At 47.4% G+C, this 243,793-nt stretch overlaps 1 protein-coding gene across 2 annotated transcripts; it reads right to left on the bottom strand.

The window, feature by feature from the left end:
• Nucleotides 1–8,928: 8,928 nt before the first annotated feature.
• On the bottom strand, nucleotides 8,929–172,274 carry FAM131B (family with sequence similarity 131 member B). 2 transcript variants are annotated; one of them, XM_088479410.1, is made up of 7 exons: nucleotides 172,134–172,274; nucleotides 90,395–90,501; nucleotides 44,185–44,217; nucleotides 40,919–41,012; nucleotides 40,635–40,820; nucleotides 11,970–12,101; nucleotides 8,929–10,629 (listed from the first exon to the last, which is right to left on the bottom strand). In XM_088479410.1, the coding sequence occupies exons 1-7, from the start codon at nucleotides 172,159–172,161 to the stop codon at nucleotides 10,247–10,249; spliced, it is 963 nt and encodes a 320-aa protein (XP_088335536.1). In that variant the 5' UTR covers nucleotides 172,162–172,274; the 3' UTR covers nucleotides 8,929–10,246. The 2 variants fall into 2 exon arrangements, with proteins under 2 accessions (XP_088335536.1, XP_088335537.1); XM_088479411.1 differs by lacking the exons at nucleotides 90,395–90,501; nucleotides 172,134–172,274 and adding an exon at nucleotides 77,102–77,124.
• Nucleotides 172,275–243,793: the final 71,519 nt, after the last annotated feature.

Here is a 243,793-nt window from a genome sequence, read left to right as displayed (position 1 = left end):
TACAGAACTGGTATATATATCACTGACATCATACAGAACTGGTATATATATCACTGATATCATACAGAACTGGTATATATATCACTGATATCATACAGAACTGCTATATATATCACTGATATCATACAGAACTGGTATTATATATCACTGATATCATACAGAACTGGTATATATATCACTGATATCATACAGAACTGGTATATATATCACTGATATCATACAGAACTGGTATATATATCACTGATATCATACAGAACTGGTATATATATCACTGATATCATACAGAACTGGTATATATATCACTGATATCATACAGAACTGGTATATATATCACTGATATCATACAGAACTGGTATATATATCACTGATATCATACAGGACTGGTATTATATATCACTGATATCATACAGAACTGGTATATATCACTGATATCATACAGAACTGGTATATATATCACTGATATCATACAGAACTGGTATATATATCACTGATATCATACAGAACTGGTATATATATTACTGACATCATACAGAACTGATATTATATATCACTGATATCATACAGAACTGGTATATATATCACTGACATCATACAGAACTGGTATATATATCACTGATATCATACAGAACTGGTATTATATATCACTGATATCATACAGAACTGGTATATATCACTGATATCATACAGAACTGGTATATATATCACTGATATCATACAGAACTGGTATTATATATCACTGACATCATACAGAACTGGTATATATATATCACTGATATCATACAGAACTGGTATATATATCACTGATATCATACAGAACTGGTATATATATCACTGATATCATACAGAACTGGTATTATATATCACTGATATCATACAGAACTGGTATATATATCACTGATATCATACAGAACTGGTATATATATCACTGACATCATACAGAACTGGTATATATATTACTGATATCATACAGAACTGGTATATATATATATCACTGATATCATACAGAACTGGTATATATATCACTGATATCATACAGAACTGGTATATATATCACTGATATCATACAGAACTGGTATTATATATCACTGACATCATTCAGAACAGGTATATATATCACTGATATCATACAGAACTGGTATATATATCACTGATATCATACAGAACTGGTATATATATCACTGATATCATACAGAACTGGTATATATATCACTGATATCATACAGAACTGGTATATATATCACTGATATCATACAGAACTGGTATATATATCACTGATATCATACAGAACTGGTATATATATCACTGACATCATACAGAACTGGTATATATATATCACTGATATCATACAGAACTGGTATATATATCACTGATATCATACAGAACTGGTATATATCTCTGATATCATACAGAACTGGTATTATATATCACTGATATCATACAGGACTGGTATATATATATCACTGATATCATACAGAACTGGTATATATATATATCACTGATATCATAGAGGACTGGTATTATATATATTACTGATATCATACAGAACTAGTATATATATCACTGATATCATACAGAACTGGTATATATATATATCACTGATATCATACAGAACTGGTATATATATATATCACTGATATCATACAGAACTGGTATATATATCACTGACATCATACAGAACTGGTATATATATCACTGATATCATACAGAACTGGTATATATATCACTGATATCATACAGAACTGGTATATATATCACTGATATCATACAGAACTGGTATATATATCACTGATATCATACAGAACTGGTATATATATCACTGATATCATACAGAACTGGTATATATATCACTGATATCATACAGAACTGGTATATATATCACTGACATCATACAGAACTGGTATATATATCACTGATATCATACAGAACTGGTATATATATCACTGATATCATACAGAACTGGTATATATATCACTGATATCATACAGAACTGGTATATATATCACTGATATCATACAGAACTGGTATATATATCACTGATATCATACAGAACTGGTATATATATCACTGATATCATACAGAACTGGTATATATATTACTGACATCATACAGAACTGGTATTATATATTACTGATATCATACAGGACTGGTATTATATATATTACTGATATCATACAGAACTAGTATATATATCACTGATATCATACAGAACTGGTATATATATCACTGATATCATACAGAACTGGTATATATATCACTGATATCATACAGAACTGGTATATATATCACTGATATCATACAGAACTGGTATATATATCACTGACATCATACAGAACTGGTATATATATCACTGATATCATACAGAACTGGTATATATATCACTGATATCATACAGAACTGGTATATATATCACTGATATCATACAGAACTGGTATATATATCACTGATATCATACAGAACTGGTATATATATCACTGATATCATACAGAACTGGTATATATATCACTGATATCATACAGAACTGGTATATATATCACTGATATCATACAGAACTGGTATTATATATTACTGATATCATACAGAACTGGTATATATATCACTGACATCATACAGAACTGGTATATATATCACTGACATCATACAGAACTGGTATATATATCACTGATATCATACAGAACTGGTATATATATCACTGATATCATACAGAACTGTTATATATATCACTGATATCATACAGAACTGGTATATATATCACTGATATCATACAGAACTGTTATATATATCACTGATATCATACAGGACTGGTATATGTATCACTGATATCATACAGAACTGTTATATATATCACTGATATCATACAGAACTGGTATATATCACTGATATCATACAGAACTGGTATATATATCACTGACATCATACAGAACTGGTATATATATCACTGACATCATACAGAACTGGTATATATATCACTGATATCATACAGAACTGGTATATATATCACTGATATCATACAGAACTGTTATATATATCACTGATATCATACAGAACTGTTATATATATCACTGATATCATACAGAACTGGTATATATATCACTGATATCATACAGAACTGGTATATATATCACTGATATCATACAGAACTGGTATATATATATCACTGACATCATACAGAACAGGTATATATATCACTGACATCATACCGAACTGGTATATATATCACTGATATCATACAGAACTGATATTATATATCACTGATATCATACAGGACTGGTATATATCACTGATATCATACAGAACTGGTATATATATATCACTGACATCATACAGAACAGGTATATATATCACTGACATCATACCGAACTGGTATATATATCACTGATATCATACAGAACTGGTATTATATATCACTGATATCATACAGAACTGGTATATATATCACTGACATCATACAGAACTGGTATATATATATCACTGATATCATACAGAACTGGTATATATATCACTGATATCATACAGAACTGCTATTATATATCACTGATATCATACAGAACTGGTATATATATCACTGATATCATACAGAACTGGTATATATATCACTGATATCATACAGAACTGGTATATATATCACTGATATCATACAGAACTGGTATATATATCACTGATATCATACAGAACTGGTATATATCACTGATATCATACAGAACTGGTATATATCACTGATATCATACAGAACTGGTATATATATCACTGATATCATACAGAACTGGTATATATCACTGATATCATACAGAACTGGTATATATCACTGATATCATACAGAACTGGTATATATATCACTGATATCATACAGAACTGGTATATATATCACTGATATCATACAGAACTGGTATATAAATCACTGACATCATACAGAACTGTTATATATATATCACTGATATCATACAGAACTGGTATATATATCACTGATATCATACAGAACTGGTATTATATATCACTGATATCATACAGAACTGGTATATATATCACTGATATCATACAGAACTGGTATATATATCACTGACATCATACAGAACTGGTATTATATATCACTGATATCATACAGAACTGGTATATATATCACTGACATCATACAGAACTGGTATATATATCACTGATATCATACAGAACTGGTATATATATCACTGATATCATACAGAACTGGTATATATATCACTGATATCATACAGAACTGGTATATATATTACTGATATCATACAGAACTGGTATTATATATTACTGATATCATACAGAACTGGTATATATATCACTGACATCATACAGAACTGGTATATATATCACTGATATCATACAGAACTGTTATATATATCACTGATATCATACAGAACTGGTATTATATATCACTGATATCATACAGAACTGGTATATATATCACTGATATCATACAGAACTGGTATATATATCACTGATATCATACAGAACTGGTATATATATCACTGATATCATACAGAACTGGTATATATCACTGATATCATACAGAACTGGTATATATCACTGATATCATACAGAACTGGTATATATATCACTGATATCATACAGAACTGGTATATATCACTGATATCATACAGAACTGGTATATATCACTGATATCATACAGAACTGGTATATATATCACTGATATCATACAGAACTGGTATATATATCACTGATATCATACAGAACTGGTATATAAATCACTGACATCATACAGAACTGTTATATATATATCACTGATATCATACAGAACTGGTATATATATCACTGATATCATACAGAACTGGTATTATATATCACTGATATCATACAGAACTGGTATATATATCACTGATATCATACAGAACTGGTATATATATCACTGACATCATACAGAACTGGTATTATATATCACTGATATCATACAGAACTGGTATATATATCACTGACATCATACAGAACTGGTATATATATCACTGATATCATACAGAACTGGTATATATATCACTGATATCATACAGAACTGGTATATATATCACTGATATCATACAGAACTGGTATATATATTACTGATATCATACAGAACTGGTATTATATATTACTGATATCATACAGAACTGGTATATATATCACTGACATCATACAGAACTGGTATATATATCACTGATATCATACAGAACTGTTATATATATCACTGATATCATACAGAACTGGTATTATATATCACTGATATCATACAGAACTGGTATATATATCACTGATATCATATAGAACAGAGACCCAGAGGTGCCATCGCCCGTCACAGGACACAAAAACAAGACAACAAGGCGCCTGAATTTCAGACTATCAGAAACAAACATAAAAGGGGAAATTTCAGATGCAGAACAATTTAAATATTACTTGATTACAGTTTCCTCCCAAATAATGAGTTATGTGTGTGTTTAAGTGCATGAACGGTGTGTCTGAGAGTTGTGCTCTTAGAGGCTAATTCAGCATTGTACGCTAGTCAGGAATCGGCTCACGTGCAGAACGAGTCTTGCGTGATTGACAGGCAGAGGGCATTTAAGAGGGCATTCCTGAAATCAGGGGCATGTCGGCCCCATTTCCCGGGAGTGAAAAGGCCATGGGCTGCATCCACGTGCGCAGTCCACCATCGCGACCGATGGTCATGATGGTTATCCCAGCCTGCGACCTTGGTTGCAGTGCCGGGATCGCAAATGCAGCACGGAGTCTCAGACAGGGGGGGGTCATACAGGGGGGTCATACAGGGGGTGTTATACAGGGGGGTCATACAGGGGGGGTCAGACACATCTTGCTCAGGGTTGCCTACCCTCCCGATTTGGGCGGGAGCCTCCCGATAATCGGGTGCAGCTCCCGCCCCCCCGGAAAGACAGGCAAGCCTCCCGGCGGCCGCTGATCCCCCGACATCCCCCCGCAATTTACACCTAACCCCCGCTTCGAGGGCAGCCAGTGACACGATTCGCGTCATTTTGGCCCCGCCGCCTGCCTCACAATGCCTGTATTATCGGCATTGTGTAGCGGGGGCGGGGCCAAAATGACGCGATCGCGTGACCCCGCCCCCGTGACGCCTACAAATGCCAGGCACCCGTCCGGACGCGCCCTCTTTTTTGGCCACGCACCCCCCCCCCCCCCCGCTGCCCTGCCAATCTGGCTGCTCCCTCCCGGAAGGAGCAGCCAGAAAGTTGGCAGTCGGCAACTATGATCTTGCTGCATTTACATATTTGCAAGGATGGAATTGCAAAGCCGCCTGTGTGAGAATTTGCAGTTCCGTCCTCTGCTGGATCACCCCCTCAAAGTATAGAATGCTGCAATCTGTGACAGCACCATGGTTATACGAGCTGTGTGCAACCATAGTAATATGTGATTAATGCACAAAAACATTGTCGCATGTGTCCAAAATGAGTCTCCCCTACAGGAGATGATTGTGTATGTACAGTATACATATCTGTATGGGTCACACCCCACTCCGACGCTGATTATATACTCTTGCCAGTAAAACAATTATTCAATTATTACAAATTATAGGGGGGAGGAGAGGACCCTATTTGCAGCACCGCGTGTACTTGGCTGCTGACAGGCAATAGGGAGGGAGGGGCAGTGTCGGACCTGGGCCAGTGCTGGACCCCTCCATCAGGCCAGTGAAAATAGTACCCACTCGTCCCCCCTCCCTCCGCGCCCCTGAGTGCACCTTGTAGCTGACTGTAAGCAGGTTTAGACAATAATGATTTTAAGAGTCCTGTAATTGTCCTGGTTTTCCGCATTAAAGGACTCTGGGCCTCATTCAGAGGCTGGGTGGCCACTTGCATCCTGACCGCCCGCCTCTGTTGCGGTCGTTAGGCTGTGGGTTAACACCCACAGCTCTAACGACCGCTCCGGTGATGGTCGCGATGGTCAGAGACCATCGCGACCATCGGGGCTTACGATGAGACCCTAGGGTAGGGTCTCCCTTGTCGTAAGCCCTGGAGAGCTTCTGGCTCTGTGAACGCCTCCGTTTGGGCTGCCACCCCCCCGGCCCGCCTTCCAAACGGGGCGAGCTGTCAATCAACATCGACAGCTCGCCCCCTTTGGATCGAGACCCGCTACGACCAGCACTGTCGATTGTAGCGGGTCTCACACATGCGCACGACGGTGCCGGCGTGCGCATGCTCTGTGGGGGGCCATCGACCCGGTCCGAGCGCATCGGCGCTAACGACCGGGTCTAAATGACCCCCTCTGAGCTTAACATTCTTATTTTGCATTCATGTTGTGCGCAGGAAAGTGAAGGAGAAAAACATATTTCATTTCCTATTCTCCATTTACTTAGTTATTTCTTTACAGACAGCCGGCAGCGATGATCAGTCTCCCCTGGTCCGTTCTGCTCCTCGTACCCTCCCAACATACTGGCTCCTAAACAAACGGCTGATAAGAAAATAAAGTAACTCTACCTGCAGCGTTGAGGGGGGCGGCTGCTGACGCAGGTGGAGGCCGGAGTTTTCACGAGGAGAAGGTCAGGACAGGCAACAACAAATTTGGTCACTCGGATGGACGGTCACCTGCTTTAGCAGCAGACCTGTTCCCCACATACACCGTAAGCCTTTCTGTACAAATGTCTACGTTAACTTACTTTTTTTGTAAGTCTGATACAGATAAAACATACGAGAAAGTTAAAAATAGGGATTATGGTGCTTTTAAAATAAGTGGAAGCCCTATGTAAGTCCCTGATTTACAGCAGGAATCACATTATTAAAACTATATAGTATTAAAACAATTGTCAAATAGTCTCTGGGGTCTATTTACTAAGCTGTGTTAGGAGATAAAGTGAACGGTGATAAGGTACCAGCCAATCAGCTCCTAGCTGCCATCCTAAATGAAAAATGCCAGTTAGGAGCTGATTGGCTGGTACCTTATCACTGTTCACTTTATCTCCTAACACAGTTTAGTAAATAGACCCCTCGGAAACGCCCCCTCACTGTAAGGCTCTTCCAAAGAAAGATAAATTATGAAACGTTGTCTCAAAATTTCTATATAAAAAAATAAAACCTTGGCTGCACACATTGTATCAGAGATGAATAATTTTGATGGCACTGAAGTAACTTTCTTAACTGTACTGCAAAGTTATATTACACACACACGCACGCATGCACGCGCACACACACACGCACGCACACGCATGCACGCACAAGCACGCACCCACACACACACACGTGAAGATTTACATAGAACTGGACCCAAAATGTACAGCCCTTGGTTGAGCACACTGCCGTAGGAAAAAAACAGTAGTCTGGTTTGTACAGAAAGACAATAACTGAATTACTTTATACAGACACCAAAAACTCTAATAGGGACCTGTGACTACAAGTTTGTGCAGTGAGAAGAGAAATAAATCTGCGGGTTACAGAGATACTTATGCACTGCTTGTAAATTCAAGGGTTACGCTTTCAATTGTAAAAAATACTAATGCAAGCAAATAGGTCCCCACAATGTGAGTCTGCTGGTGCAGCATATAAGCGGGGTTATTGGCTGAATGCTCCACAGGAAAGATCATTAGTGCTGCGATGCTCTGCAGGTCTTTGCTACTAGCCGGAATGAACATACAGTATTAGTCAATTAGAAACTTTTTTTTTTTTTTTAAACATACCTTATTTGTAGAGCAATGCTCTGCTGACACAGGCAGGGGGGGGGTTAATGAAGCATTTTGGCAAATAAATTTTGCTAGCAAGCCAGCAGATGAGAATATATATACATATATATATATATATATATATATATATATATGTATATATATATATACACATATATATATATATATATATGTATATATATATACACATATATATATATATATATATATAGATAGAATAAACATGAATGCAGTAAATCCCCTATGTGAATATACTTTTTACCAGAAGGGGTCCATTGAGAAAGGTGTCAAGAGGGTGAAGAGAATGCCCTTTAGACCTTTGTAAGGGAGAGGGGTAATGAAGCAATGCTCTGGGGTCTTTGGCAGGAACGCAGATAACAGTTTCTGGGGTTTTGGCAATGATTTAGGAGGTTTTAGGGAGGTCACTTTAAGGCATGCGAGACCTCCCCAAACAGAGCAGTCTCTCACTTCAACGCCTGTCTCTTGACAGGATGGGAAGACCCCAGGAGAGGGCATGATTGGAGCTTCTTTGCATCTTGAATCTGGTTATAGACGGGATCAGAGGGGCGGAAGGTGGTCCAGAACGCTCCGACAAAGGGAAGACATCAGTGCGGAGGTTCCGGGGGATGCACACACAGTCCGTGCCTCTTTACGTACATCTCAGCCGCTGTTTGCCTCCTTCGTTCTCTCAACTCGTACTCTCACATTTTAGGGGTCATTTATCAAATTATTTTTGTGTAAAGACGGTCTATAAAGTCCCTGCAGGTTAGTTTTTATGGGAATCCAGTGTTTACTAGTGTAATGCAGCTCGTCTGTAGACAGATAATAGCATGATGTACTGAAATTGTATGGATCATTAACGTCTCGCTAGGTTCGTACAGCCATCACGCTATGAGTCACTAATAATAATTCCCAAAACGTTGTAACAGGCAGAACCCACTGGATCCCACCACTGGATCCAATGCAGGACGCCAGCAAGACAAAAGCGTCACGAGAGATAAAGAATCCCTTTGAAAGCTATTGGAGTTTTTCCTTTGTTAAATTTGGTGCTTTCGTTTCGTTGTCCTTCCTTCCTGAAATGAGAATACGGAAACACTGGATTTCCATTGTGCGCCTCTGACCAACACAAGAAAAGTCTGACAGTCTACACCACCGAGCAGGACATTGCACTGGATGAGACCAGCTGTTGGGAGCTGTTGGTCTAAAATTAGTGCTGGATTAAGGGTTTAAAAGAAAAAACAAAAAGTTCCAATTTTGTTTATATATATATTGGTTTGTGGTCTCAGCATTAGGCCGGACTACCTTGCGTGAGGCTCATGTGGCTCTCGTGCTCTCAGCATTTCGCTATAGAAGGGCAAGATGGCGACATCTGTAACATAGGGGACACTATGTACAGCCTGGGGGCTTCCCTCACTGTAACTGCTGTTGTAGAATGCAGAGGGATATACAAGCAACAAAATGTTTTGTTATTAAGACAAATTGCGTGCTCTGTCCAGCTGCCAAGGGTCCTGGGGGAAACTTTGATAAATGGCCCCTTGTATCACATCTTACACCGCACATGGCCAGCCTCTTGCTTTTATCTAAATCCCCCTCGGCGACTCAGTTTTCCAGTTCTCGCTCCTCCTCCTCCTCTCCAGATTGCACCCCAGATGTTGCAACATCTGAGACCTTCCGGCTGTGTGGGGGGCTCTCATACTCCTCACGCGGCGGAGAGAGGGACTGCAGGTCATGGTAGACGGCGTCATCTTCTTCTGAAGGGGATATTTTGGAGTGCAGGATCTGAGGGGCAATTTCGCAGATATTCTCAAGCTGTCTCTCTTCAAACTCAGGTCCTGAATTCGGGGGAACAACCCCTACGGGTGCTGGGGACACAGTCAGCGAGTGCTCACTGCTGGCCCATGCTTCAGAGGAGCCCAGACAGTAGAGTCCTTGTGACACGTATGAATGGGGCCAACAGTCAGAGTGAGTCTGTGCAAGGTTATCTGTCCAAAGAGGAGAACATACAAAAGAAACAGAGGGTATGACAAGAAAAGACAAAAATAACACGTTAAACACAGAATTGGCTGAGGTTTGCATTAACCTACTCTCGCCTTATCATCAGGTATATCAGCTATCAGTGGTGGAACAACCATGGGTGCAAGGGTTGGCCCTATCACTGGTCCATGACACTAAAAAAGACCCTGAAAATGTCTAAGCAGAGACTTCTTCTGAGTGAGGCAGGTGCAGTGGGCACATGAGCCAGACCATGTACACTCAGAAAAAGCCCCCTCTCTGCAGGTTGTTCTGGAGACTAGAGTGGCATCGTCAGAACCGTATGAATATTTTGCTATGGCAATGCCCAGTTCTGACCCTGTCATCTATCTCTGATCTCCACTATATCAAATATCAAATCAAATAGACACAGTGTGGGTTATTTAGTAACATTGCTCAACGGTGCAAGTCTACGCTAAACCATGGTAAGCAACCAGACATTTGATTTAATTTTCTAAATAATGATTGGGGCAAAATCAGAACACAAATCCCCGCCCCAGAACTATACAAGCCATGTCCCTAATTCACACAAACCCCACCTCCACCCACCCAAGCATTCCCACTGTCCAATCACAAACACTTAATGACAAAGTCACGCCCACTTCTACTTAAACTGCGACTCTCCACAAATCAGCTGTAATTGCTGATTGACTGCTATGGTTTTAATGTAGATTTCCACCCGCTAAAATAATTCTCATTGCCTGTAGAATTATTACATATATCACCACCAGGAACCACAAGGACAGTATCATGTTGTAAAGATGTGTCCCTGTAAATGTCCCTAGTTTTCATTATTGGCCAAATGTCCAATCACAATTTCTCCTATTCTGTACACTAGATGCAATTCTTGTTATCATTAACTTCTGGGCATTTGTACTTAAAGTTGATATTTAATGAAGTGGAGTATTTAAAAAGCAACAGATGAAAGAATAGTCTGATCAGTAAAATATATCATTATCATTCAGAATTGTAATACACGAAGATCCATTTATCCAGGATCTAGTATAACTAGAAAATTGTCCCTGAAATGAACTTTAAATGTTGACAACCATGACAATCAAAGCTAATCTGAATAACAATAAGATTATGAGTTGGCAGGACACAAACGTTTTTCATAAAGAGGATGAAAGGGAGCGCCCTCATAGTATGTTAGGATTTAACTTAGGTTAACAACCTTGCATCTTTATAATGCAGTTGGATTCATGTATCACTACGATGCGTAAAAAACAGCTGACCAAAAAAGACAAGATGCCGAGGAAAATGAGAATGATTTCTACATGTAGACCTTTACCCTGGTTCTCTAGCAGCTCCTGGTAGGTTTCACTCTGTCTCTCTTGATTAGAGTTAACACTTTCTTCTTCCCCATCCATTGATGACCAGGCCATTAGCGTTGCCTCAGAGATTGCAAACTGTTGCATTACACCTTCAAAGACAATTATTAAAAGGATAGATGTTAGTTAGTGGCTGGGAGCAGGAGAGGAAGCCAAGTCATCAGCAAATTGACCACTCCCTCGTTTGGTATTTTCTATGGAGGCTCTATCCTTTGCTGTTGTCTCCAGACATTTCCCCTATGGTATTATCTCTAGACTCTTCCTCCTTTGCTGATATCATTAGACATTTCCCCCTATGGTATTATCTCTAGGTACTTCCTCATTTGGTGATATAATTAGACATTCCCTCCTATGGTATTATCTCTAGGTACTTCCTCCTTTGGTGATATCATTAAACATTCCCTCCTATGGTATTATCTCTAGACACTTCCTCCTTTGGTGTTATCTACAGACATTTCCTCCTAAGGTATTATCTCTAGACACTTCATCCTTTGGTGTTATCTACAGACATTTCCCCCTATGGTATTATCTCTAGACACTTCCTCCTTTGGTGTTATTTACAGACATTCCCTCCTATGGTATTATCTCTAGACACTTCCTCCTTTGGTGTTATCTACAGACATTTCCCCCTATGGTATTATCTCTAGACACTTCCTCCTTTGGTGTTATCTACAGACATTTCCCCCTATGGTATTATCTCTAGACACTTCATCCTTTGGTGTTATCTACAGACATTTCCCCCTATGGTATTATCTCTAGACACTTCCTCCTTTGCTGATATCATTAGACATTCCCTCCTATGGTATTATCTCTAGACACTTCCTCCTTTGGTGTTATCTACAGACATTCCCTCCTATGGTATTATCTCTAGACACTTCCTCCTTTGCTGATATCATTAGACATTCCCTCCTATGGTATTATCTCTAGACACTTCCTCCTTTGGTGTTATCTACAGACATTCCCTCCTATGGTATTATCTCTAGACACTTCCTCCTTTGGTGTTATCTACAGACATTTCCCCCTATGGTATTATCTCTAGACACTTCCTCCTTTGGTGATATCTACAGACATTTCCCCCTATGGTATTATCTCTAGACACTTCGTCCTTTGGTGTTATCTACAGACATTTCCCCCTATGGTATTATCTCTAGACACTTCCTCCTTTGCTGATATCATTAGACATTCCCTCCTATGGTATTATCTCTAGACACTTCCTCCTTTGGTGTTATTTACAGACATTCCCTCCTATGGTATTATCTCTAGACACTTCCTCCTTTGGTGTTATCTACAGACATTTCCCCCTATGGTATTATCTCTAGACACTTCCTCCTTTGGTGATATCTACAGACATTTCCCCCTATGGTATTATCTCTAGACACTTCCTACTTTGGTGTTATCTACAGACATTCCCTCCTATGGTATTATCTCTAGGTACTTCCTCATTTGGTGATATCATTAAACATTCCCTCCTATGGTATTATCTCTAGACACTTCCTCCTTTGGTGTTATCTACAGACATTCCCTCCTATGGTATTATCTCTAGACACTTCCTCCTTTGCTGATATTTCCAGACGTCCCTTCCTGTGGTATACAGTAATCTGTAGATACTTCCTCCTTTAGTGTTATCTCCAGATATTCCCTCCTATGGTATTGTCTCTAGACACTAGCTGTTCTCTTTAAACACTCACTCCTTTGGTACCATCTCTAGACACTCCACCCTTGGTGTTAGCTGTAGATACTCAGGGGTCCATTCAGTTTTGTGAGTGTTCATTATCACTATATATTGCATCATATCAATGTGATATAAGGTAGCTCAAAGCAAAAATTCACAAATAAAGTACTTACCTGTCCAGCGAAGTGATCTGAAAAGCAGGACCCTCCGCGATCCTGGGAAGAAGTGCAGCACTAGAAATACAGTGTTCTCAACTAGTAGGATCTGACTGCGCATGCGCCAGTAGTGCCACGAGGGCCGGGCGGAGGGCCCAGCAGCCAAGATCACCAAGACCTCCCTTACAGGCAGATCCCGGATTTTGGGGGTGGTTTTGGATGCAGCTCTCCCCCCTGCCCATCCCATCAGTCTGATCTGCTCCAATGACCCCTCAGCATAGAGGTTCTGGTGCCCACTGTTACCACCCTTCACCTACACGCTTCCATACCTGGGGTACATCTGCTTCTTCCAAGGATGGCATTCTTGACTGTTCCGCGGCTGAGGTACGGGCAGTAGAGCAGACACACCAGAGCAGGGTAGGACATAATCTAGAAACTGTTCTGCATTAATGTCAATGTGCAATATTGGCCTTTTGCATTTATATAGGCACAAGTCAGTGACTGCTACCAATAGCAGTACATAGAGAAGACCGCTGATTTTCCTATCACTGTCTGTAGTCTTCTCCCTGTGCACATTAATCACTACCTGGGGCACCGCTCGCTCTGAATCAGGGCCGGTCTTTTTTTTTTTTTTAGAACGGCCTCCTGGCCGCTCGCATAGTTGTGGGTGACCACCCACAGCTATAGCGAGCGGCCAGGAAGATGGTCGCGACGGTCAAGACCATCGCGCTTGTGACGAGACCCTTGTGGTAGGGTCTCGTGGCGGTAAGCCTCAGAGAGATTTCGGCTCTAACAGAGCCGAAATCTCTCCCACTGACATCACTTGTAATGTCAGTGGGGCAGCCCCCAAACGGAGGTGTTCACATGGGAATGCTTCCGTTTGGGCAGCCACTCCCCTTGCCCACCCACCAAGGGGGCGAGCTGTCACTCAACATCGACAGCTCGCCCCCTTTGTTGCGAGACCCGTCGCTATTTGGGTCTCGCGCATGCGCACGACAGAGCCGGCTCCGTCGCGCAAATGCGCACTGGCCCACCATCGACCGGGTCTGAATCAGGCCAAGAGTCAGTGAAGGGGGCGGAGAGGACAGGGAGGAGGCAGGAAGACAGAGACCTTCACTGCTTTTCTCCTGTTAGGAGGCTCATTATGCCAGTCTGTAGGAGGCTCATTATGCCAGTCTGTAGGAGGCTCATTATGCCAGTCTGTAGTAGGCTCATTATGCCAGTCTGTAGGAGGCTCATTATGCCAGTCTGTAGGAGGCTCATTATGCCAGTCTGTAGGAGGCTCATTATGCCAGTCTGTAGGAGGCTCATTATGCCAGTCTGTAGTAGGCTCATTATGCCAGTCTGAGATGGCACTTTTTTTTTTTTTTTGAGAAGTGAAAAGGAAAACTGAGGTTTCTGTGCTTCTATGAATCGCTACCTCCATCCTACAGAGTGGGGAAACGATCCTGACATGGAACTGGGGCACCGCTGGAGAAATCAGAAACTTCTCCATGTGGCATAATCTTTCCTGAATACAAAGAAGAAATGAAAAGGCCTCTTTTCTGAAGTGCTGTGTGAATACACCCCTCACTCCTTGGATATGATCTCCAAACACTTCCGCTATTATTCCCAGACGCTCCCTACCTTAGGCATACCTCACAACTGTCCAGCATTCAGCAGGATAGTCCCGTTTTTCTGAGACTGTCCCGCTGTCCCACAAGTGGGTCGCAGTGTCCCGCGGTGGGGGGGGGGGAAGTTGTGGAGAGCACATACCGCTGCTCTGCATATACAGCGGGTGAGCAGAAGGTGAACAGATGCCGTGCGCATGTACACGGCATCTGTTCACCAGTGTAGGGAGAGCCTGGGGGGCTACCCAGCATCTCGGAGAATGCTGGGTAGTCCCCTATAATGACACAAACGGGGGTTGTCGCGAGGCTCCGCCCCATTTCCGATAAGTCACGGCCCTTCTAGTGAAGCCCCACCCCCTTTTCGGGCACGAGAGAAGTTGGGAGGTATGCCTTAGGGCCGTATTCAATTAGCGGTGAAAACGGCCATTGTTTCCGCACCGGCGAAAACGGACGCTTTCCGACAAAGGAAAGGAAACAGGCAAAAAGAAAAAACTGGAGAAAAGTTTTCTCCATCCCAGACCAGGAGAAAAAAAAAAAGCAAAATCCCTATTTTTGGCTAAAAATGTGGGGATTTCTTTCAGAACCCTTAGGACACCCCCCTAATGATAAATTACCCCAAACATTTTTCGTAAGGTGCGTACTTTGTCAAAAAACGTCTGTGCAAATTTTGGGTGAAAAAAAACCCGTTGAAAATGGTTTTAGTGTATTGGTTCTGATTTTTCAGGGGGGGTATGGATGCGTCAACTGTTTTAAACATCGCATGTGGTCACAGCAGGCGTTTTTTTAACGGTTCTTTAAGTTGCGTTTTTTACAACACGAAAATATACTTGCACCCTTTTTAACGTACCCCCAATTTACGCGGAAGCGTAATTTCCTGGGAAAAAAATAGCTTTCTAACATATTATTTTTCCCACCCAAAATTTGCGCGGCTGTTTTTTGCCAAAGTACGCAACTAACAAAAAAATATGGGGTAATTTATCACTAGGAGGGGTGTCCAAAGGGTTCCGAAAGAAATCCCTACATTTTTAGCCATAAATAGGGATTTTGCATTGTTTTTTCTCCTGGTCTGGAGAAAACTTTCCTCCCGTTTTTTCTCCATTTTCGCCTGTTTGTTGTTTTCAATGTTTTCTTGGCGACAAACGTCACTGTATATCCAGGCCGTCCCTCCCTTAGTGTATATACAGGCCCTTCCCCTCCCTTACTGTATATATCCAGGCTATCCCTCCCTTAGTGTATATACAGGCTCTTCCCCTCCCTTACTGTATATATCCAGGCTATCCCTCCCTTAGTGTATATACAGGCCCTTCCCATCCCTTACTGTATATATCCAGGCTATCCCTCCCTTAGTGTATATACAGGCCCTTCCTCCCTTACTGTATATATCCAGGCTATCCCTCCCTTAGTGTATATACAGGTCCTCCCTCCCTTACTGTATATATCCAGGCTATCCCTCCCTTAGTGTATATACAGGCCCTTCCCCTCCCTTACTGTATATATCTAGGCTATCCCTCCCTTAGTGTATATACAGGCCCTTCCCCTCCCTTACTGTATATATCCAGGCTATCCCTCCCTTAGTGTATATACAGGCCCTATCCTCCCTTACTGTATATATCCAGGCTATCCCTCCCTTAGTATATATACAGGTCCTCCCTCCCTTACTGTATATATCCAGGCTATCCCTCCCTTAGTGTATATACAGGCCCTTCCCCTCCCTTACTGTATATATCCAGGCTATCCCTCCCTTAGTATATACACTGTATATATCCAGGCTATCCCTCCCTTAGTATATATACAGGTCCTCCCTCCCTTACTGTATATATCCAGGCTATCCCTCCCTTAGTGTATATACAGGCTCTATCCTCCCTTACTGTATATATCCAGGCTATCCCTCCCTTAGTGTATATACAGGCCCTTCCCCTCCCTTACTGTATATATCCAGGCTATCCCTCCCTTAGTGTATATACAGGCCCTTCCTCCCTTACTGTATATATCCAGGCTATCCCTCCCTTAGTGTATATACAGGCCCTTCCCCTCCCTTACTGTATATATCCAGGCTATCCCTCCCTTAGAGTATATACAGGCCCTTCCCCTCCCTTACTGTATATATCCAGGCTATCCCTCCCTTAGTGTATATACAGGCCCTTCCCCTCCCTTACTGTATATATCCAGGCTATCCCTCCCTTAGTGTATATACAGGCCCTTCCCCTCCCTTACTGTATATATCCAGACCCTCCCTCCCTTTGTGTATATGCAGACCCTCGCTCCCTTAATGTATATCCAGGCCCTCTCTCCTTTGGTATTACTTAAAGACCCTTCCCCTCTTACTGTATATACAGACCCTCCCTCCTTTAGTATACAGTATATGCAGACCCTCCCTCCTTTAGTGTATATGCAGACCCTTAGTGTATATGCAGGCCCTCCCTCAATTGATATTGTTCCAAGACCCTCCCTCCCTTAAAGAATATCCAGGCCCTCCTAGGGATGGCCATCGATGGTCCCATCAGTGATTTCCATTGATGGCACACAAACATATACTCTAAGGGAGGGAGGGCCTGCATATACACTAAGGGAGGGAGGGCCTGCATATATTCTAAGGGAGGGAGGGTCTGCTACATCCTTTGCTACATCTCCAAGCCCTCCCTCCATTGGTGCATATCCGGACACTCCCTATTTTTGTATTACCTTCAGACAACAGAGACAAAACTGTTATATGTTTTATACCTGGGTCACCCATGAGAGAGACACTAAACCCTGCTGGCACTGCATTATAGCACAGCTCACAGACTACCAGCCAGGGAAATATCCAGCGAAAGTAGCAAGTCCTTGGCAGTAGCTGATTAGACACAAGACAGATAAGACAGCTTCACTTTCCTGCTGCCAGAGGGAAGTATAATCTGAGCTATACTGAAACCTGTCTTCTCACAGGAAACCTGACTGTGCAGAGCTTAGAGGGATGAAATAGGAAAGCCTGTGATAGCAATACAAGCACGCATGCATCCACACACAAACACGCATGCACGTAAACACACACAAGCATGCACACGCATGCACACACACACAAACACACATGCACGCATACACACGCAAGCATGCGCACGCATGCACGCACACACAAACACGCATGCACGCATACACACACAAGCATGCACACACAAGCATGCACGCACACACACGCACGCACATACAAGCATGCACACACAAGCACACACACACACAAGCACGCACACATACAAGCACACAAGTACGCACGCATGCACGCACACACAAGCATGCACACACACACACAAACACGCATACACACTCAAGCACGCACACACAAGCACGCAGCACAAGTACGCACGCTCAAGCACGCTCACACACAGGCATGCACGCACACAAGGTACACACACACAAGCACGCACACACACACACACAAGGTACACACACACAAGCACGCACACACACACACACACACACAAGCACGCATGCACACACACACACGGTACACACACATACACAAGCATGCACACACAAGTACACACACCATATGTCACACCAGGAAAGGACAGTTAGTGCCATGTAAGATAAACATCTGCAGAATATTAAAGAGAAATAGGAGATCTGACTCCATCACAGATAGCAATGAATTAGGACAGTATATATAATATATATATATATATATATATATATATACATCTGTTCTGTACGTGTCAGAAAGCAACATTTTTGTCATTCTCATTTTGAGTTGTCCTTAGGAAGTGCTATGTGAGGTCGGGCGCTTTCTAAGAATGGGAACGCTGAGCAAGCACTTTGCACAGACCGCAGTGAGTACACATTAATTCCCCGTCCCCCCCAGCTTGGTGTTACATTTCTCAGATTGCGGTAAAAATCTGCAGCACTCAACAACCCCAGTGATACCGTCTTCTGGTATACACAGAGCCCTCTGCCACTAACGGAGATACTGATCAATGCACCTCTCACAGCCCCCCACAGCCACACTACGGGGGAGAAGTATTAACGGAGATACTGATCAATGCACCTCTCATAGCCCCCCACAGCCACACTACGGGGGAGATGTATTAACGGAGATACTGATCAATGCACCTCTCATAGCCCCCCACAGCCACACTACGGGGGAGAAGTATTAACGAAGATACTAGTCAATGCACCTCTCACAGCCCCCCACAGCCACACTACGGGGGAGAAGTATTAACGGAGATACTGATCAATGCACCTCTCATAGCCCCCCACAGCCACACTACGGGGGAGATGTATTAACGGAGATACTGATCAATGCACCTCTCATAGCCCCCCACAGCCACACTACGGGGGAGATGTATTAACGGAGATACTGATCAATGCACCTCTCATAGCCCCCCACAGCCACACTACGGGGGAGAAGTATTAACGGAGATACTGATCAATGCACCTCTCATAGCCCCCCACAGCCACACTACGGGGGAGAAGTATTAACGGAGATACTGATCAATGCACCTCTCATAGCCCCCCACAGCCACACTACGGGGGAGAAGTATTAACGGAGATACTGATCAATGCACCTCTCATAGCCCCCCACAGCCACACTACGGGGGAGAAGTATTAACGGAGATACTGATCAATGCACCTCTCATAGCCCCCCACAGCCACACTACGGGGGAGATGTATTAACGGAGATACTGATCAATGCACCTCTCATAGCCCCCCACAGCCACACTACGGGGGAGAAGTATTAACGGAGATACTGATCAATGCACCTCTCATAGCCCCCCACAGCCACACTACGGGGGAGAAGAATTAACGGAGATACTGATCAATGCACCTCTCATAGCCCCCCACAGCCACACTACGGGGGAGAAGTATTAACGGAGATACTGATCAATGCACCTCTCATAGCCCCCCACAGCCACACTATGGGGGAGAAGTATTAACGGAGATACTGATCAATGCACCTCTCATAGCCCCCCACAGCCACACTACGGGGGAGATGTATTAACGGAGATACTGATCAATGCACCTCTCATAGCCCCCCACAGCCACACTACGGGGGAGAAGTATTAACGGAGATACTGATCAATGCACCTCTCATAGCCCCCCACAGCCACACTACGGGGGAGAAGTATTAACGGAGATACTGATCAATGCACTTCTCATAGCCCCCCACAGCCACACTACGGGGGAGAAGTATTAACGGAGATACTGATCAATGCACCTCTCATAGCCCCCCACAGCCACACTACGGGGGAGAAGTATTAACGGAGATACTGATCAATGCACCTCTCATAGCCCCCCACAGCCACACTACGGGGGAGAAGTATTAACGGAGATACTGATCAATGCACCTCTCATAGCCCCCCACAGCCACACTACGGGGGAGAAGTATTAACGGAGATACTGATCAATGCACCTCTCATAGCCCCCCACAGCCACACTTCAGGGGAGAAGTATTAACGGAGATACTGATCAATGCACCTCTCATAGCCGCCCACAGCCACACTACGGGGGAGAAGTATTAACGGAGATACTGATCAATGCACCTCTCATAGCCCCCCACAGCCACACTACGGGGGAGAAGTATTAACAGAGATACTGATCAATGCACCTCTCATAGCCCCCCACAGCCACACTACGGGGGAGAAGTATTAACGGAGATACTGATCAATGCACCTCTCATAGCCCCCCACAGCCACACTACGGGGGAGATGTATTAACGGAGATACTGATCAATGCACCTCTCATAGCCACCCACAGCCACACTACGGGGGAGAAGTATTAACGGAGATACTGATCAATGCACCTCTCATAGCCCCCCACAGCCACACTACGGGGGAGATGTATTAACGGAGATACTGATCAATGCACCTCTCATAGCCCCCCACAGCCACACTACGGGGGAGAAGTATTAACGAAGATACTAGTCAATGCACCTCTCACAGCCCCCCACAGCCACACTACGGGGGAGAAGTATTAACGGAGATACTGATCAATGCACCTCTCATAGCCCCCCACAGCCACACTACGGGGGAGATGTATTAACGGAGATACTGATCAATGCACCTCTCATAGCCCCCCACAGCCACACTACGGGGGAGATGTATTAACGGAGATACTGATCAATGCACCTCTCATAGCCCCCCACAGCCACACTACGGGGGAGAAGTATTAACGGAGATACTGATCAATGCACCTCTCATAGCCCCACACAGCCACACTACGGGGGAGAAGTATTAACGGAGATACTGATCAATGCACCTCTCATAGCCCCCCACAGCCACACTACGGGGGAGATGTATTAACGGAGATACTGATCAATGCACCTCTCATAGCCCCCCACAGCCACACTACGGGGGAGAAGTATTAACGGAGATACTGATCAATGCACCTCTCATAGCCCCCCACAGCCACACTACGGGGGAGAAGTATTAACGGAGATACTGATCAATGCACTTCTCATAGCCCCCCACAGCCACACTACGGGGGAGAAGTATTAACGGAGATACTGATCAATGCACCTCTCATAGCCCCCCACAGCCACACTACGGGGGAGAAGTATTAACGGAGATACTGATCAATGCACCTCTCATAGCCCCCCACAGCCACACTACGGGGGAGAAGTATTAACGGAGATACTGATCAATGCACCTCTCATAGCCCCCCACAGCCACACTACGGGGGAGAAGTATTAACGGAGATACTGATCAATGCACCTCTCATAGCCCCCCACAGCCACACTTCAGGGGAGAAGTATTAACGGAGATACTGATCAATGCACCTCTCATAGCCCCCCACAGCCACACTACGGGGGAGAAGTATTAACGGAGATACTGATCAATGCACCTCTCATAGCCCCCCACAGCCACAGTACGGGGGAGAAGTATTAACAGAGATACTGATCAATGCACCTCTCATAGCCCCCCACAGCCACACTACGGGGGAGAAGTATTAACGGAGATACTGATCAATGCACCTCTCATAGCCCCCCACAGCCACACTACGGGGGAGAAGTATTAACGGAGATACTGATCAATGCACCTCTCATAGCCCCCCACAGCCACACTACGGGGGAGAAGTATTAACGGAGATACTGATCAATGCACCTCTCACAGCCCCCCACAGCCACACTACGGGGGAGAAGTATTAAAGGAGATACTGATCAATGCACCTCTCACAGCCCCCCACAGCCACACTACGGGGGAGATGTATTAACGGAGATACTGATCAATGCACCTCTCATAGCCCCCCACAGCCACACTACGGGGGAGAAGTATTAACGGAGATACTGATCAATGCACCTCTCATAGCCCCCCACAGCCACACTACGGGGGAGAAGTATTAACGGAGATACTGATCAATGCACCTCTCATAGCCCCCCACAGCCACACTACGGGGGAGATGTATTAACGGAGATACTGATCAATGCACCTCTCATAGCCCCCCACAGCCACACTACGGGGGAGAAGTATTAACGGAGATACTGATCAATGCACCTCTCATAGCCCCCCACAGCCACACTACGGGGGAGAAGAATTAACGGAGATACTGATCAATGCACCTCTCATAGCCCCCCACAGCCACACTACGGGGGAGAAGTATTAACGGAGATACTGATCAATGCACCTCTCATAGCCCCCCACAGCCACACTATGGGGGAGAAGTATTAACGGAGATACTGATCAATGCACCTCTCATAGCCCCCCACAGCCACACTACGGGGGAGATGTATTAACGGAGATACTGATCAATGCACCTCTCATAGCCCCCCACAGCCACACTACAGGGGAGAAGTATTAACGGAGATACTGATCAATGCACCTCTCATAGCCCCCCACAGCCACACTACGGGGGAGAAGTATTAACGGAGATACTGATCAATGCACTTCTCATAGCCCCCCACAGCCACACTACGGGGGAGAAGTATTAACGGAGATACTGATCAATGCACCTCTCATAGCCCCCCACAGCCACACTACGGGGGAGAAGTATTAACGGAGATACTGATCAATGCACCTCTCATAGCCCCCCACAGCCACACTACGGGGGAGAAGTATTAACGGAGATACTGATCAATGCACCTCTCATAGCCCCCCACAGCCACACTACGGGGGAGAAGTATTAACGGAGATACTGATCAATGCACCTCTCATAGCCCCCCACAGCCACACTTCAGGGGAGAAGTATTAACGGAGATACTGATCAATGCACCTCTCATAGCCGCCCACAGCCACACTACGGGGGAGAAGTATTAACGGAGATACTGATCAATGCACCTCTCATAGCCCCCCACAGCCACACTACGGGGGAGAAGTATTAACAGAGATACTGATCAATGCACCTCTCATAGCCCCCCACAGCCACACTACGGGGGAGAAGTATTAACGGAGATACTGATCAATGCACCTCTCATAGCCCCCCACAGCCACACTACGGGGGAGATGTATTAACGGAGATACTGATCAATGCACCTCTCATAGCCACCCACAGCCACACTACGGGGGAGAAGTATTAACGGAGATACTGATCAATGCACCTCTCATAGCCCCCCACAGCCACACTACGGGGGAGATGTATTAACGGAGATACTGATCAATGCACCTCTCATAGCCCCCCACAGCCACACTACGGGGGAGAAGTATTAACGAAGATACTAGTCAATGCACCTCTCACAGACCCCCACAGCCACACTACGGGGGAGAAGTATTAACGGAGATACTGATCAATGCACCTCTCATAGCCCCCCACAGCCACACTACGGGGGAGATGTATTAACGGAGATACTGATCAATGCACCTCTCATAGCCCCCCACAGCCACACTACGGGGGAGATGTATTAACGGAGATACTGATCAATGCACCTCTCATAGCCCCCCACAGCCACACTACGGGGGAGAAGTATTAACGGAGATACTGATCAATGCACCTCTCATAGCCCCACACAGCCACACTACGGGGGAGAAGTATTAACGGAGATACTGATCAATGCACCTCTCATAGCCCCCCACAGCCACACTACGGGGGAGAAGTATTAACGGAGATACTGATCAATGCACCTCTCATAGCCCCCCACAGCCACACTACGGGGGAGATGTATTAACGGAGATACTGATCAATGCACCTCTCATAGCCCCCCACAGCCACACTACGGGGGAGAAGTATTAACGGAGATACTGATCAATGCACCTCTCATAGCCCCCCACAGCCACACTACGGGGGAGAAGTATTAACGGAGATACTGATCAATGCACTTCTCATAGCCCCCCACAGCCACACTACGGGGGAGAAGTATTAACGGAGATACTGATCAATGCACCTCTCATAGCCCCCCACAGCCACACTACGGGGGAGAAGTATTAACGGAGATACTGATCAATGCACCTCTCATAGCCCCCCACAGCCACACTACGGGGGAGAAGTATTAACGGAGATACTGATCAATGCACCTCTCATAGCCCCCCACAGCCACACTACGGGGGAGAAGTATTAACGGAGATACTGATCAATGCACCTCTCATAGCCCCCCACAGCCACACTTCAGGGGAGAAGTATTAACGGAGATACTGATCAATGCACCTCTCATAGCCCCCCACAGCCACACTACGGGGGAGAAGTATTAACGGAGATACTGATCAATGCACCTCTCATAGCCCCCCACAGCCACAGTACGGGGGAGAAGTATTAACAGAGATACTGATCAATGCACCTCTCATAGCCCCCCACAGCCACACTACGGGGGAGAAGTATTAACGGAGATACTGATCAATGCACCTCTCATAGCCCCCCACAGCCACACTACGGGGGAGAAGTATTAACGGAGATACTGATCAATGCACCTCTCATAGCCCCCCACAGCCACACTACGGGGGAGAAGTATTAACGGAGATACTGATCAATGCACCTCTCACAGCCCCCCACAGCCACACTACGGGGGAGAAGTATTAAAGGAGATACTGATCAATGCACCTCTCACAGCCCCCCACAGCCACACTACGGGGGAGATGTATTAACGGAGATACTGATCAATGCACCTCTCATAGCCCCCCACAGCCACACTACGGGGGAGAAGTATTAACGAAGATACTAGTCAATGCACCTCTCACAGCCCCCCACAGCCACACTACGGGGGAGATGTATTAACGGAGATACTGATCAATGCACCTCTCATAGCCCCCCACAGCCACACTACGGGGGAGAAGTATTAACGGAGATACTGATCAATGCACCTCTGATAGCCCCCCACAGCCACACTACGGGGGAGATGTATTAACGGAGATACTGATCAATGCACCTCTCATAGCCCCCCACAGCCACACTACGGGGGAGAAGTATTAACGGAGATACTGATCAATGCACCTCTCATGGCCCCCCACAGCCACACTACGGGGGAGAAGTATTAACGGAGATACTAGTCAATGCACCTCTCATAGCCCCCCACAGCCACACTACGGGGGAGAAGTATTAACGGAGATACTGCTCAATGCACCTCTCATAGCCCCCCACAGCCACACTACGGGGGAGAAGTATTAACGGAGATACTAGTCAATGCACCTCTCACAGCCCCCCGCCGCATCCACACTGCACCCCATAATGGACAGGACACACTACAAACAAGCTTACAGTACGCAGACTAACACCCCATCTACACTCACCCGTACAGTGTACACAGTGCTGACCTCTTATATAGTGCTGACCTGTAGGTGTACTTACTGCATATTTATCAATTATCGGGTTTTAACATTCACCTGAATGTATACAAAAAGCACATGCAGAGATAGGGGCTATGAAAGTATGTGCGAGAAGTGAAGTGACTTCATTAGCGGTCACTTCACTTCTGTCGGGACCCAGTAGCGGTGCTGCGCACGTGCGGTCTAATGACCATGCATGAGCAAAGGCTCGGTAAATCTGACAGCTTTGCAGCCCCATAAAAACCTATGGAAGCTGCGGCTACTGTCGGAAGTGAAGGGACCACGGTAGATTTGGAGATATCGCCTGCCGACCCTTCTTCATACATTGGGTGGACACTTCGGGGCCCATTTATCAAAGTGAATTTGAGGTAAATTCCCTGAAAACACACGTTTTCGGGGGTTTACCTCAAATACTAAGCATCCCCTGGATGTATGAAGGAGGGACCGCAGCGGGTACTGTATGTCCGATACCTGCTGCGATCCATCCTTTGACGCTTGCAGCCACCTCCCCCATAGGTTTCTATGGGGGATGCAACGATGCCAAATGTATCAATATCAGGAATGCGAAGCATTCCCGATATTGGCCCCAGCAGCTAACGCCATCTGAAAATAGCGTTAGCCGCTGTGTCCTATGGGGAGTTACCGCATATTTAGCCAGCGGAGAGATCTCACGGATCCCTCCGCCGGCCTAACCCTAACCCCCCCCAGATGTGCCTAACCCTAACCCCACCTTTCCCTAGCCTAACCCTAACCCCCTGGGGGGTGCCTAACCCTAACCCCCCCTTTTCCTAGCCTAAACCTAACCTCCCGGGTGGGTGCCTAACCCTAACCTAACCCTCCCCCCCCCCCTCCGCGGCTGTCCGCCCTTCGATCGGTAAGCCAGGTGTCAGGCTCCCGGCGTAGGTCTAATGACGTCGGGATTTCGGCGCCTGTCATTAGACACTTGCCGGGATTAGACAGTCGGGAAGCCGGCGGTAAGGAGTTCGTCCGTCCGCTTCCCGTCCAGAATGATTGCTAAATATAAATACCAAGAGGTGGAACTAAAGATATTCTGGACTTAATTATTACATGTATGAAAGACCATTAGGTCATTTACAATTTCTATTGATGTTCAACTAGATAGTTTTTATATGTTGGTGTAACTAAGTATTGTTATAATTAGGGGTGAGCGGGTTCGGATTTCTGAAATCCGAACCCCCCCGAGCCCCCCCGATCCGAGTCCGATCCGAGTCAGGCTCGACTTTTCCCGCCTGACTCGGATCTGACATCGAGGCAAAACGTCATCATCCCGCCTTCCGAGTCTCGCGGGTTTTGGATCCTATATAAGGTACCCGCGTCGGCGCCATTTTCTCACTCGGCTGTGGACAGTGAAGAGGGAGGGTGGGAGTTAGTGCTGTGTAGTGTAGTGTAGTGTAGTGCTGCTGTTGTCCACTACTTCAAAGTCCATAGGGGCTGGCTGTGTTGTGCTGTGCTGCTGTTGTTAATAGGGGCTGTGTCCACTACTTCAAAGTCCATAGGGGCTGGCTGGACTGTGTTGTGCAGTCAGTTCTCCATAGGGGCTGTGTCCACTCCAAAGTCCTGTGCAGTGTCCCAGTCCTAAAGGGGTGCTGTAGTGTTGTCCAGGGGGTGCTCTGTCCATCAGGGGTGCTCCCCCCAAGTGCTAAAAAAATAATATATTTTCTGTGTTTGTGAATTGTGTGCGCAGTAGCCGCACGTGCATCAACAAAGTAGTGCCAAGCGTGCGCCTGTGTCATAAGTAAAGGGCCGGCTGGCTTGACCGTTAAAGGGTGCTGTAACCCCCGAAAGTACACTCCAGTCCAAACCAAAAAAAAATTATTTTCTGTGTTTGTGAATTGTGTGCGCAGTAGCCGCACGTGCATCAACAAAGTAGTGCCAAGCGTGCGCCTGTGTCATAAGTAAAGGGCCGGCTGGCTTGATCGTTAAGGGTGCTGTAACCCCCGAAAGTACACTCCAGTCCAAACCAAAAAAAAAATTATTTTCTGTGTTTGTGAATTGTGTGCGCAGTAGCCGCACGTGCATCAACAAAGTAGTGCCAAACGTGCGCCTGTGTCATAAGTAAAGGGCCGGCTGGCTTGACCGTTAAGGGTGCTGTAACCCCCGAAAGTACACTCCAGTCCAAACCAAAAAAAAAATTATTTTCTGTGTTTGTGAATTGTGTGCGCAGTAGCCGCACGTGCATCAACAAAGTAGTGCCAAACGTGCGCCTGTGTCATAAGTAAAGGGCCGGCTGGCTTGACCGTTAAGGGTGCTGTAACCCCCGAAAGTACACTCCAGTCCAAACCCAAAAAAAAATTATTTTCTGTGTTTGTGAATTGTGTGCGCAGTAGCCGCACGTGCATCAACAAAGTAGTGCCAAGCGTGCGCCTGTGTCATAAGTAAAGGGCCGGCTGGCTTGACCGTTAAGGGTGCTGTAACCCCCGAAAGTACACTCCAGTCCAAACCAAAAAAAAAATTATTTTCTGTGTTTGTGAATTGTGTGCGCAGTAGCCGCACGTGCATCAACAAAGTAGTGCCAAGCGTGCGCCTGTGTCATAAGTAAAGGGCCGGCTGGCTTGACCGTTAAGGGTGCTGTAACCCCCGAAAGTACACTCCAGTCCAAACCTAAAAAAAAATTATTTTCTGTGTTTGTGAATTGTGTGCGCAGTAGCCGCATGTGCATCAACAAAGTAGTGCCAAGCGTGCGCCTGTGTCATAAGTAAAGGGCCAGCTGGCTTGACCGTTAAAGGGTGCTGTAACCCCCGAAAGTACACTCCAGTCCAAACCCAAAAAAAATTATTTTCTGTGTTTGTGAATTGTGTGCGCAGTAGCCGCACGTGCATCAACAAAGTAGTGCCAAGCGTGCGCCTGTGTCATAAGTAAAGGGCCGGCTGGCTTGACCGTTAAGGGTGCTGTAACCCCTGAAAGTACACTCCAGTCCAAACCTAAAAAAAAATTATTTTCTGTGTTTGTGAATTGTGTGCGCAGTAGCCGCACGTGCATCAACAAAGTAGTGCCAAGCGTGCGCCTGTGTCATAAGTAAAGGGCCGGCTGGCTTGACCGTTAAGGGTGCTGTAACCCCCGAAAGTACACTCCAGTCCAAACCAAAAAAAAAATTATTTTCTGTGTTTGTGAATTGTGTGCGCAGTAGCCGCACGTGCATCAACAAAGTAGTGCCAAGCGTGCGCCTGTGTCATAAGTAAAGGGCCGACTGGCTTGACCGTTAAGGGTGCTGTAACCCCCGAAAGTACACTCCAGTCCAAACCTAAAAAAAAATTATTTTCTGTGTTTGTGAATTGTGTGCGCAGTAGCCGCACGTGCATCAACAAAGTAGTGCCAAGCGTGCGCCTGTGTCATAAGTAAAGGGCCGGCTGGCTTGACCGTTAAAGGGTGCTGTAACCTCCGAAAGTACACTCCAGTCCAAACCAAAAAAAAATTATTTTCTGTGTTTGTGAATTGTGTGCGCAGTAGCCGCACGTGCATCAACAAAGTAGTGCCAAGCGTGCGCCTGTGTCATAAGTAAAGGGCCGGCTGGCTTGACCGTTAAGGGTGCTGTAACCCCCGAAAGTACACTCCAGTCCAAACCTAAAAAAAAATTATTTTCTGTGTTTGTGAATTGTGTGCGCAGTAGCCGCACGTGCATCAACAAAGTAGTGCCAAGAGTGCGCCTGTGTCATAAGTAAAGGGCCGGCTGGCTTGACCGTTAAAGGGTGCTGTAACCCCCGAAAGTACACTCCAGTCCAAACCAAAAAAAAATTATTTTCTGTGTTTGTGAATTGTGTGCGCAGTAGCCGCACGTGCATCAACAAAGTAGTGCCAAGCGTGCGCCTGTGTCATAAGTAAAGGGCCGGCTGGCTTGACCGTTAAAGGGTGCTGTAACCCCCGAAAGTACACTCCAGTCCAAACCAAAGAAAAATTATTTTCTGTGTTTGTGAATTGTGTGCGCAGTAGCCGCACGTGCATCAACAAAGTAGTGCCAAGCGTGCGCCTGTGTCATAAGTAAAGGGCCGGCTGGCTTGACCGTTAAAGGGTGCTGTAACCCCCGAAAGTACACTCCAGTCCAAACCAAAAAAAAATTATTTTCTGTGTTTGTGAATTGTGTGCGCAGTAGCCGCACGTGCATCAACAAAGTAGTGCCAAGCGTGCGCCTGTGTCATAAGTAAAGGGCCGGCTGGCTTGACCGTTAAAGGGTGCTGTAACCCCCGAAAGTACACTCCAGTCCAAACCAAAAAAAAAATTATTTTCTGTGTTTGTGAATTGTGTGCGCAGTAGCCGCACGTGCATCAACAAAGTAGTGCCAAGAGTGCGCCTGTGTCATAAGTAAAGGGCCGGCTGGCTTGACCGTTAAAGGGTGCTGTAACCCACAAAGTACACTCCAGTCCAAACCAAAAAAAAAATTATTTTCTGTGTTTAGCCGCACGTATATATCAAATCGATATAACATAAATGGAGGACCAAACTTTCTCCGATAAAAATAAAATAGAGAAAGATCAAGAACCACTTCCTCCTAGTGCTGAAGCTGCTGCCACTAGTCATGACATAGACGATAACATGCCATCAACGTCGTCTGCCAAGGCCGATGCCCAATGTCATAGTAGAGGGCACATACAATCCCAAATGGCAAAGTTCAGGAAAATGACCTTGAAAAAGACATTTAAATCAGCTGAAGAGAAACGTAAACTTGCCAATATGCCATTTACGACACGGAGTGGCAAGGAACGGCTAAGGTCGATCCCTAGTATGTTCATGACTAGTGGTTCAGCTTCACATGACGATGGAAGCACTCCTCCCACTAAAAAAATCAAAAGAGTTAAGCTGGCAAAAGCACAGCGAAGAACTGTGCTTTCTAAGAAGATATCACAAATCCCCAAGGAGAGTCCAAGTGTGGTGGTGGTTGCGATGCCTGACCTTCCCAGCACTGGACGGGAAGAGGTGGCTCTTTCCACCATTTGCACGCCCCCTGCAAGTGCTGAAAGGAGCACCCACAGTCCACTTGCTGATATGCAAATTGAAGATGTCACTGTTGAAGTACAACAGGATGAGGATACTGGTGTAGCTGGCGCTGAGGAGGAAGTTGGCGAGGAGGATTCTGATGGTGATGTGGTTTTTTTAAATCAGGCTCCGGGGGAGACAGTTGTTGTCCGTGGGATGAAAAAGCCCATCACGGTCATGCCTGGGCAGAAGACCAAACATTCCACCTCTTTGGTCTGGCAATATTTCTATCCAAATCCGGACAACAACTGTCTTGCCATATGTACCATATGTAAAGGTGAAATAAGTAGGGGTAGGGACGTCAACCACCTAGGAACATCCTCCCTTATACGGCACCTGCAGCGCGTTCATAAAAAGTTACTGTCAAGTTCAGAAACTTTGGCTCAGACCGTAAGCAGTCCAGGGACACCTAAATCCCGTTGTCCTGTTGTATCCAAGCGCCTGCAAACCACACCGTCAACTCCCTCCTCGTCAATTTCCTCCTTAGTCAGGATCGGAAGTAGTCCTGCAGGCCATATCACTGGCATGACTGACTCTCCTATCCGGGATTCCTCCGGAGGATCCTGCATTGCTACGCCTACTGCTGCCGCTGTTGCTGCTGCTGCTGGGAGTCGTTCATCATCCCAGAGAGGAAGTAGGAACACCACTACTTTTACTAAACAATTGACCCTCCAACAGTCCTTAGCGAGGAGGATGAAGTACGACAGCAGTCATCCTGAAGCAAAACGTATAACTGAGGCCTTGACTGCTATGTTGGTGTTAGACGTGCGTCCGGTATCCGCCATTAGTGCAGTGGGATTTAGACAATTGATGGAGGTAGTGTGTCCCCGGTTCCAAATCCCGTCTAGATTCCACTTCACTAGGCAGGCGATACCGAGACTGTACAGAAACGTCAGAAAAAGTGTCCTCAGTGTCCTGAAAAATGCCGTTGTACACAATGTCCACTTAACCACGGACATGTGGACAAGTGGAACAGGGCAGACTAAGGACTATATGACTGTGACAGCCCACTGGGTAGATGTATCACCTTACGCAGCAACAGCAGCAGCGTCACCAGTAGCAGCATCTCAGAAACGCCAGCTCGTTACAAGGCAGGCTACGCTGTGTATCACCGGTTTCAGTAAGAGGCACACCGCCGACAACCTCTTAGAGAAACTGAGGGAAATCATCGCCCAGTGGCTTACCCCACTTAGACTCTCCTGGGGATTTGTGATATCTGACAACGCCACCAATATTGTGCGGGCATTACATCTGGGCAAATTCCAGCACGTCCCATGTTTTGCTCACACAATAAACTTGGTGGTGCAGAATTTTCTGAAAAGCGACAGGGGCGTGCAGGAGACGCTTTGGGTGGCCCGAAAAATTTCTGGCCACTTTCGCCATTCAGCGACTGCGTGCCGAAGACTGGAGCGCCAGCAAACACTCTTGAACCTGCCCCGCCATCACCTGAAGCAAGAGGTTGTGACGCGGTGGAACTCAACCCTCTATATGCTTCAGAGGATGGAGGAGCAGCAAAAGGCCATACAAGCCTATACATCCACCTATGACATAGGCAAAGGAGGGGGTATGCACCTGACTCAAGCGCAGTGGAGAATGATTTCCGTGTTGTGCAAGGTTCTTCAGCCCTTCGAACTTGCCACACGTGAAGTCAGTTCAGACACTGCCAGCTTGAGTCAGGTCATTCCCCTCATCAGGCTTTTGCAGAAGCAGCTGGAGAAAGTGAAGGAGGAGCTAAGACGGAGCGATTCCGCTCGGCATGTGGGACTTGTGGATGAAGCCCTTCATTCGCTTTGCCAGGATTCCAGGGTGGTCAATCTGTTGAAATCAGACCACTACATTTTGGCCACCGTGCTCGATCCTAGGTTTAAAGCCTATGTGGTGTCTCTCTTTCCGGCCGACACAAGCCTGCAGAGGTGCAAAGACCTGCTGGTGAACACACTGTCAGCTGAAGCGGAACGTGACACGTCAACGGCTCCTTCTTCATTTTCTCCCGCAACTGGGGCTGCCAGGAAAAAACTTAGGTATCCTAAGCAACCCGCTGGCGGTGATGCAGGGCAGGCAGGACCAAGTTTGGACATCTGGTCCGGACTGAAGGACCTGGCAACAATTTCTGACATGTCTACTGTCACTGCATATGATACTGTCACCATTGACAGAATGGTGGAGGATTACATCGGTGACAGCATCCAAGTAGGCATGTCAGACAGTCCATACCTGTACTGGCAGGAAAAAGAGGCAATTTGGAGGCCCCTGTACAAACTGGCTCTATTTTACCTGAGTTGCCCCCCCTCCAGTGTGTACTCCGAAAGAGTGTTTAGTGCAGCCGGGAACCTTGTCAGCGAAAGGCGTAGGAGGTTGCTTCCACAGAATGTGGAGAAGATGATGTTCATCAAAATGAATTATCAGCTCTTCCAGGGAGACCAGCCTCCAGAACGTACAGAGGGACCTGTGGTGGTGGATTCAAGTGGGGACGAGTTAATACTTTGTGAGGATGAGGATGTACACACTGAAGAGGGTGAGGAATCGGTGGATGAGGAGGATGAGGATGACATCTTGCCTCCGTAGAGCCAGTTTGTGCAGGGACACATTAATTGCCAGCTTGTTTTGTGGGGGCCCAAACGAACCAATCATTTCAGCCACAGTTGTGTGGCAGACCCTGGCGCTGAAATGATTGATTTGTTAAAGTGTGCATGTCCTGTTTATACAACATAAGGGTGGGTGGGAGGGCCCAAGGACAATTCCATCTTGCACCTCTTTTTTTCTTTGCATTATGTACAGTTTGGGGCCTAGTTTTTCTAACTGCCATCCTGTCTGCCACTGCAGTGTCACTCCTAGATGGGTCACGTGTTTGTGCCGCCCACTCGTGTCGCTTAGCATAGTCATCCAGCTACCTCGGTGCAACCTTTTGGACATAAAAACACTATTGTGAGGTGTGAGGTGTTCAGAATAGACTGGAAATGAGTGGAAATTAAGGTTATTGAGGTTAATAATAGCATAGGAGCAGAAAAACCTACAAATTCTGTGATTTTAGCTGTTTTTATGCTTTTTTTCAAAAAAATACAGATCCAAAACACAAAACCCAGAACCCAAAACACGGAAGGGTGGTTTTGGCAAAACCAATCCAGATCCAAAACACGAAGAAAGATCCAGATCCAAAACCAAAACACAAAACACGAAAAGTGGCCGGTGCACACCCCTAGTTATAATTAGGGGTGTGCACCGGACACTTTTCGTGTTTTGTGTTTTGGTTTTGGATCTGGATCTTTCTTCGTGTTTTGGATCTGGATTGGTTTTGCCAAAACCACCCTTCCGTGTTTTGGGTTCTGGGTTTTGTGTTTTGGATCTGGATTTTTTCTTAAAAAATAAAAAAAACCCGCTAAAATCACATAAATGGGCCTTTTTTTGTTCCTACGCTATTAATAACCCCAATAACATTAATTTCCACTCATTTCCACTCTATTCTGAACACCTCACAATATTGTTTTTAGGCCAAAAGGTTGTACCGAGGAAGCTGGATGACTATGCTAAGCGACACAAGGGGGCGGCACAAACACGTGGCCCATCTAGGAGTGGCACTGCAGTGGCAGACAGGAAGCCAATCAGCGTTATGGTGCCCATTTGCATGTAGCACGAACCCGGGAGATCCGTGCTACATGCATCTGTGTGATTGGCACAGAGCAATGACAGGTCCGTGAGACCCGTCTGTGCTGCTGTGGTAAAAAAAAAAAAAAAAACCTGTGTAAAAAAAGAAAAAAATGGCGTGCACCCCCCCAAAAAAGAGCAACCAGCCCCGGGCATTAGTAACCCAGTGCTGGGTGTGCTTAAATACAGGGGACAAACGACGTAGGGGTCCCCTGTACTTAAGCACAACCAGCACCGGGCTAGTCAGAACCAGCGCTGGTTGCCAAAATACGGGGGACAAACGACGTAGGGGTCCCCTGTATTCTGCGCAACCAGCTCTGGGCTCTGATCCGGTCCTGGTTCTGGAAATATAGGGGACAAAAAATTAGTAGGGTTCCCCTGTATGTTCCAGAACCAGCACTGGACTTTTTCTAGCGGGGGGCTGATGCCACAGCCAGGGGAGCCCTTTCACCGGGCCCCCCAGCCGCAGCATCAACCCTGACCGCTAGTCAGCCCAGGCCGGGGATCCCTGGAGAGCTGGGGACCCCCCCAATAAAGGGGTCACCCTCTCCAGGGCACCCCAGGCCCAGGCTGATAGCCCGGGGCTATCCCCGCCACCCCTGGTGGCGGTGGGTGGCGGGTTGATTGTGTGGTGTGGTGTAAATAAAGAATATCAAACATTGTCTTTACAAGTAGAACTGCAAGTCCCAGCTAGCCTGCCCCGCATGCTGGTACTTGGAGAACCACAAGTACCAGCATGCAGGGCATTAAGGGCCCACTAGTACCTGTAGTTCACCTGTAAAAAAAATGTTTAAAAAAACACAGGACACACACACCGTGACAGTATAAGTTTATTAAACATACATACACACACACACATGTACACATACTCACCTATGTAACCTGTAGCATCGGTCCACTTGTCCGGTAAAGTATCCCTAGGGGACCTGTGAAAAAAAACATACTCACCATCTCCTATGCGAGGTTCTGTCCTCTTCGTTCCAAAGTAGGCATCCCCGGACTTGGCAAAAAAAAAAAACGAAAACGCGATCCACGAACTTAGTACCGTTCTATAGAACGGTACTTCCCGAATGAGAGCTTAGCGGCGGGGTATCACCATGGAAACCCCGCTGCTAAGCGTTCATTGGCTGAGAGAGGTCATCTCCCGTCTCTCAGCCAATGAACGGCTCCCTCCATTGTAGTCAATGGTGGGAACCGCAGGGTAAACTTTAATAACCTTGCGGCTCCCAGCATTGACTACAATGGAGGGAGCCGTTCATTGGCTGAGAGAGACGGGAGATGGCCTCTCTCAGCCAATGAACGCTTAGCAGCGGGGTTTCCATGGTGATACCCCGCCGCTAAGCTCTCATTCGGGAAGTACCGTTCTATAGAACGGTACTAAGTTCGTGGATCGCGTTTTCGTTTTTTTTTTTGCCAAGTCCGGGGATGCCTACTTTGGAACGAAGAGGACAGAACCTCGCATAGGAGATGGTGAGTATGTTTTTTTTCACAGGTCCCCTATGGATACTTTACCGGACAAGTGGACCGATGCTACAGGGTTACATAGGTGAGTATGTGTACATGTGTGTGTGTGTGTATGTATGTTTAATAAACTTATACTGTCACGGTGTGTGTGTCCTGTGTTTTTTTTAAACATTTTTTTACAGGTGAACTACAGGTACTAGTGGGCCCTTAATGCCCTGCATGCTGGTACTTGTGGTTCTCCAAGTACCAGCATGCGGGGCAGGCTTGCTGGGACTTGCAGTTCTACTTGTAAAGACAATGTTTGATATTCTTTATTTACACCACACCACACAATCAACCCGCCACCCACCGCCACCAGGGGTGGCGGGGATAGCCCCGGGCTATCAGCCTGGGCCTGGGGTGCCCTGGAGAGGGTGACCCCTTTATTGGGGGGGTCCCCAGCTCTCCAGGGATCCCCGGCCTGGGCTGACTAGCGGTCAGGGCTGATGCTGCGGCTGGGGGGCCCGGTGAAAGGGCTCCCCTGGCTGTGGCATCAGCCCCCCGCTAGAAAAAGTCCAGTGCTGGTTCTGGAACATACAGGGGAACCCTACTCATTTTTTTCCCCTGTATTTCCAGAACCAGGACCGGATCAGAGCCCAGAGCTGGTTGCGCAGAATACGGGGGACCCCTACGTCGTTTGTCCCCCGTATTTTGGCAACCAGCTCTGGTTCTGACTAGCCCGGTGCTGGTTGTGTTTAAGTACAGGGGACCCCTATGTCGTTTGTCCCCTGTATTTAAGCACACCCAGCACTGGGTCACTAATGCCCGGGGCTGGTTGCTCTTTTTTTGGGGGGGAGGACGCCATTTTTTTCTCTTTTTACACAGGTTTTTTTTTTTTTATTTACCACAGCAGCACAGACGGGTCTCACGGACCCGTTAGTGCTCTGTGTCAATGACACAGATGCAAGTAGCACGGATCTCCTGGTCCGTGCGTGCATCTGTGTCATTGAAATACACAGCAGCACAGACGGGTCTCACTGACCAATCTGTGCTCTGTGTCACTGTCAATCACACAGATGCATGTAGCACGGATCTCACGAGTCCGTGCTACATGCAAATGAGCACCATAATGCTGATTGGCTGAGAGCCGTGACAGACGGCTCTGTCAGCCAATCAGCACTTTGCCCATTAAAGGCAAAGGCATTTTTTTTTAAATGGCCGCTCGAGGCAAAACCTCGAGATCCGACAGCAGATCTCGAGGTTTTGCCTCGGGAGAGGGATCCGGGGCAGACAGGGAGATCCGAGCTTGGGCTCGGATCGCCCCGGATCCCCGAAGTTCGGGTGGGTTCGGTTCTCAGGGAACCGAACCCGCTCATCCCTAGTTATAATACCCAGTATTGCTATATTTTATTGATAAATATAAGTTATGTATCTGTGAGACAGCGGCCGGGTGATCCTTTTTAAGTGAATGTTATATTAGTAAATAAATGTGCTATTTTTGACAGTGTTTCAGTTAATCTTTTCTTTTTTATGCTCATCTGATCTATGCACATTGTGCGCCATCCAGATCCGCTATATAACAAAACTCGCAGTACTCGCAGGACATTGTATATGAAACGCGGTCTGGGGTCCTGATTCACTACCGATTCAGTGCAACTACGTACGCAGATCGAGTGATTGTTTTCCATCGTGCGCATGCGTATAGGCCCCATTGTGCGTGCGCAGCGATCGCAATGCAATTATGGACGCACAGAGGAACCCATCGCAGAGTGAGTGACAGGATGTCAGCGTTTGGGGGTTATGGTAGAAAAAAACGCAGGCGTGTCTGTCCATCTGAACGCCGTTGTTTGGGCGAGCATAGATTAGCCACTGCGATTGCATACGCAGCATGAGAGCTCTCTGCGTATGAGGAGACTTGCAGTGTCTGCGGTACCGATGTTTGTGCAGAATATCGATACTGGACGGACGTGAGAAGGCAGTAGTGGGCGTCTTTATGCCAGCTGAGCTTTTGCAAGCATTAGCAGATTTTTGCCGCTACGTTCTGTACGGAATCGCAGTTACAATCGCAATTGAGATCTGTACTGAATCAGGTCCTGAGACCGAATGTATCCTGCATTTTTGTATGTGCATGGTCTGGAAGACAGCGCCGACGAATACTCTCTATATCTACCCAACGCTGCATTGGGCCCTCTCTGCGTTCCGTAAAATGACTTTACACGGGGATAGATTATCCCCAGCGCACATCTGTAGGTGTCTCCGCAATACAGGAGAATATTTGGGCTTGCAGAGAGGCAGAAACATCTACAGGCGACGTGGGCAGGGGTGTAAGAGAGGCCTCATTATCCTCTTATAAAAAAATCATTTACTGCCACAACTTATTTAGTGAAATATCGCTGGTGCATTGTGCGGTACACAGCTCTCCTGGCGATACTGGTCTGGAGAGGAAAGGGTTAAATTACTCCTTCGCCTCGTCAGTGTCTTCAGATAGGCGCGTGCTAGAGCAGATTTCAGCTCCACTTATATTTCTTAAAAAACCCATGAACTAAAAACAAACAGATCTCACTGAGGCCCCCATGTATTAATGATCGCTCCTGCAATGCATTCTGGGCATGTCGTTACCGCCCATGATCGCATTGCAATATGCGATCATAGCGCCCGGATGTATAATCCAGCACGTGCTGGCACACAGGCTCGGAAAGGATCCCGTCCCTGCAATGTGCCCGGGGCTGCTGCACATGCCCACTGACTGCACAAGCTCGGCCACCATTGCCGGCTAATTATCTTCATGCTTTTAGATGGCGGAAGCTGTGGGGGCCACAGGGGTTGCATTCCGGGTGTTGATAAATAGAAAGCTATGGGGGATGTGGCTGCCTGCGGGAATAGAGGTGGTATCTCCCTGATGCATCCGGGGGAAAACTTAATATTTGTCGTTAACCCCCGGGTGTTTTTGTTGATTGTACCTCAAATATACAATGATAAATGGTCCCCCCAAAGTGAAGAATGAGACCGCCTTTGAGCAAGGCTGGGGCAAACTTCTAGTCCAGTCGGCACATGTGGAATCGATTCCAGGCAGCTCCTGGCCGACAACAGCAGAGTTCCCGGCAGCGGAAGCCCGACAGCGCTGGAAATCCCGATCGTGGATAGGTAAGTACTATCTAACCTAACTTAACCCCCTAACCCTAGCCCTCCTTAGGGGTACCTAACCCTAACCTCCCCCCCAAGTGCCTAACCCTAACCCCCCCCTTCCCCCCCGGGGTGGTGCCTAACCCTAAGTCCCCCCCATGTGTGCCTAACCTTAACCCTCCCTCCCCCTAGCCTAACCCTAACCCTCCCGGGGGGGTGCCTATCCTGAAGTCCCCTCCGGGTGCCCTACACCTAACCCTCCCCCCCGCGGCTGTCCCCTCGCGGCGCCCGGCATCCCTTCGATCGGGATGCCTGGCACCTGTCTCCCGGTGTCGGGAAAATGTCAGGCGTCTACATCTAGAAGCCCGGCATTTCATCCCTCACCGGGATATGACAGTCGGGAAGCCGGCTGCCGGTGTTGTGTACCGCACATGTGCCCTGGGTTCTCTAAGAGCTCGCCCTGTCGGGCCTCCCGTTACTTAAAAAGCAAACTAATATAAGTGCTGCATACCCAATGTACCAGCTGCTTCAGTGGGGAAAGGGGCCCTGAGTACACTCAATACTGACAAAATATAGTTTGAAATGCACAGAAACGCCATTGCCAAAGTTACTTTTAACAATGATGTACTCCGGGAGATAGCAGTGGGGCGAGGTCTACAGAGCGATGGGCGAGGTAAATCGGTAGATGGGCAGCAGCATGAGGTATAGATTGGAGATGGAGAGAGGCAGGAGAGAGGGGGGCCAGATAGGAGAAGGTTGCAGTAGACCAGATGGGAAATGACATTTGCATGGATGAGAGTTTTGGGGGCATCCATGGTGAGAAAGACAGGAGCAGTTACAGAGGAAGAAACATAAAACTTTGTTTATGAAACGTAGATCATATATCGGTATTATAGTATTTTGTCCCAAAATTAATTATGTTATCAGGCTCCTGAATACTGGGAATTATCTTTGATCTCTGTTTAACCACATTTTCCAAGAAAGAAAACACAAATGTGTTCCCCTGTTTTTTCTTTTAAGGGACATAAAACTGTTGGTGAAATAGAAGAAACTAGACATGAGGAGACCTCATGTAAGACCCATGTTGTGTTATACAGGGTTGACAATCCGCCATCAGTATCAAAAATAATTCGAAAGACCATTTAAAGTCAAGGCTTAGAGTTGATGAGTACCTATCCTAACAGGATAAAACCGCTTGTCGGTCCAACCCTGCACCAATAAGTGGCTGTCGAACTCCTTGGTGACTTTTGGTGTCCTCTGATATTACCCAAATAATAATGTTACAGACCTCAGTATCACAACTTTCTTTTGTAACTAAGGCGAATGCAGTACATACCAGCCAAGAACCTGGCCTCCTTCTCTCCATCACTAAGGTCGGAGTAAGCGTCGCTGTCCATCCGAGTGCTCTCATTCGCCGGAGGCGGAGGTTGTCCCCAGCTTTGCCATTCTATCATGTGAGCTACACGCCCTGAACCAAGAGCTGTTGGCTTGGTCACGTGGTCCTTCATCGTCCTAGAGACACCTGCGACGAGAGAGAATGGGGTTATTTCGTTGGCCTCCTGGAACAGGCAGGAGGTTGGCACAGCCTGTGCCAGGATTGTGACTTGAAACATCCAGTACCTTTGACAGAGGATTTGGCGAGAGCACCAATTCCATAGGCATTGGAATGTCTCTTCAATCGAGGAAGGATCGAGGTTGTGTCTTCCATCGATAGCTGACAGACAGATCCAAAGAGAGAGGAAATAATCGCTCAGGTAAAGGGAGGGAGAGAGAGAGATAGAGAGAGAGAGGACAGAGAAACAGAACCAAGAGACAGACAGACAAGAATCAGCTTCTGCAGAGATCAGAGGATGAGTAATCCTGTTATTACAGCGATGGAAAATCATAAGAGGAAAGACTGGAAATAGAGTTATACGGGTGGAGGGTGCAGACAGGAGAGATAGACGGTCAGACAGTAAGCAGACTGAGCGAGGCGTAGACCGGGCAGGTGACACATACAGCAGGTGACTCCAACTAGGATTGAGACGTAGTTCAAGAGAAATATTACCTTGTCTTGGAAAAAAAAAAACAGACACCCCAGGACCTCAGTACAGTTCCAAAAACATACTGGGAAATTAATTTATTGTCTTCTGACAAAAAAAAAATGACACTAGTGAGTGTGGTAGGGAAATTAGACTGTAAGCTCCTGTGGTGAACGGGCTGATGCGAGTGTAGCGTAATAGAAATAAGCTGGGGGGGACGCGGCACAGGTATCTAAGCATGGACGGGACGGTCTTTGGCATTCTGCAGGATACCATTTCTGTAAATTAAAATTATTATAAAATATGAATAAAGCTGAAATGATGACGGACAATCCGCTGTGTGATGTGGTTGCGATGCGGTTGGGGAAGGACAAATTCGCTGGTGAAACGTGTAGCTTGCGGCCGAGATTTCTGTTCTTAAAAGTGCGCTCATCTCTGTTTGTCTGGTAACACTGAGCATCGGGGATTTGTGTGATTCACAGCTAAGACTCAGTAACAACGCTATTATTAAACTGCATTAAAGACATTATTATTATTATTATTTTTTCAGATCAGGACATTTGGGGGAAGAGCTCATTTTTAAGCCCTTGTACAGAGCAAAAGCTAAGTGTCTCTAAGGCCCTGAGCCCAGCCTGCCTGCTTGTATGTCCACCGCACTCATCGCGCCTATAGTGCTCTGTGAATGCGTAATCACATGGGCAGCTGTGCGCGTGGTGATGCGGATGTGCGCGTGGTGATGCGGACAAGTGCCCAGTGCTTACAGGTGCCAGTAAGGTGGTGGTGGTGGGGTACGCGGGATTCAATTAGCTGCATAAAAGCTGCGGTTTTTGCTAAATGTTTCTGCACAAAAAGGCGTTTAGTGCGATCCTATTGTCGAAGTTTTCGCACGTGCGAATTCTCCATAGAACAAAACCGGTTTCACTATGTCAGAGCAGGTGAAAACTTGTGCAAAATCCCTATTTGTGGTTAGAAATGTTGGGACTTTGGGTCTGATTCAGACCCGGTCGCAAGCGTTGAGCGCTCGCAACCCGGGTCGATGGTGGCCCACAGCGCATGTGCACGACGGAGCCGGCTCCGTCGTGGGCATGCACGAGAGACGGCTAGCGATGGGCAATCCATCCAACATCGACAAGTCGCCCCCTTTGGTGGGCGGCCCGGGGGGGTGGCTGCCCAAACGGAGTTGTTCCCGAGGGAACGCTTGCCGTTTGGGGGCGGCCTCACTGACATCACGAGTGATGTCAGTGGAGAGCTTCCGGCTCTATTAGAGCTGAAAGTTCTCTGGGGTTTGCGATGAACGAGACCCTACCACAAGGGTCTCGTCGCAAACAAGATGGTCGCGATGGTTTTGACCATCGCGACCATCATCATGGCCGGTGGGTTTTAAATAGCTTAATTTGGCCAATAATGACATGTCATTATTGGGGTGAAAAAAAAAATGTGTTGGAAAGTGTAAGTAGCGGATCAGGTATTTTGGGGGGCTGTATTAATGGGACCAGTGTTTTAAACATTGCAGGTGGCTGCACCAGGTGTATTTTTACCATATTTTAAAAGTGCACTTTTTTAAATAAAAAATATACTTGCACCCATTTTACTGTACCCCCAATTTATCTGCAGCATTTATTTTGGCAAACCCCCCCCCCCCCCTTGCTTTCTTTCATTTTCCCACTGTTACAGAAAAATGCATAAACAGTAACAGCCATTTCACACAATTTAAGAACCCCAAATATTTTTATTAGGGCCACTAATACACTTCTATATTGATTTCCTATATCAGTTTCAGGTGTACTTTTTGCAGGTTACCCGACGAAGCTTTCTTGCGAATGCTGCTTTGTGTGTTTTGCAAAAAGAGCGAAAAACAGTAGTACGCATAGTCATAAGACGCAAAAATATCGCACCAAAACACCCGAAATGTGCGAAAAATTTCAACGTTAAATTTTCATTTTATTGCATCTAATTGAATTCCTCCCATAGGGTTGTATTCAATTAGCGGCGAAAACTGCAATATTTTCACCAAATACAGGTGAAAACGCAATTGGCAAAAATAAACTGGAGATAAGTTTTCTCCATCCCAGACCAGGCGAAAAAAAAAGTGCAAAATCCCTATATATTTTGTAAAAAAATGTGGGGATTTTTTTCAGAACCCTATGGACACCCCCCAATAATAATGACCCCAAATAAATTTTGGCGAAAAACGAAAAAAAATAAAAAACTTTGAAAATGATAGTAAATAACTTTTTTTCCAGGAAATTACTGTTCCACGTAAATTGGGGGTACATTAAAATAGGTGCAAGTATATTTTCGTGTCGTACCAACACAATTTTAAAAACTGTAAAAAAATCGCCTGCTGCCACCGCCTGCGATGTTTAAAATACTTCACACATCCATACCGTCCCCTGAAAAAGCAGACCCGATATAGTAAAACAATTTTCAATGTTTATTTTTTTTACCCAAAATTTGCGCGGTCTTTTTTTTGCCAAAGTGCGCAACTTTAATTTTTTTTTTGGGGGGGGGGGTCATTTATCATTAGAGGGGGTGTCCAAAGGGTTCTGAAAGAAATCCCCACATTTTTTGTCAAAAATAGGGATTTCGCATTTTTTTCCCCCTGATCTGGAGAAAACTTTTCTCCAGTTTTTATTCGCCAATTGCGTTTTCGCCTGTTTTTTGGGGAAATATGGCAAAAAAAAAAGTTTGTGTTTGCTGCTAAATGAATACGGCCCAGTATCAAAAATCAAACAGAAAGGTATAAAACATACAAAATCAAAAAACTGAGGGAGAGAAAGAGAGAGAGAGAGAGAGAGAGAGAGAGAGAGACAGAGACAGAGACAGAGACAGAGACAGGCAGGGATTGCAGAATGCTGCACTCACATTAATTCCGTCCCAGGAAAAGTCTGTGCGGGTCTGAGAGAGAGGGAGAACAGTCACTAGACAGAGACAGACACAGAAAACAAGGAGAGGTCCTGCTCTTCACATTAATACAGAGAGAGTATAGACTACGACTAGCAACAAATGTACAATGAGTGACAGACAGATCATTGTGTTATACAATATACAAGTAACAAATGTATGCACGCCTGTAATAATACATATATAATATGAGAGGTGGTTATTGGGGGAATAGCAAATCCAGACTAAACTATTTCTTTCTCTATAACCATTTCAGCTACATAAAAAGAAAATTCCAGCCAGGACGCTTACTGCACTCTGTAACATATAAGGAATAGGTAAGAGACAGCTACACACCTGCTGCACTCTGTAACATATAAGGAATAGGTAAGAGACAGCTACACACCTGCTGCACTCTGTAACATATAAGTAATAGGTAAGAGACAGCTACACACCTGCTGCACTCTGTAACATATAAGTAATAGGTAAGAGACAGCTACACACCTGCTGCACTCTGTAACATATAAGTAATAGGTAAGAGACAGCTACACACCTGCTGCACTCTGTAACATATAAGGAATAGGTAAGAGACAGCTACACACCTGCTGCACTCTGTAACATATAAGGAATAGGTAAGAGACAGCTACACACCTGCTGCACTCTGTAACATATAAGGAAAAGGTAAGAGACAGCTACACACCTGCTGCACTCTGTAACATATAAGGAATAGGTAAGAGACAGCTACACACCTGCTGCACTCTGTAACATATAAGTAATAGGTAAGAGACAGCTACACACCTGCTGCACTCTGTAACTTATAAGAAATAGGTAAGAGACAGCTACACACCTGCTGCACTCTGTAACATATAAGTAATAGGTAAGAGACAGCTACACACCTGCTGCACTCTGTAACATATAAGGAATAGGTAAGAGACAGCTACACACCTGCTGCACTCTGTAACATATAAGAAATAGGTAAGAGACAGCTACACACCTGCTGCACTCTGTAACATATAAGTAATAGGTAAGAGACAGCTACACACCTGCTGCACTCTGTAACTTATAAGGAATAGGTAAGAGACAGCTACACACCTGCTGCACTCTGTAACATAGAAGTAATAGGTAAGAGACAGCTACACACCTGCTGCACTCTGTAACTTATAAGGAATAGGTAAGAGACAGCTACACACCTGCTGCACTCTGTAACATATAAGGAATAGGTAAGAGACAGCTACACACCTGCTGCACTCTGTAACATATAAGGAATAGGTAAGAGACAGCTACACACCTGCTGCACTCTGTAACATATAAGTAATAGGTAAGAGACAGCTACACACCTGCTGCACTCTGTAACATATAAGTAATAGGTAAGAGACAGCTACACACCTGCTGCACTCTGTAACTTATAAGGAATAGGTAAGAGACAGCTACACACCTGCTGCACTCTGTAACATATAAGTAATAGGTAAGAGACAGCTACACACCTGCTGCACTCTGTAACTTATAAGGAATAGGTAAGAGACAGCTACACACCTGCTGCACTCTGTAACATATAAGGAATAGGTAAGAGACAGCTACACACCTGCTGCACTCTGTAACATATAAGTAATAGGTAAGAGACAGCTACACACCTGCTGCACTCTGTAATATAAAAGTAATAGGTAAGAGACAGCTACACACCTGCTGCACTCTGTAACTTATAAGTAATAGGTAAGAGACAGCTACACACCTGCTGCACTCTGTAACATATCAGTAATAGGTAAGAGACAGCTACACACCTGCTGCACTCTGTAATATATAAGTAATAGGTAAGAGACAGCTACACACCTGCTGCACTCTGTAACTTATAAGTAATAGGTAAGAGACAGCTACACACCTGCTGCACTCTGTAACATATAAGGAATAGGTAAGAGACAGCTACACACCTGCTGCACTCTGTAACTTATAAGGAATAGGTAAGAGACAGCTACACACCTGCTGCACTCTGTAATATATAAGTAATAGGTAAGAGACAGCTACACACCTGCTGCACTCTGTAACATATAAGTAATAGGTAAGAGACAGCTACACACCTGCTGCACTCTGTAACATATAAGTAATAGGTAAGAGACAGCTACACACCTGCTGCACTCTGTAACATATAAGTAATAGGTAAGAGACAGCTACACACCTGCTGCACTCTGTAATATATAAGGAATAGGTAAGAGACAGCTACACACCTGCTGCACTCTGTAACATATAAGTAATAGGTAAGAGACAGCTACACACCTGCTGCACTCTGTAACATATAAGAAATAGGTAAGAGACAGCTACACACCTGCTGCACTCTGTAACATATAAGTAATAGGTAAGAGACAGCTACACACCTGCTGCACTCTGTAATATATAAGTAATAGGTAAGAGACAGCTACACACCTGCTGCACTCTGTAATATATAAGTAATAGGTAAGAGACAGCTACACACCTGCTGCACTCTGTAACATATAAGTAATAGGTAAGAGACAGCTACACACCTGCTGCACTCTGTAATATATAAGTAATAGGTAAGAGACAGCTACACACCTGCTGCACTCTGTAATATATAAGTAATAGGTAAGAGACAGCTACACACCTGCTGCACTCTGTAATATATAAGGAATAGGTAAGAGACAGCTACACACCTGCTGCACTCTGTAACATATAAGAAATAGGTAAGAGACAGCTACACACCTGCTGCACTCTGTAACTTATAAGGAATAGGTAAGAGACAGCTACACACCTGCTGCACTCTGTAATATATAAGGAATAGGTAAGAGACAGCTACACACCTGCTGCACTCTGTAATATATAAGGAATAGGTAAGAGACAGCTACACACCTGCTGCACTCTGTAATATATAAGGAATAGGTAAGAGACAGCTACACACCTGCTGCACTCTGTAACGTATAAGGAATAGGTAAGAGACAGCTACACACCTGCTGCACTCTGTAACGTATAAGGAATAGGTAAGAGACAGTTACACACCTGCTGCACTCTGTAACATATAAGTAATAGGTAAGAGACAGCTACACACCTGCTGCACTCTGTAATATATAAGTAATAGGTAAGAGACAGCTACACACCTGCTGCACTCTGTAACATATAAGGAATAGGTAAGAGACAGCTACACACCTGCTGCACTCTGTAACATATAAGTAATAGGTAAGAGACAGCTACACACCTGCTACACTCTGTAACATATAAGGAATAGGTAAGAGACAGCTACACACCTGCTGCACTCTGTAACATATAAGGAATAGGTAAGAGACAGCTACACACCTGCTGCACTCTGTAATATATAAGTAATAGGTAAGAGACAGCTACACACCTGCTGCACTCTGTAACATATAAGGAATAGGTAAGAGACAGCTACACACCTGCTGCACTCTGTAACATATCAGTAATAGGTAAGAGACAGCTACACACCTGCTGCACTCTGTAACATATAAGTAATAGGTAAGAGACAGCTACACACCTGCTGCACTCTGTAACTTATAAGGAATAGGTAAGAGACAGCTACACACCTGCTGCACTCTGTAATATATAAGGAATAGGTAAGAGACAGCTACACACCTGCTGCACTCTGTAACATATAAGAAATAGGTAAGAGACAGCTACACACCTGCTGCACTCTGTAACATATCAGTAATAGGTAAGAGACAGCTACAAACCTGCTGCACTCTGTAACATATAAGAAATAGGTAAGAGACAGCTACACACCTGCTGCACTCTGTAACTTATAAGGAATAGGTAAGAGACAGCTACACACCTGCTGCACTCTGTAATATATAAGGAATAGGTAAGAGACAGCTACACACCTGCTGCACTCTGTAACATATAAGGAATAGGTAAGAGACAGCTACACACCTGCTGCACTCTGTAACGTATAAGGAATAGGTAAGAGACAGCTACACACCTGCTGCACTCTGTAACATATAAGTAATAGGTAAGAGACAGCTACACACCTGCTGCACTCTGTAACATATAAGTAATAGGTAAGAGACAGCTACACACCTGCTGCACTCTGTAACATATAAGTAATAGGTAAGAGACAGCTACACACCTGCTGCACTCTGTAACTTATAAGGAATAGGTAAGAGACAGCTACACACCTGCTGCACTCTGTAACATATAAGTAATAGGTAAGAGACAGCTACACACCTGCTGCACTCTGTAACTTATAAGGAATAGGTAAGAGACAGCTACACACCTGCTGCACTCTGTAACATATAAGGAATAGGTAAGAGACAGCTACACACCTGCTGCACTCTGTAACATATAAGTAATAGGTAAGAGACAGCTACACACCTGCTGCACTCTGTAATATAAAAGTAATAGGTAAGAGACAGCTACACACCTGCTGCACTCTGTAACTTATAAGTAATAGGTAAGAGACAGCTACACACCTGCTGCACTCTGTAACATATCAGTAATAGGTAAGAGACAGCTACACACCTGCTGCACTCTGTAATATATAAGTAATAGGTAAGAGACAGCTACACACCTGCTGCACTCTGTAACTTATAAGTAATAGGTAAGAGACAGCTACACACCTGCTGCACTCTGTAACATATAAGGAATAGGTAAGAGACAGCTACACACCTGCTGCACTCTGTAACTTATAAGGAATAGGTAAGAGACAGCTACACACCTGCTGCACTCTGTAATATATAAGTAATAGGTAAGAGACAGCTACACACCTGCTGCACTCTGTAACATATAAGTAATAGGTAAGAGACAGCTACACACCTGCTGCACTCTGTAACATATAAGTAATAGGTAAGAGACAGCTACACACCTGCTGCACTCTGTAACATATAAGTAATAGGTAAGAGACAGCTACACACCTGCTGCACTCTGTAATATATAAGGAATAGGTAAGAGACAGCTACACACCTGCTGCACTCTGTAACATATAAGTAATAGGTAAGAGACAGCTACACACCTGCTGCACTCTGTAACATATAAGAAATAGGTAAGAGACAGCTACACACCTGCTGCACTCTGTAACATATAAGTAATAGGTAAGAGACAGCTACACACCTGCTGCACTCTGTAATATATAAGTAATAGGTAAGAGACAGCTACACACCTGCTGCACTCTGTAATATATAAGTAATAGGTAAGAGACAGCTACACACCTGCTGCACTCTGTAACATATAAGTAATAGGTAAGAGACAGCTACACACCTGCTGCACTCTGTAATATATAAGTAATAGGTAAGAGACAGCTACACACCTGCTGCACTCTGTAATATATAAGTAATAGGTAAGAGACAGCTACACACCTGCTGCACTCTGTAATATATAAGGAATAGGTAAGAGACAGCTACACACCTGCTGCACTCTGTAACATATAAGAAATAGGTAAGAGACAGCTACACACCTGCTGCACTCTGTAACTTATAAGGAATAGGTAAGAGACAGCTACACACCTGCTGCACTCTGTAATATATAAGGAATAGGTAAGAGACAGCTACACACCTGCTGCACTCTGTAATATATAAGGAATAGGTAAGAGACAGCTACACACCTGCTGCACTCTGTAATATATAAGGAATAGGTAAGAGACAGCTACACACCTGCTGCACTCTGTAACGTATAAGGAATAGGTAAGAGACAGCTACACACCTGCTGCACTCTGTAACGTATAAGGAATAGGTAAGAGACAGTTACACACCTGCTGCACTCTGTAACATATAAGTAATAGGTAAGAGACAGCTACACACCTGCTGCACTCTGTAATATATAAGTAATAGGTAAGAGACAGCTACACACCTGCTGCACTCTGTAACATATAAGGAATAGGTAAGAGACAGCTACACACCTGCTGCACTCTGTAACATATAAGTAATAGGTAAGAGACAGCTACACACCTGCTACACTCTGTAACATATAAGGAATAGGTAAGAGACAGCTACACACCTGCTGCACTCTGTAACATATAAGGAATAGGTAAGAGACAGCTACACACCTGCTGCACTCTGTAATATATAAGTAATAGGTAAGAGACAGCTACACACCTGCTGCACTCTGTAACATATAAGGAATAGGTAAGAGACAGCTACACACCTGCTGCACTCTGTAACATATCAGTAATAGGTAAGAGACAGCTACACACCTGCTGCACTCTGTAACATATAAGTAATAGGTAAGAGACAGCTACACACCTGCTGCACTCTGTAACTTATAAGGAATAGGTAAGAGACAGCTACACACCTGCTGCACTCTGTAATATATAAGGAATAGGTAAGAGACAGCTACACACCTGCTGCACTCTGTAACATATAAGAAATAGGTAAGAGACAGCTACACACCTGCTGCACTCTGTAACATATCAGTAATAGGTAAGAGACAGCTACACACCTGCTGCACTCTGTAACATATAAGAAATAGGTAAGAGACAGCTACACACCTGCTGCACTCTGTAACTTATAAGGAATAGGTAAGAGACAGCTACACACCTGCTGCACTCTGTAATATATAAGGAATAGGTAAGAGACAGCTACACACCTGCTGCACTCTGTAACATATAAGGAATAGGTAAGAGACAGCTACACACCTGCTGCACTCTGTAACGTATAAGGAATAGGTAAGAGACAGCTACACACCTGCTGCACTCTGTAACATATAAGTAATAGGTAAGAGACAGCTACACACCTGCTGCACTCTGTAACATATAAGTAATAGGTAAGAGACAGCTACACACCTGCTGCACTCTGTAACATATAAGGAATAGGTAAGAGACAGCTACACACCTGCTGCACTCTGTAACATATCAGTAATAGGTAAGAGACAGCTACACACCTGCTGCACTCTGTAACGTATCAGTAATAGGTAAGAGACAGCTACACACCTGCTGCACTCTGTAACATATCAGTAATAGGTAAGAGACAGCTACACACCTGCTGCACTCTGTAATATATAAGTAATAGGTAAGAGACAGCTACACACCTGCTGCACTCTGTAACATATAAGGAATAGGTAAGAGACAGCTACACACCTGCTGCACTCTGTAACATATAAGGAATAGGTAAGAGACAGCTACACACCTGCTGCACTCTGTAATATATAAGTAATAGGTAAGAGACAGCTACACACCTGCTGCACTCTGTAACATATAAGGAATAGGTAAGAGACAGCTACACACCTGCTGCACTCTGTAACATATCAGTAATAGGTAAGAGACAGCTACACACCTGCTGCACTCTGTAACATATAAGTAATAGGTAAGAGACAGCTACACACCTGCTGCACTCTGTAATATATAAGTAATAGGTAAGAGACAGCTACACACCTGCTGCACTCTGTAACATATAAGTAATAGGTAAGAGACAGCTACACACCTGCTGCACTCTGTAACATATAAGTAATAGGTAAGAGACAGCTACACACCTGCTGCACTCTGTAATATATAAGTAATAGGTAAGAGACAGCTACACACCTGCTGCACTCTGTAATATATAAGTAATAGGTAAGAGACAGCTACACACCTGCTGCACTCTGTAACATATAAGTAATAGGTAAGAGACAGCTACACACCTGCTGCACTCTGTAACATATAAGTAATAGGTAAGAGACAGCTACACACCTGCTGCACTCTGTAATATATAAGTAATAGGTAAGAGACAGCTACACACCTGCTGCACTCTGTAACATATAAGGAATAGGTAAGAGACAGCTACACACCTGCTGCACTCTGTAACATATAAGGAATAGGTAAGAGACAGCTACACACCTGCTGCACTCTGTAACATATAAGGAATAGGTAAGAGACAGCTACACACCTGCTGCACTCTGTAACTTATAAGGAATAGGTAAGAGACAGCTACACACCTGCTGCACTCTGTAACATATAAGTAATAGGTAAGAGACAGCTACACACCTGCTGCACTCTGTAACATATAAGTAATAGGTAAGAGACAGCTACACACCTGCTGCACTCTGTAACCTATAAGTAATAGGTAAGAGACAGCTACACACCTGCTGCACTCTGTAATATATAAGGAATAGGTAAGAGACAGCTACACACCTGCTGCACTCTGTAACATATAAGGAATAGGTAAGAGACAGCTACACACCTGCTGCACTCTGTAACATATAAGGAATAGGTAAGAGACAGCTACACACCTGCTGCACTCTGTAATATATAAGTAATAGGTAAGAGACAGCTACACACCTGCTGCACTCTGTAACATATCAGTAATAGGTAAGAGACAGCTACACACCTGCTGCACTCTGTAACTTATAAGGAATAGGTAAGAGACAGCTACACACCTGCTGCACTCTGTAATATATAAGTAATAGGTAAGAGACAGCTACACACCTGCTGCACTCTGTAACATATCAGTAATAGGTAAGAGACAGCTACACACCTGCTGCACTCTGTAATATATAAGTAATAGGTAAGAGACAGCTACACACCTGCTGCACTCTGTAATATATAAGTAATAGGTAAGAGACAGCTACACACCTGCTGTACTCTGTAACATATAAGTAATAGGTAAGAGACAGCTACACACCTGCTGCACTCTGTAATATATAAGGAATAGGTAAGAGACAGCTACACACCTGCTGCACTCTGTAATATATAAGTAATAGGTAAGAGACAGCTACACACCTGCTGCACTCTGTAACATATAAGTAATAGGTAAGAGACAGCTACACACCTGCTGCACTCTGTAACTTATAAGGAATAGGTAAGAGACAGCTACACACCTGCTGCACTCTGTAACATATAAGTAATAGGTAAGAGACAGCTACACACCTGCTGCACTCTGTAACTTATAAGGAATAGGTAAGAGACAGCTACACACCTGCTGCACTCTGTAACTTATAAGGAATAGGTAAGAGACAGCTACACACCTGCTGCACTCTGTAATATATAAGTAATAGGTAAGAGACAGCTACACACCTGCTGCACTCTGTAACATATAAGGAATAGGTAAGAGACAGCTACACACCTGCTGCACTCTGTAACATATAAGGAATAGGTAAGAGACAGCTACACACCTGCTGCACTCTGTAACATATAAGGAATAGGTAAGAGACAGCTACACACCTGCTGCACTCTGTAACTTATAAGGAATAGGTAAGAGACAGCTACACACCTGCTGCACTCTGTAACATATAAGTAATAGGTAAGAGACAGCTACACACCTGCTGCACTCTGTAACATATAAGTAATAGGTAAGAGACAGCTACACACCTGCTGCACTCTGTAACTTATAAGGAATAGGTAAGAGACAGCTACACACCTGCTGCACTCTGTAATATATAAGGAATAGGTAAGAGACAGCTACACACCTGCTGCACTCTGTAACATATAAGGAATAGGTAAGAGACAGCTACACACCTGCTGCACTCTGTACTATATAAGGAATAGGTAAGAGACAGCTACACACCTGCTGCACTCTGTAATATATAAGTAATAGGTAAGAGACAGCTACACACCTGCTGCACTCTGTAACATATCAGTAATAGGTAAGAGACAGCTACACACCTGCTGCCCTCTGTAACTTATAAGGAATAGGTAAGAGACAGCTACACACCTGCTGCACTCTGTAATATATAAGTAATAGGTAAGAGACAGCTACACACCTGCTGCACTCTGTAACATATCAGTAATAGGTAAGAGACAGCTACACACCTGCTGCACTCTGTAATATATAAGTAATAGGTAAGAGACAGCTACACACCTGCTGCACTCTGTAATATATAAGTAATAGGTAAGAGACAGCTACACACCTGCTGTACTCTGTAACATATAAGTAATAGGTAAGAGACAGCTACACACCTGCTGCACTCTGTAATATATAAGGAATAGGTAAGAGACAGCTACACACCTGCTGCACTCTGTAATATATAAGTAATAGGTAAGAGACAGCTACACACCTGCTGCACTCTGTAACATATAAGTAATAGGTAAGAGACAGCTACACACCTGCTGCACTCTGTAACATATAAGTAATAGGTAAGAGACAGCTACACACCTGCTGCACTCTGTAACATATAAGTAATAGGTAAGAGACAGCTACACACCTGCTGCACTCTGTAACATATAAGTAATAGGTAAGAGACAGCTACACACCTGCTGCACTCTGTAATATATAAGTAATAGGTAAGAGACAGCTACACACCTGCTGCACTCTGTAATATATAAGTAATAGGTAAGAGACAGCTACACACCTGCTGCACTCTGTAACATATAAGTAATAGGTAAGAGACAGCTACACACCTGCTGCACTCTGTAATATATAAGTAATAGGTAAGAGACAGCTACACACCTGCTGCACTCTGTAACATATAAGTAATAGGTAAGAGACAGCTACACACCTGCTGCACTCTGTAACATATAAGTAATAGGTAAGAGACAGCTACACACCTGCTGCACTCTGTAATATATAAGTAATAGGTAAGAGACAGCTACACACCTGCTGCACTCTGTAATATATCAGTAATAGGTAAGAGACAGCTACACACCTGCTGCACTCTGTAATATATAAGTAATAGGTAAGAGACAGCTACACACCTGCTGCACTCTGTAACATATAAGTAATAGGTAAGAGACAGCTACACACCTGCTGCACTCTGTAACTTATAAGGAATACGTAAGAGACAGCTACACACCTGCTGTACTCTGTAACATATAAGTAATAGGTAAGAGACAGCTACACCTGCTGCACTCTGTAATATATAAGTAATAGGTAAGAGACAGCTACACACCTGCTGCACTCTGTAACATATAAGTAATAGGTAAGAGACAGCTACACACCTGCTGCACTCTGTAACATATCAGTAATAGGTAAGAGACAGCTACACACCTGCTGCACTCTGTAACATATAAGTAATAGGTAAGAGACAGCTACACACCTGCTGCACTCTGTAATATATAAGGAATAGGTAAGAGACAGCTACACACCTGCTGCACTCTGTAACATATAAGGAATAGGTAAGAGACAGCTACACACCTGCTGCACTCTGTAACATATCAGTAATAGGTAAGAGACAGCTACACACCTGCTGCACTCTGTAACATATCAGTAATAGGTAAGAGACAGCTACACACCTGCTGCACTCTGTAATATATAAGTAATAGGTAAGAGACAGCTACACACCTGCTGCACTCTGTAACATATAAGGAATAGGTAAGAGACAGCTACACACCTGCTGCACTCTGTAACATATAAGGAATAGGTAAGAGACAGCTACACACCTGCTGCACTCTGTAATATATAAGTAATAGGTAAGAGACAGCTACACACCTGCTGCACTCTGTAACATATAAGGAATAGGTAAGAGACAGCTACACACCTGCTGCACTCTGTAATATATCAGTAATAGGTAAGAGACAGCTACACACCTGCTGCACTCTGTAACATATAAGTAATAGGTAAGAGACAGCTACACACCTGCTGCACTCTGTAACATATAAGTAATAGGTAAGAGACAGCTACACACCTGCTGCACTCTGTAATATATAAGTAATAGGTAAGAGACAGCTACACACCTGCTGCACTCTGTAATATATAAGTAATAGGTAAGAGACAGCTACACACCTGCTGCACTCTGTAACATATAAGTAATAGGTAAGAGACAGCTACACACCTGCTGCACTCTGTAATATATAAGTAATAGGTAAGAGACAGCTACACACCTGCTGCACTCTGTAACATATAAGTAATAGGTAAGAGACAGCTACACACCTGCTGCACTCTGTAACTTATAAGGAATAGGTAAGAGACAGCTACACACCTGCTGCACTCTGTAACATATAAGTAATAGGTAAGAGACAGCTACACACCTGCTGCACTCTGTAACTTATAAGGAATAGGTAAGAGACAGCTACACACCTGCTGCACTCTGTAACTTATAAGGAATAGGTAAGAGACAGCTACACACCTGCTGCACTCTGTAATATATAAGTAATAGGTAAGAGACAGCTACACACCTGCTGCACTCTGTAACATATAAGGAATAGGTAAGAGACAGCTACACACCTGCTGCACTCTGTAACATATAAGGAATAGGTAAGAGACAGCTACACACCTGCTGCACTCTGTAACATATAAGGAATAGGTAAGAGACAGCTACACACCTGCTGCACTCTGTAACTTATAAGGAATAGGTAAGAGACAGCTACACACCTGCTGCACTCTGTAACATATAAGTAATAGGTAAGAGACAGCTACACACCTGCTGCACTCTGTAACATATAAGTAATAGGTAAGAGACAGCTACACACCTGCTGCACTCTGTAACTTATAAGGAATAGGTAAGAGACAGCTACACACCTGCTGCACTCTGTAATATATAAGGAATAGGTAAGAGACAGCTACACACCTGCTGCACTCTGTAACATATAAGGAATAGGTAAGAGACAGCTACACACCTGCTGCACTCTGTACTATATAAGGAATAGGTAAGAGACAGCTACACACCTGCTGCACTCTGTAATATATAAGTAATAGGTAAGAGACAGCTACACACCTGCTGCACTCTGTAACATATCAGTAATAGGTAAGAGACAGCTACACACCTGCTGCCCTCTGTAACTTATAAGGAATAGGTAAGAGACAGCTACACACCTGCTGCACTCTGTAATATATAAGTAATAGGTAAGAGACAGCTACACACCTGCTGCACTCTGTAACATATCAGTAATAGGTAAGAGACAGCTACACACCTGCTGCACTCTGTAATATATAAGTAATAGGTAAGAGACAGCTACACACCTGCTGCACTCTGTAATATATAAGTAATAGGTAAGAGACAGCTACACACCTGCTGTACTCTGTAACATATAAGTAATAGGTAAGAGACAGCTACACACCTGCTGCACTCTGTAATATATAAGGAATAGGTAAGAGACAGCTACACACCTGCTGCACTCTGTAATATATAAGTAATAGGTAAGAGACAGCTACACACCTGCTGCACTCTGTAACATATAAGTAATAGGTAAGAGACAGCTACACACCTGCTGCACTCTGTAACATATAAGTAATAGGTAAGAGACAGCTACACACCTGCTGCACTCTGTAACATATAAGTAATAGGTAAGAGACAGCTACACACCTGCTGCACTCTGTAACATATAAGTAATAGGTAAGAGACAGCTACACACCTGCTGCACTCTGTAATATATAAGTAATAGGTAAGAGACAGCTACACACCTGCTGCACTCTGTAATATATAAGTAATAGGTAAGAGACAGCTACACACCTGCTGCACTCTGTAACATATAAGTAATAGGTAAGAGACAGCTACACACCTGCTGCACTCTGTAATATATAAGTAATAGGTAAGAGACAGCTACACACCTGCTGCACTCTGTAACATATAAGTAATAGGTAAGAGACAGCTACACACCTGCTGCACTCTGTAACATATAAGTAATAGGTAAGAGACAGCTACACACCTGCTGCACTCTGTAATATATAAGTAATAGGTAAGAGACAGCTACACACCTGCTGCACTCTGTAATATATCAGTAATAGGTAAGAGACAGCTACACACCTGCTGCACTCTGTAATATATAAGTAATAGGTAAGAGACAGCTACACACCTGCTGCACTCTGTAACATATAAGTAATAGGTAAGAGACAGCTACACACCTGCTGCACTCTGTAACTTATAAGGAATACGTAAGAGACAGCTACACACCTGCTGTACTCTGTAACATATAAGTAATAGGTAAGAGACAGCTACACCTGCTGCACTCTGTAATATATAAGTAATAGGTAAGAGACAGCTACACACCTGCTGCACTCTGTAACATATAAGTAATAGGTAAGAGACAGCTACACACCTGCTGCACTCTGTAACATATCAGTAATAGGTAAGAGACAGCTACACACCTGCTGCACTCTGTAACATATAAGTAATAGGTAAGAGACAGCTACACACCTGCTGCACTCTGTAATATATAAGGAATAGGTAAGAGACAGCTACACACCTGCTGCACTCTGTAACATATAAGGAATAGGTAAGAGACAGCTACACACCTGCTGCACTCTGTAACATATCAGTAATAGGTAAGAGACAGCTACACACCTGCTGCACTCTGTAACATATCAGTAATAGGTAAGAGACAGCTACACACCTGCTGCACTCTGTAATATATAAGTAATAGGTAAGAGACAGCTACACACCTGCTGCACTCTGTAACATATAAGGAATAGGTAAGAGACAGCTACACACCTGCTGCACTCTGTAACATATAAGGAATAGGTAAGAGACAGCTACACACCTGCTGCACTCTGTAATATATAAGTAATAGGTAAGAGACAGCTACACACCTGCTGCACTCTGTAACATATAAGGAATAGGTAAGAGACAGCTACACACCTGCTGCACTCTGTAATATATCAGTAATAGGTAAGAGACAGCTACACACCTGCTGCACTCTGTAACATATAAGTAATAGGTAAGAGACAGCTACACACCTGCTGCACTCTGTAACATATAAGTAATAGGTAAGAGACAGCTACACACCTGCTGCACTCTGTAATATATAAGTAATAGGTAAGAGACAGCTACACACCTGCTGCACTCTGTAATATATAAGTAATAGGTAAGAGACAGCTACACACCTGCTGCACTCTGTAACATATAAGTAATAGGTAAGAGACAGCTACACACCTGCTGCACTCTGTAACATATAAGTAATAGGTAAGAGACAGCTACACACCTGCTGCACTCTGTAATATATAAGTAATAGGTAAGAGACAGCTACACACCTGCTGCACTCTGTAACATATAAGGAATAGGTAAGAGACAGCTACACACCTGCTGCACTCTGTAACATATAAGGAATAGGTAAGAGACAGCTACACACCTGCTGCACTCTGTAACATATAAGGAATAGGTAAGAGACAGCTACACACCTGCTGCACTCTGTAACTTATAAGGAATAGGTAAGAGACAGCTACACACCTGCTGCACTCTGTAACATATAAGTAATAGGTAAGAGACAGCTACACACCTGCTGCACTCTGTAACATATAAGTAATAGGTAAGAGACAGCTACACACCTGCTGCACTCTGTAACTTATAAGGAATAGGTAAGAGACAGCTACACACCTGCTGCACTCTGTAACATATAAGTAATAGGTAAGAGACAGCTACACACCTGCTGCACTCTGTAACTTATAAGGAATAGGTAAGAGACAGCTACACACCTGCTGCACTCTGTAATATATAAGGAATAGGTAAGAGACAGCTACACACCTGCTGCACTCTGTAACATATCAGTAATAGGTAAGAGACAGCTACACACCTGCTGCACTCTGTAACATATAACAAATAGGTAAGAGACAGCTACACACCTGCTGCACTCTGTAACTTATAAGGAATAGGTAAGAGACAGCTACACACCTGCTGCACTCTGTAATATATAAGGAATAGGTAAGAGACAGCTACACACCTGCTGCACTCTGTAACATATAAGGAATAGGTAAGAGACAGCTACACACCTGCTGCACTCTGTAACGTATAAGGAATAGGTAAGAGACAGCTACACACCTGCTGCACTCTGTAACATATAAGGAATAGGTAAGAGACAGCTACACACCTGCTGCACTCTGTAATATATAAGTAATAGGTAAGAGACAGCTACACACCTGCTGCACTCTGTAACATATAAGGAATAGGTAAGAGACAGCTACACACCTGCTGCACTCTGTAACATATCAGTAATAGGTAAGAGACAGCTACACACCTGCTGCACTCTGTAACATATAAGTAATAGGTAAGAGACAGCTACACACCTGCTGCACTCTGTAATATATAAGTAATAGGTAAGAGACAGCTACACACCTGCTGCACTCTGTAACATATAAGTAATAGGTAAGAGACAGCTACACACCTGCTGCACTCTGTAACATATAAGTAATAGGTAAGAGACAGCTACACACCTGCTGCACTCTGTAATATATAAGTAATAGGTAAGAGACAGCTACACACCTGCTGCACTCTGTAATATATAAGTAATAGGTAAGAGACAGCTACACACCTGCTGCACTCTGTAACATATAAGTAATAGGTAAGAGACAGCTACACACCTGCTGCACTCTGTAACATATAAGTAATAGGTAAGAGACAGCTACACACCTGCTGCACTCTGTAATATATAAGTAATAGGTAAGAGACAGCTACACACCTGCTGCACTCTGTAACATATAAGGAATAGGTAAGAGACAGCTACACACCTGCTGCACTCTGTAACATATAAGGAATAGGTAAGAGACAGCTACACACCTGCTGCACTCTGTAACATATAAGGAATAGGTAAGAGACAGCTACACACCTGCTGCACTCTGTAACTTATAAGGAATAGGTAAGAGACAGCTAAACACCTGCTGCACTCTGTAATATATAAGGAATAGGTAAGAGACAGCTACACACCTGCTGCACTCTGTAACATATCAGTAATAGGTAAGAGACAGCTACACACCTGCTGCACTCTGTAACATATCAGTAATAGGTAAGAGACAGCTACACACCTGCTGCACTCTGTAACATATAAGTAATAGGTAAGAGACAGCTACACACCTGCTGCACTCTGTAACATATAAGTAATAGGTAAGAGACAGCTACACACCTGCTGCACTCTGTAACATATAAGTAATAGGTAAGAGACAGCTACACACCTGCTGCACTCTGTAATATATAAGTAATAGGTAAGAGACAGCTACACACCTGCTGCACTCTGTAACATATCAGTAATAGGTAAGAGACAGCTACACACCTGCTGCACTCTGTAATATATAAGGAATAGGTAAGAGACAGCTACACACCTGCTGCACTCTCTAACATATAAGGAATAGGTAAGAGACAGCTACACACCTGCTGCACTCTGTAACATATAAGGAATAGGTAAGAGACAGCTACACACCTACTGCACTCTGTAACTTATAAGTAATAGGTAAGAGACAGCTACACACCTGCTGCACTCTGTAACATATAAGTAATAGGTAAGAGACAGCTACACACCTGCTGCACTCTGTAACATATAAGTAATAGGTAAGAGACAGCTACACACCTGCTGCACTCTGTAACATATAAGTAATAGGTAAGAGACAGCTACACACCTGCTGCACTCTGTAACTTATAAGTAATAGGTAAGAGACAGCTACACACCTGCTGCACTCTGTAATATATAAGGAATAGGTAAGAGACAGCTACACACCTGCTGCACTCTGTAACATATCAGTAATAGGTAAGAGACAGCTACACCTGCTGCACTCTGTAACATATAAGTAATAGGTAAGAGACAGCTACACACCTGCTGCACTCTGTAACATATAAGTAATAGGTAAGAGACAGCTACACACCTGCTGCACTCTGTAATATATAAGTAATAGGTAAGAGACAGCTACACACCTGCTGCACTCTGTAATATATAAGTAATAGGTAAGAGACAGCTACACACCTGCTGCACTCTGTAACATATAAGTAATAGGTAAGAGACAGCTACACACCTGCTGCACTCTATAATATATAAGGAATAGGTAAGAGACAGCTACACACCTGCTGCACTCTGTAACTTATAAGTAATAGGTAAGAGACAGCTACACACCTGCTGCACTCTGTAACATATAAGTAATAGGTAAGAGACAGCTACACACCTGCTGCACTCTGTAACATATAAGTAATAGGTAAGAGACAGCTACACACCTGCTGCACTCTGTAACATATAAGTAATAGGTAAGAGACAGCTACACACCTGCTGCACTCTGTAACATATAAGGAATAGGTAAGAGACAGCTACACACCTGCTGCACTCTGTAACATATCAGTAATAGGTAAGAGACAGCTACACACCTGCTGCACTCTGTAACGTATCAGTAATAGGTAAGAGACAGCTACACACCTGCTGCACTCTGTAACATATCAGTAATAGGTAAGAGACAGCTACACACCTGCTGCACTCTGTAATATATAAGTAATAGGTAAGAGACAGCTACACACCTGCTGCACTCTGTAACATATAAGGAATAGGTAAGAGACAGCTACACACCTGCTGCACTCTGTAACATATAAGGAATAGGTAAGAGACAGCTACACACCTGCTGCACTCTGTAATATATAAGTAATAGGTAAGAGACAGCTACACACCTGCTGCACTCTGTAACATATAAGGAATAGGTAAGAGACAGCTACACACCTGCTGCACTCTGTAACATATCAGTAATAGGTAAGAGACAGCTACACACCTGCTGCACTCTGTAACATATAAGTAATAGGTAAGAGACAGCTACACACCTGCTGCACTCTGTAATATATAAGTAATAGGTAAGAGACAGCTACACACCTGCTGCACTCTGTAACATATAAGTAATAGGTAAGAGACAGCTACACACCTGCTGCACTCTGTAACATATAAGTAATAGGTAAGAGACAGCTACACACCTGCTGCACTCTGTAATATATAAGTAATAGGTAAGAGACAGCTACACACCTGCTGCACTCTGTAATATATAAGTAATAGGTAAGAGACAGCTACACACCTGCTGCACTCTGTAACATATAAGTAATAGGTAAGAGACAGCTACACACCTGCTGCACTCTGTAACATATAAGTAATAGGTAAGAGACAGCTACACACCTGCTGCACTCTGTAATATATAAGTAATAGGTAAGAGACAGCTACACACCTGCTGCACTCTGTAACATATAAGGAATAGGTAAGAGACAGCTACACACCTGCTGCACTCTGTAACATATAAGGAATAGGTAAGAGACAGCTACACACCTGCTGCACTCTGTAACATATAAGGAATAGGTAAGAGACAGCTACACACCTGCTGCACTCTGTAACTTATAAGGAATAGGTAAGAGACAGCTACACACCTGCTGCACTCTGTAACATATAAGTAATAGGTAAGAGACAGCTACACACCTGCTGCACTCTGTAACATATAAGTAATAGGTAAGAGACAGCTACACACCTGCTGCACTCTGTAACCTATAAGTAATAGGTAAGAGACAGCTACACACCTGCTGCACTCTGTAATATATAAGGAATAGGTAAGAGACAGCTACACACCTGCTGCACTCTGTAACATATAAGGAATAGGTAAGAGACAGCTACACACCTGCTGCACTCTGTAACATATAAGGAATAGGTAAGAGACAGCTACACACCTGCTGCACTCTGTAATATATAAGTAATAGGTAAGAGACAGCTACACACCTGCTGCACTCTGTAACATATCAGTAATAGGTAAGAGACAGCTACACACCTGCTGCACTCTGTAACTTATAAGGAATAGGTAAGAGACAGCTACACACCTGCTGCACTCTGTAATATATAAGTAATAGGTAAGAGACAGCTACACACCTGCTGCACTCTGTAACATATCAGTAATAGGTAAGAGACAGCTACACACCTGCTGCACTCTGTAATATATAAGTAATAGGTAAGAGACAGCTACACACCTGCTGCACTCTGTAATATATAAGTAATAGGTAAGAGACAGCTACACACCTGCTGTACTCTGTAACATATAAGTAATAGGTAAGAGACAGCTACACACCTGCTGCACTCTGTAATATATAAGGAATAGGTAAGAGACAGCTACACACCTGCTGCACTCTGTAATATATAAGTAATAGGTAAGAGACAGCTACACACCTGCTGCACTCTGTAACATATAAGTAATAGGTAAGAGACAGCTACACACCTGCTGCACTCTGTAACTTATAAGGAATAGGTAAGAGACAGCTACACACCTGCTGCACTCTGTAACATATAAGTAATAGGTAAGAGACAGCTACACACCTGCTGCACTCTGTAACTTATAAGGAATAGGTAAGAGACAGCTACACACCTGCTGCACTCTGTAACTTATAAGGAATAGGTAAGAGACAGCTACACACCTGCTGCACTCTGTAATATATAAGTAATAGGTAAGAGACAGCTACACACCTGCTGCACTCTGTAACATATAAGGAATAGGTAAGAGACAGCTACACACCTGCTGCACTCTGTAACATATAAGGAATAGGTAAGAGACAGCTACACACCTGCTGCACTCTGTAACATATAAGGAATAGGTAAGAGACAGCTACACACCTGCTGCACTCTGTAACTTATAAGGAATAGGTAAGAGACAGCTACACACCTGCTGCACTCTGTAACATATAAGTAATAGGTAAGAGACAGCTACACACCTGCTGCACTCTGTAACATATAAGTAATAGGTAAGAGACAGCTACACACCTGCTGCACTCTGTAACTTATAAGGAATAGGTAAGAGACAGCTACACACCTGCTGCACTCTGTAATATATAAGTAATAGGTAAGAGACAGCTACACACCTGCTGCACTCTGTAACATATAAGGAATAGGTAAGAGACAGCTACACACCTGCTGCACTCTGTACTATATAAGGAATAGGTAAGAGACAGCTACACACCTGCTGCACTCTGTAATATATAAGTAATAGGTAAGAGACAGCTACACACCTGCTGCACTCTGTAACATATCAGTAATAGGTAAGAGACAGCTACACACCTGCTGCCCTCTGTAACTTATAAGGAATAGGTAAGAGACAGCTACACACCTGCTGCACTCTGTAATATATAAGTAATAGGTAAGAGACAGCTACACACCTGCTGCACTCTGTAACATATCAGTAATAGGTAAGAGACAGCTACACACCTGCTGCACTCTGTAATATATAAGTAATAGGTAAGAGACAGCTACACACCTGCTGCACTCTGTAATATATAAGTAATAGGTAAGAGACAGCTACACACCTGCTGCACTCTGTAATATATAAGTAATAGGTAAGAGACAGCTACACACCTGCTGCACTCTGTAACATATAAGTAATAGGTAAGAGACAGCTACACACCTGCTGCACTCTGTAATATATAAGGAATAGGTAAGAGACAGCTACACACCTGCTGCACTCTGTAATATATAAGTAATAGGTAAGAGACAGCTACACACCTGCTGCACTCTGTAACATATAAGTAATAGGTAAGAGACAGCTACACACCTGCTGCACTCTGTAACATATAAGTAATAGGTAAGAGACAGCTACACACCTGCTGCACTCTGTAACATATAAGTAATAGGTAAGAGACAGCTACACACCTGCTGCACTCTGTAACATATAAGTAATAGGTAAGAGACAGCTACACACCTGCTGCACTCTGTAATATATAAGTTAGGTAAGAGACAGCTACACACCTGCTGCACTCTGTAACATATCAGTAATAGGTAAGAGACAGCTACACACCTGCTGCACTCTGTAACATATAAGTAATAGGTAAGAGACAGCTACACACCTGCTGCACTCTGTAATATATAAGTAATAGGTAAGAGACAGCTACACACCTGTCCTATCAGAATACAACAATGAGTGACCGGCATTCTGCTAATTAGTTACAGTAATCCTCAGTGATAGTGATGCTTTTACCTCGTTTGTTCATCATCTCGGTTTCAATTTAGGGAAATGAATTAAAAGGAAACGTTTGTATCTGAAGTGCAGGGATCATTTCTTCTATCACCTAATGATAATGGATTTATTCAGGGACCCTTACTATGGGGTAAGGGATTGTACAGTATACTGACCCTTGTGGGCCCCTGAGCTTATGCTGTAACCACCTTCCATCCTATGGCTACTGATGTCTCTATATATTCTATATGGTCTCTGAAATGACGCTACTTGGGCGCCTCTGTTATCCCCTATAAGATGCCTCTTCCCCAAAGTGAACAAGCCTCCTTTCTCTAACCCCTCGCTATAATTCCTTTCCCTGTCTATGGAGGTCGCCCCTCTGATCCCTATATGGTTATCCTATGTCTGTCTTACAGCGGAATGCCACAGCTATATCCTATATACAACATGTGGTCTAACCAATATCGGTCATGCCTGGCGCTGGGCAATGTGCCACCGGTATTCCTGGCTCCTTTTCCGACTCTGTTTTCCCCAGCTGTATTTTATTTGATGTGTAAGCGGCAGAGTAATCACCACAGACCTTCCATTTATCTGCGTTACATTCCATCTGTCATCTCATCACTTTGCTATGAACATAATATATGTTTCTACAGCGAGTTACCATTATGCTCTGTAATCCAGGACAGCCAGTGTCCTCAGTACATATGGACGCCTTACAATCTCCGCCATATACAGGGTCATTAATACAAAGAAGATAGAACAGGCCTCGGACATACTCGCTGACTTGCACTCTATGTAGCAAAGGATGCTATCACTATGACGCGTTTCACCATTAATCATGTCATTGAGCTCCCCAGAGAAATGGCTGGGAGGTGGTCAACTCTTGATGGAGTCCAGTAGTGCACCCCGAAATTCAGAAATCTCCCAGACATTCCTGAGATGTAAATATTGTATGTCCCAATAATAATCTCAGTAGGGTCACCACAAATAGTGATCCCCCAGGTTGAATATGTTCCACTTATAATTCCCTTCTATTTTTAAAACAGTTATCTCCCTGTTACATAAACTGCCCCCAAGATCTAGCACTCATCTTATATACCTGTTACATAAACTGCCCCCAAGATCTAGCACTCATCTTATATACCTGTTACATAAACTGCCCCCAAGATCTAGCACTCATCTTATATACCTAACTCCTATATGGAGCAGTATCAAACACATTATATCATACAAATAAATCACATTATGCACTAACAAGATCTAAAGCCGTATTCAATTTGAGCGAAACCGCGATACTTTTCCTGCCTCATGTACTTTTCACCTTCATCACATGTTTTGCAGGCGGAAAAGTATCGCGTGCTTGCCCGCGTATCACCGTATTCAATTTGAAAGTAAGTGAAAACGGGACCCGGCGATATTTAAACAAGCGGAAAATCCTGTCAGATTTGGAGAAATCAGCCTGATACCCCCCAAAAGATGCTCTGACATGGGGGTTCCCTATGGTACCCCCCGATTTGGCTTACTGAAGGTATTTGGTCTTTTTAAACAGGCTCAATAGCTGCTAAATAGCGTTTTTCTATACGTGGTGCAGAATAGTATTCTGGGGGGGGGGGGTTGCAGAAAATAACTTATCCCAGCAAATTCGGGGTACTTGAAAATGGGGGGGGCAGCATATTTTAAAGTTGCTAAAGTTAGGTTTAAAAAATCGTGAAAAATACACCTTCCGCAAGCACCTGCAATTAAAAAAACACCTGGGGCGTACTTAGGGACCCACCTGGAGTCTTTAACTTTGTCCCCCAACATTTTCGCCTCAAATTGAATACGGGCCTTAGTTTGAAACTCACCTCCTCATGAATAATATGACTTGTTAGCTAATGTGAAACATGTCATACATGTTGGGCATGACCGCTAAGCCATGCTGACACCACTGATCATGCTATCCCTATTACGCTGTATTCTTTTCTAATATACTCCAGAACTGCATCTCTTAAGGGCTGATTCAATTCCGCACGATGGCCGCAATGTGCCATTACCAAACAGCGCATTGCAGCCGTCAACATCGCAAGTTTTGTCTCACGCCCCATAGAAGTGCGCAGAAAATCTTGCAATGTTTTGCTTACCGTTACAAGTAAATGTGTACGCAGCCGAACATCGCGAGAAGTCAGGCCCACGTGTCTATAATATCCCGTTTCCAGACGCGTCCCCCGTTAAAGGCTGGTATCACATCTGCCTTCCGCTTATCTGACCTGGTTATGAGAGAATCCTTACATAGAAGAAATAAAGGTCTCTCAATCACCCAGCTGAGGGCCCGATTCAGCGTTGTACGCAATACCAATCTTATTGCGGCTGAGCGATGTTTTGCAACTGCGCATGCGCAAAACGCTGAGGAAAGTCTTACTGCGCACGCACAAGTTGAAGTTTGAGACGGCATTTGCAAAGTATATAGCAACATCCTGGGAAGACCACTGCGAGCCACGGGCGTCCTGGGTGGAGTCAGGGCGGTGGCTGAAAGTGAACGCAAAAAGAGGCGGGTCTGTGGGCGTGTCCTGGGAGCTCAAAGGGTGTGTCTGCAATCGTGGCTGCTCGCCCGATCGCACAAGCACAGACTCAGAGGCCATATATTACAGAGAAAGATGTACCTGAAACTGCGCAGCCTAGGATTTACTCGAGGAGTCGTTGTGCGTTCGATGTTGCGGGTCTGCTCACAATGCAGATTAGGAAAGTGGGTGTAGCAGCGTTTGCGCAGACCATTGCACGCTAGTTCAGGCGGGGAGTCTATTTGCCGGCATCTGCATAATTTTGCACATAGGCTGCGTGAGAAATCGCAGCTGTGAATGTAAATGCCGCGGCTGTAACAGGGCTCAACAACAACCTATGCCAGCCCCGCCCCCTTTGCACATGATGTCATGAGCAAAAGGGGGCGGACCAGCCAGCACCCGGAGGTACACACAGCTGCAGCGATACTGGCTGCCGTTACACCCTGCAATGGGAGGCGCTGTAAGAGAGGAGGGCGCATGTGCAGGTCTCCGGGAACATGACACCCGCGCTGTGTTTCGGGGACATCTCTACTGCACATGCGCGAATCACCAGTGAAATGGCCGCGGTGGGGCGGCGGAGAGGTAAGTATATGAAATTTGGTGCAGGGTGTGCGGTGTGTGGGCCCCCCTGGACCAGTGTGCTCCGCACACCTTGCACCCATTATAAATACGTCCCTGCATGCAAGCCAAAAGCAAGGGACGTAGGGCAGCGACGGAATGTTGTTAGAATCATCCGTAAAGACTACACAGCCCACGTGCTGGCGCATTTCTCACCTCTGTGACATCAAACCAAAAACAAACTTAAAAGATCAACTTTCTCTTTATCTTCCGCAATAATTTGTCACCGTCTGTGGCAGAACAATCTACAGTGATACCAGCTGCTAACTCCCAATGTAGTGTACAGTACATATGTGTCCATCAAAGCTTTAGTGTACAGTACATATGTGTCCATCAAAGCTTTAGTGTACAGTACATATGTGTCCATCAATCCTTTAGTGTACAGTACATATGTGTCCATCAAAGCTTTAGTGTACAGTACATATGTGTCCATCAATCCTTTAGTGTACAGTACATATGTGTCCATCAAAGCTTTAGTGTACAGTACATATGTGTCCATCAATCCTTTAGTGTACAGTACATATGTGTCCATCAAAGCTTTAGTGTACAGTACATGTGTCCATCTTTAGTGTACAGTACATGTGTCCATCAAAGCTTTAGTGTACAGTACATGTGTCCATCAAAGCTTTAGTGTACAGTACATATGTGTCCATCTTTAGTGTACAGTACATAGGTCAATCAAAGCTTTAGTGTACAGTACATATGTGTCCATCAATCCTTTAGTGTACAGTACATATGTGTCCATCAATCCTTTAGTGTACAGTACATATGTGTCCATCAAAGCTTTAGTGTACAGTACATATGTGTCCATCTTTAGTGTACAGTACATGTGTCCATCAAAGCTGTAGTGTACAGTACATGTGTCCATCAAAGCTTTAGTGTACAGTACATATGTGTCCATCAATCCTTTAGTGTACAGTACATATGTGTCCATCAATCCATTAGTGTACAGTACATATGTGTCCATCAAAGCTTTAGTGTACAGTACATATGTGTCCATCTTTAGTGTACAGTACATGTGTCCATCAAAGCTGTAGTGTACAGTACATGTGTCCATCAAAGCTTTAGTGTACAGTACATATGTGTCCATCTTTAGTGTACAGTACATAGGTCCATCAAAGCTTTAGTGTACAGTACATATGTCCATCAAAGCTTTAGTGTACAGTACATATGTGTCCATCAATCCTTTAGTGTACAGTACATATGTGTCCATCAAAGCTTTAGTGTACAGTACATATGTGTCCATCAATCCTTTAGTGTACAGTACATATGTGTCCATCAAAGCTTTAGTGTACAGTACATATGTGTCCATCAATCCTTTAGTGTACAGTACATATGTGTCCATCAAAGCTTTAGTGTACAGTACATATGTGTCCATCAAAGCTTTCAGCTTTTTCTTTAGACTGGATCCTTTTTAGAGAAAGACAATTTTTTTCCAAGAGGAATTAAATTTTCATTTGTCGCCAATAGAACTCAGAGACTTATTTATGTTTTACTGCATTGCCAACAAAACGCCCAACTCAAATATATAGACGGGATTAGATATATTAAACAGCTATTAAGTCATCCAGCATTAGAAGACATTTGGCAAATGCTTCTATTAACAAACGACCTTGGAACAGAACATCAGGCATCGAACGTAACTAATGGGTTATTTGAGGACCTGCAGAATGCAGACGCACAGTGTATACATTTTTGCAAGGGCCAAATTGACAATGGAACAGATGGGACAAACATCCCCAGGCCTCCAAATAAAAATAGGCCCATCGTTATGACAGCATGACGATGACCAGCCACCAGCTGGCCACACAGTCGGCCATAAATCACATGTATTAAAATTGAATAAACAAAATTAATCTGCATTCACCGTCCCGAGACGGAGCTGAGCTTCCAGGGTCCTGGCATTGGACGGCAGAGGGAAACGACCAGCTTGTCCTTTGCTGGGTTATAGGTCAGGTTCCTCTCAGCAATTCCGCCAGGTTGCTGCGCCCGACCTGCTTGAACGCGCCCTCACTGCCTGCTCTGCAGATACAGACAGCGCTGATTTATGGGCTGATGTCAGAGCTGGGATACACAGCCAATTAATGTTTTTATAGTGCTGCTAACTGGGCTGCCGGCAGGATCTGGGCCTCCTGCTCTGTGTACAGGGAAAACAGAGAGGGGCTCAATGCCATCTCCTCGGGGGGCTCTGCTCCTGCCGGGAAGTCTATCTGTCAACAATTTATGTAGACTTAATTATGCCTTAAGTTCCCCTTGGTGCACAACATACAGCAATCCCATAATCCAATGTCCCTCGTCCCTTTTCTGAATAAAAAAAAGAAAACCCTCAGCGTCCTAACATTAAGTAGACAATGACAAATGTGTAACGGGCCAAATAAACATAAATACAACACACAGCGACCAATCATCCCTGTCTGTAATGTACTGACCCCACCTGTATGCAGATCTACACTGACACATGAATCCTGATGCGAATCTCTTTAGAACTTTCCGCACCCTGACATGTAATATTCTATCTGCGTAATATTGGAACCTGCAGGACCCAACTACTGTGTAAGTATCCGCGGCCTGGAATCCGCATTTTGTGCCAGTCTAGGCTGTTAAAGCTGTATAACCCCCCACACACAACCCCTCCGATGCCACAAATCCCTGAGACCTCCAGCCATATCATTGTATCCAAAGGTACTTAATATAGGGGGCTCATGACCCAATATAGGCCCACAACATAGCTAAGGGCCCTGAGCTCTAGTTTTTCTTAGTGATGGACACAATTATAACTTTATTTTTTACTGAACATAATAAAATTTACTGTTGGTTTAGCTTAAGAAATAAAATTTGTTAATGTTGCTATGGTGCATTTGCTAAGTGTCAAAGCAGTCATTTCCTGTGCCCAGTTTAGACCTGAGCTGGACAGGGTTGCATATGACAGGGGCAGTGCCATGATGTGAGGAGGGGAATGGAGGCAGCAGGAAGTCACAGACTGAGAGTTATATAGTGGGAGGAGCAGGGTCCCCAGCAGCACAGAGTGTATCAGGAGATGAATGATGTGTTAGTGAGGACAGGGTTGCATATGACAGGGGCAGTGCCATGATGTGAGGAGGGGAATGGAGGCAGCAGGAAGCCACAGACTGAGAGTTATATAGTGGTAGGAGCAGGGTCCCCAGCAGCACAGAGTATATCAGGAGATGAGTGATGTGTCAGTGAGGACAGGGCTGCATGTGACAGGGGCAGTGACATGATGTGAGGAGGGGAATGGAGGCAGCAGGAGGCCACAGGCTGAGAGTTATATAGTGGGAGGAGCAGGGTTCCCAGCAGCACAGAGTGTATCAGGAGATGAGTGATGTGTTAGTGAGGACAGGGCAGCATGTGACAGGGGCAGTGACATGATGTGAGGAGGGGAATGGAGGCAGCAGGAGGCCACAGGCTGAGAGTTATATAGTGGGAGGAGCAGTGTTCCCAGCAGCACAGAGTGTATCAGGAGATGAATGATGTGTTATTGAGGACAGTGCTGCATGTGACAGGGGCAGTGACATGATGTGAGGAGGGGAATGGAGGCAGCAGGAAGCCACAGACTGAGAGTTATATAGTGGGAGGAGCAGGGTCCCCAGCAGCACAGAGTATATCAGGAGATGAGTGATGTGTCAGTGAGGACAGGGCTGCATGTGACAGGGGCAGTGACATGATGTGAGGAGGGGAATGGAGGCAGCAGGAAGTCACAGACTGAGAGTTATATAGTGGTAGGAGCAGGGTCCCCAGCAGCACAGAGTATATCAGGAGATGAGTGATGTGTTAGTGAGGACAGGGCTGCATGTGACAGGGGCAGTGACATGATGTGAGGAGGGGAATGGAGGCAGCAGGAAGCCACAGACTGAGAGTTATATAGTGAGAGGAACAGGGTCCCCAGCAGCACAGAGTATATCAGGAGATGAGTGATGTGTCAGTGAGGACAGGGCTGCATGTGACAGGGGCAGTGACATGATGTGAGGAGGGGAATGGAGGCAGCAGGAAGCCACAGACTGAGAGTTATATAGTGAGAGGAACAGGGTCCCCAGCAGCACAGAGTATATCAGGAGATAAGTGATGTGTCAGTGAGGACAGGGCTGCATGTGACAGGGGCAGTGACATGATGTGAGGAGGGGAATGGAGGCAGCAGGAGGCCACAGACTGAGAGTTATATAGTGGGAAGAGCAGGATCCCCAGCAGCACAGAGTATATCAGGAGATGAGTGATGTGACAGTGAGGACAGGGCTGCATGTGACAGGGGAAGTGAAATGATGTGAGGAGGGGAATGGAGGCAGCAGGAAACCACAAACTGAGAGTTATATAGTGGGAGGAGCAGGTCCCCAGCAGCACAGAGTATATCAGGAGATAAGTGATGTGTCAGTGAGGACAGGGCTGCATGTGACAGGGGCAGTGACATGATGTGAGGAGGGGAATGGAGGCAGCAGGAGTCCACAGACTGAGAGTTATATAGTGGGAAGAGCAGGATCCCCAGCAGCACAGAGTATATCAGGAGATGAGTGATGTGACAGTGAGGACAGGGCTGCATGTGACAGGGGAAGTGAAATGATGTGAGGAGGGGAATGGAGGCAGCAGGAAACCACAAACTGAGAGTTATATAGTGGGAGGAGCAGGTCCCCAGCAGCACAGAGTATATCAGGAGATGAGTGATGTGTTAGTGAGGATAGGGCTGCATGTGACAGGGGCAGTGACATGATGTGAGGAGGGGAATGGGGGCAGCAGGAGGCCACAGGCTGAGAGTTATATAGTGGGAGGAGCAGGGTCCCCCAGCAGCACAGAGTATATCAGGAGATGAGTGATGTGTCAGTGAGGACAGGGCTGCATGTGACAGGGGCAGTGACATGATGTGAGGAGGGGAATGGGGGCAGCAGGAGGCCACAGGCTGAGAGTTATATAGTGGGAGAAGCAGGGTTCCCAGCAGCACAGAGTGTATCAGGAGATGAGTGATGTGTTAGTGAGGACAGGGCAGCATGTGACAGGGGCAGTGACATGATGTGAGGAGGGGAATGGAGGCAGCAGGAGGCCACAGGCTGAGAGTTATATAGTGGGAGGAGCAGTGTTCCCAGCAGCACAGAGTGTATCAGGAGATGAATGATGTGTTATTGAGGACAGTGCTGCATGTGACAGGGGCAGTGACATGATGTGAGGAGGGGAATGGAGGCAGCAGGAAGCCACAGACTGAGAGTTATATAGTGGGAGGAGCAGGGTCCCCAGCAGCACAGAGTATATCAGGAGATAAGTGATGTGTCAGTGAGGACAGGGCAGCATGTGACAGGGACAGTGACATGATGTGAGGGGGGGAATGGAGGAGCAGGGTCCCCAGCAGCACAGGGTATATCAGGAGATGAGTGATGTGTTAGTGAGGACAGGGCTGCATATGACAGGGGAAGTGACATGATGTGAGGAGGGAAATAGAGGCAGCAGGAAGCCACATACTGAGCGTTATATAGCAAGAGGAGCAGTGTTCCCAGCAGCACAGAGTGTATCAGGAGATGAATGATGTGTTAGTGAGGACAGTGCTGCATGTGACAGAGTTATATAGTGGAAGGACAGGGTCCCCAGCAGCACAGAGTATATCAGGAAATAAGTGATGTGTTAGTGAGGACAGGGCTGCATGTGACAGGGACAGTGACATGATGTGAGGAGGGGAATGGAGGCAGCAGGAGGCCACAGGCTGAGAGTTATATAGTGGGAGGAGCAGTGTTCCCAGCAGCACAGAGTGTATCAGGAGATGAATGATGTGTCAGTGAGGACAGAGCTGCATGTGACAGGGGAAGTGAAATGATGTGAGGAGGGGAATGGAGGTAGCAGGAAGCCACAGACTTAGAGTTATATAGTGGAAGGAGCAGGTTCCCCAGCAGCACAGAGTATATCAGGAGACAAGTGATGTATTAGTGAGGACAGGGCTGCATGTGACAGGGGCAGTGACATGATGTGAGGAGGGGAATGGGGACAGCAGGAGGCCACAGGCTGAGAGTTATATAGTGGGAGGAGCAGGGTCCCCCAGCAGCACAGAGTATATCAGGAGATGAGTGATGTGTCAGTGAGGACAGGGCTGCATGTGACAGGGGCAGTGACATGATGTGAGGAGGGGAATGGGGGCAGCAGGAGGCCACAGGCTGAGAGTTATATAGTGGGAGGAGCAGGGTTCCCAGCAGCACAGAGTGTATCAGGAGATGAGTGATGTGTTAGTGAGGACAGGGCAGCATGTGACAGGGGCAGTGACATGATGTGAGGAGGGGAATGGAGGCAGCAGGAAGCCACAGACTGAGGGTTATATAGTGGGAGGAGCAGGGTCCCCAGCAGCACAGAGTATATCAGGAGATGAGTGATGTGTTAGTGAGGACAGGGCTGCATGTGACAGGGGCAGTGACATGATGTGAGGAGGGGAATGGAGGCAGCAGGAGGCCACAGGCTGAGAGTTATATAGTGGGAGGAGCAGTGTTCCCAGCAGCACAGAGTGTATCAGGAGATGAATGATGTGTTAGTGAGGACAGTGCTGCATGTGACAGGGGCAGTGACATGATGTGAGGAGGGGAATGGAGGCAGCAGGAAGCCACAGACAGAGTTATATAGTGGGAGGAGCAGGGTCCCCAGCAGCACAGAGTATATCAGGAGATAAGTGATGTGTCAGTGAGGACAGGGCAGCATGTGACAGGGACAGTGACATGATGTGAGGGGGGGAATGGAGGAGCAGGGGCCCAGCAGCACAGGGTATATCAGGAGATGAGTGATGTGTTAGTGAGGACAGGGCTGCATATGACAAGGGCAGTGACATGATGTGAGGAGGGAAATAGAGGCAGCAGGAAGCCACATACTGAGCGTTATATAGCAAGAGGAGCAGTGTTCCCAGCAGCACAGAGTGTATCAGGAGATGAATGATGTGTTAGTGAGGACAGTGCTGCATGTGACAGAGTTATATAGTGGAAGGACAGGGTCCCCAGCAGCACAGAGTATATCAGGAAATAAGTGATGTGTTAGTGAGGACAGGGCTGCATGTGACTGGGACAGTGACATGATGTGAGGAGGGGAATGGAGGCAGCAGGAGGACACAGGCTGAGAGTTATATAGTGGGAGGAGCAGTGTTCCCAGCAGCACAGAGTGTATAAGGAGATGAATGATGTGTCAGTGAGGACAGAGCTGCATGTGACAGGGGAAGTGAAATGATGTGAGGAGGGGAATGGAGGTAGCAGGAAGCCACATACTTAGAGTTATATAATGGAAGGAGCAGGGTCCCCAGCAGCACAGAGTATATCAGGAGACAAGTGATGTATTAGTGAGGACAGGGCTGCATGTGACAGGGGCAGTGAAATGATGTGAGGAGGGGAATGGAGGCAGCAGGAAGCCACAGACTGAGAGTTATATAGAGGGAGGAGCAGGGTCCCCAGCAGCACAGAGTATATCAGGAGATGAGTGATGTGACAGTGAGGACAGGGCTGCATGTGACAGGGGCAGTGACATGATGTGAGGAGGGGAATGGAGGCAGCAGGAAACCACAAACTGAGAGTTATATAGTGGGAGGAGCAGGGTCCCCAGCAGCACAGAGTATATCAGGAGATAAGTGATGTGTTAGTGAGGATAGGGCTGCATGTGACAGGGGCAGTGACATGATGTGAGACGGGGAATGGGGGCAGCAGGAAGCCACAGACTGAGAGTTATATAGTGGGAGGAGCAGGGTCCCCAGCAGCAGAGAGTATATCAGGAGATGAGTGACGTGTCAGTAAGGACAGGGTTGCATATAATGATATGTCAGAATTTTGACATTTTAGATGTTGGTAGGCCACATTGTGATGTACAATAGCTTATTATTATCTTTGTAGGTGTACAGTATGTTATGTTATTTTAAGAAATGTAACTCGTAAAATAACATAACAACTACTAATTCTCGTCCTGCTCTCTTCTCTAATAACCCCCTCCCCCATTAGTATGTTAAAGACATTTGTTAAATAAACCGGCAGCAATAACATTTACTGACGGAATAAATATTTTGAAAATATCAGTTCGGTATAAGTGGGTTTAGAACAACGCTGGTGGGTGGCGCAACCCGATAATTACATTGTCACACTCACATAAACATGATCACAGTGATAAACAAGGCAGCGACTCTCCGCTCACAATGCAGAGCGATTATATATAGCTGCTATACACCCACAGGCCCCAGTGTATATTTATCCCCAGTGTGTGTGTGTGTGTGTGTGTGTGTGTACTGCTGCATCAACGCTCAGCACACAATGCACCACACTTACAGCACCCTGCAATACACCACAACACCCCTCTCAGGATGATACGCACTGTGGGTGTCCCTCCTCCTCTAATGTCTGTTATCTTCTGTTCTACAAGACCAGTGTCACGTTCCCTCGCCCTCCTGCAGAAGATGAGTCTTACATGATGTAACGGGCTGAGATACGCTGCTAATTATAAGGCTCCATTGTGCTGCTGTCTGGACTTCAATCCCAATGTAGTGAGATGAAGCATTTGTAGTCACTGAGAGCTCCGAGATGTTTCTGCAGTCACTGGAGACACTTAAAGGGGACGTGTTTTCCCCGCAGCAGCCTGGGGGGGGGGGGGAGGCTTTTTTAACAGCCAGGCTATAGCAAAACATGCGGAAGAAGCCAGATTATGCGCATATTATTATCACCCTTTTATATCCAGACCTCAACGGCGCTGAGAATTTGGGTTGGAACCCCCCCCCGATATTTAGTAAATGTACCCTGAATTGGCTCTTAGGGCAGGATGTACTAAGCATCGCATCCACAATGCGGAACACCCCGCCTCTAAGTGGGTACATACCGCAGCTGATTACCGCGGTATGTACCTAGAAATGTGAATAAAATTGCAAATGTCAGCTTTCCCGATAAGAGCTGTCTTTGGCAATACCCTCGGATAGAGGGACCCCCGGGTTTAACACCCAGAAGTCCCTCTGGGATCCTTCTGCACATGTGCAGAAGGACACCAGCGCCGCAAGGGGAGATGGGAGGGATCAGATCCCTCTCAGGGGGCGTGCCGATAAGAAACCCATAGGCTTCTATTGGGTAAACACTACCTGAAGGTGACGTTATTCACCGGGGCAAAGCACCGGATTGCATCGCATTCTGGTACTTAGTACATATGGGAAAAACGGTAAAATCCTTGAAAACTGCATTTTCGGGGGTTTTACCACATTTTTCGCTTTAGTACATCCCACCCTTAATCAGAGTGGCTACTGCTCCCTGATGACAGCAAATTTGTACGAATGGAGTTTATGCATCAAAAAGGCAGCATTTGCAAAGGAGCAAAAATGGAGCAGGCGAAGTAGGGTTATTCCCCATTTACAGTAGTACAGGCCAGGCCACTCCTGCCCCCCTTCTACAAACACCTGCAACAACTACTATGGTTTATGGGACAAGATATTGAAATGAAGAATGCGGGGGGGGAGGGGGGGCACATTTTAAGCCTAAAAGAACAACCACCGTGGACAGAGAAGTCTCTTTAGAAGCATTGGGGGAGGGGCCCCAAGTTCTGGCCACGCCCCTATCAAGAGAGCGTAGGAAAGACGATAGCTAGACAGCAGAATGTTCTGTGCATCCTTATCATTTCTGCTTAATAAGTTACAGTTCCTCTAATATGTATAGAGATTAAAGAAAAGAAAGAAACTTCTAAATTACTATTCCCCCCCCCCTCCCCCTCCCCCTCCTCTGCTGAACACTGTTCTTACTACATCACAACAGAGTCGGCTGAATCTTACATTTGCATACAATCGCCCCTTGCGCAGGGGAAGAAATGTCAGCAGGAAATAAGGAGACAGATTACAAAATACAAATCTAGGAAGCAGCGTAGTGAGTATGAGGTGGTACTGTGCAGCTGACCATAGCATGTACAGAACAGGAATGGCATACGCCATAGTGAGTATGAGGTGGTACTGTGCAGCTGACCATAGCACGTACAGAGCAGGAATGGCATACGCCATAGTGAGTATGAGGTGGTACTGTGCAGCTGACCATAGCATGTACAGAACAGGAATGGCATACGCCATAGTGAGTATGAGGTGGTACTGTGCAGCTGACCATAGCACGTACAGAGCAGGAATGGCATACACCATAGTGAGTATGAGGTGGAACTGTGCAGCTGACCAAAGCACGTACAGAGCAGGAATGGCATACGCCATAGTGAGTATGAGGTGGTACTGTGCAGCTGACCATAGCACATACAGAACAGGAATGGCATACGCCATAGTGAGAATGAGGTGGTACTGTGCAGCTGACCATAGCACATACAGAACAGGAATGGCATACGCCATAGTGAGTATGAGGTAGTAGTGTGCAGCTGACCATAGCATGTACAGAACAGGAATGGCATACGCCATAGTGAGTATGAGGTGGTACTGTGCAGCTGACCATAGCATGTACAGATCAGGAATGGCATACGCCATAGTGAGTATAAGGTGGTATTGTGCAGCTGACCATAGCATGTACAGAGCAGGAATGGCATACGCCATAGTGAGTATGAGGTGGTACTGTGCAGCTGACCATAGCACATACAGAGCAGGAATGGCATACGCCATAATGAGTATGAGGTGGTACTGTGCAGCTGACCATAGCATGTACAGAACAGGAATGGCATACGCCATAGTGAGTATGAGGTGGTACTGTGCAGCTGACCATAGCATGTACAGAACAGGAATGGCATACGCCATAGTGAGTATGAGGTGGTACTGTGCAGCTGACCATAGCACGTACAGAACAGGAATGGAATACGCCATAGTGAGTATGAGGTGGTACTGTGCAGCTGACCATAGCATGTACAGAGCAGGAATGGCATACGCCATAGTGAGTATGAGGTGGTACTGTGCATCTGACCATAACACGTACAGAAGAGGAATGGCATACGCCATAGTGAGTATGAGGTGGTACTGTGCAGCTGACCATAGCATGTACAGATCAGGAATGGCATACGCCATAGTGAGTATGAGGTGGTACTGTGCAGCTGACCATAGCACGTACAGAGCAGGAATGGCATACGCCATGGTGAGTATGAGGTGGTACTGTGCAGCTGACCATAGCAGGTACAGAGCAGGAATGGCATACGCCGTAGTGAGTATGAGGTGGTACTGTGCAGCTGACCATAGCATGTACAGAGCAGGAATGGCATACGCCATAGTGAGTATGAGGTGGTACTGTGCAGCTGGCCATAGCATGTACAGAACAGGAATGGCATACGCCGTAGTGAGTATGAGGTGGTACTGTGCAGCTGACCATAGCATGTACAGAGCAGGAATGGCATACGCCATAGTGAGTATGAGGTGGTACTGTGCAGCTGACCACAGCACGTACAGAGCAGGAATGGCATACGCCATAGTGAGTATGAGGTAGTACTGTGCATCTGACCATAACACGTACAGAAGAGGAATGGCATACGCCATAGTGAGTATGAGGTGGTACTGTGCAGCTGACCATAGCACGTACAGATCAGGAATGGCATATGCCGTAGTGAGTATGAGGTGGTACTGTGCATCTGACCATAGCATGTACAGAGCAGTAATGGCATACACCATAATGAGTATGAGGTGGTACTGTGCAGCTGACCATAGCATGTACAGAGCAGGAATGGCATACGCCATAGTGAGTATGAGGTGGTACTGTGCAGCTGACCATAGCACGTACAGAGCAGGAATGGCATACGCCATAGTGAGTATGAGGTGGTACTGTGCAGCTGACCATAGCATGTACAGAGCAGGAATGGCATACGCCATAGTGAGTATGAGGTGGTACTGTGCAGCTGACCACAGCATGTACAGAGCAGGAATGGCATACGCCATAGTGAGTATGAGGTAGTACTGTGCATCTGACCATAACACGTACAGAAGAGGAATGGCATACGCCATAGTGAGTATGAGGTGGTACTGTGCAGCTGACCATAGCACGTACAGATCAGGAATGGCATATGCCGTAGTGAGTATGAGGTGGTACTGTGCAGCTGACCATAGCACGTACAGATCAGGAATGGCATACGCCATAGTGAGTATGAGGTGGTACTGTGCAGCTGACCATAACACGTACAGAAGAGGAATGGCATACGCCATATTGAGTATGAGGTGGTACTGTGCAGCTGACCATAGCACGTACAGAACAGGAATGGCATACGCCATAGTAAGTATGAGGTGGTACTGTGCAGCTGACCATAACACGTACAGAGCAGGGATGGCATACGCCATAGTGAGTATGAGGCGGTACTGTGCAGCTGACCATAGCATGTACAGAGCAGGAATGGCATACGCCATACTGAGTATGAGGTGGTTCTGTGCAGCTGACCACAGCACGTATAGAGCAGGAATGGCATATGCCATAGTAAGTATGAGGTGGTACAGTGCAGCTGACCATAGCACGTACAGAGCAGGAATGGCATACACCATAGTGAGTATGAGGTAGTACTGTGCAGCTGACCACAGCATGTACAGAGCAGGAATGGCATATACGCCATAGTGAGTATGAGGTAGTACTGTGCAGCTGACCACAGCATGTACAGAGCAGGAATGGCATACGCCATAATGAGTATGAGGTAGTACTGTGCAGCTGAGCATAGCATGTACAGAGCAGGAATGGCATACGCCATAGTGAGTATGAGGTGGTACAGTGCAGCTGACCATAGCACGTACAGAGCAGGAATATCATACGCCATAGTGAGTATGAGGTGGTACTGTGCAGCTGACCATAGCACGTACAGAGCAGGAATGGCATACGCCATAGTGAGTATGAGGTGGTACTGTGCAGCTGACCATAGCACGTACAGAGCAGGAATGGCATACGCCATAGTGAGTATGAGGTGGTACTGTGCAGCTGACCATAGCACGTACAGAGCAGGAATGGCCTACGCCATAGTGAGTATGAGGTGGTACTGTTGCAGGCACAGAATAAGAATCGGAGCCGTAGCAAAGGCTCTTAGCACCCTGCGCTGGCCACTCCCCCTATGCACATGACGTTGCACATAAAAGGGGTGGAGCCGCTGACAACCGAAACTACAGTACTGCAGTGCCTGAAGCATCTTCAAGACGCTTCGGGTAGCTGTAATTATGGCCTGTAGCATTCAATGGACACTACAGGCAGCACTGCGGCACCTACACTGGCTGCAGGATACCATTCAAGGCACCCTGCAGCCAGAAGCAGGGGCTGTGGGGTGATGGCAGAGCCCGGTAAGGCTGTATGAGGTGGTGCTGTGCAGGTGCAGCGTATAACACCTCCTGAGGAAGAGCAGATACTGGGAATTACGCTGTATGGGAAGTGATGCAGGTCAGCCTACCCTCATACGTACAGCACAGAAACAGCTGCAGTAATGGATACTAAACTACCACAGCAAATAAATATTGTGTGGTAACGGCTACTCCAAATAGCAGCAGAATTTTCCAGTGCTGGGAACGACCTGGCAGCGTTAGTGCGCGTGCGTGGCCTGACTTCACTAATGCCTATTGCTGGAGGGGCCGCTGGGGGTGGGGGGGATCCAACTTAGATTCCTCTTTGTCACCCGGACCCGCTTTCCAGGAAAGGGGCTTCTGGAACCATCGCTATCCTGACGACTTTCAGTTTTCGTGGTTCGCTGAAGCCACATATGCAGCCATAATTCACTAATAATAAATGGGCCATCACTTAAAACATGCGGAAACTAGCGTCCCCTCAGTGATCATGAACGGGCCCCAAGCAGGAGCCCGATACAACTCGCCATAGTGCTGACAATATATTTACCTTATCGCTGTTCCTGCGGTTTGGAATAAGCGTCAGTGATACTATTACCGACCATTTCAAAAGCGTTTGGTCCTTAATAACTGAGCAGAGGGCCTGATTCAGACCCGCACGCGAGCGCTGAGCACTCGCAAGCGGGTCGATGTTGGCCCAGTGCGCATGCACACGACGGAGCCGGCTCCGTTGTGCGCATGCGCGAGACCCGGATAGGGACGGGCAAACCGTCGCTCCGGGTCTCGTACCAAAGGGGGCGTGCTGTCGATGTTGAGTGACAGCACGCCCTCTTGGGTGGGCGTGCCGGGGGCGTGGCTGCCCAGACGGAGGCGTTCCCATGGGAACGCCTACCGTCTGGGGCCAGCACCACTGACATCACTAGTGATGTCAGTGGGGGTGCTTTCGGCTCTGTTTGAGCCGAAAGCACTCTAGGGCTTGCGCCAACGAGACCCCACCACAAGGGTCTCGTCGCAAGCCCGATGGTCGCGATGGTCTTAACCATCGCGACCATCTTCCTGGCCGCTCGCTATAGCTGTGGGTGGTCATCCACAGCTATACGAGCGGCCAGGAGGCCACTCTAAAAATCAAGAAGGACGGCCCTGATTCAGAGCGAACGCACTGTCAGAGCGTCCGGCTCTGAATCAGGGCCAGAATTCCTAGTAGCACCGATCCGCAGACACCGTACCAGCACTGATCTCCCTGTCCCTGCACTTATATTGTAGTCCTGAATATTTCCTAGTACATTTGCTTTCATACCAATAACTGGAGGCTTCTAGTCTCTCTATGCAAAGCGGTCCCTAAAATGTCAGTCACAATCCATAGTCACAACACACCCAGCGATAATCAACCTACAGACATGACGTCACAATGATGATGGCAGCGACGCTTGTAACGCAGCGCCTCTCGTTATATAGGCTTCTAGCATTGCATGGGGAAGCTTGTGCTGGAGAAACATTGGCGATAGCCAGGGCGGAGCTCTATCCCCAGATATCACTCTCACATTCACCGGAGATAGAGCTTTTCTCAGGTGGATAAATAGAGCCCTTTAAGATGAGGCTCGAACGATTTACCCTGCTCTCATCTGCTGCAGAGTGCAAGCTCTTGTGATCAGAGAATGTTATAACAAGAACTGATAAATGTTACATAGAATTCCAAGGTCAACTTAGACAAACAAAGACTGAAAGATGGACTTAAAAATAGCTGACTTGGAGCTGATCCCCTTAAACAAAGCGCCTGGCTCCTGTCACGCTCGTTCACGCCAACATTTATAAGGAGCACTTATCATGTGGCTATAAATGAGGAATGGGGACTAGGCTCTTATCCAGCGGGTGATAAATAGGAAGTTCTGAGAGTGGGGCCATGTGGCTCCGGAGAAGATTATACCATTATATACTACTACATTTTGAATACTGTAGAAATGATTATCTGTGAAATAGACAATGAAGGGTAAACACCATCATTAGGACTTGCGCACACCCGCGCTGATAAATGGACAAAACCTTGTACTGTATTCTCAATATCACAGAGAATTAGAAGCGTGTTCATTAACGTATCTCGAAGCTTCCATCCAGCAGAATAGGGTCACGTGCCTGCTTTCTGTTATATGACATGTGTGTCGTTACAGCCCCGCCCCTCATGCTCAATGGCGCAAATCACAAACCCGCCAACTTCACTTGAAAGAGAGGTGGGATATGGAAGAGCGTCCAGAGAGTGTTAAATTACATCCTGAAAGTCAGGGGTCTCCCAGACATTCCAGCAGAGTATTCTGATGTAGTCCGTTTCACCCGGGTAGACCTTAGATATTTACTGTTTCTATCTCACTACTCCAGTAACACATTAATCTTTCACCTCTATAGTAATGCATCACTGCTATAGAAAGACATTACCCTCCCTCACCTGTGTACTAACACAATCCACTCCCTCACCTCTATAGTAATGCATCACTGCTATAGAAAGACATTACTCTCCCTCACCTGTGTACTAACACATTCCACTCCCTCACCTCTATAGTAATGTATCACTGCTATAGAAAGACATTACCCTCCCTCCTGTGTACTATACACATTCCACTCCCTCACCTCTATAGTAATGTATCACTGCTATAGAAAGACATTACCCTCCCTCACCTGTGTACTAACACATTCCACTCCCTCACCTCTATAGTAATGTATCACTGCTATAGAAAGACATTACCCTCCCTCCTGTGTACTAACACATTCCACTCCCTCACCTCTATAGTAATGTATCACTGCTATAGAAAGACATTACCCTCCCTCACCTGTGTACTAACACATTCCACTCCCTCACCTCTATAGTAATGCATCACTGCTATAGAAAGACATTACCCTCCCTCACCTGTCTAATAACACATTCCACTCCCTCACCTCTATAGTAATACATCACTGCTATAGAAAGACATTACCCTCCCTCACCTGTTTAATAACACATTCCACTCCCTCACCTCTATAGTAATGCATCACTGCTATAGAAAGGCATTACCCTCCCTCATCTGTGTACTAACACATTCCACTCCCTCACCTCTATAGTAATGCATCACTGCTATAGAAATACATTACCCTCCCTCACCTGTGTACTAACACATTCCACTCCCTCACCTCTATAGTAATGTATCACTGCTATAGAAAGACATTACCCTCCCTCCTGTGTACTAACACATTCCACTCCCTCACCTCTATAGTAATGTATCACTGCTATAGAAAGACATTACCCTCCCTCCTGTGTACTAACACATTCCACTCCCTCACCTCTATAGTAATGCATCACTGCTATAGAAAGGCATTACCCTCCCTCATCTGTGCACTAACACATTCCACTCCCTCACCTCTATAGTAATGCATCACTGCTATAGAAATACATTACCCTCCCTCACCTGTGTACTAACACATTCCACTCCCTCACCTCTATAGTAATGTATCACTGCTATAGAAAGACATTACCCTCCCTCCTGTGTACTATACACATTCCACTCCCTCACCTCTATAGTAATGCATCACTGCTATAGAAAGACATTACCCTCCCTCACCAGTGTACTAACACATTCCACTCCCTCACCCCTGTAGTAATGTATCACTGCTAAAGTAAGACGTTACCCTCCCTCACCAGTGTACTAACACATTCCACTCCCTCACCTCTATAGTAATGTATCACTGCTATAGAAAGACATTACCCTCCCTCACCTGTGTACTAACACATTCCACTCCCTCACCTCTATAGTAATGCATCACTGCTATAGAAAGACATTACCCTCCCTCACCTGTCTAATAACACATTCCACTCCCTCACCTCTATAGTAATACATCACTGCTATAGAAAGACATTACCCTCCCTCACCTGTTTAATAACACATTCCACTCCCTCACCTCTATAGTAATGCATCACTGCTATAGAAAGACATTACCGTCAATCACCTGTTTAATAACACATTCCACTCCCACACCTCTATAGTAATGCATCACTGCTATAGAAATACTATACCCTCCCTCACCTGTTTAATAACACATTCCACTCCCTCACCTCTATAGTAACACATTATCCTTACATACCCTCGCTCGCCCGTGTTGTAACACATTCAACATCCCTCTCCCTCACCTGTGCAGAAATACAATCCCTCCCTCAAACTAGTAGTAACACATCATGCTCACTCATCCCTGTCGTAATTTATTCCCACCCCTCACCTCTGGAGTAACACACTACCCTTACTCACCCCTGTAGTAACTTATTCCCCTCCCTCACCTCTGGCGTAACACATTGCCCACACTTACCCCTATAGTAACACATTCTCTTCCCTCACCCTGTAGTAACACATTTGACATTCCCCTCCCATACCTGTGTAGTAACACATTATTCTCCCTCATCTGTGTAGTAACACATTACTCTCATCTGTGTAGTAACACATTTTCCTCCCTCACCTCTGTAGTAATACATTCCTTCGCTCACACCTGTACCAACACGTTACCCTCCCTCACCTGTGGCCTAAGAGCTATTGAGGGCCATGAAAACACATTTACCCCTTTTGCAGTGCTGTCTGCCTCACAAGCCACATCAGGACCACACGCCAGAGGTGGCGCTGCAGCGCAGTCCAATATTCAAATAGTGGAGCCACACCAACTGCCGGTGATGTTTGGCAGCAGTTGGGGTGGCAGTTAGGTTGGCTCCCATATTTGAATATTGAACTGTGCTACAGCCGCAATGAGTCAGTCAGGCAGGACACTGCACAGGGGGAGGAAACATTTTAGCCCTTTTCGCCCCCTAGGAGTCAAATGTAGAATAATCCCTGCTTAGTGGGCACCTACGTCATGGAAGGAATATACTCCCCGATTTTCATGTTTCTAGGTCCAGGGGATTGGGCTGGGCGTTGATGAGTCAGTAAGAACATTTGATGCCATGCCCCTCACACGAGGATACGCCACTGTTTTGCCAGAGCGGTTAGCTGCCCGGGAGGAGTCTGCACAGGATGTCCCACAGGTAAGTGACGCCGCAAAATATATATATATAAATGTCGAAGGGCCTGATTCAGCAAGCAACGCAAGTGAGAGAACGCACGATGTTTGCAATCTGCGCATGCATCGCATTGCACGTGCGCAAACAGGTTGCTGAGAACGTTAAGGGCTCACTCAGAGGGTCTCATTCAGACCCGCTCGCGAGCGCAGGATGCTCGCAAGCGGGTCGATGGTACCCAAATGCGCATGCACACGACGGAGGGAGCTCCGTCGTGCGCATGCACGAGACCCGGATAGCGACAGCCAAGCTGTCGCTCCGGGTCTCGCACCAAAGGGGGCGTGCTGTTGATGGTGAGTGACAGCACGCCCCCTTTGGTGGGCATGCCGGGGGCGTGGCTGCCGGACGGAGGTGTTCCCATGGGAACGCCTACCGTCTGGGTCCGGCCCCACTGACATCACAAGGGTCTTGTCGCAAGCCTGATGGTCGCGATGGCCTTGACCATCGCGACCATCATCATGGACGCTCGCATAAGCTGTGATTGGTAACCCACAGTCATGCGAGCGTCCAAGAGGCCGCTCCAAGTTTAGGTAGGAGGGCCCTGATTCAAAGCGAGTGCTCTGGTCAGAGCGTCCGGCTCTGAATCAGGCCCAGAGTACGCAGGGACCGCCGATGTTGATTGACAGGGTATGTTGTCGGGCCGAACGCAGGCGTGCCTGTGCGTTCGCACACCATTACAGGGGCATGCATAAGTTAATCTCAGCGGTGCCGCACGCAGCCGGGCGCCTCTCTGCGTGCAGGAATCTCTCAAATCCTGCGGCAGGGTCAGGTCTACCCTTAGCTTACACGCAGATTTGATGGCGCTCGATGCTCCCGGTGTTTTTACGCTGTCAATCACGGCATAGGTGGGCGGCTTTATGTTTTCCTGGGTGCCTCCATGCGTATGGATTGATTAGCATATTCACGCAGCGGCAGGGTGCGTGCATCTGCTAGCGTGCGTTCCTTGCTGAATCAGGCCCTAAGTCTGCACTCAAAGCTTTACTCAAAAGAATGTCACGGCGGTTCTCCTCATTATCCCAAAGGTATCCAGAAATATAGAAAAAAGGACACTCACCAGGTAGTAGAGAAATAAAATCACATCTTTAGTTGTAACTCACTAAAATGTCGTAGTCAAGTCAACGTTTCGGTCCTCACAGGAACTGTCATCAGGACAGTAACACAAGGTGCAAACAGGGCAATGTGTCACCACAGACTGCACACCCAGTGTCTGAGGCTCCCTATATCGCCAGAGCAGACTCACAAGCCCCTCCCACCAAGTATCTCCGTGAAACAATAAATATGGCATAATGCAGACATGAGAAGTATATATAGCCTAATGGTGCGTACACACTAGACGATATGCTCCCTGAGCGATATCGTCTAGTGTGTCCCCGGCAGGGTGTGCTCAGTGTCGTTCATGACATTGAGCCCACCCGCTGAACGATATCATTAACGATATCGTTCAGCGCCCGGCTCTCTCCCCCATTCCCCAACATGCAGCAACTGGACAATATCATCAGGTTGGCCTGCATGTTTGCCAGACGAACGATAAAGACGAACGATCTGCGGGAACGCGCATCGTTGGTCGTTATCGTTCATCGTTTAGGTGAAAAAATGGACGATAAAGTGAACGACTGAACGATATCGTTATCATTGAGTCGTCCACTTTAATCGCCTAGTGTGTACACACCTTAACACCCAGGGCCAGCTCTAGGGGTGTTCGACCAGTGCGGTCGAACAGGGGCGCAACCCATAGAGGGTGCACCCCTCAACATCCCGATTTCACCGAAGTGGCCCGCGGGTGGTGAAATCGGGAGGTTGGGGACCCCCACCGCCACAGCTGTGTGGCACTGCTGGACCCCGAAGTCTGAATGGATGCTGCGCGCATGCGCAAGGCATCCATTCAGTGATGGGAGAGGGGTTGAGGGAAGCCCAGTTAGTGAGGCTCCCCCCAGCCTAACGTTATTTGGAGGCATACCATGCAGGCACACCTCCAAATAACGTCACATAGGGGGCGTGGCCTATGGTAATTAGCTCACGCCTCCATTTATGGTCGCGCGCGGGTTCGTCATGCGCGATGTCGGGGCGCACTGTAAAGAGCCTGCACAGGGTGCTCTGGAACCGGCCCTGTTAACACGTCAGAGCTAGGCCGGGCTAAGATAGCGAAAAGGCATATATATCTTAGCCCTGCCTAGCTCTGATGTGTTAGGCTATACTTTATATACTTCTCTTCTGTCCTGATGACAGTTCCAATGAGGACCGAAACGTCGACTACTATGACATTTTAGTGAGTTACAAATAAAGATGTGATTTTATGTCTCTACTACCTGGTGAGTGTCCTTTTTTCTATATATATATTTAATAGAGCAGGAAGATCACTACTGACATCACGTGTGATGTCAGTAGGGCCACCCACAAGCGGCAGGCGTTCGTTCGGGAACGCTTCCATTTGTGCAGCCACCCACCGACCCGCCTACAAAACGGGGCGAGCTGTTGATCAACATTTACCCAGTTTCGAGCGCTGTGTGCTCACATGCGGGTCTGAATCAGGCCCCAAGTCTTTTTGCAGACTGAATATGACTGTGTTCCCCTCGGCAAAGCCAAAAACTCTCCTAAAAATGATAGAAACATACTCTAAGCTCAGGGGAGTAGTGTCCATTCACCTTCTGGGTTATTGCCACATGAATTCATTTCCGTGACTGGGAAGTAGTACACAATATATTTGCACTGTAGTATATTACGTTATAGTTATGATCTAAGAAATAGCTTTAAATTAAAACAAAAAAAAACCTTTTGTGCACTTTTTCTGGTCTGTCTGTGAAATTCCTACCTCACACTCTTTACCCAGACAACACTGGGGCAAAACAAGCCACGCCCCCTGCACCTCATTCAACGTGTTCATTGTTACATTTGATGTCATTACCCCTTTGAAGAGTAATAACTGACATGCTCTCCTTTGCTATTTGAGCTTTTTGACCCAGATGCACAGCTGTTGAGATGTCCCTGCTATTATTCAGGAAAGGATAAAATAGTCCATTGCAGCTTATTACTTAACACAAGGAAAATTCAACGCAAAAAATAATCTGCTGACAGGCGAAATGCGGAGGATCCCGGCCAGCGGGCCAGGTGTACGGTATCTACAGTAGAAAGTAAATTAGTGTCTGATTTCTCCATGACTCACTGACATAGATTCTGTAAGATAAAGCATTGGCCGGGGTGCAAAGCAAAACACGAGGAATTATTTGCAAGAATAATGGGATGTACAGAGAGAGAGGAAGGGGGGGGGGAGTATAGAGAACAATAGCAAGGCATTAACTCCTTCAGTTCCAGAGGACTGCAGCAGGCCAGGGCCAGAGATGGGGAGGTGCTATAGAATGAGTGGTACCTCATTAGACGGTCTGTGAGTGCTGCTTCCATGGACCGAGCTGTTCTCCATAGTCCCTTGGTCGGCATCTTTGAAACCTTTCCAATCCAGTGCGGCTCCATCGCTGCCTGTGGGAGAGACACAAGTTTTCATATGGGAGGTGAGAGGAGTTGTAAAGTTATGACATTGGTGCTGAGTAACATTACTGTGTCGCCTGTCAGGAACACTCGGCCTATGTAATGGCACTGTACAGTCAGGAACACTCGGAATATGTAACGGCACTGTACAGTCAGGAACACTCGGCCTATGTAATGGCACTGTACAGTCAGGAACACTCGGAATATGTAACGGCACTGTACAGTCAGGAACACTCGGCCTATGTAACGGCACTGTACAGTCAGGAACACTCGGCCTATGTAACGGCACTGTACAGTCAGGAACACTCGGCCTATGTAACGGCACTGTACAGTCAGGAACACTCGGCCTTTGTAACGGCACTGTACAGTCAGGAACACTCGGAATATGTAATGGCACTGTACAGTCAGGAACACTAAGGGGCTGGTGCAACACAATGCCCCTTTGCATAGCTCCCATAACATGCCCATGAGACTCCCATAACATGCCCATGAGACTCCCATAACACGCCCATGAGACTCCCATAACATGCCCATGAGACTCCCATAACACGCCCATGAGACTCCCATAACATGCCCATGAGACACTCCCATAACATGCCCATGAGACTCCCATAACATGCCCCTGAGACTCCCATAACATGACCATGAGACTCCCATAACACGCCCATGAGACTCCCATAACACGCCCATGATACTCCCATAACACGCCCACGACACTCCCATAACACGCCCATGAGACTCCCATAACACGCCCATGAGACTCCCATAACATGCCCATGAGACTCCCATAACATGCCCATGAGACTCCCATAACACTCCCATGAGACTCCCATAACATGCCCATGAGACTCCAATAACATACCCATGAGACTACCATAACACGCCCACGAGACTCCCATAACACGCCCACGACACTCCCATAACACGCCCACGACACTCCCATAACACGCCCATGAGACTATCATAACACGCCCATGAGACTCCCATAACATGCCCATGAAACTCCCATAACACGCCCACGACACTCCCATAACACGCCCACGACACTCCCATAACACGCTCATGAGACTCCCATAACACGCCCATGAGACTCCTATAACACGCCCATGAGACTACCATAACACGCCCATGAGACTCCCATAACACGCCCATGAGACTCCCATAACACGCCCACGAGACTCCCATAACACGCCCACGACACCCATAACACGCTCATGAGACTCCCATAACACGCCCATGAGACTCCCATAACACGCCCATGAGACTCCCATAACACGCCCACGAGACTCCCATAACACGCCCACGACACCCATAACACGCTCATGAGACTCCCATAACACGCCCATGAGACTCCCATAACACGCCCATGAGACTCCCATAACACGCCCACGACACTCCCATAACACGCCCACGACACCCATAACACGCTCATGAGACTCCCATAACACGCCCATGAGACTCCTATAACACGCCCATGAGACTACCATAACACGCCCATGAGACTCCTATAACACGCCCATGAGACTACCATAACATGCCCATGAGACTCCCATAACATGCCCATGAGACTCCCATAACATGCCCATGAGACTCCTATAACACGCCCATGAGACTCCCATAGCACGCCCATGAGACTCCTATAACACACCCATGAGACTCCCATAACACACCCATGAGACTCCCATAACACGCCTATGAGACTGCCATAACATGCCCATGAGACTCCCATAACATGCCCATGAGACTCCCATAACACGCCCATGAGACTCCCATAACACGACCATGAGACTCCCATAAAACGCCCATGAGACTCCCATAACACGCCCATGAGACTCCCATAACACGCCCATGAGACTCCCATAACACGCCCATGAGACTCCTATAACACGCCCATGAGACTCCCATAACACGCCCATGAGACTCCCATAACATGCCCATGAGACTCCCATAACATGCCCATAAGACTCCCATAAAATGACCATGAGACTCCCATAACACGCCCATGAGACTCCCATAACATCTTATCCAGGCCACAGGCAGATAACTCAGTCCAGACACTGAGCCCCACAGCCCAAGTGGTCTCCTACCTGATCTGTAGACACCCCGGGCACCACCAGAGACAACAGCGGGGCGCCGCATTGTCCACACAGCCAGACTTATTTATTATACAGGCCCCACTCATCCCCACAATATACCCAAGAAGGAACATCAGCAGAGCCAATCTCCTCATTATTTTATGTTTGATATACTTATGAGAACAATTCCATTAAATCCCACCCTATATTATATCCAGACACCTCTGACAATCATTCATTTCATTATATAGGGATTGTGCGCCGATATTTTGTTTTTGTCCCATAACATGCTCATTAGACTCCGATAACGCCTCCCAGTCACTACCCCACACATTGCCCTAACAGTTCTTCATGCATGGACCTGAATCGGTTTTGGGTATGTTGTGGCGTTCCATTGGGACACACGCGTATTGTGGATTTTTAGGGTTTTTCACGCATGTGCAATTGCTAAAAATCGCTCAACTTCATGATCATTAGCAGTAAAGCTGCATACACACACAACGGTGTTAGTAACCATCGATTTTAGTGAACGATTTTTGTTCAGATTTTCCCTTGAAAAAGTGAATGAAAATCGTTCACTAAAAACCATTGGTTACTAAAATAAAGAACGATTTTCAAAAACCATGAACGATGAACGATTTTTTTAATCATGCATACAGTGAATGGTAATCGCTCATTGTTTATCGTTCATTCTGCACAATATGAACGATTTCCTGAACGAAAATCGTTTGTTGAACAGTCAGACGGGACGATGAACTACAAACGTGAACGCGCACGAACAATTATCGTTCATCGTTCAGCTTAAAAAGATGAATGATTTTACAAACGATTTAACTATAACGTTGTTAAAAAAATCGTTATGTGTGTACGCACCTTAAGTGCGTCTCTGATCAGCCCACAGTATATTACATCTGGTCAATATGAGTTGGCGGAGAGCACCCAACCTCAAAGATTTTTTGGTTAGGAGTCATCTTACTAACCATCACATTCATACCCCCACTACTGCGGGGAGCCATCCATGTGGTAACTGCAAAACTTGTTCACATGTAACAAACATTGAAGCAATTACAGATAGATTTGGTCAAACAACCAAAATCAATGAGTTCTTCAACTGTAAAACCATTAATGTTATCTACTGTATTACATGCCCCTGCGAAAAGAAATATGTAGGCATGACTTCGAGGATGGTTAAAAATTAAAATCAGGATCCTCGAACATCTGGGCAACATACGTAATGCAGGAACAGACATTTCAAAAATGAAACAACTCACTTCTGTAGCCAGACATTTCTATCACAAACACTCTGGATGCTTACAGGATCTTAAGTTCTTCTGTCTGGAACGAATCAAACTTGGATTGAGAGGGGGAGATTTAAATAAAACCTTACAAAAGAAAGAAAGTGAATGGATTTTTCGCTTAATGACATAGATGCCAGGAGGACTAAATGAGAATATCAATTATGGTGTCTTTCTTACAGGGTAATTACCCCACTTTTTACTTATTTAATACTCCAGTTCACTGTGGTTTTTTTATCTTTTATACTTCGGTACCCAACCACTGTCCCTTATTTTATATTCTTGCCATTATTTTTGCCATTATTTTCTTATCACTCACTTGCATTCACTTCGCACACTCACTTACCATTTAGGTGCACTTACCCCTAATATTGTTAAATAATCTACACTTCATTAAGCTCCCCATCTCCCTATTCTATAGGGATTCATATTCATTTGTCCTTCACCCTTGATTCCCCTCTTTTCACTAACATAACAATATCTCTCTTTGTGTCACTTATTCATCAAACCTTTGTGTTACCACTTAATCCCTCACTCGATTTATTTTTTACATTTTTCTATTCTCCTTATTTGTTTAATAAGTTTTTCAATTATTAACCTTATATTATTTTTCATATTTTTTCCTATTTATTTTTCTTTCTTTTTGCCCACCTTCTCTCACATGGTCTTAACCATTTCACGCTCTTTTATCTGCTATGTGTTACTTTATTCTCACTCATTTGATATTTCATTTCTATTTCTATTTTTCTTATATTTAATTTTATTTTTACGTGCATTGTCATTTATTTTAAAAAATTTTCATATTTATACTTCATGCATACTTATTTATATAATATTTCCCCCCCCCGTATTATATACTTTACTCTTATTACCATTCTTTTGCATATCATTATCTCTATTTATTTTATTGTAATTTTTACATTTATTTACTTAAGTCCCTAATTTCCGTTTCCAGACCAACTGCCTGATGATTCGTATATGATAATTAATATGTCTAACTTATCTGCTGTAATGCGCAATTTTTGCTATGCACAATAGGAGTACTTATTTAATGTTTGCTTTCTCTCCCCACCTAATATCTTCAAGCCACTGTGAGCGAAATAAAGATTGTTTAACTCTACATAGCAGTCCCTTTACACAGTGAGAACGATGACTCACTGTTTGTTTACATATGCTAATCACATCTGAACACACGCTCGAGCACCAATGTGGAATTTGATTGGTTATCCAATAACCTGGAATCATTGGCTCTCACTAAAGTCACTCTGAAATTAAGCTTGCTGATTGGACTTCCACCCCTTATCTAGTAGTAAGCAGAAGTATCTCCCGGTGATCAGGTGACCAAGCCTTCCCGGCGAAACGCGCGTCCTCTCTTCATTGCTCACAGTAGCAGGACCTCACACGCACCTCACTGCAGTCCTATTGAACAGGCTCTTCCTACAGGTACTTCCCTATCTCTCTACTAGCGCTCTCTCATCTGAGTCTCTAGCGCTTGACTCCCCCTGCAATGCCCTTTGGTATCAGGGGAGAGACGCAGCTACCTTCTCAGACAGCAGAAACGCTGTTTTGTTTCATCTGGCATACACGTTGTAGTCGCTCTCTCATCCCCCATCTGATCTAGATGGCGGAAAGCAGAAGCGACTGCACGTCCATTTATTCCAGACCTTACTTTTTCCATTTACCACTTTGGTAAAATATCTTGTCATAAAGTACAACACTCTCACTAATTGAACTTATATGTTAATGCTTTTTACATCACATATGAACAAATGCATAATCATGTTAGTACATATCTAAACCAGTGATCTCACTACTGGGAAGTTATATGCTCTTACAAACTTTATTTCCCCTTTAGGTGACAGAGATTCTTCACTGGTGTGTTGATTTAATAGGTGCAATAACACTATATAATTTAGATTTCCATCGTACTCTTAAATTTTGTGTTAACTAGCACCTCCAGTATTTTTAGTGATGATTATTATTACAAGTGATTTATGTCACAGGTGGAACTGAGACGCTGATCCAAGACCGGTCTTGGAAGGTTGATTTATGTACCTTGTTCTGACATCTCATGATCCAGGAATTTGTCTAATGAATAACTGCATATGCATGATTTAACTCTTAATTCTTATTTTGCCAGTTGTATTCAATCAGACTGCATACAAATGATTATATGCATACTTATTTAGGTTCCCCTATCAAGATGTTTTAGAATCATTCTCATTTGTATTCAAACTTTGTTTGAGGTGTATCCTCCTAGTTCCTCTATGAATTCTCACTTGAGGACTGGGGTTTTGAGGTCTGCTGTATATTTTCGCCTCTTGTTTTATTAGACAATACTTTTTCTACTTAGACAATACTTATTTAAGTGTTTATATTATTTATGAATGGTCGCATCACATATTAGTCCTATGATAGGATGATTGAATCTCGATCTGCGACTTTCCTTTGACTTTATATATAAGGCTGATTCATGTGTCAGGAGCGGGGATCAGGTAAGTTGATTGTTTTTTTTGTTCTTTGTGTGTGTGTTTGTGTGTGTAAGCCTGGCACTACAGGGGGGCACTGAAATAGGGGGTGGCAGCTACTGGGGGCACTTTATGGGGGGTACCCATTACTGGGGGGCACTATAGAGGAGTGGCCACTACTGGGGGTAATTTACGGGGGTGGCCATTACTGGGAGCACTGTATAGGGGTGGCCACAACTGGGGACAATTTAGGGGGTGGGTGGCCACTACTGGGGGCACTGTATAGGGGTGGCCTATACTGGGGACAATTTAGGGGGGTGGCCACTACTGGGGGCACTATATAGGGGGGACTACTACTGGGGGGTACTGTATGGTGGGACTACTACTGGGGGCACTGTATAGGGGGGCTACTACTGGAGGCAATGCAGCATAGGGGGGATCACTATTGGGGGCACTGCATGGGGGGGGGGTGCCAGTCCATTACATTGCCAAGGGCGCTTGGATCACTAGATACACCCCTGGTCTCATATCTAATATCTATCTATATCATATCTATCCCATATCTACAGTATCTCATATCTATTTATCTTTCTGTCTTATATCTATCGATCTAATATCTATCTCTCTATCTATCCCATATCTATCGCTCTATCTAATATCTATCTCTCTATCTAACCCATATCTATCTTTCTGCCTCATATCTATCTATCTATCTATCTATCTATCCCATATCTACAGTATCTCATATCTATCTATTTATCTTTCTGTCTCATCTCTATCTATCTATCTATCTATCTATCTATCTATCTATCTATCTATCTATCCCATATCTATTTATCTTTCTGTCTCATCTCTCTCTCTCTATCTATCTATCTCATATCTATTTATCTTTCTGTCTCATATCTATCTATCTATCTTTCTGCCTCATATCTATCTAAAATCTATCTATCTCATATCTATCTATAAGGTAACACGGAGGGGGCGTGGCCTGCACTGGGAGCGGTAACACAAGTTATGGCTCTGTATCTATTTCATATCTATCTATCTATGGGGACGATTCAATTCAACGCAAATTGAATAGCGGTGGGAGTGAGCTCCCAGAGCTATTCAATTCAGTGCGTTGTGTGGTCGGAGAATGATGGTTATCGCACCTTAACAAGGGTGTTAAGGCACGTTAACCCTTCATTCTCTCACCAAAGTGCCGGGCGCACGGCTGTTAGCGTCGTGCTAAACATAAAAACACTTTGGTTGGATTTCTCTTCGCATCCCCAGGGGGGTGTGCGAGAACAAATCCTTAGCACGCCCAAACAGCGGGGTGAATTGAATAGCTGCGGCAGCTCCCTCCCGCGGCTATTCAACATCGCGTTGAATTGAATCGCCCCCTATCTATCTGTCTCTCTATTTCATATCTAAGATTAATAACACAGCAGAAAACTGTGCAAACTGACTTCCGTGGCGCAGCGAGCAGCATTAGGAATATGCGCAGACTCAATCCACTTTTGTTTCCTCATTCCACACTGTGGGGCTGATTCAGAGATGGACCCAATGCTGATTACGCATTTGTGCGATTATCGGTCAGCTGCGCAGGCGCCAAGTAACATTACCGGGGCCACCATCAGCCTACCCTCCAACATGACCGTTCCATTAGGTACAAAACACTCTGCTCCTGGACTTCCCACCTGATATATGATTGCCGTCACCTGTGCTAAACTAGGTAACAGAAGAGACAGGTGTTTCAGCACAGGTGGCTGCAATCATACATTAAGAAGGAAGTCCAGGAGCAGAGCATTCTGTACCTAATGGAACGGGTCATGTCGGAGGGTCTGCATCAGGGGGTTACTGGCGAGTCTAGAGTCCCGGGCACTTACTGAGAGAGGGGCCCATGCAGGGATTGATCATGACGTCATCAGCCAGTGTCCAACGTCATTCCCTACAATTCAAGTGGGCATAGAGGTGGAAAATAACCATGTGGCGAGCGTAGCGAGCCACGACGCCCGAAGCGTGGCGAGCGAAGCGAGCCCGCGAGGGGTCAACTTTCTTTTTTTGGTGCACTGTGTGGGCAGGAAACTACACTTCCGCCCTCAGTGCACGTCACTTCCACATACAATAACTGAAGTGGAACTAGTCTTTACCATTTAATGAATCAGGTCCTCCTGCTCCCTCCCTGGCAGCTCTGACTGTCTGTGTGACTGTGCATCTAACAAAGAGTGATCTGACAGTGTGAGGCTGCACCAGGGTTGCTGCTATTTCCAAGTTGGAGAAAGGACCTCTGTGACGTATCCACCACGTGACCGCTGCAGGAGGCTGGACCGCTCCTGCGTTACCATCCACGAGGGCATAGAGGGGGAATAAATAATTGTGGTGAGCGCAGCGAGCCACCGTGCCCGAAGCGTGGCGAGCGCAGGGAGCCCACGAGGGGACACTTTTGGTCCCCCGTTACCATCCCCGCCCCTCCCCCTTTCAGGCCGGGTCACGTGGGTGTGACGTCACATGTCCATCTGCGCTCTATACTCTAGTCCTAACCGTGCACCAGGGGCTAACAGAAAATGGCTGCCCCCCGTGGTAGGCTACAGAAAGATGGCTGCCATCGACCAATGGGGAGCCAGGTTTCCTTTCCCAGGAACTGAAGAGGCTGGAGAAAGCAAATGGGGTGGGGCTTATCGGGAGAAAGAAAAAGATAAGTGGGTGAGGGGAACTATATTGTGTGACAGGCAGGTGTGTGTACAGTGTGTATGTATGTATGTGTACTGTATGTGTGTGTACAGTATATATGTATGCATATCTTCCAAGATTTCATAATGGGAAGGAGGGACAGGGCGCGCGCCCGAACAAGGGGCGTGGCTTCCGAGAAAGGGGCGGAGACAACTGAAAACAGGGCGGAGCCTCGCGGCTTCCCCCCGTTTTCGTCACTATAGGGGGTGTGCCCAGCTCTCTTAGAGATGATGGGCAGCCCCCCAAGCTCTCCCTACGCTAGTGAACAGATGCCGTGCGATGCGCACGGCATCTGTTCACCTTCTGCATACCCGCTGCTCTGCTAGGCAGAGCAGCGGGTGTGCTCTCCCAAACTTACCCGCCACCGCGGGACATTGCGGCCCGCAGGCGGGACAGCAGGACAGTCCCAGAAAAACGGGACTGTCCCACTGGAAGCGGGACAGTTGGGAGGTATGATGTATGAATGTGTACAGTATGTATGTAAGTGTGTGTACTGTATGTATGTGTACAGTGTGTATGTGTGTGTGTGTACAGTATGTATGTATGTATGTGTACAGTGTGAATGCATGTGTGTACAGTGTGTATGTATGTGTGTGTACAGTATGTATGTGTACAGTATGTATGTGTGTACAGTATGTATGTATACAGTATGTAAGTGTGTGTACAGTATGTAAGTGTGTGTACAGTATGTATGTGTGTACAGTATGTATGTAAATGTGTGTACAGTATGTATGTGTGTACAGTATGTATGTAAATGTGTGTACAGTATGTAAGTGTGTGTACAGTATGTATGTAAGTGAGTGTACTGTATGTATGTGTACAGTGTGTATGTGTGTGTGTGTGTACAGTATGTATGTATGTATGTGTACAGTGTGAATGCATGTGTGTACAGTGTGTATGTATGTGTGTGTACAGTATGTATGTGTACAGTATGTATGTGTGTACAGTATGTATGTATACAGTATGTATGTAAGTGTGTACAGTATGTAAGTGTGTGTACAGTATGTATGTAAATGTGTGTACAGTATGTATGTGTGTACAGTATGTATGTAAATGTGTGTACAGTATGTAAGTGTGTGTACAGTATGTATGTAAGTGTGTGTACAGTATGTAAGTGTGTGTACAGTATGTATGTGTGTGTACTGTATATATGTGTACAGTATGTGTGTGTACTGTATATATGTGTACAGTATGTGTGTGTACTGTATGTATATATGTGTACAGTATGTATGTGTACAGTATGTATGTAAGTGTGTGTACTGTATGTATGTGTACAGTATGTAAGTGTGTACTGTATGTATGTATGTGTACAGTATGTAAGTGTGTGTACTGTATGTATGTGTACAGTATGTAAGTGTGTGTACTATATGTGTACAGTATGTAAGTGTGTGTACTGTATGTACGTGTACAGTATGTATGTACAGTATGTATGTAAGTGTGTGTACTGTATGTATGTATGTGTACAGTATGTAAGTGTGTGTACTGTATGTATGTGAACAGTATGTAAGTGTGTGTACTGTATGTATGTATGTGTACAGTATGTATGTAAGTGTGTGTACTGTATGCATGTATGTGTACTGTATGTGTGTGTACAGTATGTATGTAAGTGTGTGTACAGTATGTATGTGTGTACAGTATGTATGTGTGTGTACAGTATGTATGTAAGTGTGTGTACAGTATGTATGTGTACAGTATGTATGTGTGTACAGTATGTATGTGTACAGTATGTATGTAAGTGTGTGTACAGTATGTATGTGTACAGTATGTAAGTGTGTGTACAGTTTGTAAGTGTGTGTACAGTATGTATGTATGTGTGTGTACAGTATGTGTGTGTACAGTATGTATGTGTGTACAGTATATAAGTGTGTGTACAGTATGAATGTATGTATGTGTACAGTATGTAAATGTGTGTACAGTTTGTATGTAAGTGTGTGTACAGTATGTATGTAAGTGAGTGTACTGTATGTATGTGTACAGTGTGTATGTGTGTGTGTGTACAGTATGTATGTATGTATGTGTACAGTGTGAATGCATGTGTGTACAGTGTGTATGTATGTGTGTGTACAGTATGTATGTGTGTACAGTATGTATGTATACAGTATGTATGTAAGTGTGTACAGTATGAAAGTGTGTGTACAGTATGTATGTGTGTACAGTATGTATGTAAATGTGTGTACAGTATGTATGTGTGTACAGTATGTATGTAAATGTGTGTACAGTATGTAAGTGTGTGTACAGTATGTATGTAAGTGAGTGTACTGTATGTATGTGTACAGTGTGTATGTGTGTGTGTGTGTACAGTATGTATGTATGTGTACAGTGTGAATGCATGTGTGTACAGTGTGTATGTATGTGTGTGTACAGTATGTATGTGTGTACAGTATGTATGTATACAGTATGTATGTAAGTGTGTACAGTATGTAAGTGTGTGTACAGTATGTATGTGTGTACAGTATGTATGTAAATGTGTGTACAGTATGTATGTGTGTACAGTATGTATGTAAATGTGTGTACAGTATGTAAGTGTGTGTACAGTATGTATGTAAGTGTGTGTACAGTATGTAAGTGTGTGTACAGTATGTATGTGTGTGTACTGTATATATGTGTACAGTATGTGTGTGTACTGTATATATGTGTACAGTATGTGTGTGTACTGTATGTATATATGTGTACAGTATGTATGTGTACAGTATGTATGTAAGTGTGTGTACTGTATGTATGTGTACAGTATGTAAGTGTGTACTGTATGTATGTATGTATGTATGTGTACAGTATGTAAGTGTGTGTACTGTATGTATGTGTACAGTATGTAAGTGTGTGTACTATATGTGTACAGTATGTAAGTGTGTGTACTGTATGTACGTGTACAGTATGTATGTACAGTATGTATGTAAGTGTGTGTACTGTATGTATGTATGTGTACAGTATGTAAGTGTGTGTACTGTATGTATGTGAACAGTATGTAAGTGTGTGTACTGTATGTATGTATGTATGTATGTGTACAGTATGTATGTAAGTGTGTGTACTGTATGTATGTATACAGTATGTGCAAGTCTGTGTACTGTAAGTGTGTGTACTGTATGCATGTATGTGTACTGTATGTGTGTGTACAGTATGTATGTAAGTGTGTGTACAGTATGTATGTGTGTACAGTATGTATGTGTACAGTATGTATGTGTGTGTACAGTATGTATGTAAGTGTGTGTACAGTATGTATGTGTACAGTATGTATGTAAGTGTGTGTACAGTATGTATGTGTACAGTATGTAAGTGTGTGTACAGTTTGTAAGTGTGTGTACAGTATGTATGTAAGTGTGTGTACAGTATGTGTGTGTACAGTATGTATGTGTGTACAGTATATAAGTGTGTGTACAGTATGAATGTATGTATGTGTACAGTATGTAAATGTGTGTACAGTTTGTATGTAAGTGTGTGTACAGTATGTGTGTGTACAGTATGTAAGTGCATGAATGTAAGTGTGTATACGGTATGTAAGTGTGGGTACAGTATGTATGTATACAGTATGTAAGTGTGCGTACAGTATGTATGTGTGTGTACAGTATGTATGTATACAGTATGTAAGTGTGCGTACAGTATGTATGTGTGTGTACAGTATGTATGTGTGTACAGTATGTATGTGTACAGTATGTATGTGTACAGTATGTATGTGTGCAGTATGTATGTGTACAGTATTTAAGTGTGTGTACAGTATGTATGTTTGTGTACAGTATGTAAGTGTGTGTACAGTATGTATGTGTGTATACAGTATGTATGTGTACAGTATGTATGTAAGTGTGTACAGTATGTATGTAAGTGTGTGTACTGTATGTATGTATGTATGTATGTGTACAGTATGTAAGTGTGTGTACTGTATGTATGTGTACAGTATGTATGTAAGTGTGTGTACTGTATGTATGTATACAGTATGGGCAAGTCTGTGTACTGTCTGCATGTATGTGTACTGTATGTGTGTGTACAGTATGTATGTAAGTGTGTGTACAGTATGTATGTGTGTACAGTATGTATGTGTACAGTATGTATGTGTGTACAGTATGTATGTGTGTATACAGTATGTATGTGTACAGTATGTATGTAATTGTGTGTACAGTATGTATGTGTACAGTATGTAAGTGTGTGTACAGTTTGTATGTGTGTGTACAGTATGTATGTAAGTGTGTGTACAGTATGTATGTATGTGTACAGTATGTATGTAAATGTGTGTACAGTTTGTATGTAAGTGTGTGTACAGTATGTGTGTGTACAGTATGTAAGTGTACAGAATGTAAATGTGTGTACGGTATGTAAGTGTGGGTACAGTATGTATGTATACAGTATGTAAGTGTGCGTACAGTATATATGTGTGTACAGTATGTATGTATACAGTATGTATGTGTGTACAGTATGTATGTGTACAGTATGTATGTGTGTACAGTATGTATGTGTACAGTATTTAAGTGTGTGTACAGTATGTATGTGTGTATACAGTATGTATGTGTACAGTATGTATGTAAGTGTGTACAGTATGTATGTATGTACAGTATGTATGTAAGTGTGTGTACTGTATGTATGTATGTGTACAGTATGTAAGTGTGTGTACTGTATGTATGTGAACAGTATGTAAGTGTGTGTACTGTATGTATGTATGTGTACAGTATGTAAGTGTGTGTACTGTATGTATGGATACAGTATGTGCAAGTCTGTGTACTGTATGTAAGTGTGTGTACTGTATGCATGTATGTGTACTGTATGTGTGTGTACAGTATGTATGTGTGTACAGTATGTATGTGTACAGTATATAAGTGTGTATACAGTATGTATGTGTACAGTATGTATGTAAGTGTGTGTACAGTATGTATGAGTGCAGTATGTAAGTGTGTGTACAGTTTGTAAGTGTGTGTACAGTATGTATGTGTGTACAGTATATAAGTGTGTGTACAGTATGTAAGTGTGTGTACAGTATGTATGTAAATGTGTGTACAGTTTGTATGTAAGTGTGTGTACAGTATGTGTGTGTACAGTATGTAAGTGTACAGAATGTAAGTGTGTGTATAGTATATATGTATACGGTATGTAAGTGTGCGTACAGTATGTATGTGTGTACAGTATGTATGTGTGTGTACAGTATGTATGTATACAGTATGTATGTGTGTACAGTATGTATGTGTAAAGTATGTATGTGTGTGTACAGTATGTATGTGTACAGTATTTAAGTGTGTGTACAGTATGTATGTTTGTGTACAGTATGTAAGTGTGTGTACAGTATGTATGTGTACAGTATGTATGTAAGTGTGTGTACAGTATGTATGTGTACAGTATGTAAGTGTGTGCACAGTATGTATGTGTACAGTATGTATGTACATATGTGTACAGTATGTGTGAATACAGTATGTATGTATGTCAGTGTGTGTACAGTATGTATATGTACAGTATGTAAGTGTGGGTAAAGTATTTATGTGTACAGTATGTTTGTAAGTGTGTGTGCAGTATGTATGTAAGTGTGTACAGTATGTATGTGTACAGTATGTATGCAAGTGTGTGTACAGTATGTGTACAGTATATATGTATGTGTACAGTTCGTACGTACGTACGTACGTACGTACGTACGTACGTACGTGTACAGTATGTGTGCAGTATGTATGTACGTACGTACATAAGTATGTATGTGTACAGTATGTATGTGTACAGTATGTACGTACGTACGTACGTACGTACGTACGTACGTGTACAGTACGTATGTGTGTGTACAGTATGTATGTAAGTGTGTGTACAGTATGTATGTGTGTGGACAGTATGTATGCGTGTGTACAGTATGTATGTGTACAGTATAGAAGTGTGTGTACAGTATGTATGTGTGCAGTATGTATGTGTGTGTACAGTATGTATGCGTGTGTACAGTATGTATGTGTACAGTATAGAAGTGTGTGTACAGTATGTATGTGTGCAGTATGTAAGTGTGTGTACAGTATATAAGTGTGTGTACAGTATGTATGTGTACAGTATGTAAGTGTGTGTACAGTATATAAGTGTGTGTACAATATGTATGTGTATTGTATGTATGTGTACAGTATGTAAGTGTGTGCACTGTATCTGTACAGTATGTAAGTGTGTGTACTGTATGTATGTATGTGTATAGTATGTATGTGTGTGTACTGTATGTATGTGTACAGTATGTAAGTGTGTGTACTGTATGTATGTATGTATGTGAACAGTATGTGTGTGTACTGTATGTATGTGTACAGTATTTATGTATGTGTACAGTATGTATGTAAGTGTATGTACTGTATGTATGTATACAGTATGTGTGTGTACTGTATGTATGTATGTATGTATGTGTACAGTATGTAAGTGTGTGTACTGTATGTATGTAAGTGTGTGTACTGTATGTATGTGTGTGTACAGTATGTATGTAAGTGTGTGTACAGTATGTATGTGTACAGTATGTATGTGTGTATGCAGTATGTATGTGTACAGTATAGAAGTGTGTGTGCAGTATGTATGTGTACAGTATATAAGTGTGTCTACAGTATGTATGTGTACAGTATATAAGTGTGTCTACAGTATATATGTGTACAGTATGTATGTACATATGTGTGTGTACAGTATGAATGTATGTCAGTGTGTGTACAGTATGTATGTGTGAACAGTATGTATGAGTACAGTATGTAAGTGTGTGTAAAGTATGTATGTGTACTGTATGTTTGTAAGTGTGTGTACAGTATGTATATGTACAGTATGTATGTAACTGTGAGTACAGTATGTGTACAGTAACATATGTATGTATGTGTACAGTACGTACGTACGTACGTACGTACGTACGTACGTGTACTGTATGTATGTGTACAGTATGTATGTACGTACATACGTATGTATGTGTACAGTATGTATGTATGTGTGCAGTACGTACGTACGTACGTACGTACGTGTAAAGTATGTATGTGTGTACAGTATGTACGTATACAGTATGTATGTGTGTACAGTATGTATGCATGTGTGTACAGTATGTATGTGTGTACAGTATTTACGTATACAGTATGTATCTGTGTACAGTATGTATGTGTGTTTACAGTATGTATGTGTGTACAGTATGTATGTGTGTACAGTATGTACGTATACAGTATGTATTTGTGTACAGTATGTATGTATGTATGTGTACAGTATGTATGTGTGTACAGTATGTATGTGTGTGTACAGTATTTACGTATACAGTATGTATGTGTGTACAGTATGTATGTGTACAGTATGTATGTGTGTACAGTATGTATGTATGTGTACAGTATGTATGTATGTATTTGTGTGTGTGTGTACACAGTATGTGTGTGTGTGTGCATACTTCCCAAATTCTGAAGCTGGAAAGGAGGGACACCTGCGCGTGTTGAAAAATTGGGGACGTGGCCTATCAACAAGGGATGTGTCCGCGAACCACTTCCCATTTTCGTTATGCTAGGGGCTTGCTGGACAGGCCCCCAGTCTCTAACAGAGCCGGCACAGTGTATGTGGATGCATGCACGCATCGTTCAGTCACCACTGCTGAGATCTGCAGAGCAGCGGTGAGACAGTGATCTCCCCAACTTCCCTCCTCCCAAAGGACACTGCGGCCTGCGGCTGGGACTGCGGGACAGTGCCTCTAAAGCGAGACTGTCCCGCTGGAATCAGGACCGTTGGGAGGTATGTGTGTGTGAGAGAGCGGAATGTGTGGGGGTCACTTACACACAGGGGAATGTGGGGAGATTGCTGAACTAGATAGGGGAATATGGAGGGGATTGCTGAGAGAGGGGAATGAGAAGGGGATCACTGAGAGAAAGGGGAATGTGGAGGGGATTGCTAAGAGACGGGAATGTAGAGGGGATCACTGAGAGAAAGGGGAATGTGGTGGGGATCACTGAGAGAGAGAGGGGGATGTGGAGTGGATTGCTAAGAGTCAAGGGAATGTAGAGGGGATCACTGAGAGAGAGGGGAATGTGGAGGGGATCACAGAGAGAGGGGAATGTGGAGGGAATCGCTGAGACAGAGAAGGGTTATGTGGGGGGATCGCTGAGAGAGAAGGGAATGTGGAGGGGATTCCTGAGAGAGAGAGAGGGGAATGTTGAGGGGATCGGAGAGAGAGAGAGAGGGGAATGTGTAGGGGATCACTGAGAGAAAGGGGAATGTAGAGGGGATCACTGAGAGAGAGAGAGAGAGAGAGAGAGAGGGGGATGTGGAGTGGATTGCTAAGAGTCAGGGGAATGTAGAGGGGATCACTGAGAGAGAGGGGAATGTGGAGGGGATCACTGAGAGAGAGGGGAATGTGGAGGGGATCGCTGAGACAGAGAAGGGTATGTGGGGGGATCGCTGAGAGAGAAGGGAATGTGGAGGGGATTCCTGAGAGAGAGAGAGGGGAATGTTGAGGGGATCGGTGAGAGAGAGGGGAATGTGGAGGGGATCACTGAGAGAGAGAGGGGAAAGTGGAGGGGATTGCTGAGAGAGAGAGGGGAATGTGGAGGGGATTGCTGAGAGAGAGAGGGGAATATGGAGGGGATCGCTGAGAGAGATGGCAATATGGAGGATATTGCTCAGTAAGAGGGGAATGTGCAGTGGATCGCTAAGAGAGAGGGGAATGTGGAAGGGATCGCTGAGAAAGATGGCAATATGGAGGGGATTGCTGAGTGAGAGGGGAAATGTGGAGGGGAACGCTGAGAGAGAGAGAGGGGAATGTGGAGAGGATTGCTGAGAGAGAGGGAAATGTGGAGGGGATCGCTGAGAGAGATGGCAATATGGAGGGGATTGCTCAGTGAGACGGGAATGTGCAGTGGATCACTAAGAGAGAGAGGGGAATGTGGAAGGGATCGCTGAGAGAGATGGCAATATGGAGGGGATTGCTGAGTGAGAGGGGAAATGTGGAGGGGAATGCTGAGAGAGAGAGGAATGTGGAGGGGATCGCTGAGAGAGAGAGAGGGGAATGTGGAGGGGGTCGCTGAGAGAGAGGGGAATGTGTAGGGGATCACTGAGAGAGAGAGGGGAATGTGGAGGGGAATGCTGAGAGAGAGGGGAATGTGGAAGGGATCGCTGAGAGAGATGGCAATATGGAGGGATTTGCTGAGTGAGAGGGGAAATGTGGAGGGGAACGCTGAGAGAGGGGAATGTGGAGGGGATCACTGAGAGAGAGGGGAATGTGGAGGGGATCACTGAGAGAGAGAGGGGAATGTGGAGGGGATCGCTGAGAGAGAGAGGGGAATGTGGAGGGGATCACTGAGAGAGAGAGGGGAATGTGGAGGGGAATGCTGAGAGAGAGGGGAATGTGGAGGGGATTGCTGAGTGAGAGGGGAAATGTGGAGGGGAAAACTGAGAGAGAGAGAGTGGAATGTGCAGGAGATCGCTGAGAGAGACAAGTGAATGGAGAGGAACGCTGAGAGAGAGGGAAATGTGGAGGGGATCACTGAGAGAGAGGGGAATGTGAAGGGGATCACTGAGAGAAAAAGGAGTGGAATGCAGAGGGGATTGCTGTGAGAGATGAAAATGTGGAGGGGATCGCTGAGAGAGAGAGGGGAATATGGAGGGGATTGCAGAGAAATGGAAATGTGGAGGGGATTGCTGAGAGAGAGGGTATGTGGGGGGAATTTCTGAGAGAGGGGAATGTGGAGGGGTTTGCTGAGAGAGAGGGGAATGCTGAGAGAGAGAGAGGGGAATGTGGAGGGGATCGCTGAAAGAGGGGAATGCTGAGAGAGAGAGAGGGGAATGTGGAGGGGATCGCTGAAAGAGGGAAATGTGGAGGGGATCACTGAGAGAGAGAGGGGAATGTGGAGGGGAACACAGAGAGAGAGGGGAATGTGGGGTGGAATGCTGAGAGAGAGAAGGGAATGTGGAGGGGATCACTGAGTGAGAGGGGAATGTGGAGGGGATCACTGAGTGAGAAGGGAATGTGCAGGGGATCGCTATTGTGGAGGGGAATTTTCAGAGAGAGAGAGAGAGAGAGAGAGGGGAATATGGAAGGAATCGCTGAGAGAGAGGGGAATATGGAGGGGATCGCTGACAGAGAGAGAGGGGAATGTGAACAGGATTGCTGAGAGAGAGAGAGGGGAATGTGAATGGGATTGCTGAGAGAGAGAGGGGAATGTGAACAGGATTGCTCAGAGAGAGAGAGTGTATGTGGGGGGGATTTCTGAGAGAGAGGGAAATGTGGAGGGGATTGCTGAGAGAGGGGAACGCTGAGAGAGGGGAATGTGGGGGGGAATGCTGAGAGAGAGAAGGGAATGTGGAGGAGATCGCTGAGAGAGAGAGGGGAATGTGGGGGGCATCGCTTAGAGAGAGAAGGGAATGTGGAGGGGATCACTGAGTGAGAGGGGAATGTGGGGTGCATCGCTGAGAGAGAAAGGAATGTGCAGGGGATCTCTAAGGAGGGGAATTTTAAGAGAGAGAGGGGAATATGGAGGGGATCGCTGAGAGAGAAGGGAATGTGGAGGGGATCGCTGACAGAGAGAGGGGAATGTGGAGGGGATTGCTGAGAGAGAGAGAGAGAGAGAGAGAGAGAGAGGGGAATGTGAACAGGATTGCTGAGAGAGAGGGAGAGAGAGAGAGAGAGAGAGAGAGAGAGAGGGGAATGCAGAGGGGATTGCTGAGAGAGAGAGAGAGAGAGAGAGAGAGAGAGGGGGGAATGTGAACAGGATTGCTGAGAGAGAGAGAGAGAGAGAGAGAGAGAGAGAGAGGGGAATGTGGAGGGGAATGCTGAGAGAGAGAGAGGAATGTGAACGGGATCGCTGAGAGAGAAGGGAATGTGGAGGGGATCGCTGAGAGAGAGAGGGGAATGTGAACAGGATTGTTGAGAGAGAGAAAGAGAGAGAGAGGGGAATGTGAACAGGATTGCTGAGAGAGAGAGAGAGAGAGGGGAATGTGGAGGGGATTGCTGAAATAGATAAGGGAATATGGAGGGGATTGCTGAGAGAGGGGAATGAGAAGGGGATCAATGAGAGAGAGGGGAATGTGGAGGGGATTGCTGAAAGAGGGGAATGTGAAGAGGATCAGTGAGAGAGAGGGGAATGTGGAGGGGATTGCTGAGAGAGGGGAATGTGGAGTGGATTGCTAAGAGATGGGAATGTAGAGGGGATCACTGAGAGAGAGGGGAATGTGGTGGGGATCACTGAGAAAGAGAGGGGGATGTGGAGTGGATTGCTAAGAGTCAGGGGAATGTACAGGGGATCACTGAGAGAGAGGGGAATGTGGAGGGGATCACTGAGAGAGAGAGGGGGATGTGGAGGGGATCACTGAGAGAGAGAAGGGAATGTGAAGGGGATCACTGAGAGAGAGAGGGGAATGTGGAGGGGATCACTGAGAGAAGGGAATGTGGAGGGGATCACAGAGAGAGAGGGGAATGTGGAGGGGATCGCTGAGACAGAGAATGGTATGTGGGGGGGATTGCTGAGAGAGAAGGGAATGTGGAGGGGATCGCTGAGAGAGAGAGGGGAATGTGAACGGGATTGTTAAAAGAGAGAAAGAGAGAGAGAGGGGAATGTGGAGGGGATTGCTGAGAGAGAGAGGGGGGAATGTGAACAGGACTGCTGAGAGAGAGAGAGAGAGAGAGAGGGGAATGTGGAGGGGATTGCTGAGAGAGAGAGGGGAATGTGGAGGGGAATGCTGAGAGAGAGAGAGAGAGAGAGAGAGGGGAATGTGAACGGGATTGTTGAAAGAGAGAAAGAGAGAGAGAGGGCTTGTGGAGGGGATTGCTGAGAGAGAGAGAGGGGAATGTGAACAGGACTGCTGAGAGAGAGAGAGAGGGGAATGTGGAGGGGATTGCTGAGAGAGAAAGGGGAATGTGGAGGGGAATGTTGAGAGAGAGAGGGGAATGTGAACAGAATCACAGAGAGAGGGGAATGTGGACTGGATCGCTGAGAGAGGGTGGAATGTGGAGGGGAATGCTGAGAGAAAGAGGGGAATATGAATGGGATTGCTGAGAGAGAGAGAGAGAGAGAGAGAGAAAGAGAGAGGGGAATGTGAACAGGATTGCTGAGAGAGAGAGAGGAGAATGTGAACGGGATTGCTGAGAGAGAAAGAGGGTATGTAGGGGGGATTTCTGAGAGAGAGGGAGATGTGGAGGGGATTGCTGAGAGAGGGGAACGCTGAGTGAGAGAGGGGAATGTGGAGGGGAACTTTGAGAGAGAGGGGAATGTGGAAGGGATCACTGAGAGAGGGGAACTTTGAGAGAGAGGGGAATGTGGGGGGGAATGCTGAGAGAGAGAAGGGAATGTGGAGGAGATCGCTGAGAGAGAGAGGGGAATGTGGGGGGCATCGCTTAGAGAGAAGGGAATGTGGAGGGGATCACTGAGTGAGAGGGGAATGTGGGGTGCATCGCTGAGAGAGAAGGGAATGTGCAGGGGATCGCTAATGTGGAGGGGAATTTTAAGAGAGAGAGGGGAATATGGAGGGGATCGCTGAGAGAGAAGGGAATGTGGAGGGGATCGCTGAGAGAGAGAGGGGAATGTGAACGGGATTGTTGAGAGAGAGAAAGAGAGAGAGAGGGGGATGTGGAGGGGATTGCTGAGAGAGAGAGAGAGAGAGAGAGAGATGGGAATGTGAACAGGATTGCTGAGAGAGAGAGAGAGAGAGAGGGGAATGTGAACAGGATCGCTGAGGGAGAGAGAGAGGGGAATGTGGACGGGATCGCTGAGAGAGAGGGGAATGTGGAGGGGATCGCTGAGAGAGAGGGGAATGTGGAGGGGATCGCTGAGAGAGAGAGGGGAATGTGGAGGGGAATGCTGAGAGAGGGAAATGTGAACGGGATCGCTGAGAGACGGGGGAATATGGAGGGGAATGCTGAGAGAGAGAGAGGGGAATGTGAACGGGATTGCTGAGAGAGAGACAGAGAGGGATGTGGAGGGGGTTGCTGTGATAGAGAGAGAGAGAGAGGGTAATGCTGAGAGAGAGAGAGAGAGAGAGAGAGAGAAGGGAATGTGAACGGGATTGCTGAGAGAAAGAGGGGAATGTTGACGGAATGCTAAGAGAAAGAGGGGAATGTGGAGGGGATCACTGAGAGAGAGAGGGGAATGTATGGGGGTGTAACTGAGATGGGGGAATGTGGGGGATTGCTGAAAGAGGGGAATGTCGGGGGATCACAGAGAGAAATGTGTGGGGGGATAGCAGCCTCCTGGTACAAATAAAAGTAATTTTTTCTTATTGCTACAAGGCGCACAGGACGTCATGACATCACATGCCCCGCAGTACCGACAGAGAAGCCAGCATAAGTGAAGAGAAGCAGCCAGAAGACATAGGAGAAAGTAAGTGTCTGTGGGCTGTAAGGACTGAATGCGGGGGCTGCTTGGATAGACAGAAGGGGAACTGTGTAGGGAGACAGAAGGGGCGCTGGCTGGGGAGACAGAAGGGGCGCTGGCTGGATAGACAGAAGGGGTGCTGGCTGGGGAGACAGAAGGGCTGCTGGCTGGATAGACAGAAGGGGTGCTGGCTGGATAGACAGAAGGGGCGCTGGCTGGGGAGACAGAAGGGACGCTGGCTGGATAGACAGAAGGGGTGCTGGCTGGGGAGACAGAAGGGGTGCTGGCTGGGGAGACAGAAGGGGCGCTGGCTGGATTGACAGAAGGGGCGCTGGCTGGGGAGACAGAAGGGTCGCTGGCTGGGGAGACAGAAGGGGTGCTGGCTGGATAGACAGAAGGGGTGCTGGCTGGGGAGACAGAAGGGTGCTGGCTGGGGAGACAGAAGGGGTGCTGGCTGGGGAGACAGAAGGGATGCTGGCTGGGGAGACAGAAGGTGTGCTGGCTGGATAGACAGAAGGGGTGCTGGCTGGGGAGACAGAAGGGGAGCTGGCTGGGGAGACTGAAGGAGTGCTGGCTGGGGAGACAGAAGGGGTGCTGGCTGGATAGACAGAAGGGGTGCTGGCTGGGGAGACAGACGGGGTGCTGGCTGGGGAGACAGAAGAGGTGCTGGCTGGGGAGACAGAAGGGGTGCTGGCTGGGGAGACAGAATGGGGATGCTGGCTGGGGAGACAGAAGGGGTGCTGACTGGAGAGACAGAAGGGGTGCTGGCTGGGGAGACAGAAGGGGTGCTGTCTGGGGAGACAGAAAGGGTGCTGGCTGGATAGACAGAAGGGGTGCTGGCTGGGGAGACAGAAGGGGTGCTTGCTGGATAGACAGAAGGGGTGCTGGCTGGGGAGATAGAAGGGCTGCTTGCTGGATAGACAGAAGGGGTGCTGTCTATGGAGACAGAAGGGGTGCTGGCTGGATAGACAGAGGGGGTGCTGGCTGGGGAGACAGAAGGGGTGCTGTCTAGGGAGACAGAAGGGGTGCTGGCTGGATAGACAGAGAGGGTGCTGGCTGGGGAGACAGAAGGGGTGCTGTCTAGGGAGACAGAAGGGGTGCTGGCTGGGGAGACAGAAGGGGTGCTGGCTGGGGAGACAGAAGGGGTGCTGGCTGGGGAGACAGAAGGCTGTATGGTGAACAAGCCCGTTGTGGTGAAACATGTGTCCAGGCAGTCACTCCCCACTGCAGGAGGGAGCAGCACGGTAGCAGGGTGTCAGGCACAATCCTTAGGTCATTTTAACTTAGGTACTCTTCTTTGGGTGGGTCGTGACCTGGTCCGGCGGTGCATTCAGATTTCTGCAATGCTTTCAGCAACAAACATAGCCTAACACCACGTACTGATCAGTGTTCCCTCACCTCACCCTTTATTTTCCTTCAGAGTTATTCCTGATCCCTCTCTCATCCAGGTGTCCGCTCATAGAAGACCCTGGACAGCAGAGGGGACCAGGTACTTGTACTCCGTAGTTACTATTTAAATATCTATGGGGTTATGTGACACAGCATATTATCTGCCTATAGAATTTTATAATATTTAAGTATGTCATCCGGGATTGCTATCCTGATATAAATCAGTATCAGGTCATCTGGGATATTTACGCCTACAGGGTGGTCTTTGCTCTCCCCTTTTCTCAGAGTACTCTGCTAGCATTTCATGTATATATTTATATAGTTTTGGTTACATTGAGGTGGTATCCAACCCGGCTATAGGATTAAATAATTTGTTGCAAGCCGGGGATCATTTGCATATGTGTTTGTGTTTGGCCACACATGGTATATGAATTTGGGATGATACTCAGCAGACACGCTATTATCACACTCAATGTATAGATTTATCTCAAATGACCGAGTAGTTATTACATACAGTTCTAATTTATGAGTTATTTCCAATTATTATTTACAATTTTTATATCTCATACGAACTGTACCTGAGCCTACTATTATAATATATTATGTACCCATCAGGAGCTATATGAGCCTATGAATTCAAACAAGCATAGTCACCACATACTTTATGCTAATTCTTATAATAGATCTATTTTTATAAGTTTATGAGATTAATTGCTAAGGGAGCTCGATTAGATATACTATAAATGAGCACAACAAATCCCTATTCTTTTACTGGAAATATATTAAAAGCTAATTTTTAATTATACTAACAAATCATTTATGTACAAAAGAGTCCCCACTATACTGATGATTGGTTTTTCCAATTATTGTTACTTTTTGAGTGCTGGCTGGATAGACAGAAGGGTGCTGGCTGGATAGACAGAAGGGGTGCTGGCTGGGGAGACAGAAGGGGTGCTGGCTGGATAGACAGAAGGGGTGCTGGCTGGGGAGACAGAAGGGGTGCAGGCTGGGGACACAGAAGGGGTGCTGGCTGGGGAGACAGAAGGGGTGCTGGCTTGGGAGACAGAAGGGGTGCTGGCTGGATAGACAGAAGGGGTGTTGGCAGGATAGACAGAAGGGGTGCTGGCTGGATAGACAGAAGGGGTGCTGGCTGGGTAGACAGAAGGGGTGCTGGCTGGGGAGACAGAAGGGGTGCTGGCTGGGGAGACAGAAGGGGTGCTGGCTGGGGAGACAGAAGGGGTGCTGGCTGGATAGACAGAAGGGGTGCTTGCTGGATAGACAGAAGGGGTGCAGGCTCGGGAGACAGAAGGGGTGCTGGCTGGGGAGACAGAAGGGGTGCTGGCTGGATAGACAGAAGGGGTGCTGGCTGGGGAGACAGAAGGGGTGCTGGCTGGGGAGACAGAAGGGGTGCTGGCTGGATAGACAGAAGGGGTGCTTGCTGGATAGACAGAAGGGGTGCTGGCTCGGGAGACAGAAGGGGTGCTGGCTGGGGAGACAGAAGGGGAGCTGGCTGGATAGACAGAAGGGGTGCTAGCTGGGGAGACAGAAGGGGTGCTGGCTGGGGAGACAGAAGGGGTGCTGCCTGGGGAGACAGAAGGGGTGCTGGCTGGATAGACAGAAGGGGTGCTGGCTGGATAGACAGAAGGGGTGCTGGCTGGATAGACAGAAGGGGTGCTGGCTGGGGAGACAGAAGGGGTGCTGGCTGGGGAGACAGAAGGGGTGCTGGCTGGGGAGACAGAAGGGGTGCTGGCTGGGGAGACAGAAGGGGTGCTGGCTGGATAGACAGAAGGGGTGATGGCTGGGGAGACAGAAGGGGTGCTGGCTGGGGAGACAGAAGGGGTGCTGGCTGGGGAGACACTGTGGGGTTTGAGTTGCAGAAACATGGGAAGGGGGGGCCTTCCTTTTTTGTCAGTCCCGGGCCCCACAATTTCTGATAGAAGCCCTGGCCATTACCTATGTTGACTGCAGTGAGGAGTTATGCGCAAAGTGACTGACAGGCAGAGAACGTTTGCGGATGGCAACAGGGAGATGTTGACTCAAACGCAGGTGTGTCACGACTTTTATTGGATAATGTCTCTGCCTGTGAATGCGATCCCGTACGCAGTCAAAATGGCCACAGTGACCATAAGGGTAGTAAAAAATTCCATATTTGACTGATCTGTGACTGAGCTGCGTCTTTGTACACAGTCAATTGTAGATTTCCAAAGTCGCCGGTGGATGGATACAAATCCCAGCGACTACGGCATTTGCACATTTTTACACAGCTATGGCGGCATTAGCGTCCCAGCTATGGCGGCACATTCCCAGCTATGGCGGCATTAGCGTCCATCTCTGACTCATAGAGCTGGGAGGGCGGCAGCCTGCATGTGGGCGTTACACTGAGTAACACGATCCCTCTGACACCCAGCCAGACACTACACAGGAGGCGCATTCCTGCATGTGGGCGTTACACTGAGTAACATGCGCCCTCTGACACCCAGACAGACACTACACAGGAGGCGCATTCCTGCATGTGAGCGTTACACTGAGTAACATGAGCACTCTGACACCCAGCCAGACACTACACAGGGGGCGCATTCCTGCATGTGTGCGTTACACCGAGTAACATGAGCCCTCTGACACCCAGCCAGACACTACACAGGAGGCGCATTCCTTCATGTGGGCCGTTACACTGAGTAACATGAGCCCTCTGACACCCAGCCAGACACTACACAGGAGGCGCATTCCTGCATGTGGGCGTTACACTGAGTAACATGAGCCCTCTGACACCCAGCCAGACACTACACAGGAGGCGAATCCCTGCATGTGGGCTTTACACTGAGTAACATGAGCCCTCTGACACCCAGCCAGACACTACACAGGAGGCGCATTCCTGCATGTGGGCGTTACACTGAGTAACATGAGCCCTCTGACACCCAGCCAGACACTACACAGGAGGCGCATTCCTGCATGTGGGCGTTACACTGAGTAACATGCGCCCTCTGACACCCAGCCAGACACTACACAGGAGGCGCATTCCTGCATGTGAGCGTTACACTGAGTAACATGAGCACTCTGACACCCAGCCAGACACTACACAGGGGGCGCATTCCTGCATGTGTGCGTTACACCGAGTAACATGAGCCCTCTGACACCCAGCCAGACACTACACAGGAGGCGCATTCCTGCATGTGGGCCGTTACACTGAGTAACATGAGCCCTCTGACACCCAGCCAGACACTACACAGGAGGCGCATTCCTGCATGTGGGCGTTACACTGAGTAACATGAGCCCTCTGACACCCAGCCAGACACTACACAGGAGGCGAATCCCTGCATGTGGGCTTTACACTGAGTAACATGAGCCCTCTGACACCCAGCCAGACACTACACAGGAGGCGCATTCCTGCATGTGGGCGTTACACTGAGTAACATGAGCCCTCTGACACCCAGCCAGACACTACACAGGAGGCGCATTCCTGCATGTGGGCGTTACACTGAGTAACATGAGCCCTCTGACACCCAGCCAGACACTACACGGGAGGCGCATTCCTGCATTTGGACGTTACACTGAGTAACATGAGCCCTCTGACACCAAGCCAGACACTACACAGGAGACGCATTCCTGCATGTGGGCGTTACACTGAGTAACATGAGCCCTCTGACACCCAGCCATACACTACACAGAAGGCGCATTCCTGCATGTGGGCGTTACACTGGGTAACATGAGCCCTCTGACACCCAGCCAGACACTACACAGGAGGCGCATTCCTGCATGTGGGCGTTACACTGAGTAACATGAGCCCTCTGACACCAAGCCAGACACTACACAGGAGGCGCATTCCTGCATGTGGGTGTTACACTGAGTAACATGAGCCCTCTGACACCAAGCCAGACACTACACAGGAGACGCATTCCTGCATGTGGGCGTTACACTGAGTAACATGAGCCCTCTGACACCCAGCCAGACACTACACAGAAGGCGCATTCCTGCATGTGGGCGTTACACTGGGTAACATGAGCCCTCTGACACCCAGCCAGACACTACACAGAGATGCATTCCTGCATGTTGGCTTTACACTGAGTAACATGAGCCCTCAGACACCCAGCCAGACACTACACAGGAGGAGCATTCCTGCATGTTGGCGTTACACTGAGTAACATGAGCCCTCTGACACCCAGCCAGACACTACACAGGAGGCGCATTCCTGCATGTGGGCGTTACACTGAGTAACACAAGCCCTCTGACACCCAACCAGACACTACACAGGAGGCGCATTCCTGCATGTGGGCGTTACACTGAGTAACACGAGCCCTCTGACACCCAGCCAGACACTACAGAGGAGGCACATTCCTGCATGTGGGCGTTACACTGAGTAACATGAGCCCTCTGACACCCAGCCAGACACTACACAGGGGGCGCATTCCTGCATGTGGGCGTTACACTGAGTAACATGAGCCCTCTGATTCCCAGCCAGACACTACACAGGAGGCGCATTCCTGCATGTGTGCGTTACACTGAGTAACATGCGCCCTCTGACACCCAGCCAGACACTATACAGCTGGCGCATTCCTGCATGTGGGCGCTACACTGAGTAACACGCGCCCTCTGACACCCAGCCAGACACTACACAGGAGGCGCATTCCTGCTTGTGCGGCGTAACACTGAGTAACACGAGCCCTCTGACACCCAGCCAGACACTACACAGGAGGCGCATTCCTGCATGTTGGCGTTACACTGAGTAACATGAGCCCTCTGACACCCAGCCAGACACTACACAGGAGACGCATTCCTGCATGTGGGCGTTACACTGAGTAACATGAGCCCTCTGACACCCAGCCAGACACTACACAGAAGGCGCATTCCTGCATGTGGGCGTTACACTGGGTAACATGAGCCCTCTGACACCCAGCCAGACACTACACAGGAGGCGCATTCCTGTATGTTGGCTTTACACTGAGTAACATGAGCCCTCAGACACCCAGCCAGACACTACACAGGAGGAGCATTCCTGCATGTTGGCGTTACACTGAGTAACATGAGCCCTCAGACACCCAGCCAGACACTACACAGGAGGAGCATTCCTGCATGTTGGCGTTACACTGAGTAACATGAGCCCTCTGACACCCAGCCAGACACTACACAGGAGGCGCATTCCTGCATGTGGGCGTTACACTGAGTAACACAAGCCCTCTGACACCCAACCAGACACTACACAGGAGGCGCATTCCTGCATGTGGGCGTTACACTGAGTAACACGAGCCCTCTGACACCCAGCCAGACACTACAGAGGAGGCACATTCCTGCATGTGGGCGTTACACTGAGTAACATGAGCCCTCTGACACCCAGCCAGACACTACACAGGGGGCGCATTCCTGCATGTGGGCGTTACACTGAGTAACATGAGCCCTCTGATTCCCAGCCAGACACTACACAGGAGGCGCATTCCTGCATGTGGGCGTTACAGTGAGTAACATGCGCCCTCTGACACCCAGCCAGACACTATACAGCTGGCGCATTCCTGCATGTGGGCGCTACACTGAGTAACACGCGCCCTCTGACACCCAGCCAGACACTACACAGGAGGCGCATTCCTGCTTGTGCGGCGTAACACTGAGTAACACGAGCCCTCTGACACCCAGCCAGACACTACACAGGAGGCGCATTCCTGCATGTTGGCGTTACACTGAGTAACATGAGCCCTCTGACACCCAGCCAGACACTACACAGGAGACGCATTCCTGCATGTGCGGCGTTACACTGAGTAACATGAGCCCTCTGACACCCAGCCAGACACTACACAGGAGGCGCATTCCTGTATGTGGGCGTTACACTGAGTAACATGCGCCCTCTGACACCCAGCCAGACACTACACAGGAGGCGCATTCCTGTATGTGGGCGTTACACTGAGTAACATGCACCCTCTGACACCCAGCCAGACACTACACAGGAGGCGCATTCCTGCATGTGGGCGTTACACTGAGTAACATGCGCCCTCTGACACCCAGCCAGACACTACACAGGAGGCGCATTCCTGCATGTGGGCGTTACACTGAGTAACACGAGCCCTCTGACACCCAGCCAGACACTACACAGGAGGCGCATTCCTGCATGTGGGCGTTACACTGAGCAACACGAGCCCTCTGACACCCAGCCAGACACTACACAGGAGGCGCATTCCTGCATGTGGGCGTTGCACTGACTAACATGTGCCCTCTGACACGCAGCCAGACACTACATAGGAGGCGCATTCCTGCATGTGGGCGTTACACTGAGCAACACGAGCCCTCTGACACCCAGCCAGACACTACACAGGAGGCGCATTCCTGTATGTGGGCGTTACACTGAGTAACATGCGCCCTCTGACACCCAGCCAGACACTACACAGGAGGCGCATTCCTGCATGTGGGCGTTACACTGAGTAACATGAGCCCTCTGACACCCAGCCAGACACTATACAGGAGGCGCATTCCTGCATGTGGGCGTTACACTGAGTAACACGAGCCCTCTGACACCCAGCCAGACACTACACAGGAGGAGCATTCCTGTATTTGGGCGTTACACTGAGTAACATGCGCCCTCTGACACCCAGCCAGACACTACACAGGAGGCGCATTCCTGCATGTGGGTGTTACAATGAGTAACACGAGCCCTCTGACACCCAGCCAGACACTACACAGGAGGCGCATTCCTGCATGTGGGGCGTTACACTGAGTAACATGAGCCCTCTGACACCCAGCCAGACACTACACAGGAGGCGCATTCCTGCATGTGGGCGTTACACTGAGTAACATGAGCCCTCTGACACCCAGCGAGACACTACACAGGAGGCGCATTCCTGCATGTGGGCGTTACACTGAGTAACATGAGCCCTCTGACACCCAGCCAGACACTACACAGGAGGCACTTTCCTGCATGTGGGCGTTACACTGAGTAACATGAGCCCTCTGACACCCAGCCAGACACTACACAGGGGGCGCATTCCTGCATGTGGGCGTTACACTGAGTAACATGCGCCCTCTGACACCCAGCCAGACACTACACAGGAGGTGCATTCCTGTATGTGGGCGTTACACTGAGTAACACGAGCCCTCTGACACCCAGCCAGACACTACACAGGAGGCGCATTCCTGCATGTGGGCGTTACACTGAGCAACACGAGCCCTCTGACACCCAGCCAGACACTACACAGGAGGCGCATTCCTGCATGTGAGCGTTACACTGACTAACATGTGCCCTCTGACACGCAGCCAGACACTACACAGGAGGCGCATTCCTGCATGTGGGCGTTACACTGAGCAACACGAGCCCTCTGACACCCAGTCAGACACTACACAGGAGGTGCATTCCTGTATGTGGGTGTTACAGTGAGTAACATGAGCCCTCTGACACCCAGCCAGACACTACACAGGAGGCGCATTCCTGTATGTGGGCGTTACACTGAGTAACACGAGCCCTCTGACACCCAGCCAGACACTACACAGGAGGCGCATTCCTGCATGTGGGTGTTACACTGAGTAACATGCGCCCTCTGACACCCAGCCAGACACTACACAGGAGGCGCATTCCTGCATGTGGGCGTTACACTGAGTAACACGAGCCCTCTGACACCCAGCCAGACACTACACAGGAGGCGCATTCCTGCATGTGGGCGTTACACTGAGTAACATGAGCCCTCTGACACCCAGCCAGACACTACACAGGAGGCGCATTCCTGCATGTGGGTGTTACACTGAGTAACACGCGCCCTCTGACACCCAGCCAGACACTACACAGGAGGCGCATTCCTGCATGTGAGCGTTACACTGAGTAACATGAGCCCTCTGACACCCAGCCAGACACTACACAGGAGGTGCATTCCTGCATGTGAGCGTTACACTGAGTAACATGTGCCCTCTGACACCCAGCCAGACACTACACAGGAGGCGCATTCCTGCATGTGAGCGTTACACTGAGTAACATGAGCCCTCTGACACCCAGCCAGACACTACACAGGAGGCGCATTCCTGCATGTGGGCGTTACACTGATTAACACGAGCCCTCTGACACCCAGCCAGACACTACACAGGAGGCGCATTCCTTCATGTGGGCGTTACACTGACTAACATGTGCCCTCTGACACCCAGCCAGACACTACACAGGAGGCACTTTCCTGCATGTGGGCGTTACACTGAGTAACATGAGCCCTCTGACACCCAGCCAGACACTACACAGGGGGCGCATTCCTGCATGTGGGCGTTACACTGAGTAACATGCGCCCTCTGACACCCAGCCAGACACTACACAGGAGGCGCATTCCTGCATGTGGGCGTTACACTGAGCAACACGAGCCCTCTGACACCCAGCCAGACAATAGACAGGAGGCGCATTCCTGCATGTGGGCGTTACACTGACTAACATGTGCCCTCTGACACGCAGCCAGACACTACACAGGAGGCGCATTCCTGCATGTGGGCGTTACACTGAGCAACACGAGCCCTCTGACACCCAGTCAGACACTACACAGGAGGTGCATTCCTGTATGTGGGTGTTACAGTGAGTAACATGAGCCCTCAGACACCCAGCCAGACACTACACAGGAGGCACATTCCTGCATGTGTGCGTTACACTGAGTAACATGAGCCCTCTGACACCCAGCCAGACACTACACAGGAGGCGCATTCCTGTATGTGGGCGTTACACTGAGTAACACGCGCCCTCTGACACCCAGCCAGACACTACACAGGAGGCGCATTCCTGCATGTGGGCGTTACACTGAGTAACATGAGCCCTCTGACACCCAGCCAGACACTACACAGGAGGCGCATTCCTGTATGTGGGCGTTACACTGAGTAACATGATCCCTCTGACACCCAGCCAGACACTACACAGGAGGCGCATTCCTGCATGTGTGCGTTACACTGAGTAACATGAGCCCTCTGACACCCAGCCAGACACTACACAGGAGGCGCATTCCTGCATGTGGGCGTTACACTGAGTAACATGAGCCCTCTGACACCAAGCCAGACACTACACAGGAGGCGCATTCCTGCATGTGGGTGTTACACTGAGTAACATGAGCCCTCTGACACCAAGCCAGACACTACACAGGAGACGCATTCCTGCATGTGGGCGTTACACTGAGTAACATGAGCCCTCTGACACCCAGCCAGACACTACACAGAAGGCGCATTCCTGCATGTGGGCGTTACACTGGGTAACATGAGCCCTCTGACACCCAGCCAGACACTACACAGAGATGCATTCCTGCATGTTGGCTTTACACTGAGTAACATGAGCCCTCAGACACCCAGCCAGACACTACACAGGAGGAGCATTCCTGCATGTTGGCGTTACACTGAGTAACATGAGCCCTCTGACACCCAGCCAGACACTACACAGGAGGCGCATTCCTGCATGTGGGCGTTACACTGAGTAACACAAGCCCTCTGACACCCAACCAGACACTACACAGGAGGCGCATTCCTGCATGTGGGCGTTACACTGAGTAACACGAGCCCTCTGACACCCAGCCAGACACTACAGAGGAGGCACATTCCTGCATGTGGGCGTTACACTGAGTAACATGAGCCCTCTGACACCCAGCCAGACACTACACAGGGGGCGCATTCCTGCATGTGGGCGTTACACTGAGTAACACGCGCCCTCTGACACCCAGCCAGACACTACACAGGAGGCGCATTCCTGCATGTGGGCGTTACACTGAGTAACATGAGCCCTCTGACACCCAGCCAGACACTTCACAGGAGACGCATTCCTGCATGTGCGGCGTTACAGTGAGTAACATGAGCCCACTGACACCCAGCCAGACACTACACAGGAGGCGCATTCCTGTATGTGGGCGTTACACTGAGTAACATGCGCCCTCTGACACCCAGCCAGACACTACACAGGAGGCGCATTCCTGTATGTGGGCGTTACACTGAGTAACATGCGCCCTCTGACACCCAGCCAGACACTACACAGGAGGCGCATTCCTGCATGTGGGCGTTACACTGAGTAACATGCGCCCTCTGACACCCAGCCAGACACTACACAGGAGGCGCATTCCTGCATGTGGGCGTTACACTGAGTAACACGAGCCCTCTGACACCCAGCCAGACACTACACAGGAGGCGCATTCCTGCATGTGGGCGTTACACTGAGCAACACGAGCCCTCTGACACCCAGCCAGACACTACACAGGAGGCGCATTCCTGCATGTGGGCGTTACACTGACTAACATGTGCCCTCTGACACGCAGCCAGACACTACATAGGAGGCGCATTCCTGCATGTGGGCGTTACACTGAGCAACACGAGCCCTCTGACACCCAGCCAGACACTACACAGGAGGCGCATTCCTGTATGTGGGCGTTACACTGAGTAACACGCGCCCTCTGACACCCAGCCAGACACTACACAGGAGGCGCATTCCTGCATGTGGGCGTTACACTGAGTAACATGAGCCCTCTGACACCCAGCCAGACACTACACAGGAGGCGCATTCCTGCATGTGGGCGTTACACTGAGTAACACGAGCACTCTGACACCCAGCCAGACACTACACAGGAGGAGCATTCCTGTATTTGGGCGTTACACTGAGTAACATGCGCCCTCTGACACCCAGCCAGACACTACACAGGAGGCGCATTCCTGCATGTGGGTGTTACAATGAGTAACACGAGCCCTCTGACACCCAGCCAGACACTACACAGGAGGCGCATTCCTGCATATGGGGCGTTACACTGAGTAACATGAGCCCTCTGACACCCAGCCAGACACTACACAGGAGGCGCATTCCTGCATGTGGGCGTTACACTGAGTAACATGAGCCCTCTGACACCCAGCGAGACACTACACAGGAGGCGCATTCCTGCATGTGGGCGTTACACTGAGTAACATGAGCCCTCTGACACCCAGCCAGACACTACACAGGAGGCACTTTCCTGCATGTGGGCGTTACACTGAGTAACATGAGCCCTCTGACACCCAGCCAGACACTACACAGGGGGCGCATTCCTGCATGTGGGCGTTACACTGAGTAACATGCGCCCTCTGACACCCAGCCAGACACTACACAGGAGGTGCATTCCTGTATGTGGGCGTTACACTGAGTAAAACGAGCCCTCTGACACCCAGCCAGACACTACACAGGAGGCGCATTCCTGCATGTGGGCGTTACACTGAGCAACACGAGCCCTCTGACACCCAGCCAGACACTACACAGGAGGCGCATTCCTGCATGTGGGCGTTACACTGACTAACATGTGCCCTCTGACACGCAGCCAGACACTACACAGGAGGCGCATTCCTGCATGTGGGCGTTACACTGAGCAACACGAGCCCTCTGACACCCAGTCAGACACTACACAGGAGGTGCATTCCTGTATGTGGGTGTTACAGTGAGTAACATGAGCCCTCAGACACCCAGCCAGACACTACACAGGAGGCGCATTCCTGCATGTGTGCGTTACACTGAGTAACATGAGCCCTCTGACACCCAGCCAGACACTACACAGGAGGCGCATTCCTGCATGTGAGCGTTACACTGAGTAACATGTGCCCTCTGACACCCAGCCAGACACTACACAGGAGGCGCATTCCTGCATGTGAGCGTTACACTGAGTAACATGAGCCCTCTGACACCCAGCCAGACACTACACAGGAGGCGCATTCCTGCATGTGGGCGTTACACTGATTAACACGAGCCCTCTGACACCCAGCCAGACACTACACAGGAGGCGCATTCCTTCATGTGGGCGTTACACTGACTAACATGTGCCCTCTGACACCCAGCCAGACACTACACAGAAGGCGCATTCCTGCATGTGGACGTTACACTGAGTAACATGAGCCCTCTGACACCCAGCCAGACACTACACAGGAGGCACTTTCCTGCATGTGGGCGTTACACTGAGTAACATGAGCCCTCTGACACCCAGCCAGACACTACACAGGGGGCGCATTCCTGCATGTGGGCGTTACACTGAGTAACATGCGCCCTCTGACACCCAGCCAGACACTACACAGGAGGCGCATTCCTGCATGTGGGCGTTACACTGAGCAACACGAGCCCTCTGACACCCAGCCAGACAATAGACAGGAGGCGCATTCCTGCATGTGGGCGTTACACTGACTAACATGTGCCCTCTGACACGCAGCCAGACACTACACAGGAGGCGCATTCCTGCATGTGGGCGTTACACTGAGCAACACGAGCCCTCTGACACCCAGTCAGACACTACACAGGAGGTGCATTCCTGTATGTGGGTGTTACAGTGAGTAACATGAGCCCTCAGACACCCAGCCAGACACTACACAGGAGGCACATTCCTGCATGTGTGCGTTACACTGAGTAACATGAGCCCTCTGACACCCAGCCAGACACTACACAGGAGGCGCATTCCTGTATGTGGGCGTTACACTGAGTAACACGCGCCCTCTGACACCCAGCCAGACACTACACAGGAGGCGCATTCCTGCATGTGGGCGTTACACTGAGTAACATGAGCCCTCTGACACCCAGCCAGACACTACACAGGAGGCGCATTCCTGTATGTGGGCGTTACACTGAGTAACATGATCCCTCTGACACCCAGCCAGACACTACACAGGAGGCGCATTCCTGCATGTGTGCGTTACACTGAGTAACATGAGCCCTCTGACACCCAGCCAGACACTACACAGGAGGCGCATTCCTGCATGTGGGCGTTACACTGAGTAACATGAGCCCTCTGACACCAAGCCAGACACTACACAGGAGGCGCATTCCTGCATGTGGGTGTTACACTGAGTAACATGAGCCCTCTGACACCAAGCCAGACACTACACAGGAGACGCATTCCTGCATGTGGGCGTTACACTGAGTAACATGAGCCCTCTGACACCCAGCCAGACACTACACAGAAGGCGCATTCCTGCATGTGGGCGTTACACTGGGTAACATGAGCCCTCTGACACCCAGCCAGACACTACACAGAGATGCATTCCTGCATGTTGGCTTTACACTGAGTAACATGAGCCCTCAGACACCCAGCCAGACACTACACAGGAGGAGCATTCCTGCATGTTGGCGTTACACTGAGTAACATGAGCCCTCTGACACCCAGCCAGACACTACACAGGAGGCGCATTCCTGCATGTGGGCGTTACACTGAGTAACACAAGCCCTCTGACACCCAACCAGACACTACACAGGAGGCGCATTCCTGCATGTGGGCGTTACACTGAGTAACACGAGCCCTCTGACACCCAGCCAGACACTACAGAGGAGGCACATTCCTGCATGTGGGCGTTACACTGAGTAACATGAGCCCTCTGACACCCAGCCAGACACTACACAGGGGGCGCATTCCTGCATGTGGGCGTTACACTGAGTAACACGCGCCCTCTGACACCCAGCCAGACACTACACAGGAGGCGCATTCCTGCATGTGGGCGTTACACTGAGTAACATGAGCCCTCTGACACCCAGCCAGACACTTCACAGGAGACGCATTCCTGCATGTGCGGCGTTACAGTGAGTAACATGAGCCCACTGACACCCAGCCAGACACTACACAGGAGGCGCATTCCTGTATGTGGGCGTTACACTGAGTAACATGCGCCCTCTGACACCCAGCCAGACACTACACAGGAGGCGCATTCCTGTATGTGGGCGTTACACTGAGTAACATGCGCCCTCTGACACCCAGCCAGACACTACACAGGAGGCGCATTCCTGCATGTGGGCGTTACACTGAGTAACATGCGCCCTCTGACACCCAGCCAGACACTACACAGGAGGCGCATTCCTGCATGTGGGCGTTACACTGAGTAACACGAGCCCTCTGACACCCAGCCAGACACTACACAGGAGGCGCATTCCTGCATGTGGGCGTTACACTGAGCAACACGAGCCCTCTGACACCCAGCCAGACACTACACAGGAGGCGCATTCCTGCATGTGGGCGTTACACTGACTAACATGTGCCCTCTGACACGCAGCCAGACACTACATAGGAGGCGCATTCCTGCATGTGGGCGTTACACTGAGCAACACGAGCCCTCTGACACCCAGCCAGACACTACACAGGAGGCGCATTCCTGTATGTGGGCGTTACACTGAGTAACACGCGCCCTCTGACACCCAGCCAGACACTACACAGGAGGCGCATTCCTGCATGTGGGCGTTACACTGAGTAACATGAGCCCTCTGACACCCAGCCAGACACTACACAGGAGGCGCATTCCTGCATGTGGGCGTTACACTGAGTAACACGAGCACTCTGACACCCAGCCAGACACTACACAGGAGGAGCATTCCTGTATTTGGGCGTTACACTGAGTAACATGCGCCCTCTGACACCCAGCCAGACACTACACAGGAGGCGCATTCCTGCATGTGGGTGTTACAATGAGTAACACGAGCCCTCTGACACCCAGCCAGACACTACACAGGAGGCGCATTCCTGCATATGGGGCGTTACACTGAGTAACATGAGCCCTCTGACACCCAGCCAGACACTACACAGGAGGCGCATTCCTGCATGTGGGCGTTACACTGAGTAACATGAGCCCTCTGACACCCAGCGAGACACTACACAGGAGGCGCATTCCTGCATGTGGGCGTTACACTGAGTAACATGAGCCCTCTGACACCCAGCCAGACACTACACAGGAGGCACTTTCCTGCATGTGGGCGTTACACTGAGTAACATGAGCCCTCTGACACCCAGCCAGACACTACACAGGGGGCGCATTCCTGCATGTGGGCGTTACACTGAGTAACATGCGCCCTCTGACACCCAGCCAGACACTACACAGGAGGTGCATTCCTGTATGTGGGCGTTACACTGAGTAAAACGAGCCCTCTGACACCCAGCCAGACACTACACAGGAGGCGCATTCCTGCATGTGGGCGTTACACTGAGCAACACGAGCCCTCTGACACCCAGCCAGACACTACACAGGAGGCGCATTCCTGCATGTGGACGTTACACTGACTAACATGTGCCCTCTGACACGCAGCCAGACACTACACAGGAGGCGCATTCCTGCATGTGGGCGTTACACTGAGCAACACGAGCCCTCTGACACCCAGTCAGACACTACACAGGAGGTGCATTCCTGTATGTGGGTGTTACAGTGAGTAACATGAGCCCTCAGACACCCAGCCAGACACTACACAGGAGGCGCATTCCTGCATGTGTGCGTTACACTGAGTAACATGAGCCCTCTGACACCCAGCCAGACACTACACAGGAGGCGCATTCCTGTATGTGGGCGTTACACTGAGTAACATGAGCCCTCTGACACCCAGTCAGACACTACACACGAGGTGCATTCCTGTATGTGGGTGTTACAGTGAGTAACATGAGCCCTCTGACACCCAGCCAGACACTACACAGGAGGCGCATTCCTGCATGTGGGCGTTACACTGAGTAACATGAGCCCTCTGACACCCAGCCAGACACTACACAGGAGGCGCATTCCTGTATGTGGGCGTTACACTGAGTAACACGAGCCCTCTGACACCCAGCCAGACACTACACAGGAGGCGCATTCCTGCATGTGGGTGTTACACTGAGTAACATGCGCCCTCTGACACCCAGCCAGACACTACACAGGAGGCGCATTCCTGCATGTGGGCGTTACACTGAGTAACACGAGCCCTCTGACACCCAGCCAGACACTACACAGGAGGCGCATTCCTGCATGTGGGCGTTACACTGAGCAACACGAGCCCTCTGACACCCAGCCAGACACTACACAGGAGGCGCATTCCTGCATGTGGGCGTTACACTGACTAACATGTGCCCTCTGACACGCAGCCAGACACTACATAGGAGGCGCATTCCTGCATGTGGGCGTTACACTGAGCAACACGAGCCCTCTGACACCCAGCCAGACACTACACAGGAGGCGCATTCCTGTATGTGGGCGTTACACTGAGTAACACGCGCCCTCTGACACCCAGCCAGACACTACACAGGAGGCGCATTCCTGCATGTGGGCGTTACACTGAGTAACATGAGCCCTCTGACACCCAGCCAGACACTACACAGGAGGCGCATTCCTGCATGTGGGCGTTACACTGAGTAACACGAGCACTCTGACACCCAGCCAGACACTACACAGGAGGAGCATTCCTGTATTTGGGCGTTACACTGAGTAACATGCGCCCTCTGACACCCAGCCAGACACTACACAGGAGGCGCATTCCTGCATGTGGGTGTTACAATGAGTAACACGAGCCCTCTGACACCCAGCCAGACACTACACAGGAGGCGCATTCCTGCATATGGGGCGTTACACTGAGTAACATGAGCCCTCTGACACCCAGCCAGACACTACACAGGAGGCGCATTCCTGCATGTGGGCGTTACACTGAGTAACATGAGCCCTCTGACACCCAGCGAGACACTACACAGGAGGCGCATTCCTGCATGTGGGCGTTACACTGAGTAACATGAGCCCTCTGACACCCAGCCAGACACTACACAGGAGGCACTTTCCTGCATGTGGGCGTTACACTGAGTAACATGAGCCCTCTGACACCCAGCCAGACACTACACAGGGGGCGCATTCCTGCATGTGGGCGTTACACTGAGTAACATGCGCCCTCTGACACCCAGCCAGACACTACACAGGAGGTGCATTCCTGTATGTGGGCGTTACACTGAGTAAAACGAGCCCTCTGACACCCAGCCAGACACTACACAGGAGGCGCATTCCTGCATGTGGGCGTTACACTGAGCAACACGAGCCCTCTGACACCCAGCCAGACACTACACAGGAGGCGCATTCCTGCATGTGGGCGTTACACTGACTAACATGTGCCCTCTGACACGCAGCCAGACACTACACAGGAGGCGCATTCCTGCATGTGGGCGTTACACTGAGCAACACGAGCCCTCTGACACCCAGTCAGACACTACACAGGAGGTGCATTCCTGTATGTGGGTGTTACAGTGAGTAACATGAGCCCTCAGACACCCAGCCAGACACTACACAGGAGGCGCATTCCTGCATGTGTGCGTTACACTGAGTAACATGAGCCCTCTGACACCCAGCCAGACACTACACAGGAGGCGCATTCCTGTATGTGGGCGTTACACTGAGTAACATGAGCCCTCTGACACCCAGTCAGACACTACACACGAGGTGCATTCCTGTATGTGGGTGTTACAGTGAGTAACATGAGCCCTCTGACACCCAGCCAGACACTACACAGGAGGCGCATTCCTGCATGTGGGCGTTACACTGAGTAACATGAGCCCTCTGACACCCAGCCAGACACTACACAGGAGGCGCATTCCTGTATGTGGGCGTTACACTGAGTAACACGAGCCCTCTGACACCCAGCCAGACACTACACAGGAGGCGCATTCCTGCATGTGGGTGTTACACTGAGTAACATGCGCCCTCTGACACCCAGCCAGACACTACACAGGAGGCGCATTCCTGCATGTGGGCGTTACACTGAGTAACACGAGCCCTCTGACACCCAGCCAGACACTACACAGGAGGCGCATTCCTGCATGTGGGCGTTACACTGAGTAACATGAGCCCTCTGACACCCAGCCAGACACTACACAGGAGGCGCATTCCTGCATGTGGGTGTTACACTGAGTAACACGCGCCCTCTGACACCCAGCCAGACACTACACAGGAGGCGCATTCCTGCATGTGAGCGTTACACTGAGTAACATGAGCCCTCTGACACCCAGCCAGACACTACACAGGAGGCGCATTCCTGCATGTGAGCGTTACACTGAGTAACATGTGCCCTCTGACACCCAGCCAGACACTACACAGGAGGCGCATTCCTGCATGTGAGCGTTACACTGAGTAACATGTGCCCTCTGACACCCAGCCAGACACTACACAGAAGGCGCATTCCTGCATGTGGGCGTTACACTGAGTAACATGAGCCCTCTGACACCCAGCCAGACACTACACAGGAGGCACTTTCCTGCATGTGGGCGTTACACTGAGTAACATGAGCCCTCTGACACCCAGCCAGACACTACACAGGGGGCGCATTCCTGCATGTGGGCGTTACACTGAGTAACATGCGCCCTCTGACACCCAGCCAGACACTACACAGGAGGTGCATTCCTGTATGTGGGCGTTACACTGAGTAACACGAGCCCTCTGACACCCAGCCAGACACTACACAGGAGGCGCATTCCTGCATGTGGGCGTTACACTGAGCAACACGAGCCCTCTGACACCCAGCCAGACACTACACAGGAGGCGCATTCCTGCATGTGGGCGTTACACTGACTAACATGTGCCCTCTGACACGCAGCCAGACACTACACAGGAGGCGCATTCCTGCATGTGGGCGTTACACTGAGCAACACGAGCCCTCTGACACCCAGTCAGACACTACACAGGAGGTGCATTCCTGTATGTGGGTGTTACAGTGAGTAACATGAGCCCTCAGACACCCAGCCAGACACTACACAGGAGGCACATTCCTGCATGTGTGCGTTACACTGAGTAACATGAGCCCTCTGACACCCAGCCAGACACTACACAGGAGGCGCATTCCTGTATGTGGGCGTTACACTGAGTAACACGCGCCCTCTGACACCCAGCCAGACACTACACAGGAGGCGCATTCCTGCATGTGGGCGTTACACTGAGTAACATGAGCCCTCTGACACCCAGCCAGACACTACACAGGAGGCGCATTCCTGTATGTGGGCGTTACACTGAGTAACATGATCCCTCTGACACCCAGCCAGACACTACACAGGAGGCGCATTCCTGCATGTGTGCGTTACACTGAGTAACATGAGCCCTCTGACACCCAGCCAGACACTACACAGGAGGCGCATTCCTGCATGTGGGCGTTACACTGAGTAACATGAGCCCTCTGACACCAAGCCAGACACTACACAGGAGGCGCATTCCTGCATGTGGGTGTTACACTGAGTAACATGAGCCCTCTGACACCAAGCCAGACACTACACAGGAGACGCATTCCTGCATGTGGGCGTTACACTGAGTAACATGAGCCCTCTGACACCCAGCCAGACACTACACAGAAGGCGCATTCCTGCATGTGGGCGTTACACTGGGTAACATGAGCCCTCTGACACCCAGCCAGACACTACACAGAGATGCATTCCTGCATGTTGGCTTTACACTGAGTAACATGAGCCCTCAGACACCCAGCCAGACACTACACAGGAGGAGCATTCCTGCATGTTGGCGTTACACTGAGTAACATGAGCCCTCTGACACCCAGCCAGACACTACACAGGAGGCGCATTCCTGCATGTGGGCGTTACACTGAGTAACATGCGCCCTCTGACACCCAGCCAGACACTACACAGGAGGCGCATTCCTGCATGTGGGCGTTACACTGAGTAACACGAGCCCTCTGACACCCAGCCAGACACTACAGAGGAGGCACATTCCTGCATGTGGGCGTTACACTGAGTAACATGAGCCCTCTGACACCCAGCCAGACACTACACAGGGGGCGCATTCCTGCATGTGGGCGTTACACTGAGTAACACGCGCCCTCTGACACCCAGCCAGACACTACACAGGAGGCGCATTCCTGCATGTGGGCGTTACACTGAGTAACATGAGCCCTCTGACACCCAGCCAGACACTTCACAGGAGACGCATTCCTGCATGTGCGGCGTTACAGTGAGTAACATGAGCCCACTGACACCCAGCCAGACACTAAACAGGAGGCGCATTCCTGTATGTGGGCGTTACACTGAGTAACATGCGCCCTCTGACACCCAGCCAGACACTACACAGGAGGCGCATTCCTGTATGTGGGCGTTACACTGAGTAACATGCGCCCTCTGACACCCAGCCAGACACTACACAGGAGGCGCATTCCTGCATGTGGGCGTTACACTGAGTAACATGCGCCCTCTGACACCCAGCCAGACACTACACAGGAGGCGCATTCCTGCATGTGGGCGTTACACTGAGTAACACGAGCCCTCTGACACCCAGCCAGACACTACACAGGAGGCGCATTCCTGCATGTGGGCGTTACACTGAGCAACACGAGCCCTCTGACACCCAGCCAGACACTACACAGGAGGCGCATTCCTGCATGTGGGCGTTACACTGACTAACATGTGCCCTCTGACACGCAGCCAGACACTACATAGGAGGCGCATTCCTGCATGTGGGCGTTACACTGAGCAACACGAGCCCTCTGACACCCAGCCAGACACTACACAGGAGGCGCATTCCTGTATGTGGGCGTTACACTGAGTAACACGCGCCCTCTGACACCCAGCCAGACACTACACAGGAGGCGCATTCCTGCATGTGGGCGTTACACTGAGTAACACGAGCACTCTGACACCCAGCCAGACACTACACAGGAGGAGCATTCCTGTATTTGGGCGTTACACTGAGTAACATGCGCCCTCTGACACCCAGCCAGACACTACACAGGAGGCGCATTCCTGCATGTGGGTGTTACAATGAGTAACACGAGCCCTCTGACACCCAGCCAGACACTACACAGGAGGCGCATTCCTGCATATGGGGCGTTACACTGAGTAACATGAGCCCTCTGACACCCAGCCAGACACTACACAGGAGGCGCATTCCTGCATGTGGGCGTTACACTGAGTAACATGAGCCCTCTGACACCCAGCGAGACACTACACAGGAGGCGCATTCCTGCATGTGGGCGTTACACTGAGTAACATGAGCCCTCTGACACCCAGCCAGACACTACACAGGAGGCACTTTCCTGCATGTGGGCGTTACACTGAGTAACATGAGCCCTCTGACACCCAGCCAGACACTACACAGGGGGCGCATTCCTGCATGTGGGCGTTACACTGAGTAACATGCGCCCTCTGACACCCAGCCAGACACTACACAGGAGGTGCATTCCTGTATGTGGGCGTTACACTGAGTAAAACGAGCCCTCTGACACCCAGCCAGACACTACACAGGAGGCGCATTCCTGCATGTGGGCGTTACACTGAGCAACACGAGCCCTCTGACACCCAGCCAGACACTACACAGGAGGCGCATTCCTGCATGTGGGCGTTACACTGACTAACATGTGCCCTCTGACACGCAGCCAGACACTACACAGGAGGCGCATTCCTGCATGTGGGCGTTACACTGAGCAACACGAGCCCTCTGACACCCAGTCAGACACTACACAGGAGGTGCATTCCTGTATGTGGGTGTTACAGTGAGTAACATGAGCCCTCAGACACCCAGCCAGACACTACACAGGAGGCGCATTCCTGCATGTGTGCGTTACACTGAGTAACATGAGCCCTCTGACACCCAGCCAGACACTACACAGGAGGCGCATTCCTGTATGTGGGCGTTACACTGAGTAACATGAGCCCTCTGACACCCAGTCAGACACTACACACGAGGTGCATTCCTGTATGTGGGTGTTACAGTGAGTAACATGAGCCCTCTGACACCCAGCCAGACACTACACAGGAGGCGCATTCCTGCATGTGGGCGTTACACTGAGTAACATGAGCCCTCTGACACCCAGCCAGACACTACACAGGAGGCGCATTCCTGTATGTGGGCGTTACACTGAGTAACACGAGCCCTCTGACACCCAGCCAGACACTACACAGGAGGCGCATTCCTGCATGTGGGTGTTACACTGAGTAACATGCGCCCTCTGACACCCAGCCAGACACTACACAGGAGGCGCATTCCTGCATGTGGGCGTTACACTGAGTAACACGAGCCCTCTGACACCCAGCCAGACACTACACAGGAGGCGCATTCCTGCATGTGGGCGTTACACTGAGCAACACGAGCCCTCTGACACCCAGCCAGACACTACACAGGAGGCGCATTCCTGCATGTGGGCGTTACACTGACTAACATGTGCCCTCTGACACGCAGCCAGACACTACATAGGAGGCGCATTCCTGCATGTGGGCGTTACACTGAGCAACACGAGCCCTCTGACACCCAGCCAGACACTACACAGGAGGCGCATTCCTGTATGTGGGCGTTACACTGAGTAACACGCGCCCTCTGACACCCAGCCAGACACTACACAGGAGGCGCATTCCTGCATGTGGGCGTTACACTGAGTAACATGAGCCCTCTGACACCCAGCCAGACACTACACAGGAGGCGCATTCCTGCATGTGGGCGTTACACTGAGTAACACGAGCACTCTGACACCCAGCCAGACACTACACAGGAGGAGCATTCCTGTATTTGGGCGTTACACTGAGTAACATGCGCCCTCTGACACCCAGCCAGACACTACACAGGAGGCGCATTCCTGCATGTGGGTGTTACAATGAGTAACACGAGCCCTCTGACACCCAGCCAGACACTACACAGGAGGCGCATTCCTGCATATGGGGCGTTACACTGAGTAACATGAGCCCTCTGACACCCAGCCAGACACTACACAGGAGGCGCATTCCTGCATGTGGGCGTTACACTGAGTAACATGAGCCCTCTGACACCCAGCGAGACACTACACAGGAGGCGCATTCCTGCATGTGGGCGTTACACTGAGTAACATGAGCCCTCTGACACCCAGCCAGACACTACACAGGAGGCACTTTCCTGCATGTGGGCGTTACACTGAGTAACATGAGCCCTCTGACACCCAGCCAGACACTACACAGGGGGCGCATTCCTGCATGTGGGCGTTACACTGAGTAACATGCGCCCTCTGACACCCAGCCAGACACTACACAGGAGGTGCATTCCTGTATGTGGGCGTTACACTGAGTAAAACGAGCCCTCTGACACCCAGCCAGACACTACACAGGAGGCGCATTCCTGCATGTGGGCGTTACACTGAGCAACACGAGCCCTCTGACACCCAGCCAGACACTACACAGGAGGCGCATTCCTGCATGTGGGCGTTACACTGACTAACATGTGCCCTCTGACACGCAGCCAGACACTACACAGGAGGCGCATTCCTGCATGTGGGCGTTACACTGAGCAACACGAGCCCTCTGACACCCAGTCAGACACTACACAGGAGGTGCATTCCTGTATGTGGGTGTTACAGTGAGTAACATGAGCCCTCAGACACCCAGCCAGACACTACACAGGAGGCGCATTCCTGCATGTGTGCGTTACACTGAGTAACATGAGCCCTCTGACACCCAGCCAGACACTACACAGGAGGCGCATTCCTGTATGTGGGCGTTACACTGAGTAACATGAGCCCTCTGACACCCAGTCAGACACTACACACGAGGTGCATTCCTGTATGTGGGTGTTACAGTGAGTAACATGAGCCCTCTGACACCCAGCCAGACACTACACAGGAGGCGCATTCCTGCATGTGGGCGTTACACTGAGTAACATGAGCCCTCTGACACCCAGCCAGACACTACACAGGAGGCGCATTCCTGTATGTGGGCGTTACACTGAGTAACACGAGCCCTCTGACACCCAGCCAGACACTACACAGGAGGCGCATTCCTGCATGTGGGTGTTACACTGAGTAACATGCGCCCTCTGACACCCAGCCAGACACTACACAGGAGGCGCATTCCTGCATGTGGGCGTTACACTGAGTAACACGAGCCCTTTGACACCCAGCCAGACACTACACAGGAGGCGCATTCCTGCATGTGGGCGTTACACTGAGTAACATGAGCCCTCTGACACCCAGCCAGACACTACACAGGAGGCGCATTCCTGCATGTGGGTGTTACACTGAGTAACACGCGCCCTCTGACACCCAGCCAGACACTACACAGGAGGCGCATTCCTGCATGTGAGCGTTACACTGAGTAACATGAGCCCTCTGACACCCAGCCAGACACTACACAGGAGGCGCATTCCTGCATGTGAGCGTTACACTGAGTAACATGTGCCCTCTGACACCCAGCCAGACACTACACAGGAGGCGCATTCCTGCATGTGAGCGTTACACTGAGTAACATGTGCCCTCTGACACCCAGCCAGACACTACACAGAAGGCGCATTCCTGCATGTGGGCGTTACACTGAGTAACATGAGCCCTCTGACACCCAGCCAGACACTACACAGGAGGCACTTTCCTGCATGTGGGCGTTACACTGAGTAACATGAGCCCTCTGACACCCAGCCAGACACTACACAGGGGGCGCATTCCTGCATGTGGGCGTTACACTGAGTAACATGCGCCCTCTGACACCCAGCCAGACACTACACAGGAGGTGCATTCCTGTATGTGGGCGTTACACTGAGTAACACGAGCCCTCTGACACCCAGCCAGACACTACACAGGAGGCGCATTCCTGCATGTGGGCGTTACACTGAGCAACACGAGCCCTCTGACACCCAGCCAGACACTACACAGGAGGCGCATTCCTGCATGTGGGCGTTACACTGACTAACATGTGCCCTCTGACACGCAGCCAGACACTACACAGGAGGCGCATTCCTGCATGTGGGCGTTACACTGAGCAACACGAGCCCTCTGACACCCAGTCAGACACTACACAGGAGGTGCATTCCTGTATGTGGGTGTTACAGTGAGTAACATGAGCCCTCAGACACCCAGCCAGACACTACACAGGAGGCGCATTCCTGCATGTGTGCATTACACTGAGTAACATGAGCCCTCTGACACCCAGCCAGACACTACACAGGAGGCGCATTCCTGTATGTGGGCGTTACACTGAGTAACACGCGCCCTCTGACACCCAGCCAGACACTACACAGGAGGCGCATTCCTGCATGTGGGCGTTACACTGAGTAACATGAGCCCTCTGACACCCAGCCAGACACTACACAGGAGGCGCATTCCTGTATGTGGGCGTTACACTGAGTAACATGATCCCTCTGACACCCAGCCAGACACTACACAGGAGGCGCATTCCTGCATGTGTGCGTTACACTGAGTAACATGAGCCCTCTGACACCCAGCCAGACACTACACAGGAGGCGCATTCCTGTATGTGGGCGTTACACTGAGTAACACGCGCCCTCTGACACCCAGCCAGACACTACACAGGAGGCGCATTCCTGCATGTGAGTGTTACACTGAGTAACATGAGCCCTCTGACACCCAGCCAGACACTACACAGGAGGCGCATTCCTGCATGTGGGCGTTACACTGAGTAACATGAGCCCTCTGACACCCAGCCAGACACTACACAGGAGGCGCATTCCTGCATGTGGGCGTTACACTGAGTAACATGAGCCCTCTGACACCCAGCCAGACACTACACAGGAGGCGCATTCCTGCATGTGGGCGTTACACTGAGTAACATGATCCCTCTGACACCCAGCCAGACACTACACAGGAGGCGCATTCCTGCATGTGGGCGTTACACTGAGTAACACGAGCCCTCTGACACGCAGCCAGACACTACACAGGAGGCGCATTCCTGCATGTGGGTGTTACACTGAGTAACATGCGCCCTCTGACACCCAGTCAGACACTACACAGGAGGCGCATTCCTGCATGTGGGCGTTACACTGAGTAACATGAGCCCTCTGACACCCAGCCAGACACTACACAGCAGGCGCATTCCTGCATGTTGGCGTTACACTGAGTAACATGAGCCCTCTGACACCCAGCCAGACACTACACAGGAGGCGCATTCCTGCATGTGGGCGTTACACTGAGTAACACGCGCCCTCTGACACCCAGCCAGACACTACACAGGAGGTGCATTCCTGCATGTGAGCGTTACACTGAGTAACATGAGCCCTCTGACACCCAGCCAGACACTACACAGGAGGCGCATTCCTGCATGTGAGCGTTACACTGAGTAACATGTGCCCTCTGACACCCAGCCAGACACTACACAGGAGGCGCATTCCTGCATGTGAGCGTTACACTGAGTAACATGAGCCCTCTGACACCCAGCCAGACACTACACAGGAGGCGCATTCCTGCATGTGGGCGTTACACTGACTAACATGTGCCCTCTGACACGCAGCCAGACACTACACAGGAGGCGCATTCCTGCATGTGAGCGTTACACTGAGTAACATGAGCCCTCTGACACCCAGCCAGACACTACACAGGAGGCGCATTCCTGCATGTGAGCGTTACACTGAGTAACATGTGCCCTCTGACACCCAGCCAGACACTACACAGGAGGCGCATTCCTGCATGTGAGCGTTACACTGAGTAACATGAGCCCTCTGACACCCAGCCAGACACAACACAGGAGGCGCATTCCTGCATGTGGGCGTTACACTGATTAACACGAGCCCTCTGACACCCAGCCAGACACTACACAGGAGGCGCATTCCTGTATGTGGGCGTTACACTGAGTAACACGCGCCCTCTGACACCCAGCCAGACACTACACAGGAGGCGCATTCCTGCATGTGGGCGTTACACTGAGTAACATGAGCCCTCTGACACCCAGCCAGACACTACACAGGAGGCGCATTCCTGTATGTGGGCGTTACACTGAGTAACACGAGCCCTCTGACACCCAGCCAGACACTACACAGGAGGCGCATTCCTGCATGTGGGTGTTACACTGAGTAACATGCGCCCTCTGACACCCAGCCAGACACTACACAGGAGGCGCATTCCTGCATGTGGGCGTTACACTGAGTAACATGAGCCCTCTGACACCCAGCCAGACACTACACAGGAGGCGCATTCCTGCATGTGGGCGTTACACTGAGTAACATGCGCCCTCTGACACCCAGCCAGACACTACACAGGAGGTGCATTCCTGTATGTGGGCGTTACACTGAGTAACACGAGCCCTCTGACACCCAACCAGACACTACACAGGAGGCGCATTCCTGCATGTGGGCGTTACACTGAGCAACACGAGCCCTCTGACACCCAGCCAGACACTACACAGGAGGCGCATTCCTGCATGTGGGCGTTACACTGACTAACATGTGCCCTCTGACACGCAGCCAGACACTACACAGGAGGCGCATTTCTGCATGTGGGCGTTACACTGAGCAACACGAGCCCTCTGACACCCAGTCAGACACTACACAGGAGGTGCATTCCTGTATGTGGGTGTTACAGTGAGTAACATGAGCCCTCAGACACCCAGCCAGACACTACACAGGAGGTGCATTCCTGCATGTGTGCGTTACACTGAGTAACATGAGCCCTCTGACACCCAGCCAGACACTACACAGGAGGCGCATTCCTGTATGTGGGCGTTACACTGAGTAACACGCGCCCTCTGACACCCAGCCAGACACTACACAGGAGGCGCATTCCTGCATGTGAGCGTTACACTGAGTAACATGAGCCCTCTGACACCCAGCCAGACACTACACAGGAGGCGCATTCCTGTATGTGGGCGTTACACTGAGTAACACGAGCCCTCTGACACCCAGCCAGACACTACACAGGAGGCGCATTCCTGCATGTGGGTGTTACACTGAGTAACATGCGCCCTCTGACACCCAGCCAGACACTACACAGGAGGCGCATTCCTGCATGTGGGCGTTACACTGAGTAACACGAGCCCTCTGACACCCAGCCAGACACTACACAGGAGGCGCATTCCTGCATGTGGGCGTTACACTGAGTAACATGAGCCCTCTGACACCCAGCCAGACACTACACAGGAGGCGCATTCCTGCATGTGGGTGTTACACTGAGTAACACGCGCCCTCTGACACCCAGCCAGACACTACACAGGAGGCGCATTCCTGCATGTGAGCGTTACACTGAGTAACATGAGCCCTCTGACACCCAGCCAGACACTACACAGGAGGCGCATTCCTGCATGTGAGCGTTACACTGAGTAACATGTGCCCTCTGACACCCAGCCAGACACTACACAGGAGGCGCATTCCTGCATGTGAGCGTTACACTGAGTAACATGAGCCCTCTGACACCCAGCCAGACACTACACAGGAGGCGCATTCCTGCATGTGGGCGTTACACTGATTAACACGAGCCCTCTGACACCCAGACAGACACTACACAGGAGGCGCATTCCTGCATGTGGGCGTTACACTGAGTAACATGTGCCCTCTGACACCCAGCCAGACACTACACAGAAGGCGCATTCCTGCATGTGGGCGTTACACTGAGTAACATGAGCCCTCTGACACCCAGCCAGACACTACACAGGAGGCACTTTCCTGCATGTGGGCGTTACACTGAGTAACATGAGCCCTCTGACACCCAGCCAGACACTACACAGGGGGCGCATTCCTGCATGTGGGCGTTACACTGAGTAACATGCGCCCTCTGACACCCAGCCAGACACTACACAGGAGGTGCATTCCTGTATGTGGGCGTTACACTGAGTAACACGAGCCCTCTGACACCCAGCCAGACACTACACAGGAGGCGCATTTCTGCATGTGGGCGTTACACTGACTAACATGTGCCCTCTGACACGCAGCCAGACACTCCACAGGAGGCGCATTCCTGCATGTGGGCGTTACACTGAGCAACACGAGCCCTCTGACACCCAGTCAGACACTACACAGGAGGTGCATTCCTGTATGTGGGTGTTACAGTGAGTAACATGAGCCCTCAGACACCCAGCCAGACACTACACAGGAGGCGCATTCCTGCATGTGTGCGTTACACTGAGTAACATGAGCCCTCTGACACCCAGCCAGACACTACACAGGAGGCGCATTCCTGTATGTGGGCGTTACACTGAGTAACACGCGCCCTCTGACACCCAGTCAGACACTACACAGGAGGTGCATTCCTGCATGTGGGCGTTACACTGAGTAACATGAGCCCTCTGACACCCAGCCAGACACTACACAGGAGGCGCATTCCTGTATGTGGGCGTTACACTGAGTAACATGATCCCTCTGACACCCAGCCAGACACTACACAGGAGGCGCATTCCTGCATGTGGGCGTTACACTGAGTAACACGAGCCCTCTGACACGCAGCCAGACACTACACAGGAGGCGCATTCCTGCATGTGGGTGTTACACTGAGTAACATGCGCCCTCTGACACCCAGCCAGACACTACACAGGAGGCGCATTCCTGCATGTGGGCGTTACACTGAGTAACATGAGCCCTCTGACACCCAGCCAGACACTACACAGGAGGCGCATTCCTGCATGTGAGCGTTACACTGAGTAACATGAGCCCTCTGACACCCAGCCAGACACTACACAGGAGGCGCATTCCTGCATGTGGGCGTTACACTGATTAACACGAGCCCTCTGACACCCAGCCAGACACTACACAGGAGGCGCATTCCTGCATGTGGGCGTTACACTGACTAACATGTGCCCTCTGACCCGCAGCCAGACACTACACAGGAGGCGCATTCCTGCATGTGAGCGTTACACTGAGTAACATGAGCCCTCTGACACCCAGCCAGACACTACACAGGAGGCGCATTCCTGCATGTGAGCGTTACACTGAGTAACATGTGCCCTCTGACACCCAGCCAGACACTACACAGGAGGCGCATTCCTGCATGTGAGCGTTACACTGAGTAACATGAGCCCTCTGACACCCAGCCAGACACTACACAGGAGGCGCATTCCTGCATGTGGGCGTTACACTGATTAACACGAGCCCTCTGACACCCAGCCAGACACTACACAGGAGGTGCATTCTTGCATGTGGGCGTCACACTGAGTAACATGAGCCCTCTGACACCCAGCCAGACACTACACAGGAGGCGCATTCCTGTATGTGGGCGTTACACTGAGTAACACGCGCTCTCTGACACCCAGCCAGACACTACACAGGAGGCGCATTCCTGCATGTGTGCGTTACACTGAGTAACATGAGCCCTCTGACACCCAGCCAGACACTACACAGGAGGCGCATTCCTGTATGTGGGCGTTACACTGAGTAACACGCGCCCTCTGACACCCAGCCAGACACTACACAGGAGGCGCATTCCTGCATGTGGGCGTTACACTGAGTAACATGAGCCCTCTGACACCCAGCCAGACACTACACAGGAGGCGCATTCCTGTATGTGGGCGTTACACTGAGTAACATGATCCCTCTGACACCCAGCCAGACACTACACAGGAGGCGCATTCCTGCATGTGGGCGTTACACTGAGTAACACGAGCCCTCTGACACCCAGCCAGACACTACACAGGAGGCGCATTCCTGCATGTGGGCGTTACACTGACTAACATGTGCCCTCTGACCCGCAGCCAGACACTACACAGGAGGCGCATTCCTGTATGTGGGCGTTACACTGAGTAACATGAGCCCTCTGACACCCAGCCAGACACTACACAGGAGGCGCATTCCTGCATGTGAGCGTTACACTGAGTAACATGAGCCCTCTGACACCCAGCCAGACACTACACAGGAGGCGCATTCCTGCATGTGGGCGTTACACTGATTAACACGAGCCCTCTGACACCCAGCCAGACACTACACAGGAGGCGCATTCTTGCATGTGGGCGTCACACTGAGTAACATGAGCCCTCTGACACCCAGCCAGACACTACACAGGAGGCGCATTCCTGTATGTGGGCGTTACACTGAGTAACACGCGCCCTCTGACACCCAGCCAGACACTACACAGGAGGCGCATTCCTGCATGTGGGCGTTACACTGAGTAACATGAGCCCTCTGACACCCAGCCAGACACTACACAGGAGGCGCATTCCTGTATGTGGGCGTTACACTGAGTAACACGAGCCCTCTGACACCCAGCCAGACACTACACAGGAGGCGCATTCCTGCATGTGGGTGTTACACTGAGTAACATGCGCCCTCTGACACCCAGCCAGACACTACACAGGAGGCGCATTCCTGCATGTGGGCGTTACACTGAGTAACATGAGCCCTCTGACACCCAGCCAGACACTACACAGGAGGCGCATTCCTGCATGTGGGCGTTACACTGAGTAACATGAGCCCTCTGACTCCCAGCCAGACACTACACAGGAGGCGCATTCCTGCATGTGGGCGTTACACTGAGTAACACGCGCCCTCTGACACCCAGCCAGACACTACACAGGAGGCGCATTCCTGCATGTGAGCGTTACACTGAGTAACATGTGCCCTCTGACACCCAGCCAGACACTACACAGGAGGCTCATGCCTGCATGTGAGCGTTACACTGACTAACATGTGCCCTCTGACACGCAGCCAGACACTACACAGGAGGCGCATTCCTGCATGTGAGCGTTACACTGAGTAACATGAGCCCTCTGACACCCAGCCAGACACTACACAGGAGGCGCATTCCTGCATGTGAGCGTTACACTGAGTAACATGAGCCCTCTGACACCCAGCCAGACACTACACAGGAGGCGCATTCCTGCATGTTGGACATGAGCTGGATGGCAATTTGCTGTCACCATACTTGTGCAGTTTAGTGTTTTCTGGAAGAACAAAGTAATGTGCTTTGTACAGAGACGCTTCAAACAGATGCAGATAACACGCAGAGCATCTCATAACATGCAGAGCATCACATAACATGCAGAGCATCACATAACACGCAGAGCATCATTACCACACGGATGGCAGGAGATATATATTTAGGCTTCTTATCTGAGTCCCTGCAGAGGAGACCATTAGTAAATGGACATGTCAGAGTGATTGTCATGTAGCATGAGAGAGGAACGCTAATGAGCATGAATGGCGATAGGAATATACACAACTCCTGGCGTTTAACCATTGCTAGTTATCATCCATAAAACGACAGACAATAATAAACCGTAGTGAGGCGATTCCTGTGCGATGACCAGAAATGACCCCAGAGAGGTAACAAGAACAACAATAATCTGTCACCAATAATCTGCTTCTTAGAGAGAGCAAAATAAAATGTGATTTACCCTTAAATACTGATAATCACAGCCCATCATCACCCCGAGTCTCATCTCATACACATAGGACGGGACATTGCGCCTGATTCTACGCTGTTAGCGTCTCTGCCCAGTCATTGGACAACACATCATTTTCAAGTGCTACGTCAGAAGACACAGCAACAGCATTGGCCGTCTGAGTGAGCCGAACATGGCGTATCCACTTGCCGATGAGGTAACAACAATACGATTACAACATTGTACAACATTGTGATCATACAGTCGTCCCTCATCCCCTGTAGTGCCTACACTGACTGATATATCATTCAATGCAGACACCCTCCCTCATCCCTTGTAGTGCCTAACCAGACTGATATATAGTTCAATGCAGGCACCCTCCCTCATCCCCTGTAGTGCCTACACTGACTGATATATCGTTCAATGCAGGCACCCTCCCTCATCCCCTGTAGTGCCTACACTGACTGATATATCGTTCAATGCAGGCACCCTCCCTCATCCCCTGTAGTGCCTAACCTGACTGATATATCGTTCAGTGCAGGCACCATCCCTCATCCCCTGTAGTGCCTAACCTGACTGATATATCGTTCAGTGCAGGCACCATCCCTCATCCCCTGTAGTGCCTAACCTGACTGATATATCGTTCAGTGCAGGCACCATCCCTCATCCCCAAACATGGCCAATCTGTCGTTATCTGCATGTTCAGGCCATGATCGATGTCGGAAACATTATAGCAGTGGCGTAACTACTGCCCCCGCAGCCCCCGCGGTGGCTTGGAGGCGCTGGGTAGCTAGGGGGCGACGGGGGCAGTAGTTACGTCACTCAGTGGCGGAACTCCCATGACTACGGAGGGTGCAGGGGGTGCGGTTGCACCCCCTGCACCCTCTATCGGCCGGGCGCCCGCTGAGTGTGTTACCAGCGGGCGCCCGGCTCCTATTCAAACCCCTGGCGGCAGCCGGTCGACGGAGCTCCCTCCGTCTTCCGGGTCCCGCAGGGCACTATGGGAGTGACGTCATGACGTCACTCACATAGTGCCGAGGAGCGGACGCCGGGGTATGGACGGCAGCGGCACTGGAGCGGGGATAATGGTGTTTTTTTTTTTCTCTTTTGTGTGTGTTTGTGTGCGCTTGGGGGGGGGAGAGAAACTACTGGGGGCAATTACAGGGGGCTCACTACTGGGGGCTCACTACTGGGGGCAACTACAGGGGGCTCACTACTGGGGGCAACTACAGGGGGCTCTCTACAGGGGGCTCTCTACAGGGGGCTCACTACAGGGGGTTCACTACAGGGGGCAACTACAGGGGGCTCACTACAGGGGGCAACTACAGGGGGCTCACTACTGGGGCAACTTCAGGGGGCTCACTACTGGGGCTCACTACTGGGTGCAACTACAGGGGGCTCACTACTGAGGGCAACTACAGGGGCAACTACTGGGCACAACTACAGGGGGCACTGCTAAAATGGGCACAACTACAGGTGGCACTACTAGAAGGGGCACAACTACAGGGGGCACTATTTGAAGGGGCAAAACTACAAGGGGCACTTCATATGGGCACAACTACAGGGGGCACTACTTTAATGGGCACAATTACAGGGGGCCCTGCATAATGGGCACTACTACAGGTGGCATTGCATAAGGGGCACTATTACAGGGGGCATTGCATAAGGGACACTAGTATAGGGGGCATTGCATTTTGGGGTACAACTACAGGGGGCACTGTATAAGGGGCACTAACTTGATACACACAGTTTACAGGTTATAAACTATGGGCCTGATTCAGAGCCGGACGCTATTTGCGGACGCTCGTTCAGAAAAAGGGGCTGGATATTTAAACTGAGCGCTCGCTATTTGCGGTCTGTTGACTCCTCTATGTCTGAACGAGCGTCCGAAACATGCGCTCGCTATTTTGTAAAGACGCCCCTTGGCCGCTCGCATCATACGTCATCTCCGCTATTTATTAGATTAATCGAGTACATCGAAAGGCGTATGAATTGCTCGCTATTCTTGTGGTAGCATTTTCCTACCGCAATCATGCGAGCAGTTCAGGCTAAAAGACAACCAAGTGACGTGGTCGATGACGCTGCTTTACTAATTATGCACACCCTTAAAACGCCCGTTTTGACCGTTTGGCACGCCTGCGTTCGGATCTCCACTCCCAGTTTTCAAGCACCTTCCCCTGTTACCACCCACAAACGCCTCATCCTGTCACTCAAATTACCAGGCATTCGCTATTTTGCGAGCACATGATTTCCGACCGCACTGACTTGTTGGCGCATGTGCATTACAACCCATACGCATGCGCAGATGTGCGAACATCGCTCGGAGCGAACGAGCGGCCGCTTACGAGCGGCTCTGAATCAGGCCCTATGTTCCCAATAATCTGGTTCTACACGGACATAAAAACTGTGAAACCTGTCTTGAGCTGAGGTGACAGACTGGCAGGAGCAGAGTGGAGGGTTGGTGAAGTAGATCTGTCATTACTGTGTGCATAATGTGCTATTAGGGGCATTACTGTGTGGCATAATGTGTAAGAGGCATTACTGTGTGGCATAATGTGTTGTATGTGGCATGACTGTGTGGCATAATGTGTTGTATGTGGCATGACTGTGTGGCATAATGTGTTGTATGTGGCATTACAGTGTGGCATAATGTGAAATAGGGGCATTACAGCATGGCATAAATTTGTTATAAGGTCTTTACTGTATGTAATTTTGTGTTATACGTGGCATTATTGTGTGGCATGTGTAAGGGGCATTGCTGTGTGGCATAATGTGTTGTAAGGGGCATTCCGGTGTGGCACACTGTGTTATAAGTGGCATTACTTAGTGTGTCATAATGTATAGGGCATGCTGCTGTATCATGTAACCACACACCTTAAACGTCGTCTTTGGGTGTGTTTGATCTTTGGGCGGGGGGGGGGGGCCTGAAACTTTTTTGGCAAGGGGGAGCAACATTTATAGTTACGCCACTGCATTATAGTCTCTGTTTTATGCACCTATACACACACAGGACATATAACATAGGGATCCTATACACACACAGGACATGTAACATATGGATCCTATACACACACAGGACATATAACAGAGGGATCCTATACACACACAGGACATATAACATAGGGTTCCTATACACACACAGGGCATGTAACCTGTGTGTGTATAGGATCCATATGTTACATGCCCTGTGTGTGTATAGGATCCCTATGTTATATGTCCTGTGTGTGTATAGGATCCCTATGTTATATGTCCTGTGTGTATAGGTTCCCTATGTTACATGTCCTGTGTGTGTATAGGATCCATATGACATGTAACATAGTGAACCTATACACACAGGGCATGTAACATATGGATCCTATACACACATAGGACATGTAACATATGGATCCTATACACACACAGGACATGTAACATAGGGACCCTATACACACACAGGACATGTAACATAGGGACCGTATACACACACAGGACATAGAACATAGGGATCCTATACACACACAGGACATGTATCATAGGGATCCTATATACACGCAGGACATGTAACATAGGGACCCTATACACAGACAGGACATGTAACATAGGGACCCTATACACACACAGGACATATAACATAGGGATCCTATACACACAGGACATGTAACATATGGATCCTATACACACACAGGACATATAACATAGGGATCCTATACACACACAGGACATGTAACATATAGATCCTATATACACGCAGGACATGTAACATAGGGACCCTATACACAGACAGGACATGTAACATAGGGACCCTATACACACACAGGACATATAACATAGGGATCCTATACACACACAGGACATGTAACATATGGATCCTATACACACACAGGACATATAACATAGGGATCCTATACACACACAGGACATGTAACATAGGGATCCTATACACACACAGGACATGTAACATAGGGACCCTATACACACACAGGACATGTAACATACTAATCCTATACACACACAGGACATGTAACATATGGATCCTATACACACACAGGACATGTAACATAGGGATCCTATACACACACAGGGCATGTAACAGAGGGACCCTATACACACACAGGACATGTAACATATGGATCCTATACACACAGGACATGTAACATAGGGAACCTATACACACAGGGCATGTAACATATGGATCCTATACACACATAGGACATGTAACATATGGATCCTATACACACACAGGACATGTAACATAGGGACCCTATACACACACAGGACATGTAACATACTAATCCTATACACACACAGGACATGTAACATATGGATCCTATACACACACAGGACATGTAACATAGGGATCCTATACACACAGGGCATGTAACAGAGGGACCCTATACACACACAGGACATGTAACATATGGATCCTATACACACACAGGACATGTAACATATGGAACCTATACACACAGGACATATAACATAGGGATCCTATACACACACAGGACATATAACATAGGGATCCTATACACACACAGGACATGTAACATAGGGACCCTATACACACACAGGACATGTAACTTACTAATCCTATACACACACAGGACATGTAACATATGGATCCTATACACACACAGGACATGTAACATAGGGATCATATACTAACACATGGCATGTAAAATATGGATCCTATACACACACAGGACATGTAACATAGGGAACCTATACACACAGGGCATGTAACATAGGGATCCTATATACACACAGGACATGTAACATAGGGACCCTATACACACACAGGACATATAACATAGGGATCCTATACACACACAGGACATATAACATAGGGATCCTATACACACACAGGACATATAACATAGGGATCCTATACACACACAGGACATGTAACATAGGGACCCTATACACACAGGACATGTAACATAGGGATCGTATACACACACAGGGCATGTAACATAGGGATCCTATATACACACAGGACATGTAACATAGGGATCCTATACACACACACAGGGCATGTAACATAGGGACCCTATACACACACAGGACATGTAACATAGGGACCCTATACACACACAGGACATGTAACATATGGATCCTATACACACACAGGACATGTAACATAGGGACCCTATACACACACAGGACATGTAACATAGGGATCCTATACACACAAAGGGTATGTAACATAGGGATCCTATACACACACAGGACATGTAACATAGGGAACTCTACACACAGGGCATGTAACATAGGGACCCTATACACACACAGGACATGTAACATATGGATCCTATACACACAGGACATGTAACATAGGGATCCTATACACACACAGGGCATGTAACATATGGATCCTATGCACACACAGGGCATGTAACATAGGGATCCTATACACACAGAATATGTAACATAGGGATCCTATACACACAGGACATGTAACATAGGGATCCTATACACACACAGGACATGTAACATAGGGATCCTATACACACACAGGACATGTAACATAGGGATCCTATACACACACAGGACATGTAAAATAGGGATCCTATACACACACAGGGCATGTAACATAGGGATCCTATACACACACAGGGCATGTAACATAGGGATCCTATACACACACAGGGCATGTAACATAGGGATCCTATACACACACAGGACATGTAACATAGGGATCCTATACACACACAGGACATGTAACATAGGGATCCTATACACACACAGGACATGTAACATAGGGATCCTATACACACACAGGACATGTAACATAGGGATCCTATGCACACACAGGGCATGTAACATAGGGACCCTATGCACACACAGGACATGTAACATAGGGATCCTATATACACACAGGACATGTAACATAGGGATCCTATACACACACAGAACATGTAACATAGGGATCCTATACACACACAGGACATGCATCATAGTGACCCTATACACACACAGGACATGTAACATATGGATCCTATACACACACAGGACATGTAACATAGGGATCCTATACACACACAGAACATGTAACATAGGGACCCTATACACACACACAGGACATGTAACATAGGGATCCTATACACACAGAGGACATGTAACATAGGGACCCTATACACACACAGGACATGTAACATAGGGATCCTATACACGCAGGACATGTAACATAGGGATCCTATACACACAGGACATGTAACATAGGGATCCTATACACACACAGGACATGTAACATAGGGATCCTATGCACACACAGGACATGTAACATAGGGATCCTATACACACACAGGACATGTAACATAGGGATCCTATACACACACAGGACATGTAACATAGGGATCCTATACACACACAGGACATGTAACGTATGGATCCTATACACACACAGGACAGGACATTATGGGCCTGATACAGAGGTATATTGTAGAACTAAACGCGTAGATTTGCCGGTCTCTGTGCTCAGACGGCCGCGATCCATGCATGGCGTCATCATTATCTCTGTGAATTCGCATGGACCCTGTCTCTGGAGCAAAAGATAACAGGCGTAAGGACGCGCACGCCCAGCCCGCACTTCCGTCACTCACTGACCTTAGCTTATGTGCGAACGCGCTGTTATCACCCAGTTACGTCCCTTCAGCTGCCAGCGGCGATGCCAATATTTGTGTCATGTGAGGTCACAGACGCTGGAGGTGTCGGCCCTGGACGCCTAGATGCAATCCTAATGCAATGTACACCGCTGCGTACGAGTAACAGATAATAAATGTTTTCTCCATATTTGCCTGAGGGCAGAACAAGCCCCAAAGTTCCTGTTATTTAATGATCTACCAAAACTTGTTGCATTGTAAACTAGCAGCTGGTTGGTTCTCTCACACGTATGTAACGTCTGTGCCCGGTCTGTCTCTTATATTTTCCTCTAGGTATATTTACAGAAACTGTGACAGGAGGGAACAACTTCATAATTTTACCCTATATCAGCCTCTCCCAAACTTTTTTTATTTCTGTACTTGTACTGAGACACACAAACGCGACGATTCTCCATAGAATGTATACAGTAGTATATGAAACAATCTGGGGACCCCCAAACACCCCACAAGCTGTAAACCTCTGCTCTATTCTGCCTTAAGTGCCTCGACAAGAAGCAGGGTGTGCTACTACAACTCAGCCACTGGGTGTCACTCTTGTGCCAGTGTATACAATAAACCAGCACAACTTCTAAACACTGGTTTATTGGAGCTATTTTGCCAGTAAAGATAAATTATGATACATTTCTCATTTACATCCCTGCTGACAGCAAATAGGAATCATTGACTCACACTACTCACTAGTCATACACAAATCAGCCACTGAGTGTCTCTGTATCTCACAAGGGAGGGGGAATCCCACTGTGACCCCTAGAAGCCATTATCAGTGTACATGATGCTAAAATACAGCAGTTATCGCTCGATAGCTGCAGAGCATTGTCCCAGAACGTCCTGCAGCCCCATGGGAACAGGCAGCAGAGCTGGCACTAGGTAGCGTACTCTGAGTCACGGTGCGCAGCATTGCTAAGACACATTAGAAGTCTGCACACATACACAGGCATGATTAATGTCTGCACATATATTGCATCACTGCCCTCTGCTGCATAACACACCTACACACACACACAGGTACACACAGCCATACACCAGCTAACACTCAGTAACACCTACACACCTACACAGGTACACACAGCACACAGCCATACTCCAGCTAACACTCAGTAACACCTACACACATACACAGGTACACACAGCACACAGCCATACACCAGCTAACACTCAGTAACACCTACACACATACACAGGTACACACAGCACACAGCCATACACCAGCTAACACTCAGTAACACCTACACACATACACCGGTACACACAGCACACAGCTATACACCAGCTAACACTCAGTAACACCTACACACATACACAGGTACACACAGCACACAGCCATACACCAGCTAACACTCAGTAACACCTACACACATACACAGGTACACATAGCACACAGCCATACTCCAGCTAACACTCAGTAACACCTACACACATACACAGGTACACACAGCCATACACCAGCTAACACTCAGTAACACCTACACACATACACAGGTACACACAGCCATACACCAGCTAACACTCAGTAACACCTACACACATACACAGGTACACACAGCCATACACCAGCTAACACTCAGTAACACCTACACACATACACAGGTACACACAGCTATACACCAGCTAACACTCAGTAACACCTACACACATACACAGGTACACACAGCCATACACCAGCTAACACTCAGTAACACCTACACACCTACACAGGTACACACAGCACACAGCCATACTCCAGCTAACACTCAGTAACACCTACACACACACACAGGTACACACAGCCATACACCAGCTAACACTCAGTAACACCTACACACACACACAGGTACACACAGCCATACACCAGCTAACACTCAGTAACACCTACACACCTACACAGGTACACACAGCACACAGCTATACACCAGCTAACACTCAGTAACACCTACACACATACACAGGTACACACAGCCATACTCCAGCTAACACTCAGTAACACCTACACACATACACAGGTACACACAGCACACAGCCATACTCCAGCTAACACTCAGTAACACCTACACACATACACAGGTACACACAGCACACAGCCATACACCAGCTAACACTCAGTAACACCTACACACATACACCGGTACACACAGCACACAGCTATACACCAGCTAACACTCAGTAACACCTACACACATACACAGGTACACACAGCCATACTCCAGCTAACACTCAGTAACACCTACACACATACACAGGTACACACAGCACACAGCCATACACCAGCTAACACTCAGTAACACCTACACACATACATAGGTACACACAGCACACAGCCATACACCAGCTAACACTCAGTAACACCTACACACATACACAGGTACACACAGCACACAGCCATACACCAGCTAATACTCAGTAACACCTACACACATACACAGGTACACACAGCCATACACCAGCTAATACTCAGTAACACCTACACACATACACAGGTACACACAGCCAAACACCAGCTAACACTCAGTAACACCTACACAGGTACACACAGCACACAGCCATACACCAGCTAACACTCAGTAACACCTACACACATACACAGGTACACACAGCCATACACCAGCTAACACTCAGTAACACCTACACACATACACAGGTACACACAGCCATACACCAGCTAACACTCAGTAACACCTACACACATACACAGGTACACACAGCCATACACCAGCTAACACTCAGTAACACCTACACACATACACAGGTACACACAGCTATACACCAGCTAACACTCAGTAACACCTACACACATACACAGGTACACACAGCCATACACCAGCTAACACTCAGTAACACCTACACACATACACAGGTACACACAGCACACAGCCATACACCAGCTAATACTCAGTAACACCTACACACATACACAGGTACACACAGCCATACACCAGCTAATACTCAGTAACACCTACACACATACACAGGTACACACAGCCATACACCAGCTAACACTCAGTAACACCTACACACATACACAGGTACACACAGCCAAACACCAGCTAACACTCAGTAACACCTACACAGGTACACACAGCACACAGCCATACTCCAGCTAACACTCAGTAACACCTACACACATACACAGGTACACACAGCCATACACCAGCTAACACTCAGTAACACCTACACACATACACAGGTACACACAGCCATACACCAGCTAACACTCAGTAACACCTACACACATACACAGGTACACACAGCCATACACCAGCTAACACTCAGTAACACCTACACACATACACAGGTACACACAGCTATACACCAGCTAACACTCAGTAACACCTACACACATACACAGGTACACACAGCCATACACCAGCTAACACTCAGTAACACCTACACACATACACAGGTACACACAGCACACAGCCATACTCCAGCTAACACTCAGTAACACCTACACACATACACAGGTACACACAGCCATACACCAGCTAACACTCAGTAACACCTACACACATACACAGGTACACACAGCACACAGCCATACACCAGCTAACACTCAGTAACACCTACACACATACACAGGTACACACAGCCATACACCAGCTAACACTCAGTAACACCTACACACATACACAGGTACACACAGCACACAGCCATACCCCAGCTAACACTCAGTAACACCTACACACATACACAGGTACACACAGCACACAGCCATACCCCAGCTAACACTCAGTAACACCTACACACCTACACAGGTACACACAGCACACAGCTATACACCAGCTAACACTCAGTAACACCTACACACATACACAGGTACACGCAGCCATACTCCAGCTAACACTCAGTAACACCTACACACATACACAGGTACACACAGCACACAGCCATACACCAGCTAACACTCAGTAACACCTACACACATACACAGGTACACACAGCACACAGCCATACACCAGCTAACACTCAGTAACACCTACACACATACACAGGTACACACAGCACACAGCCATACACCAGCTAATACTCAGTAACACCAACACACATACACAGGTACACACAGCCATACACCAGCTAACACTCAGTAACACCTACACACATACACAGGTACACACAGCCAAACACCAGCTAACACTCAGTAACACCTACACAGGTACACACAGCACACAGCCATACACCAGCTAACACTCAGTAACACCTACACACATACACAGGTACACACAGCCATACACCAGCTAACACTCAGTAACACCTACACACATACACAGGTACACACAGCCATACACCAGCTAACACTCAGTAACACCTACACACATACACAGGTACACACAGCCATACACCAGCTAACACTCAGTAACACCTACACACATACACAGGTACACACAGCTATACACCAGCTAACACTCAGTAACACCTACACACATACACAGGTACACACAGCCATACACCAGCTAACACTCAGTAACACCTACACACATACACAGGTACACACAGCACACAGCCATACACCAGCTAACAGTCAGTAACACCTACACACATACACAGGTACACATAGCACACAGCCATACTCCAGCTAACACTCAGTAACACCTACACACATACACAGGTACACACAGCCATACACCAGCTAACACTCAGTAACACCTACACACATACACAGGTACATACAGCACACAGCCATACCCCAGCTAACACTCAGTAACACCTACACACCTTCACAGGTACACACAGCACACAGCTATACACCAGCTAACACTCAGTAACACCTACACACATACACAGGTAAACACAGCCATACTCCAGCTAACACTCAGTAACACCTACACACATACACAGGTACACACAGCACACAGCCATACACCAGCTAACACTCAGTAACACCTACACACATACACAGGTACACACAGCACACAGCCATACACCAGCTAACACTCAGTAACACCTACACACATACACAGGTACACACAGCACACAGCCATACACCAGCTAACACTCAGTAACACCTACACACATACACAGGTACACACAGCACACAGCCATACACCAGCTAATACTCAGTAACACCTACACACATACACAGGTACACACAGCCATACACCAGCTAACACTCAGTAACACCTACACACATACACAGGTACACACAGCCAAACACCAGCTAACACTCAGTAACACCTACACAGGTACACACAGGTACACACAGCCATACACCAGCTAACACTCAGTAACACCTACACACACACACAGGTACACACAGCTATACACCAGCTAACACTCAGTAACACCTACACACATACACAGGTACACACAGCACACAGCCATACCCCAGCTAACACTCAGTAACACCTACACACATACACAGGTACACACAGCACACAGCCATACACCAGCTAACACTCAGTAACACCTACACACATACACAGGTACACACAGCACACAGCCATACCCCAGCTAACACTCAGTAACACCTACACACCTACACAGGTACACACAGCACACAGCTATACACCAGCTAACACTCAGTAACACCTACACACATACACAGGTACACACAGCCATACTCCAGCTAACACTCAGTAACACCTACACACATACACAGGTACACACAGCACACAGCCATACACCAGCTAACACTCAGTAACACCTACACACATACACAGGTACACACAGCACACAGCCATACACCAGCTAACACTCAGTAACACCTACACACATACACAGGTACACACAGCACACAGCCATACACCAGCTAACACTCAGTAACACCTACACACATACACAGGTACACACAGCACACAGCCATACCCCAGCTAACACTCAGTAACACCTACACACCTACACAGGTACACACAGCACACAGCTATACACCAGCTAACACTCAGTAACACCTACACACATACACAGGTAAACACAGCCATACTCCAGCTAACACTCAGTAACACCTACACACATACACAGGTACACACAGCACACAGCCATACACCAGCTAACACTCAGTAACACCTACACACATACACAGGTACACACAGCACACAGCCATACACCAGCTAACACTCAGTAACACCTACACACATACACAGGTACACACAGCACACAGCCATACACCAGCTATTACTCAGTAACACCTACACACATACACAGGTACACACAGCCATACACCAGCTAACACTCAGTAACACCTACACACATACACAGGTACACACAGCCAAACACCAGCTAACACTCAGTAACACCTACACAGGTACACACAGCACACAGCCATACACCAGCTAACACTCAGTAACACCTACACACATACACAGGTACACACAGCCATACACCAGCTAACACTCAGTAACACCTACACACATACACAGGTACACACAGCCATACACCAGCTAACACTCAGTAACACCTACACACATACACAGGTACACACAGCCATACACCAGCTAACACTCAGTAACACCTACACACATACACAGGTACACACAGCTATACACCAGCTAACACTCAGTAACACCTACACACATACACAGGTACACACAGCCATACACCAGCTAACACTCAGTAACACCTACACACATACACAGGTACACACAGCACACAGCCATACACCAGCTAACACTCAGTAACACCTACACACATACACAGGTACACACAGCACACAGCCATACTCCAGCTAACACTCAGTAACACCTACACACATACACAGGTAAACACAGCCATACACCAGCTAACACTCAGTAACACCTACACACATACACAGGTACACACAGCACACAGCCATACCCCAGCTAACACTCAGTAACACCTACACACCTACACAGGTACACACAGCACACAGCTATACACCAGCTAACACTCAGTAACACCTACACACATACACAGGTACACACAGCACACAGCCATACACCAGCTAACACTCAGTAACACCTACACACATACACAGGTACACACAGCACACAGCCATACCCCAGCTAACACTCAGTAACACCTACACACCTACACAGGTACACACAGCACACAGCTATACACCAGCTAACACTCAGTAACACCTACACACATACACAGGTACACACAGCCATACTCCAGCTAACACTCAGTAACACCTACACACATACACAGGTACACACAGCCATACTCCAGCTAACACTCAGTAACACCTACACACATACACAGGTACACACAGCACACAGCCATACACCAGCTAACACTCAGTAACACCTACACACATACACAGGTACACACAGCACACAGCCATACACCAGCTAACACTCAATAACACCTACACACATACACAGGTACACACAGCACACAGCCATACACCAGCTAATACTCAGTAACACCTACACACATACACAGGTACACACAGCCATACACCAGCTAACACTCAGTAACACCTACACACATACACAGGTACACACAGCCAAACACCAGCTAACACTCAGTAACACCTACACAGGTACACACAGCACACAGCCATACACCAGCTAACACTCAGTAACACCTACACACATACACAGGTACACACAGCCATACACCAGCTAACACTCAGTAACACCTACACACATACACAGGTACACACAGCCATACACCAGCTAACACTCAGTAACACCTACACACATACACAGGTACACACAGCCATACACCAGCTAACACTCAGTAACACCTACACACATACACAGGTACACACAGCTATACACCAGCTAACACTCATTAACACCTACACACATACACAGGTACACACAGCCATACACCAGCTAACACTCAGTAACACCTACACACATACACAGGTACACACAGCACACAGCCATACACCAGCTAACACTCAGTAACACCTACACACATACACAGGTACACACAGCACACAGCCATACTCCAGCTAACACTCAGTAACACCTACACACATACACAGGTACACACAGCCATACACCAGCTAACACTCAGTAACACCTACACACATACACAGGTACACACAGCACACAGCCATACCCCAGCTAACACTCAGTAACACCTACACACCTACACAGGTACACACAGCACACAGCTATACACCAGCTAACACTCAGTAACACCTACACACATACACAGGTACACACAGCCATACTCCAGCTAACACTCAGTAACACCTACACACATACACAGGTACACACAGCACACAGCCATACACCAGCTAACACTCAGTAACACCTACACACATACACAGGTACACACAGCACACAGCCATACACCAGCTAACACTCAGTAACACCTACACACATACACAGGTACACACAGCACACAGCCATACACCAGCTAACACTCAGTAACACCTACACACATACACAGGTACACACAGCACACAGCCATACACCAGCTAATACTCAGTAACACCTACACACATACACAGGTACACACAGCCATACACCAGCTAACACTCAGTAACACCTACACACATACACAGGTACACACAGCCAAACACCAGCTAACACTCAGTAACACCTACACAGGTACACACAGCACACAGCCATACACCAGCTAACACTCAGTAACACATACACACATACACAGGTACACACAGCCATACACCAGCTAACACTCAGTAACACCTACACACATACACAGGTACACACAGCCATACACCAGCTAACACTCAGTAACACCTACACACATACACAGGTACACACAGCACACAGCCATACACCAGCTAACACTCAGTAACACCTACACACATACACAGGTACACACAGCACACAGCCATACACCAGCTAACACTCAGTAACACCTACACACATACACAGGTACACACAGCCAAACACCAGCTAACACTCAGTAACACCTACACACATACACAGGTACACACAGCTATACACCAGCTAACACTCTGTAACACCTACACACATACACAGGTACACACAGCACACAGCCATACACCAGCTAACACTCAGTAACACCTACACACTTACAGAGGTACACACAGCACACAGCCATACACCAGCTAACACTCAGTAACACCTACACACATACACAGGTACACACAGCACACAGCCATACTCCAGCTAACACTCAGTAACACCTACACACATACACAGGTACACACAACACACAGCCATACTCCAGCTAACACTCAGTAACACCTACACACATACACAGGTACACACAGCCATACTCCAGCTAACACTCAGTAACACCTACACACATACACAGGTACACACAGCACACAGCCATACACCAGCTAACACTCAGTAACACCTACACACATACACAGGTACACACAGCACACAGCCATACTCCAGCTAACACTCAGTAACACCTACACACATACACAGGTACACACAGCCAAACACCAGCTAACACTCAGTAACACCTACACACATACACAGGTACACACAGCCATACACCAGCTAACACTCAGTAAGACCTACACACATACACAGGTACACACAGCACACAGCCATACACCAGCTAACACTCAGTAACACCTACACACATACACAGGTACACACAGCCATACACAAGCTAACACTCAGTAACACCTACACACATACACAGGTACACACAGCCATACACCTGCTAACACTCAGTAACACCTACACACATACACAGGTACACACAGCACACAGCCATACACCAGCTAACACTCAGTAACACCTACACACATACACAGGTACACACAGCCATACACCAGCTAACACTCAGAAACACCTACACACATACACAGGTACACACAGCACACAGCCATACTCCAGCTAACACTCAGTAACACCTACACACATACACAGGTACACACAGCACACAGCCATACACCAGCTAACACTCAGTAACACCTACACACATACACAGGTACACACAGCCATACTCCAGCTAACACTCAGTAACACCTACACACATACACAGGTACACACAGCACACAGCTATACACCAGCTAATACTCAGTAACACCCACACACATACACAGGTACACACAGCTATACACCAGCTAACACTCAGTAACACCTACACACATACACAGGTACACACAGCCATACACCAGCTAACACTCAGTAACACCTACACACATACACAGGTACACACAGCACACAGCCATACACCAGCTAACACTCAGTAACACCTACACACATACACAGGTACACACAGCACACAGCCATACACCAGCTAACACTCAGTAACACCTACACACATACACAGGTACACACAGCTATACACCAGCTAACACTCAGTAACACCTACACACATACACAGGTACACACAGCCATACACCAGCTAACACTCAGTAACACCTACACACATACACAGGTACACACAGCACACAGCTATACACCAGCTAACGCTCAGTAACACCCACACACATACACAGGTACACACAGCCATACTCCAGCTAACACTCAGTAACACCTACACACATACACAGGTACACACAGCACACAGCCATACACCAGCTAACACTCAGTAACACCTACACACATACACAGGTACACACAGCACACAGCCATACACCAGCTAACACTCAGTAACACCTACACACATACACAGGTACACACAGCACACAGCCATACACCAGCTAACACTCAGTAACACCCACACACATACACAGGTACACACAGCCATACTCCAGCTAACACTCAGTAACACCTACACACATACACAGGTACACACAGCCATACTCCAGCTAACACTCAGTAACACCTACACACATACACAGGTACACACAACACACAGCTATACACCAGCTAATACTCAGTAACACCCACACACATACACTGGTACACACAGCCATACTCCAGCTAACACTCAGTAACACATAAACACATACACAGGTACACACAGCACACAGCCATACTCCAGCTAACACTCAGTAACACCCACACACATACACAGGTACACACAGCCATACTCCAGCTAACACTCAGTAACACATACACACATACACAGGTACACACAGCACACAGCCATACACCAGCTAACACTCAGTAACACCTACACACATACACAGGTACACACAGCTATACACCAGCTAACACTCAGTAACACCTACACAGGTACACACAGGTACACACAGCACACAGCCATACACCAGCTAACACTCAGTAACACCTACACACATACACAGGTACACACAGCACACAGCCATACACCAGCTAACACTCAGTAACACCTACACACATACACAGGTACACACAGCACACAGCCATACACCAGCTAATACTCAGTAACACCTACACACATACACAGGTACACACAGCCACACACCAGCTAACACTCAGTAACACCTACACACATACACAGGTACACACAGCCAAACACCAGCTAACACTCAGTAACACCTACACAGGTACACACAGCACACAGCCATACACCAGCTAACACTCAGTAACACCTACACACATACACAGGTACACACAGCCATACACCAGCTAACACTCAGTAACACCTACACACATACACAGGTACACACAGCCATACACCAGCTAACACTCAGTAACACCTACACACATACACAGGTACACACAGCCATACACCAGCTAACACTCAGTAACACCTACACACATACACAGGTACACACAGCTATACACCAGCTAACACTCAGTAACACCTACACACATACACAGGTACACACAGCCATACACCAGCTAACACTCAGTAACACCTACACACATACACAGGTACACACAGCACACAGCCATACACCAGCTAACACTCAGTAACACCTACACACATACACAGGTACACACAGCACACAGCCATACACCAGCTAACACTCAGTAACACCTACACACATACACAGGTACACACAGCACACAGCCATACCCCAGCTAACACTCAGTAACACCTACACACCTACACAGGTACACACAGCACACAGCTATACACCAGCTAACACTCAGTAACACCTACACACATACACAGGTACACACAGCCATACTCCAGCTAACACTCAGTAACACCTACACACATACACAGGTACACACAGCACACAGCCATACACCAGCTAACACTCAGTAACACCTACACACATACACAGGTACACACAGCACACAGCCATACACCAGCTAACACTCAGTAACACCTACACACATACACAGGTACACACAGCACACAGTCATACACCAGCTAATACTCAGTAACACCAACACACATACACAGGTACACACAGCCATACACCAGCTAACACTCAGTAACACCTACACACATACACAGGTACACACAGCCAAACACCAGCTAACACTCAGTAACACCTACACAGGTACACACAGCACACAGCCATACACCAGCTAACACTCAGTAACACCTACACACATACACAGGTACACACAACCATACACCAGCTAACACTCAGTAACACCTACACACATACACAGGTACACACAGCCATACACCAGCTAACACTCAGTAACACCTACACACATACACAGGTACACACAGCCATACACCAGCTAACACTCAGTAACACCTACACACATACACAGGTACACACAGCTATACACCAGCTAACACTCAGTAACACCTACACACATACACAGGTACACACAGCCATACACCAGCTAACACTCAGTATCACCTACACACATACACAGGTACACACAGCACACAGCCATACACCAGCTAACACTCAGTAACACCTACACACATACACAGGTACACATAGCACACAGCCATACTCCAGCTAACACTCAGTAACACCTACACACATACACAGGTACACACAGCCATACACCAGCTAAGACTCAGTAACACCTACACACATACACAGGTACATACAGCACACAGCCATACCCCAGCTAACACTCAGTAACACCTACACACCTTCACAGGTACACACAGCACACAGCTATACACCAGCTAACACTCAGTAACACCTACACACATACACAGGTAAACACAGCCATACTCCAGCTAACACTCAGTAACACCTACACACATACACAGGTACACACAGCACACAGCCATACACCAGCTAACACTCAGTAACACCTACACACCTACACAGGTACACACAGCACACAGCTATACACCAGCTAATACTCAGTAACACCTACACACATACACAGGTACACACAGCACACAGCCATACACCAGCTAACACTCAGTAACACCTACACACATACACAGGTACACACAGCACACAGCCATACACCAGCTAACACTCAGTAACACCTACACACATACACAGGTACACACAGCACACAGCCATACACCAGATAATACTCAGTAACACCTACACACATACACAGGTACACACAGCCATACACCAGCTAACACTCAGTAACACATACACAGGTACACACAGCACACAGCCATACTGCAGCTAACACTCAGTAACACCTACACACATACACAGGTACACACAGCCATACACCAGCTAACACTCAGTAACACCTACACACATACACAGGTACACACAGCACACAGCCATACACCAGCTAACACTCAGTTACACCCACACACATACACAGGTACACACAGCTATACACCAGCTAACACTCAGTAACACCTACACACATACACAGGTACACACAGCACACAGCCATACACCAGCTAACACTCAGTAACACCTACACACATACACAGGTACACACAGCCATACCCCAGCTAACACTCAGTAACACCTACACACATACACAGGTACACACAGCACACAGCCATACACCAGCTAACACTCAGTAACACCCACACACATACATAGGTACACACAGCACACACAGCTATACACCAGCTAACACTCAGTAACACCTACACACATACACAGGTACACACAGCACACAGCCATACACCAGCTAACACTCAGTCACACATACACAGGTACACACAGCCATACACCAGCTAACACTCAGTCACACATACACAGGTACACACAGCCATACACCAGCTAACACTCAGTAACATCTACACAGGTACACACAGCCATACACCAGCTAACACTCAGTAACACCTACACACATACACAGGTACACACAGCACACAGCCATACACCAGCTAACACTCAGTAACACCTACACACATACACAGGTACACACAGCTATACCCCAGCTAACACTCAGTAACACCTACACACATACACAGGTACACACAGCACACAGCCATACACCAGCTAACACTCAGTAACACCCACACACATACACAGGTACACACAGCACACACAGCTATACACCAGCTAACACTCAGTAACACCTACACACATACACAGGTACACACAGCACACAGCCATACCCCAGCTAACACTCAGTAACACCCACACACATACACAGGTACACACAGCACACAGCCATACACCAGCTAACACTCAGTAACACCTACACAGGTACACACAGCACACAGCCATACACCAGCTAACACTCAGTAACACCTACACACATACACAGGTACACACAGCTATACCCCAGCTAACACTCAGTAACACCTACGCACATACACAGGTACACACAGCACACAGCCATACACCAGCTAACACTCAGTAACACCCACACACATACACAGGTACACACAGCACACACAGGTATACACCAGCTAACACTCAGTAACACCTACACACATACACAGGTACACACAGCACACAGCCATACACCAGCTAACACTCAGTAACACCCACACACATACACAGGTACACACAGCACACACAGCTATACACCAGCTAACACTCAGTAACACCTACACACATACACAGGTACACACAGCACACAGCCATACACCAGCTAACACTCAGTAACACCTACACACATACACAGGTACACACAGCCATACACCAGCTAACACTCAGTAACACCTACACACATACACAGGTACACACAGCCATACACCAGCTAACACTCAGTAACACCTACACACATACACAGGTACACACAGCTATACACCAGCTAACACTCAGTAACATCTACACAGGTACACACAGCCATACACCAGCTAACACTCAGTAACACCTACACACATACACAGGTACACACAGCACACAGCCATACACCAGCTAACACTCAGTAACACCCACACACATACACAGGTACACACAGCACACACAGGTATACACCAGCTAACACTCAGTAACACCTACACACATACACAGGTACACACAGCACACAGCCATACACCAGCTAACACTCAGTAACACCTACACACATACACAGGTACACACAGCACACAGCCATACACCAGCTAACACTCAGTAACACCTACACACATACACAGGTACACACAGCACACAGCCATACACCAGCTAACACTCAGTAACACCTACACACATACACAGGTACACACAGCCATACACCAGCTAACACTCAGTAACACCTACACACATACACAGGTACACACAGCTATACACCAGCTAACACTCAGTAACATCTACACAGGTACACACAGCCATACACCAGCTAACACTCAGTAACACCTTCACACATACACAGGTACACACAGCACACAGCCATACACCAGCTAACACTCAGTAACACCCACACACATACACAGGTACACACAGCACACAGCTATACACCAGCTAACACTCAGTAACACCTGACACTGGTTCACTGCAGGTGACCGGACATACAGCAGGTAACACTGCAGATAAAGCAATTATTGTGTCATAGCTGCATTGTTTCCACTCGGTCAGTAGTAACTGTGGACCCCAGTAATGTAGTGTGCACGTATAGGGGCTGATTGAGCAGCGTATGCAATTCCAGCTACATTCGCAGATCGCACGATTATGCATGCACATAGGAATCCATCGCAGAGTGAGTGACGGGCTGTGAGCGTGTGGGGTATACTGTACCATGACCTGAGTGTTACTGTGTAGCAGTGTGTATACTGTACCATGACCTGAGTGTTACTATCTAGCAGTGTGTATACTGTACCATGACCTGAGTGTTACTGTGTAGCAGTGTGTATACTGTACCATGACCTGAGTGTTAGTATGTAGCAGTGTGTATACTGTACCATGAGCTGAGTGTTACTATGTAGCAGTGTGTATACTGTACCATGACCTGAGTGTTACTATGTAGCAGTGTGTATACTGTACCATGGCCTGAGTGTTGCTATGTAGCAGTGTGTATACTGTACCATGACCTGAGTGTTACTATGTAGCAGTGTGTATACTGTACCATGGCCTGAGTGTTACTATGTAGCAGTGTGTATACTGTACCATGCCCTGAGTGTTACTGTGTAGCAGTGTGTATACTGTACCATGACCTGAGTATTACTATGTAGCAGTGTGTATACTGTACCATGACCTGAGTGTTATTATGTAGCAGTGTGTATACTGTACCATGACCTGAGTGTTACTATGTAGCAGTGTGTATACTGTACCATGACCTGAGTGTTACTATGTAGCAGTGTGTATACTATACCATGACCTGAGTGTTACTATGTAGCAGTGTGTATACTGTACCATGACCTGAGTGTAGCTGTGTAGCAGTGTGTATACTGTACCATGGCCTGAGTGTTGCTATGTAGCAGTGTGTATACTGTACCATGACCTGAGTGTTACTATGTAGCAGTGTGTATACTGTACCATGACCTGAGTGTTACTATGTAGCAGTGTGTATACTGTACCATGGCCTGAGTATTACTATGTAGCAGTGTGTATACTGTACCATGACCTGAGTGTTATTATGTAGCAGTGTGTATACTGTACCATGACCTGAGTGTTACTATGTAGCAGTGTGTATACTGTACCATGACCTGAGTGTTACTATGTAGCAGTGTGTATACTATACCATGACCTGAGTGTTACTATGTAGCAGTGTGTATACTGTACCATGACCTGAGTGTTGCTATGTAGCAGTGTGTATACTGTACCATGACCTGAGTGTTACTATGTAGCAGTGTGTATACTGTACCATGGCCTGAGTATTACTATGTAGCAGTGTGTATACTGTACCATGACCTGAGTGTTATTATGTAGCAGTGTGTATACTGTACCATGACCTGAGTGTTACTATGTAGCAGTGTGTATACTGTACCATGACCTGAGTGTTACTATGTAGCAGTGTGTATACTGTACCATGGCCTGAGTGTTACTATGTAGCAGTGTGTATACTGTACCATGACCTGAGTGTTATTATGTAGCAGTGTGTATACTGTACCATGACCTGAGTGTTACTATGTAGCAGTGTGTATACTGTACCATGACCTGAGTGTTACTATGTAGCAGTGTGTATACTATACCATGACCTGAGTGTTACTATGTAGCAGTGTGTATACTGTACCATGACCTGAGTGTAGCTGTGTAGCAGTGTGTATACTGTACCATGGCCTGAGTGTTACTATCTAGCACTGTGTATACTGTACCATGGCCTGAGTGTTGCTGTGTAGCAGTGTGTATACTGTACCATGGCCTTTGTGTTACTGTGTAGCAGTTTATATACTGTACCATGACCTGAGTGTTACTATGTAACAATGTGTAGAGTCGAAAGCACTCCAGGGCTTGCAGCAACGAGACCCTACCACAAGCGTCTCATCGCAAGCCCGATGGTCGCGATGGTCTTGACCATCGCGACCATCTTCCTGGCCGCTCGCTATAGCTGTGGGTGGTCACCAGGAGGCCGCTCTAAAAATTAGGAAGGACGGCCCTGATTCAGATCGAGCTCTCTGTCAGAGCGTCCGGCTCTGAATCAGGGCCACTGTACCAGTACGAGCATGCAGTCTTTATACTGTACCATGACCTGAGTGTTACTATGTAGCAGTGATTATACTGTACAATGACCTGAGTGTTACTATGTAGCAGTGATTATATTGTACCATGACCTGAGTGTTATTATGAAGCAGTGTGTATTGCACTGTGAACTGAGGGCCTGATTCAGAACCGCTTGCTAGATGCGATCGCTCGCATCCAGCGTATGCAAATTTTTGAAAGTGACGGCATGGGAACGATCGCTCGCCAAGGCATAAGCACACCCACTTTGGCTGTGCGAGCGATCGCTCTCTGTGTATGCAGACACCCAATAGCGTATGTAGAGACTCCCACTAGCGTACGTCATCTCCAGGAAGTGTATTAAAACATTGGTACATCGAGCACCATCGGTAACGATCGCAGCGCTTGTGGTTGCCTTACCCTGCCGCAAGCACTGCGAGGACTTCAGTGTAAAAAACAGGCATGTGACGTGTAATATGACGCTGCCTGTTAATTATGCATGCTTTAAAACGGCGTTGGAACACCGAGGCACGCCTGCGTTCGTACCTCCACACCCCCGTTATTAGTGGACTGCCCCTGTTACCACCCACAAAGCCTCTCCTGTCACTCATTTCACTGGGCTGTCTTTGCTGGGCGAGCGAGCGAGCAGGCTGTGATCTAGCGAATCGGTCTGAATCAGGCCCTCAGTGTTACTATGTAGCAGTGTGTATACTGTACCATGGCCTGAGTGTTACTATGTAGCAGTGTGTATACAGGGCCTGATTCAGAGCCGCTCGTAAGCGGCCGCTCGTTCGTTCCTACCGATGTTCGCACAACTGCGCATGCGTATGGATTTTAATACGCTTGCGCGAACCAGTCAGTGCGGCCGAAAATCGTGTGCTCCCTAAATAGCGAATGCCTGCTATTTTGAGTGACAGAATGAGGCGTATGTGGGTGGTAACGGGAAGGTGCTTGAAAACGGGGAGTGGAGGTCCGAACGCAGGCGTGCTTAAAGGTCAAAACGGGCGTTTTAAGGGTGTGCATAGTTAACAAAGCAGCGTCATTTACCACGTCACTTGGTTGTTTTCTAGTCAGAACTGCTCGCATGATTGTTGTAGGAAAAACCAACCACAAGAATAGCGAGCAGTTCAGACGCCTTTCGATGTACTCGATTAATCTAATAAATAGCGGACATGACGTATGATGTGAGCGGCCAGGGGGCGTTTTTTTCAAAATTACGTTCGCATGTTTTGTTCGCTCATTCAGACATAGAGACATGAACAGACCGCAAAGAGCGAACGGTTCATTTAAATAGCAGCCCCTTTTTCTGAACGAGCGAGCGCAAATAGCGTCCGGCTCTGAATCAGGCCCATTGTGCCATGACCTGAGTGTTACTATGTAGCAGTGTGTATACTGTACCATGGCCTGAGTGTTACTATGTAGCAGTGTGTATACTGTACCATGACCTGAGTGTAGCTGTGTAGCAGTGTGTATACTGTACCATGGCCTGAGTGTTACTATGTAGCAGTGTGTATACTGTACCATGACCTGAGTGTTGCTATGTAGCAGTGTGTATACTGTACCATGACCTGAGTGTAGCTGTGTAGCAGTGTGTATACTGTACCATGACCTGAGTGTTAGTATGTAGCAGTGTGTATACTGTACCATGACCTGAGTGTTGCTATGTAGCAGTGTGTATACTGTGCCATGGCCTGAGTGTTACTGTGTAGCAGTGTGTATACTGTACCATGACCTGAGTGTTACTATGTAGCAGTGTGTATACTGTACCATGCCCTGAGTGTTACTGTGTAGCAGTGTGTATACTGTACCATGACCTGAGTGTTGCTATGTAGCAGTGTGTATACTGTACCATGGCCTGAGTGTTACTGTGTAGTAGTGTGTATACTGTACCATGACCTGAGTGTTGCTATGTAGCAGTGTGTATACTGTACCATGACCTGAGTGTTACTGTGTAGCAGTGTGTATACTGTACCATGACCTGAGTGTTACTGTGTAGCAGTGTGTATACTGTACCATGACCTGAGTGTTGCTATGTAGCAGTGTGTATACTGTACCATGGCCTGAGTGTTACTGTGTAGCAGTGTGTATACTGTACCATGGCCTGAGTGTTGCTATGTAGCAGTGTGTATACTGTACCATGGCCTGAGTGTTACTGTGTAGTAGTGTGTATACTGTACCATGACCTGAGTGTTGCTATGTAGCAGTGTGTATACTGTACCATGACCTGAGTGTAGCTATGTAGCAGTGTGTATACTGTACCATGGCCTGAGTGTTAGTATGTAGCAGTGTGTATACTGTACCATGGCCTGTGTGTTACTGTGTAGCAGTGTGTATACTGTACCATGAGCTGAGTGTTGCAGTGTAGCAGTGTGTATACTGTACCATGAGCTGAGTGTTGCAGTGTAGCAGTGTGTATACTGTGCCATGAGCTGAGTGTTGCAGTGTAGCAGTGTGTATACTGTACCATGGCCTGAGTGTTACTATGTAGCAGTGTGTATACTGTACCATGACCTGAGTGTTACTATGTAGCAGTGTGTATACTGTACCATGAGCTGAGTGTTGCAGTGTAGCAGTGTGTAGATTGTGTTGCAGTCCTGTGTCAGTACCAGCATGCAGCTTGTGGTCTTACCTGCGTTGTGAGATCCAATGCAGCCCATGTTGGAGTGAGTGGGATAAACGCCGGGATATTGGGAGCCACAGACAGGGACTGCCAGGGGGATAGATGGAGGGGGACTCAGAGAGGGGAATGGGGGGAGAGGAAGGACCAGAGAACGGTAGAAGGGGGGAGAGGAAAGGAGAAAGGATAGAGTAGGGGGAGAGAAGGAAAAAAGAGGGAAGAGGAGAGAGGGGGGGATGTATGGAAAAGGTTCCCCGTCACTGGGGTCTCGGAGCTTGGAGCCGGAGGATCATATTGGCATGTCTCCGGACGTGACGAGCAGACACTGCCCTCTCTCCTGTCTCGCTAGCTCTCTCTCTCCCTCTCTCTCTCTCTCAGGGATGCTCAGGGACCAGCAGCCCAGGGCGGGGGAGGAGGGATGAGACTCACAAACAGAAGGAGTGAGGATTGGATGAGGGGGAGGAAACAGCTGGGAGATGGGAGCTGTCACATCTACAGGGGTTGCAGTCTCTCCGGCATGCTGTCTGTCTCCTGTAGGTCTCCCTGACTCTGGGGTGGTCCCAGTGTCTCCCTCTGTCTGTATCTGCTGCAGCCTGTCACCTGGATGTCTGTCTCTCGTAGTATCTCTCCTTGTCTCTGTTTGGGGATCTCTAGTACAACCTGCGCTTCTCTCCCACACACTGTCTCTCTCTCTCTCTATAGCTGCTTATGCTTTCTGGGCAGGATCCATCCAGCATCAATCACTGCACACAGCCATAAAGAGAGAAAGAGAGAGAGGACAGAGAGAGAGAGCGAGAGAGAGAGAGAGAGAGGACAGAGAGAGAGAGGGAGGACAGAGAGAGAGAGGGAGGACAGAGAGAGAGAGGGAGGACATAAAAGAAACAGTGAGAAGGGTGAGAGAGAGAGAGAGAGAGAGAGAGAGAGGGAGGACAGAGAGAGAGAGAGAGAGGACAGAGAGAGAGAGGGTTTACAGAGAGAGAGAGAGAGAGGGAGGACAGAGAGAGAGAGAGGGAGACAGAGAGAGAGAGGACAGAGAGAGAGAGAGAGGACAGAGAGAGAGGGAGGACATAAAAGAGACAGTGAGAAGGGTGAGAGAGAGAGAGGACAGAGAGAGAGACAGAGAGAAAGAGAGAGAGAGAGAGGGGACAGAGAGAGAGGGAGGACATAAAAGACAGTGAGAAGGGTGAGAGAGAGAGAGAGAGAGAGAGGACAGAGAGAGAGAGACAGAGAGAGAGAGAGAGAGAGGACAGAGAGAGAGAGGGAGGACATAAAAGAGACAGTGAGAAGGGTGAGAGAGAGAGAGAGAGAGAGGACAGAGAAAGAGAGAGAGAGAGGGGACAGAGAGAGAGAGGACAGAAAGAGAGAGGGAGGACATAAAAGAGACAGTGAGAAGGGTGAGAGAGAGAGAGATAGAGAGAGACAGAGAGAGAGGACAGAGAGAGAGAGAGGACAGAGAGAGAGAGAGGACAGAGAGAGAGAGAGGACAGAGAGAGAGCGAGAGAGAGAGGACAGAGAGAGAGAGGGAAGTCATAAAAGAGACAGTGAGAAGGGTGAGAGAGAGACAGAGAGAGAGAGAGGACAGAGAGAGAGAGGGAGGACATAAAAGAGACAGTGAGAAGGGTGAGAGAGAGAGTGAGAGAGAGAGAGGGAGGACATAAAAGAGACAGTGAGAAGGGTGAGAGAGAGAGGACAGAGAGAGAGAGAGGGGGAGGACAGAGAGAGAGAGGACAGAGAGAGAGAGGACACAGAGAGAGAGGACAGAGAGAGAAGGGTGAGAGAGAGAGAGAGAGAGAGAGAGGACAGAGAGAGAGACAGAGAGAGAGACAGAGAGAGAGGACAGAGAGAGAGAGAGAGAGAGAGGACAGAGAGAGAGAGTAAAGAGAGAGAGAGAGGGAGGACATAAAAGAGACAATGAGAAGGGTGAGAGAGAGAGAGAGAGGACAGAGAGAGAGAGAGGACAGAGAGAGAGAGAGGACAGAGAGAGAGAGAGAGAGAGAGAGGACAGAGAGAGAGGACAGAGAGAGAGAGAGGACAGAGAAAGAGAGAGAGAGAGGGGACAGAGAGAGAGAGGACAGAAAGAGAGAGGGAGGACATAAAAGAGACAGTGAGAAGGGTGAGAGAGAGAGAGAGACAGAGAGAGAGGACAGAGAGAGAGAGGACAGAGAGAGAGAGGGAGGACATAAAAGAGACAGTGAGAAGGGTGAGAGAGAGTGAGAGAGAGAGGGAGGACATAAAAGAGACAGTGAGAAGGGTGAGAGAGAGAGAGAGAGAGAGAGAGAGGGGGAGGACAGAGAGAGAGAGGACAGAGAGAGAGAGGACAGAGAGAGAGAGGGAGGACATAAAAGAGACTGAGAAGGGTGAGAGAGAGAGAGAGGACAGAGAGAGAGAGACAGACAGAGAGAGAGGACAGAGAGAGAGAGAGGACAGAGAGAGAGGACAGAGAGAGAGAGGGAGGACATAAAAGAGACAGTGAGAAGGGTGAGAGAGAGAGAGAGGACAGAGAGAGAGAGAGGACAGAGAGAGAGAGAGGACACAGAGAGAGAGACAGAGAGAGAGGACAGAGAGAGAGAGAGAGAGAGGACAGAGAGAGAGAGGGAGGACATAAAAGAGACAGTGAGAAGGGTGAGAGAGAGAGAGAGAGAGAGACAGAGAGAGAGGACAGAGAGAGAGAGGGAGGACATAAAAGAGACAGTGAGAAGGGTGAGAGAGAGAGGGAGGACATAAAAGAGACAGTGAGAAGGGTGAGAGAGAGAGAGAGAGAGAGAGGGGGGGAGGACAGAGAGAGAGGACAGAGAGAGAGAGAGGACAGAGAGAGAGCGGGAGGACATAAAAAAGACTGAGAAGGGTGAGAGAGAGAGAGAGAGAGGACAGAGAGAGAGAGAGAGGACAGAGAGAGAGGACAGAGAGAGAGGACAGAGAGAGAGGGAGGACATAAAAGAGACAGTGAGAAGGGTGAGAGAGAGAGAGGACAGAGAGAGAGAGAGGACAGAGAGAGAGAGAGGACACAGAGAGAGAGAGGACAGAGAGAGAGAGACAGAGAGAGAGGACAGAGAGAGAGAGCGAGAGAGAGAGGACAGAGAGAGAGAGGGAGGACATAAAAGAGACAGTGAGAAGGGTGAGAGAGAGAGAGAGAGAGAGAGGGGGGGAGGACAGAGAGAGAGAGGACAGAGAGAGAGAGGGAGGACATAAAAGAGACTGAGAAGGGTGAGAGAGAGAGAGGACAGGGAGAGAGGACAGAGAGAGACAGAGAGAGAGAGAGAGAGAGAGGACAGAGAGAGAGAGGGAGGACATAAAAGAGACAGTGAGAAGGGTGAGAGAGAGAGAGAGGACAGAGAGAGAGAGGACACTGAGAGAGAGAGGACAGAGAGAGAGACAGAGAGAGAGGACAGAGAGAGAGAGAGGACAGAGAGAGAGAGGGAGGACATAAAAGAGACAGTGAGAAGGGTGAGAGAGAGAGAGAGGACAGAGAGAGAGGATAGAGAGAGAGGGGGAGGACATAAAAGAGACAGTGAGAAGACAGAGAGAGTGAGAGAGAGGACAGAGAGAGAGAGAGAGAGAGAGAGAGAGACAGAGAGGACAGAGAGAGAGAGGACAGAGAGAGAAAGAGAGAGAGAGAGAGGACATACAAGAGACAGTGGGAAGGGTGAGAGATAGAGAGGACATAAAAGAGACAGGGGAAAGGGTGAGAGAGAGAGAGAACATAAAAGAGGCAGGGGGAAGGGTGGGTGAGAGAGAGAGAGAGAGAGAGAGAGAGAGAGCATAAAAGACACAGTGGGAAGGGTGAGAGAGAGAACATAAAAGAGGGGGAAGGGTGAGAGAGAGAGGACATAAAAGAGACAGAGTGGGAAGGGTGAGTGAGAGAGAGAGAGAGAGAGAGAGAGAGAGAACATAAGAGATTGGGAAGAATCAGAGAGAGAGGACATAAAAGAGACAGGGGGAAGAGTGAGAGAGAGCATAAAAGAGATGGGGTAGGGTGAGAGAGAGAGAGAACATAAAAGAGACAGGGGGAAGGGTGAGTGAGAGAGAGAGAGTGAGAGAGAGAGAGAACATAAGAGACGGGGAAGGATCAGAGGGAGAGAGAGAGCATAAAAGAGACAGGGGCAAGGGTGAGAGAGAGAGAGGACATCAAAGAGACGAGGAAGGGTGAGAGAGAGCATAAAAGAGACAGGGGGAAGGGTGAGAGAGAGAGCATGAAAGAGACAGGGGGTAGGGTGAGAGAGAGAGAGAGAGAACATAAAAGAGACGGGGGAAGGGTGAGTGAGAGAGAGTGAGTGAGAGAGAGAACATAAGAGATGGGGAAGGATCAGAGAGAGATAGAGAACATAAAAGAGACAGTGGGAAGGGTGAGAGAGAGGACATAAAAGAGACAGGGGGAAGGGTGAGAGAGAGGGAGAGAGAGAGGACATAAAAGAGACAGGGGGAAGGGTGAGAGAGAGAATGAGAGAGACAGAACATAAGAGACGGGGAAGGATCAGAGAGAGAGAGCATTAACGATGGGGAAGGATCAGAGAGAGAGAGAGCATAAAAGAGACGGGGGGAAGGGTGATAGAGAGGGAGAGAGAAAGAGAGAACATAAAAGAGACTTGGGGTAGGGTGAGAGGGAGAAAGAGAGAACATAAAAGAGACAGGGGGAAGGGCGAGAGAGAGGGAGAGAAAGAACATAAGAGACGGGGAAGGATCAGAGAGAGAGAGAGAGATAGAGAGAGAGCATAAAAGAGACAGGGGGAAGGGTGAGAGAGAGGGAGAGAGAGAGAACATAAAAGAGACAGGGGGAAGTGTGAGAGAAAGAGAGAGAGAGAGAGAACATAAGAGACAGGGAAGGATCAGAGAGAGAGTGAGAGAGCATAAAAGAGACAGGGGAAGGATCAGAGAGAGAGAGCATAAAAGAGACAGGGGAAGGATCAGAGAGAGATACTGTATCTATATATATATAGAGAGAGTGTCTAAGCTGGATAATTGGCTGAGACAAGATCAGTTTAAAATTGGATTGCAGCGACGCCATCTTGCAACTGGCCGCAAGACGCCATCTTGGAAATGAGATCACAAGACGCCATTTTGCGAATGGCCGCCTAAGCGCCATTTTAGATAAACTCACACTTTAGTACATGTGGTGATATTATATTAATACGCACAATTGCGCTGTTAACTAGTCGCATATTAGCGAATGCATCCTGTATGAAAATGCTGAATATTAGCTTCATGCACACGCATCTGCCCCAAGTTAACTAGCGTCTTTACATCAAACCCAACATACTCACACATTACATATTCACATACAAGGTTCCATAAGCTTTAAGGTATAAGATTCAAGTATGCACATTTATTATAATTGCTAGGAAATAAAGATTATTTCGTAGCTAAGGTTTTATACGTGATAAGTAAGCCATGTTTGGTATTGTACTGATGCGTACTCTCTCAACAGTATTCCGGTAATATCGATGGAGAGATCGCAACGTGCATTCTCAACTTATGGACCGCAGAGACTTCAAGCAACAAAATGTACATTATATGAACAACTGTTAGGATTTGCATGAGGCGGGAAACCAGAGACCACCAGTTGTTAGAGGCTGGACTGTGTCTATTTGAACCAACCTGTTAAATGCCTTGTAACATATGCCCTCACCTTTAGGACCAATGGTATTAGCAACAAACTTCTCTATTGTGTTGTTTATTCCTGGGGGGTATAAATATGTGTGCTCTGACCCTGGGTTCCTAGTCTTCGTGCTGAATGCTGATTGACGGGGGTTTCTTGCTGATGCCTACATCTGGACCAGAGAGCGCTGCGTATGTATTATTGTACTTGGGTCTGTATAATTTCTTTGCGCTAAGATATGAGGATCATAGCATGTAACTGCTGTACTTTTACTTGAATAATACTTTGTGCTTTGGAACCACAGGTTCTAGGTCTGGAGTCTTTATTTACTGTATGACTGCGTACGCAAAATAGCGTCATCCTTAGAGGTTTATAGGAAGGATATTAGAAGGTATAGGCAGGGATATTTATATGGTTCAAAGGCAGTATTGTTAGTTGGGGGCTCGTAGTGAAGTCACTTACCCACTCACACGGCACTTACGGTTATCGATTTCTCACCATAGAGTGGAGTGGCCACATGCAGGGTTTACCTGCAACCGCTCGGTGCTGAGAGATCGCTGCCCGTTTTCGTGTGAGCAAGGGACGCTGACTAGAATCCAGGGACAAGAGAGGAAAAAGTTTGTTTTCCTTTGTTGATAGAACCTAACATTTAAAGGGGTGCCGCAGTATTGAACACGTGGCTGAGTTGCAGTTTTGCGCACAGTAAAGACGCACTTTTGTGTACGCAGCTAAAGGTTGTCATACGCTTGTGTGGTAGTCGCATTATTGTGTATGCGACTGGTCGCACAATAGTGTATACGTACTTCCGGTTGTGCTGCCACGTGTTTAAACAAAGCTGTTGAGGTTTACATTCTTTTCAATTGTTGTCAATATCTGGGTTTACCAGGGCCGGATTAACAATGGGGCAGGTGGAGCTACAGCTCCAGGCCCTCCATTGAAAATAGGCCCACAAGATCTTCTGTAGTCTAGACAGAGATGAAAGGAAAAAAAAAATTCCTGTCACCACCAGCGGCATTGTGAGGTCCAAAGCACTGGCTGTACTGCCCATTCCTCTAGCAGTCAAAAGCCCTGCCCATTCATTCATGCTCGCCGAAGCTCCGCCCACCCACTGTACCTTAAGACCCACCCACCCGCTGCAGCCTAAGCCCCGCCCACATGTCATCTGTAGCCCCTCAATTCCTCCAGAGTACCTTGGCAACTGAGTTGGCGGGCACCTGGGCACTGAATTTTCGCGCAAAAAGGAGCCACAAAGTATGAGCTTTAGAGAAGTAGAGTGATAGATGATACCTGGCTGAGGAACATATATCTATATATGTACACACACAAATCCGCTGTCCTGCTCCCTTTGTATTTGCTGTTCCACCCCCCTCTCTACTGCTCTGTCTAGCTCCAGTATACAGAGCCAGTTCTAGACCATGTGGAGCCCAGTGATTTTCCTTTGGGATGCCCCCCTCACCCTCATACACATGCATACACACACTGCCCCCATACCCTCACAGACCCACACACTGCCCCCATATTCTTACATACATGCTGCCCCCATAGCCTCACACATAGGCTGTCCCCATAGCCTCACACACACCTCTTCCTGCAGCTGCACCAGCCTCCAGCTCAGAGTCCTTGCACTTCTGGGATAAGATATGATGCTATTGCCTAAATTCACAACATGGAAATTAACACTTTCTACTTCAGGGTCCATAGGGTATCCACAGGATACCTTGGGGTATAGGTGTGACATCAGTCAAAGAGTTAAGCTTTCAGCCTCCCAGGATGCACTAGGTCCCCCTCCTATACCCCGCCCCCGGGCCAAGGCACCTCAGTTTAGTTTGGTGCCCGGCCGGCGTCGGGTGCACCTGTCGGAGTGGGGGCTAGAAGAGCCCCTGAAGCTTTCTTCAGTGCAGCTGTGGCTGCACATCTGGATGGACAGTCAGTCCTGACGTCCATGCTGTCTTCCCTACACCCCCGCCGGTACCAGAACGCCGGTACCGATCCGGGGATGCTGGTGAGCATCTGGGGTCACAGCTAGCGGTGACCCCAGATGTTCCGGACCATGGCCGGATCCAAGGGGGACAAAGGTAAGCAGCGGGGTCCCGCGGTGGGTCCCCGCTGGTCACATGGTCCTAAGTCCCCAGGCAGGGGGCTCCCTGGAGACTGACTGCAGCGTGGAGCCAGGTACTGAACCTGCGCTTTCCACTACCCCCTGGGACAGCGGACCGCAGCAGAGCGGTAGCGCTGCGGCGTCCCAGGGGTTAAATGCATGCCAGGGGAGCGCGCCTTCCCTGTCTCACAGCCGGCGCCTCCCCCGCTGCACACAGCCCTCTCTGCACTGTGCTGACTGGTCCTGTGTCAGCGCTCCTCCCCCAGGCCAGCTTTTCTCTGCTCCTCGGCGGCCATCTTCTCTGCAACGCATGGTGAACGCTGCTGGAAGCCTGGAAGGAAGCATCGTGGTCTGGGTCCCCCCGCATACCTCTCCTCCGCTGTGGCTCAGGTCTGTGTATGCAGCGCTGTGTCCTACCAGGCCCTGTGTCTGTGTAGTTGAGTGATCAGCGCTGTTAGTGCAGGAATTGTTATTTCTCTGCATTGTATGTGACTGTGCTAGCGCTGCTGCCTGTAACTTTATCTTCTCAAAACTGTCAGCTTTATTACTGTCCCTGTTCTTTCTGCTAAAGCCCTTGCAGTGCGGTGCTGCAGGGTGGTCTCTCGCCTATTTAATACTTAATTGGTGAGAGAGGTCACATATGTGGTGCCATCATGTCTGAAAGTGATTTTCCCCTCCGGCTACAGTGTACCACGTGCAAAGTACCGTTAGCGGAGGGGGAGGGTAGCGCGGAGGGCCTTTGCCGGCAGTGTTTGTCCATGGCGCGGCCTATTACGGTTACAGCACCGGTACAGGAGCCGCCCTGGGCTTGTTTTGCTCAGGCGTTAACAGCTTTAGTGGGCCAGTTAGCTCCGCAGCCCGCGTTTACTCCGATGGGTTTGTCCCAGCAGTCTGTGGTGTCGTCACCCATGCATGGGTTCCCACGACAATTGGTGGTACCCCACAGTCTCCCTATTTCCCCGCTCCCGGGTTCTCAGGAGCCAGCGTGGGTTAACTCCCTGACGAGTTCTGTACAGCACTTGTCGGATGTGTTGCAAGGGGAGTCTGTGATGCGGCCTTATAAAAGGCCGGTGGCGTCTCTGTCCGCTCCTTATGAGGATGACGAAGGGACGTCTGATGATGGGGAGATTCTGGATCCTTACGATCAGGAACCTCTCCATACTAAGGACGCTGATGCTAAGTCCAAAGTATATATTCCTGGACTTATTCGGGCGGTCCGCACAGCCTTGGTGATTGAGGACGAAGTTCCCCCAGCGGCTAAATCTAAGTATGCCTTTTTCAAAGATGTGAAGGGCGATGCAACAGTCTTTCCTCTTTCGGGTCAGTTGGTGGACCATTTAGAGGAGGCGTGGAAACAACCTGGCAAAAGATACCAGCCGCAGAGACGCCTGGCGGTGGCTTATCCGTTCGCAGATAATTATTTTGCTAAGTGGGAATCCCCTCCACAGGTGGATTCTCACGTGACCCGTCTTGTCCGTAGTGCCACTTTGCCGATGCCATCCATGTTCTCCCTTAAGGATGCTACGGACCGCAAGGTAGAAATCTGCCTGAAGTCCGCTTATTCCCTTGCAGGGGGGGCAGCACGGCCGGCTATGGCCATTTGCTGGGTTGCCAGAGCGATGGAGCGCTGGGCGGATTCATTAGAGGCTTCTTTTGAATCCGACTGTCCGGCCGAACAGGCGGAGTTGATTGGCAATCTCCGTGATTCGGCCACCTACATCAACGAGGTGGCTCTAGACATTAGTACTCTGGTGTCTAGAATTTCTTCAGCAGTGGTAGCTGCTCGTCGTACCTTGTGGCTGCGATCCTGGAAGGCGGACGCAGATTCCAAGAAAGGTCTGGAAGCGTTGCCGTTTACCGGAGAAGTTCTCTTCGGTCCGGATCTGGATAAGATTGTGGCCACGCTGGCGGCAGCCAAATCTGCTTGTCTCCCGTCGGCCGCTGCTCCTTCTGGTTCTGGACCATCGTCCTTTCGGTCATCTAGGGCCCAGGGCAGGCCCAAACCACAGTCGTTTCCTCGACAGGCTGGCCCTAAGAAATCGGTCAAGCCCCGGAAACAGGCATGGAGTACCAGACGTCCGGCCCCCAAGCCAGATGACAAGCCTGCGGCCTGACGGTCTGGGCCTCCCTTTGGGGGATCCCAGGGTGGGAGGCCGCCTGCTGCAGTTCTCCCGGTGTTGGTCGTTCACTACGACAGACACTTGGGTTCTGGAGGTGGTCTCCCACGGGTACGCCCTCTCCTTCCGGCACAGACCCCCGGCTCGATCCTTCACCACGGGTCTACCATCAGACCGGAACAAGGCTACGGAGCTGCGGAAGGTATTGCACACTATGCTCCAGGCTGGAGTTATAGTGCCTGTTCCATTCTCCCAGAGGGGCCAGGGTTACTATTCAAATCTATTTTTGGTACAGAAACCCAATGGGTCATATCGTCAGATTCTCAACCTCAAAGCACTCAACAAGTCTTTGCGGGTCCCGAAGTTTCGGATGGAGACCCTACGGTCCATCATTCTGGCGCTGGAACCTGGGGACTACATGGTGTCATTGGACATACAGGACGCTTACCTGCATGTCCCTATTCTTTTGCGCCATCAAGAGTTCCTTCGGTTTGCAATCCGCAGCGACCACTTCCAGTTTCGGGCGTTACCTTTTGGCCTGGCACCACGTGTTTTCACCAAGGTGATGGCGGTCATGGCGGCTTCTCTGCGGCTGCAAGGAGTCCGCATGTTGCCGTACTTGGACGACCTGTTATTGGTGGCAGGATCTCCAGAGCTCCTGTTACACCACTTGGACCTGACCATTGCACTGCTGCAACGGCACGGCTGGCTAATCAACTGGCAGAAGTCCACTCTAATCCCATCTCGGAGGATTCTGCATCTTGGAGCCTTATTGGACTCGGGACAGCAAAGGATCTTCGTGATGGAGGACAAGATCTCTGCTTTACAGTCAAGGGTGCGCAGTTGTCAGCACAGCCGCCGGGTGTCCTTACACTCGGCGATGAGGTTACTGGGCTCCATGGTGTCGGTGTTCGACATGGTGGAATACGCCCAGTTTCACTCCAGACCTCTGCAGCACCTGATCCTGTCCAAGTGGAACGGGCTGCCTCAGTCTCTGAAGTCCCAGACGATTGTGCTCACCCCGGAGGTTCGCCTGTCCCTTGCGTGGTGGTTAAAGACGACCCACCTCAACAAGAAACATCCGTTCTGGGTTCCAAATTGGGTCCTGTTGACAACGGACGCCAGTCTTCGGGGCTGGGGAGCAGTTTCGGGTCCACACTTGTTCCAGGGCAGGTGGACGCCGACAGAAGCGGAGCTTCCAATAAATATCTTGGAACTCCGTGCGGTCTTCAATGCTCTCCTGCAGGCACAGCAGTTTCTCCAGGGTCACCCGGTGCAGGTCCAGTCGGAAAACGCTACCACCGTGGCCTACATAAACAGGCAAGGAGGAACTCGCAGTCAGGCGGCTCTCGTAGAGGTCTCTCGGATCCTGGTTTGGGCGGAGCGCAATCTTCCGGCCATATCAGCGGTCTTCATCCCGGCAGTGCTAAATTGGGAGGCGGACTTTCTAAGTCGCCAGGACGTTCATCCAGGGGAATGGTCCCTGCACCCGGACGTTTTTCAACTACTGGTGGACAGGTGGGGTCTTCCAGAAATCGACCTAATGGCGTCCCGGCACAACAACAAGTTGCCGGTGTACGGGTCTCGCACAAGAGACGAAGGGGCATCTCTGGTGGATGCTCTGTCCGTCCGGTGGACGTTCCGGTTCGCATACCTGTTCCCTCCGGTCTCCCTTCCACGGGTAATCCGGAAATTCAAACAGGAAGGAGGGACGCTCCTGTTGATAGCTCCCGCGTGGCCCAGACGGCACTGGTTCTCAGACCTTCAGGGTCTGTCCGTGGACAGTCCTCTGCGGTTGCCGCTACGACCGGACCTTCTGTCTCAGGGTCCTTGCCTTCACCCGGACCTGACTCGGCTGTCTTTGACGGCGTGGCTGTTGAGACGGCCATGCTGAGGTCCCGGGGGTTTTCCAGCTCTGTGGTGCGTACCATGTTACGAGCTCGAAAACCGTCTTCCGCGAGGATATACCATCGCGTGTGGCATACGTTCTTCCAGTGGTGTCGACCGAGAGGTTATGCACCGCGGGAGTTTCGTCTGTCTCGGATTCTCACCTTCCTGCAAGCGGGACTAGATCATGGGCTTCGCCTTGCTTCTTTGAAGGTACAGGTTTCGGCCCTATCTGTCTGGTTTCACCGTAGGTTGCTACAATCCCGGATGTGCGCACCTTTATGCAAGGTGTTCTCCGTATTCAGCCGCCCTTTGTTCCACCTGTGGCGCCTTGGGATTTGGCTGTGGTCCTGAGGGCTCTCCAAGGACCGCCGTTCGAACCACTGGGCTCAGTGGATATTAAATGGCTAACAGCTAAGACTGTTTTCCTTCTGGCCATTGCTTCGGCCAGACATGTTTCTGAGTTAGGGGCTCTTTCTTGTAGACCCCCTTTCTTGGTTTTTCATGGGAACAGGGCAGTGCTCCGCACTCGGCCCGAGTTTCTTCCCAAAGTTGTTTCCCAGTTTCATGTTAACGAGGAAATAGTTGTTCCGGCCTTTAACTCACCGGGTCTTTCCGTGGGTGAGGCCTCTTTGGATGTTGTGCGGGCCTTAAGGACTTATGTTGACCGCACTTCTTCGTTTAGGAAGTCGGACGCTTTGTTTGTCCTCTATGGCTTCCGTAAAAAGGGTTGGAGTGCTTCAAAGCAAACTTTGGCAGCCTGGATCCGTATGGCTATTTCTGAAGCTTATCTTCATGAAGGCCTACCGGTCCCTCCTTCTCTGAAGGCTCATTCCACTAGGTCTGTGGGTCCTTCGTGGGCAGCTCGACGTGGTGCCTCGGCAGTTCAGATCTGCAAGGCTGCTACGTGGTCTTCTGTCCATACCTTCGTGAGGTATTACAGGTTTGACACCTTCGCCTCTCAGGATGCTTCCTTCGGGCGGCGGATTCTCCTTTCTGCACAGGAGCGTCCCCACCCTTAAAGGATACTGCTTTGGGACATCCCCAAGGTATCCTGTGGATACCCTATGGACCCTGAAGTAGAAAATATGAGATATGGTAAGAACTTACCCTTGTTATCTCTATTTCTACGAAGTCCATAGGGTTCCACAGGACTCTCGCCCTGTCGCACCTGTGCTGTAGATGGGCTTTGCTCTGTTCACCGGTTTTCCGTCTCCCTCTGGTGAGAATGTGATTCTTGTATGTGTCCAGATCTTTGTTCTCTCTCTTCCTTCTCCTCCTCCGGCCTATGGCTTGGTAACTAACTGAGGTGCCTTGGCCCGGGGGCGGGGTATAGGAGGGGGACCTAGTGCATCCTGGGAGGCTGAAAGCTTAACTCTTTGGTGCCCTGCGACTGACGTCACACCTATACCCCAAGGTATCCTGTGGAACCCTATGGACTTCGTAGAAATAGAGATAACAAGGGTAAGTTCTTACCATATCTCATATTTTTACAGTTCAGGAAGAATCTCTTGCCAGGACACGGGTTCTGAGGGCTTAACGCAGATGCACATCCGTCAGCCTAAGCATGCATTATTGGGTACAGACTGAGAAGGATGTAAAAAATCTGTGTTACAACTTAGAATAGCACATAGGCTACGCTGGGCTTCACTTTCAAGAACTTGGTAAATCAGACAGCGTAGCATCCACCATAGAAACTTATGGGAGCTGCATTGTGGTCGGAAATAGGGGAACCGCTGCAGATATCGGAGATACCTCCTTCTAAAATCATGAGGATGCTTAATATTTGCATATATCCCCCGAAAACTTGTGTTTCTCGCTACAGCGCTGGTCACACACCCTGCAGTGGCACACTATAGGCCCTTCATAATTTCAGCTCCAGGCCTATGTGAACATTAATCTGGCACTGGGGTTAACGTGTATTTTTCTGCGCAGGAAAAAAGTGTGTAACAGTGAGTATTTGTTGGTAGGGGTAACTTGTTCCCTAAAGTTAGAGGTACCATATGACCTTTCAGGGCTAAATGCTAGCCGCTCGGTAAGCGGCTTACCGTTCTATACACAGCTGGTGTACATTTTGTCTTTGTTGTAGAGAGGTGCGTGGAAGTAGCCGACTTAAACTTCCATAGGTGTGGAAATTGCCTTCTTAAATCTTATCCGGGTGTGTGGAGTAGCCTTCTTCAAATCTTCACAGGTGTGTGGGCGCTGCCATTTAAATCGTCCACAGGTAAGTGAAAGTATCTTGACTGTCTTTCACCAGTTTAAATCTTTATTGAAAAACGTAGGAGTTGTCTCAGAATGGGAGCCATGTGAACAATAGAGATGTTAGACAATGATGTGCTGCTAATGGAAGCGCCATTTGGATCGGCCCATCGTATTATGCATGCTAAGTACGGTACTTATGCAGTAAGGTATTGTGATGTATGGTTTAAAATGACGATGAAGAGTGTTAGACCGTTTCCCAGAATTGGTAGTTTTCATAAAGATGTATTAGATAATGTCCGGGATCACATCAGTCTGATGCGCTCCCGAGAGAAAAAGGGCAAATATTATGAATGTTTAAAGTTGTGGCAGCATAAAGGGGATGCGTGGCTTAAAAATGCGCAAGCAATGCAAACTAGCATTGCGAGCGCATTTCCAGAGAATACATCCGCGACGCTGAATTGCAATGCGGGCGAGCCACAAAATGGCGTGCACGTGCAGCAAGGTAGCATTGCGGAAGGTATTGCCAGCAGTTCACGCGCACCACCCCCACCTTATGTGGATGGAGGTGCAAGTACAATTATCAAAAATACCCATAAAAATGTAACAAGCAATTTGTACCCTCTCTTAAGCAACTATAAAGAAAATGTTCATGATGTGGATGATGAGCCTATTGTAATGTCTGCCATTTCCCATGCTGTACAAATGGTAGATGCTATGCCACGACAATCACGAGTGGTGCCGCCATCTCCATCGGTAACAGCAAGGGAAGTGCTAACACCTTCTGCACCCGTAGAGGAAGTTGTTAATACCATACGTAGCAGCAACAGATTAAACCCCCAGCCAGGTAACAAGGTCAAAGGTAGCAGCGCTACCGGTCTGCATCCCATTCGGACAATAACTGTTCCGAATGGAAATGCAGATGCGAACGGTGTAGTGCCCACGAGGGAAGTGGTAATGCATTGTCCTTGGACAAGAGCAGAACTAAATTCTATCATAAATGATTTCCCCGATCCCAAAAAGGAACTAGCCAAATGTCAGAGATTTTTGAGGAATTTGGGTAGTTCTCATGAGCCAACTAATAAAGATTGGCGTGTGGTGTTAAGGGCCTGTCTACAACGCAATACCGACGTGACAAAATTTATCACGGATTGTGTATTGGATGGTGACGTTCCCTTAACGGACCAAGTAAACCAAGGTAACATTTCCCACATTGTAACTCAATTGGGTATATATTTTCCGGTAGTAGTTAACGAACAAAATTTTCACCATAAAGCAAAAGGAGAGTGAATCTGCAGGAGTATTGCGACCGGGCTCTGCAGGCTATCACCCAATACACTGGGATAGAAGATATTAAAGATAGCACTCACCACAGGGGAATGATAGGCACGGTACTCATGGACGGTCTTAAGGAAAACTTAAAGACTCAGGTTCAGACCTCACAACCTGGCTGGAGGGGAGTCACAATAGATACACTCATAGAATCTGCCATAGAACTTGATAAGAACATCTCAAAGAAGAGAAAGACCCAGAGCGAAAAACTAATGGCTGTCAGTATTCAAGCTCTGGAAGGAATGATGGTAACATCACTGCCAACAGACACACCTGCACCCACACACACACCTGCACCTGAACAGTTATATGCCCTCACTAATCCCACGCAACAGCAAACACAGCTCTATTCTACTAACCCTACACAACCACAGGTCCCACACTACTCACAAACTTCATATCCCCCACAATACCCTTATCCTCCATATCCTTACCCATATCCACCACCTTTTCCCCCTGCTCAAACCTCACAACAACCCGTGTCTTCATCCGATCCACGAATATGTTTTAATTGTAACCAGCCAGGACATTTAAGTAGAACCTGCAGAGTAAAAAGGGTAGGACCCCCAAACCAGAGAGTACCTGGATATCCCCATAAGGGATATGCACAGAGACCAGCAAATATCCAGCAAGCATCAGCTCCAATCGTGGCCGTTAATGCTCTATTGGAGAATGGTAGCCAACGCTAGGGGTCAGGTCATACCTATAGTCTACAGATAGTCAGGTTAACGGGAAGTACTAGTGAAGAACCGGTCATGATGGTTGATGTAGCTGGTACTGAATATCCTTTTCTTGTAGACAGGGGCGACCATGTCAGTGATAAAATCTCACGTTAATTTACAGGTGACCAACGAGACAGTACCAACAATGGGTGTAACAGGTAAAGTACAACATTATTCTTTAACAAAGTCCACAGAGGTTACTATTGGGCCATTGCATACCAGGCATTCTTTCCTTCTGGCTGCTGCGGCTCCTACTAACCTGCTGGGTAGAGATTTGTTATGTAAGATGGGATGTGTCATATATTGCATCCCTGATGGTGTATTTCTAGATATCCCAGAGAGAGTTGCGCACGAGGTGCGGGATATGTTGGGCACTCCCCAAAGGATAATGTATCACTCTACCAGTTTAAATGAAAATCCATCTCATGTACATCAAATGTTGTCCCAAATTCCAGATTCCCTTTGGACTAAGGATGGACAGGACACTGGATTAATGGCAAACGTAAGCCCCGTAATGGTAAATTTAAAAGGCGGTAGGCAGCTCCAAAAATTCCCCAGTACCAACTAAAACAGGAGGTAGAATTATGGGTTTTTCCAATAATTGAGCGATTATTGCAACAGGGAATTTTAGTTCGTACAGCTAGTGTAGCCAACAGTCCCATCTTTCCGGTGAAAAAGAGTGGTGGGAGGGGTTATAGGCTGGTACAGGACCTTAGAGGTGTTAATAAGGTAGTAGAGAGCCAATTCCCCGTAGTGCCAAATCCAGCTGTCATACTTATGAAGATCCCTCAAAATGCAACCCATTTCACTGTCATTGACCTCTGTTCTGCTTTCTTCTCTGTGCCTCTCCACCCTGACTGTCAGTATCTATTCGCATTTACATACAGAGGTGTGCAATATACATGGACACGGTTGCCTCAAGGTTTCATAGACTTCCCCAGTATCTTTTCCCAGGCATTGCATGACTGTTTACAATCTTTTCAACCTGCAAATGGATCTGTTCTAAATCAATATGTGGACGATTTATTGCTGTGTTCTGATTTATTTATGTCATGTTTGAATGATACTAAACTTTTGTTGCTTCATCTCTCGCATACAGGACACAAGGTGGCTAAGGACAAACTACAGCCGTGCCAATCCAGAGTAAAATATTTGGGACACTGCCTAACCCAGGGGTTAAGACATCTCACAAATGATAGAATCCAGGCTATACAGAACATGACACTGCCACAGAATCAACAGCAAATTCGTACCTTCTTGGGAATGTGTGGATACTGTAGAATGGGGATCCCAGGTTTTTCTATTTTGGCCCTGCCATTACAGGACTTAATCTCTTCCTCAAAGCCCGATGGTGTCATACACACAGAGGAATCAGAGCAGGCTTTCCTTAATCTTAAGGATAGTCTGACCAAAGCACCTGTATTGGGAATACCTGATTATGAAAAACCTTTTGATTTGTATTGTACGGAAGCTGATGGTTGTGCTGCAGGTGTCCTTACACAAAAACATGTTGATGCCAGTAGGCCCGTAGCATACTACAGTGCCCAATTGGACACTGTGGCGAGATCACTCCCCACCTGTTTGAGAAGTGTAGCAGCTACCGCTTTATTGGTGAGTAAAAGTGAGGACGTAGTATTGGGTCATGATATGATTGTATACACTCCCCATGCTGTATCTGCTCTGCTGAACTCTGCTCAAACCAGACACGTCTCTTTGGCTAGGTTTACCAAATGGGAACTAGCTCTAATCGCATCTGCAAACATCACTGTTAAACGTTGCAGCACACTGAATCCAGCAACGTATTTACCATATGTACAACATAATGTACAAAGGGTGGAAGGAGACGAGTTGCTGGCGGAGGGTGAGTTCAGCGGACATAATGATACACACGATTGTATGGAATATCTGAATCAGACCTTTACTGCAAGACCTGACATACACGACACACCTTTAGAGACTGTTTATGTGACTTTTTACACGGATGGGAGTTGTCATAGACAAACAGACACAGGTGAATTATGTACAGGTTATGCTGTTGTAAATGACACAGACATCATAGAAGCAAAACCTCTTGGTCCTTCTCACTCAGCCCAGGTGGCAGAGTTAGTAGCACTATCTAGAGCATGTGAACTGGCAGCAGGCAAATCTGCTAACATTTACACTGACTCGAGGTACGCGTTCGGGGTGGTGCACGATTTCGGGGCTCTATGGCGTCTGAGAAATTTTATGACAGCAGCAGGCACACCAGTTGCACATTCCCGACACATAAAACATCTTTTAGAAGCAATCCAACTGCCCAAAGCGGTGGCAGTAATCAAGTGTAAAGCCCATACATGTGAGGATGACCCGGTGTCACTGGGCAACAACAGAGCCGATGAAGCTGCAAAATGGGCAGCAGGTTTAAAAAAAATTTCTCCCACTGAAAAAATTATGTCTTTCCAAACAATTGATATGCTGAAATTAATTGAGATGCAAAATTTGTGTTCAATTCAGGAAAAGTCCATTTAGAAGTCCAAGGGATATGGGCAAGAGTCCTCCGGGCTCTGGAGGGACGGACAAGGTAAGCCAGTAGCCCCCAAGGCATATTACCTGAGCCTGGCTGAGGCAGCACACGGTCTGACTCATCTGGGAAGGCAAGGTATGTGCAAGTTGGTGAGAGCATACTGGTGCGCACCAGGTTTTTCTTCACAAGCAGAAAAGATAGCAATGTCCTGTCTGTCCTGCTTGAGGAAGAACATAGGGAAAGCGATCCCTACTGAACCGTCCCACATTCCACCGACTGATGGACCTTTCCAGGTGATACAAATTGATTTCATCCAATTACCACCCTGCAGGAATCTTAAGTATGTATTAGTGTGCACTGATGTATTTTCTAATTGGGTTGAGGCCTACCCAGCAGCCACTAATACTGCTGCGTTTACTGCCAAGAAAATAGTTCAGGAATTTGTATGCAGATACGGTATCTCTAAAATCATCGAGAGTGACAGGGGTACTCATTTCACAGGTGATGTTTTTCAAAATATGTGTAAGCTGATGGGTATTAATAGCCGACTCCACACCCCCTACCGACTGCAAGCCAGTGCCAAGGTAGAGAGGATAAACGGGACTATTAAAAATAAGTTAAGTAAAATCATGGCAGAGGCTGGACTAGGTTTGCCAGAAGCATTACCGTTGGTCCTGCATAGTATAAGGACCACTGCCAGACCCCCTCTAAATCTGTCTCCCTTTGAAATACTGTTCGGTAGACAACCTCATTTGATTATAAGTCCACAGGAAGACTTGAAAGGTAACAACGAGGTAACTGTAAAGTATCTTATATCAATGAGTAAGCAGGTAAAACAACAGCAGCAGAAACTGAAATTGTTGTCTAATGATATGCCTGAAACGAACTGTCATGATGTTGAACCAGGAGAATATGTTATGATCAGAAATTTCTTGCGTTCAGGTTGTTTGACTGATCGGTGGGAAGGTCCGTACCAATGCTGCTGACAAGTACTACATCTTTGAAGGTGGCCAAGAGAGATACCTGGGTCCATTCCACTCACTGTAAAAAGGTCAACCAACCGGTGGAGAAACGAGTCAGAGACAAGGCTGATAGCGTGAACCTGTCGCTCGTGAGCTTGTTCCAGGAGGATTGAAAATGTCGTAGTGAGATACCTGAACTAAAAGAAATCTGCAGGTCTTGTTGTGGCAATGGACGGGCCTGCTGTGTTCATTTTCATATTCTCTTTTAGAGTGTTCACCATCCTGGTCGGTTCGGGAATGTCCAGTTTCTGTGAAGGGGGACCGGATTGTGGAGAGGGGAGTTGATGGCAGTGCTGATGGAGTGGAGTTAGAAGGAGTGCAATGCCAATCAGGGGAGTGTCTGACCAATCTTACTACTGTTATTGTTAAGAGAGCTGTTATTCCGGATACTCGGGGACGGTGTGGAGGTTTATCGTCTGAAGATTCCTGTATTTGTGAGCTTTGTGGGTCCCTAGTTGATGAGAATTGTATCCAACGGTGCCAGCCTAAATATAACCCGTACTGGGGTGGGTATCCTTTAGAGGATTATCATAGCATGGTAGGCAAAGTGTTAAATCAAACTGATTGCTGGGTGTGTTCACATGTGCTACAGGGACAGCATAATGTAGGGTTGGTGCCAGTGTACTGATACGTACAATAAAGAGCATGTCAATGTTTCGGGTCCCACATGATCTTTTGTCGAGACCCAGAAACCACAATTTCTCAAGTGATAGCCAACGGAGAATTGTGGTTTCTGGGTCTCGACAAAGGATCGCATGGGACCCGAAACGTCGACATGCTGTTTATTGTCATGATGTGAGTAAATAAACTACCAATGTTACCTTTTGTATGAAGAAGACTGGTGAGTGCTCTCTTCTTCACTTTGTATATACATATATAGAGAGAGAGGTTGGTATAGAGAGAGAGAGAGATAACTTGAAAAAGACAGTGGGAAGGATCAGAGAAAGAGAGCGAGATGTGTGTGCAGGGGCACCGAGAGGGGAGGGAGCAGGTACTAATTACCTGGGCCTGGGCTTACTAGAGGGGCCCTGCGGGGGCCCCAGGTCAAGCTCCGCCCCCTCCCTCTTAGCTCACAGCAGCCCACCACACGCTGCCGTGTGCTGGGCTGCAGTGGGAGACTGCTCGTGGCTCCTGAGCAGCAGCCGCAGCAGTCTCCTATGTCTGTGGGGGGGGAGCGATCACACTGATTGTGCGCCCCCCCGGCTTTGCGTTGGGCTGGGAGGCTCACAACGCCCCCCTCCCCGGCCCATGAAAAAAAAAAAAGTAGCCTAAGGGGGCGTGGCCGCGACTTCCGTGATTAAATCCGGCCCGGCGCAGCTCTTGCCGCCCCTGGCTGTGTGTGTGTGTAGAGAGAGGGATGGGTGTAGCTGTATATGCATCTATAGAGGCAGAGGGGCACATTTATCATTAATCGCATTTACAATGCGATCTGGAGACAATATTATGATCGCATGGCAGAGTGCGATTACATGGACGGGATGTATTATAGAGCACCCAAAGGAACAGGGCTTCCAAAAAGGGCTTGTCTATCGATGTGCCCAGAGTGCTGCCAGGGCTACTGCGCATGTGCGGTCTCGCTGACAGCGCCAATTTCCAGGGGAACCCTCTGCCGGCTGAATATGTGATGTGTAGCCCATAGGCTACAATGGGCTACCAGCATCTTCAGATGGCGTTAGCTGTGGGGACCAATCTCTTCGCACTCCAGAAATTGGTAAATAAGGCAGCATCACATAGAAACTTATGGGGGATGCGGCTGCCAGCGGGAAAGGAGAGATCACAGCAGTTAAAGGAGATATCTGCTATGAATACCTAATGATCTATACACCCTAAATGTCGCTATTTAGTGTTGTAAGTCGCACAAGAAATACTGTAATTGCTTTCCAGACTTTGATTGTGGTTCCAAAGCACAAAAAGATATTATTCACCAAAAAGCAGATAGTTACACGCTGTGATGTAAATACAATTAGCGCAATCAAATTATACAATCACAAGGTACAGTCGATACATACGCATGCGCTCTGGATCCAGATTTCCCGGCATCAGCTATGAAACCTCCGTCAACAGAAAAGAAAGATGACTACCTATCTGGTCCAGAGTGCTTGCTTATGTACTCTTACAGAGATAGGCAATACAATAGAACGAGTTGGCATGATCCCATTGGTTCTTCCTCTTGCTTCTTCTGTAACGATGCAGTCCATAGGCCAGTTTGTACAGTATGGGTTCAGCCCTCCAACGGCTTTTTGTGTGTGTTTTCCCGCCGAAGAACAAGTCTAAACTGGCTACTAAACATTGCATTAAAGAGTACATTTCAATGCCTAACTCTCTATGATTCATAATTTGCAGCCACATGTTGCGATCTCCCTGCCGATGGAACCAGAGATCTGCAAATAGACAGTGGTTTAGAATAGCACCAAACACGGTCTGCTTATCATGTACTAAACCTTAGATCTTGAATACAGTCACTTCATAACATAATTAATAATGAATAAAACCTTGAATATTAACTTAGGGAACCTCTCTGTGTAAGTGTGCAATGCGTAAGTGTAGGGATTTTAAGAAAAGACGCTAGTTAGCGTTGTGCGTCTACGTGTTTGTGGAGTGCACCGTGGTCCTTGTTTTGCAGGGTTGTTCCTATTATGGGTATTAATAAATGGGTTTATAGTATTAGTAAGGACTTTTAATAGTGTTCTATTGCGTAGGAGACACACGACGCTAAATAATAACATCTCGTAAGGAATGATATTGTGTGAGATTCGCTAAAAATGGCATTGGGCGGCCATTTGCATAATGGCGTCTTGTTGCCATTCGCAAAATGGCGTCGTGCAGATTTTGATTTTAACAGATTCTGTCTCAGCCAATCATCCGGCTTCGACAGTCCACCCTTTGATAGCAAACAATACGCTGTCACACTCTGATTTTAAAATTAATTTAGTCTTACACTATGACGTATTATTTAATGTTATATTATGGGATGGCACAAGGTGGTTCTTAAACCATCAATAATTTGTCTCTAGGAGGGACATAAAACTACCCTTATACATAGACCGCCGATCTTGGAAGATCATGGGAAAGGTGTTTGGATGCACCTAACCTATAAAGGAAGTCTTGAAGGGGATAAGGACTTACATTAATTAAGATTTTTAAGATAACATATAATAATACATTTCATGCATGTCTAAAAGTATACATCATCTGATAGTACATTCTAGTTCAGGGTTGTAATGCAGTCCTTCATTTACCTCAGTATTCATATTGTTACTACTGACCACCATCATAATTTCATTCCTTCGATTTACCTTATCTTTACATTTTCCACATTTCAACACAGTAGGAACACACCTGACACATAAGCCAATTACTATGATGACAACCAGTATGAGGATCAGGAGTTTACCTATACTAGCAACCATTTCCTGGATCCACTCTCCTAGACCGGAGAACCATTTCACTGGGTTCAACCAAGAAATCCATTCTTCAACCTTTTCCTCTACTTCAGCCACTGAAACATTTTGGTTTTCCCAAATTCCCATTTTAACTTCAGAATTTTATCCATCTTCCGGTCTATTACCTCCTTGGGGTCACTAGTATCGTTTGTGATGTATGTGCAACACTTTACACCAAATTGGGTGGCTAAGGTCACACAGTACCCTCCAGTGACAGCTGTTAGATAATTTAACACTAGTCTATGTTGCACCAGTTCTTTCTTGTAGGCCTGTAACTCCCTACCTGTATACCTAAACGTGTCATCATACATCTCGGTGATATTATCTATTAATTTTGCAAGATCTTGAATATATCATAAATTTAGAGTACCCCGTGCGATCCTGGTGGGATCTAATGCTACTAAAACTTGAAAGCCAGTTGTCTCACTAATTAACTGTGTGGCTTTATGTACCTCACCAGGTATCATATTTATTTTGTCTCTGTGTACATATTGTGTGTGAAGATATGGTGATGGTGTGCTTTTATGAATACCAAGCATTTCACCATGTGTAAGGGTCATAACCTCTGGGAGTACTCTTCCCAGATAACACAAACCTTCGGAACTCGGAGAGAGCCACTTATACGCTTTTCTTCCACAAATAAAATATATATCATCGGGGAGAACTTAAGGAATAGAATGCAACATAATCATCCAACACATTTCCCTAACAAATAATCCTATCTCAGGTTCTCCTATCTGGCTAACACACGTTTCTGGTTGTATAATATTGGCACAGTACCCTTCTGGTACTCTTCCAACCATTTCTTTGATGTCACTTAGTGTATAACAATACCGGAAGTATTTCCCACTTAACCTAATTGTGTGTAACAGTTCAAAATTTATAGGCTCATAATCAGCTCTTAAGGAGAAGGTCATTGTCTGGTTATTCCCAGTCACCTCCCAACTTCTTGGTTTATTGAAGTCGGTAATGTTTAAACATAAAAGTGATTTATCTACTTGGTACTGGTGGAGTTTAAAATGGGGTGGATTGGTATTAAGAAATTTTCCATCTAGTGCATGTCCTCTTTGTGATTCTATAATTTCACAGACATTTAATGGGAATGGCACTAATCCTACAGTATGCTGTCCTTGGGGTACGTGAGAACACACCCAACAGTCAGTTTGGTTTAAAACTTTGCCCACCATGGTATGATAATCCTCTAAAAGATACCCACCCCAATACTAGTTATACTTGCACTGGCACCGTTGGATGCATCTCTCATCGACTAGGGACACACAAAACTCACAAATACAATAATCCTCAGACGATAGACCTTCACACTGTCTCTGAGTTTCCAAAATAGCAGATCTCTTAACAATTACTGTAATGGGTTTGTGACTGTATTGCTCCTTCTCCCAACTCCACTCCATCGATATCACCATCAGCTCCCCTCTCCGTCCTCTGTTCTCCGTCACAGAAACCAGAGATCCCGAAACAACCCAGGATGATGAGAACTCTGAGAGAAAACTCAAAGATAACCACAGTAGGCCACTCCATTGCTGAAAACAATGATCTACAATTTCCTTTAGCTCAGGTCTCTCACTGCAACCTTTACCCCTCCCGGAACAGACTCGCAATTGACAGGTATATGTTATCTGCCTCGATTCTGCCTTGTCTCTGCACCGGTTGGTTGACCTTCTTACAGTGAGTGGAATGGACCCAGGTATCTCTCTCTGCCACTTTCAAGGAAGTTGTACTTGTCAGCAACACCTGATATGGACCTTCCCACCGATCTGTCAAACAACCTGAACGCAAGAAATTTCTGATCATAACAAATTTTCCAGGTTCAACATCATGACAGTTTGTTTCAGGCATATCATGTGACAACAATTTCAGTTTCTGCTGTTGCTGCTTTAACTGTTTACTCATTGTTATACGATACCTTACAGTAACCTCGTTGTTACTTTTCAAATCTTCCTGCGGACTTATAATCAAATGAGGTTGTCTACCAAACAGTATTTCAAAGGGGGACAGATTGAGAGGGGGTCTAGGAGTTGTCCTCATACTACGAAGGACAAGTGGTAGTGCTTCTGGTCACCCCAGTTCAGTTTCTGCCATGATCTTACTTAATTTATTTTTAATAGTACCGTTCTTCCTTTCCACCTTGGCACTGGCTTGCAGTCGGTAGGGGGTGTGAAGTCTCCTATTATTACCCATCAACTTACACATGTTTTGGAAGACATCACCTGTGAAATGAGTACCCCTATCACTTTCAATAATTCTCGGGATACCGTATCTGCATACAAACTCCTGAACAATTTTCTTAGCAGTAAATGCAGCAGTATTAGTGGCAGCTGGGTATGCCTCAACCCAATTAGAGAACACATCAGTGCACACTAACACATACTTGAGATTCCTGCAGGGTGGTAATTGGATGAAATCAATTTGTATTACCTAAAAAGGTTTGTCGCTCAGAGGAATGTGAAATGGCTCGGTAGGGATTGTTTTCCCAATGTTTTTCTTCAAGCAGGTCCAACAGGACATTGCTCTCTTTTCCGGAAGAAAAACCCGGTGCCCACCAGTATGCTCTCACCAACTTGCACATACCTTGCTTTCCCAGGTGAGTCAGACCATGCGCTGCCTCAGCCAGGCTTGGGTAGTACGCCTTGGGAGCCACTAGCTTACCTTGTCCATCTCTCCAGAGTCCCGAGGACTCTTGCCCAGATCCCTTGGACCTCCAGACTGCCTTTTCCTGAATGGAACACAAATTTTGCATCTCAATTAATTTCTGCATATCAATCATTTGGAAAAACATCATCAATGATTAATTGGCATGTTTACTCTCAACCCTGATGCCCATTTGGCACCTTCGTCTGCCCTGTTATTGCCCAGTGGCACCGGATCATTCTTGTATGTATGGGCTTTACACTTAATGATGGCCACTGCCTTAGGCAGTTGGATCGCTGTCAGTAGTTCTTTTATATGTTTTGAGTGTGCGACTGGTGTTCCTGTTGCTGTCATCAAATTTCTTAGATGCCATAGAGCACCAAAATCATGTACTACCCCGAAGACGTACCTAGAGTCAGAGTAGATATTAGCAGATTTGCCTATTGCTAATCACATGCTCTCCTTAGTGCCACCAACTCTGCCACTTGGGCCGAGTGGGGTGGACCAAGGGGTTTGGCTTCTATAACGTCCTCGTCATTTACCACAGCATAACCTGTACATAACTCTCCAGTGTCAGTCTGTCTATAACAACTCCCATCTGTGTAAAATGTCACATCTACATTTTCTAAAGGTGTATCCTGTATGTCAGGTCTTGCAGTAAAGATCTGATTCAAAAGTCCTGTAATGGTAAAGCCAAAATTGAAAAACCTGGGATCCACATTCTGCAGTATCCACACATTCCCAAGAAGATACGGATTTGTTTTTGGTTCTGCGGCAGTGTCATGGTCTGTATGGCCTGGATTCTGTCAGTGGTCAGATGTCGTAACCCCTGGGTTAGGCAGTGTCCCAAATATTTAACCCTGGACTGGCATGGCTGTAATTTGTCCTTAGCAACCTTGTGTCCTGTCTGTGATAGATGAAGCAACAGTAGTTTAGTATCATTTAAACATGGCAAATGAATCAGAACACAACAATAAATCATCTACATATTGTATTAGTACAGATCCATTGGCAGGTTGAAAATATTGTAAACAGTCGTGTAAGGCCTGGGAGAAGATACTGGGGCTGTCTATGAAGTCCTGGGGCAGTCGTGTCCATGTGTATTGTACCCCCTGTATGTAAATGCAAATAGGTACTGACAGTCAGGATGAAGAGGGACAGAGAAGAAGGCAGAACAGAAGTCAATGACAGTAAAATGGGTTGCATTTGGTGGGATCTGCATGAGAATGACAGCTGGATTCGGCAATACGGGGAATTGGCTGTCTACCACCTTATTAACCCCTCTAAGGTCCTGTACCAGCCTATAACCCCTCCCACCACTCTTCTTCACAGGAAAGATGGGATTGTTGGCTACACTCGCTGTACGAACTAAAATTCTCTGTTGTAATAACCGCTCAATTATTGGATAAACCCCTATCTCTGCCTCCTGTTTTAACGGGTACTGGGGAATTTTTTGGAGCTTGCCTACCGCTTTTTAGATTTACCATTATGGGAGCTACATTTGCCATCAATCCAGTGTCCTGTCCATCCTTGGTCCAAAGTGAACCTGGTATCTGAGATAACATCTGCTCTACCGGAGATGGATTCTTATCTGAAACAGTAGAGTGAAACATTAACCTTTGGGGAGTGTCCAATATATCCCTCACCTCGTGCGCAACTCTCTCTGGGATATCTAAAAATATACCATCAGGGGTACAATAAATGACACATCCCATTTTACATAACATCCCTTCCCAGTTAGTAGGAGCCGCTGCTGCCAGGAGAAAGGAATGCCTGATATGCAATGGCCCGATAGTGACCTCTGCAGATTTGCTTAAAGAAAATGTTGCCCTTTACCCGTTACACCCATTGCTGGTACTGTTTTGCTGGTCACCTGTAAATTAGATGGAGATTTTATCACTGATCTGGTTGTCCCTGTGTCTACAAGAAAATAAAGTTTAGTACCAGCTACATCAACTGTCATTACAGGTTCTTCCCTAGTACTCCCAGTTAACTTGACTGGCTGTAGACTACAGGTGTGACCTGACCCCTAGAGCTGACTATCTTCCAGCAAAGCATTCACCTACGTGAGCAGGTGATGGCTGGAATTGTCCTGTCTGTTGTGGGTGCCCCCTCTGTGGGTATCTCGGAGTTCCCTGGTTTGGAGTTTCCCATTTCCTAGCCTTACAGAACTTACTTATATGTCCCTCCTTGTTACATCTATAACACCTTCATGGTTGACATGTTGTGAAAGATTGTTGTTGTGTGGATTGGGGAATGAGTAAAGACTGTGGTTGTGTATAGGGATAAGGGTTTGGAGGTTGTATGGGATTAGTGTATTGTGGCTAAATGTGATAAGAGTGCTGCGGTGTTATTTGCATTCCTTCCAGAGCTTGGATACTAACAGCCATTAGTTTCTCGCTCTGCATTTCTCTCTTCCTAAAGATGTTTTTATCATGTTCAATTGTAGATTCCCTGAGTGTGTCTACCGTAACTCCTCTCCAACCAGGAAGTGAGGTCTGAACCCTGGCCTTTAGAGTGTCTTTAAGACCATCCATAAGCACTGTGATTGTCATTTCCCTGTGATGGGTGTTGTCCTTTATATCCTCTATGCCTGTGTATTGGGTAATAGTCTGCAGCGCTCTGGTAAAATAATCTGCTGCAGACTCACTCTCTTTGTGGGTTATATTGTCCTGATTACCTTCATCAGTTATGGGACTATCTCCATCCAATACACAGGCCGTGATAAACTTTTTCACGTTGGTATTGTGTGGAAGACATGCCGTAATACCACTTGCCAATCTTTATTGGTTGGCTCATGAGCATTACCTAAATATTTTACAAATCTCTGGCACTTTGCTAGTTCTTTCCTAGGGTCGGGGAAATCTGTCATTATGGAACGTAGTTCTGCTCATGTCCATGGACAATGCATCGCTACATCCCTTGTGGCCACTACACCATGTGCATCCGGATTCCCATTGGGAACAGTTATTGTCTGGATAGGATGGATGCCTGCCACAATGCTACCTTTGGCCTGATTACCTAGTTGAGGGTTAAGCCTACTGCTACTACGTATGGTATTAGTATTCTCCGCTACTGTTAAAGTGGGTGTTAATACTTCCTGCACTGGTGGGGCTACCTCCATCTCTGGTACTAGCGGGGCAGCTACCTGTGCATTATGTGGTGGTATATTTAACATTTGTGTAACATGAGAGAGTGGACATCACAACAGGTTCATCATCTGCATCATAAACATGTTCCTTATAGATACTTAGAAGGGGGTACAAGTTACTTGTTACATTTTTATGAGTTTTTAGATCGACTACCTTCACCCCCATTCGCATAGGGCGGTGGTGGTGCGCGTGTGCAACTGACATTATATTCCGCAACGCTACCTAGCTGTGCGTGCGTGCTACTTTGCGGCGCACACGCAATGCTATTTACGTGCGCGCTCCCTTGCGTCATGCGCGAGACGCTAGTTTGCATCGTGTGCACACTGCTAAGCCACATATCCCCCTCATGCTGCCACAACTTCAAGCAATCACTAAACTTTACCCTTTTCTTCAGAGACTTCACTAAACATATATTGTCTCTGAAATTGTTCAGAACCTCCGAATCAAAGCTGCCAATCTTAGGAAAAGGTGTTCTACATTTCTTGGTCATTTTGACCCATATGTCACAGTACGCTGTAGCGTACGCACCATACTTTTTAAACATAACATACCTGGCCGATCCAAGCGGCCCTTCCACCACCAGCACATCATCGACAATTACTAGAGATTGCCTTGCACCCATCTGAGTAAACGCTTAACAATTTTGAGAGAATTTCGATTGGTGAATGATTTTCAGTAAGCTACGTTCACGCACTCCCTCCCGTTATACACAGCAGCCTCGCCTGACATTATATTCGGCTTGTATAACGAGGAGCAGAATAATCACCTATTGAAAATTATTCTACTTGCAACGATATTAACTTTTAACACTAACCTTTATCTACGAATGAAAACAAACTTTTTCCTTCCTTGTCCCTGGATTCTAATCAGCGCTCCTTGAACTCACACAATAACGGATAGCGGTCTCTCAGCATCAAGTGGTAGCAGTTTTTCGAAGGCACAATTTTGTTCTTTCCTACGTTTGGCGCCTCCACCCTTTGATGAGAGACCGAAACCGTGTGTTACCGTGTAAATTGGCAGCGTCATCTCACTCTACGAGCCCCCAACTATGAATACCTAATGATCTATACACCCTAAATGTCATTATTTAGTGTTGTAAGTCGCACAAGAAATAATTGCTTTCCAGACTTTGATTGTGGTTCCAAAGCACAAAAAGATATTATTCACCAAAAAGCATATAGTTACACGCTGTGATCTAGATAAAATTAGCGCAAACAAATTATACAATCACAAGGTACAGTCGATACATACGCTTGCGCTCTGGATCCAGATTTCCTGGCATCAACTATGAAACCTCCGTCAACAGAAAAGAAAGATGACTACCTATCAGATCCAGAGTGCTTGCTTATGTACCCTTACAGAGATAGGCAATACATTAGAACGAGTTGGCATGATCCCATTGGTTCTTTCTCTTGCTTCTTCTGTAACGATGCAGTCCATAGGCCAGTTTGTACAGTATGGGTTCAGCCCTCCAACGGCTTTTTGTGTGTGTTTTCCCGCCGAAGAACAAGTCTAAACTGGCTACTAAACATTGCATTAAAGAGTACATTTCAATGCCTAACTCTATGATTCATAATTTGCAGCCACATGTTGCGATCTCCCTGCCGATGGAACCAGAGATCTGCAAATAGACAGTGGTTTAGAATAGCACCAAACACGGTCTGCTTATCATGTACTAAACCTTAGATCTTGAATACAGTCACTTCATAACATAATTAATAATGAATAAAACCTTGAATATTAACTTAGGGAACCTCTCTGTGTAAGTGTGCAATGCGTAAGTGTAGGGATTTTAAGAAAAGACGCTAGTTAGCGTTGTGCGTCTACGTGTTTGTGGAGTGCACCGTGGTCCTTGTTTTGCAGGGTTGTTCCTATTATGGGTATTAATAAATGGGTTTATAGTATTAGTAAGGACTTTTAATAGTGTTCTATTGCGTAGGAGACACACGACGCTAAATAATAACATCTCGTAAGGAATGATATTGTGTGAGATTCGCTAAAAATGGCATTGGGCGGCCATTTGCATAATGGCGTCTTGTTGCCATTCGCAAAATGGCGTCGTGCAGATTTTGATTTTAACAGATTCTGTCTCAGCCAATCATCCGGCTTCGACAGTCCACCCTTTGATAGCAAACAATACGCTGTCACACTCTGATTTTAAAATTAATTTAGTCTTACACTATGACGTATTATTTAATGTTATATTATGGGATGGCACAAGGTGGTTCTTAAACCATCAATAATTTGTCTCTAGGAGGGACATAAAACTACCCTTATACATAGACCGCCGATCTTGGAAGATCATGGGAAAGGTGTTTGGATGCACCTAACCTATAAAGGAAGTCTTGAAGGGGATAAGGACTTACATTAATTAAGATTTTTAAGATAACATATAATAATACATTTCATGCATGTCTAAAAGTATACATCATCTGATAGTACATTCTAGTTCAGGGTTGTAATGCAGTCCTTCATTTACCTCAGTATTCATATTGTTACTACTGACCACCATCATAATTTCATTCCTTCGATTTACCTTATCTTTACATTTTCCACATTTCAACACAGTAGGAACACACCTGACACATAAGCCAATTACTATGATGACAACCAGTATGAGGATCAGGAGTTTACCTATACTAGCAACCATTTCCTGGATCCACTCTCCTAGACCGGAGAACCATTTCACTGGGTTCAACCAAGAAATCCATTCTTCAACCTTTTCCTCTACTTCAGCCACTGAAACATTTTGGTTTTCCCAAATTCCCATTTTAACTTCAGAATTTTATCCATCTTCCGGTCTATTACCTCCTTGGGGTCACTAGTATCGTTTGTGATGTATGTGCAACACTTTACACCAAATTGGGTGGCTAAGGTCACACAGTACCCTCCAGTGACAGCTGTTAGATAATTTAACACTAGTCTATGTTGCACCAGTTCTTTCTTGTAGGCCTGTAACTCCCTACCTGTATACCTAAACGTGTCATCATACATCTCGGTGATATTATCTATTAATTTTGCAAGATCTTGAATATATCATAAATTTAGAGTACCCCGTGCGATCCTGGTGGGATCTAATGCTACTAAAACTTGAAAGCCAGTTGTCTCACTAATTAACTGTGTGGCTTTATGTACCTCACCAGGTATCATATTTATTTTGTCTCTGTGTACATATTGTGTGTGAAGATATGGTGATGGTGTGCTTTTATGAATACCAAGCATTTCACCATGTGTAAGGGTCATAACCTCTGGGAGTACTCTTCCCAGATAACACAAACCTTCGGAACTCGGAGAGAGCCACTTATACGCTTTTCTTCCACAAATAAAATATATATCATCGGGGAGAACTTAAGGAATAGAATGCAACATAATCATCCAACACATTTCCCTAACAAATAATCCTATCTCAGGTTCTCCTATCTGGCTAACACACGTTTCTGGTTGTATAATATTGGCACAGTACCCTTCTGGTACTCTTCCAACCATTTCTTTGATGTCACTTAGTGTATAACAATACCGGAAGTATTTCCCACTTAACCTAATTGTGTGTAACAGTTCAAAATTTATAGGCTCATAATCAGCTCTTAAGGAGAAGGTCATTGTCTGGTTATTCCCAGTCACCTCCCAACTTCTTGGTTTATTGAAGTCGGTAATGTTTAAACATAAAAGTGATTTATCTACTTGGTACTGGTGGAGTTTAAAATGGGGTGGATTGGTATTAAGAAATTTTCCATCTAGTGCATGTCCTCTTTGTGATTCTATAATTTCACAGACATTTAATGGGAATGGCACTAATCCTACAGTATGCTGTCCTTGGGGTACGTGAGAACACACCCAACAGTCAGTTTGGTTTAAAACTTTGCCCACCATGGTATGATAATCCTCTAAAAGATACCCACCCCAATACTAGTTATACTTGCACTGGCACCGTTGGATGCATCTCTCATCGACTAGGGACACACAAAACTCACAAATACAATAATCCTCAGACGATAGACCTTCACACTGTCTCTGAGTTTCCAAAATAGCAGATCTCTTAACAATTACTGTAATGGGTTTGTGACTGTATTGCTCCTTCTCCCAACTCCACTCCATCGATATCACCATCAGCTCCCCTCTCCGTCCTCTGTTCTCCGTCACAGAAACCAGAGATCCCGAAACAACCCAGGATGATGAGAACTCTGAGAGAAAACTCAAAGATAACCACAGTAGGCCACTCCATTGCTGAAAACAATGATCTACAATTTCCTTTAGCTCAGGTCTCTCACTGCAACCTTTACCCCTCCCGGAACAGACTCGCAATTGACAGGTATATGTTATCTGCCTCGATTCTGCCTTGTCTCTGCACCGGTTGGTTGACCTTCTTACAGTGAGTGGAATGGACCCAGGTATCTCTCTCTGCCACTTTCAAGGAAGTTGTACTTGTCAGCAACACCTGATATGGACCTTCCCACCGATCTGTCAAACAACCTGAACGCAAGAAATTTCTGATCATAACAAATTTTCCAGGTTCAACATCATGACAGTTTGTTTCAGGCATATCATGTGACAACAATTTCAGTTTCTGCTGTTGCTGCTTTAACTGTTTACTCATTGTTATACGATACCTTACAGTAACCTCGTTGTTACTTTTCAAATCTTCCTGCGGACTTATAATCAAATGAGGTTGTCTACCAAACAGTATTTCAAAGGGGGACAGATTGAGAGGGGGTCTAGGAGTTGTCCTCATACTACGAAGGACAAGTGGTAGTGCTTCTGGTCACCCCAGTTCAGTTTCTGCCATGATCTTACTTAATTTATTTTTAATAGTACCGTTCTTCCTTTCCACCTTGGCACTGGCTTGCAGTCGGTAGGGGGTGTGAAGTCTCCTATTATTACCCATCAACTTACACATGTTTTGGAAGACATCACCTGTGAAATGAGTACCCCTATCACTTTCAATAATTCTCGGGATACCGTATCTGCATACAAACTCCTGAACAATTTTCTTAGCAGTAAATGCAGCAGTATTAGTGGCAGCTGGGTATGCCTCAACCCAATTAGAGAACACATCAGTGCACACTAACACATACTTGAGATTCCTGCAGGGTGGTAATTGGATGAAATCAATTTGTATTACCTAAAAAGGTTTGTCGCTCAGAGGAATGTGAAATGGCTCGGTAGGGATTGTTTTCCCAATGTTTTTCTTCAAGCAGGTCCAACAGGACATTGCTCTCTTTTCCGGAAGAAAAACCCGGTGCCCACCAGTATGCTCTCACCAACTTGCACATACCTTGCTTTCCCAGGTGAGTCAGACCATGCGCTGCCTCAGCCAGGCTTGGGTAGTACGCCTTGGGAGCCACTAGCTTACCTTGTCCATCTCTCCAGAGTCCCGAGGACTCTTGCCCAGATCCCTTGGACCTCCAGACTGCCTTTTCCTGAATGGAACACAAATTTTGCATCTCAATTAATTTCTGCATATCAATCATTTGGAAAAACATCATCAATGATTAATTGGCATGTTTACTCTCAACCCTGATGCCCATTTGGCACCTTCGTCTGCCCTGTTATTGCCCAGTGGCACCGGATCATTCTTGTATGTATGGGCTTTACACTTAATGATGGCCACTGCCTTAGGCAGTTGGATCGCTGTCAGTAGTTCTTTTATATGTTTTGAGTGTGCGACTGGTGTTCCTGTTGCTGTCATCAAATTTCTTAGATGCCATAGAGCACCAAAATCATGTACTACCCCGAAGACGTACCTAGAGTCAGAGTAGATATTAGCAGATTTGCCTATTGCTAATCACATGCTCTCCTTAGTGCCACCAACTCTGCCACTTGGGCCGAGTGGGGTGGACCAAGGGGTTTGGCTTCTATAACGTCCTCGTCATTTACCACAGCATAACCTGTACATAACTCTCCAGTGTCAGTCTGTCTATAACAACTCCCATCTGTGTAAAATGTCACATCTACATTTTCTAAAGGTGTATCCTGTATGTCAGGTCTTGCAGTAAAGATCTGATTCAAAAGTCCTGTAATGGTAAAGCCAAAATTGAAAAACCTGGGATCCACATTCTGCAGTATCCACACATTCCCAAGAAGATACGGATTTGTTTTTGGTTCTGCGGCAGTGTCATGGTCTGTATGGCCTGGATTCTGTCAGTGGTCAGATGTCGTAACCCCTGGGTTAGGCAGTGTCCCAAATATTTAACCCTGGACTGGCATGGCTGTAATTTGTCCTTAGCAACCTTGTGTCCTGTCTGTGATAGATGAAGCAACAGTAGTTTAGTATCATTTAAACATGGCAAATGAATCAGAACACAACAATAAATCATCTACATATTGTATTAGTACAGATCCATTGGCAGGTTGAAAATATTGTAAACAGTCGTGTAAGGCCTGGGAGAAGATACTGGGGCTGTCTATGAAGTCCTGGGGCAGTCGTGTCCATGTGTATTGTACCCCCTGTATGTAAATGCAAATAGGTACTGACAGTCAGGATGAAGAGGGACAGAGAAGAAGGCAGAACAGAAGTCAATGACAGTAAAATGGGTTGCATTTGGTGGGATCTGCATGAGAATGACAGCTGGATTCGGCAATACGGGGAATTGGCTGTCTACCACCTTATTAACCCCTCTAAGGTCCTGTACCAGCCTATAACCCCTCCCACCACTCTTCTTCACAGGAAAGATGGGATTGTTGGCTACACTCGCTGTACGAACTAAAATTCTCTGTTGTAATAACCGCTCAATTATTGGATAAACCCCTATCTCTGCCTCCTGTTTTAACGGGTACTGGGGAATTTTTTGGAGCTTGCCTACCGCTTTTTAGATTTACCATTATGGGAGCTACATTTGCCATCAATCCAGTGTCCTGTCCATCCTTGGTCCAAAGTGAACCTGGTATCTGAGATAACATCTGCTCTACCGGAGATGGATTCTTATCTGAAACAGTAGAGTGAAACATTAACCTTTGGGGAGTGTCCAATATATCCCTCACCTCGTGCGCAACTCTCTCTGGGATATCTAAAAATATACCATCAGGGGTACAATAAATGACACATCCCATTTTACATAACATCCCTTCCCAGTTAGTAGGAGCCGCTGCTGCCAGGAGAAAGGAATGCCTGATATGCAATGGCCCGATAGTGACCTCTGCAGATTTGCTTAAAGAAAATGTTGCCCTTTACCCGTTACACCCATTGCTGGTACTGTTTTGCTGGTCACCTGTAAATTAGATGGAGATTTTATCACTGATCTGGTTGTCCCTGTGTCTACAAGAAAATAAAGTTTAGTACCAGCTACATCAACTGTCATTACAGGTTCTTCCCTAGTACTCCCAGTTAACTTGACTGGCTGTAGACTACAGGTGTGACCTGACCCCTAGAGCTGACTATCTTCCAGCAAAGCATTCACCTACGTGAGCAGGTGATGGCTGGAATTGTCCTGTCTGTTGTGGGTGCCCCCTCTGTGGGTATCTCGGAGTTCCCTGGTTTGGAGTTTCCCATTTCCTAGCCTTACAGAACTTACTTATATGTCCCTCCTTGTTACATCTATAACACCTTCATGGTTGACATGTTGTGAAAGATTGTTGTTGTGTGGATTGGGGAATGAGTAAAGACTGTGGTTGTGTATAGGGATAAGGGTTTGGAGGTTGTATGGGATTAGTGTATTGTGGCTAAATGTGATAAGAGTGCTGCGGTGTTATTTGCATTCCTTCCAGAGCTTGGATACTAACAGCCATTAGTTTCTCGCTCTGCATTTCTCTCTTCCTAAAGATGTTTTTATCATGTTCAATTGTAGATTCCCTGAGTGTGTCTACCGTAACTCCTCTCCAACCAGGAAGTGAGGTCTGAACCCTGGCCTTTAGAGTGTCTTTAAGACCATCCATAAGCACTGTGATTGTCATTTCCCTGTGATGGGTGTTGTCCTTTATATCCTCTATGCCTGTGTATTGGGTAATAGTCTGCAGCGCTCTGGTAAAATAATCTGCTGCAGACTCACTCTCTTTGTGGGTTATATTGTCCTGATTACCTTCATCAGTTATGGGACTATCTCCATCCAATACACAGGCCGTGATAAACTTTTTCACGTTGGTATTGTGTGGAAGACATGCCGTAATACCACTTGCCAATCTTTATTGGTTGGCTCATGAGCATTACCTAAATATTTTACAAATCTCTGGCACTTTGCTAGTTCTTTCCTAGGGTCGGGGAAATCTGTCATTATGGAACGTAGTTCTGCTCATGTCCATGGACAATGCATCGCTACATCCCTTGTGGCCACTACACCATGTGCATCCGGATTCCCATTGGGAACAGTTATTGTCTGGATAGGATGGATGCCTGCCACAATGCTACCTTTGGCCTGATTACCTAGTTGAGGGTTAAGCCTACTGCTACTACGTATGGTATTAGTATTCTCCGCTACTGTTAAAGTGGGTGTTAATACTTCCTGCACTGGTGGGGCTACCTCCATCTCTGGTACTAGCGGGGCAGCTACCTGTGCATTATGTGGTGGTATATTTAACATTTGTGTAACATGAGAGAGTGGACATCACAACAGGTTCATCATCTGCATCATAAACATGTTCCTTATAGATACTTAGAAGGGGGTACAAGTTACTTGTTACATTTTTATGAGTTTTTAGATCGACTACCTTCACCCCCATTCGCATAGGGCGGTGGTGGTGCGCGTGTGCAACTGACATTATATTCCGCAACGCTACCTAGCTGTGCGTGCGTGCTACTTTGCGGCGCACACGCAATGCTATTTACGTGCGCGCTCCCTTGCGTCATGCGCGAGACGCTAGTTTGCATCGTGTGCACACTGCTAAGCCACATATCCCCCTCATGCTGCCACAACTTCAAGCAATCACTAAACTTTACCCTTTTCTTCAGAGACTTCACTAAACATATATTGTCTCTGAAATTGTTCAGAACCTCCGAATCAAAGCTGCCAATCTTAGGAAAAGGTGTTCTACATTTCTTGGTCATTTTGACCCATATGTCACAGTACGCTGTAGCGTACGCACCATACTTTTTAAACATAACATACCTGGCCGATCCAAGCGGCCCTTCCACCACCAGCACATCATCGACAATTACTAGAGATTGCCTTGCACCCATCTGAGTAAACGCTTAACAATTTTGAGAGAATTTCGATTGGTGAATGATTTTCAGTAAGCTACGTTCACGCACTCCCTCCCGTTATACACAGCAGCCTCGCCTGACATTATATTCGGCTTGTATAACGAGGAGCAGAATAATCACCTATTGAAAATTATTCTACTTGCAACGATATTAACTTTTAACACTAACCTTTATCTACGAATGAAAACAAACTTTTTCCTTCCTTGTCCCTGGATTCTAATCAGCGCTCCTTGAACTCACACAATAACGGATAGCGGTCTCTCAGCATCAAGTGGTAGCAGTTTTTCGAAGGCACAATTTTGTTCTTTCCTACGTTTGGCGCCTCCACCCTTTGATGAGAGACCGAAACCGTGTGTTACCGTGTAAATTGGCAGCGTCATCTCACTCTACGAGCCCCCAACTATGAATACCTAATGATCTATACACCCTAAATGTCATTATTTAGTGTTGTAAGTCGCACAAGAAATAATTGCTTTCCAGACTTTGATTGTGGTTCCAAAGCACAAAAAGATATTATTCACCAAAAAGCATATAGTTACACGCTGTGATCTAGATAAAATTAGCGCAAACAAATTATACAATCACAAGGTACAGTCGATACATACGCTTGCGCTCTGGATCCAGATTTCCCGGCATCAACTATGAAACCTCCGTCAACAGAAAAGAAAGATGACTACCTATCAGATCCAGAGTGCTTGCTTATGTACCCTTACAGAGATAGGCAATACATTAGAACGAGTTGGCATGATCCCATTGGTTCTTTCTCTTGCTTCTTCTGTAACGATGCAGTCCATAGGCCAGTTTGTACAGTATGGGTTCAGCCCTCCAACAGCTCTTTGTGTGTGTTTTCCCGCCGAAGAACAAGTCTAAACTGGCTATTAAACATTACATTACAGAGTACATTTCAATGCCTAACTCTCTATGATTCGTAATTTGCAGCCACATGTTGCGATCTCCCTGCCGATGGAACCGGAGATCTGCAAATAGACAGTGGTTTAGAATAGCACCAAACACAGGGCCTGATTCAGAGCCGGACGCTATTTGCGCTCGCTCATTCAGAAAAAGGGGCCGGCTATTTAAATTGAGCGCTCGCTCTTTGCGGTCTGTTGACGCCTCTATGTCTGAACGAGCGAACGAAACATGCGCTCGCTATTTTTTTAAAAACGCCCCCTGGCCGCTCGCATCCTACGTCATATCCGCTATTTATTAGATTAATCGAGTACATCGAAAGGCGTATGAACTGCTTTCAGTGCTTGTGGCAGCATTTTCCTACCACAATCATGCGAGCAGTTCAGACTAAAAGACAACCAAGTGACGTGGTCGATGACGCTGCTTTGTTAATTATGCACTCCCTTAAAACACCCGTTTTGACCGTTTGGCACGCCTGCGTTCGGATTTCCACTCCCCGTTTTCAAGCACCTTCCCCTGTTACCACCCACAAACGCCTCATTCTGTCACTCAAATTAGCAGGCATTCGCTATTTTGCGAGCACACAATTTCCGACCGCAATGACTGGTTCGCGCATGCGTATTACAACCCATACGCATGCGCAGTTGTGCGAACATCGCTCGGAGCCAACGAGCGTCCGCTCACGAGCGGCTCTGAATCAGGCCCACAGTCTGCTTATAGTGTACTAAACCTTAGATCTTGAATACAGTCACTTCATAACATAATTAATAATGAATAAAACCTTGAATATTAACCTTTATGCTAGGGAACCTTTCTGTGTAAGTGTGCAATGCGTAAGTGTAGGGATATTAAGAAAATATGCTAATTAGCGTTGTGCGTCTACGTGTTTGTGGAGTGCACCGTGGTACGTGTTTTGCAGGGTTGTTCCTATTATGGGTATTAATAAATGGGTGTATAGTTTTAGTAAGGACTTTTAATAGTGTTCTGTTGCGTAGGAGACGCACAACGCTAAATAATAACATTGCCGTATGTACTGATATTGTGTGAGATTCTCTAAAAATGGCATTCAGCGGCCATTCACATAATGGCGTCGTGCACATTTTGATTTTAACAGATTCTGTCTCAGCCAATCATGCGGCTTCGACACTGATGCTGTACCTCTGTAATACATCCGATATCTGCTGCCGTTGCCGTACCTCTGTGCTAGATCCGATATCTGCTGCCGTACCTCTGTGCTAGATCCGATATCTGCCGCTGTACCTCTGTCATACATCCGCTATCTGCCGCCGTACCTCTGTGCTAGATCCGATATCTGCCGCTGTACCTCTGTCATACATCCGCTATCTGCCGCCGTACCTCTGTGCTAGATCCGATATCTGCTGCCGTACCTCTGTGATAGATCTGATATCTGCCGCTGTACCTCTGTGTCACATCCGATATCTGCTGCTGCACCTCTGTGATACATCCGCTATCTGCTGCCGCACCTCTGTGATACATCCGCTATCTGCTGCTGTACCTCTGTGATACATCCGATATCTGCCGCTGTACCTCTGTGATACATCCGCTATCTGCCGCTGCACCTCTGTGATACATCCGATATCTGCTGCCGCACCTCTGTGATACATCCGATATCTGCTGCCGCACCTCTGTGATACATCCGATATCTGCTGCCGCACCTCTGTGATACATCCGATATCTGCTGCCGTACCTCTGTGATACATCCGATATCTGCCGCTGTACCTCTGTGATACATCCGCTATCTGCCGCTGTACCTCTGTGATACATCCGCTATCTGCCGCTGTACCTCTGTGATACATCCGCTATCTGCTGCCGTACCTCTGTGATACATCCGATATCTGCTGCCGCACCTCTGTGATACATCCGATATCTGCTGCCGTACCTCTGTGATATATCCGATATCTGGTGCCGTATCTCTGTGATACATCCGATATCTGCTGCCGTACCTCTGTGTCACATCCGATATCTGCTGCCGTACCTCTGTGATATATCCGATATCTGGTGCTGTATCTCTGTGATACATCCGATATCTGCTGCCGTACCTCTGTGTCACATCCGATATCTGCTGCCGTACCTCTGTGATATATCCGATATCTGCTGCTGTACCTCTGTGATACATGCGATATCTGCTGCCGTACCTCTGTGCTAGATCCTATATCTGCCGCTGTACCTCTGTGCTAGATCCGCTATCTGCTGCCGTACCTCTGTGCTAGATCCGATATCTGCCGCTGTACCTCTGTGATACATCCTGGATGCTACGGAGAGCAGCGCCAGGATGTAGGTGAGTATAGGATCCATGCACACAAATTTCTACTTGGGACAAGTGGACAGACCGGCTGGTACAGGTAGGTATATGTGATTGAGGTATGTGTATTAAACTTGTACTATCTAAGGTGTGTGTTATGTCTTTATTTATTTATTTTACAGTGGAGGTACCACAAGTGTCAAAGGGCAGGCATGCTGGCACCTGTAGTTCTACTGTAAAATACAATAGATTTCTTTAATTTTACACATTATTACCCCTGTACCCACAGCACAGGGATCTGGGGAAGAGCCCCGTGCTTCAGACCACCCCTGAGATCCCCGGCTTGGCCTGACCGGCTTGGGGTGAGAATGCTTATGCCCTGGAGACCAGGTAATAGGGTCTCCTGGCTGTGGCATTACACCCCGGTCGGTTTGGTACGGTGTTGGTTTTAAATATAGGGGGACCCCTACACAAATTTTTCTCCCTATATTAAAACCAGAACTGGCCCTGCAGCCTGGTGCTGGTACCTAAATTACAGTGGAACCCTACTAGTTTTGTTCCCCGTAATTTTAGGTACCAGGACAGGCTGACAAGTCTTGGGCTGGTTATGCTTTAGGGGGGGACCCTGCATAGTGGTTTGTTTTTTTTTTTTTTAAGTAACCCTACTTTAACTATTTACAGGCAGAAACGTACTCAAATCACACTGATTTGTGTATGTTTCTGGCAAACTCGCAGCTCTGGAGGTGAGTGTTTAAAACTTCAATTTGGCAGAGAGTTTGCGCTCATCTCACCCGAGATTATCATCTCGATTCTTGGTAAATTTGTGAGCTGTGGGCCTGATTCAGACCCGCTCGCAAGCGGGTCGATGGTGCCCTAGTGCGCATGAGCACGATGGAGGGAGCTCCGTCGTGCGCATGAGCGAGACCCGAATAACGACGGCCAAGCCGTCACTATGGGTCTCGCACCAAAGGGGGCGTGCTGTCGATGTTGAGTGACAGCACGCCCCCTTTGGTGGGCGTGCCGGGGGCGTTGCTGCCCAGACGGAGGCGTTCCCATGGGAACGCCTACCGTCTGGGGCCGGCCCCACTGACATCACTAGTGATGTCAGTGGGAGTGATTTGGCTCTGATAGAGCCAAAAGCACTCCTGGGCTTGCGGCAGCGAGACCCTACCGCAGGGTCTCGTCGCAAGCCCGATGGTCGCAATGGTCTTGACCATCGCGACCATCATTTTGGCTTCTCGCTATAGCTGTGGTTGGTCACCCACAGCTATGCGAGCGGCCAGGAGGCCACTCCAAAAAGGAGGAGAGACGGTCCTGATTCAGAGCGAGCGCTCTGTCAGAGCGTCCGGCTCTGAATCAGGGCCTGTATCTTTTAGGTGAAAAGTACTTCAGAGTTTGCCCGATGCTGATAAGATTCGAGTTTGCTATCTCACCCGAGTTTTACAAGTGAGAAGAAAGAAATCTCTCTCTAGCTCACGCGACTTTACCTATAGTAAATTTGCGAGTTGAAAATCTTGCCTAAACTCTCCTGAGATTGTCATCTCGACCAATATCGATTCTTTGTAAATTTGCCCTTTAGTAAATTTACACCTAGATGTCAAACCTCAGAGAGACTGATACCTTTTAAATGTAATAAAAAATTGTAGTATACTGAATTAACAAACATAGGTGATATTAATAGGCATTTATTTGATAAAGAGGATAAAAATGACACAAAATCTAGACAATATTAGACATATGAATAGAGAGGATCTATTAAGAACAAAACAAATATCTAAAAAACAGAATAAATTCCAGTGGGCATTTGTCTCCAGTCTTAGGCCCTGATTCAGAGCCGGACGCTCTGACAGAGCGCTCGCTCTGAATCAGGGCGGGCTATTTTTTTTTTAGAGCGGCCTCCTGACTACCCACAGCTGTAGCAAGTGGCCAGGAAGATGGTCGGGCTTGCGACGTCAGTGGGGCCGGCCCCAAATGGAGGCGTTCACATGGGAACTTAACATTGACAGCACGCCCCCTTTGGTACGAGACCCGGAGCGACGGCTTGCCCATCGCTATCCGGGTCTCGCGCATGCGCACGACGGAGTCGGCTCTGTCGTGTGCATGCGCTCTGGGCCACCATCGACCTGGTTGCAAGCGCTCAGCGCTTGCGGCCATGTCTGATCAGTGATAGGGAAACTTATCCCCACCAAACCTATATGTGTGTATAGGAAAGCAGCGAATTTAAAAACTAAATTGACCAGAAGAGCACATTTTGATACTAGAACTAAAACACCAGAGGTCAAATCGACAGGCTTTTATAGGTGTGGGCTGTGCCTTGGGTGTAGAAAAGTAAAAAAAAAGTTTTAACACTAAAAAAAATAGATAAATGAAATATTAACGGAAAAAAAATTAGAGATTTTATTACATGCAACACACCAAATGTTGGCTCTAATCCCGACAGCGGAGGCCCGGCAGGGGTGAAGATCCCGAAGCTTCAAAGGTAAGTATTAACCAACCTATATTTACCCCCTAACCCTCCCCGCCAAGTGCCTAACCCTAACCCCTTCTTCCCCGCAGCCTAACCCTAAGTCTCCCGGGGGGTGCCTAACTCTAACTCCCCCTTCCCCTAGGCTAACCCTAACCTCCTGGGGGTGCCTAATCCTAAATCCCTCTCGGGAGCCCCTAACCTAACCCTATCCCCCCTGCGGCTGTCCACGCCCGGCTTACCTTCGATCGATAAGCCGGTGTCGGGCTCCCAGCGTAGGTCTAATGACAGGCGTCGGGATTTCGACGCCTGTCATTTGTACCTTGCCGGGATTAGACAGTCCGGAAGCCGGCGGTCGGGATTTCAATTATTTTATGTTGGAGATGTTTTGGGTCATATGCTGAGGAGTCTTCCATGGAGGATTTATAAAGATACCCTGATGAGAATATCTCAGTTTTAATACACGTGAGTTGGGGTTTGCCCATTTTTGTTATTCTACTTTAGAGGTGGTTGAAAAAGACGTGGCCTCATAGGGCGGAATTCAATTCTCTCCAGTCCCTATAGCACCAGATGGAGCTATTCTATTCTTGCTCCTGTCGGGCGCGATCAGCTGCCAAGCGCTACACTTCAGCTCGCAGCCCCTGGGGGATGAGAGCTGAAATGTGCGAAAAGTGACATGTTTGGGCGCTCAAACATCACTTTCCGCGATCGCGCCCAGCACTTTGGTCGGGTTTAGCTGCTTTACGCGGCTAAACCTGACCTCTATGGGCGCGATCAGCGTGAAATTCTGGCACAATTGAATAGCGGCCCGCGATCTCCTGTCACTTTAGACGGGAGATGCGGGTCGCAAAATCAATTGAATTCCGCCCATAGAATTCTATACTCCAGGGCTATAAAGAAACCTTTATAAGTGGATTATTCCCCCAATTTATTATGAGTGGGGTATGCCATCTTAATTACTTTGGGCTACTATTAATATTCACAAATTTGAATCTTTTAAGAATGTTTTTTGTTTTATTTCCTCTCTTTGTATGATTCTATCTGGGAGAAAATTGTTGAGAACTCATCTGAAAATTATTGAAGGAATAAGTATCATTCATTGTTGTTCCGTTATTTCCAGCGCCATTTCACATTTATTTATTTATAAACTCTTTTTATTAAGCGAATCACAATATAAAGATACAGACAAATTTCAAAAGCATTAACAGCTTAAAATATACTTATGGGGTGGACTCTAGTTAAAAAAGGAATCCCACAAACATAATAAAGGAAGAAAAAATGTAAATGTTGAATGGAGACGGAATGTTTTGGTGCGTCAATGTTTTATTGAAAGACTTCGAGGTATTACGCAATATAGCGGTCATGTATTCCATCCTGTATACATACCAGACACGTGAGATTATAGCCTGCATAGGGGAAAGGGTGGAACTTTCCAATCAGCTGCTATCTGGTAGGTCATAGCAGATACGATATGTCGTAAGAACTTATTCTGATGCCGGGATAGGGTGGGTAGGGGCAAGGGAAGAAGAAAATGCCGAGGATCAAAAGGCATAGCTGCCTCAAATAAGCACGAAAGGAGATCGACAATATCCTGCCATATTTTAGTCATTTTTCGGACAGGACCACCAGGTATGTAAAAAGGTACCCTCGCCCCAACATCCTCTCCAGCACCTATCCGAGACATCGGAAAACATTACTTTAAGTCGGGAAGATACATAGAGGGAGATGTACTAAGCTCCGAAAAGTGATAAAGTGGATAGTGATAAACTGCCACTCAGCTCCCAACTGTCATCTTACAGACTGTTTGAAAAATGACAGTTAGCAGCTGATTGGCTGGTGGTTTATCACTCTCCACTTTATCACTTTTCAGAGCTTAGTACATCTGGCCCATAATACCATCTAAATAGCAATTCATAAATATTTTCCTTAATTTTAATGCAAACAGAGCTGGAGGCGGCATTATCCCAAATTTCCCTCCAATCCTCAGCATCTATGGAATGTCCCAAATCTCGCTCCCACGCTAATTCATGAGAGTCCCGACTAGGACCTGCTTCCTCACTTAACAGAGAGTAAATAGTAGAAATGAGACCCCTGGTAGAGGGTCGGTTCCAGCATAAAGACTCAAAAGAAGTTAAGGATCTGCTAGTCAGAGTCGGGCTAATTTTGGAATGGAAATGCCTAATTTGTAAAAAACAAAAAAAATCCTTAGACGGAATTGCTACTTTCTCTCGAATTTCGGAGAATTGGGAAAAATTAGAATCTATGGTGATATCGCTAAAGTAATAAATATCACCCGATGACCAGGCAATAAAGGAAGATTTACATAAACCTGGAGGAAAAGCGGGGTTATGAAATAGTGATATCAAAGGAGACGGGCTTGGAGCAAGCTTAAAACATCTATTGATTAAGGGCCTGATTCAGAGCTGAACGCTCTGACCAGAGCGCTCTCTCTGAATCAGGGCCCTCCTACCTGTTTTAGGAGCGTCCTCATGGACGCTCGCATAGCTGTGGGTTGCCACCCACAGCTTATGCGAGCGTCCATGATGATGGTCGCTATGGTCAAGACCATCGCGACCATCGGGCTTGCGACGGAGACCCTGCGGTAGGGTCTCGCTGCCGCAAGCCCTGGAGTGATTTTGGCTCTATCAGAGCCAAAATCATTCCCACTGACATCGCTAGTGCGAGACCCGGAGCGATGGAGAGCCCGTCGCTCTCCGGGTCTCGCGCATGCGCACGACGGAGCTCCCTCCATCGTGCGCATGCGCAGTGGGGCAACATCGACCCGTTTGCGAGCGTCCTTTGCTCGCGAACGGGTCTGACTGACCCCCTAAGTCCCAAACCGCTAAAGAACGGGAAATTACAGGGTGGGAAGAAACTATCCGGGGGCGTTGAATCCTAGAGAGCCATAATAAGGAAGATACAGTAGCCAGTCCCAGCTCCTCAGCTTCTACCCAGACCCTCCTCGCATTGAGAAAGCTGTGCAGCGTAATAGTATTTTTTAAAATCAGGAATACCTAGATCTCCCCCCTAGAGGGACGCTGAAGTAACTTTAGTCTAATCCGCGGGCGTTTTCGGTTCCATATGAAATACAAGAGCCGGGGAAGAATGCTCATTTCAACATATTGTATTTTACCTTTCCATGAGATAAAATAATTGGACCACTCATTCAAATCGGACTTAACACAATCTAAAAGGCGAGGGAAGTTTGCCTGAAACAGCTGATGATAGTGGTGGGTTAAGAAAACACTGAGATATTCAATTTTCTTTTTGTGCCAGGTACAAGGGAGCAGGGATCCTAATGAACGTTTTAAAGTGACAGAAATATAGAAGTCAAGAACTTTGGTATTGGTAACATTAATTTTATGACCCGAGTGTTGAGAATATACATTTATTTCCTCTAGAAGTGAATTTAGAGATTGAGCTGGGTCAGTGAGAGGATTAATACATCGTCAGCATATAATGCTATTTTATATTCAGAGGGGCCTGTGGTTATACCACAGATAGACCTATTACAACGGATCCTTGCCGCCAGAGGCTCCATAACAAGTGCAAATATTAGGGGAGAGAGGGGACAACTCTGCCTGGTACCGTTAGTGATCACAAAACTAGTGGAGTAAATATTATTGACAGAGACCCGCGCAGTGCGGGAACGGTAATGCGCCATGACACCATCCCAAAAATTGCCAGAGAAGCCCATTCTATCAAGGACTGCAGAAACAAAAGGCCAGGAGATACGGTTGAAGGCCTTCTCCGGATCTAGTGCTAAGATTAGAGATGGACGTTTCTGTTTACGAATAGAGTATCAAATCAATGGCCCGTCTAGTATTATCTGATGCCTGACGACGTCCCGGTATAAACCCGATCTGATCAGGATGTATCAGATAAGAAAGCAAAGGAGCTCACCGAGCAGCTAATATTTAAGCATAAATTTTCAGACCGACGTTTAATAAGGAAATTGGTCTATAATGAAGGCATTGAGTAGGATCTCTGTCAGGTTTGGGGATCACCACGATATCAGGAGCAAAAGAAGCGCACTCCAAAATACAGTTAAATAAAGAAGTAAGATGAGGAGCAAGTTCCGTAGTAAATAACATAATATTGCACTGTAAACCCATCGGGGCCCGGGACGGCAGAGGAACGCATTTATTATATGGCATCTATTGTCTCTTCAACTGTGATACGTCATTGAGTGTAATGAGTTGAGAGTCCGGTAGACTAGGCAAAGAGGTAGAGGACAAGTATGAGCGCACCTCCTCGGCTGCTACAGAGGGAAGGGAGGAATCCGATAAATTATAAAGGGAACTATAAAAAATCCGAAATTCCTCAGCCATAACTTCAGGATCATAGGTAAGAGAACCAGATGAAGGAGAATATAACTTGTCTATCGCGCTTAACGCTTGCCTGCGACGCAACTTATTGGCTAATAAAGAATCAATTTCATCAGCTTTATCGTAAAAGCGTTGATGGAGTTTCTGCAAGACAAAAGGGCCTTAAGCTGGCCTCGTAAGGTCTCAATTTGGAACAGCACAGAGGCGCTTAGGGGACATTTTATGTTGGGTCAGTAATGTAGAGAGTTGTGACTTGAAAAGACGAATCTCCTGCGCAGATGTTTTCCTAACTGCTGAGGTTTTAGCAATGAAAAACCCCGTATGGTAGCCTTATGGGCTTCCCAAAGGATACTAGAAGAAATATCAGGAGAAGCATTCTCTCTCCTCAAAATACCGGGTCACCACCAGTTTCATTTCTTGCAAAGCTAGAAGATGTTGTACGAGGTGAGCATTATATATATAACGCTCCTTTCACATGGACAGACCACCCGCGTGGTCTGTCCATGTGAAAGGGGTAATACCTGCCTCTAGAACCAAAGAAGCAATAGAGGAGGAGATATGGATCATGTGGATCCTAGAGTAATGTTGGTGAGGGGCCGAAAAGTGAGTGTAATCCTAAAACGCCAGGAATCGCAAAATCCATAATGCTTAAGGGAGGCAAGTAGATAACAGGAAGCCCTGGGAAGGAGGCGTGGGCAGGTGGATTACTTCTATCTAATAGGGGATCAGTAATGGTATTAAAGTCCCCACCCATAATAATGACATCTAACATTTCTAAATGTTTTTTATTTGTTCATATAGGTTTGAGGGTGTGGTGTTACTCTTCATTGTTTAGAATAGTGAGTAGGCAGCAGGTTTTAAGCGCACTGACGGAATACCCTTATTCTGTATTTTATTTGATAAATATTTACACCTGTACTAAATCTAAATCCCCTCAAGTTTATCCATCTTTGTTGCATTTGTTAGCATAGTATAGCGGAGTGTGCCTGGTCATGTGACCTATTGGCATAGTATAGCGGAGTGTGCCTGGTCATGTGACCTATTAGCATAGTATAGCAGAGTGTGCCTGGTCATGTGACCTATTAGCATAGTATAGCGGAGTGCACCTGCTCATGTGACCTATTGGCATAGTATAGCGGAGTGTTCCTGGTCATGTGACCTATTGGCAGAGTATAGCGGAGTGTGCCTGGTCATGTGACCTATTGGCAGAGTATAGGGGAGTGCACCTGGGCATGTGACCTATTGACAGAGTATAGGGGAGTGTGCCTGGTCATGTGACCTATGGGCAGAGTATAGGGGAGTGCACCTGGTCATGTGACCTATTAGCAGAGTATAGTGGAGTGCACCTGGGCATGTGACCTATTAGCAGAGTATAGGGGAGTGTACCTGGTACCTGGGCATGTGACCTATTAGCAGAGTATAGGGGAGTGCACCTGGGCATGTGACCTATTAGCAGAGTATAGGGGAGTGTGCCTGGTCATGTGACCTATTAGCAGAGTATAGGGGAGTGTACCTGGCCATGTGACCTATTAGCAGAGTATAGGGGAGTGTACCTGGGCATGTGACCTATTAGCAGAGTATAGGGGAGTGCACCTGGGCATGTGACCTATTAGCAGAGTATAGGGGAGTGCACCTGGGCATGTGACCTATAAGCAGAGTATAGGGGAGTGCACCTGGGCATGTGACCTATTAGCAGAGTATAGGGGAGTGTACCTGGGCATGAGACCTATTAGCAGAGTATAGGGGAGTGCACCTGGGCATGTGACCTATTAGCAGAGTATAGGGGAGTGCACCTGGGCATGTGACCTATTAGCAGAGTATAGGGGAGTGCACCTGGGCTTGTGACCTATTAGCAGAGTATAGGGGAGTGCACCTGGGTATGTGACCTATGGGCAGAGTATAGGGGAGTGCACCAGGTCATGTGAGCTATTAGCAGAGTATAGGGGAGTGTGCCTGGTCAGGTGACCTATTAGCAGAGTATAGGGGAGTGTACCTGGTACCTGGGCATGTGACCTATTAGCAGAGTATAGGGGAGTGCACCTGGGCATGTGACCTATTAGCAGAGTATAGGGGAGTGTGCCTGGGCATGTGACCTATTAGCAGAGTATAGGGGAGTGTACCTGGGCATGTGACCTATTAGCAGAGTATAGGGGAGTGTACCTGGGCATGTGACCTATTAGCAGAGTATAGGGGAGTGTACCTGGGCATGTGACCTATTAGCAGAGTATAGGGGAGTGTACCTGGGCATGTGACCTATTAGCAGAGTATAGGGGAGTGCACCTGGGCATGTGACCTATTAGCAGAGTATAGGGGAGTGCACCTGGGCATGTGACCTATTAGCAGAGTATAGGGGAGTGCACCTGGGCATGTGACCTATTAGCAGAGTATAGGGGAGTGCACCTGGGCATGTGACCTATTAGCAGAGTATAGGGGAGTGTACCTGGGCATGAGACCTATTAGCAGAGTAAAGGGGAGTGCACCTGGGCATGTGACCTATTAGCAGAGTATAGGGGCGTGCGCCTGGTCATGTGGCCTATTAGCAGAGTATAGGGGAGTGCGCCTGGGCATGTGACCTATTAGCAGAGTATAGGGGAGTGTGCCTGGGCATGAGACCTATTAGCAGAGTATAGGGGAGTGTGCCTGGTCATGTGACCTATGGGCAGAGTATAGGGGAGTGCACCAGGTCATGTGAGCTATTAGCAGGGTATAGGGGAGTGTGCCTGGTCATGTGACCTATTAGCAGAGTATAGGGGAGTGTACCTGGTACCTGGGCATGTGACCTATTAGCAGAGTATAGGGGAGTGCACCTGGGCATGTGACCTATTAGCAGAGTATAGGGGAGTGTGCCTGGTCATGTGACCTATTAGCAGAGTATAGGGGAGTGTACCTGGGCATGTGACCTATTAGCAGAGTATAGGGGAGTGTACCTGGGCATGTGACCTATTAGCAGAGTATAGGGGAGTGCACCTGGGCATGTGACCTATTAGCAGAGTATAGGGGAGTGCACCTGGGCATGTGACCTATTAGCAGAGTATAGGGGAGTGCGCTTGGTCATGTGACCTATTAGCAGAGTATAGGGGAGTGTGCCTGGTCATGTGACCTATGGGCAGAGTATAGGGGAGTGCACCAGGTCATGTGAGCTATTAGCAGAGTATAGGGGAGTGTGCCTGGTCATGTGACCTATTAGCAGAGTATAGGGGAGTGTACCTGGTACCTGGGCATGTGACCTATTAGCAGAGTATAGGGGAGTGCACCTGGGCATGTGACCTATTAGCAGAGTATAGGGGAGTGCACCTGGGCATGTGACCTATTAGCAGAGTATAGGGGAGTGCGCTTGGTCATGTGACCTATTAGCAGAGTATAGGGGAGTGCGCCTGGTCATGTGACCTATGGGCAGAGTATAGGGGAGTGCACCAGGTCATGTGAGCTATTAGCAGAGTATAGGGGAGTGTGCCTGGTCATGTGACCTATTAGCAGAGTATAGGGGAGTGTACCTGGTCATGTGACCTATTAGCAGAGTATAGGGGAGTGCGCCAGGGCATGTGACCTATTAGCAGAGTATAGGGGAGTGCACCTGGGCATGTGACCTATTAGCAGAGTATAGGGGAGTGCACCTGGGCATGTGACCTATTAGCAGAGTATAGGGGAGTGCGCCTGGGCATGTGACCTATTAGCAGAGTATAGGGGAGTGCGCCTGGTCATGTGACCTATTAGCAGAGTATAGGGGAGTGTGCCTGGTCATGTGACCTATGGGCAGAGTATAGGGGAGTGCACCAGGTCATGTGAGCTATTGGCAGAGTAAAGGGGAGTGTGCCTGGTCATGTGACCTATTAGCAGAGTATAGGGGAGTGCGCCTGGGCATGTGACCTATTAGCAGAGTATAGGGGAGTGTGCCTGGTCATGTGACCTATTAGCAGAGTATAGGGGAGTGTGCCTGGGCATGTGATCTATTAGCAGAGTATAGGGGAGTGCACCTGGGCATGTGACCTATTAGCAGAGTATAGGGGAGTGCACCTGGGCATGTGACCTATTAGCAGAGTATAGGGGAGTGCACCTGGGCTTGTGACCTATTAGCAGAGTATAGGGGAGTGCACCTGGGCATGTGACCTATTAGCAGAGTATAGGGGAGTGTACCTGGGCATGAGACCTATTAGCAGAGTATAGGGGAGTGCACCTGGGCATGTGACCTATTAGCAGAGTATAGGGGAGTGCGCCTGGTCATGTGACCTATTAGCAGAGTATAGGGGAGTGCGCCTGGGCATGTGACCTATTAGCAGAGTATAGGGGAGTGTGCCTGGTCATGTGACCTATGGGCAGAGTATAGGGGAGTGCACCAGGTCATGTGAGCTATTAGCAGAGTATAGGGGAGTGTGCCTGGTCAGGTGACCTATTAGCAGAGTATAGGGGAGTGTACCTGGTACCTGGGCATGTGACCTATTAGCAGAGTATAGGGGAGTGCACCTGGGCATGTGACCTATTAGCAGAGTATAGGGGAGTGTGCCTGGGCATGTGACCTATTAGCAGAGTATAGGGGAGTGTACCTGGGCATGTGACCTATTAGCAGAGTATAGGGGAGTGTACCTGGGCATGTGACCTATTAGCAGAGTATAGGGGAGTGTACCTGGGCATGTGACCTATTAGCAGAGTATAGGGGAGTGCACCTGGGCATGTGACCTATTAGCAGAGTATAGGGGAGTGCACCTGGGCATGTGACCTATTAGCAGAGTATAGGGGAGTGCACCTGGGCATGTGACCTATTAGCAGAGTATAGGGGAGTGCACCTGGGCATGTGACCTATTAGCAGAGTATAGGGGAGTGTACCTGGGCATGAGACCTATTAGCAGAGTATAGGGGAGTGCACCTGGGCATGTGACCTATTAGCAGAGCATAGGGGCGTGCGCCTGGTCATGTGGCCTATTAGCAGAGTATAGGGGAGTGCGCCTGGGCATGTGACCTATTAGCAGAGTATAGGGGAGTGTGCCTGGGTATGAGACCTATTAGCAGAGTATAGGGGAGTGTGCTTGGTCATGTGACCTATGGGCAGAGTATAGGGGAGTGCACCAGGTCATGTGAGCTATTAGCAGGGTATAGGGGAGTGTGCCTGGTCATGTGACCTATTAGCAGAGTATAGGGGAGTGTACCTGGTACCTGGGCATGTGACCTATTAGCAGAGTATAGGGGAGTGCACCTGGGCATGTGACCTATTAGCAGAGTATAGGGGAGTGTGCCTGGTCATGTGACCTATTAGCAGAGTATAGGGGAGTGTACCTGGGCATGTGACCTATTAGCAGAGTATAGGGGAGTGTACCTGGGCATGTGACCTATTAGCAGAGTATAGGGGAGTGCACCTGGGCATGTGACCTATTAGCAGAGTATAGGGGAGTGCACCTGGGCATGTGACCTATTAGCAGAGTATAGGGGAGTGCGCTTGGTCATGTGACCTATTAGCAGAGTATAGGGGAGTGTGCCTGGTCATGTGACCTATGGGCAGAGTATAGGGGAGTGCACCAGGTCATGTGAGCTATTAGCAGAGTATAGGGGAGTGTGCCTGGTCATGTGACCTATTAGCAGAGTATAGGGGAGTGTACCTGGTACCTGGGCATGTGACCTATTAGCAGAGTATAGGGGAGTGCACCTGGGCATGTGACCTATTAGCAGAGTATAGGGGAGTGCACCTGGGCATGTGACCTATTAGCAGAGTATAGGGGAGTGCGCTTGGTCATGTGACCTATTAGCAGAGTATAGGGGAGTGCGCCTGGTCATGTGACCTATGGGCAGAGTATAGGGGAGTGCACCAGGTCATGTGAGCTATTAGCAGAGTATAGGGGAGTGTGCCTGGTCATGTGACCTATTAGCAGAGTATAGGGGAGTGTACCTGGTCATGTGACCTATTAGCAGAGTATAGGGGAGTGCGCCAGGGCATGTGACCTATTAGCAGAGTATAGGGGAGTGCGCCTGGGCATGTGACCTATTAGCAGAGTATAGGGGAGTGCACCTGGGCATGTGACCTATTAGCAGAGTATAGGGGAGTGCGCCTGGGCATGTGACCTATTAGCAGAGTATAGGGGAGTGCGCCTGGTCATGTGACCTATTAGCAGAGTATAGGGGAGTGCGCCTGGTCATGTGACCTATGGGCAGAGTATAGGGGAGTGCGCCAGGTCATGTGAGCTATTGGCAGAGTAAAGGGGAGTGTGCCTGGTCATGTGACCTATTAGCAGAGTATAGGGGAGTGCGCCTGGGCATGTGACCTATTAGCAGAGTATAGGGGAGTGTGCCTGGTCATGTGACCTATTAGCAGAGTATAGTGGAGTGTGCCTGGGCATGTGACCTATAAGCAGAGTATAGGGGAGTGCACCTGGGCATGTGACCTATTAGCAGAGTATAGGGGAGTGCACCTGGGCTTGTGACCTATTAGCAGAGTATAGGGGAGTGCACCTGGGTATGTGACCTATGGGCAGAGTATAGGGGAGTGCACCAGGTCATGTGAGCTATTAGCAGAGTATAGGGGAGTGTGCCTGGTCAGGTGACCTATTAGCAGAGTATAGGGGAGTGTACCTGGTACCTGGGCATGTGACCTATTAGCAGAGTATAGGGGAGTGCACCTGGGCATGTGACCTATTAGCAGAGTATAGGGGAGTGTGCCTGGGCATGTGACCTATTAGCAGAGTATAGGGGAGTGTACCTGGGCATGTGACCTATTAGCAGAGTATAGGGGAGTGTACCTGGGCATGTGACCTATTAGCAGAGTATAGGGGAGTGTACCTGGGCATGTGACCTATTAGCAGAGTATAGGGGAGTGTACCTGGGCATGTGACCTATTAGCAGAGTATAGGGGAGTGCACCTGGGCATGTGACCTATTAGCAGAGTATAGGGGAGTGCACCTGGGCATGTGACCTATTAGCAGAGTATAGGGGAGTGCACCTGGGCATGTGACCTATTAGCAGAGTATAGGGGAGTGCACCTGGGCATGTGACCTATTAGCAGAGTATAGGGGAGTGTACCTGGGCATGAGACCTATTAGCAGAGTAAAGGGGAGTGCACCTGGGCATGTGACCTATTAGCAGAGTATAGGGGCGTGCGCCTGGTCATGTGGCCTATTAGCAGAGTATAGGGGAGTGCGCCTGGGCATGTGACCTATTAGCAGAGTATAGGGGAGTGTGCCTGGGCATGAGACCTATTAGCAGAGTATAGGGGAGTGTGCCTGGTCATGTGACCTATGGGCAGAGTATAGGGGAGTGCACCAGGTCATGTGAGCTATTAGCAGGGTATAGGGGAGTGTGCCTGGTCATGTGACCTATTAGCAGAGTATAGGGGAGTGTACCTGGTACCTGGGCATGTGACCTATTAGCAGAGTATAGGGGAGTGCACCTGGGCATGTGACCTATTAGCAGAGTATAGGGGAGTGTGCCTGGTCATGTGACCTATTAGCAGAGTATAGGGGAGTGTACCTGGGCATGTGACCTATTAGCAGAGTATAGGGGAGTGTACCTGGGCATGTGACCTATTAGCAGAGTATAGGGGAGTGCACCTGGGCATGTGACCTATTAGCAGAGTATAGGGGAGTGCACCTGGGCATGTGACCTATTAGCAGAGTATAGGGGAGTGCGCTTGGTCATGTGACCTATTAGCAGAGTATAGGGGAGTGTGCCTGGTCATGTGACCTATGGGCAGAGTATAGGGGAGTGCACCAGGTCATGTGAGCTATTAGCAGAGTATAGGGGAGTGTGCCTGGTCATGTGACCTATTAGCAGAGTATAGGGGAGTGTACCTGGTACCTGGGCATGTGACCTATTAGCAGAGTATAGGGGAGTGCACCTGGGCATGTGACCTATTAGCAGAGTATAGGGGAGTGCACCTGGGCATGTGACCTATTAGCAGAGTATAGGGGAGTGCGCTTGGTCATGTGACCTATTAGCAGAGTATAGGGGAGTGCGCCTGGTCATGTGACCTATGGGCAGAGTATAGGGGAGTGCACCAGGTCATGTGAGCTATTAGCAGAGTATAGGGGAGTGTGCCTGGTCATGTGACCTATTAGCAGAGTATAGGGGAGTGTACCTGGTCATGTGACCTATTAGCAGAGTATAGGGGAGTGCGCCAGGGCATGTGACCTATTAGCAGAGTATAGGGGAGTGCACCTGGGCATGTGACCTATTAGCAGAGTATAGGGGAGTGCACCTGGGCATGTGACCTATTAGCAGAGTATAGGGGAGTGCGCCTGGGCATGTGACCTATTAGCAGAGTATAGGGGAGTGCGCCTGGTCATGTGACCTATTAGCAGAGTATAGGGGAGTGTGCCTGGTCATGTGACCTATGGGCAGAGTATAGGGGAGTGCACCAGGTCATGTGAGCTATTGGCAGAGTAAAGGGGAGTGTGCCTGGTCATGTGACCTATTAGCAGAGTATAGGGGAGTGCGCCTGGGCATGTGACCTATTAGCAGAGTATAGGGGAGTGTGCCTGGTCATGTGACCTATTAGCAGAGTATAGGGGAGTGTGCCTGGGCATGTGATCTATTAGCAGAGTATAGGGGAGTGCACCTGGGCATGTGACCTATTAGCAGAGTATAGGGGAGTGCACCTGGGCATGTGACCTATTAGCAGAGTATAGGGGAGTGCACCTGGGCTTGTGACCTATTAGCAGAGTATAGGGGAGTGCACCTGGGCATGTGACCTATTAGCAGAGTATAGGGGAGTGTACCTGGGCATGAGACCTATTAGCAGAGTATAGGGGAGTGCACCTGGGCATGTGACCTATTAGCAGAGTATAGGGGAGTGCGCCTGGTCATGTGACCTATTAGCAGAGTATAGGGGAGTGCGCCTGGGCATGTGACCTATTAGCAGAGTATAGGGGAGTGTGCCTGGTCATGTGACCTATGGGCAGAGTATAGGGGAGTGCACCAGGTCATGTGAGCTATTAGCAGAGTATAGGGGAGTGTGCCTGGTCAGGTGACCTATTAGCAGAGTATAGGGGAGTGTACCTGGTACCTGGGCATGTGACCTATTAGCAGAGTATAGGGGAGTGCACCTGGGCATGTGACCTATTAGCAGAGTATAGGGGAGTGTGCCTGGGCATGTGACCTATTAGCAGAGTATAGGGGAGTGTACCTGGGCATGTGACCTATTAGCAGAGTATAGGGGAGTGTACCTGGGCATGTGACCTATTAGCAGAGTATAGGGGAGTGTACCTGGGCATGTGACCTATTAGCAGAGTATAGGGGAGTGCACCTGGGCATGTGACCTATTAGCAGAGTATAGGGGAGTGCACCTGGGCATGTGACCTATTAGCAGAGTATAGGGGAGTGCACCTGGGCATGTGACCTATTAGCAGAGTATAGGGGAGTGCACCTGGGCATGTGACCTATTAGCAGAGTATAGGGGAGTGTACCTGGGCATGAGACCTATTAGCAGAGTATAGGGGAGTGCACCTGGGCATGTGACCTATTAGCAGAGCATAGGGGCGTGCGCCTGGTCATGTGGCCTATTAGCAGAGTATAGGGGAGTGCGCCTGGGCATGTGACCTATTAGCAGAGTATAGGGGAGTGTGCCTGGGTATGAGACCTATTAGCAGAGTATAGGGGAGTGTGCTTGGTCATGTGACCTATGGGCAGAGTATAGGGGAGTGCACCAGGTCATGTGAGCTATTAGCAGGGTATAGGGGAGTGTGCCTGGTCATGTGACCTATTAGCAGAGTATAGGGGAGTGTACCTGGTACCTGGGCATGTGACCTATTAGCAGAGTATAGGGGAGTGCACCTGGGCATGTGACCTATTAGCAGAGTATAGGGGAGTGTGCCTGGTCATGTGACCTATTAGCAGAGTATAGGGGAGTGTACCTGGGCATGTGACCTATTAGCAGAGTATAGGGGAGTGTACCTGGGCATGTGACCTATTAGCAGAGTATAGGGGAGTGCACCTGGGCATGTGACCTATTAGCAGAGTATAGGGGAGTGCACCTGGGCATGTGACCTATTAGCAGAGTATAGGGGAGTGCGCTTGGTCATGTGACCTATTAGCAGAGTATAGGGGAGTGTGCCTGGTCATGTGACCTATGGGCAGAGTATAGGGGAGTGCACCAGGTCATGTGAGCTATTAGCAGAGTATAGGGGAGTGTGCCTGGTCATGTGACCTATTAGCAGAGTATAGGGGAGTGTACCTGGTACCTGGGCATGTGACCTATTAGCAGAGTATAGGGGAGTGCACCTGGGCATGTGACCTATTAGCAGAGTATAGGGGAGTGCACCTGGGCATGTGACCTATTAGCAGAGTATAGGGGAGTGCGCTTGGTCATGTGACCTATTAGCAGAGTATAGGGGAGTGCGCCTGGTCATGTGACCTATGGGCAGAGTATAGGGGAGTGCACCAGGTCATGTGAGCTATTAGCAGAGTATAGGGGAGTGTGCCTGGTCATGTGACCTATTAGCAGAGTATAGGGGAGTGTACCTGGTCATGTGACCTATTAGCAGAGTATAGGGGAGTGCGCCAGGGCATGTGACCTATTAGCAGAGTATAGGGGAGTGCGCCTGGGCATGTGACCTATTAGCAGAGTATAGGGGAGTGCACCTGGGCATGTGACCTATTAGCAGAGTATAGGGGAGTGCGCCTGGGCATGTGACCTATTAGCAGAGTATAGGGGAGTGCGCCTGGTCATGTGACCTATTAGCAGAGTATAGGGGAGTGCGCCTGGTCATGTGACCTATGGGCAGAGTATAGGGGAGTGCGCCAGGTCATGTGAGCTATTGGCAGAGTAAAGGGGAGTGTGCCTGGTCATGTGACCTATTAGCAGAGTATAGGGGAGTGCGCCTGGGCATGTGACCTATTAGCAGAGTATAGGGGAGTGTGCCTGGTCATGTGACCTATTAGCAGAGTATAGTGGAGTGTGCCTGGGCATGTGATCTATTAGCAGAGTATAGGGGAGTGCACCTGGGCATGTGACCTATTAGCAGAGTATAGGGGAGTGCACCTGGGCATGTGACCTATTAGCAGAGTATAGGGGAGTGCACCTGGGCTTGTGACCTATTAGCAGAGTATAGGGGAGTGCACCTGGGCATGTGACCTATTAGCAGAGTATAGGGGAGTGTACCTGGGCATGAGACCTATTAGCAGAGTATAGGGGAGTGCACCTGGGCATGTGACCTATTAGCAGAGTATAGGGGAGTGCGCCTGGTCATGTGACCTATTAGCAGAGTATAGGGGAGTGCGCCTGGGCATGTGACCTATTAGCAGAGTATAGGGGAGTGTGCCTGGTCATGTGACCTATGGGCAGAGTATAGGGGAGTGCACCAGGTCATGTGAGCTATTAGCAGAGTATAGGGGAGTGTGCCTGGTCAGGTGACCTATTAGCAGAGTATAGGGGAGTGTACCTGGTACCTGGGCATGTGACCTATTAGCAGAGTATAGGGGAGTGCACCTGGGCATGTGACCTATTAGCAGAGTATAGGGCAGTGTGCCTGGGCATGTGACCTATTAGCAGAGTATAGGGGAGTGTACCTGGGCATGTGACCTATTAGCAGAGTATAGGGGAGTGTACCTGGGCATGTGACCTATTAGCAGAGTATAGGGGAGTGTACCTGGGCATGTGACCTATTAGCAGAGTATAGGGGAGTGCACCTGGGCATGTGACCTATTAGCAGAGTATAGGGGAGTGCACCTGGGCATGTGACCTATTAGCAGAGTATAGGGGAGTGCACCTGGGCATGTGACCTATTAGCAGAGTATAGGGGAGTGCACCTGGGCATGTGACCTATTAGCAGAGTATAGGGGAGTGTACCTGGGCATGAGACCTATTAGCAGAGTATAGGGGAGTGCACCTGGGCATGTGACCTATTAGCAGAGTATAGGGGAGTGCACCTGGGCATGAGACCTATTAGCAGAGTATAGGGGAGTGCACCTGGGCATGTGACCTATTAGCAGAGTATAGGGGAGTGCGCCTGGTCATGTGACCTATTAGCAGAGTATAGGGGAGTGCGCCTGGTCATGTGACCTATTAGCAGAGTATAGGGGAGTGTGCCTGGTCATGTGACCTATGGGCAGAGTATAGGGGAGTGCACCAGGTCATGTGAGCTATTAGCAGAGTATAGGGGAGTGTGCCTGGTCATGTGACCTATTAGCAGAGTATAGGGGAGTGTACCTGGTCATGTGACCTATTAGCAGAGTATAGGGGAGTGCGCCTGGGCATGTGACCTATTAGCAGAGTATAGGGGAGTGCACCTGGGCATGTGACCTATTAGCAGAGTATAGGGGAGTGCACCTGGGCATGTGACCTATTAGCAGACTATAGGGGAGTGTGCCTGGGCATGTGACCTATTAGCAGAGTATAGGGGAGTGTACCTGGGCATGTGACCTATTAGCAGAGTATAGGGGAGTGTACCTGGGCATGTGACCTATTAGCAGAGTATAGGGGAGTGTACCTGGGCATGTGACCTATTAGCAGAGTATAGGGGAGTGCACCTGGGCATGTGACCTATTAGCAGAGTATAGGGGAGTGCACCTGGGCATGTGACCTATTAGCAGAGTATAGGGGAGTGCACCTGGGCATGTGACCTATTAGCAGAGTATAGGGGAGTGCACCTGGGCATGTGACCTATTAGCAGAGTATAGGGGAGTGTACCTGGGCATGAGACCTATTAGCAGAGTATAGGGGAGTGCACCTGGGCATGTGACCTATTAGCAGAGTATAGGGGCGTGCGCCTGGTCATGTGGCCTATTAGCAGAGTATAGGGGAGTGCGCCTGGGCATGTGACCTATTAGCAGAGTATAGGGGAGTGTGCCTGGGCATGAGACCTATTAGCAGAGTATAGGGGAGTGTGCCTGGTCATGTGACCTATGGGCAGAGTATAGGGGAGTGCACCAGGTCATGTGAGCTATTAGCAGGGTATAGGGGAGTGTGCCTGGTCATGTGACCTATTAGCAGAGTATAGGGGAGTGTACCTGGTACCTGGGCATGTGACCTATTAGCAGAGTATAGGGGAGTGCACCTGGGCATGTGACCTATTAGCAGAGTATAGGGGAGTGTGCCTGGTCATGTGACCTATTAGCAGAGTATAGGGGAGTGTACCTGGGCATGTGACCTATTAGCAGAGTATAGGGGAGTGTACCTGGGCATGTGACCTATTAGCAGAGTATAGGGGAGTGCACCTGGGCATGTGACCTATTAGCAGAGTATAGGGGAGTGCACCTGGGCATGTGACCTATTAGCAGAGTATAGGGGAGTGCGCTTGGTCATGTGACCTATTAGCAGAGTATAGGGGAGTGTGCCTGGTCATGTGACCTATGGGCAGAGTATAGGGGAGTGCACCAGGTCATGTGAGCTATTAGCAGAGTATAGGGGAGTGTGCCTGGTCATGTGACCTATTAGCAGAGTATAGGGGAGTGTATCTGGTACCTGGGCATGTGACCTATTAGCAGAGTATAGGGGAGTGCACCTGGGCATGTGACCTATTAGCAGAGTATAGGGGAGTGCACCTGGGCATGTGACCTATTAGCAGAGTATAGGGGAGTGCACCTGGGCATGTGACCTATTAGCAGAGTATAGGGGAGTGCGCTTGGTCATGTGACCTATTAGCAGAGTATAGGGGAGTGTGCCTGGTCATGTGACCTATGGGCAGAGTATAGGGGAGTGCACCAGGTCATGTGAGCTATTAGCAGAGTATAGGGGAGTGTGCCTGGTCATGTGACCTATTAGCAGAGTATAGGGGAGTGTACCTGGTCATGTGACCTATTAGCAGAGTATAGGGGAGTGCGCCTGGGCATGTGACCTATTAGCAGAGTATAGGGGAGTGCACCTGGGCATGTGACCTATTAGCAGAGTATAGGGGAGTGCACCTGGGCATGTGACCTATTAGCAGACTATAGGGGAGTGTGCCTGGGCATGTGACCTATTAGCAGAGTATAGGGGAGTGTACCTGGGCATGTGACCTATTAGCAGAGTATAGGGGAGTGTACCTGGGCATGTGACCTATTAGCAGAGTATAGGGGAGTGTACCTGGGCATGTGACCTATTAGCAGAGTATAGGGGAGTGCACCTGGGCATGTGACCTATTAGCAGAGTATAGGGGAGTGCACCTGGGCATGTGACCTATTAGCAGAGTATAGGGGAGTGCACCTGGGCATGTGACCTATTAGCAGAGTATAGGGGAGTGCACCTGGGCATGTGACCTATTAGCAGAGTATAGGGGAGTGTACCTGGGCATGAGACCTATTAGCAGAGTATAGGGGAGTGCACCTGGGCATGTGACCTATTAGCAGAGTATAGGGGCGTGCGCCTGGTCATGTGGCCTATTAGCAGAGTATAGGGGAGTGCGCCTGGGCATGTGACCTATTAGCAGAGTATAGGGGAGTGTGCCTGGGCATGAGACCTATTAGCAGAGTATAGGGGAGTGTGCCTGGTCATGTGACCTATGGGCAGAGTATAGGGGAGTGCACCAGGTCATGTGAGCTATTAGCAGGGTATAGGGGAGTGTGCCTGGTCATGTGACCTATTAGCAGAGTATAGGGGAGTGTACCTGGTACCTGGGCATGTGACCTATTAGCAGAGTATAGGGGAGTGCACCTGGGCATGTGACCTATTAGCAGAGTATAGGGGAGTGTGCCTGGTCATGTGACCTATTAGCAGAGTATAGGGGAGTGTACCTGGGCATGTGACCTATTAGCAGAGTATAGGGGAGTGTACCTGGGCATGTGACCTATTAGCAGAGTATAGGGGAGTGCACCTGGGCATGTGACCTATTAGCAGAGTATAGGGGAGTGCACCTGGGCATGTGACCTATTAGCAGAGTATAGGGGAGTGCGCTTGGTCATGTGACCTATTAGCAGAGTATAGGGGAGTGTGCCTGGTCATGTGACCTATGGGCAGAGTATAGGGGAGTGCACCAGGTCATGTGAGCTATTAGCAGAGTATAGGGGAGTGTGCCTGGTCATGTGACCTATTAGCAGAGTATAGGGGAGTGTATCTGGTACCTGGGCATGTGACCTATTAGCAGAGTATAGGGGAGTGCACCTGGGCATGTGACCTATTAGCAGAGTATAGGGGAGTGCACCTGGGCATGTGACCTATTAGCAGAGTATAGGGGAGTGCACCTGGGCATGTGACCTATTAGCAGAGTATAGGGGAGTGCGCTTGGTCATGTGACCTATTAGCAGAGTATAGGGGAGTGTGCCTGGTCATGTGACCTATGGGCAGAGTATAGGGGAGTGCACCAGGTCATGTGAGCTATTAGCAGAGTATAGGGGAGTGTGCCTGGTCATGTGACCTATTAGCAGAGTATAGGGGAGTGTACCTGGTCATGTGACCTATTAGCAGAGTATAGGGGAGTGCGCCTGGGCATGTGACCTATTAGCAGAGTATAGGGGAGTGCACCTGGGCATGTGACCTATTAGCAGAGTATAGGGGAGTGCACCTGGGCATGTGACCTATTAGCAGAGTATAGGGGAGTGCACCTGGGCATGTGACCTATTAGCAGAGTATAGGGGAGTGCACCTGGGCATGTGACCTATTAGCAGAGTATAGGGGAGTGCGCCTGGTCATGTGACCTATTAGCAGAGTATAGCGGAGTGCACCTGGGCATGTGACCTATTAGCAGATTATAGGGGAGTGCGCCTGGGCATGTGACCTATTAGCAGAGTATAGGGGAGTGTACCTGGGCATGTGACCTATTAGCAGAGTATAGGGGAGTGCGCCTGGGCATGTGACCTATTAGCAGAGTATAGGGGAGTGCGCCTGGTCATGTGACCTATTAGCAGAGTATAGGGGAGTGCGCCTGGTCATGTGACCTATGGGCAGAGTATAGGGGAGTGCACCAGGTCATGTGAGCTATTAGCAGAGTAAAGGGGAGTGTGCCTGGTCATGTGACCTATTAGCAGAGTATAGGGGAGTGCACCAGGTCATGTGACCTATTAGCAGAGTATAGGGGAGTGTGCCTGGTCATGTGACCTATTAGCAGAGTATAGGGGAGTGCGCCTGGGCATGTGACCTATTAGCAGAGTATAGGGGAGTGTGCCTGGTCATGTGACCTATTAGCAGAGTATAGGGGAGTGCGCCTGGTCATGTGACCTATTAGCAGAGTATAGGGGAGTGTGCCTGGGCATGTAACCTATTAGCAGAGTATAGGGGAGTGCGCCTGGTCATGTGACCTATTAGCAGAGTATAGGGGAGTGTGCCTGGGCATGTAACCTATTAGCAGAGTATAGGGGAGTGCGCCTGGTCATGTGACCTATTAGCAGAGTATAGGGGAGTGCGCCTGGTCATGTGACCTATTAGCAGAGTATAGGGGAGTGCGCCTGGTCATGTGACCTATTAGCAGAGTATAGGGGAGTGCGCCTGGTCATGTGACCTATTAGCAGAGTATAGGGGAGTGTGCCTGGTCATGTGACCTATTAGCAGAGTATAGGGGAGTGTGCCTGGGAATGTGACCTATTAGCAGAGTATAGGGGAGTGTGCCTGGTCATGTGACCTATGGGCAGAGTATAGGGGAGTGCACCAGGTCATGTGAGCTATTAGCAGAGTAAAGGGGAGTGTGCCTGGTCATGTGACCTATTAGCAGAGTATAGGGGAGTGTGCCTGGGCATGTGACCTATTAGCAGAGTATAGGGGAGTGCACCTGGTCATGTGACCTATTAGCAGAGTATAGGGGAGTGTGCCTGGTCATATGACCTATTAGCAGAGTATAGGGGAGTGCACCTGGGCATGTGACCTATTAGCAGAGTATAGGGGAGTGTGCCTGGTCATGTGACCTATGGGCAGAGTATAGGGGAGTGCGCCAGGTCATGTGAGCTATTAGCAGAGTAAAGGGGAGTGTGCCTGGTCATGTGACCTATTAGCAGAGTATAGGGGAGTGCACCAGGTCATGTGACCTATTAGCAGAGTATAGGGGAGTGTGCCTGGTCATGTGACCTATTAGCAGAGTATAGGGGAGTGCGCCTGGGCATGTGACCTATTATCAGAGTATAGGGGAGTGTGCCTGGTCATGTGACCTATTAGCAGAGTATAGGGGAGTGCGCCTGGTCATGTGACCTATTAGCAGAGTATAGGGGAGTGTGCCTGGGCATGTAACCTATTAGCAGAGTATAGGGGAGTGCGCCTGGTCATGTGACCTATTAGCAGAGTATAGGGGAGTGTGCCTGGGCATGTAACCTATTAGCAGAGTATAGGGGAGTGCGCCTGGTCATGTGACCTATTAGCAGAGTATAGGGGAGTGCGCCTGGTCATGTGACCTATTAGCAGAGTATAGGGGAGTGCGCCTGGTCATGTGACCTATTAGCAGAGTATAGGGGAGTGTGCCTGGTCATGTGACCTATTAGCAGAGTATAGGGGAGTGTGCCTGGGAATGTGACCTATTAGCAGAGTATAGGGGAGTGTGCCTGGTCATGTGACCTATGGGCAGAGTATAGGGGAGTGCACCAGGTCATGTGAGCTATTAGCAGAGTAAAGGGGAGTGTGCCTGGTCATGTGACCTATTAGCAGAGTATAAGGGAGTGTGCCTGGGCATGTGACCTATTAGCAGAGTATAGGGGAGTGCACCTGGTCATGTGACCTATTAGCAGAGTATAGGGGAGTGTGCCTGGTCATGTGACCTATTAGCAGAGTATAGGGGAGTGCACCTGGGCATGTGACCTATTAGCAGAGTATAGGGGAGTGTGCCTGGTCATGTGACCTATTAGCAGAGTATAGGGGAGTGTGCCTGGTCATGTGACCTATTAGCAGAGTATAGGGGAGTGTGCCTGGTCATGTGACCTATTAGCAGAGTATAGGGGAGTGTGCCTGGTCATGTGACCTATTAGCAGAGTATAGGGGAGTGCAGCTGGGCATGTGACCTATTAGCAGTGTATAGGGGAGTGCACCTGGGCATGTGACCTATTAGCAGAGTATAGCGGAATGCACCTGGGCATGTGACCTATTAGCAGAGTATAGGGGAGTGCACCTGGGCATGTGACCTATTAGCAGAGTATAGGTGAGTGCACCTGGTCATCATAATATGGGCTGCACATGTGATCATATGACACATTTTAAGGGCAGCGCGCATCGGATCATATCCTACCTAAATACTATACGATTTCCACACGATTCATCGAACGACGCATCTAAAACCGGGCGATCGGCCCAAAATCGCACTAGTGTATGGCCGGCATAAGTACTCTTCTTGTGGAAATCAGCCACAGAATTATTTCTAGTCTTTCTGTCCGCCCTGGCTGCGGTTTTCCTGGGGTGGCTTTTCCTCAGCATGGTCCCTGAACCTCTGGAAATGAATCCAAACATTGACCACAGTATTTGATGAGAGATGACAAAATCGCGTGCAATGCTTGCTTGGCTATTCCTGACCTTAGAGCACTTATGACGCCTCCGTCATGTTTTCTACCTGACCTCGCCACACCTATGGAGCAATTCCGTAACACAGTCAGTGATGAATGTAACCTACAAAACATTAAAAGACTCTTCACCCATCGCCCCAAGATATGTCTCTGATAAAATAAAACATTCTTACCAATATCCGGTGAGTCCCAGTGCTGAGGTGAGATGTGTATACGTCCGATATGGTTTTGTGTGTCAACTCGGACGATCGCACCTCTGTTACCAGTTCTAAGCGTGAAAACAGGGCCTGTACTGAATATTACGTATAGAATGAGAAGAGGCAGATAACATTGATAATTCTCTTATGAAGGAATAATGTATATTATATTAGGGGGGAAATTATTGTTTCATTTTATTAAAGTGTTAATTATATTAAAGGGTCAATATTAATTAATTGTTAATTGGTGTTAAATATGATTTTTTTTTTTTATGATGGGGCATATGTACTAAGCTCGGGAAAGTGATAAATTGGAGAGAGATAAAGTACAAACCAATCAGCTCCTGTCATTTTTAACATGACAGTTAGCAGCTGAGTGGCTGGTGGTTTATCACTTTCCAGGGCTTAGTACATATATTCAGTAAATTGTGCCTATGTCATAAAAACATTTTTAAGCACTTCATTCAATACATAATGCTTGTCCTAACTATCGGGCTGTATGTGGGCAGCAGCGGACGCATGATTTACTACTTTGAGTTAATGCGGGAATCCATAGGTCTAATGCGGGGTCCATCCGCCTGCAAGTGAGAAGCCTTTACCACCCACTGATTTCCCACCGGCCTCCGCAGAGGTCACCATTAGTAACAGCAGTTGCAGGGGCAAATGCAGGATCTTTGCAGGGGGGTTTCCACACACATATATATATATATATATATATATATATACATATAATATACACATACTGTACATATGTCACACATACATTACACACACACAGACCTACGGTATGTCACACATACATTACACACACCTACGGCATGTCACACATACATTACACACACACCTACGGTATGTCACACATCTTATACACACCTACGGCATGTCACACATACATTACACACACACAGACCTACGGTATGTCACACATACATTACACACACCTACGGTATGTCACACATACATTACACACACACAGACCTACGGCATGTCACACATACATTACACACACCTATGGCATGTCACACATATCTTATACACACCTACGGTATGTCACACATACATTACACACACCTACGGTATATCACACATACCTTATACACACCTACGGTATATCACACATACATTACACACACACAGACCTACAGTATGTCACACATACATTACACACACCTACGGTATGTCACACATACATTACACACACACACCTACGGCATGTCACAGATACATTACAAACACCTACGGCATGTCACACATACAGTACACACACACAGACCTACGGCATGTCACACATACATTACACACACACAGACCTACGGCATGTCACACATACATTACACACACACAGACCTACAGCATGTCACACATACATTACACACACACAGACCTATGGCATGTCACACATACATTACACACACACAGACCTACGGCATGTCACACATACCTTATACACACCTACAGCATGTCACACATACATTACACACACACACACCTACGGCATGTCACACATACATTACACACACACAGACCTACGGCATGTCACACATACCTTATACACACCTACGGCATGTCACACATACATTACACACACCTATGGTATATCACACATACATTACACACACAGAGACCTACGGCATGTCACACATATATTACACACACCTACGGTATATCACACATACCTTATACACACCTACAGCATGTCACACATACATTACACACACACAGACCTACGGTATGTCACACATACATTACACACACACACACCTACGGTATGTCACACATACATTACACACACCTACGGTATGTCACACATACATTACACACACACCTACGGTATGTCACAGATACATTACACACACACCTACGGTATGTCACACATACATTACACACACACAGACATACGGTATGTCACACATACCTTATACACACCTATGGTATGTCATACATACTTTACACACACACACACCTACGGTATGTCACACATACCTTATACACACCTACGGTATGTCACACATACATTACACACACCTACGGCATGTCACACATACATTACACACACACAGACCTACGGCATGTCACATACATTACACACACCTACGGTATGTCACACATACATTACACACACACACACCTACGGTATGTCACACATACATTACACACACACAGACCTACGGCATGTCACACATACATTACACACACCTACGGTATGTCACACATACCTTATACACACCTACGGCATGTCACACATACATTACACACACACAGACCTACGGCATGTCACACATACATTACACACACCTACGGTATGTCACACATACCTTATACACACCTACGGCATGTCACACATACATTACACACACACAGACCTACGGCATGTCACACATACATTACACACACCTACGGTATGTCACACAAACCTTATACACACCTACGGTATATCACACATACATTACACACACACAGACCTACAGTATGTCACACATACATTACACACACCTACGGTATGTCACACATACATTACACACACCTACGGTATATCACACATACATTACACACACCTACAGCATGTCACACATACCTTATACACACCTACAGCATGTCACACATACATTACACACACACAGACCTATGGCATGTCACACATACATTACACACACACAGACCTATGGCATGTCACACATACCTTATACACACCTACGGCATGTCACACATACATTACACACACACAGACCTACGGTATGTCACACATACATTACACACACACACCTACGGTATATCACACATACATTACACACACACACACACCTACAGCATGTCACACATGCATTACACACACCTATGGTATATCACACATACATTACACACACAGAGACCTACGGCATGTCACACATACATTACACACACCTACGGTATGTCACACATACATTACACACACACACCTACGGTATGTCACACATACATTACACACACCTACGGTATGTCACACATACATTACACACACCTACGGCATGTCACACATACATTACACACACACACCAACGGTATGTCACACATACATTACACACACCTACGGTATGTCACACATACATTACACACACACCTACGGTATGTCACAGATACATTACACACACCTACGGTATGTCACACATACATTACACACACACAGACCTACGGTATGTCACACATACCTTATACACACCTACGGTATGTCACACATACATTACACACACACACCTACGGCATGTCACACATACATTACACACACCTACGGTATGTCACACATACCTTATACACACCTACGGTATGTCACACATACATTACACACACACACCTACGGTATGTCACACATACATTACACACAAACACCTACGGTATGTCACACATACATTACACACACAGACCTACGGCATGTCACACATACATTACACACACACCTACGGTATGTCACACATACATTACACACACCAACGGTATGTCACACATACATTACACACACACACCTACGGTATGTCACACATACATTACACAAACACACCTACGGTATGTCACACATACATTACACACACACCTACGGTATGTCACACATACATTACACACACCTACGGTATGTCACACATACCTTGTACACACCTACAGCATGTCACACATACATTACACACACACAGACCTACGGCATGTCACACATACATTACACACACCTACAGCATGTCACACATACCTTATACACACCTACAGCATGTCACACATACATTACACACACACAGACCTATGGCATGTCACACATACCTTATACACACCTACGGCTTGTCACACATACATTACACACACACAGACCTACGGTATGTCACACATACATTACACACACACACCTACGGTATATCACACATACATTACACACACACACCTACGGCATGTCACACATACATTACACACACCTACGGTATGTCACACATACATTACACACACACACCTACGGCATGTCACACATACATTACACACAACTACGGTATGTCACACATACATTACACACACACACCTACGGCATGTCACACATACCTTATACACACCTACGGCATGTCACACATACCTTATACACACCTACGGTATGTCACACATACATTACACACACACAGACCTACGGCATGTCACACATACATTACACACACACAGACCTACGGCATGTCACACATACATTACACACACCTACGGTATGTCACACATACATTACACACACACACCTACGGCATGTCACACATACCTTAGACACACCTACGGCATGTCACACATACCTTATACACACCTACGGTATGTCACACATACATTACACACACACAGACCTACGGCATGTCACACATACATTACACACACACACAGACCTACGGCATGTCACACATACATTACACACACACACCTACGGTATGTCACACATACATTACACACACCTACGGTATGTCACACATACATTACACACACACACCTACGGTATGTCACACATACATTACACACACCTACGGTATGTCACACATACATTGCACACACCTACGGTATGTCACACATACATTGCACACACCTACGGTATATCACACATACATTACACACACACAGACCTACGGCATGTCACACATACATTACACACATACACCTACGGCATGTCACACATACATTGCACACACCTACGGTATGTCACACATACCTTACACACACACCTACGGTATGTCACACATACATTACACACACCTACGGTATATCACACATACATTACACACACACACCTACGGTATGTCACACATACATTACACACACACCTACTGTATGTCACACATACATTACACACACAGACCTACGGTATGTCACACATACATTACACACACCTACGGTATGTCACACATACATTACACACACACCTACGGTATGTCACACATACATTACACACACCTACGGTATATCACACATACATTACACACACACACCTACGGTATGTCACACATACATTACACACACCTACGGTATATCACACATACATTACACACACACACCTACGGTATGTCACACATACATTACACACACCTACGGTATATCACACATACATTACACACACACACCTACGGTATGTCACACATACATTACACACACACACCTACTGTATGTCACACATACATTACACACACACACCTACGGTATGTCACACATACATTACACACACCTACGGTATGTCACACATACATTACACACACCTACGGTATGTCACACATACATTACACACACCTACGGTATATCACACATACATTACACACATTGTCTACCTTTTTACTGTAGATCTTTCAATCCACATCTGGCTAGTATCACTGGACTGGAACCCACTTGGAG

This window comes from Taudactylus pleione, unplaced genomic scaffold, assembly GCF_031769625.1.
Source record: "Taudactylus pleione unplaced genomic scaffold, aTauple2 ptg000231l, whole genome shotgun sequence".
Lineage (NCBI taxonomy): Eukaryota > Metazoa > Chordata > Amphibia > Anura > Myobatrachidae > Taudactylus > Taudactylus pleione.
This window is presented reverse-complemented; position numbering and strand designations above follow the sequence as displayed.

What these genes read in the sequence shown, in the direction of transcription:
- FAM131B (XM_088479410.1), bottom strand. Translation starts at nt 172,161, where the DNA reads ATGGGCTGCATTGGATCTCACAACGCAG. An exon ending in CATTGGATCTCACAACGCAG is followed by an intron (nt 90,502 to 172,133) that starts GTAAGACCACAA and finishes TCTCTCCCACAG; the next exon opens with GCAGCGATGGAGCCGCACTG. An exon ending in GGAGCTGCTAGAGAACCAGG is followed by an intron (nt 10,630 to 11,969) that starts GTAAAGGTCTAC and finishes CTCTTTGGACAG; the next exon opens with ATAACCTTGCACAGACTCAC.